This window comes from Choloepus didactylus, chromosome 2 (genome assembly GCF_015220235.1).
Source record: "Choloepus didactylus isolate mChoDid1 chromosome 2, mChoDid1.pri, whole genome shotgun sequence".
Lineage (NCBI taxonomy): Eukaryota > Metazoa > Chordata > Mammalia > Pilosa > Megalonychidae > Choloepus > Choloepus didactylus.
In genome coordinates, this window is record NC_051308.1 from 75,614,060 (window position 1) to 75,902,417 (window position 288,358).

General features: G+C 36.2%; 1 protein-coding gene and 1 pseudogene across 4 annotated transcripts; one reads left to right on the forward strand and one right to left on the reverse strand.

Annotated features, from left to right (window-relative positions):
* Positions 1–28,815: 28,815 nt before the first annotated feature.
* On the reverse strand, positions 28,816–202,878 carry PLA2G4A (phospholipase A2 group IVA). Of its 4 annotated transcripts, none has more exons than XM_037825146.1 (19): positions 202,861–202,878; positions 185,493–185,574; positions 163,183–163,285; positions 144,006–144,087; positions 118,280–118,428; positions 117,507–117,620; positions 102,505–102,542; positions 98,311–98,452; positions 84,328–84,464; positions 78,435–78,657; positions 75,097–75,211; positions 69,321–69,458; positions 69,116–69,208; positions 57,342–57,413; positions 53,670–53,912; positions 47,518–47,702; positions 38,402–38,597; positions 36,747–36,904; positions 28,816–29,396 (listed from the first exon to the last, which is right to left on the reverse strand). In XM_037825146.1, exons 3-19 carry the CDS (start codon positions 163,213–163,215, stop codon positions 29,265–29,267), a joined length of 2,250 nt encoding a protein of 749 aa, XP_037681074.1. In that variant the 5' UTR covers positions 163,216–163,285; positions 185,493–185,574; positions 202,861–202,878; the 3' UTR covers positions 28,816–29,264. The 4 variants fall into 4 exon arrangements, with proteins under 4 accessions (XP_037681074.1, XP_037681072.1, XP_037681075.1 ...); XM_037825144.1 differs by lacking the exon at positions 202,861–202,878 and adding an exon at positions 188,731–188,811; XM_037825147.1 differs by lacking the exon at positions 202,861–202,878 and adding an exon at positions 188,731–188,777 and having other exon boundaries at positions 185,493–185,571.
* A 17,403-nt stretch (positions 202,879–220,281) lies between these two features.
* LOC119511997 lies at positions 220,282–222,546 on the forward strand (annotated as a pseudogene).
* The last annotated feature ends 65,812 nt before the right edge of the window (positions 222,547–288,358 follow it).

A 288,358-nucleotide genomic window follows, 5' to 3' on the forward strand; every position in this document is an offset into this window, starting at 1 on the left:
TGGATGATGACTCTGATGAGATATTCCCATGGGGGCATGGCCCCACCCATTCAGGGTGGGCCTTGATCAGTGGAGCCATATAAATGAGCTGACTCAAAGAGAAGGAACTCAGTGCAGCTGTGAGTGACCTTTTGAAGAGGAGCAAGCTTGCTAGAGAGGAACATCCTGGGAGAAAGCCATTTTGAAACCAGAACTTTGGAGCAGATGCCAGCCACGTGCCTTTCCAGCTAACAGAGGTTTTCCAGACACCATTTGCCATCCTCCAGTGAAGGTACCTGATTACTGATGTGTTACCTTGGACACTTTATGGCCTTAAGACTGTAACTGTATAGCCAAATAAACCCCCTTTTTATAAAAGCCAATCCATTTCTGGTGTTTTGCATTCTGGCAGCATTAGCAAGCTTCAACAATGAAACTAATTCACACACTATGCCCTCCACCCCCTCCATGCCCACCACCCCACCACCAATCTGGCTTGGCAGAGTATCTCCCTGACAAGCATACCCTGGGATACAGTGATGAGGAGAGCTCAGCCTTAGGCCAGCTTCCCCAGAGCCAGGGGGGTGATTTCTGGGGCCACCACAGCCATGCGCGCATGCTGCATTTACCTTCACCTTTTCTACAAATTAAGAGCTTACTTGCCTTTTCCATTCTCATTCTCTCATGAGTGCATAGTGAGGTTTTCCAGACGTGATATCACAACAGATGAATGTGGATTGGATAGGAGAGATCAGCTGTCTTCTAACCAAATATCAACCAAAAATTAAAGCAATATGCAAAGTGTAAAACAAAAAGAAAAAAATGAAACAAAACAAAATAAAACAAAAATTCTCTCTTCTTTGTGGCTTTTATCCTCTTATAAAGAACGACATTAGGAAGACAAAGACTGAGGCACTCAACAAGGAAATAGCATAACCAAAAGGTCCCACCCCCAGTAGGTCTACAACCCACAGGAAGGGGTTAAAAGGACATGATCCTTTTTGGGGTGCATACAGCCTCCAAACCACCGCACACCTGGGTTCACTGATAAGAACTTTAAACATGGTGTGTCCTAAAGAGGGGCTGAAGTATCAAAGCTAGATATTTATAAGTCACCAAATAGTATCTTCTTGCCCAGCATTCTAGCTGTGAAATTCCTTTTCTTACATGAATGCCATTTCAAATCAGGAGCATACCAATATTTTTTGATGATTTACCAAGGATATAGTAGTGCTCCTTTACTCCTTTAAAAGGGTATAGGCATGGGGTGGAGGATTAGCAAATTGTTAGAGCTCATTCCAAATACGTAAAGTTGTAAAATACATTTAGGATAATTAGTAACATAAGACGCCAGGTTACGAGACCTTACCTATTTCTCATTCTCAAGATCTCAATTTAAATATAGTCATCTCTTTTCCAGGAAAAACGATCTCTGGGAAGAATGTTTAGATTTTATGCATGCTGAAAATCATCAGCAGTCATTCTGTGCTGCAATTTTCTGCTAAGTGCAACGCTGTCACTTTGCCGTCACAACCAGGAGTAGGAAGCGTTTTTAACCAGGAATCAGATCTATTTCTGGTCTCCCCTCAGCCAATACTGAACTGCATCATCTCAGTTATTTCATGCAGCCCCTCTGTGAGCCTGGGTTTTCAAACTTATAAACTGGAGTTAGCCATACATTACCTATCTCCTTCTGAGAAAAGTTTCAGAGATCAAATAAAAACGCATCAGCAAAATTAGAGAAATAGGTGTACTGTAATTTACAAACATAAAAAAAGATTCGTGGTAAAACTGGAGGATTGGAGCTGCAGCAGCAACATTCTCAAAAATCACTTACCTCTACTCTGTCTCTGCCAAAAAGTGAACCACGCAACTTTTTAAAAAATGTAAATCTTGCTTATTTTTAGGTCAAGTGAATTTAAGTCTTCTCACATTCTATTGCTAAGCCATCCCCCCTTGCCCCCCAGTTTTCTGTAATCTTCTCTTCGGTTTTATTACAATTGCAAAAATTTGCTCACAATTTATAATATAAATGGCCTGAGAGGAATTTTTTTCCTAAACATATTTGCAGCAATTAGAGAAATATCTAGCACATGGCAGTTGCTCAAAAATATTGCTGAATAAACTGAACAAATATAATACAATCTAGAATTAACTTCCAAAAGAATTAAAAGACTGTATATATGTACAGCATGCTAGATACAGTGCTGGGTGATTTATATATGCTACTTCATATAAATATCACAAAAGTACTAAGATGAAGATATCTTTTAGAAAAAAATATACATTACCCCATGTCTTGTAGCTTCCAAGGTCACTTTTAATAGCTGAAATCATAAATAATTATAATACCTTCCATTTATGGAGTATTCCATACCAGATATTTCTATTATCTAGTGATGATTTGGCTCTCAGTAAACATAAAAGAAGGCATTATTATCCTTATTTTGAAAATGAGGAAATCAAGACCCAAAGATTCAGAACTTGGAGCCAGTGACCACAACATCCCATCATTCATCCACTTGCATTACTCTAGAATTCTCCCAATCTGTCAGACTCTCAGGCCACCCATTCCACCTGCTTTAAGGATGTCTTCACTTGTCTCCTTCAAGTCCTCCTGAGGCATGGGAACTGATCGGAACTCAGTTAATATGTTTAAATGAAGAAGTGGTTGTATCCAATATGTGAAAACACAAGGACAACTAAGATTGTAATCCCTGGCATTCTAGTGGAATAAAAAGATCATTGAAGACATTAAAGACCATTTCCCCAAATTCATTACTTCCTCAGATTTCAAAGGGTTAACAACTAAAGGGCATGATGACCAAACAAATTTGAGAGATGATGAGAAAACAAATTTATTTATAGCAGGACCTCCAGAACCTTTATTTAATATGCAATATAACTCCTGTGAGTTATAGTGTACCTTATCTAGCTTTTCTCCGTATTTATTCATTAGAGAGTCTCCTTTAAGAGTGGTTATCATTTAGGTTTGTATATGGTGGACACCAGTGTCTAGTGCACATTTTTGTAGTGATCCTTTTAGTATGATAAAAGCTTTTTCCCTGTAAAACATAAACAAAACATTAGGTAATAAAATTGAAGGAAGCTGTGTCACTACATTGGTATTTTGAGTTCATCTAAATAAACATCACTGCATATTGTCAAATGCTACATGTACATATAAGGTTTTCCTAAAAATAAAACTTAATGAAAAATAAGCTCATGAGTTTAACACCATGGGAAATAATTGTCTGATCAGGACCTTACTAAAATATCCATATGAATTATCTCCTCATAAACACTTGCCTTGTTAATAAATGTCCTACTTGCAATTTGAATTAAATACATAAAGGTAATATGGTCCTGCTGAAATATAGTTTCCTAGTGGGCAGCTAAGTCAGACAACCTATTTAGCAGAGTTATAATTATTATTAATAAAATTAGCCCCCCCCCATTTAAACATGGAGAAGCTGCAATGGTTCCAATATCAATTATACATTATCCCTAAATTACATATTGAAACTTGACAGAATTCTGTCAAGATGTAATCAGAAGGAATCATGAGGTGAGAAATTTGCAGACCTCAATTTAATTCAACATCTTTTTAACTGTGTCATCCAATACTGTAATTACTTTTAGCAACTGCCTTGATTGAAGAGGGGAGAAAAGTCACCTACTGTTTCATTGACCACCATTTGATATACTTTATACTTTTTTGAATGGCATTGCACATGATATAGCTTGCAATAATTATGAGGGGAACACCAGCACAAGGGTATTTTTAAAATATTCTGATGGAAGTAATAAAAAAAATTCAAGTATCTCCTCTCTAAAATTCAGTGTCACAGAATACATATATTCCTCTGTCTTTTTCCTGGCTATTAGCATATTTGTAAGCCAAAAGAAAATGGGCTGTGGAGTCAGAAAAAGAAGTTGAATTTTTAAGTCTATCACAGTCTTTGTGACACTGGGAAAGATGCTTAGCTAAGATTGCTTCTTTACATCTAAAACAAGAATTATGTGCTTTCTTTGTAAGATTGTTGAGAGAATTAAATGGGAACGCGAGGTTATACAAATACCCTACTGAAACTGCTCCCCCGCTTGCAAAACTTCAAAAGCCCCACTGCCCTAACTTGCTTAGGAAAATCAGCTATAACCAGCCTAACTAGAAAGACCCTGTTCCAAGGCCAGGGCATGTGCAGAAGAGCAAAAACTTTAACCTAAAGTAACCTAGTGACACTCAATCCCTTTTTCTTCCTGTTCCCCTCTGCCCTCCCCTGCCCCCCCCCCCCCCTTAAAAACAATGAAGAGCAGAGACCTCTGCAGGGGATTGAAAAAACTCTGTTTCAGATACAGGAATAGAGAGATCAATGTCAGACTGCAGCAATTCTTTCATTCAAGTGTGAGCTATGCCCCTCTCTGTTTCACTAAGGGATGCCCTTTGGCATGAAATAGAACATGATTTAGCTATGTCTGCGTAAGGTATAAAAGGAACAGCAAGCACACCCTCCTGCCTGCCACTATCTACCTGAAATATATAGTTGCTCCTTAATACTTAAATTCTTACCTACTACCCTACCCCTAATATTAGAAAAGTGATTACAAGATACAAAAATGAGGGAGTGCAACTTTGGAACATTTGTTTGAGATCCTGTGGGAACATTAATTCCAAACATTATTACATTAATTTTTCTCCAAATTGAAGCTGAGAAAGCTCAAAAATCAAACAAAGAAATAAATAAATAAAGGAGAGGTCGCTGAATCACAAAGATTAGCACCAACAACAGCCTTTCTTCTTTAGAATCTCTTGGATTGGTTTGCATGGTAACATTTTTAAGCTTATTCATTGTTGAGTGTCTGCAGCAGTAACCACTCAAACTTGATTTTAACCTCTATAAAAGAGCTTTTGCTTTTCTTAACTGCAAAAGAGAAGGAAAATTGTTGAGATCCTAGAACTAGCACACCCTATATTAAAAGAGAGCTGCTTTGAAAAGCAGAATAAAATGGGGGGAGGGGCAAAGTTGACTCACCAACAATCTTCTCCCCAAATGATTATTCTAAATAATTATGGTAATCTCACTTGTTCCCTTTGCCAGTGTTTGGTTTGGAAATGGTCATTTCTGCCAATCCAAATGAAAGGGAATTTGAAGGGGGAGGGTGTGTTTTCCAGGAATGGTTTCCTTGTTCTTAAATAAAACAACTGACATAGAGAAGAGAAGGGGTCTTTTACCCTTGTGGATGCTGTCATGTCGGGATATGATACAGGGCACTGCTGCAGAATCTTGAGGTCAGAAGGGGAGTCAGGCTAAGAGTAAAGTCAACAGAGGATGGCAAAACAGAGGGTAGGTAAAAACATGGGTCCTGAGCTACTACATCAACCAAATTGCTTTAAAATAGTCTTTTCATAATGTGAAATATTTCTTTCTATTCAAGCCAATTTGAGACATTAAAATATCACAGACAGCATACTTTCAGGGCCTCCTTAATGTCCAGTTGTGCAGCTGTTACTCTCCTACAGCATTTTGCCAATTATGTTATAGAGAAGATTGAGCTGGAAGTTAATTAGATTACATTGAAAATTTCTTTCATTTCTAAGGTTCTCTGCTTAGCCTATAGTTCCTTGTATGTCAGTATTTTTAATGAGTAGAGTTGATTGTTTTGTTTAAAAGAAATATGAAAGTAGCATTCTACGGACTTAAAAGGAGGAAATTACCCTGTTTAGTCTATACCATACTGTAGACATTTAATGTCTACTCTTTTATTTAATTTTCACAATAATTTCATGAAGTAGGATTTTTTGATCCCCACTTTACAGATGAGAAAAGAGGTCTAAAGAATAAAATGAACTTGCACGAGATCACATGGCTAAGTAGGTGATAGAAGCAAGATTTAACCCCAGTTGTCCTTACTCCAGCATTTGTGCCTTTACCAGTATAACTTATTACATCTTTGTGGTATCTAGAAAGTAAGTTGCATGAATGAGGAAAAAAAGAGGGGAAATGGGGTAAAAAACACTGTATAGATAAAATGTGTGAACAAGAAGTCTTTTGCTTTGCACAGTTGATTTTGCCTCAGTAGGGTTTGACCTCAATCTGAATTCCTTGTGAAAATAGAATAATATATAATTTTCCATTGCTGTGTGGTATTTTACGCACATATTTCAAGATAAAATGTTATAGTTTGGGAGCAATAATAGCACTTCATGGAGATTCTAGGTAGAATTTAAAGTAATTCAAACTAGGAAGCTTAGATATAGTCCTTATTATTGACAGGACTGAATATGAATGTGGGTATCTGAGTTAAGTTTCCTGATTTGACGCTTGAACGTCAGAGTGTGGCAATAGACATCACATTGTTTTGCCATTTGCTTTCCTTCCTGGAATGAGCTCTGTAAACACAGAATATTTACTGATATTTTTTCATTAAAACACAAGGGAGAATACAGCCTCTGACAGCCATTTCTGCATAATGTTACTGCCATTAGAGAGTGTGATGCAAGCTCTCACAGGAGGAGATGGATGAGCACATCTCTACATGGTGCCAGATCTCCCCATCCTCAGCCCAAAGCAAGACTACAAAATGAAAGAGAATAAAAAAAAGAAAAAAAAAACAAAACAAAACATGTTTTAATTCAATCTTGTGGGATATTTGGATTAGGTTATTTCATAGAGAAATAACTCACCCAGCTGTGGGGGATACTTCTGATTAGATTATTTCTGTGGGGGTGTGGCCCTACCCATTCAGCATGGATTTTTATTAGTTTACTGGAGACCTTTAAAAAGAGCTGACCCAACCCCAGATACTTGCTGATGCTTAGAGATGCTTGGAGATGCGGACAGAAGGACATTTGGAGATGCTTAGCTTTGAGATGCTAGCTGAGAGTTTGATCCAAAGAAGCTAAGAGAGGACAAAACACCCCAAAAGCAGCTGAGAGAGACATTTTGGAGAAAACCATTTTGAAACACAACCTGGGACCAGTAGACGCCAGTCATATGCCTTCCCAGCTGATAGAGGTGTTTTCCGGATGCCATCAGCCATTCTTCAGTGAAGGTATCCTCTAGTTGATGCCTTTGTTTGGACACTTTTATGGTCTCAGAACTGTAAATTTGTAATCAAATAAACCTGCTCTATAAAAGCCAATCCATTTCTGGCATTTTGCCTAATAGTAGTGTTAGCAAACTGGAACACATTGTTTATAATAATTATGTGTGAAGTTAACGCTAACCTATATTTTCAGGATTCCATACAATGAGACAGCCTTGCTGGACCAAAAAAAACTCAAAACAAGCCAGTCAATACTGATGTTTGCTCACATTTTCCTTTTCTGTGATTTTTTTTTTTTTTTTTTTTTTTACATATGGCTGACATGAATAGATAGAAACAAGCGTTTTTGGTTACCACTCAGTCAATCAGCGGGCTATTAATCGAGTATCCACTACATTCATCACTCAGCTTTGCTCTGGTGGGTAGAAATTATGGTAAAAGATTCACAGAGAAAACTTATACATCCATGGGCATCTTTTAAAAATACATCTAACCTATAAATTTAATCAATAAATTCTAATAAATCCACAAGTTTTGAACCACTTACTTTGGGTAGCATACCAGAAAATGATATACAGTGGGGACAGTACAGCTGGATAATATGTAGTGACATTCATAATTAATAACTACTTCCTTTGCACCAGGCACATTGAAAGACGATTGTCCATGCTATTTTCATGTAACATTCATGAAATTCAGAATCAGAAGAATTGGAATTAGATCTTGGTTCTGCTGTCCTTTTTTACTGCGGAACTTGGCTGAGCCTCTTCATTTTTTTAAAGGCAGAGTTGTCTTATCCAAAGAGTGGATACAGCAATGTCATCCCTTCCTCCCACACAGGAGGTGATTAGAATGACTAAACATGAAAACATGTTAAAAAAAGAAAAAGTGTGTGTGTGTGTCAACTGGAGTGTAAAATTTCAGAAATGGCACTTAAGTATAAGCATAATAGGAAAGACGGGGTTTTCAGTGGAGACAGAGAAGGCAGTGGAAAGAATGATGCTGAGGGGGTGGTCAAGAGCTGGTTGCTCAATGCTTGCTTTCTTCCCGTCTCTCCTTGAAAGGGGAGAAAAGGTTCAACCAGTGTAGATTGCTAATGCCATTCCTGGACGGAGGAATGAGGAGAGCACTCTCAGGAGGACGTGGCACAGTCTGTCTCTGACTAATGCCAGATCTCCCCAATCTTTTCTTCCTGTTGAGGTCATCCAATGGAAGAGGAAAGCTCAAAACCCAAACAAAACTTCTGTTTACAGCAACTGTCAGAAAGCAGCAACAAAAGGTCAAATAATAGTGACCTTGCAATCTGAAAAAGCAGACTGAGAGGTGACTTAGAGGCTTAAGCTGGGTGTGGAGAGAAGCTTAACAGCATTCAAGTTCCAAAGCCTTGAAATGTTAGTAAGAACCGACAACAACCTAAGAGAAAAAGAACAAGGGTCTGAAAGCTGAGATGAAGGCTGTTCAAGGACACCCCTCCAACTCATCTCCTGCTGCCAGGCAAGCATCCATGGGCATCTTTTAAAAATATGTCTAACCTATAAATTTAATCAATAAACAATGTCAAAATGGGAATTGTAGCTCATTATGCCCCAATTTATGTTTAGTTCTCAAACTAATCTGAATGATGCTGCAGCCAAATTATTGAGCGCTTTTCCCCAAAATTCTACCAAAACTACCAGGCCTCTGTATTCCTGTTTCTTTTAATTTTTCTGATAAGGAAATAATGAAATTTCAACTTTGAAGACATTTAGTACAGGTATAAAAATAAGATGATCAAAATGAGGATGCTAAATTTAAGTTTCATACTTGCAAGTTGCTGTGAAAATTGGTGCGAAAAAATTGGCACTGGGGATGAGTGAAACCTCTAATTGATACAGAAAATACTGATACACTTTGTCTTATTTGTTTTGTGTGTTATGCATGTTATAAAGGGACAAATTCACCTGGAAACGACTATTTTGAATATTGTACTCATAAATTGTTTTCAGTTCAATGACTAAAATAATAGCTATTAAATGTGAAGGCTCTGACATTTAAATTTGGGGGATGATGATTAGGGGAAAATCACTGATCATTTAAAAGTGCATTTTAACATTCAGGAGTCAGCTTATTTACTTAAAAGGTAGTAAACCAGAATTTATAGCATCCACCCACGACTTGGAAGGATGGAGCATTTGTAAGAATCTATGATGTCTTAGAAACACCTAAAATATGTGCTAACAACTTGATGCAGAGCTCAAAGAGGAAAAAAAAATGGAGAAGGAGTTGCATATTAATAAACTGTACTGAGGTGAGTGCGGAAAGGTCTTGTTAGAATGGGGAGTCTTAGCAGATGCTAAACTACAGAACTTTCTAACGGTCCAATTCTTTCACACAGTGTGGAAAATGAGCAGGCAACTGGGGTATCTGCTGAACAAATGCACCAACAACATTTTCACAGAAATAGTATTAAAGTGTCCACTGAGTAATTTTCAAAACACATTTTTTTCTAAATTACAGCAAAAGCATGCTAATAACTTTGATCTGGCTTCAAAATGTAACCCTGGCAATTCATAACAGGAGGAACTTTGTCATTAATGTGAAAGTTTTAAGCATATAGGAAAGAAGTAGTCATTCAATAAATATAGCTTATATACCATTTTGTTGGTCTTTACTGAAAAATTAGAATGTTTTTAGTATAAAGTTGCTTAAAGTAAGATCATAGGCCTTTTATTACCATGGCTTGATTTAAAGATTCAAAAAGCAGTTTTACAAGTCTGCCCTTGTTCTCCACCTATGCATGTTATAATTAGTTTATTTATAAAATGCATTTCAAAGTAAGTTCTCCTTTAAAAGCACATATATCATAACTCAAATATGTTACACTGCTAAGACTGTTTATATTTTGAAAGAATACATTGGAAGGATCTTATTTTCTTTCAAAGAAACCCAAAGCTTTACTACTAAATATTTCCTTCAACCTGAATCAAGCGATGCATTTGATCTTCGTCAATTTTTGAAAGCTATGATATGAGATCTATATGCCTGCAAGTACTTTTGATGACTAACTGCCACCCAGTGGCCATTTTATACAAAGGTAACTTTTTGCATAACACCTTGATGGATGAGGGGTTTAAGACAGTCATTTTTAATCCATCTTAACAAGATTAAATTCTAAATGGCAGCAAAGTAAACCAGTAGAATTGAAAAAAAAGTGGTAGGGAAAAGCTTAAAAGCCTAAAATTTGAAGGGTTAAAGAATTCTGTGATCATAAACGTTTATGTATTTTATGATTTGGCAACTAGTTCAGTGTTAACACTTCTATTATAAGCAGAATGTCTAATTTAATAGCATCTATGATGTCTCTGTGTGTCAATTTCCTTATTTGTAAAATGGAGATATCAATAGTCTCAACCCCACAGGGCTGTTGGGAAGAACACAAAGTAATCAGGGATAACCTTTCCATCTCAAGGTCCTTAATTTAATCACACGTGCAAAGTCCCTTAGGCCACTCAAGGTAACATATTTATAGGTTTCTGGGATCAGGACGTGGATTTTTGGAGGACCTTTATTCTGCCTAGCCCAGAGGGTACAGGAAGAGTAAAGGGCAGTCTGGATTACTGGAAAGCCGAAATCAAAAAAAATTCATGAGGTGCTGAATGGAACCCGTCAACAGTTTAAAATGGCCAATCTACAGTGCAAATGTTGCTAAAGGGCAATTAATAGCTCATTTGTGCTCAAAATATCATAATCAAGTGCTTAATTCAGAACTTTCTGTAAGCCAATATGGTAAAGTAAAACTGGGTTATAAAACCAGTTCTACTACCCCAAACCTGGGTGACTTTGGGTAAATTTATTTAAAGCCTCTCTGAGCTTTGTTTTTCTCCTCTGTGAAAAAGGGGCAATAATAATATATAGGGAAATAATATAAGCAGAATGCCTACATTACTGCCAGACAAGTCCTTTATAAACTGTTTTATGATAATTGACTTCAAAAGCATTTAAAGCTGATTTTTAAAAGCTATCGATAGAACTTGCTATGTACACAATGTGAATCACTGTTAAAAGCATCATTCCTATCAGCTTCCTACTTTATATTTGTATTGGCTTCGATTCCTATAAATGCAAGATAGTGTCACAGGGTAAAGTGAGCCCAGAGTAATTCCTAATTATAATAGTGAAACTATTAATAGCTAAAAATCATTGAGTGCTCAACAATGTGCCAGACACTGTTCTAAACGTTTTACAGGCTTCATCTCTTTTAATCCTCACAATGACCTTGTGAAGTCTATATTATCATTTTCTGCTTTTGTAACTAAAGAGACTGAGACAACAAGAGATTAAATGAAATGCCTAAGGTCAAATCATTAGCAAACTTTAGAGCCAGAATTTGAAACAGGAAATCGAACTCAAGAACCCTGCTTTCTGCAGCACTACAGCATGGCTTGGGACACTGGTATGGTGAAATGGAAAAAAAAAAAAAAAAAAAAAAAAAAAAAACGCAGGCTCTGGAGACCACAGTCGTGAACTTGAATCCCAGCTCCACCACTGGATATTCCTCCTGTGACCATGGGTTTAAAACAGAGTTTTCTCATCAATCAAGTAAATAATTTTCCACATAATTTTTGGGTGATCATCCTGAGTACTGAATGAGATAATGTATATAGAAGCACCAGCTCAGCACTTGGTACATAATAAGAACTCATCAAAATTAGGTCAATCTCTCCATGCTGACTTACTGTAAATTCCATAAATTAGGAATTTCTAACACAAGTAAAACTGATGAAGTGATAGGAAGCTATCTACCTAGAACCATTAACTTCATCCCTCAGTGGGTGAGGCAACCAAATATTCAACATTGTTCAGACAAAATAATTGGTAGGCTCAACTTTTTCACTGTAAGCATCTTGGTGTACCCATTCAAAAATTACAAATCATAATTGTCCTTGAGTCATAATTTCCCTTTTACTCTTCATGTTTATTATTTAAAAACACAATGACATTCTTATTTCAAACTTTTGCAAACAATTTTTATGATGTTAAAATTATAAAATCATGAAAAAGAAGCACAAGCTTTAGCAGAAATCCTGAACTCATTTCTGAGCTCATTTTAAACAATGACAACATCCTTGCTGCTTCAGATCCTTCACTCCTTTTTAAATGAAAAAAGGATTAGTTCATACAGTAAGAACTTCCTAGGTGGGTGAATTTTGGACCACTTCCAGTAGTATGATCTATTAGCACAGGGTTAGTAACTTGTCATTACCTTGGCAGACCCTTCTCATGCTAAAACTATTGACTCATCGCCATGTTACACAAAACTGATTTGCTAATCAGAGGGAAAAAATTAGAGTGAAATGGAATTTAATATGACTTCAGGAGTGTCTGGAACCATGTTGTCTAAAACAAGTAACTGAGAAAGCATAAGTTACATAACTCCATTTGCCTGCATTGTCCACTTACCAGTAAATTTATTTTTATAAATTATGTAAATCTTTTGCAGGCAGAAGCCCCAAAGGTAGGAAGATGGCCTAAATTTAACTGTTATGTGTTTAGAGTAGGTCTTTGTAATCTTTCTTTCTCAACTCTGCCGAGATTATCTGTCAGAGGCTGCCTTCGGTTTGGTAGATAAATCCTCTCGTGGCTTGCAGATCAGCCATTCTGCCTCAGAGCTGCTTTTAGTGAATTAAGTAAACCAGAGATCAGAACTGGATGTGCTAATGTCTGACTAATGGAGAGGGTTAGGATGAACCCAGTGAGGTTCTAATAAGACTGCATGCACCATGGACTGGAAATACAGACCTGTATTGCATATCAATGAACAAATCAAAGACAGAGAAGAAATGAAAATATGTACTTTCTTGTCTGTGAATGCTTAGACCAAAGTGAACTAATGGAATATCAATATCCACAGTTTTCTGAAGGTCAATAGTTATTGGTTATTTGTGATCATTTTTAATATAGGGAGGTATTAAGGGAGCTATAAATAACCTTAGCAAAGGACACAAAACAGCAGCAGAATTATAAACTTTCTTTTTCATTAAGCTGAGGAACAGGCTTGAAGTCTGGTAGCATCTCAGCAACTATTATTTACTAGGAACTAACATGAATCTTCCCCTCCTAAATTCTAAACAAAACAGTGAAAAGAACTTTGGACATCCCCTGTAGTTAAAAAAGACCAAAAGAACCAAATAGAACATCTCTTTTATCCCCATTTTGTTATCTAGTTTATGTCAATATCAGAAGAAAATTAGTCAGAAAGGCTGTCCATATGTGCAGGCAAAATAATTCATAGAGCGGGATGTGATGTGAGTATGATTGAGTGAAGGAAGAAACAAATGACCCAACTGAATAAAATAAATAAAAGACAGTCTTAAGAATGGCTGTGATATCTAAAACTATGACCCTGAAATCCTTCTGGAAATATATGCATATTTACTGGATTCAAGCTAACGTTTTTAAATGCATGCATTCTCCAATTCTTACACATATTGCCACTCGGCAAAGAGCTTTCTTAAAGGAATGATAAGATAGAATGGGTATGATTTAATAGGAAAAAAAAAGTAGGGATGCTCTATGAATGAAGATTCTGAATTGAACTTTCTCACCTTAGTTATTTAGCACAATATTTAAATCATAGTAAGGATCAGTAAACGTTCATGGAAAGAGATGCTGATGATGATGATAGTTAACATTTGTATACTTATTATGTGTCAGACATTATTTGAAATGATTTACACTTTTTAATTCTTTTAATATTTGAAATTGCCCTGAGAAGTAATTACTGAGATACAGAAAAGTTGAGGAAATTGTCCAAGTCATGCTGCTAGAAGGTACAGAACCAGAATTAAAAAGGAGGCAGTTTCAATGTTCATAGCAGCATTATTCACAATTGCCAAGAGATGGAAACAACCCAAATGTCCTTCAACAGATGAGTGGATAAATGAAATGTGGTATATACACACGATGGAATACTACGCGGCAGTAAGAAGGAACGATCTCTTGAAACATATGACAACATGGATGAACCTTGAAGACATAATGCTGGGCGAAATAAGCCAGGCACAAAAAGAGAAACATTATATGCTACCACTAATGTGAACTTTGAAAAATGTAAAACAAATGGTTTATAATGTAGAATGTAGGGGAACTAGCAATAGAGAGCAATTAAGGAAGGGGGAACAATAATCCAAGAACAGATAAGCTATTTAATGTTCTGGGGATGCCCAGGAATGACTATGGTCTGTTAATTTCTGATGGATATAGTAGGAACAAGTTCACAGAAATGTTGCTACATTAGGTAACTTTCTTGGGGTAAAGTAGGAACAGGTTGGAAGTAAAGCAGTTATCTTAGGTTAGTTGTCTTTTTCTTACTCCCTTGTTATGGTGTCTTTGAAATATTCTTTTATTGTATGGTTTTCTTTTTGTCTTTTTTTAAAATTTTTTTTTATACATTTGATTTAAAAAAGAAAAAAAAGTTAAAAAAAAAAAAGAAAAAACAAGGAAAAAAAGATGTAGTGCCCCCTTGAGGAGCCTGTGGAGAATGCAGGGGTATTGGCCTACCCCACCTCAATGGTTGCTAACATGACCACAGACATAGGGGACTGATGGTTTGATGGGTTGAGCCCTCTACATAGGTTTTACCCTTGGGAAGACGGTTGCTGCAAAGGAGAGGCTAGGCCTCCCTATAATTGTGCCTAAGAGCCTCCTCCCGAATGCCTCTTTGTTGCTCAGATGTGGCCCTCTCTCTCTAGCTAAGCCAATTTGAAAGGTGAAATCACTGCCCTCCCCCCTACGTGGGATCAGACACCCAGGGGAGGGAATCTCCCTGGCAACGTGGAATATGACTCCCGGGGAGGAATGTAGACCTGGCATCATGGGATGGAGAACATCTTCTTGACCAAAAAGGGGATGTGAAAGGAAATGAAATAAGCTTCAGTGGCAGAGAGATTCCAAAAGGAGCCAAGAGGTCACTCTGGTGGGCACTCTTACGCACAATTTAGACAACCCTTTTTAGGTTCTAAAGAATTGGGGTAGCTGGTGGTGGATACCTGAAACTATCAAACTACAACCCGGAACCCATGAATCTCGAAGACAATTGTATAATAATGTAGCTTATGAGGGGTGACAATGGGATTGGGAAAGCCACAAGGACCACACTCCACTTTGTCTAGTTTATGGATGGATGAGTAGAAAAATAGGGGAAGGAAACAAACAAACAGACAAAGGTACCCAGTGTTCTTTTTTACTTCAATTGCTCTTTTTCACTTTAATTGTTATTCTTGTTATTTTTGGGTGTGTGCTAATGAAGGTGCCAGGGATTGATTTAGGTGATGAATGTACAACTATGTAATGGTACTGTGAACAATCGAATGTACAATTTGTTTTGTATGACTGCATGGTATGTGAATATATCTCAATAAAATGAAGATTTAAAAAAAAGAAGAAGGCAGTTGGCCTCCAGAAAGCTGGTTAGAGAGGAAGGAGTGAAAGAGGAAGGGAAGGAGGGGACGAGGAAGGGAGACAGGGAGGAAAGGAAGGAAGAAACCAAAAAGGAAAGAGAAAGGAAAAAGAAGTTTTCCAGTTCTCAATTTGCCTGTGATTTCCTATGAAAATCTGTCATCTGAGGCAATGATTCCTCATTCAGAAACTAAAAGTCACCTAGGTTGGTGGCATGTTGTTGAAGCAGATGGCATTTGGAAGGTGAAGGAAGCAGAATAAATAGGAAATATGTAGGCAGAAACCCCAAAAACCAGAGTTTGAAAAGCCAGCAACTGACTGGTAGTTAATTCGGTCTTAGGGCTGGTCTGGTTCTACATCTTCTCTCCAGTGTGGACCGTGGGAAAGAATATAACAAATGTTTCTGTCTATGAAAAAGTTAAGGAGAACTGAGGCACCCACATAACTCTTCAGGGAAAGGAACATGTTCCTACTTCCCTAAGCATCAAGCAATCTTTTAATACCAAAATTACTTACTAAGCTAGCAAGCTCTGTAGCCTTGCCTTCTTGTGAACATTTTATGTCTGAACATTCTACATATGCTACAATCAAAATTGGTTGAACTATCAGAATTTTACTCCATTTTCCTCTTCCAACCCTTTTCAAAAGCTTTTAATATGTGTGACAGTCTACAATCATTCTGGAGAGTGATTTCAAAATAATTGTGCTATTCCTCTTCTGCCCATTCATAATTTTGGATATTTAATATAATTAACTTATGTACCCTTTGGTACACTGTCAAACACTGAGAAACAATTTAAGTAGAGTAAAGGATTATTTCTACAGTCTGATTTCAGAGTTAGAAAGTCTATCCAACCTTCCAAATACCTCTCCCATATACTTGCTTAAGTCTGCAATCCCTTTAGCAGAAATAAAGCCTTTAGTTCCTCTGTGAGTTATATAGTATAAATTATAAATCCATGGACATAAAATTATACTGAACTGTAAATGACTAATGCTCTCTTCTTTTGGGGTTCACACATATGATAGAACAAAAGATCCCTGGGGGTTCCAGTAGAGGCAATGGGCAGAAAGTGCCAGAGTCGAGAGGAAAAGAACAAAAGGGGAGAAAGCAGCTATAGCCAAATTTCCCCTACTTCCCAATTTTTCTTAAATCAGATTCTCACCTAGGTAAGTAACACCATTTGTCATTCATCAAATGGAAATGTGTACACAGCATCATACGTAAGAACCTGAAGGATGATTCAGAATACCTGGATTTGAATCCCTGTTCTGCCACCAACCAGGCATGTGAGTTGGGGCAGGTTCCATTCTCTATGTTTAAATTACCTCATCTGTAGAACAGTTAAAAATAGAAACATCTCCTAGGATTACTGAAAGGTTTAGAAAGCAATGAGAGAAGTGCCTGACACATCACAACTGCTCTGAAAATGCTAGACATTATTATTATTGTCATGTTCTTTCTATTTTCTAAGGATGATAAATAAAAGGAAGGTTCTCAGAGGTACCATTTCTTTGGGTATTTCTTTTGGTCTCATTAAATCAAGTAGTAGCAGTACTAATAGGAACAATATAGAAAAATGTTATAATTGTTTTTCTTTAAATATTTTTTCCACTGACTGCCAAGGTTATGTCAACCACACTTACAGGCTGTTTACTGATCAAAAAGATGCTAATCTAATGACAAATTGCTCCAATGTTAGAAAATAATTACTCTGTGTCACTAGCCATTTTGAAAGTTATTTAACAGGATTTACAAATATTGGCACATGACTCATTAAAGAATAAAACTTTTGTCTTTTTTACATAAGGTTATTTATAATGTCTTTCTACAATTTTGGCTAATGTAAATTGCGATTCCACAATTCAATTTTGCCCTGTTGCATCACTCATTCTGACATTATTGAATGCTAAAAGAAAATATGAAAATGAATTACTTAGAGAATGAATTCAGAACCACTGAATTTTAGAGCTGAAAGGGACCTTGGAATACATATAACTCAATTCAGAGAAGTCTAGTGTCTTATGCAAGCACCACATTTTCCAGAAGATAAAACAGTACTTACATATGTAATTTCTTTTTTATATACCTAACCTTACATATCTGAGAAGACTCTTACAATGCATAATCCTAAGGGCCTCAAAGCAAATGTTCCCCTTCTGGATCTCCTTCCACAGTAAGCAAGAAGTGACAACACAATGCACAAAGACATGTTTTTGTCTCTTCTCAGATGTCACACCCTTAAAGAGTCCCTCCCTGACACAACCACCTAAAATAGTCAGATTCCACCTTTGCAAAACCACACTACTTCCCATCCCTTTAACCTGTTTATTTTCCTTTAAAGCACTTTTACCATATGAATTTTTTTTTTGGGGGGGAGGGAGGGTTGTTCCTGTAATTTGTTAATTTATTTCCCATCTCCCCTACCAGAATGCAACCACCATAAACACAAGGGCTTCATTTCTCACCTTCACCATTGCATCCCCAGTGCCAGGAGTGAACCTAGCATACTATGGGTGTAATGAAGACTAACCCCACAGTGGCCCAGATCCTAGGTGGGGACACACAAACCACACTTCAGTGTTCAGGCCTGAAAGTTAATAGATGGAAATTAGGAGAGAGACAGTGTCTCTTTCTTTGGGTCCTCGAGTTATAGGACTGATGCAGGCTGGGGGCTGCTGTTAGTGGTTAGCTATCAGCAAAAAAGAGAGTGACAGCTAGAAAGTTTCCAAGGAAAGGCAAAAAAGAACCAAGAGATGAAGAAAAAAGTACTAATGACATATTTTGTATCTCTGATCCAGTGAAGCTTGAAACTATACTCATCCCCAGTTGCACAAGCCAAAAGTACCTTTATTTGCTCACTTAGTATCTAAGACCTTTTTCTGTCATTTGCAAATGAAAGCATTCCAAAGTGGAAATTATAGTGAAGATAATTGTGAAGCTTCAGCCTGATTTGTGCTCTCACTGTGAAATTTTGGTAGATGTGGTTTTAAGATTTCTCTTGATTATCTTCAGGTTTTTGTTTTTTTTTTTTTAATTAAAAAGAAAAAAAAATCAGAAGGAGCATTTATTAATCACCAGGAAGATTTATTTATTACTGAGGCAACCTCTGGAAAAATCAATTTATTGCAAATATTTCCCGCAGGTTTGCAGATTTCAGGCAATTAACAAAAGCTGCTATAATTCACACAAAGGGAACATCCATTGTGTTGTCAATAACTCTTTTTGATAAGTGAGTCCCTGATTGTGTTGAATTTTGTGAGAAGTGTAGGTTTAAAACTGCAGAGTGGCAAGAGCACTATTTGCAGTGATGACCCAATTGACAGGGAAACCCATCAAGTGAGCTGACTGCATGTTGCATCCAGAAAATGTCATGGCCACCGTGGTGTGTTGTGTGTATGTGTGTATGTTCATGCATGCTTGGCAGCCATTTGGGAGTTCAGTTCTTGTTACTTGATGATGTAGATATTGAAAAATAGAAACAGCACATCTTGCAGGAAATGAAAAGATTAAAATTAAACAATAAAATACTCTATAGGCTTGTTCATTTACTCTCTCCACAAACCTGGGTGATACTAAGACAATAGATTGGGGCTTGAATGCTCTTTTTTTTTTTTCCTGCCCATAACATTTTTTCAAACTCTTTTCTCATTAAATTAACTCAAAAAGAATTATCACCTGTTTTGTGCCAGGTCTTATTCTGGGAATGTAAGAGACACATTGCAATAAAAGTTACAATTGAGATACAATTTAAGCTGAGAACAAGGAGGAATGAAGTCCTCAGTCTGCTTCAAGAAGTGAAGAAGCCACATCACAGAGGATATGATGTTGCTATGTCTCCAGAGGCGGATATGTGTTTTATAGGTTAATGGAGATATGCTTCCTGGTTAATGGGATAGGTATTAGAAAGGTATTGTGCATGGAGTGACCAGCAAATCCAAAGGTGAGGGGGTATGAGAGAAAATAATATAGACTGGTGAACTGGAATGTAATAAGAGGAAGGTGAGTATGCCAGGAGAGGAGAGCAGAAGTGAGGCTAAATAGGTAGAAACCAAATAGTAGCAGGCCGTATGTGTCCCTTCAGAGTTTAGGCTCTTCTCCAGAAGCAAATGAAGAGTCATTAAACACTTTGCACAGGGGAATGACATGGTATATCTATCTTTGAAAGGAGACTCAGTTAGTAGTGTAGAGGCTGGATTGGGGATGGGGTGGGGGTGTGAAACTTGCTTCAGTGAAATCTGTAAGGACACTGTTCGTGCTCACATCAACCTAGCATTTATTCTATGACTTCTAGTGGGGACTTTTTTATTTTTCTTTTTTCTAGAGGTGTTTTCCTATGTTTGATATAGTTACATGGTTGTTCATTCACTTTATTCCATTATGATTTCCTACAGTTGATGAATGATATCACTTTCCTTTGATGCTTTACAGTGTTTAGCACATTGCTTTGCCACTAGCAGTTATAACATAAATGCTAATACCTAAACCAGGAACTAGCTGAAGAAGAGCTCAACTGATGAAAATCAGGAACTGGGCCTGGGATGATGTGATGGCTAAGTTCATGTGTCACCTTGACTTGGTTATGGTGTCTAGTGGTTTGGTCAAGCAAGCACTGGCCTGATTGTTACTGTGAGGATATTTCATGTATATAAATCATCAGTAAGTTGATTGCATCTATAACTGATTACATCTACAAACAACTAAGGAGATTGCCTTCAACAATGAGAGGAGTGTCATACAATCAGTTAAAGGCCATAAAGAGAGGTGATTATTTCAGCAGTCAGAAGGGAGAATTTACATCTCTACTTTAGCCAGCCAGCTTCTCCCGGGGAATTCATCAAAGACCTTCTTTGGAGTTTCCAGCTTGTGAACTGCCCTAAGGAATTCAATCTTGCCCATCCTCACAGTTGCAAGACAATTTCCACAATAAATCTCATATGTATATAATAAATACTGCCAGTTTTGTTTCCCTGGAGAACCCTAATACAGATTGGTTTGCTATTTCCTCCATGGAAGCATAGAACATAAATACTATTGTAGAACCACAGTGGTGTGCTTAATTTTGCAGAGGAGAGTTTGAAGCTGCACTGAAGAAACAAAATTTCAAATGGATCTAGAAGAAGGAACCAGAAGAGAAAAATTATACAAAGCAACTGTGAGTCGGCATAATGCAATCAATGATAAGAGCATGGGAGAAGTGCACCTGAAGCTTAGGACAGGTGTGGAAGGAGTGGAAAGAAATCAGGCCAAAACTTTGGCAATCGATATGAAAGGCCTTGCAAGCCAAGCTATGCTTAGTCTTTATTTTCAACAGTATAGTCAATATTGAGTTATTATATTTACTAGCTGTTTTGTATCTTTATTCAGCATGGAATAAGGGGAAATTAGCTCAGGCTAAAACATTAGGGGAAGGGATAGTTAATAAAAACTGCTTTGTTTGGCGCAGGCAATATATTCAGGAGGTGCGGAACTTTTATAATTGGACCAATTTATTTTGCTGTTAAGATTTTGCAGCTACTGGTGCATTAATTGGATTTGTAATTTGTTAACGCAGTAGAAGGAAAACAAAAATTACTAGGATGTCATAAAATTCCAGTCCTTAAACTATTTGGTGGAAGCAATTTTATGGACATTTTGGCCTATGATTTATTTATTTGGCTTTTATTCAATATATTAAAAGTAGGATTTGCATTGATCACCTGCAAAAAGAGTTAAAAAACAGAAAACATCCCAAATATAACTGTCTCTGGGATGTGAAAAGGGAGCCACTCATGTAAACTTTTAAAAATTTTATGAGAGAATCTTCCAATGGAAATTCTGTTGCCAAATTTTAAGTAATTTTTAAAATTTCGAAACAGTGTTAAGTTTACAGAAAAGTTACAAGTACAGTACAAAGAGATTTTTTTCTATTTCTGAGCCATTTAGAGTAAGTTACCAGCCTGATGTCCTATTAACCTTGTATATTTTAATGTGTATTTCCTACAAATGAGGGCAACTTGCTATATAATCACAGTACAGCAATCAAAATTAGGAAATTAATTTTGATACATTACCATTGTCAAATCCTCAGATCCCATTCATGTTTCACCAATTGTTCCAACGATGTCCTTTACAGCAATAATGGTTCAGGTCAGAATCACACATTGTATTCACTTGTAGTGTCCCTTTAATCTCCTTCAGTCTGGAACGGTTTTAGTCTTTTCTTGAGTTATGTGACTTTAACAACTTTGAAGATTACAGACTGTTATGTTTGGGATGTACCTCAATGTGGGTTTGCCTAATGTTATGTTTCTTCATTAGCAGATTCAGGTGATGCATCCTTGGCAGGAGCATCATAGAAGAGACTCTGGGTTCTTCTCATTGCATTCTTCAGGTGACAAAGGATTTGAGTTTGTTCCATTACTGAAGATATTCATTTTGATGACTTAGCCTGCCAGGCATCTCCACTGTAGAATAACTTTTTTTTTTTTAAACTGTTAATGTAGTGCTGTTTTGTGGATTTTTTAAAAAAATTTTATTTTACTCTATTGTAATATATGTAACCTTAAATTTCCCCTTTTATCCACATTCAGATATACATTTCAGTGCCATTAACTATGTTCACAGTGTTGTGCTACCATCACCATTATCCATTACCAAAACATTTGCATTGTTCCAAATAGGAACCTTGTATATTTTAAACCTTAACTTCCAATTCCCTATCCCCACTTGTATGCTCATAACCTATATTCTAGATTCTGTGTTTGCTTATTATAATTATTTTATATTAGTGAGATTGTACAATATCTGTTCTCTTGTGTCTTGCTTCTTTCACTCTACATGATGTTTTCAAACTTCATCCATGTTGTTGCGTGTATCAGAACTTCATTCCCTTTTACAGTTGAATAATATTCCATTGTATAAATATACCACATTTTGTTTATCCATTCATTGATTGACAGACATTTAGGTTGCTTCCATCTTTTGACAATTGTGAAAAGTGTTGCTATGAACATCATTGTGTAAATATCTGTTCAAACCCCTGCTTTCAATTATTTTAGGTATATATCTAGTAGAGGGATTGTGAGTCATATGGTAGCTCTCTACTTAGCTTTCTAAGGAAGCACCAAAATGTCTTCCACAGAGGCCAATTTACATTGCCACCAGGAATGAATGAGTGTTCCTATTTCTCCACAGCCTCTCCAACCCTTGCGATTTCCTAGTGTTTTTTTTTTTTTAATAGCAGCCATTCTAATCAGTGTGAAATGGTATCTCATTGTGATTTTGATTTGCATTTCCCTGATGGCTAATGATATTGGGCATCTAGTCATGTGCTTTTTGGCCAATTTATAGATCTTCTTTTGAGAGATATTTATTCAAGACTTTTACATATTTTTCAGTTGGGTTGTTTATCTTTTTGTTGCTAAGTAGGAGGATGTCTTTACATATTATGGTTATTAAACCTTTATCTGATATGTGGTTTATAAATATTATCTTCAGTGATGGAGGTTGTCATTTTCCTTTCATGATAAAGTCATTTGAGATGCAAAAGTTTTTAATTTTGATGAAGTCCCATTTATATACAGTTCTTCTGTTGCTTGTGCTTTAGGTGTAAAGTCTAAGAAACCATGGCTTACCACCAGGTCCTGAAAATTCTTTCCTATGTTTTCCTCTAGGAGTTTGATAGTTCTAGCTTTTATATTTCAGTCTTTAATTGATTTTGAGTTGATTTTTGTATAAGGTATGAGGAAGGTATAGAGTTACTCTTTATTCCTTTGTAATTAATAAGTTTTTTTGTTAAAAGAATTTGAAATGATGTAAATATCTGACTCCTTATAAAATTATCAATTTATTTATCTATCTAAATCAAGATGGAGTCATGGTTTCCTGTAATATTAATGGGTCATAATCTGTTACTATCATTAGCCCATTTTGTCCCAAACAAGGCCAGTGAGTGCCCCTTCAAGCTGGCTTCTGCATTATTTTGACATGTCCCTATCATTCTTTAATCATTTCCTTGCTTTTTTGCATAATAAAATCATCTAGATTCGTCTTACACTTTTCTTATCCCAGCCCTGGAATCAGCCACTTCTCCAAGGAAACCAGGTTTCTGTTAGTAGATAATGGTATATAAAAATCAAGGGGCTAGATATGTTCACTGCTACTGGGTTGTCATCATTCCTAGGACCTCTCACCAGATGTGCCTAAGGAATTTATGTATGTAGACATTTGTATTCATAAACAGACATATCTGTATTATTTCTATATTTATTTACATATTTTAAAAAGCATATGTTTATGCCTTCCATTTCCATCTAACTCCACTAGATACCTTTTGATTTTCTTTCTTTTCATATTTTGAACTCCATTCTCAATGAGAAATGTGGCTCCAATTATCTTTAATAGATTTAAATATTTGATCAATTCTCCCATATGTAACCAATCCTATTGTCCCTGCCATCACCTCTTTTCTTCTGCATGGATGTCCTCCTCATGCTGCTTGGGTTTGGACCTTCTTCTGGTTCATGTGTCACCCCTAACCCATGTGGATGTCTACCTTGCTCTGTCCCACCTAATGGCTTTAGGATTAATTTGTTTAGAATGTAGAAGAAAGAGAAGGGGGAAATGAAAGGAAGAGAAACTATTGCTTACAATTTTACAAAGTTTTTCAATATTAGAACATACATATTTGTGAAAAGCATAAACTTTTGTCTTTCAGAAGCTATGAAATAATAAACTTTAATAATTAAAATTACATTAACCTTTTGGTTGTTTTTCTTGTTTACAAAAAAGTAACATGAAATTGATCAGATTTTAAATGCATGAGGTAAAGAAAGAGAACTATCATGGGCTTTGTTTTAGTTTCCTAGGCTGCTAAAAGCAAATACCATGAAATGGGTCACATTAAACAATGGGAGTTTATTCATTCATGGTTTTGAGGTCTGAAAAATGACCAAGTCAAGGCATCATAGAGACGATCATCAAGGAGATGTTTTCTTCCTGAAGACTATCTGCTGGCAATCCTTGGCTCCTCTATCACATGGCAACATCTGCTGGTCTCTCCCTTTTCTTCCAGGTTTTGTTGACTTCAGTTTGTTTCAGTGATTTTCTATTCTCTTTGTCTGAATTTCATTCTCTTATACACAAATCCAGTAAGAAGATTAAGACCCATTCTGATTGAGGTGAGTCATACCTTATCTAAAGTAGCCTCATCAAAATATCCTACTTACAATGGTTTACACCCACAGAAATGGATTCTATTTAAGAACGTGTTTTTCTGGATTATATACAGCTTCAAATCACCACACTCCATCCTTCAGACCCCCAAAATACATGCTATTTCTACATGCAAAATGCATTCATTCCATCATAGTATCCCAAAAGCTTCAAGTCATTTCAGAAACAATGCTTAGTACAAAGTCTCATCAAAATTGGCTATGGGTGTGGTCTGTCCTGGGGCATAATTAACCTCTGTTTGTGGATTTGTGAAACCTAGAGAACTAGTTATCTGCTTCCAAATACAAAGGAGGGAAAAGCATAGGGTAGACATTTCCATTCCAGAAGGGAGAAATTGGAAGAGAAACAGGGGTCATGAGCCTCAAACAATTCCAAAACCCAGCAGGGCATATTCCATTAGACTTCAAGGTCTGAGAGTCATTTATGGAATGATTATTTGTACTCCAGCCCTGCTGAAATGGCAACCCCACCCCTTTCAAGTGCTTGCACAGCTGCTATGCTCTCCCGGAACACTGGAGTGAAAGCTCCATGCTCTTCAAGCATCGGTTGACAGCCAGGCTCTCCACAAACCCTTGGACACAGGCTCAGCCCTCTCAGAAAATTGGGATGGCAGGACACTTCCTAAACAATGGGGCTGAAGGCCCACCCTCTCCAAGCACCAGGGGCAGACACACTCTTTCCACATAGTTGGCCCCTCTCTCTTGACCCAAGAAGTTGTCTTTGATCCAGAATTCCATGGTTCTTCCCTTGAAGTGATTTTTCCTTCAGTTGTCCCTTCTCTGTCCTTTTAGTTCAGGCTTGCAGTGATTTCATACAGAGCTCACAAAAAAAAAAAAAAAAAAAAAAAAAAAGTCTTGGTTTTTCATATAGTACACAGCGGTCCAAACCATCAGACAAAAGAACTTTCTACAAATCCTTCCCAGATAACTGCATTTTGAATCCTGACTTGCACTGAAATGGCTGCCTAGATCCATGTTCAGTTAAAACCTCACATTTAGTAGTATTCTCTGGGGACTCACTTTCCGGAAATTCAGAATATTCCAAACCATCAGTTTCTGGTTTCCTTGTGTCCATGAGTTTAGTTCAGAGCTTATTCCTTTCCTTTCACATTTTACTATAAGTTGCATGGAGAACTCAGCCTGCATTTTCCACACTGAACTTGGAAATCTCCTTAGCTAAATATTCAAGTTCATCACTTTTAAGTTCTACCTTCTATCTGACATCAGAACTCAATTTCACCAAGTTCTCTGCCTATATTAGTTAGGGTTCTCTAGGGAAACAGAATTAATGAGAGATATCTATGAATATAAGATTTATAAAAGTGACTCATGCAACTGTGGGTATGCATGAGTCCAAATTCTGTAGGGCAGGCAGCAAACTGGCAACTCCAATGAAGATGTTCGATGAACTCCTCAGGAAATGCATTGGCAACTTCGATGAACTCCTCAGGACACACTTCGCTGGTCAGCCAAAGAAATGAAGGTCCTCTATCTGTCTCACTTAAAAGTCTTCAACTGATTGACTGGATTAAATCCAGCCAACTACATTCTCTCATTGTGGAAGACACGCCCTTCGTTGAGTCATCAGTCATAGCTGCAGCCAATTGACTGATGATTTAATAAACCAGCCTGTTGGTTTATTAACCAGCCACAAACATCCTCACAGCAATGGTTAGGCCAGTGCTTGCTTGACCAGACAGCTAGGTACCATCACCTGGCCAAGTTGACATGTGAACTTAACCATCACACTGCCCTATTAAATTAAGGACCACCTTTCAATAACACATTCATCACTTCCTTCTAAATCTTCATCAGAAGTTATCTTTAGCATCCATATTTCGACCAACATCTTTTCAAAGCAATCTAGGTCTTTTCTATCAAGAATCTCACAATTCTTCCAGCATCTATCCATCACCCAATTCCAAAGCCTTTTCCACATTTTTGGGATTTGCAATAGCAGCACCCTGCTCTCCTGGTACCAAAATGTATTTTAGTTTCCTAGGCTGCTCAAATCAAATACCGTGAAATGGATCTGGTTAAATAAATGGGAATTTATTTGCTCATGGATTTGAGGCCAGAGAGTGTCCAAATCAAGACATCATCAAGGTGATGCTTTCTTCCTGAAGACTGGTGGCCAGCAATCCTTGGCTCCTCTATCACATAGCAAGGCACATGACAGTATCTGTTGATCTCTTCCTTCTCTTCTGGGTTTCATTCACTTCAACTTCTTGCTCTGAATTTCAAAACCTCTTATAAAGGACTCCAGTAATAGGGCTAAGACCCATCCTGATTGAGGTGGCCTTAACTGAAGAAGCCTCATAAAAGGTCTCACTTAACAATGGATTTACACCCACAAGGATGGATTTGGTTTAAGAACTTTTCTGGGGCACATACAGCTTCAGACCACCACAGACATGAACAACAAGCAAATCAGAAAAATGTGCTTGTGTCAAAAAGAACAAGCGTCAAGTTGAAATTAGTAGGGCACACTGACTGTTTGGGGGAAGACCAAGCAGTCACCTGACCTGTCAATCATTCTTTGGGCTAGAGAAAAAATGAAAAATAAGTGTGCAGATTTAATTTCCCAATAAAATGAGTGATTGTATGAGTATTTTCAAATCAGAACTCTAAGAAATGCATAAATGAACAAACTGGCAAACCCAACTGAATGATGAACTTCCGTTATTGTAGTTAAGTAACTAAAGGCATAAGAACAAAGGGAAAACAAGGGTTCCAGGCTAGTCCCAGCTTTAGCAGTCAGTTGTTTGCAAGGGGTTCAAATAATTGGTTTCTAGGAGGCACTGTAGATGGTGATACAATGATCACAGGGTCAAGGGCAAGGACATAAGTATCTGGGTTCAGACATTAATTCTAGAAACCTTGGAAAAGTCTCTTAACTTCTCTGGTCTTGTTACTTCATCAGGTATTTTGAAGTACAAATTAAGTATAAAATATATTGCCAAATTTTTAACAAATGCAATATCACACATAACTGAAAATTCATTTTTTATGTCTCCCATTCTGCCCTGGGCACATTAGCCTCTTGTAATTCCTGGAACATGCTTGGTGCTTGACCTCAGCACATTTGAATTTGTCACTCTTTCTGCCAACTATGTGCTTCCCTCAGATATCCACAGATCTTGCTCCCTTGGCTCTTTCACACCTTTTCTCTGATGTCATCTTTCCTTTGTGACCTTCCCCAGGATCCCATTTAACGGTAACACCTCCCCCATACTTCCCTTCTCCTCCCTTCTCTTCTTAATTTCTCCCTTAGCATTTGTCATTATCTAACATTTTAGATACATCACTTATTTGTTTTATTTACTACCAGTACCTCTACCACTCCATGACTAGAATATAAAGGCTTTGAGGGCAGGCATTTTTGTCAGTTTTGCCCAGTGCTGTATCCCCAGATCCTGCAACACGCCCAAAGCCAAGTAATGTGCACTATTTTGTCATATGATTAAATGAATGAAAGAATGAACTTTTGAGCGGTCCCTTCTTCTCTGCTATTTTTTCTCTCTTTCTTCACAGGCAGAAATGTGAATGAAAGGAAAAGAATGAAGAAAAATGAATAGATTGTTTCAGAAAGGTAATTTAGGGAAAGAAGATCTCAGAGATAAAGGAAGAATAGGACAACTTCATGTTTGGAACACCAGTCCTAAAGCTTAGCAGATAACAGTGACTAAACCACAGTCATGCAATACAGACCTTCCCTAAGATTAGTCCTGCAGACAGAGCAGGTAGGCCACTTAAGTAAACCTGATTCAGCCCTTGCTGCTCTCCTGGATTGTTCTCTGGGGTCAGTTGCTCTCTTTAGTGGATAAGCAGGCCAGAATAATAATAGCGAAGTAAAATGTTACACTGGAAATGATTACATATTTTTCTATTTGCTGAATGAATATATACTACTTGTTCAGCAAATTATACATACTTTCTGTTAAGAAAAATAACCATGTTTTAAAAGGAAATTCGAAAGTTTCATATTTGAGTTTAAGGACTGACACTTTCATGTTTGAAAGCAGTGGGTCAGCAAATGTTTTCTTTAGCAACAAATCTTCTCTTTAGCAACATTAAAAATAACACAAAAAACTAATGAATGTCCTAATGCTAATTTGTATAGAGATTTATTTTTTCATGTATGTATATATGTATATATATAAAAACAAGTAATAGTGTTGTCTCATGGCACGAATAAATCTAGTCAACGAATAAGATTCACATAAAATGTAGTTTTACTTATTGAGATTGAACTGTTAAATATTTTAAAGGGAAACCTCATTTTTAAAAACAACACACATAGATAATTGGTAAGGAATGTATAAAAATACAGTATATGACCCTAAAGTTGCATCAAGAAATTTATACTCATGGGAAGTATTGCTAAGAATATTTTTACATAGTCAACATCTCTATCAATCTAACTCATAATAAAATTATTCTTATGCAGCTAAATAACTGCAACTTTGAGTATCAGCCAGTCTCTCTTGATCAGCACTTTTATCTGTACTGTGCTTTTCAGTCCAGTTGTGATGGCATTTCAAACTGCCTAAGTATCAGAAATTACACCCTTTCCAGCACATAAACTATGCAGTGGGTTTGCTTAGAAACTCCTTGTTGAAGAATCTTCTTGCTTCAACATCACTGAGAGAAACAGAGCAACGAGATGGATTCTGTCTTCTATATTCGATGCTTTCCGTGATGGCATTCTTTATCACCTGCACATAGAAGCAGAAGATGTGTAATTAGCAATGAAATGAACTCATTTAAATATTTTTTGTCAAAATAAAAATCGAATTGATCATTTCATTATAGCATTCTCTTTGGAAGAGAAAAATCTGAGTCATCTAAATTCAACATCCCACCATCACACTCTTCTTGAGTTCACACATAGCTACTCTTCCTTCCCCTACCAGAGAACGAAGTATTCTGGAAGTGTTCCAGGTTTTGTGCTGATAAAATTGGGAATAAAATATTTTTAAAATGCCAAATTTTTATCTTTGTTCAGTCAGTCCTTCATGGGAAAATTGATAATGTGGAAGGAACAAGTAATTACTAAATCTGAACTTTATGTTCTCTACACTTAGTGGACAAGCAGAAATGAGGGGCCAAAAGGAAGCAAAGGCTTTGCTAAGCCTAATGAGGTGAGAAACTATTGCAGAAGGATTTCCCTGCTTCTTCCACTGGAAAAAAAAAAACAATAACAAACAGTTATAAAACATGGGTGTTCTCTGTCTAGAACACAGTGCTCTATAGCTTTATTGATGAAACCTATATTAATTTTTATTCAGAACAATCTTTAAACATACCTAAATTAATGTTGACCAGAAGAAAATATAGGCAACTATAACCTCTAGGAATTGGTACTGCAATTATCATATGCTCTTCCAGATATGAAGTAGCCTTATTAGGAATTTTTGGAAAGAAGAGAAAATTTGGTATTTGGTTGAAACATTTACAGTAGAACAATGAGAATGGGTTTTAGAAGAGAAGCAGGGATATTAATCTTGGCTCTGCTGTGTTTTAGAATCTTTCAAAATCAGGAAGGCTGCATTCCCTGGGATAGGACTACAGGAACCCATCTTAATAGCCAATAAGATAGAGATTTCAGGGCGCAAGGAGACAGAGACAAGTCAAAGAGTTATTCTACGATTCCCTTTGTTCTCTTCCTCAGGGACTGTTAAGGAACATTAAGGTATTATTCACATGCTTTTCAGCTCTCTGTCAAGGGTAGGAGTACTTGGCAAGTCTGAGAAGTTTAAGAATCCATGGTAACCTCCATCCAGAACTGGTGTGGCTCATTCAACCTTGGAGATGTATGCAAAGAGGGGCTTTCCCATCTCCACATCCAGTTCATTGGGCAAGTCTGTGTTAATGCTTCAATGAGAGAGGCATGCTGACTTGGGTGGTGCTAACATGCAATTTCTATTCTGTAACTGTATTCATGGCAGGCTTAAAGGGCAAGCTCCTCTATTCTCCAATAATAACTACAAACAGCAGGCAGTCATATTCTAGAAAGAGGGATTTATCACAAGAATGCAATACTTGCAATATTTTAATATGCTTTTTTTTTTTTTTTTTTTTTTTTTTTACAATATGCTTAATTATCTTCTGGGAAAAATGCACTCAAATGTTACTGAGTCCTGTAAGTAAAACTTTGCTGGCCCTATTTTTCCCATTAATAAGGGAAACATAATTAATTACACAGCAACAGAAGTGGTTTCAAGCCCATGAAGGGGACCTTGAGAAGGGGCCTCCAGGCACAGTCACTTTTTGCTACATGGTGCAGAGGGGAATTAGCTGAAGTCCTTGAGCCTCTTTCCTCATCTATAAAGTGAGATAATAATAATACTAATTTTGGGTTATGTGGGGTAGGTGATCATTGATATAAAGTGCTTTACACAATGCTTGGCACATAAGAACATCCAGGAACTAGAATAAGTAACTGTTGTTCTTATTTTTAAACTGACCACATGTTCTTTGAAGTCAGATTCTAAATTAAAAGCTATAAAGTTTACAGAAATAAACGCATCATGGATAGCTAAGAGTTGGCCTGTTATTGGTGCAGGTCAGCAAATCATTCTATCAAAAATGTCCTACTATAGCTTCTAAAAATTTTCTTTCCTTTCCAGAGGTCCATGTCAGCAAGTTTATAAGCCTGAGAAACATCAGTCCTCATTAAAGAAAAGTACTGAAGGTAAATAAAAAGGCACATATTTACTCTTCCATACACCTAAAAAGCTTCAAAATATAGTAAACCACAGGAGAGCTTATACTGATAATGACTCTTGTCCATTCCTTTATAACGAACTCAGGAGCACAAAGAATCAGCGATATCAATATCATGAACTAGGGAATTTACCATATTTGGATCTCGGTAGGTTTTCCTATGAAACAGGCCATTGTTACAAAGGAGAATGAAATTTTACATTTAAAACTGTGAAACACCAAAAATCATACGCAGTTAGAACATACAGATGTGACCACTAGGTGGCATACTAACACTATGAAACTGTTAACCAGGTTTTAGCGATTGCTGCAGAGGAGGATAAACTCAGTCCTCTATCAGGTGCTAAATTCAAACCTTTTGGCATCATACATTGTACAACTAGACATATCTAAAAAGGCAGTTTCCAAATACAAAACTTCCCATTTTTGTAAGATATTGAGAGTAAACTTAGTGTCTATATCTAACTTCATCATTTAAACTGCAACCCCACCCCAAAATTCATTCAGATTCCAAACCCTTCCCGTCAGTGTTGTCCCAGCAATCGCCCTGATGTGTCAATCTTCTCCATCCCCACTGCCAGTCCTCAGTTCTGGCCCATGCCACCCTTCACTTGCACTACTGCAATAGCCTCCTCATTGTTGATCCAAATTCCTTAAATCTTTGGCAACTACAACAGAAAATAAGAAAAAGAATATGTAAAAAATGATCTTCTCCTCAAAAAGGGCACAGATTTGGAGATGTGAAATTGAAAGCAATCCAATAAACAAATATCATGATAGAAAAGTAAAAAAATAAGTCTTAGATTCATAGCATATTTTGAGAAGGAAGTACCAAGTTATAAACATAGGAGGATAGAAGAAGGTATTTTGGTCTGAATTACTGTGTATTTTCTGGCTAATGCCTGCATTCCTGGTAAGAGCCTAAGCAGCTGACAGAAGGGACCTTACTAGTCTTGACATTTTTGACCCCAGCACCTGGAACGTGGAGGGTGCACAGTGAGTATTTGTAAAATTAATGACTACTGAGAAAGTGTTCACTGGAAGGTGAATCAAACAAGGTAACAAGATGAGGTTCAATTCATGCGGACAGTGACTTGAGTTAAGCCTTTGAAGGACAGGTAGAGATTTTAATAAGTGCAGAAGAAAGACTGGATGTTGTCAATAAGAGAACCATGTACAGTCTGAAAATGGAAGGCTGTGGCATGTATAGGAGACATCTGGGAATTGGTCTGGTTGGAAAGGAAAAGCAGGAAATAAGACTGCTTGAGAAATAAGGTTCCGGAGCATGGAAAGATGAGAAAAGACTTGCGGGCCCATCTCAGCTCCCCGGCAATCTGCCTAAAAAATTCATCCCTCAGTTTCCTCACCTATAAATAAAAATATGTATCTTGTAGAACAGTTTTGAGTGTTAAATATTTTTAGGGAAAGTATTTGACATAATAAGCACTCAAAACTTTTCCTTGTTCTTTCTGTCTTGTATTAACGAATAAATAAAATGGAAGGAGATTATAGACAACATAGAAAGCATAGTTTAGGCCTAATATATTAGCCCACGATACATAATAATGAGCTTCTAAATTATTTTTTAAAACATAAAAACTTTGACTTGTACTTAAAAACTCTTATCAAGATGATGAAATATTAATAAATAGAAAGAATTAAGTACAAGTGTTTCAAGATACATGCTTTTCCTCCTTTTAATTAACATATCATATTTAACATTCTAGAATTATTTGAGAATTTCAAAAGTTCATTATTATGTATCAATGGTATATACTGAATAAACTGCAACATAATAGATCCCTAGGATATATATATAGAGAGAGAATTAATACATTGAACAAGTGAGAGTAGGAAAATGTATTTTTAATCATGTTAAATACACACACACACACACACACACACACACACACACACATATATAAAATACAATGTATTTTTATTGTGGTTATATATATAACATAAAACCTGCCATTTGAACCATCTGAATCAACAAATTCCTGGGAAAGATATCTCAGAAGGCATATTCCCTCCAGATCAAAGTGCTGGTTTTCGAGTAGAGTGTGTTTCCCTGCTATGTAGCTACCAGTAGATCATGTAGATATTCCCCACAGTCAGCGACTCTTTCTCCAACTAATGCCATCTTGCATCCTGACCTCGCTACCCCTCCTCCCATCACATCCAACTCTTTCAACAGTTTCTGTCAATCAGTCAATGACACTTTTACAATTATTCAGGAAAATTTTACTGCATATTTTTTGTAAGTGCCAGGTATCGTGATCAGTATCTCTAGAGGATACAGGGCAAGTCACTGTTTACAGAGGGTATATAACTTTAAAAGCAGAAGGGAATCTGAAAATAAATAAATAGTTATCGTTAATATATCAGCTGCTTCCATTTACTGAGTGTTCCTTAGGTGCCAAGCCCTTAAGTTTTTTTATTTTACTTAATCCCCACCCTGATCCTACAAGATACATACCATTCCTTCCCCTTACAAATGAGGAAAGTAACATTCAGAAAGATTAACCAACATGCCCAAGGTTGCCCAACCAAGAGGCAGCAGAGCAAGGATTTGAACACCCAATTCTGTCTTGACTCCAGTGTCCTGCGTCTCCCACATACCACACGTCTACTTGTATAAATCACTATTTGTTAAGTTTCTAAGAAAACCATGAAATGCTGCCATTGTAACAGCATTGAAGCAATGTTCAGTGGAAAGGAATTTGGGATGATTGAGTAAGTGCAGAAACCTGGAGCTAATGAAACACCCAGACTGCTGTCACAAAGTGAGGAAAAACAGAGCAGAAGTCCTCTCAGGAAGAACTGGAATTCAGTAGAACAGGCCATCTAGGAATGCCGAGGAAAATGAAGCAACAGAAGTATGCAGCTGCCAGGGACAGGGTGGCCTTTTCAGAGCAGAGATAGAAGCCTAAATATGAATCAAAGTGAAAAGGCTGCCTTAGCCACAGTCTCACCAGACAGTGGCATGGCCACAAGTTGAAAACTGTCTTCTATAGGATCGGGATTGGCAGATAATGACTTTGCGTAGCACGAGTTCACGGTGCCCACAGTTTTCATGCAGCCCTGATGGTCCATGGTAGATAAGCATTTGCTGTGTTTGCTGAAGTGTGAGTCAGTATCCAACTCTAATCAAATAGTATGGGAATAAGGAATTTAGCTGCTGATTGAACCTACCAACTGTCCAGCATTCTAACCACAGCAAAAGTTCTTATCTTCACTTACAAAGAAGTATGATAGGTATTATCAACTCTGCTTTAGAGATGAGGAAACAGAGGCCAAAATAGCTAAAGTCACACAAGTGACCCATCTGGGATTTAAACATGGTATAAAGCCATGACCTTGCTTCCACATGCTTCTTTCCTCTATGCCTGAAAAGTGAGTAGAAGCACTTAAAAACTGCTTAATTAAATGGTTTCTGAGGACTCAAACATTTGACAAGCCATAAATCAAGACAGTTATTTTGTAATTCAGTCTATATATGATCAGGTTTTAACTTCTTCATCAAAACGTCAAACTACTTTGAAAAATGCTTATGAAATATATAAATAAAATTACACCATTCTTATAGAAAATGTTTAGCAGCTATTATATAAACAGAAATGGAAACAGTGAAAGAAATGTAGCTATTTTAAGTACAACTAAGATACATATAGATTTATTTTCCCAAGTCCAATAGGGCACTTATATATGCCTACAATCTATGTTTTCCATTTGAGGATAACCCACCAAGTTTAATATATTTAATCCCAAGGAATATATAGTTTTGAGCTCATTGACTTTATAATGGGAAATAGAGTTACTTTGATACTAGATCTTAGTGCTGTAATCTTTTAGCAGTGTGGAGTTTTAAATAACACAACTTCATTTTGAGAATTCCTGTTCCCTCCCTATAGATTTAAATACTCATATTGTCGTAATATTTTTAAATTTTCGAATCACTACAAAAATAATTTCTGCATATGGCTTCCAGATGTCCAAAGCTTGTGAGATAAAAGACCAAAGAAAATAAATAGAGTAGAAAATGATATATGCTATAAATTTTGCTCAGCATGTTTTACATGAATTATTTCATATTACTCACAAATGAAGGACAAAAATAAAGCACTTTAGAGGTGCAGGAACTATGATTTGAACTCAGGCCTCCACGTGTTTATTTTAAGTGCATGCTTTCCACCCTATCAAACTGCCATCAAATTTTAAATCTGGGATGTTACAAAAATATTTTTAAAAATACTATCTCATAAAATAATTAAGAATGGAAGCTTCTTTTGGGGAAAATTTCTTATGTTTACAATTAAAGATATTGATTAATAAACATATTAGGGTGTAATTCTCATAACTGCACACACCTGATAATTAATGGTACCAGACAAAACTAAACAAACAAATTAGATGTGCCAACCTTCCATGGACTCACAAAATCTAATTTAAATCCCATGTAACCCAAACACTCATCCATATACTGAGTTCCTATGTATCATTCACACAATCCCCAGAAGACTAGCAAATCAGACATGATACCTTTGCCTCTCCATTTAGTTCCTTCTTTCTTTTCCTTTTACTTTTTTTTTCTAAAAAGTAAATTCAATTAGGCCAATGAACTTGGGCTTTCCCAAATTAAAATAATTTATAGATACTATGATTTGGAACCACAAGCTGACATGAATTCAACTATGCATCCATGCTCCTAAATGGTGGGTCACTCCCAAGTTAGTGAACATAGACTAAAGAATTTCACAAAGACACATAATTGTGATAAGATTGATAGTGAAGATAAGGACTTGTTGCTAAAGTTTCTAAAGTGAAGAATACTTGATATCTGAAGAGCTAAAAGTGGATAAGTCTGCTACCTTTGGTGATATTCCCAAGATTCACAATGATTAAATAAAGACATATAAAAGCATTAAGTGCATCAACTAAAATCCATGATATTTTTGCAGGCAAACCTCACTTCTGGTTACAATTACTTTCCTACTTTTATATTTCCTTTTCATCACTCTTCTTCCTTACTTATAATTTATTTTACTATGATCTGAAGACAGACATTTGGGAAAAGCAGCTGAGTTTATTCAATCAATCAAATAACAGTATAAAATGCAGGCTCCAACAATTTGGTAGTAAGAGTTTCCTAATATTTGAATTAGGAAGGGTTCTTCTGGAGATTAATAAAATAATCCATACAAAGTACAGTAGCACATTTTGGGTGGTGTCATTCATAAATCTTATTTTCAATTTTAATTAACCAAAAAAGAAGGATCACTGTGTTCAGGTGGCATGGAAGTACACTGACATTGACAATGATCATAGGAGACACTTACATCAATGTTGTTCAGGGTATTGAAGTACATCAGGTCATGCAGCCTTTTGAATGCTTGATTTGGATATTGAAAGTTGAAGGTTGAAAATGGTGATTCAGGATCATCGAAAATATCAAAGTCAGCCATTTCTTTCTCTTCTTTAGTTTCTCTTAGAACACCTAAACATCAGAAGAGACACAAATGGTGTTCTTTAGAAAACTATAAAACATCTCTAAAATTTAAGGAACAAAATATGCAAATAGCCATGAAAGCAATATTGGGAGCCTCCGGGGAGGTCATGTCATCTGTAGCAGGCAATATTATGTTCCCAACCAATTTTCCCAGACTCCACCTTATCTGTGGGCCCTGGGTGTTTTCCGTCTGCCAGTAGCTACATCTCTCTGCTTGAGGACTTTCTTCTCCTTGCAAATGTGGAAGGATGTTTTGCCCACTAGCAGCAGGATGGAAGCTCTGATCATTAAAGTTCCGCCCCGGCAGCAATTGCCAACAAATGACTCCAGGGAATTAGTATACAAATTCCCAAGTTCCCTTGCTTCTTGATGTGTGGGTGGAAAGGATGATCTGCAGCATAGTTTCTATTCCTTTTCCTAAAGTTCAGTAGGATTTGGTTCCAATTGCCATTAAGGTAGCTGCCATAATAACACAGCCTTTGTTATCTGCCTTCCTTCCCTTAGTCCTTCCTGCTTTCCCCACTTCTCTACTGAAGTTTTGTCTTCCACTGGAATAAACTATTTACACTTGAATCTTTTTCTCAGAATCTACTTCTGGGGGAACCCAAAGCCAAGAATTATCTATCTATCTATCTTCATAACGCAGGAACCCCCTCCACATGCCAACTATTCACTGAGCCTCTCCCTAAAAATTAATAGTGATAAAAAATTCTCTAGGTTTTAAGTAGCCCACTGTTGAATAGCTACAAATGCTGGCCAGCTATGCCTCACAGTAACCTGCATCCATATTGACACTTTTTCCGTATGTCTGAGCAATCTATTCCCCTTTTCCATTTTCCATGACTCTTCTTTGTGTTTGTCTTCCTACAAGCACATTTTCTGGCCCTAAAATGATGTTTTTACACTCTTCAGCATACTATCTGTCAATCTCTAGATATAATTTTGTTAGTCATTGTTTTCCTTACAGAAAAGTTTATAGACTCCTCTGGATATGAGAAAATAGAACTACTATAACTTGAACTTGATTATCTTTTTCTATAGAGAATACAATATGGTAACCAGAAATTGCTAGCCATATTGTACTGCTAGATCACATTAATCCTGTGGTCAATTAAAATTCCCAGAATTTTTTGCATGAACTGTTTGGAAACGAGCTCTCTTTTAAGAATGATACTCAAATTATTTAACAAACCCAAGAGCACAAATAAATCAGAACAAATATAATCCAAGGTCTTGGAGGAAGGCCCCAGGGGTTCTTACTGACCTAGTCTTCAGTTGCTGGATTATGAGGAATTTAGGGACTCTTGGGGTAAGACAGAGGAGAAGTATTTGAGGATTCAGGATTGTAGCTATTTATCAAGGTAAGGGAAGAGTTCAATATTGCAACAACTGGCACAGAAGTACCAGTATAAGCCAGCCAGCTTAATATCAGTCTCGCTCCCTATAAAAATTCCACTTTAAAGTATATAACCCATTGCAACGTACCTGGAGCCTTGTACTTTCTAAAATTGATGTTGGCCAGAACAAAGTGGATGATAGTTGGGCAATCTTTCTCCACATCAGGATTCTTGGGTTTAAAGACATAGCACTCCTTCAGTCCTTCCCGATCAAACACATACGGATCAATCTTTGGAAAGGGGAGCTTGTTCATTTTAGCCCACTTTTCTGCAAGTAGAAGTTCCTATGAAAAAGGAGAAAGATGCACTTGAGACTTTTCAGTCTTCATTTGTTCATTAGGTATGTGCCAGCAGGGTGTTCCTTGCTAGGATGAATAATTTCCCTGTTCTCAAGAAGCTCATCAATCTCAAAAATATATAAAGGTACTCTATAAAGCAACACATTATTGTTACGTCAATTCTTGGCACAAGACTAGCTCCAAGCAGGCATTGAAAAATTACTGATGAACTGAAATAAATGAAGTTATGTTTATATAATTTCTAGAGATAAAAATATTATGGGCTAAGAGCATTTGTAAGCCATGAGAAATTTTTATTTTTTAACACCTAGGAGTAAAAAAACCTGATGAAACAAAATGAGGAACTCTCTGTTACTAGATTTTAACTGTACCATCTCCACCAAAGTGTAAAAGGATGTTTTTGAAATAATATATTTTATATATGTAAATATATGTTAGTTAATCTGAATCAGCTTTTGTGCTTATGTTTATGAAAAGAAGTTGAAAGCCTCAGCATATTGCTGTTACATGTGTAGTGGTCAGTTGTAGACCATATGGAGGTTCCAATACTTAGTTAATGGGTGTGGTACATTATACTATTGTTTCCACATATTAGCTCCCTTCCAGGTAGGAGGATAGACATCCCCACCAGAAGGAGAAGACACATGGAAGACAGCCATAGCAGCTGTTTTGCAGCTGTTGACATATAACGTGACTACCAAGAAACTCATCTTTGTGGTCGCCACTAACATGATTTTGGGTTAGTTTGTTTCCACATGAAAGCTGACGAATGCAATGAGTGGGTACAGAAACTAAAGCAAAAAACCTCTCTATAGAACATAAATTAATATGGAAAGATGCAGTGTATACAACTCATTTCCCTTGATACACAGCTTCGGGGGAAGTGGGACCAAACAAGCAGAGTACCATAATCCTAAAAGCATAGATTTGGGCCAGATTGCCTAAGTTCAAATGTGAGGCCCACCACTAACTAGTTCTGTAACCTTGGGCACATTTATTAAGTTTTCTGTGTTCAGTAACCTCAAATATAAAATAAGGATGATAATAATAATAATACATAGTTCATAATGTTGCTATTTGAGTTTAATGAATTAATATTCATACAGTGTTGAGAATAGTGCCATATATTAAGTGCTATACAAATGTTTGATGCATACGTACTAGTAAAGAGAGGGAAATAGATGGAAAGAAAAAAGTGAGGAAAATAAAAGAAGAAAAAGAAAGAGAGGCAGGAATAGCATTAGGAAAATTCCTAGAGAGAGGAAGCTTGAGGGAACTGATCATCACAGCCTTAAGTTTTTTTATTTTTAACTATTCTTGTCATCATATTCATTCATTCAACAATAACCATTGATTGTCGATTAAGTTCCAGGCCCCATACCAAGGGCCGGGGGCATAACAGTAAGTAAAACATTCCTAGCTCTTCTTGTCCTGGGATTTATAGCCTAGGGATGAGAAACAGTAATTAAATAACCCTTTGCATATAAAAATTCTTGTATAAATGCTATGAAAGAAAGTGCATGACATCATGAAATTTTGTATCACACCTGGGTTATTTCCTCAGAGCTTAAATTTATTCATTCAACAATTCTTATTGAATACCTGCTACATTCAAGGCATAAAAGAAAGGTTGTCCCCAAAACCTTGAATATTATAATTCAGCAAGAGAAATAAATTATTGATGTTATTGTAGAGTATGATAGAGGTGGTGGAGGTAATGGATGGTTATGAGCCTTAGTTGTGTATTCTAAAAGGCCCAGTTCAAACACAGACACCTCCACTTGCTAGCTGGGTGACCTGGGGGAAATTTCTTAGTCACATCAGTTCAACAAAGAAGAAATTATTTTCTGGCCTCAAGTGTGAACTGACACTCCCCAAATGGCACCATAGGGACCATGAGAATAAAGAAACAAACAATAAACGGTTGTTCTCTATTCCTGAAATAGGCTTCTGATCCCATTTCCATCTGTATTTCACCTGTTCCTAATTTCTCAGCATCTCATTTTCTATGACTGTAAAATAAAGTTAATACTATTATCTTCCTCATAGGAGTGCTGTGAGGATTAAAGGACATAATGTATAAGAACTCTAATTTAGATTCAGAGAAAACAAGAACTTGGAAATAACACCTTAAATTCAGAGAAAAATAAACTTTTAATTGAACTTTCACTGTTTTTGATGCCTCTGGAATGCTGTGCTCTTTAAGTTGATCAACTCTCCCTCTTAATGCCACTTACAAAGAAATAATCCTTGAGAATAAAGGATTTAATTACTACAAAAGCATTTATTTTGTACACTATTATGCTAAATACAAGTACATTTCACTGAAAATTCTTTATACATGTGGCTAATTTCTCGTTTGAAACTTTTAGCAAACTTTTACCACTAGTCCTCTCTCTTTCTCCCCCTTGTTCAGTTAAATTATTCAGCTTGTTATTTCCGGTCTAGCACTGTTCATAATTATTCAGCAAAGATTATTCAACACCAAAATAAAATGTAGCGTGCACACTGTGGATCACTTGCATGAGAGCAAGAAAAAGAAAGAGCTTTCTAGTGTTTACAAACTTGTCTCAAAAGGCATGACCAATGATGTGTGGCTGTGTGGAGAAAGAGGAAAAGGGAGACCATAAAGGCCAGTCTATTTTTAGATAGACTTCATGCTGGAATCAGGAAGTGATGGAGACTTTCTCTTTTCCTTATGTGATCCTAATGTGGAAAAGATTAAAAACCTGTGACTATAAAGACAGTGATTACGGAATGGAAAAACTATCTCCTCTCTGATGCCTCATCAGACATCAGAAGATGACTCTTTCCAAGAAGACTGAAAAACAATGAGACTGTGTGTAGAACAGATCAGTTTAAAAAAGTATTTTGGAAGAATGTGGTGAATAAAAAACCGCTCCTCCACAAATTATAGCAATATGTCACAATTGTGTTCTAATGAAAACTATTCATTTTTGTTGTTTGACACCTCAGAGACTTCTTGTATCCATAGACTGGGAATGGTAAACTTACACAGTACTAACTAAATACACTTTCTAAAGAAAATGTATCCTTCAAAGTCATAATTTATAAGATGTTAGCACTCCTTTTTGAGTATTAAAACATGACCCAAAAATCTTGATGGATAGAAAAAAGAATCTAAATAACACAGAAATATATTCATAGGATGTTTGACCAAATGTATATATAAACAATAAATTGGCTTTTCCTTAGAGGAAGTGAGATCCTTTCTTTCTGTGTAAACCTAGGATCCGTACTTTCTAAGAAGTTTCTCATTGCTTAAAACTTATTTTTAAAATTAGGAAGAGGAGTGTAATATAGGTATGTAAATAAACTGACAATCTTAGAAAATATTTAAGCAACTAATATAAGTCAGAGCAGATAGAAATTACAACTTAGAACTCATTATTATGTGGTTATAATCACTCTCACTTCCAATAAGACTTGCTGGTATTGAGATTCAGAGTTATACAGTGCAATAAAGGTGGAAATAATTTTCTATAGGTATTATTGAGTAGAATTTATATAGTACGTTGTGGTTTTCATTAGCACTTCTTCACTAAGAGGTTAATACAAATTCACAAAAATATATAAGGAAAAATTAATGTTATCTACTAGTTACAGGACATCTGATCTTTTACATCCAATACAGGTGCAGTGGATTGAGTGGTAGTCCCCACAGGAAGTATGTCATGCCCTAACCCTCCAGAATATGTTGATGTGAACCTTCTTGGAAAAAGGGTCTTTGCAGATGTAATATTCAAGGATTTTGAGATGAGAGCATACTGGATTATCTGGGTGGACCTTAAATCTAATGATAAGTGTCCTTTCTAGAAACAGAAGAGGAGGAAACACATAAACACATGCACATGCACACACAGAGGAGAAGGCCATGTGAAAATTTGAGGCAGAGACTGGAAGGAGCAGACACAAGCCAAGGATGCTTGATAGTCACCAGAAGCTGGAAGAAGCAAGGAAGCATTCTCCCTAATCTTCTGGACGGAGCAGAGTTCTGCTGACACTTTCATTTCAGACTTCTGGCCTCCAGAACTGTGAAAGAAAAAGGTCTGTTTTTCAAGCCACCAAAGTTTGTGGTAATTTGTTTTGGCAGACTCAGCACAGTAATACATCTGGTAAACCTGGAAATATTGCATTTAATGCCACTCAGTTCCCTTCATCAGCCAAGTGGATTGGAGCACACAAAATTGATTCTGGGGCTGGTTTGGTCATGATGTGATGAACCTACCTAAAAATAATAAGTGAATCTTATGCAGAGATTCTAAAACAAGGGCCATGTTCTAATGTCAACAAATATATCAGTTTAAATGGAAAAATACAGGTTCTTTCCCCTTTATTTGTGGTTTAAGTGGAATTTTGACCTTGAGTGAAATATAGGGAGACAGAGGTAAGTATGTGTTCCCTCTATCATTTGTGAAGACTATTTTCCAAATTTCCTTCCTTTCTTCTTTCTCTCCTTGCATTACTGCCACCTTCTCTCCTTTTTTCCTTCCTTCTTTCTTTTTTAAAATAAAATGAACACATTTTTATGGCTTCTGGTCATTAAACATTTAAAATAACACCGAAAGATTGAGTAAGATTTATGGCCAATTTATGGCAATGGAAATAACAAAATTCTAATCTGTTACTCTTCATAAAATTTGGTAAGATAGAAAAATATGAAGAAACACTTCCAATAGTAAACTCATTCTCCTATACTCCTTGCTTGCTTGATTGCTTGCCTATTACTCCTCAATAATACACATGCTTTTTTTTTCCTCTAAATTCATAATCTGGTGAAGACCCCAGTTTATTTTCAAGGTCAATATTAAAGCCAAATCACATTAGAATTGTCTTTGGATGGACCCTAATGGTAAAGAAACTTGCATGTTATATATCTAACCATTATTAAACGATTAATAAAAAAGCTTGCCAAAATGAAATGCAGGACTGCCTCTCTTTATAAATTCATAGGAATATTATTCATAATCATGAGACTCTTTTACATCTGGTTAGTATTAGGGTGAGTGCCTACCAATCTAAAAAAATCCACAGCATCACTTACATTGACATCATCAACTTTTCAGTGCAGTTACAACAAAGATATATTATAAACTGTGGTTGCCTTTATCAAAAGTCATGCTATCCATCTTTCTATATCTTTCTTACAGAATCCTAGATTTAACTCAATTTATGCAATGTTAGAATATTCAATAAATAAGAAATAAAGTCAACGGTTCTGACTTTTTATCCTGTTTTGATGCTTTTACCCTTTATGAAAAATGGTGTTCATATTTCAGTCTCAAAAATAGAAAAAGATTCACTATTTAATCACTTGAAAAAATTCATATTGCATATAATCTGTTAGTGCATTGGGACATCTTTCCTCCCATCTAAATAACTTCGTGTAGACTCTCCAACAATTTTTAAAGCTTACTATATTATATATTATATATAAGTATCACATTTTAGCATTAATAGTATAATATTGTATATCAATTTAAAAATCATATTTGTTTAATCTGTTAGACCCATTAAAATAATGCAGACTTTTATAACGAATCTCATAGTTTTAAAAAAAACCTTTCAGTATTTCAAATAGAGCTGAAAAAAGTTCATTTTGTTCATTTTTGAGCTTCCTGGAGTTATTTTTCGGAGACAGAAAAAAGTTATTATATGTAATGTATTTCCTTTCAGTAAGTCTCTGCAAATAGAATTCATTATTTACAGAGTGATGGGTTTCATGTAATACTAAAAGAATAATAATAAAAGAAATATAGACATTTTGGGAGGAGGAGGGTGATTAACAAAATGATTCTAAACCACATCCATAAGAACAAACAGGTAGAAATATGCACAGATGGTTTTTTAATTAGAAAGGAATGGTGAATGGAACATGTTCTCTCAGATAACAAATATATAACAAACCTACAGTAATTTAAGTATTGTATGGTGCTAAGAATTGTTAGAAGGACCAATGGAATACAACAGAGAAATCCAAAAAAGATCCTAGTACTATACAATAATATGACATATGATAAAGGAAGCATCACAATCATATTGAAAGAAAGCCTATGAGGGGATTGTATTATTATACATTCAATATATTCAGAAAGATTAATGAGAAAATATTTTAAAAGAATAGCATAAAAGCAAAAGAAATCAATCTATATTTAACTGATCTTGGTGAGAAGTATGAATTTCAAGAATATAAGCAAGAGAGGAAGTCACAACATCAATTGATTGGACTACATAAATATTTAAAATATGTTTATGACTCTCTCTCACACACTTGCAAACATGCACACCCACAGAGGAACTAGAAGCAAATACAAAAACATTAGCACCTATTTTCTCTGAATAGCATTTTTGTATTTTCCAAATTTCCAAATTTTCCCAATGAATATATGTCCTTAATCAGAAGCAATGAATCAACATTTAAAAATTACTGCAAAGTACAACAGCTCCTTTAGAGGTGCAATGTGATATTCTAAATCCTCCTTCTAATATTAACTCATTGAAGTAGTAGAGCTCTGATTCATATGAAAACGATGGCTTTGACATTTTACACTCACATTGGTGAAATGAATAACACAATGTCTTCCACCACTAGAATCAGTTTCAAAACTAGTATCTTAGAGTCATCTATTGAAGCCCACCTTCCCATTTTTCCTCATGGGTCATCAAATCCTGGTCCTTTGCTGGTTTTTACAGTCAGCCCCCTAGTGCAGTGACTGTTATCCTATGCTTGAAGTACAGCTAAGTCCCTCTTAATTTTACTGTCCAGTTCACCCTACTTTCTACTGCCAGATTAATCACCCTGAAATACCAATTCCATGAAGTCATTTGTCTACTGGAAATCCACTGATTCTCTATTTCCTATCATCCCATTTCAAATTCTTCCCTATACCTATCACTTCTAATCAGGTCACTCCAGTTCCTTAGATGTTATGTTCATTGCCCTTTCTGTGCTGTTTTCATCCTGTTTCTTTTATTTTCCTGCTCATTTACTCCAGGATACATCACATCAATCTACTCTTTTTTTTTTTTCCCCCCAAGTTTCTGCTGTTACAAATGATGGTACAGTGAACTCCCTGGGTTGAAAGTGGGTACCCTGCATCAATCTACTCTTATACTGGTCTTCTATAATGCACATATCTATAAAAACCCAAATAAACATTTAACATTAAGATTTCTTGATTTCCTTCCAAATAGTTCTTATATATAATGTCTTCCTCTTAAAAAGACCCAGATGTTATAGAGATCAGACACCATGTTTTGCAATTAACTGCTGCCCACAGCACACAGCACAGCAAAGAATACACATGAAGCAATCACAAAGAGGCAGCTAGTAGAGAAGAAAGAGCATTAGATTCTCATTCAGCAGCCTTGGAATGGGGTCCAAACTTGACCACTTCTTAAGTAACACTTCCCCATCCAGATCCTGGTCTATATTCTTTTCACTCATTATTTTACTTATGGGTGTAACCAACATCACTTGAGTTCTCTGAATATGTTTCTTTGCCTGAATTTCACTAACTGCCTCAAAAAAGACCAAATATGAAAGCACTTTGAAAACTGTGAAGTTTTATATATATTTTAAGAGTTGCTATTACTCTTACATAGTCTTGAGGGTAGATTAATTACATGTAATAGAAAGGAAATGAGATTTGCAGTCAGAGGACCTAGTTCTTCTTGGCTGGGAAATCATGGGCCGGTCATTTAATCTCTATGAATTTCTATTCCTTAACTTATGAAATGGGGATAACAGCTCCATCTCACTTGCAGGTTGCTCTATGTGCCTTCCCATGTGACAGAGGAACCCCCAGATGCCAGCAGCCTGTCTTCAGAGACAAGATATCTTTCTCTGGATGCCTTAATTTGGACATTTTCATGGCTGTAGGACTGTAAATTTGTAACCTAATAAATTTCCATTGAAAAAGCCAAGCCATTTCTGGTATATTGCATTCTGGCACTTTAGCAAACAGGAAAAGATCTGATGCCTAACATGGCATCTTCATTCACAATTCTCAATTCCCCATTCCCTCTTGCCCTAATACAGATGTTTCTGTACTACTGCCCACCTGGGTTTTGTATCTCCCTCCCACATGCTGCCACATAACCTTCACAGGATGTGACTCCATAGCTGATCTTTCCAATAACACCTTCATTAATGATTCCTGGCCATCAACTTTAAACACACTTGTTATTTCTATTAACAATCTTCCCCACCTACCCCCCTCCCCAACCCTGCCCCAGCTTTCCTATTTCCCACATCTTCTTGTGGTTAGTCAGTCTTCTTCTCTGAACAGTCTGTGATACCATCTCCATTTTCTTAACTTCCACTCATCCTTCAAACAATTGCAGTCTATTTTCTACCCTGATAATCCTACTGAAGCTGTTCTTTCCTAGTCCAAAGATGTCCTTGTTGTTAAATATCTTCCACTGGTTTTCATAACACTACACACTACCTTTGTTTTCTTCTTAATTTCCCTTAATGTTGTTGTTCTTCAAGGTACTACTTTATACCCTTCTATCTGTGTGTATCTTATACACTCTCCCTGCATGAACTCATCCAATTGCATGGTTTTCATTATTGTTTACCTACTGGTTATTCCCAATTCTTTATGTTTCTCACCCCCATTTCCTTCCTGAACTTCCTATACATTTTATTGTACTTGTCTGCTAAGGACTCTGAACTTTGAAATAGGTTATGGGGAATCATTTAAATGTATCTTTAAGCAGAGCAGTGATTGAATCAGATCAAGGTTTTTAGAAATATTACTTGCAATAATGTGGAAAATAGGCTTAAGGGATAAGAAACTGGGGGCAAAGAGACTGAGAGATCTACAAGGCATGCAACAGAATGAGTTAGATAATGGGATGGTATACAAACTCTCCTTACCTTGAATGGAGGACTAGAGTCACTTGGCCTTGCAGAAAAATCAAAGGAGATGATAAGATCCACCCCTCTCTGTGGTCTCAGGATCAAGGGATAGGGCAGGTTAAATGTGAGCCCACTGTCCACTACATGAATCTTTTTACTTTTGACATCCAAAGGCTCATATATTTGCTCAAATTCATCAGGATCTTAATAAAAAGAAAGAAAGAAGAAAAAGAAGGAAAGAATTAATGAACGATTATTTATCCTTCAACATTATATAGGTTGTAAAAATATTTGTTATGTAAATGGGAAGCAAAATTCCATATGGTTAGGCCCTCGGGCTTTGGAGGCAAACAGAACTGGACATGAGTCCAGCTTTGGCAACCGTAAGTTAGTTACCGTCTTTAAGTCTTAGTTTCTTTCTTTGTAACATGATGATAAATACACCTATCAAATAAAGTTTTGTGAGGATTAAGTGGGACAATGAATGGAAAGTACTTAGCACAGGTCCTGATATTAACTGTAAGCTATGCATCATGATCCCTTTAGTAGTAGTATCTCACAGGTCTTTACTTGTTTAAAAATATTTCCCCATACATGTTCTCGTTTAGTTTTACTACAGCCATGGGTAGTAGAGGGTATTATTTTTGTTACATAAATAAAAAAACAAAGGCTGAAAGAAATTAAAAATCATCCCTAAGGTGACAGAGCTGGGGAATGGCAGAGTCGGAACAGATCCCAGGCTTCCTCTCTATAATTAGCAAGTTCATTCCAATACAAGGTGGGAATCCAGGAAAATAATCCAGACAACACATTCAGAAAACAGGTATTGTTGACCACTATTCAGACACTATTCTAGGCACTGAACAAGATAGATAAGAACTCTGCTCATTATAATAAAGCTTACATTCTGATTGCACAGCCAATCAGTCAGTAAACAAGTATGTTAAGATAGTTCAGGCAGGATAAATGCAATGAATAAAATAACAGAGAATAATATGAAAGAGGGTAAGTTCAGTTGTATGGCCAGGGGAGACTTCTCTGATAAGGCAAGTTGGAGCTGAGACCAGAAGGCTGACACAGAGCTAACTATCTAAAGATTTGGATGGATATTTTCTCAGGCTAGATCAAAGGCCTAAGGTAGAATTAAGCTTGGTGTGTTTGAGGAACAGTGAGGAACCCACTATGGCTGCAACATAGAGGGAGAGTAGAATGAGAAGACATGGGGTCTGGAAGAAAACAAAACCTAGATCATTAATTTTATGAACAAATAATATTGATAACATGCCACTCTTCACCTTTGTATTAGGTGCCCCTAATTCAGTTCATAAATTTAAAAAGAGTGACCTAGAATTGAACTAAATCAAATGACATGCAACTGCTTTGCTCTGTTCTCTGGTCCAGACATGTTCTCTGCTCTATCAGGGAGAAGACTGGCAAAGTTAGAGAGGGAGATCTACTGAAGTGGAATAGAATGAAGGTATTCACACAAGTTAGGTATTATGATCTCTGAGAAAGCTTTTAAATTCCTTGTATTAAGTTTTTTTTCATAAGAGAAATTGTAAAAACTAGAGAGTCAGACAAACCTGAGTTTACAGAACTATGCCTATCACTAAATTTTAAAAGTAAGAGATTGAAACAGAAGCCAAAACTTTAAATTCTTACTTCCCAGTTAAACCCACAATACTAATCATCAATTAGTATTAAAATTCCAGTGAGACAATTAGCCATAAAGTGTATTCAATGTAAATAAAAGTTTGTTAAATTAGACTTTGGTTTATTTACTTAAAAAATTAATATCTTTCGGTATCCTCAGTTACTAGAAAAAGGCATGTGTTTGTTTTTCTCACATCTACCAAGATATCTCATAACTAAAATGCTGTATAATAAATGAATGATACAAATTGCAATTAATGATGTCTATGTATAAAGAAGAAAAGAGGCTTCAGCTGAGCTGATTTATAACACCCAGCATAGATGAAGGAAAAAGGAAAGGTGTGAATAAATGGTTGCAAATGAGAAAGATATGTTAAAAAGAGCTGTACTTTCTTTAAGACAAGATTAAAGTCATACACCTGAATAATAAAGAAAAGGCTAAGTTAAGGAAAAAAAAAAAACTTCCATTAATTGTCAAAATGCAAATGGAGTACTTGCTCATGGCCAAGGCAATCACCCAGGCCAACATGGCAAGAGAAGAGAAACCATTCTTTAAAAAACTATTTTCAGGTTAATTTTCTTTTCTTATCAAGTATTTATGGTTGAGCCACTAGCCAAGATACTCAGTTCTATCTATAACAGAACCTGGTACCTAATGATTGTAAAAACGAAATATATATATATGTATATACATATGCATGTATGTATATAGAATCAAGCAATTTTAGCATTTATTCCTCTGAAATTTTTTAATGTTCAAAACTTATATATATGAACTTTAAAGGGGTGAAAAATGTTGAATCTTTGTCTTATATTAGATTTTAAATATCTAAGAAGCTAGAAATTCATTATTTGGGCACTCTTTCTTCTCCTAAAAGCAGCTCATTAACTTTAAGTGTCCATTAAGTATTAGAAATTTCATATATAAGACTTTCATCCTTATGAGAATCTGATAAAGGAGGTCTTATTAGTCTCATTGTAAAAATAATGAAACTGAGGCTCAAACAGGTAAAATAAGTTGTTTTGTTTCACATGGTTAATGAGAGTTAAGATTCCAAGTCAGGTGTGTCTGTCCACAAAGTCCATGCCATTCGTACAATGTCACTCCGTTACTTCAGAAAGTGGAACAGCTGTAGAACTGAGAGTTCAAAATGGATAACTTGAAGAGCAATAACAACAATGTACAGAAACTATCTATTCCTGCTTCTATGAATGATTACAACCACATTACTGCGAATATTTTTTAAAATGCATAACATTTTTCCATAATATAATGAAAGCAAAATGATAATTCATAAATCCTTTTCTTTGGTTTCATAATCTTGGTTTTTTTTTTAGTTTTAGATAAAAGATTAACCAAAACAGGTTATTGCTGTCATATCCTGTTTGATTTGCCCTTTCTCAATGGGAAAATGGTAGTCTCTTGTTCTCATCATCTCATAAATCCAAGATTGCATTTGAGAGAAAATCATTATGTTTAACTAGTGGATCAATAAATGCTCATCTCTGGAATGTATCTAAATACCATTGTTACAACTTTCCAAATAAACTGACAGGAAGTAGTATTTCTTAACTATGTTGCAAAAAAACATAGTTTTACAACATATAACAGATGTTCCACATTCAAAATAAGGGCTCTGTGATCAAAAAGGATCAAGAAAGACAAAACTCAACAGCTTAAAATAATAGGCAATTTTATCAAGCGTTCCCTATTCTCCTTACTATGCCCTGTACTAAGAGCCCACTGTATGAAGATGTTATTTAATGTTCACAATAACTATATAAGATAGGTACCACTATTATTTCTATAAGTAAACTGCAGCATATGCTAAGTAACTGCTCAAGACTGTCTGGGCTAATATAGAGCCCAGCTGGGATTCAGCTGCAAGCCAGTCAGCTTTTAATACACTACACTCATGGCACCTTTAGAAAAGACTTAACAAACTCATTAGAGTATAACATTACACTATGAAGAGGAGGCTGGAACTTTAGTTTTTCTAAATTTACTTGAACTTGAACCCCAATGGTGTATAACATTTAATAAAATGTCATAGAGAATTTGATAGATGACACTGTAGAAGAATATCCTCTCATAATTGAAAGGATATATGGTTTCCAACCAATGAATGAGTGATTCAGGTTCTTTGATAGGTATGGATACAAAATGATGTTTTATAATGATGTAGCATTTCTTAAAAACAGTTTATCTGTGAGTCTTTGTGAAAGACATAAATACCTCACAGAAATTCAGTTTACAACGTACAAATATTTGGATGTTTGTGTTTTGAACTTTGGCCTAAATTAACTCATGCCCTGATTTCTGATTCCAGATGGTAGGTGTCACAGTAAACAACATAAAATCAAAAGTAAACAGGAAAGAAGTCATGTAACTAAAGAACAGCTTCTCCAAAATTAGTTTCCACAGGTATACAACTATTCTGAAGTAAACACATGGCAGTGAATTTTATCATCTTATTATTTCCCTTGTTTTCAAAAGATAATCTGCAAGATAAAGTAATTAGACACAAAAACAGTGCACTAACTTTTTCTCATTTTAGGTTGAGGGATTATCTTAATGTAAAATTGCTCAAATTTTAATCTGTATAAACAAGATCACCATAGGGTAAACTAATATATATGACTTGCCCAACATAACAGCAATTATATTAAAAAAACAAAAAAAAAACCTCTTCCTATTGTGTGTGTATGTCGTGTGTCTGGAGGTCCAGAGGGAGATGCATAAGATCTATCTTAGTAGGGCCTTGACTAAAAAAAACATTAATCAAGTCAGTAAACTCAGACTGAAATATAGTCATTTTGGGGAACTATGTGACAGTTTTTATATGTCAACTTGGGTGGGCTATGATGTCCAGTTGATTGGTCAAATTCTAGCCTAGATAATGCTGTGAATGTACTTGGTAGATGTGGTTAGCATCTACTATCAGTTGACTTTAAGTAAAGGAAATTATCCTCAATAATGTGGATGGGCCTCATACAATCAGGTGAAGGTCTTAAGAACAAAGAACTTTGGTTTCCAGAGGAAGAAGAAATTCTGCATTGAATTGACGCATAAGCATAAGTTTCTAGAAGAGACACATTTAATTGGTGTTATCATGGCAATAAGGAAAATTGTATGCCAAAAAAAAAAAACAAAAAACAAAAATAATATCATTGATTGTACGGTTAGGTGTATCTTTATATTGGAGTTAATTTTAAAAATAGATATTGTCTTTCTCACACATAGACTTTTATTACAGTTAATATCAAAGGGTTTGGATTTCAGGTATAAAGTTGGAAATGCCTAATATCCTAGACTTTGATGCCATAAATACAATGCAAAATACAATGGGTTTCTACAACTCTTATTTAAACAATAGGGACAACTCTTGCTTTTGAATTTTTCCTCAAATTTCAGCAACATATAGAAACAGTTCTACAAAGACAACAAAAACAAAATCTAAAGCCATGTCCTAATTTTCACATATATTTTATAGGTATGATGCTTAAAAAAGGGTAACGGAAAGTTTTTGGAGATGTCCCATTTGCATTTTTAAACCATTCCACCAATGTCCTTGGTCAGAAACCATTGGGAAGAACATCTGAGCAGTTAAGAGGTAAACAATGGCACAATGAGGCAGAGAAATTGAAGATGACAGAATCATTATAAGAAAAATTATTATTCATTTATTAGTCACCAAGACAAAGTTAACTTTTAACCTAGAACACACATGGAGCTGAAGAATAAAGAGAATTTTTCTTGGGAACTTAGCTAAGTGAAAACCTGAAAGTGACTGAATTCTCAGAAGACGACCTTAAGAAAATTGCCTAAATTTTCTGAAAACTGGAGGAATCAATTAAATAGCCTGGTGAATATTGCAGACTGATTGACTCAACTCCATTCCAACCCCTGTGCTGCATGTGTTACTCAGATTAAGGACCACGTTTATTAAACTCCATTACAGCTCCAGTTCTGTCTGATACTAGGCCTTTGCCAAGGAGAATACTCCACATGAGATCTGAAAGGAGGAAATGAGACAGAGGCTATATTTCTGCTATTTCTACTGCCAAGCACAATTCTGGAGGCGTTTGTGGGGGTGATTATGAAGTATTCTTGGAGTCATTCCTGGGAGGTCAGCCTAGAGCTTGCTCTTCCAAGACTTGGAATAATTTTGTAAGCATCTAATTCCCTACTTTAAACCCCTTTCAGTTAAGCAAGATAGAGAGTGTTCTGTTTTCTGCAACTGAACTCAGAGTGATACTAGAATTATCAGAGGTACCTCAAAATTTCAATGAAAACTTTCTGTGCTTATATGACTAGGCTATAGTCATATACATCCTGTCAGATGTAAATTTTTTCTTCCAAGAGAGCAGTAATTTGATGACCTTCACACATTAAATGCATGTTGCTCTAATTGAGTACAAAATGAATTAAGTATTAACACTTAAAATGCTTCCCTCCAGAGAAGGAGGAAGAATGTCATGAATTAGCTTCCACAGATAATATTTTGTGTACTTACCTGCTACAGCTGCATCTAATTCATCTTCATCCAAGTATTCTTGTGTAGTAAAGTCTCTCAAAGGAGACAGCGCATAGGATGTATTGAGATTCAAGCCCAACATGAAGTTGTGAACCTTCCCAGCACGTCCTTCTCGGGTATTGAATAAAGCTGAATCACTCACCAAGGCCATTATCATACGATGAATCCAACTTGCTTGACTATCATTTTGATATTCCTCTTCAGCATCTTCATTTTCAGTGCCTAAGAAAAAACAAAAGATTATTATACAGAATTTAAATGCAATGGGGGAAAAAAAGAACTCTTATGGGCAACTGAATGTTAAAGTTAACAATGGGGTTCTATGGCTTTTGATTTTCCATATTTTTTGTAAAAATTAATACATTAAATATTTCAGTTAATCTTTCCTTTCTTAAATTGTTCTTAGTTTATCCTTCACCTTCACTCAGACTAAGGGCTGTATTCTTGACAGTGCTACATGGTCTATTCTTAGATTTCTAGGAAAACATCTTCCATTCTACATTTATCCCCTTTTGTTGGCTATTGAAACAAGTTCCCATGAAAAGCATGCTCAGGTCCTAATCCCTGGTCCTTGGGTGTGAACCCATTTGTAAATAGGACCTTTGAAGACGCTGTTAGTTCAGGTGTGCCCAAATTGAATGAGGGTGGACTTAATCCAAAATGGCTGAAGTCCTTATGAGCAAAGGACATTGGACCCAGAAGAGAAAGGCATGGGAAATAGCCAGAAGCTGGAAGTCAGTGGAACCCAGATAGGAAAGGAGAAGACAGCTCCATGTGATGAGAAAGCCAAGGAACCCTAGGATTTTGGGCAGCCAGAATACTACTGACCCTGGAAGAAACAAGCCTTCTGGCCTCTGAAACCATGAGCCAATAAATTTCTATTGTTAAGCAAACTCATTGTGTGGAATTTGTCATAGCAGCTGGGAAACTAGATCTTTTCTTCCTTTTCCCTGAACACTTACACACACATACATATACAGTAGCTGATCCTATCCTCTATATATCCAAAGTTTCCTTCTATATCCAGTTTGGTAAATATCCAGGAATTATGCAAAATAAGAACAGAAAATTGAACAGTTTAGCATATACTCAGTGCTCAGCATACACTCTTATGACCAACTAGTCATAATTAAATGTCATTTCATCCCAATAAAGTTTAGAATTTCAAACAATATAATTTAAATACATGCTTTAAAAATTTTTAAGATTTAGCAATCTTCCAAAAGAAACAGTTTAAAATGACTTTTTACTTAACTACTACTAGGATGCTGTGTTGTGTAAAAGGTTCCAGAATCAGACCCCCTGGGTTTCTTCTCTGCCTCTATTTTCTCCTCAACATACTTCACAGGGTTGTTTTCAGAAGTAACTGAGTTAATATACCATGTAAAAGTCTTAGAAAAGGGCCTGGTCCATACTAAATTCTCAACAAACTCGAGCTAATAGTAGACGTCTTTGTAGTATTAGCACCATTAGCATCACGGTTATCATCACCAATATTATTCATTCATAATCCAAGTCCCAAAACACATTAGCACAGAACATAACATCACTTGACTAAACCCCTTTTGTTTTGGTTTTTGGAAATTCTGTACAAAATATGCATGCGTATACAAAAATGTGTGTGTGTGTGTGTGTGTGTGTGTGTGTGTGTGTGGAGAGAGGACAGAGTCTATGTTCAAATTCCGTAATCTCCAATAGATGAAAAGTAAACATCCATAAAAGCATAATACATATTGATTTTTATCTTCTTGAAGATTAGCATAACTGAGCTGAATAAATGAAGGAATCTGTCTTTCAGTAACTGATCCTCATGACAGCATATTCACTAGAAAACAAATATGGTATTTTCTACTCCCACACTCTTCTGATGCCAAATATAACAGAGAAAATCTTTCACTAGAACAGATCAGATATTAAAATGAATGACTCATGTCTCCAGCTACACAGATGGGAATATGATACTCAATATTTTTCCAAAGATCTGGGGCTTATTATTATTATTATTATTAATAAATAATTTCCTTCTTTTCTTCCAGCAATGGATCATCCTTCCTTATGATATATTTGAAATGGTAATACTTATGAGAGAAATCTAGCATTCAACAGGTAAATTATATCTATTATTTTTAGCTAAAATACCAACAGTAAATTTCTATTTGAATAGCCCTTTGAAATTTAAAGCCCTTTTGTATGCATTTGCTATTTTTATGGTTGCAACAATTCTGTGAGAGTAAGTGAAATGAATCCATTCTGCATATGACAAAACTAAAGTTAAAAATGCATAAAGACCTTGTTGAAAATCAAATGACATAAAATGAAGGTGCCAGAATCAGAACACTGTACTTTCCAGGGCAGGGCAGGGCTGCTGTATATATGGTTAAACAACTCATTGGTTGCATAAGTCAATAGGACAGTAGGCAAATAGGGGCTGATGCCCAGCTTGTATTCTATTGACCAAGTCTTGTGCTTGGCAAGAGGTTCATCTGCCCAGAGAAGGGACTCATTTATTGTTCATAAGACACTGAATACCAGCCAAGATGTGTACCTGTGCAGCCACTTTTTCTCTAATTTGTGTAAATTCATCTTATGAGGAAGTGACAGAGTTACTTGCTTTAAACAGAGTAATCTTATTTTAAACAAAGTAACTTGCTTTAAACAGAAGTTACAAAGTAACAAAGTAACTTGCTTTAAACAGAGAAGTTAAATTTTAGTGAGGATTACACAAGGATAAAATAGGCTCTTCCAATACCTACACTATGCCTGTTAGAGCTCATCAAGTTTTGGATAAGAGAATATTCAGTACTTCCTAAAATCTAGATGATCACATTTAAACCATAGTAGGACTTGTTCATTCAGTTGTTATAAAGTCTCCATTTAGTTATTGCTTATTTGTGCTTTTTTTCTGGGGTGGGGGGTGTTATCAAGATCATTTTACAAATGTCTATGTCAAAATGTCAAAACACTGTCAAAATGTAAAACTGCTCCATTTTACCAGACAACGTTTGTAATAGATTTCTGTGATCCTCACCTTATCTTCATCTTATCACCTTGGTGGACTATTGTGATCCATATCAAACTGAAAACCAGCTTGTCAAAATGTAAGCTGATACATACAACAAAAGTTCTTGGTAATTTTACCCCACTTCATCACTGATCCTTTCCTAAGGGATAGGATGTCGGCAGTGGGATAAGGCTCAGAAATGGGATGAGAATACATTTTTTTGTATTATATTTAGTAATAAAATATTAAAAGATAAAATTTCAATTTTTAAACCAGTTAAAGAGGTCCCTAAAATATTAATTTTCATGCTGACAAGCTTAAACAGACTTAAAACAGAATTCAGCATTTCTACATAATCAATATCTGTTCTACAATTGTGCAACTGAAAATTTTTTTAAGGTATTGAATCTGGGTCTAGTAATAAAGCAAATAAGTTTTTCCCAAAGAAAGGAAGTAAGGAATATTTACGTGCTGCATATTTTATTACACAGATAAAGATTAATCTTCTCTCTCTCAATAGAAAGCAACAATCCCATCACTACAGTGCCTTAAATAGAGGCTACAATTAGCATCTTGAGTGAGAGAAACAGACAAGGTATTCATATAATTTCTTTATGGATCATTGCCAGAAAAAGTTCTGGGTCTCTTACCTTTGGGCTCTTGTGCTTCATCATCACTATCTGAGCTATCATTACTCACGATATGTTTTGCTGTAATATTTTCTGTGGAAAGAAAACAAAAAATTGAAGCATCTCAGGTGTTAAAACTTATATGTAAATCAATTCTAAGGAAATTACCTGAACCAAAACCATAGACATACCCTGCCTGTGACAGACAGAGGTCCACTAGATTTATACGATTTACCAGTGTTTTCAAATTTTTCACTAGAAAACAAAATTTTCCAGGATAGGAAAATTAAATTAGTTTAAAATTTATTCCTTTATAACCTATAGAGGATGATTTTATTTGTTTATCATAATTCTGACAAGAAGGATACAGCAGCTTCTTCTTGCACCAAAAGTGTAGTCATTTTTTTCAATTTACATAGTTTTGAGTACTGTTTTTTAAGGTAAAGTATAAAACCCAAATCCAGAGAAGCCAGAAAACAGTTACCTCAGAAGGAATGAAAGCAGCTAATATATATTATCTTTGGATTTTCAATGATATCTTATTGTCTTATCATTTTTAATAATACTGAAATTCATTAGTTGAAATGTACCATATCTTATGAATTGGTGCTGCTTGGAGAGCCGGTTTACCAAGATTGCAGTGTAACATGCATGCTCCAGGGTACTATTTTCCCACAGAATCTTGGAACAACTAGCAAAAACCATCATGGCAATTTTCCTCAAAACACCAAAAAACAATTAAAGGGTTGTAGTAACTGGGAAAGTGTTGAATAAGAAAAATGCTTCTTTAAAAAAAATGGTAGGAAAAGAACGTGGCCCTTGCTGGGCCCTCCTACCACCCCTTCTCCAGCATGTGGAGCCTGCCTGTGCTCCCACTGTGGGTCCATGGCCCTGTTCCAGAGGAGCACAGTAACCCCAATGCACACACTCTGGTGACTGCATGTCTGTGCCAATCTATCAGTTGGTAGCTGAAAGATAAACCGAGAACTCTTCTCTGGCTTGCCTTCCCAGAACTTGTCCTACAGGCAGAAGCAGCTTGCAGGCAGCTAAAGCAGTGTAAGGAACAATTAAATCTAAGCACCTGGGATAAAGGATTATCTGTTTTAAGGCATAAAATACAATATTCAGGGAAGTGGAAAAGTCTATTTCATAGGGAGTACAGGAGACATGTGAATTCCTGTGAACAGGGGAGTTGATAAGGCTAGGAGCACAAGCTGAGGAAAGATGCAGGCTCAAAAGAGACAGAGAGGACCCTGCCCTTCACATTTGCCTCTATCTTCTTTTCTTGATAGGAGGACTAAACTCTGAAGGAAAGCATCAGCCAATGCAGAACCAATTTTCAAAGACTGTGAAAGATGTTTTCTTATCGGATGATTTTTGTTAGTTCCTGGAACTTAAAGAAATCTCTGTTTTATCACTATCTAGATACAAACGTAAGGCACAAACAACTCTGGACTGAATACTAGAGTTGATACTTTAAAATATTATAATGTATAGTGCACAACAAAAGATTATAAGCCACATGAAATGATGGCTCATACAAAGGAACAGATAAAAGTTCAGAGACCATGAATGAAGACGACCAGACTTCAGACATTCTAGCTAAAGACTTTAAAAAATTGTTTCTCATTATGCTCAAGGAGATACAGAAAAACAAAGAAAAAGAACAAAAGGATTTCAGGGAAAAATGAATGAACAGTATGAGAATCTCAGTAAAGATACAGAAATTTGAAAAGGAGACAAAAAAATACTGAAGACAAAGATCACAATAACTGAAATAAAAAATTTCCTAAAGGTTTTTAATAGCAGATTGGCACTTGAAGAAAATAACAGTGAATTCAAAACCAAAAAAATTGAAATGATTCAGGCTGAGGAGCAGAAAAAAAAAAACAATGAAAAAAAAAAAAAGGTGGACATAGTCTAAGAGACCTGTGGGATATCATCAAGTGTACCAATATAGACATTTTGGGTTTCCCAAAAAGAGAAGAAAGAGGGAAAGGGGCAGAAGGAATAATCAAAGAAATAATGGCAGACAATTTCTCAAATTTAATGAAAGACAGGAACATGAACATTCAAGAAGTCCAACAATTCCCAAAACAATAAACTCAAAGAGAAGTGTGCCCAAAATCACAGTACTCAAATTGACAATGCCAAGGACCAGGAGAGACTTCTGAAAGCTGCAAGAGAAAAGCAACACATTATAAACAAAGGAGTCCCAATAAGATTAAATTCTGATTTCTTATCAGAAGGATGGAGGCAAGAAGGCGGTGGGATGGAATATTAATGTGCTAAAAGAAAACAATTGCCAACTGTTCCAGTTTGCTAATGCTGCCATTATGCAAAATACCAGAAATGGATTGAGTTTTATAAAGGGGGCTTATTTGCTTACAAATTTACAACCTGAAGGCCATGAAAATGTCCAATTTAAGGTATTAACAGAATATAGCTTCACCAATGGCATCTGGAAAACCTCTGTCAGCTGTGAAGGCACATGGCTAGACTCTGCTGATCCTGTGTTGTGTTCCAGCTCCTCTCTCAGCTCCTGTGCATTCCTCAAAATGCTGCTCTTGGGGCGTTTTTTCCTCTCTTGGCTTCCCTGGAGCAAAAAGTCAGCAAAAGTCTGCTTTCGATGGCCATCTCCAAAATGTCTCTCTTGGCTGCAGCACCAAGCTCCTTCTGTCTGAGCTCTTATAGGGCTCCAGTGATTTAATTAAGACCATGCTGAATGGGTGGGGCCACACCTCCATGGAAATAATCCTATCAGAGTTATCACCTATAGTTGGGTGGGTCACATCTCCATGGAAACAACCTAATTCCAAGATTCCAACCTAATCAACACTAATACCTCTGCTCCCACAAGATTGCATTAAAGAACATGGCATTTGGGGAAACATAATACATCCAAACCGGCACACCAACTGTGCTGGTTGGAATCTGATATTGTACCCCAGAAAAGCCAATGTTCTTTTAATCCAGTCTTTCAGGGGCAGATCTGTTTTGGGTGAGACCTTTTGATTAGGTTGCTTCCATGGAGATGTGACCCCACCCATTCAAGGTGGGTCTTAATCTCCTTGTTGGAGCCCTTTATGAGGATAAAGGGCAGAAACATTTTGGAGAGAGCTCAGAGAAGCAAAGAGGGAAACACCCAGAGATGTCTGGACAGAGAGAACCATTTTGAAACCAGATCCCTGGAGAGAAGGACCAGCAGACATTGCCATGTGTCTTTCCATGTGACAAAGGGACCCCAGATGCCCACAGCATTTCCTCTGAGAAGATATCTTCTTGTTGATGCCTTAATTTGGACGTTTCCATGGCCTTAGAATTCTGACTTAATAAATCCACATTGTTAAAAGCATTCCAGCAGCCTTAGCAAGCCGAAACACCAACCAAGAATTTTATATCCATCAAGTCTATCTTTCAAAAATGAGGTAGAGATTAAGAAATTCCCAGATAAACAAAAGCTGAGGGAGTTTGCCACTACTAGACCTGCCCTAAAAGCAATATTAAAGGGAGTTCCTCAGACTTAAAGGAAAGGAGACTATACAGTGAATTCAAAGAGCTTAAAGAAACAAGGACATCTGGTAAAGGTCTTTATGGGTAATTTTAAATGCCAATACTATTGTGTTCTTGTTCTTACAGGTGCTAAAATGCAAATGCATTAAAAGTAATGATAAATCTATGGTTTCAGACATACTATGTGTGAAGATATAAGTGGTAACAAGTACAAAGAAGTGGGTGAAAAGGGGTTATAGGAACAGTAAATACGTACAATATTGAGGTTAATAGGTATCAAATCAAATGTGAATGTTATAGAATGTTAAATTTAAGCCATATGGTTACCAAGAGGAAGTATATTAAAAATAAGTACAGAAAAAACAAATGAGAAGGGACTCAAAAAGTTACAAAACAAAAAAAACAAATAAATATGTAAGAAGAATTGAATGACAAAAGAGGTATAAGACTACAGAGACAAAACACAGAGTGGCAAAAGAAAGTCCTACATAATCAGTAGATTGCATGGCCCAGCTACATGTTGTTTATATAAAACTGACCTTAAATTCAAAGACAAAAGTAGGCTGAAAATGAAAGGGTGGAAAATAGTATACCATGAAAACAATAACCAATGAGTTGGAAAAGCAAAACCAAAATCAGATAAAATAGACTTTACATCAAAAAACTGTTCAAGAGACACAGGTGGTCACTGTATACCTATAAAGAGGTCAATTCAACAAGAAGACATAACAAATATAAATATATATACATGTATCTAACAGCAGAGTCACAAAATATGTGAAGCAAATATTGACAGATTTGAAGAGAGAAACAGCTCTACATTGGTAATAGAAGACTTCAATACACCAATGGAGAGAACATCTAGACAAAATATCAATAAGGAAATAGAAGAGTTGAACAATACTCTAAACCAACTAGACCTAACATACATATATACGACACTTCACCCAATAGCAGCAGAATACACATCCTTCTCTAGTGCACATGGATCTTTTTACAGGTTAGACAGTACGTTAGGTTACAAAACAAGTCTTAATAAATTCAAAAATATTGAAATCATACCATGTATCTTTTCTGACCAAAACTGAATGAAGCTAGAAATCAATAACACAGGGAGAAATGTATTATTTCCACAAACGTATGGAAATAAAACAACAAACTCATAAACAACCAATGAAATAGGTCAAAGAAGAAATTACAAGAGAAATTAGGAAATTTTGAGGTGACTGAAAATGAAAACACAACATACCAAAACTTACGGCATGCAGCAAAGACATTTCTGAGAGGAGAATTTATATCTTTAAGTTTTTACATTAAAAAAGAAGAGAGATATCAAATCAGAGACCTAATCTTAAAACAGGAGGATCTAGAAAAAAAAGCAGACTAAATCCAAAGCAAGCAGGAGGATAGAAATAATAAAGATTCAGGTAGAAATAAATAAAATAGGGAATTAAAAAACAATGGAGAGAATCAGCAAAATCAAAAGTTCATTCTTTAAAAGGAGCAATAATATTGACAATCTTAGCTAAACTGACAAAGAAAAAAAGAAAGAGGATGCAGATAACTAAAATTAGAAATTAAAGGGGGGGTAGCACTACTACTGACCTCACAGAAACAGAAAGGATTATAAGAGGATACTATGAACTATTAACATAGTCAACAAATTAGATAACCTATATAAAATGGACAAATTTCTTGAAACATACAAACTACCTACATTGACTCAAAAATAAGCAGAAGGTCTCAACAAACCAATAACAAGCAATCAGATGAATCAGAAACCTCTCAACCAAGAAATCCCAGGACCAGATAGCTTCACTGGTGAATTTCAGCAAATATTGCAAGAATTAACACCAATCCTGCTCAAACTCTTCCAAACAATTGAAGATGAGGGAACTTCCTAACCCATTTATGAGGTTTATACCATCTGAATGCCAAAGCCAGATAAAGATCTCCAAGAAAAGAAAACTGCAAACCAATATTTCTTATCAATATAGATGCGAAAATCCTCAAAAAAAAAAAAAATATTAGCAAATGGAATGCAACAGCACATTAAATAGAATTATACATCACAATCTAGTTGGATTTATCCCAGGTGTTCAAGGGTGGTTCAACATAAGCAAATCAAGTAATGTAACACACACATTAATAGAATGAAGGAGGAAAAAACACATGTGCATCTAAATTGATGCTGAAAAGGCATCTGACAAGAACAAGCACCCTTTCTTGATAAAAACACTTAGAAAACTAGGACCAGAAGGAAATTTCCTCAACATGATAAAGGGCAGGAATGAAAAACCCACAACTAACATCACACTCAATGGTGAATGAATGAAAGCTTTCCCTCTAAGATCAGGAACAAGACAAGGATGCCCACTATCACCACTGTTATTCAATATTGCCCTGGAAATTCTAGTCAGAGAATTTAGGCAATGTGCCAGTTCAGATATACTATGTCTCCCAAGAAAAAGTCATGATCTTTTAATCCAATCTTGTGGGATATTGAGATTAGGTTGTTTCCATGGAGATGCGACCCACCCAACTGTGAGTGACACCTTTGGTTAGGGTGTGACCTCTGATTGAACGTTTCCATGGAGGTGTGGCCCACCCATTCAGCTTGGGCCTTGATTAATTCACTGGAGTCTTAGGGGCTCACAAACAGAAGGTACTCAGAGCTACAGCTTTGAGAGACACTTTGAAGATAGTCATTGGAAGCCAATGCAGACATTTTGGAGAATGCCAATTTGAAACGCAACCTGGGAGCAAGTGGATGCCAGCCATGGGCCTTCCCAGCTAACAGAGGTTTCCTGGATGTGGATGGCCTTTCTCCAGTGAAGGAACCCCATTGCTGATGCCTTACCTTGGACACTTTATGGCCTTCAGATTGTAACTTTGCAACGAAATAGACCCCCTTTATAAAAGCCAATCCATTTCTGATATTTTGCATAATGAGCAGCATTAGCAAACCAGAACAGGCAAGAAAAAGAATTAAAAGTTATCCAAATAGGAGAGAGAGAAGTAAATCTTTCTCTCTGCAGATGGCATGATTCTATATATAGAAAATCCTGAAAAGTCCACAACAAATCTGCTAGAGCTAATATACAAATTCAACAAGGTGGCAGGGTACACAATCAATGTTCAAAAATCAGCAGTGTTTCTATACACTAGTAATGAACAACATGAAGAGAAATTCAAGAATAAATTCTGTTTACAATAGCAACTAAAAAAATCAAGTAACTAGGAATAAATCTAAGCAAGGATGCAAAAACATGTACACAGAAAACTGTAAAACATTGCTAAAAAAATCAATGAAGATCTAAATAAATTGAAGGACTTCCTGTGTTCATGGAGTAGAATGTTCCTGCAGAACATTGTTGAGATGCCAATTCTACCCAAAGTGATTTACAGATTCAATGTGATCCCAATAGAAATTCCAACAGCCTTCTCTGCAGAACCGGAAAAGCCAACCATCAAACTTTTATGGAGGGGTTAGGGGTCCCAAAGAGCTAAAACTATCTTGAAAAATAAGAATAAACTTAGAGGCTTCATAGTTTCCGATCTAATTATGAAGTGACAGTAATCAAAACAGCATGGTATTGGCTCAAAGCCAAACATATAGAGCAATGCAATCAAATTGAGAGTTCAGAAATAAATCCTCACATCTATGGCCAACTGATTTGGAAAAGGCTGCTATATCCATTCAATGGAGAAAAAAATAGTCTTCAACAAATAGTGTTCAGAAAATTGTATACCCCTTTTCAAAAGAATGAAGGTGGATCCCTACTTCATACAAAACTTAAGTCACAATGGATCAAAGACCTAAATAAAAGAACCAAAACTATAAAACCCTGAGTGGAAAGCATAGGAAAGTAGCTTCAGGACCTTGTATTTGGCAATGGTTTCTTATTCTTTATACCAAAAGCACAAGCAACAAAAGGAAAAACAAATAGATAATTGGAACTTCATCAAAATTAAAAACTTTCACACATCAAAGGAAGTTATCATGAATGTAAAATGCAACCTACACAATGGCAGAAAATATTTGGAACCACATATTTGATATGTGTATCCAGACTATATAAAAAAAATCCTAAAATTCAACAACAGAACGAAAAGCACTCCAGTTAAAGAATGAGCAAAAGAGTAAAATAGACATTTCTCCAAAAAAATAAACAAATAGCCAATAAGCAGATGAAAAGATGCCCAATGTCAATAGTCATTAGAGAAATGCAATTCAAAATCATGAGATTTAATTTTATGTCCAATAGAATAGCTACTATTAAAAAAAAAAAAAGAAAAGAACATGTATTGGAGAGAAATGGGAACATCCATTCACTACTGGTTGGAATGTAAAATGGTGCAGCTGCTGTGGAATAAAATTTGGCAGTTCCTCAGAAATACAGAGTTACTATACGCAATACCACTTCTAGGTAAATACGCAAAGGAATTGAAAGCAGGGATGTGAACAGATATTTGCATGCAGATGTTCATAGTGGCATTATTCACAAAAGATGGAAGCAACTTGTGTCCATCAATAGGTGAATCAATAAACAAAATGTATATACACACAATCAAATATTGTCAGCTGTAAAAAGGAATGGAGTTCTGATACATGTGACATGGATGAACCTTGAAGAAATCACTTTGAGCAAAATAAACCAGGCACAAAAGGACAAATGTTGTATGATCTCACTGATATGAAATAATTAGAATTTCAGATTCACAGATTCAAAAAATCAAATACAGGGTACCAGGGGCCATTGTGGGGGTTAGGGAATGGACAGTTAACACCTAATTGGTAAAAAGTTTCTGTTTGGACTGATAGTAAAGTTTTAGTAATGGATGGGGGTGGTGATAGTAGCAAACATTGTGAATGTAAATTAATACCACCACTACTCAATTACATATTTGAATGTGGTTAAAAGAGAAATTTTAGATTGTATATATATATTACTAGAATAAAAACATTAAAAAAAAAAACACATAGGATTGTGCAACACAATGAACCCTAACATAAACTACAGACTGTAGATAATAGCATACTTATAATAATAGTTTCATCAATTGTAACAAAGATACCACACTAAGGCAATGTGTTAACAACAGAGAAGACTGTGTGAGGGGGGTATATGGGAACACTGTATTTTCTTCATGATTTTTCTGTAAGTTTGAAATCTCTATATTAAAAACAAAGATTAGAATAAAATCTGTGCTTCCTGCAGAACATATTAAGAAAACAGCTATATAAACTAAAATAACCATAAATCTTTAAAATAAAGACAGCAGTAAAATCTAGCATAATAGCTGGTTGTCTTTTTCTCCAGTAAAACATATTTAAATTATGTAATAAACAGATAATTCTTACAATCTCCATTTGTAGAAAAATCAAAGTTTCTTTGGACACCTATATGAAACGATTTTCTATATAGTGACTTTTATATCCTTCTATTAGTCAACAGAATTTTTCTTATTTTAAGAAATTGACTCCAAATTTACAAATTTTAGTGAGATGACCATATTTGTGGAATTTAAACTCAAAGAATTATAGGTCTAACATTTGGTTTTTCTGTATCACAAAGTCTAATTAAACAAATTAGACTTTGTTTAATGATTATACCTACATAAATGGTATGTACACAAATGTCATGAGTATGAGTGAAAGCATTAAAGAATGCTTAAGGTAGTATTTTGATATTTTATGTAGTGGAAGCATTAATGAATACTTAAGGCAGTATTTTGATATTTATTTTATAATTTTATAGTTATTTATTATTGTTATATATATGAAATTGAATAAAAGAACGTGTTCTCCAGTTAACATTGTTATCCATTTCATTTTATAATTATTCCAGAAATTAATTTTTTTGTATAGATGAGGGGAGGTGTTAAGAAATGATCCACTCCAGAGGTCATATATATTAAGTGCATTTCTGGTGCTATATGTAGTTTGGAAGGAGGAAATTTTCTTTCCTCAAAATGCTCCTTTTGTTTTTTTGTCACATTTGATCCTCTGATTAAAAAAAAAAAAAATCTTCCACCAAAATATTCCCTTCTTTATAAGGAAGATTTACTGAATTTCCCTAAGTGTTTAAAATGATATGAATAGCTAAATCTTCTGAACTTCTATGTTCTCCATTCATAAAGCATAATGCGCAGCTCCATCAATTCAAAAAGCATATATTTCTAACATTCAAAACACCTTGAAGGAAGCAAGGACTTTTATTTTAGTTACCTAATTATGGTACTGTTTATCTTACATTATTTTGGCCAAGGGAAGAAAACAAACAGAAACCACCTCCCAGCTGCCCCTGAAGAGGTAGACTTCAGACAGCCAATGGATCAAAGCATCAGCAGGAGTCCTCAGGGTCACCCCAGTCACCTCTCTAGCTTCATTTCTGGATATCCTCACTTAATCTGAGGTAACATGCATCCTGCTGATTGTCGGATCTAAAGTACACATCATTCTCCCTAAGTCTGACACGCAGAAGCAGCAAATAAGATGCCAGACCACTGGAGGATGTTTCAGAACACAGAGTATTCTTAAGATTATTTCATGCAAACTTCTTCCTTTTCCTTGGCATTTAGCCATTGCCTCACCCACCTTCAGATGTGTTATTTCAGTCCTATTCTCTTCCTGCTTTAGGAGAAAAAAATAACAAACCCTACATTGATCAGGATTATTCAACAGAGAAGAGGCACAGGGAAGTAAGCCTCATAATATGTAATACTTCTATTCTTTTTCTTTGTTTTCTGGAATCGTCACATAATTTGGAGAAAAGTTATTTCCACAAAATTAGAGTTGAGAACAGGATAATAGCCTAGGATATAATCAATATCCATTAAAATAAATCAGGTTAGATCATTTTGGCATTTCACAATTTGCCTCATAACTACCTTTAAGAAAATGTGGTTCTGAATTAAAGCTCATGGCAGGCTGAAGAGTTCCAGCTATAATGGCTGCTTATTAATTAAGTGCAGCTCAGAGAACAGGAGCAAGTACAAAAGTGCCTTTTCATGTTTTTACTTCTAGTTACCATCTTTAGCGCTAATAAAATCATAAGATCATGTTTCCATTACTTATTACAACCACCCAAAATTACAAATGATGCTCTTAAAGAAATTGTTAAGGACTACAGAAGCTTACTGTACTTAATATAAATACCATATAAAATATCAAATAACTAAAATCAAATCTTGCAGGAGGGTGATAATGTTTATAAGCCAACTTACAGTGTTCTAATTAATGCTACTATTGTATTCTCTATTACCTAAAAAGCTTAATTAAATCAACTATCATTGCCTGGGAAACTTTCACATGAAAGCTTTCTCCAAATAAATTGATTGTTGTAAAAATTATCTATGCTATTCTTCAGGTTTTTCTGTTCTCAATCAGACCTGTGATTCTTCAAGGACAGAGAAGAGTTATTAGGTAGTTGTGCTGAAAGTCATCACAACTCTTCTTCCTTGTCCCAGCTGATCTGACCCCAAATTCAGATTTAGCAGATTTAGCAGGACATGACTGCTTCCCACTACCAGTCAAACTAGCCATGACAAGTCAGTGTTTATTAGAACACTGATGGCAAGGCTTTTGGATTATACTGAATGTGTGTTTTGTTTTGTTTGCTTTAAGTGAAATTATTCATCAAAGAAAACCTGTTTCTAAAGCATTATCCTTATAACTAATGAAAATCACTATCCTCAGTTGAGTTTGTCTACTTTTACAAGTTTCATAATGTTATTTTTAATTTATTATGGGCAAATAAGTTAGATTTAGAGAAAATAATTAGTTTTAGTTTACTGGAAGTGATTTGAAAGATTTTTTTCCCTTCTTTTAGTATGAATTAGTAGCTACAAGAAACTAACAGAATTTAGTTTGTGAGTTAGTAATTAAGAGACAAATAAACTCTGAAAAGCATGAATTTACCCTTTAGGTGTCATACTGTGTTCAACTGTTGAATGAAATCTTTAAAAAGCTACTCTTACTAGGTCAAAGGGAGTAATCATTAACACAAATAGCATGCTTAGATGCATATGGAGGAAAAGAAATGGAGATGACCTTGCAAAAATTATTCTCAGGGATCAATGTTTTTATGAATCTCACAACTTCAATATAAGAATAATACTTAAGAAGTAATTTACATAAGATTTTCAGGAAATATTTAGGTTGATTAAACCAAACTAACAGTATCTTTAGAATAATAACAATCTATAATAATTTTTCTCTATACATATATGTTAATGAAATTTATCAACGTAGCTTTATAAGCATGCTTTTACAATACCTAATTCTTCCTCCATTGTGGAACCTTTATTTTGTGAACCAGAAACTCCCAAGACTCTGTTGAACAATATAGAAAAGGCACTGCCCCAGACACCTACAATAAAGCAAAGTCAGAGGATAACTTAGAATGCACCAGAACTTAAGGGCAGCAAAAAAAAAAAAAAAAAAAAAAAAAAAACTAGCAGTGATAGTTTTTGATCACTTACCCATTAAGAAATGCAAGGGGTTTTCTTCATATTTCTTCACAACTGTTCCCATAAAAAATTTGCTTCCAAATAAGTCAGGAGACATGAAAGTACCATATTTAGCCATGCCAATCTCATATGGACTAAATTCAACCCAATCTGAAAGCATTTTAAAAATAAGTCAATCCATTAATAGGAAAATGTTCTAGAAATGAACACAGCTAAAGATTACTTCAATAATGCCATGATTATTCTCATCTATTTATTTAAAATATTAAAAATAGAAACCACCAAATGCCTATTATGTATATGGCATTGTGTAGAAGTTGATGGGGAAAAAGAGAAGAAGTTGAGACAACACAAAAAGATTCCTTTTAATGTGCACAAATATAATATTATTTTCCATTTTAAAACTTAGACATCTTTTATCAAATGCATCCTAATTCTTAAGAGTTGAAAACTAAAAACTGCTGGCTTGGATGTATAATCCATGAATGAAATAGAAGGAATTCAACTCTTTCTTTCTGACAATGCCAACAGCCTATGAAAATGGAAGAAAATGTTTACTAACATTTGCCTTTTCTCCATCTTCATTTAACTATGTGTTTTAACCATTCAGTCTAAATCCCAAGATTACAGTGCAAAATTATTAATACATGACATCTTTGAAGCACCATGATGATTTTGCCTAAGAGCAGAGGCTCTGCTGTTTACTAACTGTGCAACTTTGGGTAAATTACTTGCCTTTTCTGTGTCTTAGTTCTCTAATCTGTGAAATGTGAATATGAACAACAGGTAGTTTGTAGAGTTGTTGTGAGGATACAGTGAATTAAGAAACGTAAAGAGCTTAGAAAAGGGCATGGTATATTATAATTAATCAATAGTAATAACTATTATCTCATCCATTCCCATGGCTATAACCATGTCTAATAATTACACAAATCTTAAGGTATCCTAAAAGAACTCTTGGTTTCTGACTCCCATTTCCCTCACTTGCAATTCTCTCTCTCTTTCTCTTCTTGGTAATTGGTACCACCTTTCATACAGTTTTTCAGGAAAAAAGGCTTTAGGATTATCTTTGATGATTCTTTCTTCCTCACAACTCATATTTAAAAAATCAAGTGCTGTAGGCATTATCATCAGATATATTCAGAACCTGGTAACTTATCCACTTGCCAACATGCTCACACTAGTACAAGCTGCCCTACTATCTCCTCTGGATCTCTAAAATGCCTCCACTCTACTCCCCTTTTTTTGATATGCCATCGCCAGAATGATTTTTTTAAACTAAAAATGAGAGTACACAAATGCCAGCTGGTAGCCTTCCAATGGCTTCCAATTACACTGAAAATAAAAATATAACCTACAAGGCTTCATGATGCTCTGCCTTCTGCTCCCTGTCTGAAGATATTTCCTAACCAATCCCCTATCATGTTTTGTCTTCTTTATTCTACTTTAGCCTCAAAGGCCTTATTGTCCTTCAAAAGGCCAAGCTCATTCCCACTTCAGTGCCTTTACACTGCTAGTCCCATCTGCAAGCATAAAGCTTGCTCCTTCTTAAACTTTAGTTCAAGGTCTTTCTTAAGTATCCTCTCTAAAGCAGTCCCACTACCATCCACCCCTGACCCAACCCATAACTTTCTGTTCTCTCTGATTTATTTTTCTATTTATTCCTGTCTGAAATTATTATCACTTATCCAACAATCCAAAACAATCCAACAATCCAAAATCCAAAAACTCCAAGAGCCACAAGTTTTTTTCCTTATTCATTTGGTGGTAAAACCTGACCTGAAATCATTTAGCATTGAAACTAGGCCTGAAATGCTGTGGGGGCTCTTCATATTCTTTATTTGTCCCATTCAATGTGAATATTGATACATTCTACTAGAAAAACATTATATTTAATTATGAGACCCCAGTGGGGGAATTATGTAATATGCAGTATAAATACCTAATTAATTTTTAAATTCTAAAAAATTCTGGAATTCAAAGCAGTTCTGACCCCCAAAATTTTGGAAAATGAATTATGGATCTATATTTATTGTTACTCAATGGTAGATCAGAACATTCTAATTTCATGAAGGAAGTTACAAAATCACAATGGTGATGAGACAGTGTAATTCATTTCAAATCAAAGTCAAAAGGTACATATATCCTTCATCTGAAAGTGGTGTGTTTTATAACAATTTATGCAGAATTAGGAAGACATGACTAGCCATGTACCAGGGCTGTTGGGTAAAGTTCTATATAACTACCAGTAATTTCCTGTCAGTGGATTTCACAGCCCTATCTTGGAACTGAGCATAACAACTTCCTGGTGCTGACTTTTCTTGCTATCCCTTCGTTATTAAGGGTGAGGCCTGTGCATACAATAATTATACTCATTCTTAAGAGTCAAGATTTTCCCTCTGATCCTCACTGAGGAACTCACTATGGCTGTGTTTGTTTATTTACTGCAAACTGCAATCCCTGTCCTGAACCTCCATCTACTCATTTCCAACTTCCTGTTAGGCAATTATACTCAGATGTGCTGTCATCATATCCCACTACTTGCCTGGAAAGAAACTCATCTCCTTTTCTCCCAGTCTAGCTTATCTGTTTCTGTAAACATGATTATATCTCAGAAAAGTTTTCTTACTGGAACCACCTTTTATCTCCTCATGTTAAATCCATCATCACATCCCACCAATAATGTTTCGGTATTTCACATCCAGCCATTCCTTTATTTCCTTATCATCAGTGACCTCAGTTCTAGGACCTTATTAGCAAAAATACAATGATATATGTTTGCTTCTAGTTTTTTTTCTATCTTCCAATCTACCCATGTGACTAACCAAATTATTTTTTTCAAAAACACCACTTAAATAATTTTAGTTATTGCCCAAAAGCATTAAATAAACTTTCCATTATCATCAAAATTAAGTAAAAATATTTTTGTCTGGAATTCAGATCTTTCTACAATTTAGCACTGAAGGTTTCCCCTAATATACTGGCTACTCTTCACCAGTGTATAATTGAGTCTGAGGCTAGTTTCACTTTACTGCTCCCAAATACATACCTTTGATTTTTCCTTCTAAGCATTTTCTCATGTTGTTTCCATCAAAGCTGCCCTTTCACCTCCCTGAGTTAGAACCTTCCAATTTCAACTTAACCATGTGCCAACTCTGCCATGAAGTCTTTATTACTACATTAAATCTCCTATATTCTTAACACTTCTGTCAGTTCTATACAGTTAAGTAGATAATATTCTATGTGTATTACTCATTAATTTTCCCATGTTTTATTTGTGTTTCTTTAGTGGAATTATAACTTTCCTGAGGGAAATCACTACACTTTTTAAAGTTCTATAAGCTAAGTAATTTGGTTCTTTGACCGTTTCTAATAAAATTCAGAGTATATTTCAACTTTTTTTTTCCTGAATAGCCACTTTCACTCTAAGCAAATTTCACAGAAATAAAGTACAGACATGTCTCCAATCTTTTTTTATTCTTCAATAACTCAAGTTAAGCTACTAGAAAACTCATGACATGCATCTTTGAATGTCTTATCTGGGTACAATATCCACATGGCTAATGTTTAATGGATTTGTCCCACTATGTTAGAAGACACAGCCAGGACCTCCTTATCACAGAAGCTTAACAATGGAAGGTTAATAGTGCATCTTTCATTTCAGTACAATATCACACTTAGGAAGATGGCCTGAAGATACCAACTAAATATAAAACAGCCTTTTATCACTTTATGTGAATCTAAAACTTTCTCTCCCTGAAACATTATTTATTGTTTAATTATTTTGGTCAGATTTTCTCTTGAGAATGGCTATCTACTAAAAGTTCCGAATAAAAAGGGGCCCTTGAGAAAGTGCTGTAATAATCATAACAATAATGCTAAAATGATTATATTTTTATGTCTTTCTACAGTTTTCACTCTTGTCTTCTTCATATCTCATGTTATGTAACTCTGTAATACATATCTGATGGCTATTATGCTTTTTTTTAACAATGAGGACAGTGAGGATCAGAGAGATTAAATGACTCTCCCAAGTTCTTTCAGCTAAGTAAGACAAGGCTTCGAAATTAGAATCTAGTGCTCTTTTGACCATATCATAATGTTTCCAAGATGGAAGATGATTTATTTGGTCATATACACATTTAATACAATTTAATAAAATTTATTTAGTCAATTTCAAAAGGAAATATCATGACTCCACCAGAGAATAGCTAAGGAAAAGGAAAAAAAAAAGCTTATCATGGCGCTTATTTTTCTTATGTGATGAAGTTTCAACTCTCCACTCTGAACTCCTTTACAGTCAAGCCCATTCCATATTGCTGCTGAACATGCCTTTGGTTATCCTACATGCCTCCTCCCACACTAGCCCAATTATTAAATTTGCCTTTCCTATACAAATTCTACACAGAACACCCTACATTGTTAAGATTTACTGGAAACTTAATTTTGGCCTGGCAGTGTTTTAAGAACTTTGCATACTTTATCTCATTTATTTAGCAAAACACTGTGAGTCTTACTCTCACTTAACAGAGGAGAAGAGTGAAGGTTAAAGAAGTTATGTTATGTAGTCAAGGTTACAATGCATACTAACTCTTCTTAGAGTGTGTGCTTTAATTTAACTTCTTTTATAATTATTATAAATTTCCCACAATGAAGAGAAATGATAATGGGGCAGAGAGTGGAGAGCAGTTTATACTTTGGGGAAACTGCTCTTCACAGTCAGTAATAAGAGAATCCAAAATCATAGTATAAAAAGAACAAAGAATTTTTTAGACCAACTTGCAGCTCTGCTGCATACTTTCTATGGAGCAATGTGCAAATCAATTAATCTCTGAGGCTTTGTTTAAAATGTCTCCCTTCCTGGTTGCTGTAAAAAAGGAATAAGATAATAAATGTGATAAGTGCTTTGGTGAACCATAAGCACATTAACTATTTTAGTCAATATTATTAATAAACACTTGTTGAAAGAATGAAGCTCATATTCATCCCTTTTTGTAAACTGTTCAAAATTCTTCCCTGAGATTACTGAGTGAAGGAAAACATTAGACTTAGTAAAATTTGGAAAGATTCTGGATATGTCTGTTAATTACTCCATTCACAAAGATTTATTTTTTGACTCAGGGTATGACTCAGAGGTACTTTTTTCTTAAAAATACAATAAATCCTGCCAGTCTCAATGAGCCTGCAGATTGGGACTGACAGAGGTCCCCCAGAAGTGTGGTGTCACACACGGTCAGAGCACCCAATGAGATGACAAATGGCAGAAGAAATAACTATTTACCTCTTAGATTAAATGAGCAGGAAATTGGAGACATTTTGCTTACCAGCTACCACAAGTATAGACTAGCACTTTTTAGAAAACCTAGAATTGTGCTTTGAATGATAAATATTTATCATATTACCCAATTTAATGAAAATATAACCAGCAAACAAAATAATATACTTTGCCGTAAAACACTAGGCATAATATTTCATTAAAAGTCACTAAAAAAATACTAATTAAAAGTGAATCTTGATTATATTCATTATTTATTTTTTATTTTATAGTTAATTTTTAAATTCCATTAACTTAATGGAAAAATACATTACTTACTAGTTTCATGGAAAACTCTCTACAACCAGAAAAAATTATCCAGCTTAATATTTTCTTATATTTTCAGTGTTATCTTACAGAAAATATATTAAAATAAGCAACTGAATTTGCTTATGATATTCCTCAAAAGAAAGTCACAGGAAACTGCAAGTCAAATGTTCTAGGTAATATTCTGAAAGGAGGAAAAGTACTTACCTGCAAACATTAGCTCTGAAACATCAGGTTTGACATGGAGACAAGTGAAAAGAGGTAAAGGGCACTGTGCAGTATTTACTTTTTCCTTCAAACTACTCAAGGTAGTGTTCATTCTCTGTCCACAGAAGGAAAAAGAAAGTTTTAAATATAAAAACAGATACAGGTACAATTAAAATAGTACTTTCATTTGAGAGTTTCTTAAAACACAATATTTTTATGTTACATAAGTCTTACTTGCTTCTAGAAATCTCCAAGTCATAAATAATCACAAAAAGTAAGCTCTACGGAAGCAATTATCTTCATCCTAAAAAGAATCATAACTCGAGGAACTATGCCTATATTTGAACTGGAAAACAGTTTGGCAACTACGGAGCTTGGAAAGAATTTAGCTCCAGAACTCCCAGGCACAGACATACTCGTCTCCATCTCCCCTGCTTTATCTTCAAATGAAATGTCACACTGTAGTCATGGGTTGAGTTTGTTCCATGTGATCCACTTCCTTTTCTGATGCTCTACAGGCAACCTCCATTTTTCCCCTACTTTCAAAATATTACTTGTATCACCTTCTCATCTAAAAAGATTCCCATTTTGAAGGGAACAGACAGCTAAGCTAAGGATTAAAATGTGTATTTCTTTCAAACACAGGGAAAACAAAAGTACTGCCCCACACATCAAAACTAATGCATATGGAACTCTGAATAGGAAGTGAGATACGGTAGGTTAGTATAGGCTGGAGTGAAATAGTGACACATCCCAGAGTAATTTGGGCAGATAATAAAAAATATATTTACAGCCTCCCCCTCCCCAACCCCGAGGATCTGGGGGAAGGTGCGGATGTGTTGGACATCCTCACATGGACTGGTGCTGATGTTGTAACAAACATTGGGACTGGCGGTTTGATGTGCTGAGCCCTCGATCATGGGACTTGCCCTTAGGAAGCTCGTTACTGCAAAGGAGAAGCTAAACTTGCATATAATTGTGCCTAAGAGTCTCCCCTGAATACCTCTTTGTTGCTCAGATGTGGCCCTCTCTCTCTCTAACTGAGCCATCTCGACAGGTGAACTCGCTGCCCTCCCCCCTACATGGGACCCGACTCCCAGGGGTGTAAATCTCCCTGGCAATGCAGAGTATGACTCCCGGGGATGAATGTGGACCCGGCATCGTGGGACTGAGAGTATCTTCTTGACCGAAAGGGGGATGCAAAATGAGACAAAATAGTTGCAGTGGCTGAGAGATTTCAAATGGAGTTGAGAGGTCACTCTGGTGGACATTCTTATGCACTATATAGATAACACCTCTTAGGCTTTAATGTATTGGAATAGCTAGAAGTAAATACCTGAAACTACCAAACTCCAACCCAGCAGTCTGGACTCCCGAAGACAATTATATAATAATGTAGATTACAAGGGGTGACAGTGTGATTGTGAAGACCTTGTGGATCACACCCCCTTTATCTAGTGTATGGATGAGTAGAAAAATGGGGATAAAAACTGAAGGACAAATGGGCTGGGATGGGGTGGATGATTTGGGTGTTCTTTTTTCACTTTTATTTTTTATTCTTGCTCTGGTTCTTTCTGATGTAAGGAAAGTGTTCAGACATAGATTGTGGTGATGAACGCATAACTATGTTATCATACTGTGGACAGTGGATTGTATATCATGGATGATTGTATGGTGTGTGAATGTATTTCAATAAAACTGAATTTAATAATAATAATAATAATAAAAACTAATGCATAAAGAAGGAATGCAGTTGTGAGGCATGCAACTAGGGGAATGAACCTTGAGGGCATTATGTCGAGTGAAATAAGCCAGAAACAAAAGGACAAATATTGTAAGGCCTAACTAATATAAAATTACTACAATGAACAAATACTGAGAATCGAATTTGAAAGCATAGGTATCAGGGGACAGAATGTGGGCAGAGATTGAACAATCGATGATGCAGGACTGAGGAGTGTTCAATGAGGCTTGTAAAGGTTCATAGATTGTAAATTCTTACAGTAGTCACATCTATTCCTGAGTTTTGACTGTTATTTAAGAGATGTTTATCTGGTACAAAATTTATACTCTCTGTAGCACACTTTCTTATACAACCCGTACGGTCAGCTTATTTAAACAACACGGCTGCATGGAACCTAGAATGGGGAATGAGGTCTCATTATGCACAGGTTAATATGACACCCCAATGTATCCCAGAGTACTTTGGGCAGAAAACGAAAAAGTATTGAGGGGCTGAGGGAAAATATGGAAATATTAAACTTCCTCACCTGAGGAATTCTAATATTCCCTCAAGCATTAGGGAATCCCAATTTAATAAGTCAAGCCCTCAATCTTGGGGCTTGCCCTTATAGAACTTATTCCTGCAAACGAGAAACTAAGCCTACTAACAATTATGCCAAAAAGTCACTCCCAGAGAACCTCTTTTGTTGTTTAGATGTGGCCTCTTTCAGCCAACTATGCAAATAAACTCACTACCCTACCCCCTACACGAACATGATTCCCAGAGGTGTAACTCTCTTTGGCAATGAGGGACAGGACTCCCAGGGATGAGCCTGGCCCTGGCATCATGGGATTGAGAATGCTGTCTTGACCAAAAGGAGGGAAAGAAATGAAACCAAATAAAGCTGCAGTAGCTGCGAGATCTCAAATAGAGTTGAGAGATCAATCTGGAGGTTATTCTTATGCATTATATAGATATTCTGTTTTAGTTTCTAGTGTATTAGAATAGCTAGAAGGAAATACCTAAATCTCTTGAATGGTAATCCAGTAGACTTGATTCTTGATGAAAATATATATAACTTTTATTGTGTGACCATATGACAATGAAAATCTGGTGACAGGATACTCCGTTTAACCAGTGTATCAGCATATAAGTAATAAAATGAAGGCAATATGTATACAAATAATAGGGGGGATAAAGGGTATGGGATGGTTTGGGTGTTCTTTTTATTTATTTTTACATTTTTTAATATTTTTTTTCTTTATTTTGAAGTAATAAAAATGTTTGAAAATTGTGGTGATGAATGCAAAACTACATGATGATACTGTGAGCCACTGACTGTATACTTTGGATGGATTATATGGTGTGTGAGTATATCTCAATAATGTTACATTAAAATAAAACCAAAGTAGCTTGAATGAATTAATAAGTACTAGTTTGATATGTAGAAAGCAGTTATAATGTCTGGCACAAAGAATGTACTGAGTACACACTGTTGAAAGAATAATTGTGTCAAGTGACTTTATAAAATGCACCATATTTTCTTTACCTTAAGACCTTATGATATACATTGTCTACTCGTACTAAAAAAATTGCAGTTTTGGCCATAGCTTACATTATGAATTAGTGTTTCTCCTATTAACATTCCAAAGATATCAGTAAAGGTGACTGGTTGCCCAGAACTTTTCTTCTTCCATAAAGACTCAACATATCTTTTAACCCTCTGTGGTGTAAGAAGTAAAAGAGGGTTGTGGCTAACATTTTTCATTAGCTCTTCATTAATCTCCTTCGGTCCTTTCTCTGGAAAATCAGGGTGAGAATATAAGGTAGACATGTACCTGTAAAAAAACAAACACACACACACAAGAAACATAGTAAAGATAAAGGTCATTACTATAGCAGTCTTCAAGAAAGTAGGCAGGCTCTGTCATAAGAAAAATAATGAATGGTGAAAATATTTTGTTAATGTAATTATCTTATTAGAGATATTAACATATTTGAGGAAAGAATGCATCAGTCAGAAGGGAGCCGATCTACAATGGAAGCTAAGTAAAGGAGAAGTCTCAGAGGAATCAATGGATGTCCCAAACTGCCAGGCTTCCTTTCTATCTGGTTTGCCAGGAGTTATGTAACCCTTTCAGACAATCAGGACCTCACGGCACAGCACATTTGAGTCCTGCAATTTAAATCCACTTGTCTTGATGCAATTATCAAGCAATTTGATAATGTGACGTTTCATTATGATTATCTTAAGGTAGAAAATGTGCTGTCAAACTATTGTGAAGGCCTAATTCCCCTGACAAATGTTTTGTTTTAATTATATGTTGATGAACTAACATTCTGGTTTTAATCATCCTTCTGATGTGAAGTTAGTCAGTGTTAGAATCCTAAGCCTTACCAAACACGGGACTCTGAATTTCTAAGCATACAAATCTGAAAACCAAATCTGGAGAGGAATAAGGTTTTTAAAGTAAATGTTTTTGTTATGGATTGACTCATGTCCCCCACAAAGACACGTTCAAGTTCTAAGCCCTGGTCAGGTGGATGTGAACCCATTTGTAATAGGGTCTGTGCCAGTTCGATGTATTATGTCCCCCAAACGCCATTATCTTTGATATAATCTTGTGTGGGCAGACTTATCAGGGTTGATTAGATTGTAATTCTTTGAATGTTTCTGAGAAGATGCACCCAACCAACTGTGGGTGATGACTCTGAATGGATAATTTCCATGGAGGTGTTACCCCACCCATTCAGGGTGGATCTAAATTAAATCACTGGAGCCATATAAATGAGCTGACAAAAAGAAGGAACTCAGTGCAGCTGTGAGTGAAATTTTGAAGAGCAACTGAGAGTGACATTTTGAAGAGGAGTTACAGCCAAGAGGGACACTATGGAGAATGCACAAGAGCTGAGAGAATAGCAGCAGATGAGAGACAGTTTGAAGATGGCCGTTGAATGTAGACTTTTGCTCCAGAGAAGCTAAGAGAGGAAAAATGCCCCAAGAGCAACTAAGAGTGACATTTTTGAGGAACTGCAGCCTAGAAAGGAATGTCCTGGGAGAAAGCCATTTTGAAACCAGAACTCTGGAGCAGATGCCAGCCACGTGCCTTCCCAGCTAACAGAGGTTTCCGGATACCATTGGCCATCGTCCAGTGAAGGTACCCGATTGCTGATGTGTTACCTTGTACACTTTGTGGCCTTAAGACTGTAACTGTGTAACTAAATAAACCCCCTTTTATAGAAGCCAATCCATCTCTGGTGTTTTGCATTCCAGCAGCATTAGCAAACTAGAACAGGGTCCTTAAAGATGTTATTAATTAAAGTGTGGACTCATTTATGAACAGGATCTTCAAAGATTCTATTTAGAGAAGGCAAAAATTGAATCAGGTGGGCCTTATCCATATGGCCTAAGACCTTATAAGGAGAGGACCTCTAGGCAGAGACATATACTTTGAGCAGAAGTAAAAGCTAGAAGGAACAGACATATAATAGAAGTAGAGAGGAAAGTCAAGGAACCTCAATATTTGTAGAAAGCCAGCACCAGAATGTTGGAAAAAAGTATGGTCTGTTGAGACCTTGATTTTGGACTTCTATCCTTCCAAACTTTGAGAAAATAAGTTCCCATTGTTTCAGCTGACCTATTGTGTGGTATTTGTCATAGCTACCCTGGCAAATTAAGACAACGGGAGTCTTGATAAGCAGAGGAAATTTTTACAAGTGAGTAGTAGAATACAGACGACAAATGGCCATGTGATGGGGACAGAGATTGAGTAATGGATAGCCAACAAGCCACACCAGAATGCTGCAGACTTCATAGAAAGCATGATCTTGCTGACACCCTGATTTGTACTTGCAGCCTCCAAAACTGTGAGACAATAAATTTCTATTGTTTAAGCCAATCAGTCTGTGGCATTTGGCCACTCTTAGCTATACCAGAAATTATCATATACCTTGTTATTTCATATTTAAACTATAAATATCAGTTATCATTACTCCTTCCCATGAAACGATAATGAGCGTAATCCAAAAATAATTTCGTATAAAGGTAGCAGCAATTACAAACAAGGGAACTTCTGTCCTAAACAAAATTTTCTTTGGGGATCACAAAGACAACTTTCTGGGAGGTCTAGGGGTTCTCAGATATTTCCGTATTACCTCATTTGTGCCAAATAATGGTCATGTAAAGAAGACTATAAAAACTTACACAACACAGAAGTGTAATTTGTTTTTCCAAGTCTTTCCGAATTCCTTCTTTTGAACTTTTTACCTTCTCAGTTATATTTTTCAAAAGAGAATGTTCACATGAGTCATCTGGACCACTATTTCTTCCTGTCTCAGGAAAAGTCTCTTCTCTCCATAGATAACATCTTCACCCGTACTTTTTATCTTGTACTGCCCCATCTCTGCCAGAATCTTTTTCTATTCATGATTGTACTATTTGTTTATCTTCCATACATCTCTCTACAGTATTTCTTTCACCTCAGACTTCTTCAAATAATGTTTTACTCTCTTAATTTCTGACAATAAAACAAATAAAAACCCTAAATATAACTTTCAGACAATGAATCTGTCTCATTCTTTCTCTTTCAAACCAAATTGCTTGAAATAATAGATGGCTCTTCCTAGGTTCAATCTCCCACCTTTCTCATCATCACTTCCATTCAGTTGTTATTCTCTGCAATTTCATTATCAGAAGTGACCTTTATTTATATATCTAGTGGTTGTTGCTAAAATCACTAAAGATCTTGTCTTAGTTTCTCAGCTGTTAAAACAAATACCATACAATGGGTTGGCTTAAACAACAGGAATTACTTGATTCACAGTTCTGAGGCTAGGAGAAGTCCAGAACTGAAGCATCATGAAGGCAAAGCTTTCTCCCTGAAGACTGTGGCATTCTGGGACTTGCTCTCAGCAATCCTTGGTTCTTGGCTTTTCTGTCACATGGCAATGCACAAGGCAATATCTTCTCCTTTCTCCTCCAAATCCCAGTGACTTCCTGCTTTTTCACATGGCTTTCTCTCTCTATGCCTGAATTTCATTCTGTTTATAAAACTCCAGTAATCCAAATTAAAGCCCAACCTTATTTAGCTGGGCCACACCTCAACTTAAGGAACATCTTCAAGAGAAGCTATTTACATTGGAACTACACCCAGTAGAATGTGAACCAAGACCAAGAACATGTCCAAACTGGGATATGCAATTCAGTCCACCACAGATCTTCCCAAATCCAGTCCTAATCTAAGCCTTCCTGCAGATTTTTAACACTACTGAAGTTTAACCACCAACTACTCTTGAAACACCCCCGACTCTTGACTCTGGCAATTCATCTTCTCTGATGGCTTCTCTCAGTGTCCATTAGCATTGTGTTTTCCTCCCCCCTTTGTCTTTCTATTAAGTTTTGATATATTCTGGGGTTTTATGAGTTAATTTCTTGGCAGTAATGGCTGAAGTGGTAACAACTGTTGAAATTATAAAGGGAGAACATGTAGATATAACAGAATGAAAGGGAAAGTCTGGAGAAAAGCTCTGGAGAAAAATGATGGAAGTAGTAAAGAAAATATAAAGACAAGAACAACCACAACCAGAGAGGATGAAATAGAACCAAAAAGGTATGATAGGAAGGATTGAAAAGAGGGACACAAAAGAGTCCGTACCTTAACTAAGTGTAATGTCTCAAACCTTAACCAATTTTCACCCATCCTTCCAAAGAAGTCAAGGAGAATGAGAACTTCAAAAGATATTGCTATATTTGGAAATCAGGTGGACTCTGGGTGAAAATCTATTTTAAGGATTTAAAGAGTGAGTGGCTGTTAAGGAGATGGGATCAAAAAGGGGAAGCTAATCTTTGAGGAAATTAGACATCAAAGGATGGGCAGAAGTTTATGCATATATAAACGTGTGCACGTTTAAATGGTTGGCCTATAATTTTAAAAGATAACTTTTTAATTATCTTAATTACATTTTACAGGACTAGTTTTCAAAACCCTGACTGGAGACTATAATATGATGTCCAAAATCTATAATAAAAGCAATGACTGAAGCTCGTAATCAAGCCCATATATGCACAGATGTACCCACAGATCAGCACTCAGGGTCTCGTCTTCCTTTATTTGGTAGGTTTGAGAAAGTTAGCTTCTTGGAGTGTATTAGTCAGCAATGGACCAGAGGGATCTAACAAATCCTCTGAGTACAGAGAAAGAAACCACCCCAAGAATAACAACAAAATGACTGAGGAAGTGAACTATTCTAAGGGTCCAAGTTTTTCTATCACATTAGTCATTAAACAGGCAGGTGCCTGCTCTTTCCTTCAAGGGAAAGGATGATGAAGGGCTACACCCTCCTTTCAGAAGAGATCAATCATTCTGAGGATGCATACAAGGAAGGTGGCAACCGTGGCTCTAGATTTATGTTTATTAACTGAAAATCTGGTTCCAAAATACTTAAGAAACTATAGATTCTTTAAATGTGAAACTCTATGTAGAATATTCAGCCACCTGAGAGAAGGTTGTGGTTTAACCAAAAGTGTCTTAGAATGAGGATCCCAAGGCCTAGGCTTTAATAGTGGCTTTTCCAGTGATCTGGCCAAATCCCTTGGCTTCTGAATCAAATTGCTTTGGCTAAAAAATGAAGAAACTCATGTCCATCTCACAGTAAAAAGATGGCACAGAAACTAAAATGCTAGACTATTTAATATGATATTATGATAGATGACTGTTGCGATGGCTAAGTGGCTAGAAAGGCATTTTATTAAAGTTAAGAGTTTTATGATAAGGTATACTCCTATTTGAGACATCTGTGCAATGTCAGGTAAGCAAACATATAAAAGTAGGTGATATCATCTTTTGAAAATGTTTTATAAACACATTTGTGGAAAGTCAAATCCACAGAATACAAATAGTGTATATACAGATAGATATTTTGATTCTCCATCTAAATTTAGCTGAGTTAAAACATACTTTAAGGATTAATTTCATATTTAGTTAGGTACAAATCAATGAAATCTATTGCCTTTCTGCATTCAAAAGTTGTTTTTATTCTTCTGGGCACTAAGGTATCTTGCATTGTAGTCTATTTGCCCTAAAGAAGAAAATGAATACATAGTGAATCATGTAGACTTAGACACGCTTGCTGGAAGATTGCAAATCACCAAATTATAGGAAGATTAAACTAATTATGGGTGGAGTATGTTATATGAGTATCCCACTTCTTAAAATAGAATATTTATCTAGAATTGTTTAAATTGATCTATTTTTTATTTTATGTTTTAATGACATTTTCAGTTACAAGCAGGCTTAAAAGGTGTAAATGTATGGCAAGAGTCATTATTAGGTATGGATTTGCCTTAAAAAAAAAAACACTTTAAGAACCAGATTTTGTATCAAGTTGGAACATTTCAGTAGTTTGAAGTAAATGTTCAATTTTCAAAATGCCCTTTCTTTTCTAATGTTTGAGTTAGAGAAATCCTCAACACTCAAATGATAAAACTAAGATGAAAAATGCACACTAACCATGTGGAGCCAGAAAGACCTGCAATGTAGGTAGCGCAATCCAAAATTCCTGATTCATACAGAGCCTTCATCACACCAGAAAATCCGACCATGGCTCGAAAACCCCCACCTGAACCCAATATGGCCACCACAGGCACCTGGAATGATGAAACAAAGAGATCATATGCAAAGTAAAAATAATATGTACATATGTACATGTAATAATAATAATGTATATCCTTTTAGTCTCAACTTGTTTGCACAATTCCACATTTGTCATTAAAACTACAAGTTCATTTGCAACATAATACTGTCTAATTTTTAAAAGAAGAAAAGAGCTTGTCATATAAGAAAATCAAGAGTCAATGTTCATTGGAAAGCAGAAACTATTAAAATGACCAACTTTATTTAATAATAATTATTATAATTATAACAATTTTACTCTATGCTTGCTCAGTATTTTGCAGTTTTAATTTTTCTCTCAGGTACATTGTTTCATTTGATCCTCTCAGAAACTCTGTAAGTTGAGCAGAAGGAAAGTATATCTGCATTTTGCAGATTAAGTTCTGAAAGCTGATGTTACTTGCTTACTATCTGTTAGCTCATAACCTGTTGTTGAGTAAGTGCCTTGCTTCTGACTCTCAGTCCAGAATTTTTACTGTCCTTTTATGCTGACTTATTCCTAAATATATGCTATTATTCAAGCCATTAAAAAACCCAATCACCTTAACAAGATCTACAAAATGTATTCATTTATTCTTCAATTCATTTGACAAGTTTGATTAAGTGGGCTTTGTGTACCAGGTGGCCTCTGTGTATCATCATGGGTAAACCTGGGGAATATGGTTTATTTAAGAGAGGTGGAAATATAATAATTATGACAACAGTAACAATATTATAGATGCCATACATTGAGCCCTTAATATTTGGTAGGAATTGTTCTTAGTATTTTACAGAAATTGTCTCATTTAATCTTCACAAAATCCATAAGATCTTTTCAGTTTACAGACGAGGAAACCAAGAAACCTGGAAACACACTTTGGAAGCTTGTCCAAGGTTGTACAATCAATAAGTAGTGGAGTAAGGAGTCAAACCCCAGGAGTTTAACTCCTGAATCCAGACTTATGCTATTACCTCTAAAGTGCCATCATCTAGGATAAGTATGAAGTACACAAGATGGTAGTCAATTCTAATCAGAGGAATCAGAGGGACTGCGGAAGGCTTTGCCAAAAGATTTCTTCTCAATGGACTGAGTTTTTTGTTTGTTTGTTTGCTTGATTGCTTGTTTTAAAGGTACAGAGTTTTCATTTGGGATCATGGAAAAGTTTTGGCAATGGATAGTGGTGACGACAGCACAACACCATGAATGCAATTAACAGCACTGAACTACATATCTGAATGTGACCAAAAGGGGAAACCCTAGTTTGCATATATGTCACCAGAACAAAAATCAGAAAAAAAAAATGTCCATAGAACTGCACAACACAAACTGTGAACTCGAAGTTAAACCATGGACTACAGTCAAAAAAATGTTCTTTCACCGACTGCAACAAATGCACCACACCAATATAAGGTGTAAATAATAGGTTGGTATATGAGAATCCTGTATTTTATTGTTCTATTAACCTACAACTTTAAAAAAAGTTATTATAGACTATATATTGTGTAGGCTGCTTTTAAAATTTTTCGGGGTTTTTCTTCTCTGTCATTAAATATCTTTGAAAACACAACTTTTCTACAGTGTTGTTTTGCTTTCCAATGCCATAGGTATAAATTTCCAATCTGAATGACTGAGGTATGTTGCCCAGTTGCCACCCATAAGCACCAGTCCTTAACGAGTGATGCCCACAGATTTATGATGTGCCTGGTCCTGAAGGCACCTGCAGCCAAAGGGCCGGGTTTTAGGAGGATTCCACAAAGAACACAAATTGAAGCTGTTTTCCTTATGTTAAAATGTTAGCCCACCAGAGAAATTAGACAGAAATTACTGATGGGACTATAAAGTGGTACAGCCATTATGGAGGAGAAACCTGAGCTTAATTTTAAAGATGGACAGACATTGCACAGGGAAGGAAGTTGTTCTGGCAATGAAAGCAGCATGAGTCAGCAAAGAGTTTTTTGCAGGGAAACTGAGAAAATAGGCTGGCTGCACATGAGTGAAACACGGGAGTGTTTGTTTGGGGCTGAGGAGGCTGTTATATTCTTTGAGTTTCCTAACCATTATTGCCTAAGAGAGCTGGATATTTTTCTATACCCTACGGCAACAGTTCTCAAAGCATGTATAGCTTTTGGGGTGGGGTGGAGGGGAACAAGTTTAAAACAATTTTCATAATAACAGTAAGATGTTATTCACCTTTCTTCACTCTCATTCTCTCATGTGTGTACAATGGAGTTTTCCAGAGAAGACATGATCTGTGATATTACAACACACTGAACTCAGAAGCAGATATGAGAATTCAATTATCTTCTGTTAAGCCAGGCAATAATGATACTAGTAAAAATGTAAAGCAATGCTACTCTTCTCACAATTTTGTTTTGGTGTAGAAAATATAGAAATTTTAATAGAATGTTATGTTTAGTATGAAATAGACTTATTACTATTATATTAATTAAATTTAAAAAACAATTTAAATTTTCCTGTTTTGGTTTTTGATACGGTAAATATTGACAGCTATAATCCATATAAACAAATTTGAAGTATTTCAGTAATTTTTAACAGTACAAAGGGGTTCTGAGACTAAAAACCTGACAATCACTGCCCCAGCATATCAGGGACATGGTGTGTAAAATCCAGCATCTTCCAGGAAATTCTGAGTCTATTGAAGTCAAGGTATTGGGAGAAATAAGGAAGGGATTAGATAAAGAGGGGATAGGTGGGTGGAAATAGTCACAGGACAGACAGAGGCTGATGTGGAAGTATAGTCAACTTGCTGGGGTAAGGGGGCATATTTTTTTGACATTATTTTCCAAAAAACAACAATTATCAAGGAAGAAATGACAGAAGGAAGACAGCAATCCATGTAGAAAAAGATATTAGAGCACAAAGCAATCCAAAGCTTAGTAAAAAATGAAGCATTCAAACAAACCCATGTGGGTGGACAAGCAGAACCTCAGCTGGTGTTCTATATTAGTGAAAAAAAAAAAGCCTAATTTGCAGAATAAACTTACAATTGGAAGTGTGCACAGATGATTTTAAGTAGGTTTGAGAGTTCTAGAACTTCCCTAATGTCACAGTTTTCTTTTCTTCTGACAGGTTAATGGGGCACAATATCCTCTCCTCCCTCTAATCCCAAAGCTAACCTTTTGAGGAGAGGAATAGAATCAAAATACAAGCACAAGTAGAAACAGTAACACTCGGTGACTGATCGAATGTTAGGAGTGTGGTCACTACTAAGAGGAAGGAGTGAGGTCAGGCTCAAGCTATCAGGGTTTCCAGCTTTGGTCAGTAGCAGATGCTGCTGCCTTTGTGCAGGACAAAGATCCCAGGGCATGGGGCCAGGTTTAGGGGGAAATACTGCACTCAATCTTAGAAATGCTGAACACACAGCATGAAGGCACGTGTTCCAAGCATGTGGGACGCGACCTATGAGACATCATATGGAATCATTTTTAGTGGAATCATTACTTTAGAACAGAAGGACCAAAAAAATTATATTACTATTAACTGTCAGTTATGGAAAGAGGAGTCTAGAGAGGTTAGCGCTTATCAAATGTAGGCCAAAGAACAGCAGGACACCACGAACTAAATTCCTAATCCAGGGCCCTTTCCTCTAATACAAAGTGGCCTCAAAATCAAAAGACATTAAGCATAAAACTGGATGCAAACTTAGAGATCTTACACATGAAAGCACTCTCTATCAGTTCATTGAAATGGGGCATTTTGTATTGCTTTGCACCTGTGTATATTCAGATGAACACGATGCTCTTAAACATAGATTTAAAACTTGTGAATAAAATGAAGTACCTAAGTACTAAAAAGCTTGTCTGGTGGGGCAAAAGAAGGGTAAGGTAAGAAACTACAGTGGGTGATAAAGTAGATTAAGGGAGTACGACATAGTAAGTGCAACAGTAGTTTCAAGGAAGCTAGACAAGAAGTCAGAACAAGGATAAGGGATTTGAATTAGGCCAAAAGGTTGGTTTTATAGCCAGTGTAATAATAGTAGTAATAATAATAGTAGTAGTAATAATAATAGCAGCAAACCTTTATCATTGCTATGTACCAACCACTAAGCCTAAGGTCAGGTCAAGACAGACATAAGCTCTAAGGGGCGTGTGATTTCGGAACCAGTAGATCAGTCTCATTGCGTTAGAAGTATATTAGCAGGTTGGGAAAAATAAGATGATGACTTTAAGAAAAAGAAAATGTCCAGGCTGATATTGCAGAAAGAGGAATTTGTTGATATTAAAAAATTGTATAGAGGTATTCAGGTCTGAGGTTAAGTTACTTGTAATGATTACATTATTCAAAATAACATGAAGTTCAATACAAGTAGTTTAGAATACAGTAAAAAATAATACTTCATGACAGATTATACTCTTCATCTCAACTTCTAACACACATTTGGTGCTACTGAGAGGGAGATTTAATGAGTGAAGTTGGAAAATTGAACATATGACAGTCTCTAAACCTGGGTAAAAAACTCCCTAGATATCCTTCTTCATATGCCAATAACCCAACATATGCATATAGATGCTTGTTTTATGTAGTTAGGAATTTTCTGGACACAACCACCCATTGGACTAGAGCTCATATGGTACGTAATCCATTGTTTTTCATTATTGTATTAAAGTAATTCTTAATAAGGGTTTTCAAGTAAGACTTTTAACTCAACTACTCAGATTGCTATCAGGGAAAGAAAAGTGTCAGATATTTGTAGATAAAAATTCAATAATCAAATAATTGATACTTACATCCATTTTGAGCACAAATAAGTCAGTTTTCATATATCGAATCATTTAATTTTCACAACTCTATGAGACACATATTATTATTCCCATTTTACAGATAAAACAACTGAGTTGCAAAGAAGACAATTAAATTTTTCCAGTATCACAAAGCAAGAAAGTTGCACCCGTGGATTCAAAACCTGAGTCTTTCAGATTCCAAAGCTGTTATCTCACTAGGCTCTACTCTGTCTGTGAAAGCAAATATTCCCTGCTTTTCCCCTAACTTTGTGCCCTGAGGCAAAGAAAATCCTGCTTAGGCTCACTGTACTCATATGTAAAAATATTGGGTAGAACAAAATAATCTTGAAGCTTTTTGCTATCAATAGCATCCCAGATTCTATGTCATATGGAACAGGAGTTATGAAACGACAAAATTACAGATTTTTATGAACTATAAAAAAAGGGAAATTAGACTTATCAAAAACCTATCACTCGTATGGCCACTTTCACATAATTTATCTCCTTTAAACTTCCCACTCTTTAAAAGGAGGTCGTTACTATTTACAGTTTTCAAATGAAGAGTCAGGTTCACATAATACCTTGTCCACATACAAACAGCTAATATGCAGTAGAACCAGGTTTGAACTAAGTATACCTGAGGCCAAAATCTATGTTCTTTCATCTTTGAGAACGCTCAGAAATAAAGGAACAATCTTTATTTAGAGAAAACATTTGTTGCTCAAATTATTTCTTTAGATTCCTGTATCACTCCAAATGCTGTCCACACAATTTACACACACGCACACACAAAATGAAAGCTAAATTTAGATGCTTTAATAGTCTTGGTCATTCTGAAGTAATTTTCAAAGAAGTAACTGGGGAATTATAAGGTATAGCTGTGAGTTTTGGCTGTAAATAAAAAAATAATAATAAATAAATGAAACAAATGTTGTAGAGAGGTTGTAGGTCATGATCAGACCTAACAGCACAAATATTTGCATGTGTAAAGTGATATCAATAAATATTTCTCATATTCTCTCAGATTATTCCAGGACATGAGTTTTCGCTTACCAAAAACCCTGCGTTTTGTTTAAATTATCCTGATACATGAGCTTACAGATATTATTAATTTCCTACCTTGGAAAATAAAATTATGCATTTCTCAAGGACACTTTATGTTTTCACAAATTTTATCATCTGAGAGTTTTATATATAAAGACATTTCCTCTTGTTGGTACCACTCCATTTTTTAAAGGAGCAAAAGAAACATCTATAACCACCCCAATGTCTACATGATGTCTTAAAAATGCTAGAAGGCAATAATTGAATTGGTGGAACTGAAACTCACAGCATCCTTTGAAATTTCTTCCATAGCTACTTGTTAAATTGTAATTTGAAAGTTATCACCTTTTTGCATATATATTTCACAATAAGGAAATAACTGAAACTATGGTACTGTAACTCATAACATTTTTGAAATTTCCTATATAACTAATTGTTAAATCATACTTTGAAAGACATTTGGCATATATGTTATATTTCACAATAAGGAAATAACTGAAACTGTGGAACTGTAACCCATAACATTCTTTGAAATTTGCTCTCACTACTTATTAAATTGCACTTGGAAAGTTATCACTTCTACGTATATATGTTATATTCTACAACAAAAAAATATGATTTTAAAAAATGATGCTCAAAAGCTATCAAAAATACCAAAAGCGAATTTTTTCACTTAACAAACACTTTTCACTTAAGGGAGACAAAGGCAATTCTCAACATACAACACTAATGATATTGTACAAAATTCATGCAATAATAACTTTAACAAATTGAACTAAAATATTTTACTCATAGTCACTTTTTAAATGACTAGTAAGGATGATCAAGCAATTTTTTAAATTTCTAAGAGTTTATCATTTTATTGATTAGTATGAAAGGGTATCATGAATGCTGAGTCAAAATTAAGAGGTATTCGAATTCCTTACACAACTCATCACACATAGATGATCATAATCACTTGAATTGTTACATGATTATTTGCTTCAGCAATTATTGCTTAAAATCGTTCCTTTATCACTGACAAAATAAAGAAATGTATTATAGTAATTAAAATTGTGTTTTCAATAGGCCATTGGCCCGTTCAGCCCAAAGATTTGACTCAACAGGACACCCATTTGAATCATAAAACAAACCAACAATTCCTGCAGCAAGTCTAGCACCTGCCCCATGGCCTCCTCCTTCATTGCTTCTGGCACATTTATACTCGTCTGCCTCTCCTTGATCCTGTTTTGCTAACAGCTCTGGATATCACAGTAGTCACCTGCTTTGGCCCCCCAAACAACAGACAACCCTACTGACTGCCGTCTGGCCCTCTTGCACTGCTCTCTAGTCCAGTTTCCACCTTTGTTTTATTCCTTGGGTGTTCACATCTCGGCCCTTTCTCAGACGATAAAAGTTCAGCTTGACTCTTGCGTTCTGAAACCTGACCTCTGGTAGCCCACACCTGCTCAGTTCAGCTTTCTGTGGGCCACTAAAGGGAGTCCTATGCTGTCTGCCCTTCAATGTTTCCTGTCTAAAAAGGAAACAAGATTGATAATACAAAGTAGTGTCATAAGAATAGATGCTCAAATGGGAGACAGAATATTCTAGATGAAGGAAACAGTATAAAAAAAGAAATAATCACTATTTTTGACAACTTAAGCTGATTTCTATTACCTCTTTCAGAAGTTGTTTTTCTCTTCCCTCCCTCATTGGATGGCCCCTTTTCCTTCCTTTTTCACTTAACTTATATGACAAATTTAAACACAGAATGGCATTTAGAGAATAAATTAAGGCCCATTCTAACCTTTATTTTCATCTAAAGCTATCTGTTTGCTTAGAATGAAGAGTAATCTTATAGTCTGCCTTGAGAAAAGCATTTTTTTTTATTCCCTGATGAAGGGTGGAGTAAAATTTCCTCTTCTCATATTCACTCACTACTTTAATTTCAGATTTCAGGCCTGCAACCAGCTTTGCTGTGTTATGGTCAGTTACCAGGGAACACAGAGACTGTTGCAGGGAAGCATTTCACTTGATGCAGGAGACTACAATCCAGAAACTTTATCTCACCAAAAGCTATTTTAGAACAAGAAAATTTAAGAATGTCCTCTGAAAACTCAAAATGTATCTAAAAATCTCTATGCACAAAGTCTTAAATGTCTTGCTCCTAGGCAAGACATCTCAGGCTTTATTCATGGAGAAATACATTAGAGACACTGTTCTAACAACACACTTGATAATCAGATTATATTTTCTCAACAACAGAGTATAGTAGAAAAGGGTGGTTTGAAGGAATTACTTCAAGTGCACACAAGAAGCGAGGAGAAAGGGCAGTTGATTGCAATGAAGGATGAGATGATTTGAAGCTGTAAGTACCCCAAAAAATAGCATGTTCTTTTAATTCATGCCTGTGGATGGAGACCTATTGTGGGTGGGATGCTTTGATTAGGTTATTTCAGTTGAGAAGTGCTCCAGGATGGGTCTTAATCCTCTTCCTTTATAAAGGATAAAACACAGAAAAAAAGCCCCATAGAAGCTGAAAGAGGATGCCACTGAAGCCAGAAGCTGAAAGCAATGAAACCCGAAAGAGAAGGACCAGCAGACATCAACATGTGCCTCACTATCTGACAGAGGCGCCCAAGCTTGCTGGTAGCCAGTCTTCAGGAAGAAAGTTATCACTATTCATGCCTTGAGTGGGATATTTTCATGGCCTAAGAACCATAAGTTTGTAAGTTTATAAATCATCATTGTAAAATTCAATTCATGTCTGGTATATTGCATTTCATCAGTGCTAACAAACTAAAACTAAGGATTTAAAAATCAGATATGAGAATCTGCAATTCAACTCAACCTAGGACAAGGAATTACATGTTTTAGAAAGACTTCCATCTAAATGGTTAAAATCAATAATTTTTTTTTCAATTTTTGATGCTTAATGGAATAAACTCTTGAGTTATTAGAAAGAAGCCTTACCTATTTGTCTAGCTCATTCTCCAGTCAGGAAAGTTGAGGTCATTTTAAATGTGATGATTATTACCCTGGAGTATTCTGTCACAGAATAGCAACATCAAAGGCTATCCAAAAAGAGATACTGTTTTGTTGAGTAACTACTATGTGCCCAATACATTTTGATGGATGCTTTGCAAGCATTACCATCATCCTCTTCTCACAATAAGAGACATTATCTCCATTTTGCAGGTGAATCTCAGAGGTTAAGCAAAGTGTCCAAATTCATAGAGTACAAATGTATTAAACATTTTAATTCAACATTGAGGTACAAACCACATTGAGATCAGAAAAACATGATCTTACAGCTAATACATTCCCGTGAGTAGAAACTCATGGTTTGTAGGACCTTTTGATGAGGTTGCTTCAGGTAAGCTGTGGTCCTCTGCAGTCAGGATGTGTCTTGATCCTATTATTAGATTCTTTTATAAATGAAGTGAAATTCAGACATACAGAGAAAAAAGCCATGGAAGCAAGAAGCTGAAATCCAAAGGAACCATGAAGACAGTGGAGAGGCCAGGAGAAGCTGCTGCCATGTGCACGGCCAAGGACCAAAATCACTGACAGCCAGTCCCAGAACACAGCAGCAGTCTTTGGGAAAAAAGCATCACCTTAGTGATGCCTTTATTTGAACTTTCTTTTAACCTCAAATCCATAAGCAAATAATCCCCATTGTTTAAGTCCAATCATTGCATCGGTATTTGCTTGCGTAGCCTAGGAAACTGAAACAGGTCCTAAACCACTTGCTCTCTGTTTATTGCGAAACTGTCTGAGAACAAGACAGACTTGAATGGGACCATTTTCCTTCTTTGCACAAGCTGCCGCAATAGCCCACTCCTCACAGCTCAAAGAGATCAACTGACCTTTCTGAATATAAAGTGAAGACCTAGACAGGGAGCAAGGGAAGTGGGGACAGAAAAGACTTTGAGCCAAAGATTAACATAAAAACGGAAAAACATCACTTTCATTATGGGAATAGGTAATGCTGAATACATCTAAACTGATGCTTTTGCCAAGACAAAGAAGTCTGGACCAAAATCAAAGCAACAACGAAAAGCTTTAATTCCCGGAATGACTTCCAAACAAATGAATTTAATAAGTTTAAAAGACATCCCGGAAAGAAGGCAAAATTACCTCATTCTCATCTGTTGCAGGAAAGTCAACTTACTGATGTTGGTGTTAATATTAAGCCAAATTTCATTTTCCCATGAAAGTCTACTACTTTTTCTACAAAAGAAGGAAAGCCTAGGGGGTATGCAACTTACAGCAACAACTTGCTTTTTAAAAAGAAAGACCTAAGAACAAAAGCCAACTGGACGTCTGCATCAGTATGCCCCAAATATATTTCTAATCCGACAGTCAAAATTGGCATCTTCTCCTCTTCCAAAGTTTCTCTTCAACCTGTTTCTCTGCTCTAACAACCTTATACTAGGGTTCTTCTGTTTTGAGACTCTGATCTCTCTCTAGCTAATGTGTCTCATGGTTCCAATGTCACTCCACTGCCTAAATTTGTGCCCTAACTCATTCCTTGATCTGGAAAGCCCTTCTCTCAACTCATCCAGCAACATATTTGCTGAAGATTTACCACATACTAAGAGCTATGCTAGGTGCTGGGAATAGAGAGGTGAATAAGACAGATGTTTTTCCTCATGGAATATATCCTACTGAAGAAAACAGGTATTAAGTAAATGTTTACACTAATATTTTTCAATACAGTTGTGTTAAAGGCTAAGAAAATTAAATGCATATATGTGCCATGAGAGGGGTCAGGGGAGGGAGTCAATGAGAGGAAGAGTTTCAGAAAGAGTGACTTTTGAATTGAATAAAGAAGGGGAACGTGTTAAGTGAAAAGGAGGTGAGATGGAGAGAGGAGTGGCACAGAAGAGGCATTTTGCAGTTAGAGGACACAATGCAAAGAGCTACAATTGGGAAAGGGTTATGTAGAGGCATGGAAACTGAGAGACACCTAGTGAACAGGGTATAGTCAACTTGAAATAAACTTGGAAGAAATGAAGCTGGAGAGCTGCTGTGGGGCCAGGATCCTAAGGGCAGTAGATGGATTTTAAACTTGAGATTGATATGATCAAATCTGTGAAGAGGGTGAGGGTAGACACAAGTAGAGCTATAGGAAAGGGAGATTTTGTGATCAGATTTTAACGTACTGATTTGGGATGCTATAAGGCATACAAGTGAAGATATCAAGTACAAGCTGCTGATTTAAAAGTTATTAGCATGCAGGTTTGAACATTCAGTTGACATTTTGGGAGATAAGTCTCTTAAAAAGAATAAAGAATGAAGAAAGAGGAGGGCCTAGGGCTAAGTCTTGAGGAACTCATATATTTAAAGAATATGCAGAAGAGGAAGATCTGAAAGGGAAACCAAAGAGGCATGATGAAAACCAGAAGACAGTAAGCAAAGGTTAAGCACATTTCAAAAGATAGGGAGACTTCTACAGTGTCATTTGTGGTTTCCAGGTCTGGGAAAGTAAGGCCAGAGCAGTGACTTTTGCATTTATTATTCAGTACTGGGGACTAACAGAACATCAGCAATAAAAATGAGGACAGAAGCCAGACCATGGTGACCCAAGGAATGAAAGCAAAGTGATGAAGTAAAGAACCTGTATAAAAAACTTTGGAGAAGTTTGTCTGTGAAAGTAAGGAGAGAACTGGAGCAGAAGGGAGAAGGGAATATAGACTCCAGAGAAGTTTTTTCTGTTCTTTGTCTTCTTTTTATATTTAGAGAATGTTTATATTTTTTTTGTGAAGTCTCTCACAGAGAGGTAGAGGTGGACAACATAGATGGGGATTGAGTGGGGAAGACTGGGCAACTGATATTCTGAGATTTCTAAAGAGGATTCCAGTGCTGAAGTGGATCTGCATTTGAGAGAAAAGGGGCTATTTCCTCCATTGAAACAGGAGGGGAGTTAGAAAGAATAAGCATGGGTTATGAAGTATGTCAATCTGATAGGCAAGATATGAAGGTTTTCTTACCTGATTAACTTTTATTTCTCTGTGCTTAGGAGACAAATCCATCTATTGTGAGGGGAGGACAGGATGGGTCAGCAGCTGGGAGTGCAGAAAATAATCTTTGCAAAGAAATAAAAAGCAACTACGCAGAGAAATACTGAGATTGTAAGGTAGGGACAGTAAAGTATAGTTGATGAGCACGAATTAACAGAGGAATCAGTTCCTTCCTTTTCCTGCTAGCAAACTATTCCTTAAGGCCTGGCCAAGAGCCTTCAACTCTAGGGAGCCTTTCCAATAATCTAACTCAAAGATAGAGGGGATCACCCTTTTCCACACTCTAGTATTCCTCCCTTCACACTTCTTTGTTAAGAACTTAATATATTATTAGTTTTAGCTAATTAAATGTCTTTCCCCCAATTAGGCTTTAAACTCACCAAGGAAGGTGACTGTTCAAGTATCAATTGCCTCAGCTTTTTATTCATTTCCAGCACCTGGCACAGTGTCTCAATATATGACATATGAACAAGTTAGACAAATGAAAAAAATTTGTAATATCATTTCACTGCTTCAAGGATATCACAATACCAAATAAGGAATGGAGACAAAAAGAGGGAAGTTGAAGAGGTACTGCTGAAAGATATTCCTTTTCTACCTGTCTGTCTGTCTGTCTATCTATCTATCTATCTAACTATTCCCAGGAAGCTAGAAACTTCTGAGTAATATGTAAAGAAGGAAGTGTCTTCAAGGATTAATTAACCTGAGACAATAGTCAATCACAAATTTTATCAGCAATCTGTTATAGTGGACAGCAAGATGCAAGGTTGAAGACGAACTGCAGTCTAACTTTTTTAATAGAAGTTTAAATGGAGGTTTTATTCCCTCCTTGGCTTCTTTTAATCAAGAACTCCTTGTGAGCAGCATCTTACCTTACAGTCTGCTCCCATAACAAGAGCCACTGCAACATCAAGAAATTGGTATTCAACCCTTAAGCTCATATTAAAAACACATTTGGAAATTCGCAATCCCATATGGGACAGGGGTACCACTCTGGCTCCTTTCCTTAGACTCTACGTCTCATTTCCAGTTGTATTTTGCCCTTAGTTTGCAATAATCTTGAATTCCTGGTGTGTGTGCGCATTTGTGCACATATATATCATCAATTATTTTTAATGAAAATATTATATTTCTAAAAATAAATAATGTTCATTTAAAATATTTAATTATAGAAAAGTTCAAGGGAATAAGAAAAAAATTAGCTGATGGGCAAACAATAAGAAAATTCAACATTATTATTTGATGAACATCATTGTAGCCATTTATCTTTATAGATTTCAGATGGAATGATAGCTCAATATCAGCAGAGAACTGATAGATCCATATAGTGATAGATGAAAGGATGAAGTGTTGAATCAATGGATAGATAGCCAAAAATTGGATTAGACAATGCAAATTATTAAAAAAAAAAATACCATTAAACTTTACTGCAATTTGAGGAAAGAAAAAGAAGGTGAAATTCAGCTGAAGAATTGTACATTCAATATTTGTTCAGACATATACAAAAAAGATTTTTATTTAAGATCTCTCTATAATTGGGATTATAAAAAACAGAAATCATTATTTTAACTACTTGTTTCAATTTTATATGATATATTTTAATTCCTAGCTATGAAAAATGAAGAACTTGCAACATATCTTTTTATCTCCTCTATCTATATTATCATGATGATGATAACTGCATTGTCATTATCAAGATTTATAACATTTTCTTCCTGTTCTGTAATGATAATTTCCACAGTTGTTTAGTTATATTCTCTATTAAAATTAATCCAATGATCTCTTTTATATATTAGACTAAACTTTGTTTAGGAAATGAACCTCTTCTTTTACGTAAGTATGTTCCTTTACAAAACACATCTGATAAATATTACAAAATTTGGGCAGCATTCAGACTCAAAGAATTTCCATTTATGAACTACTTACTTGAACTAAAAAAGCTGAATAAAAATGCTCAGTCTCAATATTACCATATTAGGGAGAAATTGTAGTGTTCAAAGAAAATTATTATTACGTTGTCATATTACTTAATTTAAAATTTCCAACTCACATCACGTGTAGAATACAAGCCTTCACTATTCTTTGGACCCAAGAGTTTCTTCATGTTCTCCTTTATGACTTCTTTTCTCTGTTGCCTGAAATTCTTCTCTTGATCACACAGAGCCATGCTAAACCGGAGATCTGGGGACGAGCTGTTATATAAACAAATAAAGTCATAAGCCAATGTCCCCAGTAGTCTTGTTTTACATCCATCCACTTCCCTCAAGTCCCCAGTAGTTGCAGTGATATATGCTTTCCACTCCACCAAACCATTTCCTAGAAAGAGATAAACAGTAGTATAAAATGATGGCTATCTTAAAGCAGCATGCTCCAAAGCACATTTTAAGAGAAAGTAATATGAGATATTTTAGAAAAAAAACAAAGAAGCAAGGAAGCAAGCAAATAGCCTCTGATACACTGTATATTGTAATTTAAAGACTTTGTGTAGTGTTTCAGTAAAGAAACTTGCTTATAGTTGATTTGCATAGTGCTTTCCAAACTTACTTGACCACAAAATCCTTCCCCAGATCTCACCCACTCCCTCCACTCCAACATAACACCTGCTAATATTTCAAAGAGCTTGAGTTCTGTGGAGCATACTTGCCTAATGGATGCCCTCTAACAAAGAAAGGAATTTCTAATAGCAGAACTTTAAACAATCAAAAGTGAGTTTATAGATGGAAAGCTTTGGGACCCTGAAATTATACATTTTTCCTTTTTAATAATGGCAGCAGCAACTTCTCAAATACCCCAACCCCAGATGTGCTGGTTTAAAACTGTTATGGACCCCAGAAGAGCCATGATCTTTTAACCCAATCTTGTTGGGTGGAGATGTGACTCACTCAACTGTGGGTGATAACTCTGATTAAATTATTTCCATGGGAGTGTGGACCCCATCCATTCAGAGTGAGTCTTGATTAGTTCACTGGAGTATTTAAGAGAGCTAAGAGCCAAATAGAGGCAGACATTTGGAGATGCAGACAGAATGAGTTTGGAGATGCTAAGCTAGGAGATGAAGCCCTGAGTTTGCCCCAGAGAAGCTAAGAGAGGACCCCCAGAGGCTTAGAGAGAAACATCCTGGGAGAACAAGCAAAGAGAGAGGAGATAAGAGAGAAGCTGAGAGAGATATTTTAGAGAAAGCCATTTTGAAACCCAAAGGACCAGTGCCATGTGCCTTCCCGGCTGGCAGAGGTGTTCCAGACTCCATCGGCCATCCTTTAGTGAAGGTATCATCTTGCTGATGCCTTAGTTTGGACATGCTTATGGCCTTGGAACTGTAAATTTGTGACTTAATAAATCCCCTTTATAAAAGCCAATGCATTTCTGGTACTTTGTATAAGAGCAGCTCTAGCAAACCAGAACACCATGTCAGAAACCACACTAAGTGCTGTATATCTATCACTGCAGCAACTATTTGAAGTAAACATTACACAGCATGTATTATACAATGTCTTATGATATAGTACAGCTCCATTTTTACCGAACAGAAAACTGAAGCTCTGAGAGGTTAGGTTACTAATCCAGGGTGAAGTCATAAGTATAGATGTACTTTCCACTTAGCAAGTATGGATGTATTTTCCACCATGAAACAATGCTTCACAAAAAAAACAGGCCCTAATGCTGAACTTTAAGTAACAGACACTGAATTTTAAAAAATATCTAGCTATATATGTTGTGAATAAATCCAAAAATGTGGAAGCCAAGAATATCAGTAATACGATGCTGTCTTACTGATTGGTAAAACCATGTCCTTTCCTTAGGAGTGAATTAAATTTAAGTGTCATTTCTGTTAATTTAGTGTATATTTTCCTTTTAAAATATAAAAGAAGAGACTGCAAAGCTTCTGGGCTATACTCTCTATGTTTGATCATCACAAATAATATTTTAATACTACTTCCCAAGGGACAGACATAGATAGCTCACAAAAGAAGAAATAGTGTAAACAATCAAAAATATAAGAATAAATGTTAAACCCACTAGTAAATTTAAATAGCAATACTGTATATTAAATTAACCAATACGTTTCTTAAAACATTTAAAATATCTCCTTCCAGTGTTGGAAAAGATAAAGTAACACTGTTATTCCCATACTTTCATTTTGGGAGTAAAATTTGCAAAACACTTTTGAAAAGCAATTTGGAAATGAACATCAAAAATAATTAAAATGTGCATTCCCTTTAACCTATTCTATTTCTGAATAGGAAAATAACTATAAGGGAACTACAATAACTTCAAGGAAAATAACTATAAATTTTGAAAGGATCATTCAACCTAATTATCGACAATAAGGAAATGGTAATTAAATTACAATATATCAAGGCATTGGGTTATAACATTAAATTTGATTATTATAAAAACTATGCAACAAGGTGGGGAAAGGATAGGATAGTGAATTAGCAGTTTTAAGTCAATTGTACTTCCTTTTCTGTCCTTCAGGGATAACCACTACCCTAAATTTAGTCTTTATCATTCCAACACATTTCTTTATAATTTTATAATATATATAAATATTCTAAATAATATAGAAGGTCATGGTGCAGGGTTTCCTTTTCTTTATAAATGGTGTCACACTGTATGCATTCTTATGCAAATTATTTTCCATTAACATTTGGTTTTTGAGATTCATCTGTGTTTAAGTAAATAGATCTAATTTGATCATTTTTACTAGTGTGGAGTATTAACATTTATATGAATATACCACAATTTATTTATCCAGGAACACTGAGCTTGCTTCCAATTTTATTTTATTTTTTCTTACTATTACAAACAATACTGCTATGAACATGAGGTGCATACTTAAGAAATTTTCCTACAGCATATCCTCTTTAAAAGAACATCTCATTTAATCATCACAATAATTAGGCATATAAAGTAAGTACTTTATTCCTATTTTACAAATGACTAAAAAAAGTGATTAGAAATAGTCCAGCTATTAACATAAGGAGCAAGTAGTAGATTTAAATCCAGAACTTGTATTCTTTATAATATACCATGCTGATCATTGTCTTATATTAAGTTCAATAAGCCTAGTTTACAAAAAATAAACTATGATGAGCACAAAGAAAATAAATGTTTAGAAGACCTAAGCAAAAAAAAAAAAAAAAACCTAGAAGACAATTCAAGAAATGCTGTTTCTTTTGCATAACATCATTCTAATTATCTCAATGAAGCCTATTTCCCAATAAAACAAATAATATTACTTCCATAGTTTGTCAAATAACAAAAATATTTCTAATCTCTTGCCAAAATATACCACTTTCAAGGAAGAATCAACTTAATGCAAAATAATGCAACACAGTAATTTTTACTCTCCTTTGACACTTGCTGACATACATTGGAGAGCTGTGGTAATTTATGCCAGTAACTTGCTGAGTCAAATCAACATGTTGCAGAGATCAAAGTAAGAAAAAGAAATGTCTATACCCAATGTATCCATTATCATTTGCTTGCACATCACAAGCTATGAGAATGTTAAACTATTTCTTGTGGTTTTTGTGTATAGTAACTTTGGTAAAAAGCAACTTCAACAGAAGGGGAAGTTCAAGAAGATGCAGAGAGATTGAGGGGATGGGATCTACTGAACTCAACATTAGACCAGAAATCACATAATTGTCCTGGCAGTCCTGGCTCTTCTAAAATTCCCCATTTGAAAATAAATATAAATGATTTTACAACATTCAGTTTTGGAAGCAACTTTGAAAGGGTAGAGTGCTCCATGGAAATATTTGGCATTCAAAGTCCTGCTAACCATTTTTAGTAAAATCAATCTCATTCTTCAGATTGTCCTGTTTATTAAAAAAAAAAAAAAAAAAAAAAAAAAAAATTCATTTCATGGTTTTCTATTTATGTTCACTTTCATGTTTCTGAAATCTATCTGCATTTACAATGGAAAATGGAATTAAATAACCACACTCCTTTTCTCTGGAAATAGACACATCACCGGAGGGAAGCCTCTTCATAAAGCCCTTATTCTGCCATCTATTGTTTAACCACCAATCTTCTGGATAATTAAGCAAAGATATTTATGTTTTTTTTTTAATTTTGTAGCTAAGAGAAAGTTAAAGAAAATCAAAATACATTTAATTCACCTATATATCCAACACTGTGGAATTCTTTTCTCTATAAAATATATACTCATTAATAATCAAAATAAATCAGTAAATCACTTGCAATATTTTCCATCCAACTAAATAAATGTGCTTACCAGACTTCAAGAGACATTTCCAGAATCATTTCTGTGACCTAAAAAAGATACATTAGCCAGATAAAGTTATTAAAATGGACATGTGTTTTCTATAATGCAAGGTAAGTGAAAATAAACTTTGAATGCTAGATTAATTTTAACCTCCCAGAAAAAGTTAAAAATCAAAGTAACACAGCTCTGTGAAGACCCTAAATACCAGGTGTATTTTGATAAATATATTTTTGTTATTTTTAAGATTAAGTCTATTTAATAAGTGATTTTAGCCAACATAAGAGTTGCCTCTGCATGATTGTTACCTTCCCTCATTAAATGAAGTTGTTCAGCTCCACAATCATTAGTACAAGAAACAAAATTTCCTTTGTATGCTAAGTGCATGAGATATAAAAACATATAAGATGAACCTATTCTTCAGGAGCTGTTCCCCCAGGTCAAAAATTCAGGCCATGGAGGCAGGGAGGTTAAAGAAAGCCTGGCTGAAAGTCCATGTGTGTCCGTTCTTGAGAAGTGCAGGCTGAGGTACAGTGGAGACAGACTACCCATCCAAGATGGGCTGCAGGACTCAGACCACAGCCAGCTGTCTTCAAGCTCAAGAAACATCTCCAAGCAAGATTTTGGATTCAGGTGTTTATATTTTCAACCCTGTGTAGGCCAACCAAATGCATTGGAGGACCACCTCCTGGCAATGAAACAATTTTGGCCTAGTGGAACCAAAAGAGTAACTAATATCCACAGAGCAAAAGGGGTAATCAGAGTGTCATTCCAGAGTCTAAACTTGTTGAATAGAAAGACCTTCTCAATACCATCCTTGCCATTGTTTATGAACAATGTAACTTCAGATTGTTATGAGAACCAATTGAGAAAAGCTTTGAAAATTGCTGCATAATTGTAAGATGGCACAATTATTTTTATTATATCAATTGCCATAAAACATAGAGTAAACTCATTCAATAACTTCAAATAGAAGACAAATAGGACACACCTCTTGAAATTTGAACAGGATATTTTTAGATTCAACATATTATTAGGTTTGTTATCTTTTTGGTTTCAGGGACTAGAAAATAAAAACAAGGAGTTCTTCAAAAGGTTGAAATAAGTACATGAATGAGTCGCAATACTGAATTCTTTGTGTAAGAAAAGCATATTGAAATCATCTGTACAAAAATTTGCCTTCCCCATTAAATTATAAGCTCCATCTTATATAGGTTTCTATTACTATTGGCTTACAACAGATAATCAATAGATATCTGTTGAATGACTATGGTGAGGTGTAGATCACACTTTTTCTTGCACAAAACACTAATTACTACTTGAAATAAAATCATGGGCTGGTCTGACCCAGAAAGCAGTTCTATGTAGGCAATTCTCTGAACCTGTGTTCATCAAAGCAGCAAATAAGTATTACTTTTAAAGTTAATAAAATAATTAAGAATCTTAGGCCAAAATTGAATTTTGTAGTTATAAGTCAAAGGAGTGGCTTCCAAAACAATTAATGCAATTGTCATCCATAATATCAAAGAAAGCACTGCTCAGACCACATCTCAGCACATTATGTTTATTCCTAATTTCAAAATTTCAACTGGAGTCTGTCCATAAGAGGGCATGGAAAATATTTCACCTTGATATATTAAAAAAACATTATTTTTATTAAAGGAATTCTGGGTTTACAGAACAATCATGCATAAAATACAGGATTCCCACATACCATCCTATTATTAACACCTTGCATTGGTATGGTACATTTGTTACAATTGATGAAATCACGTTTTTATAATTGTGCCATCAACTATAGTCCATACTTTAACTTAGGGTTCACTGTGTAGTGCAGCTTTAAAAAACACATATTCTATTACCATATATACAACCTAACATTTCCTATTTTAACCACATTCAGACATATATTTCAGTGCTGTTAATTACATTCACAATGATTTGCTACCATCACCAACATCCATTACCAAGACATTTCATTGTTCCCAAATAGGAAAGCCTTAATTCCCTATTCCCTATCCCACTTCACCCCAAGGTAATCTATATTCTAGATTCTGACTCCATGAATTTGCTTGTTCTAATTATTTCATATCAGTGATACTGATATTGATATTTAGAAAGAAAAAAGGACACCTGACATGGAGCAAATCAGGTTTTGGATATTTAATAAGAAAAATAGACATGAGTGAAACATAGACTATTTTTTCAAGAACTACCCAAGAGCCATTAAAATGAGATAAGAATTAATGTTTTTATCTCCATAGGACAAAATCACCATGGGTTAATGGAAATTAGAGAACATTATAATTCAATATGGAGTTTTATAAGAAATGGGAGGGCTCAAAGCTTGACTGGGCTTCCTAGTACTAGGTGGTACATTATGACAGAAGGGCTCATGTAAAAGCTGACTTCCCAACTGGCAGGTCCCTAACCAGTTTATTTATTCAAATATTCAATTGTCCTGAAAATAAGTAAAAGGAAAATCAACTGAGCTGAATTAGTAGTCACATGTGTCTTTTCCATAAGACTGCCCCTTCTATAATCAATCAAAACACTTCTTGGCTCATATATTCATGACCCAGACAAAATAACTCTTCAAATAAAAGCAGAGACAAGAGAAGAGAAGAAATAAGATTTTTCTGCTGAATATTACATAATGTGTTGTTATGATTCTTGTCACATGGATTGGGATTCCCACTTCCACAGTGGGATCACCTACAATCAGGAGAAAATTTTAAACTCTCCCATTTGATACATTATGTTCAGGCGTACTATATGAAGTCTAACAGTCATAATCTCTCTACACCTTTTACCTGGAATTTATCATGCAGACAAAACAGCCACAAAAAATATGTACTTCCTGTGAGATATAAACCAATACTGTAAACTCCTTCCCACACACTGCATAAAGCATGTCTGCATCACACACTTCCACATTGCTTCATTATCAAGGCCAGTAGAAGGAAGGAGAACCAAACCTCCCAGTTCTCCCCAACTCCATAATACTTGGCTAGAGCCAGAAAAATTAGAAAAATTAGAACTCCACCTCTTCTAGGAATTATAAATGTAAGAAACAGTCTGTCCTCATTGTACATTCTTGTGGAAAACAAAAATCTCTTTTAATTCCACAGGGGAAACCAATTTTAGATGCTTTCAACAAGAGACATTCAGTGAGGAAGAAAAACTAAAAAGAAGAAACTATTTTAAAAATCACTTTAGAATTAAAGATAATTTTTAAATTTCTTGATCTACTCACTTTCTTGAAAACTTTTCAGAGTCATTTAGAACAAAATGAAGCTAAACCAACAAGCAAAGTGCCTGTCTTTAAGTAGGTACTTTAAAATTATTTATTATAAAAAGATGCACACTCTTTTTGAGAATCTATCCATTAGTAAAAAGCTCTTAAAATATGTCTTGCCTTCTTTTATTATTATGCCCCAATATTTACAACCTAGATTTCCAATGAAACATTATTTTGAATTCTGACCCTCCTGATTCAATTTACTTTTTTTTCAAATGAAACAAGCAGCAACTAATCACCATGTTTGATTCAAGAGAATTAGATAATGTATTTCATTCTATAATAATGAATATCTACCATATTTCAAGAGAATCAGATAATGTTTTCTGTTTCATCTGTATTTGTCTGGCCTGTGAAAGAAAAAAAAAAAAACTATATTTTAAAAATTAAGAGTCATTTCTACTAAGAATCATGTTTCTGTACACTACAACTTTGGTTTTTGAAGAGGGAGCAAGATATGGATATGGCAAGAAGGCAACTCAATGTTACCTGAAATTACAACCACGCCAACACAAACTATGCCATATGTAAATAAATTCTGCATGTTCAAAATCAACTGAGACGCTGATGAAGTAATTTTTTAACAAATAATTCCTAGGAAAAGAAAAATAGTATTTACTACCAGATTCATCCAATTTATCACCCAAGAATTCAGCATAATTGTTCCTAAAAAGTAATCCAGATACTCTTCAAAGATATGAAAGATAAAGAAATACATTATCTCCCTTGTGTGGGAGCTTGAATGGTGTGCCCCAGAAAAAAACATGTTCTTAATCTTAACCCATTCCTGCAGGTGTGAACCTATTGTAAATAAGGCCTTATGAAGATGTTATTTTTAGTTAAGATGTAGCTCAACTGCACGAGGTTATGTCTTCCTCCTATTACTGGAGGTTTTATGAAAAGAAAGCCATGTTGAAGAGCAGAAGCTGCAAGTCAACAGAACCCTGAAGAAAAAGAAGAGGACCCTCTAACAGGAAAGCCAAAGGATTGCCAGCCACCCAGAATGCTGCTGACCCAGGAGAAAGCAAGACTTCCAGGCTCTGAAAATGTGAGCCAATAAATTCCTGCTGTTAGAGGAATTCAGGCCAACCCATTGAATGGTATTTGTTTTAGCAGCCTGGAAATTAAGATATCCCATAACCATGTTTCACTCAGTCATGCACAGCGTTTCTTTTTTCACACGTGACAGTAACTTCAATTTCTTTCATTTAAGGTCCATTTTCCTTCTGTGGACAGCAGTGGAAATTCTGGATAATCATTAGCTTTCCCACATGTCACACAGATTTCCTAGAACACTACTACCAAACACCTCTACTATCACTTTTTCTCCAAATGGAAATCCCTCAGATTCTCTGATTCTTCTCTTCTAAACTTCATTTACTTTCATTATACCAGTCTAAGAACTTCCCAGGTTTCAGCATTTCCCATAAGTGCATTCATTCATTCATTCATCCAAAAATGAGTGAAGGCCTAATGTGTGCTAGGCTGGGTAGCAATAAACAGGACCTAATCCACCCCCTGTTGGAATTTATCATCCATTGGAGGACCCCAAGGATACAAGAGCATTCTAAAATGTCCTACAATTTAAAAATTATAAATTGTAGAAGTGTCAGAAAAGACTCATAAATTTCTAATGCCCCCAAATAAAAATGCATTCTCTCTTAAAGTCAAGAATTGTTGTACGCAAGTTTAAACTCTGCCCTGCATCAATATCTGGTAGTATTCACATCCAAGCCAAAAATTTCCTTCATTTCTTACAAAATTATACAGTTCTATGTTTTTCCTCCAAACTCCACTTTGTCTCATTAACTTACCCAAATTGTAGTCTTTGTCTTCAAACATCAGTACATAATTTTCCAAAGCAATCATTCTGATACTAACTTAGCATTCTTAACCCATCACCAAAGCTCCCATTTTTTTGAAACTTTGTTACCACCTCTTCTAGGGAGCTACCTCATTCATTTTTAAGTCTGAATCATGAATAAGCAACAATCAAAAAAGCAATCAGACAAAATTAGATAGATACCACAAGAAACATGAAATATGGCTGTTTTTAACAATAATAACTTCTAAAAGAAAAAGGTGGCAAGTGAAAACATTCATGCAATGTAAACTTAGAGACTGCCTTCCTCAAAGTATTCACCGAAACTAATTTCCTCCAGAAAATTCGAGAACAAGTGTAATATGATGCCTTACTTCAAAGCTTTAGCATTTTCATGGTTCTTTTGAAATCAACTACTTTGTTTACACAAAATACACTAACTTTGGAAGATACTGTATTTTTCCATTTTAAAATGAGCTACTGTACAGCTAACTCGGCAGGCCTGGGTTGCTCAAAACCTAAATATTCCAAAGAAAACCCTGTCTCCAGGCCTAGCCTTTGTTTGGCTCCTGGGAGATAAGCTCTTGGAATATTCTACCTGATAAGAGTGTTTTTATATGCCTGAGGCCTAGGACCACACAGCACAGTGTGACCAAGTAAGTTTACCCCAACAGTGTAATTTATGGTGGGCACCTGTTTTTGCTCTGGCTGGGAGGCAGGACTCTGAATAGTTGAGATCAGTCACGCAGATACTGCATGTCTATGTGACCGATCCCCAATAAAAACCCTGGACACCAAGACTCAAGAGAGCTTCCCTCGTTTGCAACATTTCACGTGTGTTACCGCACTTTGCTGCTGGGAGAATTATAGCACATCCCTGTGCAATTCCACTGGGAAGGGACACCTGGAAGCTTGCACCTGGTTTCTCCTAGACCTTGTCCCATGCACCTTTCCCTTTGCCGACTCTAATCTGTATCTTTTCACTGTAATAAACTATAATCATGAGTATTAAAAAATAAATAAATAAATCAAGGGCTACTGTAACACAAGGCCACAATTCATATACCTAGGAATGGAAATTTTTGGCTTGGATGTGAATACTACCAGATATTGATGCAGGGCAAAGTTTAAATTTGGGTACAACAATTCTTGGCTTTAAGAGAGAATGCATTTTTATTTTGGGACATCAGAGCATTTCTGAACTGTCTTGAGACAAATTATTACTAAACTTATAAGCTCTATTTATATTTAAATAACAAGTTCATTTTGATCAGCCAGCTCAAACACAATTAATATTCAGCTAAATCATTTCATGAAGAACATAAGATGCTTAGTTAAATCCACCAGTCACAAATTACAATTAGAAAATCTAATATTTATTTAGTGCTTAGCAGGCTTGTCCAATGTCACACAGTAAGTAGCAGAATCATGATTTAAACCCAGACAATGGCTATCAGACTCAGTTTAGATTCAAAACCAGTATGTTGCAGCAGTTTCTATCAAATGACAACTCTGCTTTCTAAAATTATGACTCCAAAAACCACACCTAACCTAGATTTTATAAGCACCAGCTGGAAAACAGAAACTGAATCCAGCTCAAGGATTGGCTTTCTCTTAGATAGATTGATACTAGAAAGACTAGATAGATAGATAGACAGACACACAGACAGATAGATAGATAGATAGATAGATAGATAGATAGAATGTAGATATAAATGTATATATATATTTGTTCTTTTATTGAGTTGAGTGATAAGTCATAGTCTACGGAATAGTAGACCATGAATTGGATCCGCTGCAAAGTCATGTTTTCCCACTTTAGTTCATCATCACTGCTGCTAAGTAATCGTTGCATTCAACTCTTTCTGTGCATTACAGCTATAGCTACACCTACTTTCCTCAAGCCACTGTCCTCTTCATTCTAATCCCTTTCCACAGAAGCCATTGGATACTAGCTGCATCAACCTTTTTATTTTCAATCTCAAACTTCGCTATATCTTTACCTGTCAACTTTACTGCTTGCTAATTCTTCTGAGGTAAAAAATCAAACCTGTTTGCTATAAATTCCTCATGACCTGGTCAAAAACCTTCCATGACTCACTGCTGTCAGTAAGATAACATCCAAATTACTGAACTTCATATTTAACATACCTGTCCTTTCTTCATGCATGAATGTTCTGGTTTCATCAAGACCGTCTAGGCAATGTTTCCCGAATATGCTTTGTCCTTACTAGTCCCATAATTTTACCCAGACTGTTCTCTCAATAAGGAATGCCTTCCACCCGTCTAGTGATCAAACCATACCCTTGCTAACAGGACAAGCTTAAGCCATTGCTTTCCTCTGTAGCCCACAGTGATCTTCATTTCTTCTTTCCACTTCCACTTTCACCTCTCTGACTTCATCTCTAAACACTCTCTACAACTCTTTCTCTTTACAACAAGCATATTCTCCTCCTTGCTGTTATTTAACATGCCAGGTGCACTTCTGCTTCAGGATCTTTCTACCTGCAGTGGCTTCTGTCCACAGATATCCTCAGAGATGCTTTTCTTAGCCATATATTTTTGGAATTGCATTTAGCAACTGATTCTACAAACATATACATACTCTCTCGTCCTCCTTCCCAGGTTTATTAAGCAGTCATCGTTATCTATCAGAATCTAACAAAACTATATTTATTTTGCTTCTTGTCTATTTTAGTAAGTAAAATATAAATTTCTTGAGGGTAAGGGTTTTTGTTCGTTGTGGTCACTGCTAAATACACAGTGCATATAAGAGTGTCTGCCACATAGTAGGTGCTCAATAGTTATTTATTTAAAAAAGAAAGAAGGGGGAGAAAGAAAGAGAGAGAGAGGGAGAGAAATTTCATCTTGTAACTCTTGCTGTGAATAATGTCCACACTATTCATTTGACACATAAAATGATAATATGTAAATACTGAACTCTAGTTAACAATATACTGAAGTGTTTAGCAATGAAGTGTATAGTGGTCTGTAAAGTGCTTTTAATCCAAGAAAACAATAAGACGTTTTGATGATTGGCTAGATGGAGAGATACGTGGCAAAGTACATATGGTAAAAAGTTAATTGTAGAATCTAGGTGGCAGTAATACGGTTCTTCACTGAAAAGATCTTTCAACTTTTTATGTTTGAAAATTTTTATAATAAAATTTGAAAAAAAAATTATAATGCTTTAAAAAGGTTTTCCATGACTACCCAAACATCAGTTGCCCACCAAGTGTTCTCCATTGCATTCCTATGTTTTATTTTCTTCTTAGTACTTACCACCAGCTGATGCTGTATTGATTATTCATTTCCTTGTTTGTTATTGTTTTCCTTCCCCTATCAAAATGCAAACTTGCTGAGAAACCAGACATGGTCTATCACATCCCCTCCTGTTTGCCCATGACTAGCAAAATGCCCGGAAGAGAGCCAGTGTTAATAAATGAAGATAACCAAATGAAAAATAAAGTATTTTTTGTAAATCATAAAATTTTATATATTAGAAAGAATCTTAAAAATAATTTAATGTAAATCTTCATCTTAAAGATGAATAAAATAGGACTCCAGAAAGAAAAAATGACAATACCAACATTCTGGAGAGATGCTAGTAACAGAAACAAAATGAAAGTTCAGCTCTCCCAATGCCCAGTTTTTATCCAGAATGGGTAGAGTAAGATCTGAGAAATTTGGCAATCTCCATTTGGAGGTTCCTGTTCTTTCTCCAGCTGTCTGTTGGCTACAGAAATCACTCTATGTTAACTTAGTATTAACTTTTGGATGGCAAAATCTTAAATGAGTTTTTGCCAATCATGTGTTGGCTTGAGACATGTGTTCTCCCTCGGGCTAAATCCAAGCACTCTTTTTAATATCCCAGATTGTCAAAAACATCAATTGTTTAAAATTCTCTCTTCCCATATGATCCCACACTGAGTGTTCTTTCTTACAACCTCTGTAAAGATTATGGAAAGAAGACTGTTTTCTTCTGAAGATGAAGATTATGAGATAAGGGGTGGTAGGTGGATTGCATAAGGCACCCTGCATATATCCATCTACCACCCCTTTTGTATATTACACACCACATCATGTGGAAAACAACTGGGAGACTTTCCATTCATCCATTGCTCATTTGCCATTTCCCCTATCACCACACAGTTCACTAACTCAAAGGATTATAATTAAGATAAAAACTGCAAGGGACTCTTGAGAGCAGAGTAATAGAGAAAAGATGCTTGGCTAAATGTTTTCTCAGGCACTCTAAAGAAAATAATTATGTCAGCTGCTTTAAATTCAGGAATGTGAAAAGCCTTTGTGTAGAGCCCCAGGGGTTACACACCATAGGAAATGACAGGAAGAAAGGAAATTAATTTTTTCCTACAACATTTTCTCTTACAATCAGTCTTCATGTCATAGACTGAAGAGCAGAAATAAAAATGTTACATTTTGGAAAGGTCAATCCCTGGTTACAAAGTTCTCAAAAAGCTTTTATTGAGCCTATCCCAGCAACAAGCAAAAGGTAAGGCCTAGGGATTGACCATCACTAAACTCTTAACTCATTACTCACCAACATATGCCTGCCAAGCTGTTAAAGTTGCAGTGCCCCAACTTGCTTTCCTCTCCGAAGACTCCATGTTATTGCAATTTCTTCTACGTAGAATGCTCATAACAACTTTTCTGCCTACTAAAATCTTACACTTTTCTTAAGATATAACAGCAAAAACAACAGCAATTACAAATACCTATATAGTTTACTATGTACCAGATACTGTTCTAAGCACTATTGTATGTATGCATATGTAGATAAACATATATGTGTACAAAGTATTTATATTTTAATAACCAATTATATTATCTATTTAGTATATAATAAATAAATGCTTATATAATTACATAAAACATTTAAGTAATCATATGATTTATGTTATGCAATACATACATGAAATTATAATTAGACAATTGTATTTAAACATTTACATATTATATATTTATCACATATAAAAATAACTTGTATGTATTGTATATATAAAATAAAATTAATGCATTGAATCATGACAATTACCTTCTGACATATTATCTCCATTTTGTAGGTGAGTAAGCTGAGGCATGGAGTGATTTCCTCAGGATGAAACAGATGGTGTAATGATTAAGTTCATATGTCAAGTTGGCTTGACTATGGTGTCCAATTGTTTGGTCAAACAAGCACTGACAAGATTGATACTGTAAGGATATTTCATGGACTTGAATCTTCCATAGGTTGACTGCATCTATGGCTGATTACAACAATCAACAAACGAAGACTGCCTTCAGCAATGAGAGAAGTCTCATCCAATCAGCTGAAGGACTTAAAGGGAGAACTGATGATTTCTGAAGTCAGAAAGAATTTCTATCTTTACTTCAGCCAGCCAACTTCTCCTGAGGCATTTATTGAATCCTTATGATCCAGCAGATCCAATGGTCAATGGCAAATAGAGATGCTGCCTGGAGCCTTTGGCAAGCCTCTAAAGAAGAGTCACAGTGCAGACCCTTAGGATTTGGGGGCAAAGCCTTGCCATCCTCTGTAGATAGCTACTCTCTTTTTGACAAACAGCTTTTGACCTGCTACTGGACCTTAGTAGAGACTGAATGCTTAACCATGGGCCACCAAGTTACCATGAGACCTGAGTTGCCCTCATGAACTGCGTCCTGTCTGACACACCAAGCCATAAAGTTGGGTGTGCAGAGCAGCACTCAACCATCAAATGGGAGTGGAAAATTAGATCAGACTCAAACAGACCCTGAAGGAACAACTAAGTTATATGAGGAAGTGGCTAAATATGCACAGCCCCCACTCCTGCTACTTTGCTTTCTCTTTCCCAGCCCACAGCTATGACCTCTTAGAGAGTTCTCTATGATCATTTGACTGAAGAAGAGAAAACTTGAGTTTGGTTTACAGATACAGTTTCGGCATAACATATAGGTACAACCTAAAAGCAGACAGTTGAAGCACTACAGCACATTTCTGGGACATCCCTGAAGGACAGTGGTGAAAGCAAATACTCCCAGTGGACAGAACATCAAGCAATGTGCCTGGCTGTTCATTTTGCTTGGAAAGAGAAATGGATGGAGGCACATTTGTATACTAATTCATGAGCTGTGACCAATGGTTTGGGTGGATGGTCAGGAACTTGGAACATAATTAGAAAATTGGTGGCAAAGAGGTCTGGGGAGAGTATGTAGATAGACCCTTCTGAATGGGTGAAAAACATGAAGATATTTATATCTCATGTGAATGCTCACCAGAGGGTGACTTCAGCAGAGGAGGATTTTAATAATCAAGTGGACAGGATGACCCAGTCTGTGTATATCACTCCTCAGCCACTTGTATCATTGCCCAATAGGCGCATGAACAACATGGCCATAATGGTAGGATTAGAGGTTATGCATGGGCTCAGCAACATGGACTTCCAACTCTACAAGGCCAACATGGCTACCAACACATTGAGTGCACAATCTGCCAGTAGCAGAGACCAAAACTCAGTCCTTGAGTGTTGGAACCATTCCCCAAGGTGATCTGCCCACTAATTTCCCAAGGTGACCAGCCTGCTACCTAGTGGCAGATTGACTTCATTGGACCACTTCCATCATGAAAGGGGCAGCATTTTGTTCTTAGTGGAATAGACACATACTTTGAATGTGGATATGCCTTCCCAGAAAGCAATGCTTCTATACAAACTACCATATGCGGACTCACAGAACACCTTATCATCATAACATTGCTATGTGGAACATCCTGTATCCCACATAGCGATGCTTCTGATGAAGGAACCCATTTCAAAGCAACTGAAGTTAGGGAATGGGCACATGCTCACTGGTCTTACAAGGTTCCCCATCATCCTGAATGAGATGAAATGATAAAATGGTGGAATGGCCTTTCAAAGACTCAATTATGCACTAGCTGGGTAGCAATACTTTGCAGGGCTGTGGCAATGTTTTCTAGAAAGCTGTATATGCTCCAAATAAGCATATGGTGCTGTTTCTCCCATAGCCAAGATTCACAAGCCAGGAATCAAGGGGTGGAAATGGAAGTGGCACAACTCACCAATACCCCTAGTGATCCACTAGAAAAAATTTTGCTTTCTGCCCCCACCACCTTAAGTTCTGATGGTCTACAGATTTTACTTCCAAAAGGAGGTATGCTTCCACCAGGAGATACCACAAAGATTCCATTGAGCTGGAAGTTAAAACTGCCACGTAGCCACTTTTAGATCCTCAGGCCTCTGAATCAGCAGGCAAACAAGGGAATTGTTATACTGGCTGGGGTAGTTGATTCTGATTACCAAGGAGAAATAGGACTGCAACTAAACAATGGAGATAAAGAAGAGCTTGTCTGGAATACAGGAGCTCCCTTAGGATATCTCTTATTAGTACCACGCCTTGTGATTAAAGTTAATGGAAAACTTCAATAACCCAGTATAAAGCAAGAATACTGATGGCCCAGACTCTTAAGGAATGAAGGTTGGGTCACCTCAATAGGCAAAGAAATGAGAACAGTGAAGGTGCTTACTGAAGGTAAAGAAAATATGGAATGGGTGGTAGAAGAAGATTGTGATATATATGAGCTATATCTTCTTGACCAGTTGCAAAAATAAATTGTTATGAGTATTTCTTCCTTGTTTTGTTATGAATGCTTGCATATATATATATATATATATATATATATATATATATAGCAAATATCTTTGTTTTCTTCCCTATTTTATTCCTATATCATAAAACAAAAGTTGTATTAACTTTATGTCATAATATTAAGTTACAGTATATCAAGTTTAAGAATAAATATTACCCAAGCATTTGCATTCTCTTCTGGGGAAAAAGTGCATTTCCAGTTGTACACAGGACTGTTGAATTATGTTATATGGTGAAAATATGGCTGTTATTGTTTTTATTTAGAAATTAAGTATGGTTTAACAGGATGTGTTTGAGAGTCAAGTTGCCAAGAGCAACTGTCATGGTGAAGTTCAAGTGTCAACTTAGCTAGGTTATGGTTTCCAGTTGTTTGATCAAACAAGCACTGTCTTGATTGGTACTGTGAGGATACTTAATGGATTTTAATCATCAGCCATTTGATTGCATCTGTAGCCAATTACATCTATAATCAACGAAAGGAGATTGCCTTTCAGCAATGAGAAAAGTCTCATCCAATTAGTTGAAGGTCTTAACAGGAGAACTGATGGTTTCAGCAGTCAGAAAGAAGAATTTCTATCTCTACTTCAGCCAGCCAGCTTCTCCTAGGGAATTTATCAAAAGACTTCATCCCAGCCCACTCTACAGAATTTGGACTTGCCAATTCCCACAATCACATGAGTCAATTCTTATAAGAGATCTCAAAAATGTATATATATGCAAATATGTATGTCCCTGTCTGTTCTGTTTACCTGGAGAATCCTGACTAATACCCATGGTAAGGGACAGAGCTGGTATTAAATACAGTCTAACTTCGAATATCAAGGCTTTGACCCTTATGCTCACTGTTCAACCTGTTCAAAATCACCTACTGACATGCAGCATTCTTTGGCCTACTTCCACAACAAAATATTTCTTATTCTGTGTTCCCACTGCACTCTATAAACACTTTATTGATACTTATCTCATTAAGTGATGATTATTTTTAAAAAATTATATTTGTCTCCCTACTTCCACTTTTCATTCCACCCCTACTCACCTCTACCCCAGATAGAACTACACGTGGCAAGTGCTTCCTCTACCTTATTCTTCTTTATATTCCTTGCATAAATCCCAATGCCTAATACAGATAGAATTTCAATAATATTTTATAGAAAGAATGAATGAAATAATTCAAAAAGTGATCAACAGAAATCTTCAGTGTGTCACTTGGCACTGGCTAGAAGACATGCCTTCTGGAACAGCTGACAGGAGCACAAAGGAGAGTGTGGAGTGGAGACTGGAGTGTCCTCAAGGCACTTGGGACACTCTGATTGCATGCACTGGCCAAGAAGCCCTAGCGGCTTAAGTTGGTTTCTAGAGGTCATTTGGGATGGTAACACTTTGGAGAGTCTACATGGAGGAGGTGAGCGCTAAGAGATAGGTAAAGTCTGGCTGAGTAGAGGGATTCAAAGTCATCCCAAGAATGAACAAAAACAAAGAGCCTCTCCCACCAAGAAGAAATAAATATGTTAACCAGGCATCTGGTACTAGCCCACAAGTTGCTTACACTTCTCACTGTAAACTACTAAATCAATTTCTTATAAAATTCAAGATCCAATGAGTTTGTCCTGTATAACTAATTTTCCTAGGGTTTTATTACCTCTAAATAAACTGTCAAAATTTCATATGTGCAGCAAAGTTGGGAAGCCAAATCTAGAAATACAAAAATAACAATCACCTTAAGACCATTCTTGTTGAACTATCACTGCTTCAGCCCTAATTATTTTGAGGATTATTTGAGACAACTATTCCTTTGTAGATGCTTCATTCATTACTAAACTTGTAATTTTTTAATACTTTCGATTTCCAAACAGTTTTCTTTGAGCTTGCTCACTGCTTCTCTCTCTCTGCCATTCTTCTCAGATTTTGCATCTCTCTTATATTCCCAAAGGTTTTTCCTTAGGCCTGCAAATGAGGTCTGAGGACATTGCTTATCCTAACATCACCACTTGCAGCAAAAAAAGAGATTGATGACTCTGTGGTATTTAACATAATACCTCCACCAACATTAACATACACCAGATTAATAAAATATTACAAGAAATACAAATTTTAATTTAGGACCATATATTCCCTTAAAAACAACCAAACAACAGAAACAATCTGCCAAGGGTTAAAAATTCATCTTTCCAGGATAAACAGGTTTTATCCAATAAAAAGATCGAAAAACAATTGTGTTGTATTACTTACTTGGTTGAAAATAAAAGGAAACTCTTTCTTCTCTCCCACTTTCATAGAAGATATAGGAAACGTTGCTGTTCCTAGAGTTTCATCCATGACATAATTGGCATCCATTAACGTGATCTATAGAGAATAAAGGGTAAAGCACATGTATAAACCTTCCCATGGCACTTTTGTAATTATATCTAACATCTCTGCCACATTTAAGATATAAAAGTGCTCAGATGATATTTAACTGTCACTTGAGATCCTCAGCACTCATCAGGCAATAACACGTCTGTCTTTTTCTTTTGCATGCTATATTTGCTACTAAAATAATAATTATTATTGCTTTCATTTTCCAGATTGACCTGTGCTTTATCATGTTTACAAAAATGGAACTTTATCCCATTTTATGTTAAATATTATTTTGGAATATGAGAAAGAAATTAATGTAAGAAATCAATACATCTATTTCAGGGAAAATCTATTTTAACTTCTTTTAAAGGCAATTGAAAATATAGTTGTTTTTTTACCTCTTTCTCCTCTTTACAACAGAAAATACTTTTCTCGGAAGCACGTGTAGAGTATAAAAGAGTCTCTCCAGTCTCACCAACTCCTGCATTTCCCACTGGACATAGCTATTGTTTGATGTGCACCAGCTAGAAGTTAGTTTACCATGCTGCTCAGCTTGATTCTAACTACAACTAACTTGGGAAAAAGAGGGCAATAAGGGGATAATCTCAAGAATCTCTCTTAACATGAATGATGCCCATCTAATGATCCCCAAATGATTCACTGACCTCCAAAATATTTTCCTGATTAGGATCCAAAATAAATTCAAAAGTTTCATTCCATATGGGGTTTATGTCATTATTGAAGTGTCTTGTTCTCTTTCTGCTGTCAGGGGTTGTAGAGATGAAAAGTTCCACATAGGGGTCTGGAGTGTCAACTATAGAAAATAAGCAGAAGTGAGAAGGGGACAAAAATGTGATTCCACTATTCTTGATTTGTTTTTTTGTTTTTGTTTTTTTTTGTATTATCAGGTTATTTTCAACAAGTCTGCAGTAATATACTCAAAATGTCTAGTAAAGAAGATAGCATAAAACAGAAGAAAATCAGAGGCTATATCCTTTAAACCTGTTTTGTCCTTGCCCTTCATAAAAATCCTGTGAGAGGGCATAATTTATAAGAAGACTTATTCAGAAACACTCCATCCAACTAGAGGCATGTTCGCTGCAATTATCAGTCTCCAGTCCAGCCAATAGATAATGATGGCAATCTCACCCAGCTAGCCAGAGCATGACCTTCACCCAAGAACTATGAAAGTGACAAGATCTTGGGTTCAAGACCATGATGTTTTTCTAGATTAGAAAAGTTATCCTGGTTACTTTATTTTACCAAATAAAATAATTTAAGTCATTATTATACGAATATTGTTTCCTGTTATCAGGTTGCCTTGTATTGTTGAATAGGTGGTACTCTAAAGGGATGGCATTCACAGTAGTTATTGTCCTGGTTTGAATCTGTTGTGTATCCCATAAAAAGCCATGTTCTCTTAAACCATCCCTGTGGGGAAGACCTATTGTTGGGTGGGACCTTTTGATTAGCTTGTTTTCATGGAGATATAACCCAGCCCATTCAAGGTGGGTCTCAATCCCCTTGCTGGAGTCCTTTATGAGAGGATAAAAGGCAGATGAAACTCAGAGAGTACAGAGAGACATTTTGGAGAAAGTCATTTTGAAACCAGAACCCAGGAGAAGGACTAGCAGACGTCCAGATGCCATCAGCCTCTCCTTAGAAAGTTATCTACCTCTTGATGTCTTAATTTGGACATTTTCATGGCCTTAGAACTGTAAATTTGCAACTTAATAAATCCCCATTGAAAAAGCCAATTAATTTCTGGTATATTGCATTCTGGCAGCTTTAGCAAACAAAAACAGTAGTCAACATATATTTCTGTATTTATTATGGCAGTGTTCAATTATGAAAGTGAGATGTCCCAAGGAAATGAGTCTGAGTCAGGGCATGATAGAAATAAATAGAAAGAAACAATAGCAAATAAAGGAAATACTTAAATTTCTTCCACTTAACAACACAGTGACAAACCCTGAGCATTGGAAAAATTAACCACTCCCTCTTTAATGTTTCCACTGAAACCTTTACTTTTTTACAGCATTGCACATATATTTTATGATCGAAGTTGTGCATCTATCTGCCTTTTCATACAAGACTGTGAACAGCTTGAGGGCAGGGACCAAGTCATACTAATCTTTATTATCTTCAGAATCTGGCCAACAGAAAGCAACCATTACCATATTTAGGGCATCCTAACTTAAGAACTTAATTTTTTCTCTTTAACACATCCTTTCTCATGTGGCCATTATAATTAAAAACTACAACAATCAATAATTGAGTGGTTACTGCCAGGATCTGTGTTAAAAATTTTACATACAATAGTCTCATTTAAATCTCACAACAGTACTGTAAGGTAAGTAATTTATTTTAGTGTTGAGGCAACAGAAACTCAGAGATGTTAAGGAATCTGTCCAAGATCCCCACAGCTAGTAAGAGTTGGAGCAAGGTCTTGAGACTGGGTTATCTGACTGTAGCAATCATTCTCTTAATTACATCATACCCCAAATAATAAAGATGAGATCACAAAGTATGGATTGCTATGGGAAAGGACTGAATTGAGAAATTTGGAGAAGGGGAGGGTAAGAAAGAGAGAGGAGGAGAGAAAGAGAGGAAAGAGAGAAAGTGCAGAGGTCTACACATAGAAAAGGATATAAAAAGTAAAAATTAATGTAATAAATAGCAAAAATAATAATTTCTAAAAGGATTAGCTTTGAAAGAAATCTGTTTAGACATACTCTGCCTTGAACAACAACTGTGGTCAGCAAATAATATTCAATGGCCTTCATTTAATTTTTTTTATTGTGGAATATAACATATTTACATAGAAGTGTTAACTTTCCAAGTGCAATTTAACAAGTATTTAGAGAGCAAATTTCAAAGACTGTTATGGGTTATAGTTACACAGTTTCAGTTAATTCCCTATTGTGAAATATACATATGCAAAAAGGTGATAACTTTCAGAGTATAACAAGTAATTATAAAGAAAATTTCCAAGAATGTTATAGGGTACAGCATCATAGTTTCAGTTATTTCCTTATTTGTGAAACATAACATATTATATATACAAAATATATACAAAAAGTAAACACTACTGATTTTTTTTCCTGTAAAAGCAGGAAGATCTACAAATGAAATACCAACATTTGGGATTCTCTTTTATTTAATTTTCCAGCTTGGAGCTTAGGCATCATTGGTCAAGGGTAGTGAGTCTCAAAAGTCAGAGTGCAATACAAATGCTTGCACAACCCTTGACCTCCATCCCCCAAAACACATTATCAGAAGCTACAGTGTGACTAGGGACTCTGCGTTTTTTAAACAATTATTCTAGTTGATCCTGGTTTAGGTTATCTTTTAGTCAAAGGTCTGGTATCCTATATGGGAGAAAAAGAAATAAGTAATGCTGCAATTTCTAACTCAATGCTTCCATCTCAATAAGGCTGAAGAAGGTAAACTAGAAAATGAAAATATTAAGGTGAAGGACAATAAGAGGAGATTAGCAAGAAGAGAAGGATGTGCCTCAAGGTGACTCTATTCACTTTCTCAACCAGGAGATGATGGCTCCTTTTCTTTAACCATGCTTCTGCAATAATGCCAGTGCTTAGGGTCACAAATCAGTAGTAAAATTGAATGTTTGGAGTAGCAGGTGGTAGATCATAAAGAAAATTATGTTATTTTTAAGGGGACTATTCAATCGGCACTTCAAATTAAATGTAAAAATATATAGCCCTGCATTGTACCTCAGGGCCAGTTCCTTTGCCCACTTTTTTGTTTCCTTTCTTAGAACAATATCTAAGAAAGAGAAAACCCAATAAGAAGCAAAAAACCATTCTAGAAAAGTAAAAGTGTGTGGCAACGGGGGGCATGCAGCTGATAAACATCATTCATTCATTCACCAAATATTTGAGTGTCTACTTTATGCCAGAAACTATCTGTCAAGAAGCAGTTTGGCTTTGATGGGAAGCCAACTCTAAACTGCAGGTTTGAAATATGGAAGTGAGTCAATGCTAATAGCCTAATTTTAGAGGCAAGGGCAAATGGGAGACAAGCATATACACCATGCCAGTGACTAGTAACCCAGTCACCTAGATAATTACATATGAATAAGGTCAAATCGTAGGTGGGGAATTGCCTTTTTGAGTCTTGATCTTTATATGAATCTTTGAGGAAGTGGAGGGAGAGGTCTTCCTGGGACAGACAAGAAGAAGAAAACAGAAAGTGATGTTTCTTGGGAAGTACCAGCAAGAAAAAGAAAGGAGCAAGTGACATGACTTAGTCATTGATACATTGATCTCATCCTTTTTTATACTGATAATGGTTCATATGGTTTAACAAATTCTATGTCTGATAAAATAAGTAAAACACTATACAAACAAGATACTAATACCATGTTTCTATGTCAAAACATTAACAGATTATTTTTTATTGGAGTCCAGTTTAATACTGTCATTTTGAATACTTATTTAATTTTACATTTAAATACAGTCAATATTCTAAAATGATTGTCAGGAATGGCAGTTGTTCTAGTTTCTCTTCCTGCTTCTTTAGCAAGAGACTTCAAAGCTAAGATGTCAAAGGGTGCTGGACAGTGGAAAACCACTGACAGCTGCAAACTTTGATACTGTAATCTGTATCTCTGCTAATCTTTGTAAGCCACATCTGTAGCAGTGGTAGACGCTACAGGATAAAAACTTTTATGAAGCTGTTTTAAAATTAGGTTGTAAAATCATGTTTCAGTGAACTTTCTTTGCATAAGCAATAATCTGCTTTGGGATGGTAGGAGACAAAATTGGAAGCTTTGTAAAGGGAAAACAGTCTATTTTGACAGTAAGCAGCATAATGCTTTAGAAAAGTTCCTAGAAATATTTTTTTAAAAAGTCAAATATAGGATTTTTTTTTCTGTGCACTTATTTTGTGGCTTTGTAAATTAATGCCTATGGGGCAATTTGGTGTTGAGTCACTAACTCAGCTTCACCTTGATTATTTCCGGCCAAACAGGTGGTAAAGCAAAGATGTAATATGTGGGCAGAATCTCTCTTACATCTCACACTTTCTTCTAAATCTTAACAAACAAAAATGCTGGGGGTGTGCAATACAGATCCTTTTTGCTCACATGAAGATAACATGAAACTACATATACCAGAAAGCTTCAGAATTCCAAGTTTGTAAAACTTACTCAAAAAACCTTGGTAGTTTAAGGAGAACCTGCATAAAGTAATAAAAAGTCTGTCATTTTGGCTTTGTCAGAATAACATATTATGCAATTCACAATAGGAATCAATGACAGATTCTAAACCCTAGCTGTCTTTTAAACATCTGCCTTCTGTTCCCTCATATCCACTTCAATCAGTAGCAATTCAAACCCATTGCTTGAAATAGAGATGAACCATAACCTTTCATGATTCTTGTGATAAACAGCCAAAAAAAAAAATCGCAAAAGGAAAAGTGTCCCCAATTATGCAACCAAAATATCCCCGTCCTGAATAGCTATGATCTAATGGCTGAGCTTAAAGCAGTGTTTCTTAAAAACGTAGTCCACTAAAACACCTTCATGAGAATTTTCTGGGGAGCTTGTTTAAAATGCAGACCACTTGCATATGCAATCAGAGACTTAAGGGTTGGTTTAGAAATCTTCATTTTTAACATGTTAATCAAGTGATTCTTTTGCATATGAGTTCAAAAAGCAGGGACTTAAAGCATATTATCAGAATGAACTCAGGAACAATGATATAGTTAACACCCATGGAAAAGTAGACAGATTTTGACATTGGTAAGGCAACAGGCCTTCTGTCATGGACTGATTCTGCCCATAGACTATCTTAAGCACAGTCCGATTATTCATTTCTGTACCTCTCTAGCCATTAAATACATTTTCATGCAGTCAAGTGAAAACAAAAGCAAGAATGAAGTAAATATGAGTGTGTTAGCTGCCAGTCTGTTTAAGGTAATGGACTAACATTCAAGCATTCTGCTTCACTTACCACTAAAGTACAGAATTTTGGAGTAAGATGAAAAATCAAATAATAGATTGTTAAAATAAATGCTTCTGCATACTATTTTCAAATGTGTTCATTCCTTTGAAACATTCATGATTTGGTGATAGTGGTAATTAAAGATGGGAAACACACAGCAGGTTTTATGATTGCCAACTTTTTCACTACTCTTGCTACTAGGCTGTCTCAGTTGGAGAATAAACCCTAAGAAAGCAATGTCTTGTCCCATTACAAATGTGTTAACTTCAACAACAGTTTAGTTATATTTTAAATGTAAACTTTTAATTGAAATATAAGATAATGCAGAAAGGTACACAGATTGTAACCATACTGCTTGTTGAAATTTTATGAATTGACCTCACCCATTTCACTACTCTCAGATCAAGAAATAGGACAGAATCAATCACAGACTATGTACTCTTGAGCCTGGCTTCTTTGGCTCACTATTAATTTTGTGAGACTCATCCATTTTAATGTCTGCAGAGTAATCTGTTCATTCTCATTAATGTAAGATAATCCATTGTATGAACAGTCCATAAAACGTTTATCCATTCTGTTAATGGATACCTGGGTTGTTTCCAGTTTGACTATTACCGATGGTGCTGCTGTGAACATTCTTCTGCATGGCTTTTGGGGCACACATACAAACATTTCTGTTGTGAAATTCCTGGGAACAGAATTACTTGAAGAGGGAGTTGTTATCCACTGTATGTTCTAATGTACAATATGTGATCGCGATCATTGAGGCACTTCCCACCACTTCATATTGTCAGTCTTGTCATATTAAACATCTGGTAGATACGAAATGGTATTTCATTGTAGATCTAATTCACATTCCCTGACGACTATATGAAGTTGAGTACTTCTTCATATGTCTCTTGGCCATTTTGATATTCTCTTGGGTGAAGGGCATACTCAAGTCTTTTTCCCATTATTTTTCCTATTGGGTTACTTGTTTTTTATATTAAGTCATAAAGTGTCTTACTTATACTGGATATGAATCTCTGACAGACACATACAGTTTCCCCATCTGAGGTTTACTTTTTCTCTACATTAACAATACATTTTGATAAAAAAAGAAATGCTTAACCTTAAGAAACCTCAATGTATCCATCATTTTTTTATGAATCATACTTTATGTGTGTTGTTTAAGAAAACTTCAGCTACTCAAGGTCACAAGAGAGTCTCCATTAATTTCTTCTAGTGGACTTTGTTCTGCAATCCAATTTTATACCTCCAAATCCCTTGAGACAGACAAAGCTCTCCTGGGTTCTCTGTCTCTTTGCTGCTTGGCTACTTCCCACATCCCCACACCATGCCCCAAACCTACCTAAAGATAGCTAATGGATAGAGGGAGAAAGTAGCTTGAAGAATGCTGGGCCTATTTCAATGACTTCTCTTCTGTGAGATCTTGGCCCCTCAAGTCTTGGTTGCCTTAGTAGATTTTTAGTGCTTAAAACAATTTTAATGTTTGACTTAATTTACCTTTTCAAGTTGTTCTTGTGTCACCTACGCTACCCATAACTTCCATCTGAGGAGGCAACCCAGAGTCCCAATTCACCGGGCAAGCAAAATGGGAAGACTGAGTGCAATCTTTCAAATTCCCTTCTTTATACTTCACAACTTTAAAAATACATTTATTCATTGTTAAATTCTTTTCTCATGTCTTAGAAGAAGAAGTATCTATACACTATTCTCTCAATTGCATACCATTTTATCCACCTCCTCTCAGATATTTCTCCTTTATTAGTCCCCACCTCAAAATTTAATCTGTAAACATTTGGCTTTGCCCAGGCTACTTTTAATCAACCTACAAATACAATTAACCATTTATCAATAAACACAATTTCTTTAATACTGCCAATTCCTCAAGACTTTTCCTCTCCTCCATAACATATTTTGTAAAAATAAAGGTAGTTTATATTCAGGTTTTCTAAATACTATCATTTCCCCATGAGTTTTCAACCTTCTGTGCTTTGTCTTAGTCATTATCATAATCTATTCTGCCTATCATGATTTTAATGCCAAATTTAATAGGGTTTTTTCCTCAATTTTAACTTTGTTTGGTATATATGCAAAACACTTAGTTCAATTATCTCCTTCTTTTGTGTCCAAGATATCACTTTTTTGTGATTTCCTACCTACCCCTCTAAATGTATCTTCTTTGTATCTTTCACTAGTGTTTATTCCTCAGCTTACAAACAAATGAAGCCAGGCCTAATAAGGATAAGCAAGAACTACAAGGGCCACCACCCCAGACCCAAGAGTCTCCTTCCAGTCAGTGTCCCTGTTCCCTTGCACACTGGAACATCAAGCTGTCAACTTGACACAGACTATGAAGAAGCTCTGACATCTACACATTTCAAGCATTCCACATAGACATATTGATGGCAGAAGCATTTGTTCTGTCTGAAACAATATTGCTGCCCTTTTACCTGTGTATATTTTTATGTTTTCTTTTGACGTTTTAGCTGATAATATGAAAGTTACTCAATTGTTGCCTTTGTCCTAAGAATACCCAAGATAAAGGCCTAAGACAGTACAGTTAAGGGATAAGTGGAATGGGATGTTCTCTCCATTCTTCCCTTATCTAGATCATATCTCCTTAGTTAACAAGTTGTTCTGTGTTCCTATTGGGTAAAACTGTCAGCTGCAAAACACTGCTTTGCCAAGAGCCTTCTTTTATGAACATCTGCATAGAACAATAATATTTTCACATAAAGCTTCAACTTTATGTGATATAGACATTATTATTTATATTATATAGCTGATACAGATATTATTATTATTCCTGTCAAAAGGAATGTGAACTGAGACTCAAAGTTATTTAGTTTGTTGACCAAGGTCATTTAAAGACAGGATTTTAACCCAAGTCTTTCTGAAGCCAAACTCTTCACTCTTTCAAATATATCAACATTAATAGCCATTACCCATTTTTGCTTCCATTAAACTGGAACCCACATGATAGGTCCTATACACTCCTTTATCCTTCCTCTTCACTATTATATTCAAGAGTCTAGTACAGAATCTAGCACAGTCTTACACATTGTAGGACTCCAATAAAAGCAACAAATCCAATAAAGACTGTGCTAGCAACAGTCTAGCCTAGTCTTACGCATTACAGGAATCCAATAAATGAGCTAGCCCTGAGCAATACAATAAAGGAGAGGTGGCCTTTATCATAGGTTCAAGTCTCCCCTCTCTATACATAACAACTTTTAGAGAATTACTCTCCATCCAATCTAAACTGATTCCAAGAAACATCTGTAGATTGCAAATGAACATTTAAAACATTTCAAGCATAGATGCTGATGACAAAAGTATTTTTGTTTCCTTTCAAAAGTGTATTATAGAGATTTAGTAAAACGGAAATGCAGGAAGCAACAAAAAATTTCTATTCTGTTTTAGATTGACATTTACCTTTCTCTGCAGTGCTTTTGTGTATGTCTTTCTCTATTTTCCAATGAACATTAACATTCTTTGCAATAAATCATCTTTACTATATTCTAATAGGTATCCCACTTTATTAACATGCTATGTCAAATTTTGTACAAAATGTACTAAGTCAGTTGTTATTGGACACTATTGAACTATCGTCCTGACATGAAGCTGATGGTACATTCTGATAGCTTCATTTACCTTTCAAAAGGAAACATGCAACCTTAGAAAATCCTATTATACATATTGAAACTGTGAGAAAAAAGGAAAATGAAAGGTAAGGAAAGTTCACATTGGAGACTGTGCCCGATAAAGGGATTTCAAAATAATGTTAATAAAATTGCTTTGTAATTTCAATGAGAGAAAGATGTTCTATAATTACCAGAGTTCCTGAAGACAGTACTTCAGTTTTTATAAGGGCTCTTCTTTCCCAAATATACACATAATCAATGCCAAATTTCTTTCTACAAAACCACACTGGATTCTTCACTTAACTTTTCTAGCTTCTGCACCACCAGCAATTCCCAAGGATGGCCTTCAGCATGTATAGCCATAACAGTTCCAATTTTGTGTCCTTTCTAGAGAAAATGAGGGCTGTGACCTCTACAAAAGCAACCTAGAATCCTACCCTGTTTCGTGGAGTTATTCTTAAAGTGAGTTAACTGGGATTCTGGGACCTTTCTCTCTCTCTCTCTCTCTTTTTTTTTTTTTTTTTTTTTTTTTTTTTGCATTCAGTAATGGAACTAAAGGCTAAATACAAATGTACTTGGAAGAAATGACTGACAAAGATTTATATTAAAATACAAATTAATGGAGTGGGGACAAAGCACTAAAAGATTTAAGACATATTACCCAAGGGTAAAGTAAGTTAGAGAGGGGAGACTTGAACCTATGATAAAGGCCACCTGTCCTTTATCATATTGCTCTGGGACAGCAGGGGGGCCATTTTCAAAAATGAAGTGGGGGACACATTCCTATATTGAGTCATATTTTGGCCAGCAACATGAGGGAGCAGGAACCCTGCAGTTCCAGCCCTGCCAGGTCAGAAGCTGCCTGGGCTCCAGGAGATAATTCAGCTCTGCTCAGTCAGATGCATCCAGGGTTTCAGGAGGTTATTCAGCCACACCCAGTCAGATGCACCAAGGCTCCAGAATGTAATTCAGCCCTGCTTGGTCAGACACAGCCTGGGCTCTGTAGGCAAACAGCTTATGAGGATGATTAAGTCATCACACAGCACCATATGCTGGGCAGAAAGTGCAAGGGAATTGAAGGGCTTTTCAGAGACTCTCCAGACCATATCTCAGGCCCACTAGAGATGGTCTACACCCCTTGCATGGGAACCCAGCCCTGTTTGGACTGAGAAATATGGATGACCAAACAGTTAAAGCAGTGCCCTAAAATAAACCCAGGTCTTGCTGGATGGAAAAAACAGAGCACTACTGGAAACCAGCAGACTTGTTTTACCCACACACAGAGATCTGCTGTGCCCAATGCCTACTCCCCATTCCTGAGGCAGGCCACTGTGGGTGCCAGATTTCCGGGGGACAATGGGGGCAGAGCCAATCTGACAACTGGCCAGTGAGAGAGATAAACAGATAGAGAACAAAGCAAACCAACAAGAAAACCCTGGGCAAAAGAGAGAAAACAACCTTTAAAATAAATTGATCAAGAAAATCAGATGCCTAGACAGCAAAAACTCATCATATCAGAAAGCGCAATCATATGATCCAGTCAAATGAACAAACTAACACCTCATCTGAATTACAGGAGTTGAAACAACTAATTAAAGATGTTCCATCAGATCTTTTAAATCAAATCAATAAGTTGAAAGAAAATGTGGCAAGAGATGTATGATATAAAGAAGACACAGGGTGTCCATACAGAAGAACTCAAAAGCTTGAAAAAATAAACAACAGAACTTACGGGAATGAAAGGTACAACAAAAGAGATGAAAAACACAATGGAGACATAAAACAACAGATGTGAAGAAGCAGAAGAAAGGATCAGTGAACTAGAAGAGAAGACATCTGAAATCCTACACACATAATAACAGATAGGGAGAAGAATGGAAAAATATGAACAGGTCTCAGGGAACTGACAACATGAAACACATGAATATACATGTTATAGGTATCCCAGAAGGGGAAAAGAAAGAATAATGGAGGAAATAATCACTGAAATTTTTCCATGAAATTTTGGAAGAAATAAAATTAAAGGTCCAAGAAGCACAGAGTGCCCCAAACAGAATAGATCCAAATATACCTACTGCAAGACATTTACTAATCAGATTTTCAAAGTTCAAAGACAAAGAGAGAATTCTGAAAGTGGCGAGAGAAAAGCAATCCATCACATACAAGGGAAGCTTGATAAGACTAAGTGTGGACCTCTCAGCAGAAACCATGGAGGCAAAAAGGCAGTAGTGTGATGTATTTAAGATACTGAAGGAGAAAAACTGCAAACAAAGAATTCTATATCTGGCAAAACTATCCTTCAAAAATGAGGAAGAGTTTAAAATATTTACAGATAAACAAACACTGAGAGAGTTCATGAACAAGATATAGTAAAGGGAGGGCTTCAGGCAGATAGGAAAAGACAAGAAAGAGAGGTTTGGAGAAGAGTGTAGAAATGAAGATTATCAGTAAGGGTAACTAAAAGGGTAAATAGAGAAAAAAAAAAGATGTTATATGTAAAATCCAAAAGAAAAAATGGTTCAAGAAAGTACTGCTTTTACAGTAATAACATTGAATGCAAAGGGTTAAACTCCCCATTCAAAAGACATAAATTGGCAGAATGGCTAAAAGAAAAAAAAAAACCCAGAATCTATTTATACGCTATCTAAAACCCAAGGACAAAAACAGGTTGAAAGTGAAAGGTTGGAAAAAGATTATTAATGCAAACAACAACCAGAAAAGAGTAGGAGCAGCTATCTAACATCAGACAAAGTATACTTCAAATGTAAAACAATTAAAAAGACAAAGAATGACACTATGTATTAATAGAGGGGCCAATCCATCAAGAAGATTTAACAATCATAAATATCTATGCACCAAGCCAGGGTACCCCAAAATACATGTGGCAAACACTGTCAACACTGAAGGCAGAAGTAGATACTTCTACAGTAATAGTTAGGGACTTCAATACACTACTTTTATCAGTGGATAAAACATCTAGATGGAGGATCAATAAAGAAAGAGAGATTTTAAATAATATGATAAGTGAACTAGACCTGACAGGCTTGTAAAGAATATTGAACCAAACAACAGCAGGATATACATTTTTCTCAGGTGCCCATGGATCATTCTCCAGGATAGACAACATGTTGGGTCACAAAGCAGGTATCAACCAGTGGGTCAAGGAAGAAATCAAAAGAGAAACCAGTAAGTATCTCAAGATAAATGAAAATGAGAACACAACATATCAAAATCTAAGGGATGCAGCAAAGGCAGTGCTGAGAGGGAAATTTATTGTCCTAAATGCCTATATCAAAAAAGAAGGAAGAGGAAAAATCAAGGACTTAACTGCTCACCTGGAGGAACTAGAGAAAGAACAGCAAACTAACCCCAAAGTAAACAGAAGGAAAGAAATAGCAAAGATTAGAGTAGAAATAAATGAAATTGAGAACATGAAAATAATAAAGAGAATCAACAAAACCAGAAGTTGGTTGGTTTTTTGAGAAAATCAATAAAATAAATTGACCCTTAGCTAGATGGACAAAGAAAATAAGAGAAGATGCAAATAAATAAAATCAGAAATGGGGGGGGGGGAACAGAATTACTGACCCCACAAAAATAAAGCAGACAATGAGAGGACACTATAAATGCCTATAGCTAACAAACTAGACAAATTAGATGAAATGGACAACTTCCTAGAAAAGCATGAACAAACAACATTGACTCAAGAAGAAAGAGGACCTCAACAGACCAATCACAAATAAAGAGATTGAATCAGTCATCAAAAAGCTCCAAAAAAGAAAAGTCCAGGACTAGATGGCTTCACATGTGAAATCTACCAAACATTAAAGACAGAATTAGTAGCAATCTTGCTCAACCTCTTCAAAAAAATCAAAGAGGAGAGAAAGCTACCTAGCTAATTCTATGAAGCCAGCATCACCCTAATACCAAAGCCAGACAAAGATACTACAAGAAAACTACAGACTCGTCTCTTTAATGGATATAAATGCAAATATCCTCAACAAAATATTTGCAAATTGAACCCAGGAGCATATTAAAAGAATTATACTCCATGACCAAGTGGGTTTAATTTCAAGTATGCAAGGGTGGCTCAACACAAGAAAATAAATTAATGCAGTATATCACATCAATAAATTAAAGAGGAAAACCACATGATAATCTCAAGTGATGAAGAAAAGGCATTTGACAAAATTTAGCATCCTTTATTGATGAAAACACTTCAAAGGAAAAGAATAGAAGGAAACTTCCTTAACAGGATAAAGGGAATATATGAAAAACCCACAGCTAACATCATAATCTATGGGGAAAGATTGAAAGTTTCCTCTCTATGATCAGAAACAAGTCAAGGATGCCCACTGTCAGCATTGTTAGTCTACTTTGGGCTGGAAGTTCTAGCTAGAGCAATTAGGCAAGAAAAAGAAATAGAAGGCATCCAAATTGGAAAGGAAAAAGTAAAACTTTCACTGTTTGCAGATGACATGGTACTATATGTAGAAAATCCCAAAAAAGCTGCAGTAAAGCTACTAGAGTCAATAAAGGAGTACAACAAAGTGGCAGGATCCAAGATCAACAAGCAAAAATCAGTAATGTTTCTATACACCTATGAGCAATCTGAGGAGGAAATCAAGGAAAACATTCCATTTACAATAGTAACCAAAAGATTCAAATATTTAGAATAAATTTAACCAAGGACATAAAAGACCTATACACAGAAAACTACAAAATATTGCTAAAAGAAATCAAGGAAGACCTAAATAAATGGAAAGACATACCATGTTCATGAATTGGAAGAATAAATACAGTTAGGATGTTAATTCTATACAAATTGATTATAGATTCAATACAATTAAAATCCCAATTAATATCCCAACACTTACTTTTCAGAAATAGAAAAAACAATCATCAAATTTAATTTGGAAGGGCAGGGTGCTCTGATTAGCTAAAAGTATCTTGAGAAAGAAAAATGAAGTGGAAGTTCTCACACTACCTGACTTTTAGACATATTACAAAGCTACACTGGTCCAAACAGCATGATACTGGCATAAAGACAGTTGTACTGACCAGTGGAATAAAATTGAGTGTTCAGAAGTGGACCCTATCATCTACAGACAATTGATCTTTGATAAGGCAGTCAAGTTGACTCAACTGAGACAGAGCAGCCTCTTCAACAATAGTGCTTGAAGAACTGGATATCCATATCCAAAAGAATGAAAGAAGACCCCTATCACACACCTTATACAAAAATTCACTTAAAAGGGATCAAAGACCTAAACATTAGAGTTAAGACCACAATATTTTTAGAAGAAAATGTAGGGAAATATCTTAAAAATCTTGTGATAGGAGGTGGGTTTCCTAGACCTTACACCCAAAGTGTGAGCAATGAAAGAAGACATAGATAAACGGGATTTCCTCAAAATTGAATACTTTTGTGCTTCAAAGGACTCAGCCAAAAAAGTAAAAAGGCAGCCTACGCAATGGAGACAATATTTGGAAATACATATAAGAGTTTAATATTCAGAATATATAAAGAGATCCTACAACTCAACAACAAAAACAAACAACCCAACTAAAAAATGTGCAAAAGACATGGACAGACACTTTTCCAAAGAGGAAATACAAATGGTTCAAAAACATATGAAAAGATGCACAACTTCACTAGCTATTAGGGAAATGCAAATCAAAACTACAATGAGATACCATCTCACACCTATTAGAATGGCCATTACAAAAAAAACCCCAGAAAACTACTACTGCTGGAGAGGATGTGGGGCAATGGGTATACTCTCATCCTTTTTGGGAATGTAGAATGGTGCAACCACTCTGGAAGGCAGTTTAGCATTTCCTCAGGAAGTTATGTACAAAATTACCATATGATCCATTACTAGGTTTATACCTGGATGAACTGAAAGCAGAGACACAAATGGACATTTGCACACCAATGTTTATAGCAGCATTATTCATGATTGCCAAGAGACAGAAACAGTCCAAATGCCCATCAACAGATGAGTGGATAAGCAAACTGTGGTATATACATACAATGGAATATTACACAGCTGTAAGACAGAATAAAGTAATGATGCATGCAACAACATGAATGAACCTTGAGGACATCATGTTGAGTGAAATAAGCCAGAAACAAAAGGACGAATACTGTATGGTCTCACTAATGTAAACTAACTATAATGAGCAAATGAAGAGAGTTAAAGTTGAGAACACAGGTTATCAGGAGATAGAAAGTGGGTAGAGATTGGGCATATGATGCTAAAGGAGTATGGAATGTTCAACAGGATTGATTGTAAAGATCCAAAAATGGATAGCACAATACTATATGATGGCAGCACAACATTCAGAGTAGAAAGAACAAAGCTGAGTGTCAGCATGGTTGAAAAAGGAAGACTAGGGGCTTGTATGACACCAGAAGGAAAGACAGATGATAAAAACTGGGACTGTATAATGTAGTGAAACCTAGAGTGGACAATGATGGTGATTAAATGTACACATACAAGAAATTTTTTACTAGTACTGTTCTTTCATTAATTGTAACAAAGGCAATATACCAAAGGTGAATATCAATAAGAGGAGGATATAAGGGAGTGATATGCAATTCCTGATGTTATTGTTTCTCCTTTGCTTTTTTTTTTTTTTCTTTTCTTTTCTCCACTTCTTCTTTCCTTGTGGAAGAAATGGAATTGCTCTCATACAGACTGTGGTAGTAAATGCTTAACTATGTGATTATACCAGGAACCACTGATAGTACACTTAGAATGGATTGTGTGGTGTATGAATAAAACTGTTAAAAAATAAACAGAAGGATACAAGTGCTGGAGAAGATGTGGACAGAGATATATACCCAATCACAATGGATAAGGAATAGAATGGTGCAACCCCTCTGGAGGGCAGTGTAGTGGTTCCACAGGAAGCTATGTATAGGGTTGTCACATGATCCTGCAACCCTGTTATTAGATAAAGACTTGTAAGAACTGATAGCAGAGACATGCATAGGCGTTTGCAATGGGTGTTTATGACAGCAGTATTCACAATTTGCAATCGATGGAGGTTGCCTAAGGTACATCAATTGATGAACAGAAGAGTGAACTGTGTTGTATACATACCGCAGAATACTAAGCAGCTTCAGGAAGGAATGAAGTCCTGTGGCATGCAACTAGGTGAATGAACTTCGAGGACATTACGTTGAGTGAAATAAGCCAGAAACAAAAGGATAAATATTCTAAGGCCTCACTGACATAAATTAACTATAATGAACCAACTTTGAAAACTGAATTCAAGAGCATATGTTATCAGGGGATAGAAAGTGGGCAGAGATTGGGCAATCAATGATTAAGGAGTACAGAATGCTAAAATAAGGCTACTGTAAAGATCCTAAATTGTAAGCTTTTACAGCAGTCACATCTATTCCTGAGTTTTAACCATTATTTCTAAATTCAGAGATGCTATTCTCTTTGTGCATAACCTAGTAGTTCTGTGGGACATTAGGTATCTGTGTGACACCTGAAACTCAGAGTTAGAGTTCTGCAGTTCTGAAAGTCAGCATTACTTCATACAATAACTGTTAAAGAAACTGAAAAAGAGATCAGACCAATTAGAGACATGAACGAATTTGACCTATTTAGGACTAAGGTAAGTCAGAATGCAAGACAAAGGATGATACTATCTGTATTTTAAAATTTCAACTTCTGTGTGACACCAAAGGAAGAGATGTTTCTTCAGTCTAAAATTTAAATTTTCTGTAGCACACTATTTAATTTAACCCACCCGGCCACTTTACTTAAACAACCTAATTTCATGGAACTTAGAATAGGGAATGAGATTTTAGTATTCTGTACAGGTTAATGTAATACCTGGATATATTCCAGAGTATTTGGGGAAGAAAATAAAAAGTATTTGCAAATTCCCTCTGAGTAACTGGAGGAAAATATGGAACTATTAAATTTCTCCACCTGAGGAATTCCTGATATTCTCACAAGCTTTAGGGACTCCCAATTTAATAAACCAAGCCCTCAATCTTGAGTCTTGACTTTATGAAACTTATTTCTGCAATGGTGAAGCTTGGCCTGCTTGAAATTATGCCTATGAATCATCCCTAGAGGGCCTCTTTTGTTGCTCAGATGTGGCCTCTCTTTAAGCCAACTCTGCAAATACTCACTACCCTCCCCCCTATGTGGGATATGACTCCTAGGGATATAAGTCTCCCTAGCAATGTGGGATTGAGAAAGGCTTCTTGACCAAAAGGAGGAAAAGAAATGGAAAAAATTAATGTTTTGGTGGCTAAGAGATTTCAAATAGAGTCTAGGGGTCATTCTGGAAGTTTCTCTTTTGCAAGCTTTAGCCAGATATTGCGAACTACCACAGTATGTCAAGCCCCAACCAAAAGAATTCCTGAAAACCCTAGGAAGTGCTCTGAGCTCGATCTAAGTCTCCATAAAAGTTTTTCTTAGTAAGGTTATTTTTTTTTCAGAAACTTAAAGCCTCCAGATTGATCCCATGCCAGATAAGCCCTGAAACCCAGAGGTACCAGTCTCCCCAAGAACATCAAGCAGTTCCATTCCTCTACCCCATAAGGTCAACACCCCTTTCCAGCATGAAGACATTAAAATGGTCAATGCCCAGATATCCTTGAAGACTAAGAGAATGATCAAATGAGAAGGAGGAGGTATAACTGAGAAATTATGATTTAATAAATGACTGTGACTACTGACTTAATATATAGATATTTCTTTTTAGGGTCTAGTGTTTTAGAAGAGACAGAAAGAAATACCTGAAGTTGCTGAACAGCAATCCAGTAGCTCTGATCTTTGATAATGATTTTATAACTACATAGCAAAAAAAAAAAAAAAAAAAAAAAAAAAAAAAAATTAGAAAAAAAGTCAATTGCCTGTGCTTGTATGGATCTACTTCTGGAAGTGTTATTCTGTTCCACTGATCTCTCTTTGAAAATACTACCCTCCCTTAGTTAACCTACCTCTACTGTAAGTCTTAAAATTGGGTAGAGTGCAATACTAGTGGTCAATAAGGGGGGCAGGGAGTAAGGGTTATGGGATGTGTAGGGTGTTCTTGTTTCTTTTTATTTCTTTTTCTGGAGTAATGCAAATGTTCTAAAAATGATCATGGAATGTATGAACAATTATGTGATGATATTGTAAACCACTGATTGTGTACTTTGGAGGGATTGTATGGGTTGTAAATATATCTCAATAAAATTACATTTTTAAAAAAACTATAAAAAAGTATAACTATTACCCTCACTTAACAGTTGAGAAAATTGAGACATAGAAGTTAAGTCACTTGCCCAAATTCACATGTTTAGTAGGCAGCAGAAGGAAGCTATGAACACTAGCAAGCTAATTCTAGAGTCTCCACACTAACCACAAAGTTATGCTTCCTCTCCAGGATGAAAAAGGCACTCAACAAAGTAATCCACCATAATTATTGTGTTTATATATCTTTTGTATTTCTTCAAAAGACTGAATCAGTACTAAGTTCCTAGCAGATGCTCAGCATTTATTGATGAGGAGATTAATAATTGGGCTTTATTGGAATAATAAATAAATATATTATTATATATATTTATATATATTAATATAAATGAATTATATCTCCTTAATATTACTCCTTAACATTTCATTTACAGTTAAAATTTCAAAGCTATTTAATTTTGCCATAATACATTGGCAAACTGGATTACCACTATATATCAAACTAAAAATAGTTAGTTGATTACCATTATATATCAACTAAAAATAATTTTGCCTAGAATCAAATATTTCATAAAAACATATCTATATGGCAAGTGAGGAGTAAGAATGGAAAAGTACTTCCAATTGGCTGATAAAATTTACAAAGACCCTTAGACTGTACTTCAGCTAACTTTAACTAGTCATTTGAATCTCCATATTACATAATGTTTAAAGAAATATTTTAAAATATTAAAATCTAAAGATAATATGTATGGTAAATGTTTTCACATAAATGCTTAAACTTTTAAAGCAGGCATTCTTTCTGACATAAAAAGTTTTAAGAACATTCTTTTCTTTGGAAGTTGAAGGAGTATTTAACTTTTTAAAATTTAATTTCATTAACTATGAATCATGACTTTTCAATACAGAAGTGGCTAACAGTTTTTGGCAAAGACAACTTAGCATATGAATAAAGGCTGCATATCACTCAGCTTTAAAAAAATTTAATTAAGATTCCCCTTCACTTAATAGAATAGTAACATGTTAAAGTATATTTTTTAAAAAGGTGAAAAGTATTTTAAGATGAAGTTTGAGTATGAGACATATGTGATAATGAACTAAATGAGTAAAATCCATCACTGAGTCACTGATAGGTCCTGGAAAAAAAATACAGAACATAGGGATTTTGTCCCAGTTCATACTGGTAATGTACTACTCATTTTGATAGGATCATACTTTTTCACAGAAACACTGCTGCCAAATAATACTGGAATATAGCTTTGTTTATCTCACTGAAGAAATGAAGTGAAAATCTACCCAAGGATCATTATGTCACAGATATATCATAAAAGATTATTTTTCACTATATTCATCACTCCTAAAACACACAAATACATACATACATACACACACACACACAAAAAAAAAAAAAAACATTTAATGAAATTTAAATAGAGGGGAAAAGGACTAAATATACTTATAAAACCATTTGACAACTTAATAAACTACCTGACATTCTAAATGAATAAAGGACAGTAGTGCCTTCCTAACACATTATATTTCTCTACCAGATGGAAAAAACAAAATAAGATATGTGAGAGAGATATGTGTTATGGAACACGTTACTCATCTATAAATTATCTTCCATGAGAAAACCATTAGGAGATAATTCCCTTATAATTAGAATTTTAAAAATCTTGGGTGGATCCTGAAAAACATTCCAAAAACATTAGTAAACCAAAACTCATATTCAGTAGTAACTTGATTAGTAAACCAAAACTCATGATCAAAAATAACCTGAAGACTGAAAGTAGAGAAATATTTCATTCAGAAGAGATAAACTTTAGGGTTACCAGGTAGCTGTTATAGGCCAAGAGCAGTGACATTTAAATGAATAATAATTGAAACTCCATAATTCATCAATGAAAACATTGATTAAATTACTTCAAGGGTGTTATAAAGTTTTCTGTACATTGGACTTCAGAAAAATTCTTCAAGGATCCCTACTAGAAGTCACATGATCTAAGAGAAATTAAAAGTGTTTCCTCTTTTTTGAATCACTCCATTTCTGTAGTTATATTCCTGACAACATGTGAAAGGCAACCATTTATATTTCCCTTCGGGAGATCAACCATGCGTTAAATAACAATAAGCGTTTATCTAAACTTCATGCAGTCAACACACATTACACCACAAGATACTATATCGCAAGCAAAGCTCTTTCAAAATACTGCAATGATAAAAGAAAAGCATCTAGAGTTACACAGCCTAGGTTTTTAGATGTGTCCCAAATATCATGCAATCACAAATTAGTAAATTGAGGGAGCATAAACCACATTAAAATATTTATGAAAGTTATCTTTGAGAGTATGAAGGAAGGAGTATATTTGCAATGTGTGTGTATATTGCATACATTTGATAATTTGACTTTAAGCAAGCACTGTGACCTTTTGAACAATAAAAAGATATGCCCTTCCATTTTCATTGCTTGCAATCTGGTGTGATCTTGATTGCAGTATAAGAGTGCTAATGGTGTGACCATGTGATTGTGAAATCCATGTGGCTCACACTCCCTTTATTCAATGTATGGACAGATGAGTATAAAGATGAGGACAAAAATTAAATAAATAATAGGGAAGGATGGGGAGGATGTGATGTTTCAGGTGTTCTTTGTTACTTTTATTCTTTTCCTTATTTTTATTTTTTTGAAGTAATGTAAATTCAAAAATTGATTTTGGTGTTGAATGCACAACTATATGATGGTACGTGACAACTCATTGTACACTTTGGATGACTGTATGGTATGTGAATATATCTCAATAAAATTGAATAAAAAAAAAGAGTGCCAAGGGATTCAGAATTTAAGAAGGTTCTTGTGGTTAAAGTTTAAGGTATTTTTGTTTATTTCTCTCATTCTCTCATTTTTCTCTATAATAAAATATGGAGTCATGTAATTCAGCATCCTTAAGGAATTTAGAAAATAACATGTTCATGACTATTTCATTTTAAAAAGAAAAACAGCAAAACACACACACACACACACACACACACACACACACACACACACACAAACCTAAGAATCCTTGTACCATTTCAGAATAGTCAAAGTCTTTGCTTTGTTCATAAGCCTTGTCGATCTATGTGTAAACAAACATAAAATAGAAGAAATTGCCTAGGATTCTGCCTCCCAAGATGTGGCCCTTGGATCAGCAGCATCTGTATCACTTGAAAGTTTGTGAGAAATGCAGAATCTCTTCCCCAAACCAACTGAATCAGAATCTGCATTTTGAGCAAGACCCCCAGGTGATTCACATCATCATTCAAGTTTGAGAAGCACTGTTTGGGAAGATTAGGGCAGCCTGCAAATGGCATAGCCATTTGAAAATTAGGAACTTGATACAGGTCTTGCTATGAGTTTATCTGAAATAATATAATTCACTCACAGACACAGTCCTTATAAAAACTAATTTTAAAAAAATGTTTAAAATTCTTAAGAAAACCTGAAAAGAGTACCGTAAGACAGTAATCAACACAATCCTATAAAAGTTGGCTTAAATAAAATGAGCTCAATCCTCCCAAAGATTTTTATCTTTTCTTAAAGTTTAAATGTAGACGATACGCTCTGCTATCTGCTAGACACTTAAGAAAAGTTAGTTCCGTCTGCAATTTTACAATTTTCTTTAGATGCCCTAATGTTTATGATGCTAATTCTTTAATAGAGAAAGAGTTCAGTGTCCAAAAAGGACCTGATAATAAAAGACTCCTCAGTCCATACCCTTAATTAGGATATTAAAATATCTAATATTTGTACTGTATTTTATAGTTTAAAAACACTATACCATTCATTATCTGATTTCATCTTAGGAAAGGATACATGACTCATCTAATTCTGAATTCTGATGCTAGCTTCCATTATCACACACCATCTGTGTTTTCCCCAACACTTAAAAAGGAGCAGAAACCCACTGAGGGAGCTACTGTATTTGTGCCAGCTATTTCATTTGGTTTTAAATAAGGTTTATGGCCAGGGTATGTTCCATTTCCTACATGCTCAAAATCAAACTCTATTACCAGTGAAATTTTACTATCACTGGAGGTCATTTTCAAAAACACATAGCTTCTGTTAGAAGACAAGAGGGGCAATACATCCACCCAACACTTCTAAAGAGATGCTAACTCAATGCTCACATGCTCACATGCTGCCTGCTTTATGTCAGAGATACTACCACTTCCTGTAGTTTCAAAAGTGAGAATTATATTAATATTGCCAAATTAACATAAACTACTTATTTTAGAAATAAGAATGTGTCAGTGCCTCTGAATCAAGTGTGAATTTGAACTTCAAACTGCCTCTTCATATGAACTGTGAGAAGCCTGCATAGAAAGGTTGGCACTGGGGCTCTGAGCATCAGTGATGTATTTGAGCCATTTAGAGATTAGCAACCACGTCAGTGAAGGGACTGGCAGGTACCTGTTATCTTGGCTGCCCGTGAAAACAAAGAAATGAGTGAGCCACTATGAGAGCTGAGATATCAGCTCTCAGCTCATTTGTCAGACATATGCTCATTACATGTGAGCTGACAATATCAGCTCTGGACCCCCAAAAGATAGTACATTGAGCGTTTCCGATTTATTGTCCAGTTTTAACAATGCAGAACAGAAATTTTTAAATGTAGTTACCTAGTATATAATGATTTATCAAGGGAAAAAATTTAAAAATAGATAAAATTTTAGGATTATCCAGGAAAAAAAAAAAAAAAACAGATACATTTTACCAGGGATTAGATACTTCTTGATTTGTGTGGCACATTTCACACAATGTACTTGTTACTCTTTAAAGAGCCCCCGCACACATAGGTAAAGCAGAAAAACCCAACAGTAACATGCCATTCTTCCTTATCAACATGTAAAACTTTATGGAAATTTATCTTTTTAAATAAATGCAGACTCTATAAATAACAGAAGCTGGTATAGAGCACTGTTATCCTGGTCTTCAGAGATCTTAAGGACACTTTTTATAGTTCTATTCTTGTCTGTCTTCAAAGAATTCCTATATACAAACATCCCAAATTCAGCTTAATTGGTAATTTGTATCGATCATGCTCATCAAGCAATTTCATCAAAACTTCTCTAAGAAAAACGACAGCTAACATCTACACCTTTTCCCACAATAACCTCCTACCACTTCTCAAAAATAAACAGCATTTGGCACTATATATTATCCCTTCACTTTTTCATATTAACCTGATCATTAAATCCAATTCTCTAACACTCTTTTGTTCTTTCTTTTGGTCACTTCCTGACTTCCTACAAACTCATTAAGGAGGCACGAGGGGTTGACAACTCCCACCCTCCCCGCAAATTACATAAAAACTCAAACAAAAATAAATCACAACACATATACTGAATAAAATTTTTAATAGAATGCCATAACACTGTCCTTTCCCATACCCTGATTACTCTCCAGTGGCTATTTCTTCCTTGGGTTCTTCACTTTAAAAAGTTGCTTCAAGGGATCAGTGTTGCATATACTGTGGGGCTTCAAAATGTACCTGTTCTCTGTTTCATGAGAAGAATGGAGATCTAATGTTCGTTTTTGAGTATTGTTATTGCTGTCAATTCAAACAGGTTAAAAATGACACTTGCAGCATTACTCTTCTTCCCTGTCCTACGTGAAATAAGCAACCACTGCCAAACGTCTGGGGCCTATGGTGGAAGTCACTAAGAAATCCGATCCATACCAGCCAAATGAGTCGCACAGAGTATAAAGTTTGAACTGCTTCTGAATTCATCTTAAGCATAACCCCATTCATGGTCTCTACATAACACAGTTCTGCACTAATAGAAAAGGGTTGCTGCTGCTTTGAATAAGAGAATGTAACTATATTTTTAAAGGCAAATTAGGTCTGTCATTTGCATATCTGGCAAGTTACCAATGCAACCTTTAGCTGAATTTAGATTGCCTTTTCCAATTTCTTCAGTTGTAATTCCTCTGCCTTTTCCTTCAGGTCACCAAGAGTACGGGTCTTTATTATGCAGCTTCTAATTTGACTTCTCTTTCATGGAGTCTTTCTCAAGGGCACTCTCATTTAAAATGATGAAAATGCAAAGAATTGTGAAAAGCAAAATAAAAATAACTTAAGAAAATATTGGCAAAGGAGTGAGTAGATGAGTTAGAGTGAAGTGTGAGATAAGATTTAGAACATAACTCTCCTGATCTGGACTAGATTTAAAGAACTTGACATTGCTCCCCTCATGAAAATCCCTGCTCACCCAAAGAGCTTGCCATTAGGTTCTACGTCTCCTTCTCCTCCTTGGTTCTGACTTTTTACCAACTTCTGTATTCTCTTCTTCATTTACTGAAGGCTTGGATACAGAACTCACATTCTTTCTTTTGTTAGTATTTAACAACTTCTCTATTCACTATTGGCCCCTTTTCATTGTCATTTCAAAAAACTGAAGTCCCTCCCATTCTAAAGAAAAAATGTATCCTATGTTCTTCTCCAATATATCTAACACACTATGGCCAAAACAATTCTATTTTAACTGAACATTCAATCACATGACTTGCCTAAATTAAATTCCATCAAATTCTTCTCATTACTTTTACGATAATATCTCAGTCCTGACTTGCCATCCTAGTGCTTGTCATCTTAGTCCCTGCCTATCCCTCCAGCACATGCTTTTGCTCTCTCTTCTCTAGTGGCACCGGAGTTTTTTTTTTTTTTTTTTTTTTTTAGTTTCTCAAAGGCACACTACTTTCCCCTTGCCTTTGAACATTCTGTTTTCTCTGCCTGGGACTTCTCCCTGTGTTCATCACAAAGATTCCTTCAAGGACCAGTTTAAATATCACTTCAAAGATAAGCCTGCTCTTTTTCATAGAATGATAAACAGCAATCTTCATTCTTTCTCCAAAACCTGTCCTGAGGGTCAAATTGCCATATTTTTGCAGTAATCTAAAACTTTACCAAATTCGTAAGCACAATACTTATCTTTCTCTGTAAGCCCCCACCCCTCTACCTCCCCCAACACCCCCCCACCTCCATGACCCACAGACATTTTGAGTGGTAAACAGAAAAATTGTTTTCAGAAGCATGGGTAAAGATACCGCTAATGAGTTAATTTAACATTATCCTCAGGCAGTAGTTCACATCATTTCAAGCTGTCTTACACCAGTTTCCATAAATATCTCATACATAATAAACACACTGAAAGACGTAAGAGCTAGAAAAACAGCATTTTTTAAATCCTATAGATATATTACCTCACAGAAACAGCTTGTTTGAAGTCTTGTCTCAACACTCTTTCCAAATAGAATTTTTTGAATGCCAAAGCTCTGTATGTCACAAGACAGTATGACAGTCATTTTGTCTGCCTCCAAGTGCTCTAAATGCTATTCTGACAGATAAAACACCATCAGAGAACTGTTCAAAATGTTAACATTCAAAGATCTAGACAAAGGTAACAACAATTGAAGAACAGAAAGCCATTGGCCTGTCAAGGAACTCAAGCAGCCAAAGCATGTAACACAGCTACACATTTTAAACTACAAAGCAAATAAACAAACAAAGCACTTACGCATGTCACCAAAGGCCCCCTTTGTCACTTTGGTGGCACATAACACCACTACTGTGAACTTGTGGGAATACTGGTGCTCCACCTGGAAGTAAAATGACAGTAAATTAGAAATAAGCTTCCAATATAGATTCTGAACAAATTATTCTCATTGTTTTCCTTGAGACCAATTAAAAATATTCTAGTTGAAAATAAGCTAAAGTACATACCAGAAACATTCCTTGATCCTAAGGCTGGTCCTTTCTGGAGTACTAACTCTCTCCCACCACAGAATTATTGACTAGTTTGGATCATGCTTTAAAATGTCACTACAGCTTGACTCTCAGCACTCTTTTGCTGTCAGGATTACCAGGAGCTTAGGAAAAAATGTAAATCAGGACAGCAGGTCTTCCAGAGCACAATCAGGCTTTGTACAGGTTGACTAGGAAGCCCTGGTGTGGAAAAGTGAAGTCAGAGCAAGGTGTCTGCATTATTTGAGCTTGTTTGTTTTTGTTGCTGCTGTTCAATCAATCAACGGATCCAACGAGTCTTTTTTTTTTCTCTGTAAGACTTTCTAGGATGGTTTTCAAAATCCACCAGATAAGAAACAAGGCAATAACAAATAAACTTCTTATACTTAGACTTAATGCATGCTATAAACCATCTGTAAAAATGTGAAGCTTTTACAGAAAAAAATTGTAAAAAAAAAAAACATTACAGATTCACGACGACAGTAGTGGAATGCAAGGGCAAAAGTTAGACGACACTAAATAGAATCTGAGGAAAACACTATGATAGAGTAATTTTCATTCATATTTATAAATAGTATATAGAAGAAGCAAAGTCAAGGACAATGAGTCTATCTTGTTTAAAAAGGCACAGAAATATGTAAAATCTTTCAAGATGACTCATTTTATTTTCCAAGAGGAATATCTCCTGCATTTAGAATTCTGAGTACCAAGAATTTTATTCTACATAAATGAAATGATAAATAAAACACAGCTTAAAAAAAAGAAAAAGGTATAATTGCTTTGCACTACAGCTGAAAATCACACATGTATCCTCACCACAGCCCCCAAAAAAGTATGTTCACATGTAATGATACTGATTTCAAATAATTGCTATCTAACACCACAATCTTCACAAGTTTTAGCCACTGGATAACAGGTTTGCTTTGTAAACCTCATAAATTTTTGTGCATTAAATATGCTTGGTTAAAAATACACCACATATAAATAATGGGCCAGGCTGTCAGGGATGCAAAACTACATTGAATATTTAGGTTAATCATCAACTCTTATAAGTCATTGAGGTAATTCATAATGCACTAAAGCTTCAAAATACACCTGGGTCCTAAAGACAATGAGCAAGTGCCCTAAAAAACTCATACTAGGGATGAGCTTTCTTCACTGGAGAGACCGTCTCCATAATTATTATTATATATAATGAGCCAGCCCTCCCCAAATCATCTAGATTTTTATCTTTTTACCTAGCTGCTAGAACTTCTAATAACCACATGAGTTTGGGAATGTCTAAACATTCCCTTGAAACATATAAATTACTAACGATGCTATTATCTATTATTTGTCATTTGATTTTTGAAATTGCTACAAATACTTTCATATTTCAAATGATTATACTTAATAACATGGAAAAAGAGATATTATTATAAGGACTCATTAGTACAGTCCATGTTATACATTCTACTAGATGATAATTCTACTTTAATCTTCCCAACTTCATAAAATAGGTGGTCTTATTATTTACATTTATAGGTGAGTAAAGTGAGGGGTTAGGGAATTTTTCAGCACCACACAGACAGAAATGGTAAGCTTGGTTAGAATCCAAACTTGCTGTCCGCAATGCCTTTTCTCTTCTTACATTCCTTTACTTTTACAGAGAATAATAATATGAATACCAATATCCTTAATAATAATAAAAGCTATTTCCCTTTATTAACTTAAAGGAGGTTAACTTAAAGACAGTTACAATCTAGTCTATTTAAAATACCTGTGGTTGACGTAAAATCCCTGGGTTATTCCCTCTATCCCTTTCAGCTCTCTTTATTTTCCACTTTTAATTCCATTAGCCTCGATTACATCTTCTTAATTATAAATGAAGTACTTGCACACTAGTCACCAGAAATAAGGAGCAAGTTTACTACTGTTTTTTTTTTTTAAGTTAATTTTGGATACATCAGATAATCTGTAGATTATTTTCAAAATAGGGGTGTAAAAATATGTAGCCACCTCTTTCTAGGAGTTGGAAGTATTAACAGAAGAATATCTACAAAGTAAGTACAAAGTATTAGAGAAAGGTGTCCAGATTCAGTCAGTGATTATTCAAATAGTCTTTTGAGAATGTTTTGCCATGTTTCCTGGGGCCAATAACGTGTAATTTCAAACTAGTCTGGACTGGGCTATGTTCCGACTTGGATAGGAGACTTTTGGATATGTGTTAGGAATGGTGCCAGAGGAAATGATATTGAATTCACAACAACTGTTCTCCAGGGGAAACTAACAACTCAGCACAATGCTAGTTGGTAGTAGGCAAATAGAAATGCCACATTTCAATTGAGATTCAAATCCCACTGATTTAGTCACCAAGATATTCTTAAGAGCGTTAAGCCTTGCCTTCAGGTCTTGGATTGCCTCACTTTAAGTGTCTTCCTATATCCATATTCTTTTCCATAGTGAAAATAAAGACCCTTTTTCTTTCCACAATCACAATTTCCCACTCATTCAGAAAATAGCGACGGTATAAGATGCATTCTGTAGAATTATACTGACATTCGTAACTAAGGGAATTGGGCATGAAAAAAAAAACAAATTTTGCCAATTCAATTTGTGATTTTCCTGATCTGTTTAGAACTTTACTGTTAAAAGACAAGAAACTAATAAACACTCAATCATAATAAGATGGAAGTGAAGGTACATTCTGGGTGCTAATATATTTTTTCTCTATTCAACTCACTGCCCAACTTTCACCCAAATTAGAGCTAAAAACAGTGTGATTAAGACTACAGAATCTCATTACTGAACTGAAAGACTGTGATCATCGCAATCAGCAACAGGCAACTTGAAAAAGATCTCAGAAATGTTTAAAGAAAATTTGTTGCATTGTTATTCAAGAATCATGGTACTTCTTTTGATAAGAAACAGTTTCAGTTACACTTCCTGTTGTGGAGTTTCATTCTAATACAATTTAAGGGCATTGGTATTGTGTTATTTTCCTAAATTTTTCTAAAAATAATCAGCATTATATAATTACAGTCTGTAATGCTATTTACACTTGCTTTAAGAATTTCAGTCATGGGTTATCTATGTGCACAAACTGTCCCAATGCCCAAAACATTTGATTTATAAAAGGAATTTGCTAGCTGTAGCAGAAATCATAAACAAACACACACAAACACGCATACACACACACACCCCCCATAATCAAGAATAGGAGTTGAGATTCTTCTCCCTCACAAACAAGAAACTTGCTGTTTGCACAATAAGTAAATACATAGAAATGTAAAACATGAAATTAAATATTAAGTACATTTTTCATTTCAGTAAGAAGTTTTTAAGTCCCTTTTTAATCAAGATTAAAGGGATTGTTCTAGCAGTGGACCCACTGCAAGAAAATATTTGATTATGATAGCTTGGGTCTAAAATACTCATTTAATGATATATTCTCCATGAAGTTACAGTGACTATCATCATTTCAAGATACCTTAAATGAAACAATCATCCATGAGCCAATCACCCAAGGGCTATTGTGAATAATGTTGCTATAAACATTGGTATAAGAGCATCTGTTTGAGTTCCTGCTTTCAATTTTTTGGGGTATACACTGAAGACTGGAATTGCCAGGTCATATGAGAATTCTATGTTTAACTTTTTGAGGAACCACTAAACTGTTTTCCACAGCAGCTGAACCATTTTACATTTCTACCAGCAATGCACAAGGGTTACTATTTCTTCACATCCTCGTTATTTTCTGTTTTGCTTTGTTTTTTTTAATAATAGCCAACTTAGTGGGTATGAAGTGGTATCTCATTGTGGTTTTGATGTGCATTTCCCTAAATTATCCAAGTTTTTTGTTACGTAAATTATAATAGCAATAAAGATTCTAGTTCAAAGGTAATTAAGTAGGCATAGCATCAGGAGCCTGTGTAGCTGGTTCATTTTCCCCACCTTTTCTACATACTAATAATGTTCTACATTGACTGTGAGCACTATCTATTTTTTAATCATACTTTTTACTGTAGAATATAACATATATACATAGAAGTGATCAATTTCCAAGTGAAATTTAACAAGTAGTTAGAGAAAAAAAATTTAAAAGGAGCTGGACAGAAGATAAAATTCTCTCTGAAAAATTATTTGTACATTCAGTTTTTGAAATATAAGGTCCAGCATAAAACCAAAGATAATTAGAAGCATGAGGCAACATGAAACCCAGACTAAGAAACAATATAATTAACAGGAACAAAAACAGACCCATACCATAAACCCATTAAACCATACTTACAGTGTTCAAAGAGATAGAAGCCAAGCCTAAAGACCACATGGAGCTGAACTATAAACATGGCGGACAAGATTTGAAAATGAGCCCAAATAGAAATTCTAGAACTGAAAGGTGAACTTGGTGGCCTAGAAAGAAATGTTTCGGGATCTAAGCTCCATGGTAAAGAAGCAGAAACACAAGCATTACTTGAAAGGCATGCACTTTTGCCTCAGATGAGAGGCTGTGGAAGGGCAGGCATAGCTGATACCAGGACAAAGTTAGAACCTTATTGCTAACCTCCCTCTTCCTCAATTTTCCAGAATCTGTTCATGACCACAAAAATATACTCTTTCCCAGAAGAAAACTGATTATTAATTTGTGCACAGTGCTTGCTTTTGTGCACAATGCTTGCTTTTGTAATAATATTTTTGTCATGTTCATATTTCTGATTTCGTAGTAGTGCTATCTCTCCTTAAGTCCCTCAGAAATACCTTGCATTTATTAAGTTTCCAAAGAATAACTACATGTATGTAACTTAATTTACTATTTATAAAAACCCTGTGAAGTAGACACAGCAGATAGTATTCATATCCTGTTTTCCAGATTAAGCAGCTAAATCTCAGAGTCCAAGTGCTCAGGGGTATGCAACTGCTAAGACTGGAATTACCACTAGAACACTAGTTCATTGATCACTTATCCAGTGTTCTTTTTTTCCTATGTTTCCATAATAATATAGAATAATATTTCTCTACATTTTTGGTAAAATTTCCAGTCACCCTGTAATGGTATTTTGTAAAGGCCCTTGCATTTCAGCAGGCAGTTATCCTAGCATACCCACATGGCTGACAATTTCTCTAAAGTGAATACAACCTTAGTTTCTATGGATGTGGGGCAGTGGCTCCCCTCCATTGCTAATAGATGGTGGGAAGAGGTGGGGCTTTCCTCACTCCAAGGAAGTGACTCATATTTTCAGAGTAAAAAGTTGTGTTTCTATAATAAATATCTTATGCTGGACTTCTTGTAAAGTAGATGCCCCCTGCTCCAAAAGCAGTTCAATAAATTCTTAAGGCATAAATATCCTTCAGGTTGAAAGCACCTCATAACAACTCTAGACATATGGAAACTGAATTCTGTCTTGTATTTATTACTTTGTTTTCTATAACCTTAGAAGCCAGCACCATTGGAAGCAAGAGAGCTTCCTGGCTGCAAATTGCTGCATCAGCCCACTGGAGCCTCCAACATGTCACTGCATCACAAATGTTGTGAAAATCAGTCCAATCTTCCATGCCTCGAGGCAGACAAAACTGTGTTGGCCTGTCTGGCACCAAGCATGCATTACTAGTTAGCTGGTTCATTTTCCCCACCTTTTCTACATACTAATAATGTTCTACGTTGAGTGTGATCACTAATTTTTATCATATTTTTTATTGTAGAATATAACATATACATAGAAGTGACAACTTTCCAAGTGAAATTTAACAAATAGAGAAAAAAATTTGGAAGAATATTATAGGTTACAGTTCCACAGTTTCAGTTATTTCCTTATTGTGAAATATAACATATATACAAAAAAGGTAATATCTTTCATGGTATGCCTTAACAAGTAGTTATATAAGAATTTTCCAAAGTTGTTATGAGTTATAGTGCCATAGTTTCAGTTATTTCCTTATTGCGAAATATAACATACATACAAAAAGCTATAGCTTTCAAATTACAATTTAACAAGTAGCTATAGAACAAACTTCAAAGGATGCTGTGTGTTACAGTTCCATCGTTTCAATTCTTTCCTTCTAGCTAGTCTAATACCCCAGCAACAAAGAAAAAGAAAATTATATAAAGATTCAGTATTCATAATCCTTTGTAAAATTCCATCTTGTCTGTTGCTACCCCTTTCTCTAGTTTATACACTTTCCTGATCTTCAGGGATGTCTAGGCAGTGACCACCCTAACCTGTTCATGTTGAAAAGGGGTGTCAACTTTATAAGCAAAGGGGACACATCTAGTTGATGTTCTTGAAGAGGCTATATGCAAAAAGGTAATACTCTGCCATGTTAGAGGAAGAAATTGAATAGCCAGTTCATAATTTCACCTGGCAAGAGACATATGGGGACTTCAGGGTATTCAGTAATAAGACATGGCCAGATTAGGTAGAAGAATGAAGGTCATTTGGAATAATAATGCTCTTTAAATGTATTATGCTCCAGTGACATTTAACTTATTTCATTACCTTAAGCTGTGAACTTTCTCACCTCCTGACTGCTTCACAAGGCTGTTTTACACAATCCAGAAAAGCTGTTTCTTCCTCTTCTCCTAATGCCTACTAAATCTTCAGGTTTATGTTTGCATGTCATTCTTCTAGGAAGCCTTCCCAGATTATCCCTAGACTGAATTAGTTACTCCTGTTATATTCTCACAGTTACTCCAATTTCTTCTCATTTGGAATCCTTACTAATTATTTTCATTTCTTGGCTGCTAAAACAAATATCATACAACAGATACAATGGATTGGTCTAAACAACAGGAATTTATTGGCTGCAGTTTCAGAGGCTAGAAGGCTTGCTTCCCCCCAGAGTCAGTATCTTCTGATTGGCCGGCAATCTTTGGGGCTCCTTAGCTTTTCCATCAAATGGCATTGCACTTGAAGGGGACTGTTCTTTTCTCTTCTGGGTTCTGTTGACTTCTGGCTTCTTCCTTCCCCTGTGGCTCCTCTCTGTGATCCAATTTCTTTTGCTTACAAGGACTTCAGCCATACCTTAAGGCTCACCCTCATTCAGTTTGGGCACACCTTAACTATAACATCTTCAAAAGCCCTGTTTACAAATGGATTCACACTCTCAAGACCAGGGGTTGGGACCTGAACATACCTTTTGTGGGGGACATAAGTCATTCCCTGACAGTCTGCCCTCCAGATGCCAAAAATGTATTCTTCCCACGTGCAAAATACATTCCATCACACTTCCTAAAAGCCTTAAGCCATTTTAGAGCAATGCTAAATACAAAGTCTCATCAAAATCATTTATGGGCAGACCCAGCCCTTCCAAAAGCCTGGCCAGCAGCCATGCTCTCCCCAAACACCGGAGGAGACCCCATTGTCTTTGAATATCAGAATGGCAGCCAGGCTCTCTTCCAATACTGGGACACAAGCTCCACTCTCTCAGAGAAATGGGATGGAGGAACTCTCCTGTGGGGTGTTAGCACTCTCCCTGAATAATGGGGCTCAAGGTCCACCCCCTCCAAATGTTGCAGCAACTGGCCTGCCCCTTCCAAGCACAAAGAACAACCTGCCCTTTCTATATTTGTAGATGGGCCCACTTTTTTGACCCAAAAAAGTCTTTTTGTGCCCAACCTTTGCTTCCATGGTTCTGCCACGGAAGTCATTCTTCCCTCAATTAGTCCCTTCTCTGTCCCTTTCAGTCTAGGCTGGCAGTCGTTCTGCTCATATAAAACTTGCATAAATCTGGTCGGCTTTACATACAGTTCAAATGGGACCAAACTATCAGACAACAGAACTTTCCATAGATCCTTCTGGAGAATTGCATTTCCAATCCTGACATCCACTGAAATGGCTGACTGATCCACGCTTATCCACACCCTCTTTAACAAAGGGTTGTTCAGTTAAACCTTCATGTGGGACCCTGTCCTCTGGAGATTCACTTCTTAAAAGTTCAGGGAGGCCCCTGATAGAGCTGCTTCTAGTCATAGCCTCAGAGTATGCTACCCAAGACAACTTGATACCTAAGAATGTTCAAAATCATCAGTTTCTGGTTCCTTTGTGATTAAGACTTTTATTTTCAGCTTATCTCTTTCCTCACACATTTTACTAGAAGTCATAGCTTTCACATTTAGCTTGGAAATCTCCTCAGCTAAATATTCAAGTTCATCACTTTCAAGTTCTGCTTTCCATCAACATTAGAACACAAATTTGCCAAGTTCTCTGCTGATTTAAAACAAGGACTCCCTTTCCTCCAGTTTCTAATACACAACCATCATTTCCTTCTAAACCATCATCAGAAGTACCTTTAATGTCCATATTTCTACCAACAGTTTCTTCAAAGCAATCTGTGCCTTTTCTATGAAGCACCTCATGGTTCTTCTAGCCTCTACCCATTAAAGCAATTCCAAAACCATTTCCACATATTTAGGTACGTATTTGTTATAGCAGCACTGCACTTTCAGTGCCAAGGAAGGTTTTACTTTCCTGGCTGCTAAAACAAATACCATACAATGGGTTGGCCTAAACCATGGGAATTTACTGGCTTAGAGTTTCAAAGGCCAGAGGGCGTGCTTCCTCCCAGGTCTGTGTCTTTGGCTGGCTGGCAATCTTTGGAGTTCCTCTGCTTTTCATCACACGGCAATACACTTGGAGGGGTTTTCTCTTTTCTCTTCTGGGTTCCGTTGACTTCTGGCTTCTTCCTTCCCCTGTGGCTTCTCTCTTTGTGTCCAATTTCCTTTGCTTATAAGGACTTAAACCATATTGGATTAAGGCCCACACTCATTCAGTCTGGGCGCATCATAACTATAATGTCTTCAAAGGCCCTATTTAAAATTGGGTTCACACCCAGGGCCAGGGTTTGGGAACCAAACATACCTTTCATGTGGGACATGATTCAATCCCCAACACTAAACATCACAGTTATTGTAAATAAATTGTACATCTTCTCTGCTAGATATAAACTCAACCAAGGCAGAGACTCTGTTTGATTCACCTTCGTATCACCTACTGACAGGGAGTGTCATACAGTGGACATTCAATAAACGATAAGAATTACTCAGTTAAAAAACTGAATTTGAACTTGATTTAGAGGCAGAATGAATAACAGTCCAAATGTTAGGACTTATAATTACTGTTAGTGTTTGTCTCAGGCTTGGAGTTACAGACTTTCACTTTATCTTCCTTCTTCCTTCACAGTCCTAAATGCCAAATTCCATGTTAAAGTTGAAGAACACTTTGGTTAAACTCTCTGAGAATTACAGAAACCACCCAATCCCTTTTGAGGTGATAGGGTGAGAAATAAAAGATTAATCAGTACATAATACAAACAGCTCATTAATACAAAAAACAAATTTAAAAGAGCCTATCTTCATTTTCCTTAATCATCTACAGACATCCATAACTGTGAAAAGAAAGATATTGTTTCAGGAACAAAGAATATCTCACAGCATTAAAAAAAGTAAAAATCCAATTATACACTTTTTATAAGAGTCACACTTTAAATATAAAGACAAATACAGGTTGAAAGTAAGAGGAGTAGACACTAACCAAAGAAACCTGAAAGGGGTCATATTAACAAAAGACAAAGTAGAATTAAGACAAAAGTCATTATCAGCATTAAAAAAGGAACCTACCATAATGATAAAATTCAGCAATAACTATACATTCCTAAAGTTGTAGGCACCAGATAACATAATTTCAAAATTCAAAGAGCCAAAATTGATAGAATTAAAAGCATAAATAAATGAATCTATAATTATATTTGGAGATGTTAAACCATCTCTTTTAATAACTGATAGTATAAGGTGACAAAAAGATAAGTAAGAATATAGATGATCTGAAAAATATAATTAACCAAAGAGCCCTGAATGATATACAGCGAGCACTACACACAACTACCATAGATTGCACATTTTTTCCCAATGCATATGGAAATTTTACCAAGATAGACCATGTGGCAGACCACAAACTTAATTAACATAATGCCGACAACAGAAATTTGTAAATAATATGTTCTCTGCACACAGTGGAATTAAATTAGAAATCAATGACAAAGACAACTAGAAACTCACCAAATATTTGAAAATTAAACCGCAGATGTCTAAATAACCTAGTGTCCTGTCCAAGAAGTCACAATAAAAATTTTAAAATATTTTGAAATTAATAATTATGAAAATATGTCATTTTTAAATTAAAATTTAAACTAAAATAGTTTAAACTAAATTATTTACTATTGTTTAAACCAGAAAGATAAATAAAGGATTTAAAGATTACAAAGTTAGAAGTAATGCTGACATTATTCAGAGATAAAAGAAATCTGTATGTAGAAAAAAGAAAAGAATCTACAACCAGAATTAATAAAGGAATTGTGTACGTTTACTTCATACAAGATCAATATACAAAAATCAACTATATTTCCATATAAATGCAATAACGAATTGGAAATTGAAATTTACAAATACCTTTTATAATGACAGTAAGACATCAAATATCAAGAAACACACCTTAAAAAGGTTATACAGATTCCTCATTGAAAACCGCAATACATTCATGAGAGAAGAAGACCTAAATAACACTTAAATTTGGATTAGATTCACAGGCTGTTTATGAATTGGAAAATTCAATAGTGTTATCATGTCTTCTCTCTCCCAAATGATCTATAGCATCAATAAAGTCCCACTCAACATCCCAAGAGGTTTCCTTTTGTTTTGTGAAAATTGACAAATTGATTCTAAAATGTATATGAATGTGCAATGAACTAAGAATAGATAAGGAAATTGTGAAAATTTCTTGAAGAAAAACTTGGATAATTTACACTACCATATATAAAATCACATATTAAGACAGATTAAGACATTAAGACAGATGGGTATTGGGGCATGTGATGGTTAGGTTCATGTGTCAACTTGGCCAGGTGATGGTACCCAGCTGTCTGGTCAAGCAAGCACTGGCCTAACCATTTCTGCAAGGACGTTTGTGGCTGGTTAATAAACCAACAGGCTGGTTTATTAAATCATCAGTCAATTGGCTGCAGCTGTGGCTGATGACTCAACAAAGGGCATGTCTTCCACCATGAGAGAATGCAGTTGGCTGGATTTAATCCAATCAATCAGTTGAAGACTTTTAAGCAAAACAGATAGAGGACATTCACTTCTTCTCCAGCTGCCCAGCAAATCATTTCCTGAGGAGTTTGTAGAAGTTGCCAGTTCGTTTCCTGAGGAGTTCATCGAACATCTTCATTGGAGTTGCCAGTTTGCTGATTGCCCTACAGAATTTGGACTTGTGCATACCCACAGTTGTGTGAGACACTTCTAAAATCTTATATTCATAGATAACTCTCATTGATTCTGTTTCCCTAGAGAACCCTAACTAATACAGCTTGGTACCGGGAGTGGTTCTTGAGAAACAGAATCTTAAAATGGGCTTTTACAATTGGTTTTCTACTCTGATTAGATTCAAAAGCACTAATGACTCCATTTCCAATAATTAGGGGAGGCACTGTCAGTCCACGGCATGAGTTGGCAAAGGAGATACGCAAAATGGCACCGTTTGATTCTCCTAATCATACTCTTGTATGAAGCAAGGCTCTGGGTGACAGTGTTTTCGACACCTTCACAGAGTTTTGCAGAATTAAGAGGTATAGTGATGTTGGCTGGCTGCTCTTAGATACATTGTATCAAGTTGTAAGAAAAAGAGATGAGCCAAAGGCTTCAAATTTAAAACTTAAATGCCCTATGACAGATGTAAAGGTTTCTATGTGTGCCCTGAAAGAAAATCTTATTTCTTGTGTCCGAAGACTTGAGATTTCTGAAAACCAGACGCAGACTCTCATTGTGCGAGTAGCAGATTTACAGCGTAAACTAAAATCTCAACCTCTCAGGGTGTCTGCTGTTAAAATAAAGGCATTGATTGGAAAAGAATGGGATCCCAAAACTTGGGATGGGGACATATGGATTGATAATAATGGCAGTGAGGACACCGGAACCCTGGATTCTGCTGAGTCATTGTTAAAATTACCTGTAGAGGGCTGTACTGAGGAAACAGCTTCCCCACCTCTGGTCTGCCCTAAGGAGCCTGCCATCTAACCTCCACCTAAAGAGATTAACACTTCAGTACCTGCTAATCCTGTAATCACCTCCCCTGAGGAAGCAGCCCTCACCCCTCTGTCTGGAGAGATTAATCCTGTTTTAAGAGATGAAAATGAAACAGAATGTCCTGAGGTAAATGGCTTGAGGGATAATTCTAACTCTTTTCATGACCTACCCCCACCACCAGTCTTTGCTTCAAGACCTGTAACTAGACTAAAGTCCCAGCAGACCCTGAAGGGTGAGGTACAAAGTGTGACCCAAGAGGAAGTACGCTATACTCCAAAAGAACTGTATGAGTTTTCCAACTTATACAGACAGAAACCAGGGGAATATGTGTGGGAATGGATATTAAGGGTGTGGAATAATGGTGGAAGGACTATAATGTTGGATCAGGCTGAATTTACTGATATGGTCCCACTAAGCAGAGATTCTGCATTCAATGTTGCAGCTCGAGGGGTTACAAAGGGCGTTAACAGTTTGGGTGGTTGGCTGAAACATGGATCAAAAGGTGGCCGGCATTACCAGAGGCTGAAATGCCAGAACTGCCCTAGTATAATGTGGAGGAGGGGATTCAAAGGCTTAGAGAGCTTGGAATGTTAGAGTGGATTTATCATGGAAGACCTGTTCACACACCCCTGGAACGTCCAGAGGACACACTTTTTACCAGGACTGGGGGAATAAATTTGTGAGACTGGCTCCATCATCCCTGAAGAACTCTGTAGTCACCCTTCTCTGTAGGTCAGATATTACTGTAGGAACTGCTGTCACTGACCTGGAATCCTTAAACACAATGGGGATAATCAAGTCCTAAGTCGGCAGAAGCCAAGTGGCTGCAGTTAATCGCCACAGACAAGGTAGGCATGGCTACCATAACAGAAAACAGGCTCAAAGCAACAATCAAAATAATCTGACTCGCAGAGACTTATGGTATTGGCTAGTGGATCATGGAGTACCAAGTAGCAAAAGAGATGGGCAATCAACTAAATTCTTGTTTGAACCATATAGGCAGAAGAATTCTAGGTTCACGTGAACAAAAGTCTCCCTTGAATTACAAAAACAGAGAGTCACAGCCCCTTAATCAATTCCCAGACTTGAGACAGTTTACAGACCCAGAGCCCTTTGAATGAAGGGAAGGCTGGGTACCCTTGGGGAAGGACCCTGTTACACTGCCAAAAATTTATACTGTTAATCTTCCTCCCAGCCTTCCCCAGGGGGACCTATGGCCTTTTACCAGGGTAACTGTGCATTGGGGAAAAGGAGATGATCAGATATTTCATAGATTATTAGACACTGGTTCAGAAGTGACATTAATTCCAGGAGACCCAAAATGTCACTCTGGTCCACCAGTCAGAGCTGGGGCTTATGGAGGTCAGGTAATCGATGGAGTTTTAGCTCAAGTCTGTCTCATAATGGGTCCAGGGTGTCCCCAGACCCATTCTGTGGTTATTTCCCCAGTGCTGGAATGCATAATTGGAATAGACATACTCAGCAACTGGCAGAATCCTCACATTGGTTCCCTGACTCATGGAGTGAGGGCTATTATGGTGAGAAAGGCCAAGTGGAAGCCATTAGAACTGCCCCTGCCTAGCAAAATAGTAAACCAGAAACAATACCAGATTCCTGGAGGGATCGCAGAGATTAATGCCACTCTTAAGGATGTGAAGGATGCAGGGGTGGTGATTCCCACCATATCCCCATTCAACTCTCCTATTTGGCCTGTGCAGAAACGAGATGGGTCTTGAGGATGAAAGTGGATTATCGTAAGCTTAACCAGGTGGTGACTCCAATTGCAGCTGCTGTCCAGATGTGGTATCATTGCTTGAGCAAATCAACACATCCCCTGATACCTGGTATGCAGCTATTGACCTGACAAATGCTTTTTTCTCAATTGCTATTAGTAAGGACCACCAGAAACAGTTTGCATTCAGCTGGCAAGGCCAGCAGTTTACATTCACTGTGCTACCTCAGGGTTATATCAACACTCCAGCCCTATGTCATAATATTGTCTGCAGGGATCTTGATTGTTTCTTCCTCCCACAAGACATCACACTGGTCCATTATATTGATGATATCATGTTGATTGGACCTAGTGAGCAAGAAGTAGCAACTATTCTAGATTTGTTGGTGAGGTATTTGCGTGGCAGAGGGTGGGAGATAAATTCAACAAAAATACAGGGGCCTTCCACTTCAGTAAAATTTCTAGGTGTCCAGTGGTGTGGGGCCTGTCGAGATATTCCTTCTAAGGTGAAGGATAAGCTGTTGCATCTGGCTCCTCCTATGACCAAAAAAGAGGCACAACGCTTAGTTGGTCTCTTTAGATTTTGGAGACAACATATTCCTCATTTGGGTGTGCTACTCCGGCCCATTTACCGAGTGACCAGAAAAGCTTCTAGTTTTGAGTAGGGACCAGAACAAGATGAGGCTCTGCAACGGGTCCAGGCTGCTATGGACCCAATGGTACTGGAAGTGTCAGTGGCAAATAGAGATGCTGCCTTTGGCAGGCTCCTATAGGAGAATCACAATGCAGGCCCTTAGGATTTTGGAGTAAAGCTTTACCATCCTCTGCACATAACTATTCTCCATTTGAGAAACAGCTGTTGGCCTGCTACTGGGCCTTAGTAGAGACAGGATGCTTAAGCATGGGCCACCAACTTACCATGAGATCTGAGTTACCTATCATGAGCTGGGTGTTGTCTGACCCACCAAGCCATAAAGTTGGGCGTGCACAGCAGCACTCCATCATAAAATGGAAATGGTATGTATGAGATAGAGCACGAGCAGGTCCTGAAGGTACAAGTAAGTTACAAGAGGACATGGCCCAAATGCCCCAGGCCCCCACTCCTTCCACCTTACCTTCTCTTTCCCAGCCCATAGCTATGGCATCTTGGAGAGTTCCTTACAATCAGTTGAATGAGGAAGAGAAAATTCGGGCCTGGTTTACAGATGGTTCTGCACGATATGCAGGCACCACCCAAAAGTGGACAGCTGCAGCACTGCAGCCCCTTTCTGGGATGTTCCTGAAAGACAGCGGTGAGGAGAAATCCTCCCAGTGGGCAGAACTTTGAGCAGTGCACCTGGTTGTTCACTTTGCTTGGAAGGAGAACTGGCCAGAGGTGCATCGGTATACTGATTCATGGGCTATTGCTAATGGTTTGGCTGGATGGTCAGGGACTTGGAAGGAACATGATTGGAAGATCGATGACAAAGAAGTCTGGGAAGGGATATGTGGATAGACCTTTCTGAGTGGGCAGAAAATGAAAATATTTGTGTCCTATGTGAATGCTCACCAGAGGGTGACTTCAGCAGAAGAAGATTTTAATAACCAAGTGGATAAAGTGACCCATTTGGTGGATACCAATCAGGCTCTTTCCCCAGCCACTCCTGTCATTGTCCAATGGGATTATGAACAAAGTGGTCATGGTGGTACGGATGGAGGTTATGCATGGGCTCAGCAACATGGACTTCCACTCACCAAGGCTGACCTGGCCACAGCCACTGCTGAGTTCCCAGTCTGCCAGCAGCAGAGACCCACACTCAGTCCCCGATATGGCACCATTCCCCAAGGTGATCAGCCTGCTACCTGGTGGTAGGCTGATTACACTGGACCACTTCCATCATGGAAGGGGCAGTGATTTGTTATCACTGGAATAGACACATACTCCGGATATGGGTTTGCCTTCCCTGCATGACATGTTTCTGCCAAAGCTACCATTCGTGGACTTACAGAATGCCTTATCCACCGCCATGGCATTCCACACAGCATTGCTTCTGACCAAGGAACCCATTTCACAGCAAATGAAGAGAGAGAATGGGCACATGCTCACAGAATTCTCTGGTCCTACCATGTTCCCCATCATCCAGAGGCAGCTAGGTTGATAGAACGGTGGAAAGGCCTGTTGAAGACTCAATTATGGCGCCAACTAGGTGGCAATACCTTGCTGGGTTCTCCAGGAGCCTGTGTATGCTCTGAAGCAGCATCCACTCTATGGTGCTGTTTCTCCCATAGCCAGGATTCATGGGTCCAGGAATCAAGGGGTGGAATCAGGAGTGGCACCACTCACTATCACTCCTAGTGATCCACTAGGGAAATTTTTGCTTCCTGTCCCTGCGAGCTTAAGCTCTGCTGGTCTACAAGTCTTTATTCCAAAAGGAGGAGTGCTTCCACCAGGAAACACAACAATAATCCCATTGAACTGGAAGTTAAGACTGCCATCTGGCCACTTTGGTCTTCTTATGCCTCTGAATCAACAAACAAGGAAGGGGATTACTGTACTGGCTGGGGTGATTGATCCTGACTATCAAGGGGAAATAGCACTGCAACTACACAATGGAAGTAAAGAAGAGTTTTCCTGGAATACAGGAGATCCCCTGGGGCGTCTCTTAGTACTACCATGCCCTGTGATTAAAGTCAATGGAAAACTGTGACAACCCAATCCAGGCAGGACTACCAATGGCCAAGAAACTTCAGGAATGAAGGTTTGGATCACCTCACCAGGGAAAGAACCACGGCCAGCTAAAGTGCTTGCTGAGGGTAAAGGGAACATAGAACAGGTAGTGGAAGAAGGTAGTGATAAATATGAACTACGGCCACGTGACCAGTTACAGAAGTGAGGTCTATGATGGCATGAATATTTCCTCGTTTTGTTATGAGTATGTTTGTATTTGTCTGTAAAGCAAATATCTTTGATTTCTTCTCTGTCTTATCCCCTTTTCATATGGCATAAGCTGTATTTAAGCTAAAGAAAATCAATTTTACGAGTTAATGTCACCCAAGGACTTGCACCTTATTCTGGAGAGATTTAGTGCATTTCCAGTTGTATGTTGCACAGCGGACTATTGTTAGGTGAAATATATGTCTGTTATTGTTCTCTACTTAGAGATAAAGTATGGTTTTAAGTGATGTGTATAACTGCCAAGTTGACAAGGGGTGGACTGTGATGGTTAGGTTCATGCGTCAACTTGGCCAGATGATGGTACCCAGCTGTGTCTGGTCAAGCAAGCACTGGCCTAACCATTTCTGCAAGGATGTTTGTAAACAGGCTGGTTTATTAAATCATCACTCAGTTGGCTGCAGCTGTGGCTGATGACTCAATGAAGGGCGTGTCTTCCACCATGAGAGAATGCAGTTGGCTAGATTTAATTCAATCAATCAGTTGAAGACTTTTAAGTGAGACAGATAGAGGACCTTTACTTCTTCTTCGGCTGCCCGGCAAAGCATTTCCTGAGGAGTTCGTCAAAGTTGCCAGTTCGTTTCCTGAGGAGTTCATCGAACATCTTCATTGGAGTCGCCAGTTGGCTGATTGCCCTATGGAATTTGGACTCGTGCATACCCACAGTTGCGTGAGTCACTTTTATAAATCTTATATTCATAGATATCTCTCATTGATTCTGCTTCCCTAGAGAACCATAACTAATACAGGGCAAATATAGACTAATAAACCAATAGTACAGAAAAGAAAACGAGCCACACATATATGGTTGCCCAGTTTACAATAATGGCACTGTTATTCAGTGAAGTTATGATTTTCATTGGTAGACTAGATAAAAAATTTATGGTATACTCATGTAATGAAATACTACATGGCAATAGAAAAATAGATTTCTGTTACAACAGGATAAATGAACCTCACAGACATACTGTTGACTACAGAGATATATGAAGGTCAAGAACAGGCAAAACTTACCTATGGTGATAGAAGTCAAATATTGGTTACCTTTGGGGTTTTTGTTGACTATAACAGAAATGAACAAGACTTCTAGGGTCCTTATAACGTTCTGTATTACATCTGGGCGATTGTTTCATGGTTGGAGTACAGTACGGAATACATATGTAAAAATCCATCAAACTGTATAATTAAGATTCATGTACTTTATGTATGTTATATCTCAATTTTTTAAAAAATGAATCAAATGGAAAGAAAAAACTTGCAAACAAAACTGAGAAGGAACCAACAACAATAAAACAGAACATGGCACCAGAGCAATCTGACAAGAGTTTTAAGAGGGGAATGGCTAGTGGGGGCAGGGAAAAAAACAAACAAATCTGAAGAGTCCATTGGATTTATGGATTTAATACCAAAGAGGACTGTGATGAGACTTTTTCAAGAAGTGGAAAGTTTGAGTCCAGTTTTCAGTGACTCAAGTCATGAATGGAGGGAAAGAAGGAGTTACAAAGAATTATAAGAAATCTTGCATGGCAAGAAAGAAGTTGGTAGCTAGAGAGGGAAGTAGGATCAGAAAACAGAGTTTCATTTTTAGAAAAAAATATGGCTACAGATTCTTCCTTAATAATTATAAAGTCTATTTTTAGTCCATATATACCATAATCGAATCTCAAGTGTTGAATGTAGCAAAGAAATCTCTAGTTGTTTTGTTTTTGTTTTTGTTTTCATCAGAAGAGGGGATGTATACCTCCAACGCAGTCTGGAAAATTACATATTAAGTTCAACTCCCTACTAAAAACTAACCACCCATAAAAGAAATTTCTGAAATATATCTAAGGAAAACTTTAGAGAATGAATTGCCCTGCAAATGTCTACCAAAACATAGCCCTCAATTCAGCAATTATTTTACCCTCTCTCCACCAGTCCATGTGACATTTTTAACTATGGAGGCTCTAATAGCTAAGTGACAACTACGCATTTTTATTGTTCCATGAAAGTTCGGTTTTGCTACAGAAATATTATTTGTTTTCTCCAAGTCCCACTGTTCTAGAAACTTAGAGTGATAAAAAGAAGGAATGGGTTAGTTTTATTATAGCTTATTTGTCCCACATTAAATTCATATGAGGTTAGCAAAAATCCAGAGTTTATCATTGAATTTTACTATACCAACAGCATTACTATTCATATACAGAAATATATCTGCCATCCCCTGAAAAAAAAAAAAACAATAAATGACTTACTATAATGTGCTGATAAGGATCTATAAATGACATTTTGGTTTCAATTACAGGAAATCTTTTCACACTTCAAAGGTCTTCTCTGGCACTCTAGCTTCTTTAAAACCTACAAAATAAAAAATTGCCATTGTTAAGCTTCCTCTTGGATGTAATTCCAAGATTTAAATAATGATGAGCATACACCTTAGGAAGTGAAAGTCTACCTTCCTTGAAACCAGATGGATTGAGTCCTCTGGTTGTACGTATGAGGGAGTATACACACATAAATTAAGAGAAAGGAAAGTCTATTTTGATAGTATTGTTTAATTTCCTTCTTTATTTGTTCAAATTTATTCTGTGAGTAATTATTAGGAAAGTCCAGGATTTTTTTGGTTTGCACTTGCCAAGTATTTTATGAGAAATACACCGAAATTACGGAAAATTAAAATTATTTTTGCACTGTTTATTAAAAAGAACACACGCCATTGTATCTTTTCCCAGTTTGTCAGCTTTACACAAATTAACAATAAAAAGAAGCAATTTCACCTCTGCAAATATTAGGAACTTTTAAAGTACATTCATGATGAATTTGAACTTTAGTAAGCTCAAAGACATATTTGCTCATTCTAAGGTAACAGTTTACTCTAGAAGGAATTAAATGAAAATATTTTAATCAGAAAAAAAACTTATACTTTCTTTTTGCTTTATGATTATTCCACAGATTTAAACTCAAATTTAAAAACTACTCAATGAATATCTTTGCTTTTCATCATAGATTTTTTGCATGGGACTTTACAATAGAACACACACCCATATTTCATCATTCTATAAATCACACTATAAACTGGAATATCTTGCGATGTCTTTATTATTTATGCTTACAATTTAAATTCTAGAATATGAGTTTTTGTTCCAGAATAAAACAATTAAAATATTTTAAACTATTTTACTATTGTTTTTTTTTAAATTATAAAAAATAATCCGTGCTCCTTGTAACAAAAGCAAACTACCGAAGTGAAAAAAGTTGAAAGTGTAATCACTTTTTATTTTAGTCTATAGTATTCCAGTCTATTTCAATACATATGTGTATATTTACAGTACAAGGAAAAAAAATTTTGAGATTTTTTTCTTTACAAATACTGGATCTCATCATATTATCTTAATTTTCAAAGTTATTTTACTTCATTTTTTAATTTGAAAAATATCAAGAACTATTATGAAAACAGTAAAAATCACCTAGAATCCCATATTTAAAAGTTATAAAATGAGAAATACCCCCTCCCTCTTCTTCATTCTGGTCTATCAAGAGTCATCATCTTTAATCAGGAAAAGAACTTTTTAAAGTAAAACATTTCTTTACTTTAATAACTTAAGTCTCACACTCCTCAAGTATGATTATTATTATCTTCCCATCAAGCATTTCCATCAGACTAAAAACATCAGGGTTTTTCTGGAATATCATCTTTTCAGTAAAGCTTTCCCTGACCATATTATTTTAAATGGCAGAAACGCCAGATTCTTGCTTTATTGCCGTCTAACATCTACTATGTCGTTTTCTTTTTTCTCTATTGCCCCTCCGCCTTCATAAGAATAGAAGCTCCAACAGTGCAGATATTTTTGTGTATTTTGTTCTTTGTGATATTCCCAGCCCCAATACAGTCTCTTATGGGCACCTGATATACATTTGTTGAATAAATAAGTGGTGAATGAATTAATAAATGAACACATATAGACAAGTAATGAGGAACAATTTTCAAGCCCAGTTATACTAAAGCATTTTTATCAAGTAAAGGAAAGTTCATTTTCTGTTCATCCATAAATTGTATTATCCTCACCTCTTTTTATCTCTTTTACATCCTCTTACTCCATTAAGCAATATTGGTATGGGTTTCTCTTTTCCCTCTTATTCTCTGTCCCTCATTATCCACATAATACAAACATTACACAAACATAATGCAAACATGATTATTCACTGACTGCTGTACTATATTATGCCTTTGATTAGGTGCTAAGCATTCTTGAAAATACAGTTAGTATTTATAGGGGCAAAAGTACAAAATGCAGACAAAACTACAATAGGGTAATTTGTGACTCTGGTATTATTTAATTTCATAATACAATAAATATATATCTATATCAAGAAATGTAATCTATTTAGGATGTTCCATTACCAAGATTTGCTGAGATATTTCTATCGCATCTTGCTTAAAATATCAACAATGACATTATACCTATTAGTATGACTGAAGCTTTTACGCTTGCGAAATCCAGGATATGCCTACAGCAGTTGCCACGTCAGAATACAGCTAACACCACAGAGCTACTGTGGAATATATTCTTATGGATGATACACATGCCTCATTCCCACCCTATCCTTCCATATTTCTCTGTTATCACTACTCCTCAGAAGTGAAATAATTTCTTAATATGAGTTCTTCTTCCAAGCACATTACAGGCCTCACATAGCTCCTGGGCCCAAGAGCATGAGACCTTTAGGTTCCTGAAGTAGTAGCAATCCCTGAGAGGTACATCTTCCCTTTCCAGGAGCCAAAATGTCCATGCAGTTTATGGAAATGCCAGGGCACCAGTATCAGTACCTGAGGGAAAATCATATGGTTTTCCTCACTGAAGCAGCATAATTTGGTGAAAACACTGATCTTATCAGAAAGACCTAGATTCTAGCTTCCGTTTCACTAAGACCCAGTTCACTCTCCTATAAATGTGAATAGCACTACTTTATATGTTGTATTAAGGATTAAATGAAATAATTACTGTGAGAAGTACCTGATCCTTTTCATTACATGAAGGTTTCCCTTTTAAGACCAAAATTACTGGGATTGGTGCACTGTCTGTTTTTATGTTGTTGGGAATGAAAAATTGGGAAAAGACACTTCTTTGATGGGCTCACCATCCAACAAAAAATGCCTACCATATACCTTCCACTGCATAAGATGCTAGGGAGCAAATGATGAACCGGACAGGTGTGTATTATGAAAATTGTTGTGGCCCTACAGACATAAAGGTTTATATCCATTGTGGAACCTTGAAATGTTAACAGGACTATGGTAGTTATTCTCACCAAAGTTTTCAAGTTAAAACAATATTATTGACAGTGATACAGCAGAAAAGCATCTGCTTGGATCTAAACCCATTCAATTCTTAAATGGTAGCTTTAAACAAGTGGTCTTTCATTCATTTAACAATTAAATCTTTGCTATCTACCTAGTCTATGCTAAACATTTGGAATTCAGTTATGAATACGCCATAGTCTGCCTTCAAAAAGCATAATCTTGGGGTGGCAATAAATGCAGCCTAGCCTGATACTTCAAGCTTACATGTTTCTAAAAGCAGTAACATTTTCTATGGTTAATATCTAGATTTGGAAGGGACTCTTAAAACCTACTTCTCTGTGAAAATACTTTCAGTGACTTCTTATTCCATTAGTATAAAATCAGAAACTCTTAACATGTTCTACAACTGTGGCTTTCATACATATTACTGCAAACCAGAGCAGGAAATCTAATTTTTACATCACAATGCAGTATACAATATATACACACATACATATACATAAAAAATGGAATTAAAAATGTGATATTTTTACTGTGAACAATGTGCCCTGATTTTCATTCTATTACATTTGCTTAAATGCTTGTCACAACCCACTAAATTGATTTCATTAACTAACAGTTTGAAAACACTAACTAGCAGTTTGAAAATACTGTTCTAAAAGTCTTCAAGTTTGGGTTTCTATCTACTCTTCAGCCTCATCCCCCCACTCTTCCCTTTGTTTTCTACACTATTTTTCTTTCTTTTCTTCAATTGCATCAAGCGCTCTCCTATAGGGCTCAAATCTACAACTTCTATCCACTGATCCATTCACAAACATTTAAAACATGCCTACTCAGGGTCAAGCATTGTTTGTACTACTAGAGAATCAAAAGTGAATCAGTTACCAGAAACAAAAAGACAAACATTATAATGCCTCACTAACATGGACTAACTATAATGTGCAAACTCTGAGAATTGAATCTGAGAGCATAGGCTATCAGGGGAAGGCTTATGGTAAAGGTTCCTAGATTGTAAGCTCTTACAGCAGTCACATCTATTCATGAGTTGTAACAGTTATTTCTAAATTCTAAATTGATGAGCTGTTTGCATATAACCAGGTTGGATCCTGGAACTTCGGGTATCTGTGTGACACCTAAATTTCAGAGCCAGAATTCGGCAGCTATGAATATCTGCATTACCCCAAACAGCAAATGTTAAAGAAGTTGAAAAAGAAATCAGACTTTAATTAGAGATATGAACAAAATGGACTTGGTTAGGACTAAGGTAAACCAGACTAAAGGGAAAAGGTTCATACTGACTGTGTTTTAAAACTTCGACTTCTGTGTGGGACTAAAGGAAGAGATGTTTATTTGGTGCAAAATCTATATTTTCTGTAGCACTCTAAATAATTTAATTTGTATGGTTAGTTTCTTCAAACACCATAATTACATGGAATTTTGAATAGGGAGTGAGATCCAGTTTATACAGGTTAGTGTGAAACCCTGATACATCCCATAGTAATTTGGGCAGAAAATAAAAATGTATTTGCAAAGCCCGCTTGAGGGACTGGGGAAAAACATGGGAGTGTTAAACTTCCTCACCTGGGGAATTATTGATATTCTCACAAGTATTGGGGACTACCAATTTAGAAGGCCAAGCTCTCGATCTTGGGGCATGCCCTTATGAAGCTTGTTACTGCAAAGGAGAGGCTAAGCCAACTTATAATTGTGCCTACAAGTCAGCCCCAGAGAACCTCTTTTGGTGCTCAGATGTGGCCTCTGTCTCTAAGCCCACTCTGCAGGTAACTCGCTGCCCTCCCCACTATATGGGACATGACTCTCAGGAATATAAGTCTCCCAGGCAACATGGATCATCACTCCCAGGAATGTACCTGGACCTGGCATCATACTACTGAGAAATCTTCTTGACCAAAAGGTGGACAAGAAATGAAACAAAATAAAGTTTCAGCAGCTGAGATTTCAAATGGAGTTGAGAGGTCACTCTGAAAGGCATTCTTATGTGCTGTATAAATACCCCTTTGCTGTATAAATACCCCTTTGTAGTTTTTAGTGTATTGGAATAGCTAGAAGGAAATACCTGAAACTGTTGAACTGCAAACCAGTAGCCTTGACTCTTGAAGATGATTGTATAACTATGTAGCTTACATGGTGTGACTGTGTGATTGTGAAAACCTTGTGGCTCACATTCCCTCTATCCAGTGTATGGACAGATGAGAAGAAAAATAAGAACAAAAATTAAATGAATAATAGGGGGCTGGAGGATGGGATGTTTGGGTATTGTTTTTTACTTGTATTTTTATTCTTATTTTTATGTTTGGGGGACTAATGAAAATGTTCAAAAATGGATTTTGGTGATGAATGCACAGCTATATGATGGTACTGTGAACAACTGATTGCACACTGTGGATGATTGTAGGGCATGTGAATATAATATCTAAATAAAACTGAATTGGGAAAAAAAAGTGTGAGAGTTAGATAATTCCCTATACTCTTCAAGCTTGCATTCTAGAGGGCACACAAGTAATCCAAGAACTAAATGAAATAATTAGAAAGGGAGATATATGAAATGATGGAAACAAGCAAAGGATTAATTAAGGAATAACAAAGAAATGATATTTAGACTGAGATCTGGGGTCTGTAAAGAAGCAAGACAGAGGGTGAGGTGGGAGTGGGTTTAGAATAGTGTTCATGCAGGCAGTTTGAGGAACTGATAAGAAGATGAGTGGCTGGCAAATGTTGAGCAAAAGCAAAAGTGGCTTATGTTGAGGCTGGAAAAATAAGTGAGGACAGATGACATAGGGTCTTTTTTGGCAACTACTGTTCACCTAGCTAAATTTGACCCATTGTTCAGGATTCAGCTTCCACAAAAAAGCCTTCCCTAACCTTCGGAGTATGTTTGATCTCCCTATTACTATTGTCATATGTACTCTGTACTTCTCCTTTCATTCCACTTGTACAATGTCTCCCTTTCCTGAGAGAGCTAAAGATGCAAGATGTATAAAGCCAGAGAACATATTTATCTTGTTCATAGAGTTATTCCTAGTGACTAGCACAGTGCCTAAAATATACTAGGTAGAGGATATTTGCTGGCTGGCTGGCTGGCTAAACAGGTGAATATTACTCAAATTAATGCCAGGTGTATGCCTGATGGAAATTCACAGAACAGTGCTGGCATTGATGTTTCTCTTTTTCAATCTCTACTTTAAAAAAAAAGGGTGGTAACAAGTGAAATTCCAGGATGGGTTACACTAATACCCAAAATGTTTAAAGGAAATCTGTCACTTGGACCCAAAGTTTGGTGTCAGCAACTTTATTTCCTCTTCTCATTTCCAGTAATTCTATTCATAACCACTCTTTTCACCACCTATTAGCCATGAATGCATCCTGCAGCAGCCAAAAACTCTGTATTGAGACTCCTCTCTTATCAAAGTAAAAAGCAAGAAATGTGCTTATGATTGCTGACTATCCAGGTCCATCTACTATCCGGTTCTCTCTCTCTCACACTCCCTCATTCTGTGTGCATGTGTGTGTGTTTGTGTGTCTGTATGTGTGTGTGTAAAACTACTAGGTTAAGAATTACAATGTAATTAAATACTGAACAAACATGACTCATGACATTCAATCCTAGAGCAACTTTCTTTTGTTCTTTAAAAACATTCAGTGCTAGCTCTTCTGCCTTGATGAAATCTCAATCAGCCTCAGAACTTTTCTGTTAACTCTCGGATAAAAAATAATCATCATTTGGAATTTAAAATTCCAGCCCCGTGAATCCATCCAAAATTAAACCTGAAATCTTTCTCCTCCCCAAGCTAGAACCCATTGGAGGCAGAGAAGGGTGAGGTCATTGACTGCTTCTTTCTTTCCCTGACTAGTGTTTAACCATCCCCAAGTATAATAACTCTGGTTTTTAACCCCTTATTGTTGGAGAAGGATGAAGGAAGAGAGATATTGGGGGCAAAACAAAGTTATTACTTCACTGATATTGCTGTAAACTGGCTTTTGTACTCTCTGGACCTGGTACATGTTAAAGTTGCTTCTTTCCCTCATGGATGCTTTATGGCTTCTTCTGAGATACTCTATTTTTTAAATCCTTTGTTGGGCTCCCTGGCATGGCAAATGCATCTCTACTTTAACTGACGTCTTCAATTTCTTCTACAGCCACAATGCATTCTATGGTCCACTTGAAGTCTTCTTCTTCTAAGGTTCTATTACCCCACCAGGTCACCTTACTATACTGGATTTGAGATCTCTTCTCATAGTTCCCTTTAATCCATGGACAACATACATAAGTGTTTCCTTTCTTCCAATAGACTCTGAGAATGTGATTACTTCCCAAATGAAAATTCTCTGTTCTGCTACTTGTAGCCCTTTGTATTTGTCAAGCATGGCTAGACAAAAACCTACTGCAGGGGGCACAATTAAACCTTCTTACAAGCTTTCTTAAAGGCCCTGCTCTTGATTGAGGGTTAGAAGATATACATCTTCTCCCAGCTCTCCTCCACAAGGGCAAAAGGGTTCTACTCCCAGCACACCAACAGTGCTACAGAAATAAATAAATAAATAGATGCAAATCTATTTCAATTCTTCTCCACATCTCTACTATTCAGTGGTTTAATACCTGTGGAGTAGTTAACAGGTTTGAGAGTTATATAATATTCTTTTCCATCTACTTTTTTTCAAAACCTAAAGGGTAAGCTGTTTCACAACCCATTTTAGTATTTCAGATCTTAGGGGCTTGACTAAGTTTCCATTTTAAAATGGAATACATACATGGGTCAACTTCTGAAACGGTTGAGTAATTCAGGAAATTTTCTCTATTAAAAGCATTGACAAAACTGGACAAAGTTATCAAAAACAACCATTTAAAAACTCTGTAAATTAACCAAAAGGCATACAACAAGTGAGGAGCATTTATTTTTGAAACATCTACTGAATTTCAATACGAACCAGAGGAATTTGTGATATTTTAGCAAAAGGCTTCTTCTATCCTTCCCCAGTTCCAACTAGGACATTCTAACCAAGAAGGCAGGGAAGCCATGAGAATGTGCAGCTCTGCTGTCTCGCAGAGGGGATTAACTGTGTTTGCACCAAAGCTCCAAAAAATCCATGCCAGGTGATGTGAAAAACAGTAAAGATCACCGTAGCAAATCATCAGAGCAGTTTAAAATCAGCCTGGCTGGAGAAAGCAACAGCAGACCATTCAGAAATTTAATAAGGAGAGCCAGACAACAAGACAACCAAAAAGAGCTTTGATGAGAGACTACTTATTCCTAGTGTGGGTAGATTAGGCTGTGCCTACTAAAGAGAAAGCTTAGAGGACCCTAGCAAGCTACTCACTAACCATGAGGCCTCATGAATGCAGAAAGTAAAAACCAGGGAGAACTAGTAAACTCCCTGAACTTTGAAAGCATTCACCAAGTCACATGCAGATCAAATAGCAAAGGATGGAAGACTTATTGGTTCACAGTGTTTAAGTAAGTCTTTGATCAGTCACTAGATGATTCAAACTACACCATACTGACCCAGGGGCAACCCTTAGAAAATCAAGTCAAAGTATCAAGAATGATAAATATATATATATAATCCAAGATATCAGAGATTGAGCATTAAATGGGAGGATTCCATAAAATGAGCCCAGAAGAGTCACTAAAACAAAGAAACCAACAAACAAATAACAACAATAAGCTTATTGGATCAGAATCCAGAGTTGCTACAATATATAACCCAAAATTTCCAGTTTCAAAAACAACAACAGCAACAAAGACAGGAAAGCATGATCAACACACAAGATAAAAGCAGTCAATGGTAAGTACCTTTGAAGGGAGGGACCCCAGATCTGGACTCAGCAGACAAAGATTTCAAAACACCTATTATGCATATGTTCAAAGAACTAGAGGAAACCACTGAAAGTATGACAGCAATGATGTATTAAATAGAGTATATCAATAAAGTTATACAATATTAAAAAAAACAAATGGAAATCTTGGAGTTAAAAAGTACAATAACTGAAATGAAAATTTTACTAAAGGATCTCAACAGATTTGAACTGGCAGAAGAAAGAATGAGAGATTTTAAAGTTGCACCAATAGAGATGATTTAATCTGGGAAACGGAAAGGGGAAAAATAGTAATGAAGAAAAATGAACAGAGCCTCAGAAATCTGGGCAACAGCAAGCACACTAATATACAGGTAATGGGAGTCTCAGAAGAAAAGAAGGGAGAGAATAGGGTAGAAAATATATTTGAAGAAATAATGACTTAAAATTTCCCAAATGTGATGTAAAACAAATCAAAAACTCAACTAACTCCAAGTAGGATAAACACAAAGATATCCATACCCAGACACATCACAGACATCTGTTGAAAGTCAAAGGCAAAGAGAAAATCCTAAAAGCAGCAAGAGAAAAAAATGACATCACATCCCCAAACTGCCACAATAAGATTAGCAGATGACTCCTCATCAGAAACAAGGGAGGCCTGAAGACAGCAGGCTGACATATTCAAAGTGCTGAAAGAAAAGAAAAAAAAAAACATAGCTATTATACAAAAATACTACATCCAGCAAAAACATCCTTCAAAAATAAAGGCAAATAAAGGCATTCCCACATAAACAAAGGCAGAGAGAATTTGTTCCTGGTAGACAAGCATTGCAAGGATACTGAAGAAAGCTCTTCAGTGTGAAAGGAACATGAGGTGTTCACTCAAATCCATACAAGGAAACTGAGAACACTGATTAAGGAAAATATATAGAAAATTTTAAAAGACGGTATAAATCTTTTTTTTCTTCTCCTCTCTTAAATGATTTAAAACTCAATTGCATAACACTATAATTAAAAAATTGTGTTTTGGGATGTATATAAAGATATACATAATAGCCACAAAAGAGTGCAGAGAGAATAGAACTATAGTAGAGCAAGGAAAAGACACCAGACAATAACTGGAATCTACAGGAAACAAAGAATGCCAGAAATAGTAAATGTGTAAATGCAAAGATTCTAGAAATATATTTTTCTCTTTCTCCTATTAACTTCTTTAAAAGACAAAAGACTGTAGAAAGCAGTAATTTAGATCACTGTATTGTTGGGTTTATAAAATATAGAGATGTAATGTAAATGACAACAATAGCACAAGGGAATGGGGAGGAATTAAAGCCATACTGGAGAAAAATCCCTGTGTTTTACTGGAATTAAGTTGTAATAAATTACATGTATAGTGCAATTCCTAGAGAAAATCACTAAAAAAAATAATCGAAAAAAATCAATGAAGGAACAGGGGAACATAAAAGAAATAAGACATATAGAAAACATACAGTAAAATGGCAGACGTAAATTCAACCATACATATAACATTAGATGTGAATGGGTTTAATACTCCAATCAATAGGCAGAGAGTGTCAGACTGGATAAAATCAAATGTATACAAAAATCTTGTGAAATCCAAATAAGGTATGGAGATTGGTTAATGGCATTGTACCCATGTTTATCTCCTGGTTTTGATAGTGTACTATGGTTATGTAAGATATTACATTGGGAAAAGGTAGATGAAGGAGATTTGAGAAATCTTTGTACAACTTTTATAATTTCTTATCTCAAATCATTTCAAATTAAAAAGCTTAAAAACTCCAATACATGTGGATAGCTATAATTTATGTGTACAATTTTCATCCCAAAGTTATGTTCAATAGAAGTAACAAAGCAGTCCTACAGAAAAATTATTAGCATAGGTTCATTTTCTTTAGGACAAAATCACAGGTCATTATTGTTAGGCAGTGACTGCATTTTGGATTTTGGTTAGGAATAGGCACTCATCCATCCTTTCTTCTCCCCATAACTGTTAATAATAGCAGCAGATTATTTCATCTGCTGAGGAATTAAGGCATCTCTGTCCAGCTAGCCACATTAGACACTAGAAAAATATTGTTTTTCGCCCCCACTATTAGCTCAGTCCTGGAAACCCAGCTGCTACTAGGTTGCAAAACCACAATCATTAAAACTCATAAAAAAAGCAGAGCTTTTTTTTCCTTTTTATAACTGAAATGAATAATGAGTCTTCATGAGTGTACAGTCGTTTAACTCTGAAGCAAGAAATGTGTAGCTCATGTAGTTAGCTCATTGTTTCTTTTTTTTTTTTTTAGTTCCTTTTTTTCTCCTGTTCTGTAATTAGACACTTCCTGAACACTAATGAGGGGGAAATTTTTGGATATACTTCCAACACACGCTTGCCTATGCAATGCAACTGTTGGTTTTCAAAGAGTGCTTATTAGTGTGTGGTCTGCCCAAATGCCTTTCAGTCATGTTGTCAGGACAAGATGGACTTCTCAGAGAAAAGTGAGCAAGAACCAAAACACAGACTATTTTATCAATTCCTTCTCTCTGCATAGAGAGCTATGACCATGTAAAGAGGAAAGAAAGGGGTTATTATAAGGTTTGCAGCATCTGGAGAAAAGAATAGGAATGTAAAGGATCCTTTTCTCTCTCCCTCCATGCCACTGTGCGGAGCAGAGGAGGTAGTAAGAGGCCCAGCAGTTAAGCGGTAGCACATTCTGTATTGCAGCCAGTCTGATCTAAGTTCAAAGCCTGTCTTCTCCTCTCTAACTGATACTTATCTTCAGTTTCCTCATCTGCAAAATGGGGAGATTGAGTCTTACAACTCAGAGACAGCGGAAGGATGACATGAGAAAATGTATGTAAATTGCCACGCAGGTCCTTAAGTATTTGAAAACAATCATTGATTACTTTCGTTGTTTGTGAAACTAGTGCTCTTCCCCGAAACTGCCTCTACTTAGACTTTTTTTTTGGCTCTACAGAGATTTCTGAGAAATTCAAGTAGAAAAATGTGTTGAGCACTCATTAAAAAGACCATGTATATTTTCATACTCATCAACATATTGATTTGATAAATTAATTTAATAAATTAAGAAATAGTGCTATTTCAGATGCACGATTTTTTTAAAAATGGAACAACTGTTCCAAATACAATCCTTCTTCTGTTATGCTGGATATAAAAAGATGATCTAAAAACAAAAAGAGTAGTGTATCATTACATATCCCTTAGCATTCTGATATAGATATGTAGTTACACAGGCACTACTAAAGTTTTAAATTCTTAAACTATTTTGCTGGTGCTTTTTTTTTAAACCAAGTGTAAGCAAAGAGGTTGGTATCACCTACAAGGAAAAAGGGATAAAGAAACAATAGGAATTAAGATAGGTAAATGAGCTGCTTTGTATTAGAAATGTCTCTCAAGTTACAGCCTCTCAATTTAGAATAGAAAACCTGTTGAGAAAATTCCCAAAGAGGTCTAAAAGCATGTCTCCAGATACAAAGGCACAGATGACTTAACCCAGTCTGTGTTTCTTAAGCCATGAACCTGTTACCAGACCAAGGTGTTGGATTCTTTTGCCCAATGCACTCAAATGACCAATTCCTGAGACACCCAGGTTTCAAGGACAGAAAGAGTTTTATTGCTATGCACGAAGCAGAACAGATGCCTATCAGTCCAAAATCTGTCTCCTTAAATTGCAGTAATTCTGATAGCTTTAAAGCATCAAAAGATGGGTGGGTTTTAGGATAATGAGTACAGTGGCCTCAGATTATGTAATTAGAGGTGATCTAAATATTGAGCAAGCATAGACTGATAACATGCTTAGTTACAGAACGTATGCAAGAAAAACGGCAGCCTTAATATGATGATGGGTGTGATTTTTAGTAATATAATGAGGTATAGGTGACTTGTAGGTTCAAGTCTAAGCTACTGCGCATGTCATGCTTGCCTATTTTGGTTAGATCCAGCTTCGGTTATCAAGATAACTTTGGACTTGGGGTGGGTTAGTTCTGGGCTGACCCAAGACCCTTCATTAATAAACATTAGGGGCTGTCTTTAGTAATTATAAAACTCTGAAGTCAAAAAATTAAGTGAAGGTTAGTCACAAGGTTTTTGCAATCACAAGGGCACAAGATAAAGACTATACAATCATTATCAGAGATAAAGGCAGCTGGATTACAATTCAGGTTTTAGGTATTTCCTTCTGTCTGCTGTAACATACCAGAAAGTAAAAAGGAATATCTATATAATGATTCAGTAATCATAATCAGTCCTTAAATCCTAACTTCTCAGTTACAAACCCAATGATAGAGATCCTGCTTGTCACATTCCCCAATGGGACACCTGATGCTCTGCAGCTGATGTCCATTCTAATCCTTTTCAATTGACTTTTTCCTTTCCGTTTTTACTACTAGTCTACCATGCTTCTTTATCTCTCACATTTGGATTCATTGAAACCATTATTTAAACAAACAAGTATGTATGATATATCTACAAGAGTTTCAGAAGAGGGAGAGATTCATGTGGTTTACAATAGAAAAATGCTTCATGGAAAAGATAATTGAGTTGATATTTGAAAACATAAAAGGGCTTACATAAATAGAAATGGTAAATGGAAATATTTTCACTAGAGAAAATATGCTGCAGCCACACATCCCCATCCCACTTCAGGCTCTCGTGCTGCCTGCCCCCCACCTTCTTTACAGGAAAATCCCTGCCCATGCTTCATCAGTCTCCCTAGAAGTAAGCCATCTCTTAACCTCTCTACTAGGATAGGACTCTTGTATTTCTCCTTGATATCTCACCATAACATTAAATATTATATTACCATTGTGTATAAGGTATGTCTCCCCAGCTGTGAGTAGCATGAGGGAAGTGGTCGTTGTCTCCTCTCTGTATTCCTGTGTTGGATCCAGAGAGATCACTCAAGGATGAATTAATAAATATGGACATATGCATGGTATACCAGGGAAAACTGGCCGGGCTATAGTTCAGGTCTTGTGTTGAGAAATGTTCAAAGGTAAGTTCAGTCTATTTATGGAACCTAGAATGACAAACTAAAAGATATCTTAGCAATCACTAATTTGAATACATAGTTATAAAAGCTCATATTAGTTAAACATTTCCCAGGTGCCAGGCACTTTTCTAAGTGATATATTCACACCATCTCATTTAATCTTCATAACAAGATAGGAATTATCATCTCCATAATAGAGATAAACAGGATTAGAAGTGTCAGATGATTTACGTAATTGTCAGCTCAAATCAAGGCAGACTCTCTCCCAAACCTATGCCCTACAAGAGAATACTGTCTCCCAGAAAGAGGAAGTGACTTTTTCCAGTTCATCTGGTTAACAGGGGCTGATATGGTCCTAGAATCTTCCCTTTTGCTTCATACCAAGTTCTCTTTCTTCCACATCCATCTGCCACTATTCAAAAGACCCTAAAGGACCAGCAGTGATTCAGAGACATTATACAATAAGCAGTAGGGTTATTAGAGAGTCTTAAGCTAGAGGCAGCATGATGGAAGTGACATTTCAGTAATAAAAACAATAGTTAAGCATTGTTTATGGGGAAAGATAGCACTTGAGGGAGGGACACAACCAGTCCGAGAGGTCCAAAAGTGATGTAATGTGCTATGTGCCTTAACTAGAACTGTGGAGGTAATAAGGAAGAGGAGAGTATACAATACCCTTTAGACGAGAAAGTTCTGCCATATGATTATTTAAAAAGCCCACATACACACATACACCCACACAAACTAACATTCTATACAAATGAAAACAATGTGTAAAGCAGTTTTTGTTTTGTTTTGTTTTGTTTACCATCTCCCAACTGTAAAGTACTGATCCAGGTGAACCTGGCTATTTTACATCAGAAAACTGAGAAGTTTCAGAGATGTTTCACACACTGAATTACAAACAGAGCAGGAAGCTTTCCTCACTCCCAAACTGGTTTTCTTTCCTTGACCATTTGAGTTTGCTGTTATTTTCCACTGTTTCACCTCTTGGTGGCCAAAATCAAGTGGCCATTCTGCCTATATTTTAAAGTCACAAAATTATGGCATTGGAGGAAATAGTCACAATGACCACCTAAATAGAACTTCATTTTGCTCATTTGGAACTGAGGCCTAGAGATGTAAACAGACCTAGCCAGGGTGATCCAGTTAGGGAAAGAGCTGACATTAGAACACATCTCTTCACTCTTATCTACCCTCTTTTGCTTTCCACCCATATGCAAATGCCTACCCCCTTTATCTCCACAAACACGAGGTAAAAAGGAAATATAGCTAAAATATAAAGGGTATGAAAACAAATTTTAGTTTGAACAAAATTTTTAACAGCCATCTTATTGTTTGGTTCTGTATAGTCAGCTCAAGATATGACTTTGAGGGAAATGAAAAATTGGGTTTCTATGATTGGTCAAATAAAGCTTAAAAGGAGTTACTTTCATCTTTCATACTTTTCTAGGTTTGAACTATAGTTATAAATTATATCCTTTTAAAAATTCCACTTCCCACACAGACATAATGGAATAATACTATGATTGACAGATGTTAATCATATTATGTTCATTTTTAGAAAATGTACAATAATTATTTCCTGTCTCTTACTTAAATGAAACTGATAATGGTGATGTATGCAATATTCATACTTTAAAAACACACTTAACAAAGTGGCATACAATCTTGGGAAAGGAGTGTATTTTGAGAAGCAATTTGCTTCTACCGCTTTCTCTCTCCAGACCAGACACTTTACAAATATGCTCTCTTAGGGAGCATTTGCGTTTTGTTGAGGTTTTTCCACTCCCTCCTTAATTACTGCCTTTTTTATGACGTATTCAAGATTGCCACAGCAGGGAAAGCCATATCTTTTCTCTAAAGTAAATAGCCCAGGGAAAACCCCCAGAAAAGTCGTCATACTGGCTTAACTATTTCATGAGAACCATTTTATTCCTGGATAAAGTTATCACACTATGGGCTTGCTTTGCATTTCAACAAGCACAGCATCTATTTCAGGCAGCAAGGGAGGCTGAAAATGTGGATGCTAACAATGATATTTAAGTGGAAAAAGTTGAAAAAAAAATGATAGCAAGAGTTGTCAAAGCTCAAAGATAGTTGTTTACTCACCATGTTACGAGTGCTGTGGAGTTAAACCACTAAACATGGGACTAGCATTCTGTAAATCCTGGATTGTATAACATAATGGGAATGCAGGTTCACCATCATTTTTTCAGGTTAAGAAGTTTTAGGATTGTGCCTCTAGATACTATGAATGGGATCTCACTTTTGAAATGAACATAAAACCCAGATTTTAGCAGGATTAAGAGCTCTGTAAATAGAAAGGATGCATTTCAGCAGAGTATGCTCAGGAGTCCTTAATTATGTTTTGTATTATGCACCCCTCTGGTAGTATTGTGTAGACGAGAGAAACTTCAGTACAATATAGCAAAGAATTTTAAAATTCATGAAATAAAAACTTGGATTATGAAAGAAACTAACTATATTAAAATACAAGGAGCCTTTGGCCATCTGCAGATCCCTTAAATGATAACATAGATATGCTTTGAAGCCTTGAAACACATTTTCCCCTTCTAGTTCTGTGGAGTACACCAACACAGTTCTGAAGAACAATGTAAAGTTTTGAGAACAGAAATGAGAACTTACAGCACTTTAAAAAAGGTAAAATGATAGAAAATTACAGTTCTTTTTGCCCACCTATAGAGTCTAGCACCTTAAGAAATATGTAGCACACCCTGAATATTTAAGTGTTACACATTAAAAAGCAAACATTGAAATGAACCAGAAGTCATCCGGTTGCAATCCACTCTAAAACCTGAAACTTATATTTCCTCAACCTTTGTTCAGCAAGCTGGAGAACTGTGCCAAGGACAGTCATAAAATCTTTAAGACTGTTTCAGTTGAGCCCCTGCTGATGAGATATAAGGAAAATAGATTTTTTTTTACAGAAATGAACAAAAATAGTGTGATAATCTCCCCTTCATTTTGCAGATGAGCAATTGGAGAGAGAGAGGAGATAATTTTACCTAAATCATAATCTAATAAATATGGGCAGAACTAGGAATAGAATGTAGAATGACTTTCCAATTTATTGTCTGCCTCATCACAGTTAAAGGGAGGAAAGGAGGGAAAAAAATCACCTCCTAAGTGCCAGGCAACATTGCTGGTAAACAGCAGAGCCAGAAGCCAACTCAAGTGAGTCCAACCACAAAGAGCTTCTCTTCTTATTATCAGCTTGACCCACACACACTCACTGCTTCTATCACCAAAGTGCCTAAACATCATTTGTATAAAACTTGCTAAAGCATTTTAATGTTTAGAGAATTTATGAGGAATGGCTAGCAATGTGGTACTTTTTTAAATTTGAGGAACTATGATCAATATTTCAATATTATCTTAGTTCTTGAAAGAATATTATTTTGATTATGGTAACCAACTGCTCACTAAAACTCTAAAGATCGAACGAGAAAAGAAAAGAAAATGCTTTTAGATGTGAAATGAAAGCTATATGTCAAATTGAAGAAAGAATATCCCAATAGTAGGACTGAGAGGGAAAGATCCTCTCTTATAATGGTCTATTATTATTACTGAATGTTTTAGACATCTTTACCTTGAAGAATTGTAATGATTTGAATTCTATAAAGCCTTGTCTTGAGGGAGTACTAAAGTGCCATCAGGGTACCTGGGGAAATAGACAAAGAAGTAAAAAAAGCAGGAAAGAGGGTCATCAATCAATTAATATAGAGATCAGTATGCTCAGCAAGGGGTGTGCTATAAACCAGATACAGGAACTCAGCCAGGGATCCAGTAAAGGTGGGTGAGGCAAACTTTTAAACATTCAGAACTTAAAAACCACCACCACCACAATGACAGCAGCAACTCTACCAATAAAGGATGGGTAATAAAGGAATAAAGGAATCCATTTATAATCCAATAAAGGAATAAAGGATTCTTTTATTCCAATAAAGGAATAAAGGATTTCCAGGATGATAGTTCCTGGAACAGGTAAAAGCAAAGAGATTCATTGAAGTATAGAACCAGGTCTAGCAACTGCCTAGTAAATGAATACAACAAGCATTGGAAAACCAGAGCAAAGGCTCAATTAGTAACTACTACTTCCTAGTAGTCACTAATTACCTTAGATAAAGGAATCTGTGTTCCACCAGCTCATGAATTTCTATGAATTTTTATTTTGGGAGCATATTTATGCATTTATTTTCTTAGTGCACTGATAGTTCATCATAAGGATTCCTAACCTTTCTATTTCCTTTCTTCAAAAACTACCACACTGGAAGAACTCAGCCCTCTAGGTGCTCTGGGTCTGCTCCTATAATTTAAACATGGCTGGAGGAAAACAACAATTTTATTTTAGGTTCACATTGCCAAAACTCAAAAAAGCCTCTCAACACTACACAGCATCCTTCTAGGTTTCTCTAGTGAACTTGGATTCTCATTCTAGGAAATGACTTTCTTCTCTTCTCCCTCTCAAGTCCTTCACTCACGCAGTCTCTTAGCTGGTGATCTCACTTCCCTTCACGGAGAAAACAGAAAGCACCAGGGGTAAGTTTCTCATTTTCCCACCACCAAATCTGCAAATTCACCAGCACGTGTGTTTGAGTTCTCCTTTTCCTCCTCCCTGTCACGAAGTAGGCAGCCTTCCTCCTTCTGTTCAGTCCTGACCCCACACTTGACTCTCTGGGTACAAGATCCCTCCTCACCCTTAAGGGCTTCCCTCAGATGGCCATGTCTTCCTTTCTCGAATCAAGCTTTACTTTTTCCTGGATAATCTGATTGGCTATTCTGTTACCATCTCTCCCTCCACTATGTGTTCCTTATCCTTGCTATGTTTCCATTTTTATGTTTTGTTTCACTGCCAGTTTTCTCCAAAGGAACATCTGTTCTTAGGAGATTCATGTCCTCACCTCCCATTTGCTTCCATTCCACTTCCATTTCCTTCTCATTTTTTTCCCACCATTCCACTAAAACTGCTCTTGTCAAGATCACGAATGACCTTCAAGTTTGCAAATAGAGATGACTTTTCTATCCTCAGCTTACTCAACCTTTTTGTTCTCTGAAACTGCCTTCCCTCCTTCGCTCCCATGACATCACCTGTAGTTTGCCATCTAATTTCTCAGTTGTTTTTCACTAGCTCATTTACAAATACAGTTCTCTACCTGGACACCCCCTCTTGAGCCCTGCCATTCTTATCCCATTCACCTGCCACCCATGGATTCTCATCTCTCACCTCTGTTTAAAATTTATCTTCTCAGCAAGTCCTGCCCATCCTCCACTTCACCATGTTATTTTCTATTATCAAAGCCTGTTTGCTCCTTTTATGTCATTGATTATCCATGCATTGTTTGCTCGTTTATTGTCTCTCTCCTTCTAGAGGGAAGGAGCCATACCTGCTTTATTCACCCAAGTATAGCCCATATATAGCACAGTGCCCTAGCATGTAGTCAGTATTAATTAAAACACTGAATGAGTGAAGGAATAAATATGCAGAGCCCAGTATCAATAATTCCTGGTTGATACTGGCAACTGCATTCTTTTGACCCAGCAGGTAAAATCCTTCTGTGAAAAAGGAGAGTACAAACTACCTAAATTGCTTCCCACCATATATTTTCTTTTTCTAAGCATTAAAAAGGTACATTTTCCTACTACTTTTCTACACATACTATATATATTCATAAAACATCTAGAAATTATTTTCCTCATAGAAAATTATACTTGAACATTCTTTTCGTTGTGATAGTAGCTGGTATGCTATTAACCAAGCAACCCAATGCGTTGATCTAGAATACAAATTAAATGGATAGTAAGGATTTCTGGATAGAAAGAATTTACTGAATTAGTCTCACAAAATCGATTCTTTCTATATTGCTTTTCATTGTCAGCAGAGGCATCATTACAGACAATGATGGGGATGAGAAAAAAAGAATCCCATATAAATATTGTGAACCTATATGTATTTTAAATATAAATCCATGGCTGTCAGAAAATAAGTACCAAGTAACAGATTATCAGTAATTATCTTAATATTTCTTATAATTATATGTTGTAATTAACTAAGAAATATCTTTAAATTAGAATTATTGCTGTGAGAAATCTTCCTAAAGTATTTTAAAAGCATCATCTTTTAAGAATTAAGGATCTGTCTTAGTTTGCCAGTCTGCTATCACAAATACCATACAATGGGTTGGCTTACAAACTGGGAATTTATTGGCTCACAGTTTTGAGGCTAGGAGAAGTCCAAAATCTATATAACAACAAGACTTGTTCTCTCCAACTCCCAGTCCATGGCTTTCTGATGCTGGCCACAAGTAATCCTTGGGGTTCTGCAGCTTTCTGGTCACATAGTGATGTCCTTTCCTTTCCCTTTCTGGTTCCTGCTGACTTTCTGCTTCTTCCTGTTTGTGGTCTTCTCTTTATAAGGCCCACAGTAACCCAGATTAAGACCCTCCCTATTTCAGTCCACAGTTACCTTAACTACAAATAACATCTTCAAAAGGCCCTATTTACAATGGGTTCACACCCACAGAGACATAGAATAAGATTAAGAACATATGTTAATTGAAGTACATAATTCAACATACCACAAGGTCTAACAATATCTCTGAGTTATTATCTGAACTTGAATTACCATTGTACACTGAAAATAGTGATGTAGATGAGCCATGAACTATGCAGAAATGCCATAAAGTTATTCTGTTGAGATCTCAATTCATGAGCTCAACCAATTTTAAACTCATCTGCTGCTTCTTCAAAACAGCTGAATGGAGAAGAAATAGACAACCTCATTGAGGTTTATTACAGACACAACATAGGACAAGTGGATATTAAGAAATATTAATTATAGAAGCAGGAGTCTATACTGCATGATCCCGTAACTGCATTCATCTTTAGGCACTTTTCCCCAAATTGTTTTTCAATAATTCTTATGTAATTGTTCTAAATTAGTTTTCACAACATTTTCATAGTAGTGCATGAAAAACCTGTAAAAGGTTCACAAAATGGACTGCCTTTTTGTTTCAATAAATTAAAATGGGAGCCTAAAGAGAACTTGACATCATTTATCAGCCCCAGACCAACCTAGGCACTGTCTTTTCTACAATTACAGACCAAAAATTCATCAAGAATACCTCCTTAACAGAAGGAATCTGTCATCCTAATTTATTGTCTATGCACTGTGTTCAACTTGCTTATCTTTTCAAATATTTGGGCTTTAAAGAATGGGACACAGAGGAAGTGTTCATTTACTGACTGAAATTCAGAAACCATTTGCTAACCTAATGTTTCTGGTGGCATTTGTAGGCATATGCACAGTGGATCCAGCAATCAAACTTGACCTATTATGTGTTATTTAAGACAAAGTCATGCATATGCATACTAAGCCAAGTTACAACTAAAATTTATGTTTACCCCTGAGAAGGAGTATCTGGTTTACCACAATCTACTAAATTGTTTGGAAAAATAAAATAATGATTTTTTTTCTAGAAATGATAAACCTGAGGTCAGAGTAGCCATTCTTATACCAACTGCTTTATGCCAATTGCCAGGATTAATAAGACCCAGAGAGAGAGCCACAGGCTCTGCAGGTTAAACTCATCCAAGGGAATGTTCAATTACTAACCCATTAGCAAAACCTTCTGTAAAATCAGTACATCTTGTATAACTTATATAATCACTCCTTGCTACGTTTATTTTGTATTTTTGGATAAAATATCATATATTTTATTTTCTTAAGCAGCATGTATCTATACAAATTGTCATATAGTTCCAAAACAAATTCCAAATTATACACACTTTTTCAATCATTCTTGTGTTTGTGCAACTTGCTTTATTACGTCAATCACTAAACCAGTTTTAAAGGTAGAACAACTGAGTTAATACGAAAGCACGCATTTGGACAGTGAACTCTCTGGACCTTCTTTTATAATTTTTCTGATGTTAAAACCAATAGAAAGAGGTAGGTACCTTTTAAATAAAAGGTATCAAAAATGAAAATAAAAATCGAACAATCAGTTGAAGCATGGGCAATGCAACAAAATGAAAATCATAAGACTTAGACATTTAACAAGCTATTTGATCTCTCTTTTCACACCTGCAAAATGTGGACAGTATTACCTGCTCTACTAGCTCATGTGGTTATTGTGGGAATGAATGAGGTTTTTAAAGAATCTCTATGTAAACCACAAACACCATGCACATGTTATTGCCTCTCTGAGTTTACTTCCGGGGCATTTTTTTCAAGCTATATTCAGAAAACTGGTTGTAAATTAAATAACACAAAATGAAAAATTGAACTAGTATAAGTTGGATATCATAAATACATAAAAGTCTTGTGTAGTATAGAATACTAAAATTACACTTCCATGGATATTTGTTTTCTAACTCAAAACATACTGTTACTTAAAATACCTGAATTTCCTGCAGCCCAGAAGCCAGACCAACGAGGAGGCAGACTGACCAAAAGGGAGAAGCTGATTCACAACTGCATCTGCTGAAGAGGGAAGTGGGAAGAAAAATGAGTGCAACTTAGCCTGGGCCTGTCGTCTTTGCCCCAGAGGTGGCTAAACCCTGATATGGATCACTGAGAAGTACTTGCTGAATTTCTCTAAGGTCATTTGAATTAATTAAGTAAGTAATTAGACTGGTTGTACAGCTTTAAAAATCTGCTTATGCAAATTTCTTTTATGTCTGTGGGAAGGAAAAATAAACTGTATGTTCAAAGAATGTAAAAGTGGACTAAAAATCAAAGATAATCAAAAGACAGAATCACAAAGCAAGAACAGCAAAACTTTGGTCCACCCCTTTGTTCTCAGGCAGGTCATGGGACAAAAAAGACCAGAACAATATCTACTCTATTTACTATCTTCTTTGTAAAAAACTCCAGAACATTAAGCAAGTTTGCATGTCCCAGGAGCTGTGGAAGTCTGCAAGTGTTTGGCCCTCTTCTCTGAATCTCTTTGGTTTCCCCAATTTCTGTAAAATATGACAGTCTGTGAGACCTTTTAAAAAAAAAAAAAGCATTGATTTCATTTTACTATATATTCTCAACAGTTTTAAAAGAAGGGTTTCAGAAAATAAGGCCAAGCCTTTTAATATTGAGAAAAACAATGGTCATAGAATTTCTTATTTCCAGTTCAAATTTTACCCTATAATACTAGAACCCCTAGCATGCTAAAAAATTATCAAGGACCCCAAGAAGCTTTTGATCATGTGAGTTATGTCTATGAATATTTACCATATCAGAAATTTTTAAAAGAAAATTTTAAAAAAAGTCACATTGAAAGAGGCAATTCACAAATATGGACATAAATGGACACGACAAAAATTGTTCAGTGTTGTTCATCACCTAGTGATACATACCAGGTGTTCAATAAATATTTGTGGTTTGATTAATGAATGAAAGACATTTTTAAAGTAGTTACCTCTTGAAGAGGATTACAATTATTGTTTTCCTTTTCTTCTTCATGCATTTCTATACTTAACAAAATTAAACAGTGAGTATGAACTATTTTTGTAAGTGACCAAGAATAGTATAAAAACATAATCATGCTGGGAAATATTGTTAGTAATTTTGGAATAAAAGCAGCAAAGCTAGACACTCTATGATCCAATCAAAAATAACTTGCATGTTATTTTCCAATTAAGTTTCATTATTGTATTCAACAATAAAAATATCAGATGTTAAAAAAGACAAATCTAATAATTGTACAGCTAATTATTTGAGGGGTTGAATCGAGTATCTAGGTCACTTGGCTTCCAGGCAAGTATTATTTTCCACTCCACCAGGTTATTTTAAGTCCAAACACCAATGAATAAGTAACAATATGGGCACTGCCAATACCCACTGCTAGGTAGTTCCTTACTTATGAATTAAATGATTTGCTAATTACTTATTAGATATTATTAGAAAACTCCAAATTTCTAAGAAGGGCTGCATTTTCATACGACACAAGTTGTCTTTGGGGGTTCATGAACTTCCTAAAGGTGTTTGCAAATTTCTGTGTATTGGGAAAGCATATGTGCATTATTCTGGGGCATGGTCTATAGCTTTCACAAGATTTGTAAACGAGTATGTGTCAAAAACATTTAAGAATAACTAAAGCTATAAAATCTGCAAGCAACCGAGAGGAAAAAAAAAACTGATGGTAAATAAAAGGCATACAAAAGGAAATGGAATCACAATTAATTCTGTCTTCTTCATCTTTTATTCCTCTTTTAATATGTGAATGGTTCAGTTTTATGGCTTTGCTTTCCAAGCGGTGACCCTAGGAATGATACTGATGGGTTAAAAACACAGGCCAATTTCTCTCTATGAAATGAAACTTCTCAGGTGCGAAGAAATCTGTTTAACAATTTTTCCTTTTCCTAATTAAACATAAATGCAAACTATTTTTAAAAAGACTCCAATGTTAAAAAAGAAGCAGCGTCTTCTCCCATAAAATGCGCTTCCCCTACAGGAAGTTTGTAAGGCTGCTTTGAGCAAATGCAGATTAAACACTTCTCTATGCATTTCACAACTATTGCTTAATTTAAAATTTAACTCTTCCTGTGCTCAAAGAGAAAAGCTGTTACCTGTTTCTTATCTAGACATCAAACTTGATTTGCAAGGTGTAGGGACTTCTGCAATATAATTTAAAAATTCTGACAGGAGTTGTTTTATTACTATTTCCCCCAAATAATTTTTGAACTACAACTCCAAATATACACAATAAACAGAAACAAACCAAAACACAAACCACTCTTGAACCCAAGGGATTTTTTTGCAAATAGCATAACTTTAGAAGTAAAACATATCTAAATATGTTTCTAATACTCGGTGCATACCGTAGCTGAATAAAAGCTTACGTCACCAACCGGTACAAGGAGCGTTTCTTCTTCTAATTTTTGAGGTGAAAATAATTATTTTTAAAACAATGATTAGAAGTTGTAGGAGATTTAGATACGTTAAGCCACGATTATTTCAATACCAAAGGCATGTTTTTCCTGCTTCTTCTGAAACGAAATGACTAAAACAGTATTCCCACTCAAGGTTTAACTTCATTAGTTGATCAAATCTTTTCAAGTACCTAGTTTTGAGCTCTGTTATCCTGGGGCATGTCAAACAACCTAGACAACAGACGAATCAGAATATCAGTCGGCACAATTAATACTTCAATATTGTTTTGCTTTTCGCGTAAATCTGCAACCCATTAGACACCCAATAATGCTTTGTATAAGTAACCTAAATAATTGTTTTTACACTGAAACTTGAATGAGGCAATGTAGTCCATCTCTAAACATCCTTAACAGCTGTCAAACAGCATGCTGCTCAAGTTTGGGGATCAGTAACCATTGGGTGGCATCACGTGGAACACTAATAAGCGCTACCTCACTGCCGTTTTGAATGTTAGCTTTTGTGGCTGCAATTGAAGGAAACACCTTATTATTCAACTCCATAGAGCATTCAGATCCGGGAAGCAATCTCTCTTTAGAAGGAAATTAAGGTCCTCGGTCTGGGTCTCATTTCGAAAGGCAGAGACATGTAGAACTTTCAAAGCAGTGAATTTCAGGTTTCCCCTCAGTCCTTTCTTCCTTCCGAGTAAACTGCAAACTAAAGCTAAGGGAGGAGAGGTAAGTGGAGCAGGGGAAGAGTAAATATATTGCTTACATTTCTCAGAGTTAAATAAGATTCTTCAGGCTTCTCTATCCCTCTAGCTTTCTGTCAGGATCCTCTTTCAGCCTCGGACTGGGTACAAGTTAAAGACGGTCATATCCTTGGTGGGAGGGTCTAAAATGTGGGCTGGTCTCTTTAAGACTTTGCAAATCTTTTAAGGTGGAATTAAAGAGGAAGAGCCAAAGCATTGTTCCCTTAGAAGCGAGTATTTTAAATGCAAAAGTTTGTTTAACAGAACCAGAAGTTGAAGTTGGAAAATATGTTTAAACAATATGTAAATTAACCAATCCTAAATCATATGGATCGTAGTGTGTGTGTTTATCTCTGGAACTACTTCTTGTCCTTAAAATAGTCACTACTTCCTCTTTTTTCCAAATAAGTGAGAATAAAATTGAAAAGATAGAGAATACCACAGAGTACTTTAGTATTCTTTAAAAAGGCAGTTTTTATGAACACAAAAATGTAAGATGTATACATTTTAAAGATGAACAATATAAGACCTCCTTAAAATCCTGAAATACAGGAGTCCATTGCCATTTGCTTGTAGGTTTAAGATTAAAGGTATATCAAATATGTAATACATATGCTGAGATATAGGGGGAAAAAAAAAAAAACTTTAAATAAGGTAAATTCCAAATTTGTAATGTAAATTCAAATCCCTGATACCACTGCAATGAAGAAGGAACACTGGTTATATTTATCCAAATTCCACAGAATCAATTAGTCTTTAAAGATTGCCATGTTCATACATTATACCTTGATTTTCAAGCAGACGTAATTTTTTCCCTTTAATCAAACACTGAACTCACTTAATAACTCATAACATTTCCAAAGAATAAAACTTCTGCAACCCCTGTCATCAAATCCTCTGGATTATCTGGGTTTTTCTGTAGCCCAAGATTCAACTCCTTATTATTTTCTGCCTTAAACCCACTTCAGTATATTGTAAATCTCTTCTTCCTAAAAAAGACCTGTAGACTATGGGATAAAGATCTTTCTCCTTGCAAACAGCGTGAATAATCTTAAAAGGCAGTGTATGCTAAATAGAGGAACAGAGCACATATTGTTATTATTCATCTTTCTCCCCAGATAGAAATGGTTTAAAAAATAATTTTTTTTTTACATTATTTGAAGAGAACAGATGTACTCCAACACTCTGACAAAGAAAGACTCCCTTGAATAGTAGCTTCCTGTACAATGTTTAAATGCTTTTAAAGACAATTTCAGTGTATAGTACAGCCTGGATTAAAATATAAAGGGAAATGTTTACCTCTTCCTAGTCTGTTTAAATGAGGCGGGTTCATCTCATTTGTTGTGAATGAAAGCCCCTTTCTGTGGTTCCCTGGTTTCTATGCCTGCATCCATTTTGGCTCCATACTTCTCCTTGCTTACACAGACCCCTAGATGGATGATACCAATTTCAGTTTTGCTGTCCTCGCTTTGTCCTTACATTTTCCTCCAAAATATTTCCATGGTTGGCCTACCGGCTCCAAGAATTTCCACCTCTTTGGTAAGAGAACCCTGCCTTCATAACCTGCCTAAGTCTGTAGGATTGATTAGATCTGAAGATGCCACCTCACTGGACCTCCTCATCAATGAAGGAGATAAATCAGAAGAATACATATGGTACCCATTTGGAACTAAGCAATATTCTAGCAGCCTCTTTAAATTCAATCCCACCTTTTGCATTATTTCCAATGATTTTCATACGTGTTCCGTTAATTGTCAATGTCCTTTAAAAATGAAGACTAAGAACCATAAGATAATTTTAGCACTGAATAGCTCAGTAAAATGACCAGCCTGAAAACTGGCTGAATTTACTAATAGTGTACCTACTTGTCAAAACCCATGATTAAAAAAACAGAAAAGAAAAACCTGATCTTTTCATGCTTGTTTTTCCTTCTCTTATTGGCAATTGCTTTCTATTCTTGTTCTAAAACCTTCACTTCAGCATGAAAGTATTAATGGTGGAAGTAGTAAGGGTTATTTGTCTCCCAGCAACTTGGATATGTGGAATATGAGATTGCTATATGAGAGTTGAATCCACACATCTAATGAGAATGATTGGCCAGCTTTTGTGACAACCAAGATATCTATCCATTCATTCCATCCCACAAATATACAGAAAACCTAATCTATTTCAGGAAATATGAGAAGTACAAGGAAGACACAGCAAAAACAAATGAGCAAACAGAATAGACATGTTCCTAAACTCAAAAATCTTATGATTTAATGAGGTAAAAGAAATTAAATTAAAAATTTTTAAATTAACATTATAAACAAAAACATGGGCTTCTAAGAGAGGGTTAAATAGGGAAATGTAGCCTAGATTGTAGATAGAACCAAGAGAAGATTCTCAGTGACCACCAATCAACCAATTTTTTAATAGTAATATATCTCCCTGCTCCACTGATATGCTTGTGTATTCTAGTCCATAATACAAATATATTTATAATAATATAATAATTTGGCATTCTTCCTATTTATCTGTGCCTGTGAACATCATTAACATTAGTAATATTAGTAAACAACCGACCCCAAGAAAAGGAAAGTAACTTACCTTGTGAAATTTTTTGGCATCCAGCTAGTTGACCTCCATTTTTCAATCAAACTGACAACAAACTGGTTCCCCTGTAGTCCTTTTCCCTAAGATCTACTGAAATAATCTTACTCATCCTTCAAGGCTCAGTTCAATTACTATCTTGTCTGGAAATTTCCCTACTCATTCCCTTTTCCAGCAGAAGTAATCATTCTACTTGGTTCAGAACACTAATTAGAGCGCTGATAAATTTGTATTATACTTGGCTATACAAGAAAAAAATATTTTACACTCCATTAGGCAGTAGACAAGTCTTTTTCATCTTAGTAAACCCTCCTCCCAACCATAATACTGTAGGCATTCAATTGATATTCGTTTAATTTAGTTGTTATTCATAATATTGCAGTCAAAGGGTATCTTACACCTGGACACCCAAAGAGCCCTCAACTTGCCACTGCCGTCATTAATTATAATGGTTAATTTTATACGTCAGTTTGGCTAGGTTAATGTTGTCCAGTTGTTTGGTCAAATACTGGCCTAATTGTAACTGTGAAGGTATCTTGTTGATCAAATTAGCATCTACAATCAGTTTGTATTAAGCAAAGAAGTTTACCCTCAAAATTGCAGTGGGCCTCATCTAATCAGGCAAGGGTTTTAAGATTGATAACTAAGGGTTCCAGAGAACAGAAGGAATTTTGCCTTCTCCCCTGCTTCGTAAATTTATAGCCCAAGGAATTAGGACTCAAGATTTCAAGGTCATTCTTAGAGGAATTTCCAGCCTCAGGCCTGTCCTACAGAATTCAGATGAGCCAGCTCCACAATCACTTGAGCCAATTCCTTATACTACTGTATATATAGAAATATCCTGTTGATTCTGTTTCTCTGGAGAATGCTGACTGATACATTCACAAAGAAGAGAAGCCTTTTTTTTTTCTTCATTTCACCACACTAATGAAATTCCTGGAAATATGAAGCTAACCATAGGGAAGAATGAAATGGATCCTGATTAAATATGATATTATCATGACATGATAAAAACCCAACTCTAGGAAGAGAGTACTTATGAACAAAAAGAACTGTATTTTAATAGATAAATATCAACTAGTAATTATCAACTGAACTTATTTAATATATATTTGCTATACCCACACATTTGCATATTTGCATCTATATTTTGACCTGAAAAGAGGAAGCAATAATTTTCTTTTTAATTGAATATATTAGGCCAATTAATTCTTTATTAAACTTTTCCCTTCTCAATGCTATATTCATGGAGGGCTATAAAAAATAAAGCACAAGTAACAGAATTGTTGCATCTTACAGAGGGCCTATAAAGGGCCAGGTACTTTGTATTATCACTTTATTGCAGTATAACTAACCACTATATTCACAAACATAGGCATTATTATCTTTATTTAACAGTCCAATATTAAATAAACACACAAAATTAGTAGTGGAGCCAAGATTTCAATGCCAGTCTGTCCAATTCCAAAGCCCACAATTTTTCCAGGATTCCATGCTTTCTTTTATAGCAAGAGTTTTTTTTTTTTTTCTTATCATCTTTATAGACCCCCTGGTTGTAGTGTATCTGTGGTAGTGGAGCCACTGATGGAAAATAGAATTGCCATTATCTCAAACACCCAGGCTAGGGATCTTCCACTACTCTCTTCCTCACCAGTAACTATTACTGTCTCACCCCTTCCTTCTGCCCCCATTTCATCATTGGTACGTTTAAATTCCTACAGCACAAGTATTTTTAAAACCCTGTAAAGTGCCTGCAATTCAGCCTCGAAGCTGAGTAATTGAGCTCATGTTCATTCTTACAGAATTGCTGAAAGTAGAAATGTACTCTCTTTACTGTACTTAGAGGGATCTTGGAGGGTTCATCTTCCATTTCATATCTCCAAATTTTTATATCTACATTTTCTTTCCATTTTACTGTCAAAATATTAACTTAGACTCTTGTCTTACTATTGCTTAAATATATCCCCATATAGTCTTTACACCTGCAATCTCTCATTCTTTTTTCCCTCTTAAAAACATCCTATGCTTCACTATCATATAAACCTTCCAACAATACAGGTCAGATCATTCCACCCTAATGCCCATGCTATCCAGTTTTCCCCACTGCCTATTAACTCATACCACTATGCCTTAAAATTGCTTCTTTTTTTCTTTCTTTCTTTTTTTTTTTTTTTTTGCAGAGAAGGTAGAAGTAAAAATAAAATCAGAACCCCTTTTATATGATCACAAATCCAAATTTATATTGTACACATGGAAAGATTCATGCTGTCAACAATAAATATGACAATACGTGGTGGAAAATTTTCATTACAGACACATCATGTTTTGTTACAGACACACCATGTATAACTCAGCAAAACCAAGTTGTACTAATTCATTTCATCTACTTATGGCATAACTTTGTAAGTTGTTTTCCACCCTCCAAGATCCCTCTAAGTACAGTAAAGAGAGTGCATGTTTACTTTCAGCAATTCTGTAAGAATGAACAGGAGCTTCATTGCTCAGCTTAGAGGCTGAATTGCAGGCACTTTACAGGGTTTTAAAAATACTCGTGCTCTAAGAATTCAAATGTACCAACGATGACAAGAAAGGCTGGGCCCTCATCCTTTGCTTGGGAGGCAATCTTGAGTAGGAAGAATTACTGCTAAATGAGTACCCAATGTTCCTACAGTAACTGAGCTATGACGGGTGTTAGTAGAGGGTTTTCACAGAGCATTTGCTTATCTAGGGCTAAGAAAATAACACCATTCTGATATTTATGTTTATAAAACCAGTGACTGTGCATCTTCAGAAGTACTTCTGCTATTTAATTTTTCAAATACATTGCTTGGACCGACAATTTCTCTTTGGAAAACCTCTCTTCCTTCAGCCACATTTATATGTCATCTTTTCTCTAATTGGAAACACAACGAAGTCAAGCAAGTAACTCTTTAACTTCAATCAAATAACAAAGATAGTAACATACCATAATTTAATTTCACTACATTTATGATCTGGCCTTAAATTCCACAGTTCATCCCAAATGTAGCTTATATAATGGTGTAAAATTTGAGATAATTCACAATAAAAAAATCCTAAAAGCGGCTATGGAAAAAAATTTTAAATTTACCCTTCTAAACTTAATTTCAAATTAGAAAAATAATCCTACTGCTTTGTTCATATAAGATAATTAACGAAAATATTGTTGACATAATGAATTTCAGTATTTCTTAATACTTTACTGAGATATTTCTACTTTTCTCAAAATTATAGACCGGTGCAAGAACGAAATTCAAAATAAGATTAAAACTAATATCCTAAAGCACAACATTTGAATGTAATTAATGGCATTGAAATATATATCTGACTATGATTAAAAGGGGAAATGTTAGATTATATATATGATAACAGGAAAAAAATTTTTAATATCCAGGGAACTACACTAGACAGTGAACCCTAAGTTAAACCATGGACTTTAATTAATAATACATTTATAAAAATGTGCTATGATAAATTGTAACAAATGTTCCACAGCAATGCATGGTGTTGGTGGTGAGACAATATATGGGAATACAGTATTTTATTCATGATTGTACTATAAAACCACAACTTCTCTAAAAAAAAATCTAATAGCTGTTGCACATCTATTCTTATTAAAACTTCCTACAGTTAAGGAAAACACTGTAAAATCTAATAAAACTTTCATTTATCATTATAACATAAAAAAACAGAGGATGAGACTATTTTGCTATAACTGATAGTTTTAGAAAAACAATGTCTCTTTCATTTAGCAATGTAGATATTGCTAATTTCCTGAACAGCCGCTCTGATGTTTGTAATTATGCAAAGTAATTAAGGTATCAATGTTCATTTATTTTGGAATTTTCCACCAATCCTTTCACATCATTCCCTTTGGCTATCATCTTTTCAATCAATAGCATTTATTCACCCAATAAATAGGATTCATTCATTTGATCATTCATACACAATGATTTTTTCCCCAAGGTTCACTGCTTGTGCAGTGCAGCATCATAGATTTTTAAAAAATTTTGTTACCATATATACAATCCAACATTTCCCTTTTTAATCATACATATATATATATATTTCAATGCTGTTAATTGCATTCACAATGTTGTGCTACCATCACCGTCAGCCACCACCAAAATACTTCCATCATTCCAAACAGGAACTCTGTACATTTTAAACCTTAACTTCCCATTCTCTATCGCCACCCCATACCCTGGTAACCTACACATTGATTTTTAAAAGCTGCTGTAAGGAGAACTTTTAAGAAATTTGTGATGTACTTGAGAAGACAAAAAATAAATTGAGTACACACTGATTACTACTGTCAGGCCCACTGACCTGGACACTTCATTTCTTTGAAAGGAATTTTTCTCCTGCTTCTGCCCCAACCTTGGTTCCTGGGAACTCCTGAAAATATAGTCCAACCTTGCCATGGGCTCCATAGTCATTCCCCCAGAAGTCTTCCTACCTTTTATATGCTTGGCCTAGTGTTAGGCATTAGAGACAGAGCAGTGAACAGGATAGACCAGGTCCATAATTTCAAGTAGCTTACGTCGTAGTGGCGAAGAGAGGAAAGAAACAAGACAAACAAGATAATGACTTTTTTTTAAACAAACAATTGTCAGTAAAAACTCTTTAAGAATATAACGTTTCAGCTGAGACTTGAAAGATGAGAATAAGCCAGCAACTGTGAAACCGAGTTTTGCAAAATGTTCCAGGCAGAAGAGCCAGCAAGTATAATCACAGAAAATTGTATCGACACATGAATTATGAACAATACATATGACCCAGGGCCATTATGAGTACCTTGAACAGGAAGTACCACAGTGAGGAAAGAGAGACAAGGGCAGGCTACATTAAATCAGAAATTCAAACTGGGCCTTGAAGAAAGGATTGGAAACTGGTGGAGATACATGCTATGATAAATTGTAACAAATGTTCCACAGAAAAGGGAAAGAGGAGAATTGGTGATTTGGGAAGAAGTGCACAAGCAATTCTAGAAGAATAGGAGAGTTTGGGGGGAAAGAAGTAGAGGTAACTTTTTAAAATGTACATTGAGGATGAAGCTTTAAAATCTTGGAGAACAGTCAGAGGGTGTTCCAGTTTGCTAATGCTGCCATTATGCAAAATACCAGAAGTGGATTGGCTTTTATAAAGGGAATTTATTAAGTTACAAATTTACAGTCCTACAGCCATAAAAGTGTCCAAACCAAGGCATAAAAATGAGTATACCTTCACTGGAGATAGGCCGTTGTTGTCCAGAAAACCTCTGTTAGCTCGGAAGGCACGCGGCTGGCATCTGCTTGCTCCCAGGTTGTGTTTCAAAATGGCGTTCTCCCCTAACGTCAGGGGTCCACAACTCCAAGCGTCTCTGAGGTAAGCCAGCAATCGTCTTGGTCTGGCCAGCATTTTTAAAGGACTCCAGTAAACTAATCAAGACCCACACAGAGTGGGCAGGGCCATAACTCCATGGAAATAATCTAATCAAAAGTTTCACCTATAGTTGGGTGAGTCACATCTCCATGGAAACAACCTAATCCCAATATCCCACAATATTGGATTAAAGATCATGGCTTTTTGTGGGGGATATAATATATCCAAAACAGCACAGAGGGATTTGGACATTTTCCTGTAGTAATATTAAATGCCCCAGCTATCAAGGATGCTAGTGGTTAATTACATTGTTTTGGTTTGATTTTGGTAGTTGATTGTTTGTTGGAGATGGGTGTTGGTTTCTTGTATCTTAGCAAGGAATGATATTATTATAAATGGGATTCATGAAGATAGCAGGATAAACTGAAGAATGGAGACAGTGACGTGAAAGTTGAGGAGACCAGAATGATTACTGTTATTGAGTGAGGACAACACACTGGGACCTGGAGGAGAGAAGTCCTCTGGAAATGGAAAAGATAGAAATGGAGGATTGAGACAATTTGAAAAAAGTTAACTACAACAATGAACTTGATCACATGGTTAAAGAAGATAATCTGTATAAAAGCAAAGATACTGACTCAATTTAGAATTAGGGAGCTAGTGTCTTACTTATAGTATGTAGATAACAATATTTTATTAAGCATCAAGATTTAATCTTCAAATTGCCACTGACCTCATGAATTTATGCCCTACCAAGTAAGTCAGTTCATTCTTAGTGGGATTCAGGTTTGCTACCTGAGAATTGTGAAAAACAATTTGGGGAGGAAAGAAGAGATTTGATATTAGAAAATGTGTTTTCTGCTTTCAAGTCCTCCAACAGACAGACATGAGTAATTAAGGAAGACAGTTCTCATGGTATATGGGAGCCATTCACTGGAGCTGCACATGACCTCTAGGGCAGGTGCAGGTACACAGCAGGTTCTGGCAGAGCTACCCCCGTCTACATTATTAATCATTCCCAAGGTAAAGAGAGGAAAACATGGGCTCTCAGAAATTAGGTGATTTACCCAAAATTAAATACCGGAGTCAGAATTTAAACCAAACCTTTGCCTCAAAAAGTATCTCTTTCTATAGCCATTTCCCATTACCTATTCACAGATATTGGCGCCTTAGAAATCAAAGAAAAAGTTCCCAAGTAAATAGGAAATGTGAAAGGAAAATATAGAACTTTTATATGCACAAACTTTACTTTGTTTCCTGATAACTTTTCTTGTTCCATAAAAATTTGTTAGAAAGGTAACAAACTCATTGCTGATCATTTGGTAAATGCATATACTCTCCCTTCATGTTTGATACTCATGGCTGTAGGTATTTTCACTTCTCCATTGCAAACAATGACTTTGGGTTCCATTGGCAAAGTGTTTTCTAAGTTGTATGCCTACTAAAGCAGCAAGTGCAAGGCATTGAGAAGATTACTATACTCTCTTCCCCACTTTTCTCCCCCACCCCTCCCAATTATTTTCACAAAATACAAATTCTTATAGAGAATTCTGAGGGGACTTTACAAGATCCAACAGACACTTGAATGAACGCGGAGAATGTGATGGGGAAAGAAGTTTCAACAATGCCTGAAATTAAATTTGCTAGCCAGGTGGGGACTGGGAGCAGTTTGACTTAGTGAAATAAAAGAAATGACATTTCTTACATCCTGTGTTATACAGTAGAAGTCATGTCCACTGCATCTACTTATATAAAAGAAACAGAATTTAAAAAATCACACAGCACACCACCTGGAGATTACAATGGTTGGCATTTGGATGTGCATCATTCTGGTCCTTATTTCTCTGCATGTACATATAATTTTTAATTGGTTTATGCTGTATACACTGTTTTTTAATCTCTATATTTCTCTATTTACATCATATTGGGAGTACATTTCCATGCCAATAAAATATTTCAAAGGATACAAAATATTAAATTTATGAGTATACCACAATATATTAAAGAGAAACTTATTTTTAAATACTATGCTGTTTTCTTGGAGAAAACAAGAAAATATGGAAATATTGACTTTCCCATTATTTCTCACATCAAAACTTGCCTCTTCAATTACCTGTGGATTTGGCTGAGATTTAGTTACAAGAATCTGGATCATGAAGATGATGGAGATATTGGACATCCAAAGACGCATGGATAGAAAGGAAAGAAAGGCTGTTAGAAAAGGGAGAAAAAAAACATGAGAGGAGAATAGCAACTGTCTATTGAGGTTCTAAAAAAATATATTTATGCTATATCATTGTTCTAGTTTGCTAATGCTGCGGAATGCAAAACACCAGAGATGGATTGGCTTTTATAAAAAGGGGGGTTATATGGCTACACAGTTACAGTCTTAAGGCCATAAAGTATCCAAGGTAACACATCAGTAATCGGGTGCCTTCACTGGAGGATGGCCAATGGCATCTGGAAAACCTCTGTTAGCTGGAAAGGCACGTGGCTGGCATCTGCTCCAAAGTTCTGGTTTCAAAATGGCTTTCTCCCAGGACGTTCCTCTCTAGCAGCTTGCTCCTCTTCAAAACATCACTCACAGCTGCACTGAGCTCCTTCTCTTTGAGTCAGCTCATTTATATGGCTCCACTGATCAAGGCCCACCCTGAATGGGTGGGGCCATGCCTCCAAGGGAACATCTCATCAGAATCATCACCCACAGCTGGGTGGGGCACATTCCAAGCAAATCTAATCAGCACCAAAACGTCTGCCCCACAAGACTACATCAAAGATAATGGCATTTGGGGGACACAATACATTCAAACTGGCACAATCATTTAATTTCCCACTGTATTGCTGCAGGTATTATCTACATTTTTATAAATGAGAAAATAAGGCACAAATTTATTGAATTGTCCAAGGTTGCTTACTAAGTGTTAGAACCAAAATCCAAACTGAAGTCTCCCTGATTTCAAAGTCTAGGGCATTTTGTTTCAAGTTTTTGGTTTGTTTTTCTTTTTCTTTTTCTTTTTCTTTTTTAATACATATAACTTGAAACAAGTCTAACCAATTCCGGCAGTTTGCATGGGGCAAAACTTTATCTAATAATTATAGCATTCATTCTGCTCTAAAATATGTAAGGAATGGCAAAAGAAGTTCAAGCTCTGGGAAAACTTTTCCTAGTGAGCTAGTGAGACAACTGTGAGTTTTACTCTTGTCCAGGTAAATACTAAACTCACAAACCTTTTTAAGCCTGCTTTATATACAGATAGAAATTTCATTTTCCTGTTGCCAAAGCCCTTTCCCACCAGTTAAGCTGTTTGTAAATAAGAACAAAGTTAAAAAGAAGCCATTACTCATCGACTTTTCTCATCACTTATTACTCCTTTTCACTCATGTTTGCAAAAACAAAATATATGATGTCTAGTATATAAAACACACAGGTCTTCAGAGGTGCAAATTTGATCTTTATTTTCTAACAATTTTCAATCTAAGTTAATATATACATAGCTAACTTTTATGTGTTTCTTAGAAAAATACTACAAGTCAGGGAAGTCTTGAAATAGGAAAATTTCAGTTCCTGTTCCTATTCTGAGGTTACATTTCAGCATCCCTATACGAAAGCGTGATGACGCATCAAAACTGTGTTTCATCCAGGCACTCCGCTGGGGTGTTTACAAAGCTAGCAGCCATCATATCACACTAAGGAATACTCTCTGAGAAACATCTGCCCTCCTTCAACAAATATGCAACCAATGCTGCTCCCTCATTAGTAGAGAAACTAAGCTTCCTTTGTTTTGGAGGAATGAAGGACATAGTGGTAGAATTAAGATGTGTTTCAAACTCTTAAGTGGCCCTGGATATATTTGGTTCACAGTATAAGGCACTACCTGTTTTTCCCTCTATGTCTGTGATGGGTACAGCTGAGAATTGCAAAATTCAGTCTCTGGTTAACGTGACAAAAATGTTTTAAGTGTTACCGGACTAAGGCGGTAGATTCTTTTGCCTGATGCATTCAAATGACCAATTCCTGAGACACTGGGGTTTCAAAGAGAGAAAGAGTTTTATTGCTAGGCAGGAAGCAGGAGAAAAGATAGCCTATCAGCCCTAAATCTGTCTCTCTGAACTGCAGTAATTCTGATAGTTTTATAGCATCAAAAGATGGACAGGTTTTAGGATAATGAGCACAATGGCCCCAGATTATGTAATTAGAAGTGATCTAATTATTGAGCATGTGCAGACTGATTAATGCTTAATCACAGAACGTATATAAGAAAATGGCAGCCTTTATATGATGAGAGGCATGATTTTTAGTGTTATAATGAGGTATAGGTGATTTGTAGGTTAAAATCCAAGCTGCACATGTCAGGCGGGCCCATTTTGGTTAGATCCAGCTTCCGTTATTGAGATAATTTGGACTTGGCGTGGGTTAGTTCCGGGCTGACCCAAGACCCTTCATTAATAAACTTTAGGGGCTGTCTTTAATGATCATAAGACTTTAAGTCGAAAAACTGGATAAATGGATGTAAGTGAAGGTTAGTCACAAGGGTTTTACAATCACAAGGGCACAAGATAAAGACTATACAATCATTATCAGAGAACAAGGCAGCTGAGTTACATTTAAGAGATTTCAGGTATTTCCCTCTGTCTAATAAACCAGAAAGTAAAAAGGAATATCCATGTAATGATTCAGTAATCATAATCAGTCCTTAAATTCTAACTTCTTGGTTAACATAAGTTTGTGGACAAACAAGGAAAATTACATATGTAAAAACATTATTAACTGTCTCTTCAGAGAAATTAGAAGATATGTCACTTACTGTGAGATTATGTCCTTAATTATTGGTGTTAAAATGTGCTCCAGATTTTTGTTTGTTTGTTTGTTGATGATCAGTTTGGAAGGTGGTTTCCTGCTCCATGACATCCAAAAGTCTAGAAACAGTGGTTTAGAACCTTATTCAGAAGGGTTAGAAAGGCTTGCTCTTTTTAAACCCTTCCTAACAGTACAAAAGTTTACAAAAAATATAAATGAGTATGATCACCAAGAAGGAAGACCTTACTGGACTGGAAGGATCAAGAGTTGTTTTTCTGTATAATAGTGTGAAAAATAATTATCCAAAATTTTCCCTTTCTTCAGTTAAGACAACTTACCAAATAACATCTCCTTATCACCTGTATTGAGAGCAAGTAGACATATTTTTCATAGAACATATGTACAAATACACACAATCATTCTCCACTTTCACACATTTCCCCTCCAAACCTTTCTCCAACAGTAGCCAAAGCGGTCACTTAAGGACACAAATCTTTCTTGTCACTTCCTTCAATGACTCTCCATTTCCTTTGGGTGCCACCATCCTCTTTACCAAGCTTCCAAAGTACCTAGCCCCCAGCCTAACTCAGGTCGATGTCAGGTATTTCTCTTTACTCCAGGCCTAAAAGGATTTTTTTCAGTTTTAAGTGTTTCCCATTCTCTTTCCTGTCTAGCCACTCACGCATACCCATTCCTTCCCCTACATCTCTGCCTTGCTACCACCTACTTAGCCTTCAATTTTCTACTTAAAGATTACTTCCTCCTAAAACATTTTACTGGACCAACACCTCCCCCTCAAAAACCAAATTGAGCTTCTCTCCTTTCCCTGCCTCTATACCTGCAGTTCTCCATCTTAAAATTTCTAATCATGTATTCAATGCCAGCATTCCCTACTCATTTTGTTTACTGGACTGTAAGCTCTGGGAGGGTCAGAACTGTCTATTTTGTGTTCTGTTGTATAACCATTGTCTGAAGTGATGCTTACATATGTTAATAATTAGTATTCAATAATTATTTTCAAATGAATGAATTCACTCTGCTTATCCTTCTAAATCCTTTACTATTGTTATTTTTTTCTTGCTATTAATCTCAAAATTTATCTCAGTTAATTCAAAAGACAATGTGATGAATCAACATCCCAATTTTGAAGGCTCCACTGTTCTGTATCTAATATAAGATAACTGTGCTATCTTCTTTTTCGTGCTTCTAGAGCTTCTCCTTCATGCTTCTAAAATTTTGCTTCACTCATTATGATTGACTTATTTTTTTTTAAGGTGAGGCATAATATTTGAATTCTGGGACATAATTAACATAACCAGTATGCTGTTGTTTCCCATACTGAGGTTCTAGAAAGAACTTTGAAAAAAACTCTGCAACATACCTCAGCTTGTATAATTGATGACAGCAGGATTTCTTAGTCATTTCTGTAGGGTGTGCCACAGTGAAATGATTGAAAGTACAGTAAACAGAAGAAGAGTTTTATCAAATGATTGCTATGGAGGAAGCCACAATAGTAAACAGATCAGCCTCCTCCTCAGCCATAAAAAAAGAGAATCAGGTGGTTGTGTTGAGCAATGCTTGCTGAAGCCAAGAAGCAAAGTCACGAACACTTCCAGGCCCTGCAAATCAAAAAAATGCAGTTTGTGTGAACAAACTCTGGGAAAGTTTTCCAATTATATACTTGTATTTAAACATGTTTGCAAACATCATTTAAACAAATGATGATGTTCAGAACTATGACTCTGAAATAACAACAGTGAAAGAAGGGGAGGGACAGGTTAAAAAAAAACGAAAAACCTGCTCCAATTCACAAGAATCTTATACTTTTAGTGAGGACAATGATCTTAGAGATCATGCAAGGAAACTCTGAGTTTACAGGTGAGAAACTGATACGTGGATTATGCACTGATTTGCATTCACTCATGCATGATTTTTATGTGGATCTTAGGATATCAAAAAGTTGTAATAAATTTTATGCAGCATTTATCATCTTCTTTAAATTAGGAGTCTTCCCAAATTCCTTGATACTTTTAATAGTCATGTGCTCATAATCCTAGAGTTATGTTTGAACAAACTGTCTCCTTGTTATCTCATAAGGAAAATTGAAGTTCTGTCAGTTTTTCCTGCTCAATTTTTCCTAAGTTATTTTTTCTTTCTTTTCTATTTCTAAAGCCACACTCTAACTCTTCATAACTTTCCAATTGGAGGACTGTAATAAACTCCTAACCAGTTTCTTTTTAATTCAGGCTGTAGAGAGTGGACAGAGCAGTATGAATAATTTTCTCAAGCATCATTTCCATCATTTTACATTTTTATCCTATCATTCAAAACGTTAAATCATTCCCTGTTGTCACTGTTAGTTACTTGAGATATGAAGAAAAATAAGATATTGTGCCAGTTTGAATGTATTATGTCCCCCAAACGCCATTATCTTTGATTCAGTCTTATGGGGCAGACATTTTAGTGCTGATTAGATTGGAATTCTTTGAGTGTTTCCATGGAATGTGCCCCACTCAGCTGTAGGTGATAACTCTGATTAGATATTTCCATGGAGGCATGGCCCCAGCCATTCAGGGTGGGCCTTGATCAGTGGAGACATATAAATGAGCTGACAGGCAGAGGGAACTCAGTGCATCTGTGACTGATGTTTTGAAGAGGAGCTACAGCGAAGAGGGACACTTTGAAGAAAGCACAGGAGCTGCAGATGAGAGACAGTTTGAACATGGCCGTTGAAAGCAGATTCTTGCTCTGGAGAAGCTGAGAGAGGACAAACATCCCAAGTGCAACTAAGAGTGACATTTTTGAGGAACTACAGCCTAGAGAGGAACATCCTCGGAGAAAGCCATTTTGAAACCAGAATTTTGGAGCAGACACCAGCCACGTGCCTTCCCAGTTAACAGAGGTTTTCTGGACACCATTGGCCATCCTCCAGTGAAGGTACCCGATTGCTGATGTGTTACCTTGGACACTTTACGGCCTTAAGACTGTAACTGTGTAACCAAATAAACCCCCTTTTATAAGAGCCAATCCATCTCTGGTGTTTTGCATTCCAGCAGCATTAGCAAACTAGAACAGATTTAGTCCCTTACTCTCAAAAACCTCACATAGTAGTGACATATAAAAACACAAATATGAAGTAAAATGACTGCATAGGAATAGAAACTCACCCTGTAATCAGGAAAGCCCTAAGATAGGATTCCTAGATCCTGTAAAGTTTGGGGAATTGGGTAAGGAGAAGGAGACACCTGAATTCCATCAACAGGCAAAGATGAGCAAAAATTATGGAAGGCATGAAACAGGTAGATACATAGATTATTATGATAATTATAGTGGTTACTACCATCATTATAAAGGCCCACAACAGAAAACACTACCTCAGTTCCAAGCTACTTTCTGTTCTCTGTGTACTGAATTCTAACTCTGCCCAAGACTGAATCTCCACCGGCATGCCCACACCTTGGCACCTCTGTTCCTTCTCTCTGGGATAGGTTTCTGCATCTATGTACCTCAGGTCCTTTCTCCCAGGCTCTTTACCTGGCCGGCTTGCTTCCTTAGACTTTTGCTTCTTGCCTGCTCTTTCTTGATTATATTGGTCTCCCAGGGTTTTGGATTTCTTTTGTCTCCTGAGAATTGTTCCACCAGCCTATGCTCATCTCAACACGCAGGCCTGGGTACATCATGTGACTCCTGTTGACTACCTGCCTCTTCCCCTCTACCCCAGATTAAAGGATTAACTTAGTCTCTCTCTCTTCCATTTTATTCACTTTAATTTTCCGTCTTGCAATTATTATCTGGTAATTTTCTCATATATTTGTTTATCTGTTTGTTATCTGTTTATTTTCTGACTCCTTCCACAGAATGTAAGGTCCATAAGGTTTCAGTCCTCATCTGTTTTGTTTGCTATGGAACCCACAATGCCTAAAACCATTGTTGGAACATAGTTAGTGATTAATAAACATTAGATTAATGAATGAATGAACAAATTATGAATGAATGAATAGTAGAATATTTCTACTAAGCTAGCTGACTCCCTGACCACATTTCCTTGCACTCCAATCTCATATTGCTGCTAAACCCCTCTGTTTTCAGCAGACCCATAAACTCTCAAGACCTGCCCTACTGGTTGCTGCACAAGTCCCTAGATCCGCGTGAACCCACAATCCAGTTTCAGCCATTATCTTCCCCATCCCAGCCTTAATTCAAACAGTAGATTCTCATTATTTGTGGTTGGGGCCATTTTAAAGGGAAAGAAAGAAAGAAGGAAGGAAAGAAGAAAGAAAGAAAGAAAGAAGAGAGAAGAAAGAAAGAGAGGAAGAAGAAAGAAAGAAAGAAAGAGAGGAAGAAAGAAAGGAAATAGGAAGGAAGGAAGAAAGAAGAAGGAAGGAAGAAGAAGAAGGAAGGAAGAAAGAAGGAAGTAGAAGAAAGGAAGTAGAAGAAAGAAGAAGAAAGGAAGGAAGAAGGAAAGAAAGAAAGGAAGAAAGAGAGAAAGAAAGGAGTTAGGAAGGAAGGAAGGAAGTTAGGAAGGAAGGTAGGAAGTTAGGAAGGAAGGAAGGAAGGGAGAGAGAGGAAAGGAAGGAAGGAAGGAAGGAAGGAGGGAGGGAAGGAAGGAGGGAAAGAAGAAAGGAAGGAGGGAAGGAAGGAAGGAAGGAAGGAAGGGAGAGAGGGAAGGGAAGGAAGAAAGGAAGAAAGGAAAGATGACACTACTGCAATCGAGACATTTGTTTATGGTTTGATGGTTTGAGAGCTCAAACAAGAAGGCCTTGCTCAATCTCAGCTGGGAAGGTATACTTCAGGCTACTCAAATTTTCACCACTCTGTGCATGTCTGCAAATGACCATGAAAGCACCCTGAGTATTGATTTGGGGATTACAAATAAATTTTAGTGAGTAGACAAATTTGCAAATATGGACTTTATGAATAATAAGGATCAACTATTTTAATAATCAGCAATTTGACCCTCCCTTTTAGTCAACAACACTTAATTATAATCCTCCAACCAACTTACTAGTATTTTCCCTGTGCCTTAACACAGGTCCCACCAATTGTTCCTTCCTCCTCATTTCAAAGAAACAATTGATGAAAGCCTGTGTGCTGAACTATAGGATAAGGATTTATTTCCAACTCCCCTACTCTCAAAGTGTTCTCTAATCACGTTTAAATCAGAATAACCTATAACTGCTTTATCAATTTATTCAAATTGTATCATATTACAATGTTTACAGTTGGTTTTAACTTTTTCATGTCACTGATAACTTTTGAATTAAACTTGATTAGTTTAGTTAAACTTTTTAACTAACATCGATTATAATTTTTTCATGTTACGGAATATTTGTCTTTATTTTTCCAAGCTATACTGCAAGTGTTTTAAACCAGAGATTATCTTTTATGTCTTTATTACCCTAATATTTATTTTCCCTCATGCCTTGTCCTCAGGAGATTAAAAAAAAATAATAAGGACTTTAAAATAAAAATGATTCCCAATTATTACTGACATTTGTTGTTGTGACTATTCAGAGTGGCTTAATTTCACCACATATAAAGTTTCTTCCCCTCTTTGCCTTAATAACTTTTTTATGTATCACCACAATCTCATCTCCTCACCTTCCAAGACACTGAACTCCTTAAAGCCAGAAACCTGCCTCATTCATCTATGAGCCCTGAATAGCTAACACATTGTTTGTCATATAGCAGATGTTCAAGAAATATTCACTAAAAACATAAATAAATTAACCATGTTTGCAAAGTTGTTGTGGAGCACAGTTCAGCTCTTTCACACCACCAAAAGCTTAGAATGTGACCCTGAAGTGTTGGTTCCATTGCTTTGGCTTCCATGAAGTTTTCACTTCTCCACTGCTCCACAATCAGGTGCAGATGGGTTTGCTTGTGGGCCCCATGCGTCAATAACAACATACAAAGGATCCAACATTCTTCTCAGCTTCCTTTCATTTGTTCTCATGGAATGTGCATTATTTCCCCAATAGGAAGAATATTAGATTCATAATATAGTAGGTGCTTTTTCAATTTATCTGGTTTATAGTCTTGCAATTTTTTTTCCTATATTGTGAGATCAAGGCAAAAAGAACCATAGACTTAGAAGTGGTTGCAAGTTTGCTGAAAAGTGAGAAATGGTCTGAACGATACTGAACAGGACATCAAAGCTGGGGCGCAGAACTAAGGAACAAGGGAACAAAAGACGGACTCATTTCCATCATATAAAAGGCAGAAAATGAGAGCTAGGTAAGCCACAAAGTCAGCGAGGGATTAGCAACATCTTTTACTTGAAGTTGAGCCAGAAAACTATTAACCTAAGGCTCATTATGTTTTCCTTGATTTGGTTCCAGAGTCTGAAGCAAAGCCAAGACTTTTCATGGGGTCCGACTATAAGGATGGGAGAAAGGCAGTGAGAAGGAGATAGGCAGGCCGTTATCCTCCTATGTATGCCCTCTGGTTTCACCCATCATACTAATTCAATCCATCTGTTTGCACTCATTTGCTTAAATTCTCTCTTCCACTGTGCATACATCTATATGCCCCTATACTCCTTTTCTTGCCAGCCGATACCAGCTTCTTATCCTCACAAATTCCCATTTGATTAGAATTTAGTTATAGTTATGTTATAAGCTGTCCCAAGTCAGCATTTTATCACTGAAATTGAATAAAATTTTTTCTAATTATAGAAGCACAGAAATTTATTAATCTCACTCTGGTTTCCTTACAGTGCTACAATCTTTCATACAAGCTGCCAGTCCTCCAGTTCATTGAATATTAGGATCTTGACTGTGTAGATGACTCCAGTTTTAATTTCTGTAAGGGGTTATTTTGTGTAATAGGAAAGTCACTTTTCCAGAATTTAGCTAAACATAGTTATTTTTAGTTATTTTCTATTATACTTTTATTTTTCATGTTGACTCATACTTTGTCTCTCTCTCTCTTTTTTTTTTTTTTTTTTTTTGTTCATTCCTTCCCTGCAGAGAATTTTGGCCCATTATTCATTGAGGAGCTATAAATTATTTATCTTGGAATATTTTGAAAGTTCTGTGGTTCAAAAAGATTTCAGTAGTAAGACCATTTTCGTCACTGTGAGACAATCCCTTAATGAAAGCAGCATTAGTCTCCACATTGCTAACCTCTCCCCACTCCTTATTTTCTTCTTGAAAAAAAAAAGTGAAAATTCCAAGACTATATTCAAGGTTACCACAGACCTCCTACTTTTTCTTTTTGTGAAAAATTCATTTATATATTCAATAAGCCTTATTCAAATCTTTATTACATACTAGTTACCAAGGGAGGTTCAAAAGCAAAGATGACAACAATTCTTTTCCAAAAGTCTAAAAATAAGTAAGAGTTAAAAAAAAATACCCCTTCCCCCAACACACACAGAAACTATGAAACCAAAGCACTACTAATAATTATGACAATAATGAAAACAATAATAATAAATATTACTATGGAGTTTTACCATTTACAAGGGAGATTCTCATATTTGATCCTTTCAATGACCCTGTGAGGTGGAGGCTAATATCATCCCCATTTTACAGATGAAAAAACAAAATACAAAAAGGTGATATGACTTTTCCAAACTCCCTTACTCATAAGTGGAATTTGAAATCAGTCTTCTAACTTCAAAGCCTATTGCTTACCATCCTGCCTCTCAGCAATGAAAAAATTGAGTGCTGACTGCCTTAAATTACCCATAATACCTAACATTAGTATTAGTGAATGAGAGAATAGCATATACAAAGTGCCAAAACAGTGCATAGCACAGAATAAATGTTCTATTCATGTTAGTTATTGATATTTTGATTTTTTTTCCTAAGTGCTACAAGAAGGGAGGAGTGCTTCAAAGAAAAGTGACACACTTTGGATGAGGAGTGAGGATGAGATTTGTAACTGGAAAAGGGAGAGAATATTCCTATGTGGAGAATAACAAAACTGAAGCCCTAATGTCAGGCAGAGGCGCGTCTTATGCAGGACAGTGGAAAGCTTTCCAGTTTCATGATGAACTGTAAAGAAAGATCTTCTGAATAGATAATTTGGGGTCAAATATTAGAGTGTTGAATGTCCCTGAATGTTCAACCAAGGAATTTTATTTTATACATAATGGTGAACCTCTGGAAAACTTTATGCCGGAAGTGGCAAGATCAAATCAAGGCTTTAGAAAGATTTTTAGTGTGCCTAGAAGCAGAAAGACCGGCTAAGAAGGTGCTATAGTAATTTAGGCATTGAATGATGACCATCTGGATTTAAGGATGACAATAGGAGGGAGAAGAAAGGAACAAATGTTAGAGAATTTTAGAAAAAATAAGCAGTAGAATTTGGCAGCTGAATAAAATAAAACAGAAAAGGGAGTCAAAGAACACACTGAGACTTACAACTTGGTGAAGGGACTAATTAGAACAAAAACAGATGGCACTGAAGCTACTCTGGTAGAGAGTGGAAAAGAAAATCTAAATAATGTCCATTATGAAGCTAGTAGTATTGGACATGGCCCCTAGAACATTCTTTTTTTTTTTTTTTAAGTTTTCAAACCTTTCCAAAATGCATATATGTTCCTAAATCTCTCCATGGATATCTCTGGGTTGAAGACAAGAATATTATCTTGGGCACTTTATAACATTATAACTACCCTTCTACTGACAAGAATAGTACACAGCAGATTGACAATGTTCTACTTGAAATAAATAACCTCTCAAAAACATTTTATTCATTAATTAGCTATACCTTTAGTCACAATACCAATTGTTTCTTTCTTCTTATTTCAAAGTGAACAATTCCTGAAAGTCAATTTCTCATTACCACGTTTTTGCTGTATCCCAGTTTGTTTTCTGCACAGAATTATAGTTCTCATTCTATCTTCAAGGCTCCTGGACTGAAGAGATTATACAGCCTATAGGAGCTACAGAATGGGCACTTATTCTACACCAGTGGTGCTCAAATGCTGTGGTCACGGGAACCCTTTACACTCTTAAAAATTATTGATGATGCAAAAGAGCTTATGATTATGTGGGTTATAGTTATTGACATCTACTACATTAGACATTAAAACAGATATGTTTAAAATAATTATTCATTTAAAAATAATAAATCTGTTATATGACAAAATTAATAATATATTTTTAGGAAAAATGACTATATTCTCTAATACTACCCCCCAAAAAAAATTTAGGGAGAAGAATGGCATTAACAGACATGTTTGCAAATCCTTTTAATGTATTTTTAAGGTATTCTCATACCTGCTTCTACCTCAAGTCCATTGCAATATATTGTTTCAGCTGAACCATATGAAGAAAATTCAACCTCACAGATATATGCTGTTGGTAAAAGAGGGGTATTTTAATAGCCTTTCAGAAAACTATGTATATTCTTCTTTGATACCACCAAAGCTCAAGAAGTGATAGTTTCTTACAGATAACTTGAAAGAATCTGAAACCTTATCAGTAACTTTTGTATTCTTTTATGTTAGAATTCATTGGTCTGACTTGCACATTGAACGACTTTTTTATCCTTGCACAACTGTTCTAGTTTGCTAATGCTGCGGAATGCAAAACACCAGAGATGGATTGGCTTTTATAAAAAGGGGGTTTATTTGGCTATACAGTTACAGTCTTAAGGCCATAAAGCATCCAAGGTAACACATCAGTAATCAGGTACCTTCACTGGAGGATGGCAAATTGCGTCCAGAAAACCTCTGTTAGCTGGGAAGGCACGTGGCTGGCATCTGCTCCAAAGTTCTGGTTTCAAAATGGCTTTCTCCCAGGACATTCCCCTCTAGCAAGCTTGCTCCTCTTCAAAAGGTCACTCACAGCTGCCCTCCCTTTCCTCTCCTTGAGCCAGCTCATTTATATGGCTCCACTGATCAAGGCCCACCTCCAATGGGTGGGGCCACGCCTCCATGGAAACATCCCATCAGTTATCGTCCACAGTTGGGTGGGGCGTGTCTCCATGCAAACAACTTATTCCAAACATTCCAACTTAATTCCCACTATTATGTCTGCCCCACAAGATTGCATCAAAGAATATGGCTTTTTCTGGGGGACATAATACATTCAAACCGGCACAATGACTAAAGCATAATGTATTTCTCATATAGAAAATACTAGTTCATTGATTTAAGTAGAAATGTCACATTTCATTACATACAATGAAAAATTACATTTGTGATAGTAATATCACCACCATTATCATAAGAAAAGACTTTAAGTATTTGGAAGTTGTCAAACTCACAGTAGTAGATATAAGCTTTCCAAATTTATAATTTTCATGTGAAAATTCAAATTTTATTTTTGGCAACAAATGCTGTTCACTGTTTTCCTTAAAGTTACAGGCTTACCCCATTCCTTTGTGAGAAAAGGCCTGCCAAGTACTCAAGTCCAAATAACCATAGTTTGCCTGTTAGTTATTTTTTCAATTAAAAATGGTATTTCATGAAAAATGCAGCTAATTTAGCTCCCAAGTAAAACTATCACATGAGTGTTTTTCCTTAAGAGAAAGCATCATACTGCAATGGGCAGCAGATATGGTTCAATGTGCTCTTACCTTTTCGTCGCACAGAATATTTAAAAGACGTGTATTCAAGAGTTGTTAAATGGTGGAGAATGAGAAAATGATCACTAGTACTAGTATAAATGCTGGTAGTGAAGAGTAAGACTACTAGTACAACTACCAGAAATGGTTAAATAACGACTACTGGGCAAATAATAAGTTCATATTATTATGAAAATATTTGGCTTTTTGGACCTCCCTGATAAGATCTTGGGCACTCCCTGAAATCTGTGTACCACATTGTAAAAACTGCTGCTCTAGAGTATTCTGATAATAGCTAAAGGTTAATGGGCCCTCCCTATGTGCCAGACACCAAGTTACTTTAACCCTGTATTTGACATCTTTTTTACCCCAGTGAGAAATGAATGTGCCCCAAATGTGTATGCATGGCTATGTGTGGGGCAAGGAGGAAGGTATAAAGTCATGAAGATACTTTTCAACTGAATGCATCGAGTAATTGGTCTCAGCTACTTGAGATCTAAAATATGTACTTTGAAATGATATGCATTGGTAAACTATAATAAAGTCAGCATTTTTGTGGTACTGTGAATAGAAATTTCCTTAGTTCTTAACATTAATTCTTCCAATTGGCAAAGGAATTAACCAAGTTTTTGGAGAAATTTATTCCTACTTTTTGGTATAGCAAGTGTGCCAGTTTGTATTATTATGTCCTCCAGAAAAAGCCATATTCTTTAATGCAATCTTGTAGGGGCAGACATATTAGTGTTGATTAAGTTGGAACCTTTGGATTAGGTTGTTTCCATGGAGATGTGGCCCACCCAACTGTAGGTGACAACTATGATTAGATAATTTCCATGGAGGCATGGCCATGCTCATTCAGGGTGGGCCTTGATTAGTTCACTGGAGCCCTATAAAAGCTCAGACAGAAGGAGCTCACAGCTAGCTGCAGTTGGGAGACAAATTTTGAAGACAGCCTTTGGAAGCTAACACTGACATTTTGGAGAATGCCGTTTTGAAACGCAACCTGGGAGCAAGCAGACACCAGCCACGTGCCTTCTGAGCTAACAGAAGTTTTTCAGATGCCAATAGCGTTTCCCCACTGGAGGTACCTGATTGTTGATGTCTTGCCTCAGACACTTTATGGCTTTAAGACTGTAACTTTGTAATAAAATAAACCTCCTTTATAAAAGCCAATTCATTTCTGGTGTTTTGCAAAAGAGCAGCATTTGCAAACCGGAACAGCAAGTTTAGAAAGACCCAGTTCCTATATTCAAGTAGTTTCTAAAAGCTTAGAATCAAATTCCAGTTCCAGCCTTGCCACTTCAAGTGTCACATATTGCAAATTACAACTTTTCTTCAAGGAAGAGTCTTAAAATGCAGAAATTACCTCAAGTTTGTGTCCATGGGAAGAAAAACCCAGAGTTGGGACAAACTGTAAGCCAAGAGTTATTCAGAAGGGCTGTTGAGTCAAAAGTTCCCCTGTGGAAGTAGTCAGTAAGTGGGGCTTTGGTATCCACTTTTAGGCATTGGAAAATAGAAAAACCCCTAAATCCTAAAGAGATAATGTGCAAGAGCCATCACTAAGTTAGATGCAGGCAGGCAGGCAGGAAGCAAGGGAAGAAGGAAGCAAGGAGGGAGGGAGGGAGCGAGGGAGTGAAGAAGGAAGGAAGGAACAAAAAACTAGCTTCTTTAGCCTTAGCACTATATTGTTATATCCATCTTATTTACTGACCATAGTTTATGTATATCTGAAATTGTTCTAATAAAATAGGCCCAAACCATTTGGGATTATCCAAGATGAGCAATATAATATACTTTCAAGACAACACATACATGGCTAGAACTAATTAAATTTAATGACAGTTTTGAAGTTATAGAAGTTAAGAGCAAAGAATAAGAATGAATGAGGATCCCAAAACAACTTCTAGGCTTTTCTACAATTCCAATTTTCATTGTAAGCTTGGTGGAAGGAATGCTGTGTGTCATCAGTGATGACTATGACTGATGGATAAAGTCTTGGAGACAAGTCTTTAAAGTCAGAGAACCATGATATAGCATTCTCCCACAGGTCAGCAGGGGGTGTCACATCACCATCCTTTGTATTGTCATTCAATAAGCTCCCATAGAAGCATGAGAGATCTTTAAAAGAACAAAGCTTCAAATGTATCTCCTCTAAGACAGCTGTGACTCTTCCTACTTAGAAGACTTATTTTCATCCATTCATGTAATATTTTATTTTGATTTCCTCCCTAGAAGTCTCTGGAAAATTATATTGCCACATAAATTTATTTAAAAGTCTTATCTAATAGTTTACAAACAGGCCCTTAATTTGTCACTGAAAAAAATATTTTTAAATATGATTGAACCAGTTCCTTTTGCTTTTCAAAAGAAATGGAAAAAATTATCTCAGGCCAAACTATAGAATTTAACACATAATACAGAGCAATACAGAGTGTAATTATACAGGAACTTTAAGAAAAGTGGTTGCATTATGAACAAACAGGCAAGGTTTTTCTCTATGAAATTTGAACTATGTGTTAAGACTTCCAGTTCATACTATGAGCTGTATCTTGGCATGTCATGGAAAGCTGGTAAAGGACCACACAATCATGGCCAATGATTCCAAGGTTTGGTGGGTGTAGTAGGACGCCAGTGTTGATGGTGAGGTAAGGAGTGGTGAACATAGGGCTGTACAAAAATCTCCTCTTATTTTTTCCCCATTAATTGAAAAAGCCATTACAGGAGAATTGAAATGACTTTGCTGGAGGCAAATATAAAAAGCAACAACCAGCAATTTGGTTTTTTAAACATTAAAAAATGAATGGAGAAAAACACTGCTCAAGAGAGAATAACAGGGGAACTCTTACACTCTTCCCATTTGTTTTCCATAACCGTGAAACTAGGAAGGTGGGCTTATTCATTCTGCCTGGTGATGCCTGGGATCAGGACACTTGAGCTCACTTACTATGGCTCCTCCATCTCAACCCATCCCCGCCAATGATTATAATTCAGTAAACTTTGGCAGCTCATGAGTTTTTAATAATGAGTAGAAAACAAACTGGTAATATAATATCTTTGCATTATTCAGTAAACATAGCTCTAGCCCTTCAAGCACCTACTATGACTGTGGAAGCCATTTTTGCCAGCTGGTTTATCTTACTCCTCAAGTGGGCCAGGCAATCTGGATCCAGGGATCAAATTAGAACAATGCATAAACTTTTGAACAAAGATTAATGTTTCCAAAGGGACAGAAATTATAACTATTGGACATTTTTTACCTAACTTTGTATCCAATTGTTCATAAGTCTACACACAGCCACTGTAAACAAATCCTATTTTGTGTCTATCCAATGTAGACAACAAGACCTGAAAGGCCCTGGTAGAGTTTCAATGACAGGTTGATTCATGATATAGGGAGCAATTTAAGTTCACATTGTAGGAATATAGTTATTTCAAAGCATTTATATTGCATTAAAAATCTCTTAGTGTATTCAGTGTGGATGCCGGGATGGTGGTGGTGGTGGGGGTGGGGGGGTGGTAATGAAGACTCAGTAGTGTGAATAACCTTGCATGCCCTTCAGAAAAAGGCTGCCTAATAACCATGTCCTGCCTTGAAACTCAAGTTTCAGTAGTATTTACAGCATAGTTCATTAGGTTTCTGAATACCCTATTCAGTTATTTCAACGTTTGTCCACGGTTAAAGAGTAACAACATGATTAGTTCCCTTTCCCCAAGGGAATTACTTAAATTGCAATATCCTGTTATGGGGACTACAACTCTGACACATATACTGAATAGTAATTCTTCACTCACTCAGAATAATGTGGCACAGTTCTATTGTTTTGAATGGAGTCTCCAGTGTGCTTTTGCAGACACTTCAATTTATAGACCATTTTGAAAAAAAATGTGGCTTATTAATTTCCAGTACATTGTATAAGTCACTGAGATATAAATGAGTTCTGATACCCATAGTGCATACCATGGTTTAAACAGTATTGCCTTGGAGGAACTTGTGGTAACTGACACAAACCAATTTTTCTCTGTGAAATAATGACAATCAGAACCAGCCGCAAACAAAATTTTCACATTTGAGCTCAGAAGTTTGTCTTAGGATCTCCAGCCTCTTCTTCATTACTATCCTCTATCTTCATTAGCATCCATTCCTCCTTCTGGTGCCTACTGGGACCACATTTTCCATCCCGTCACTCAACAAAGAAATAGGAATAGGCATGAATATAAGTCAATAAGGACAGGCACTCAATCACAGCAATCTCTTAACTTCCAAGGATAACCAATTTATTGTTCAGACAACTCTCCTCTTTGCAAAGTATTTTTAAGCAATAAATAGAATGCTAGGAAACAGGATGAAAGAAGTCAACAAAAGTTATTTCTAGGCCGCCTTCTCCCATCCTCCCCTCTCCCTCTCCTGCTCCAAACACGTCAGACTCCAGGAATCCAAAGCCTGCTTTCACTTAAAAACACTCCCATCCTGATCGAGGCCTCTTTGTAAAATAGTGATGTCTGATTCAGTAAATATTACAGTACTCCATGTGAGAAGTGGTCAGGAGCTGGACCAGGTGGTGGCAGTAGGAATAAAGAAAAGGGAACACAATAACACAATCTAATAAAACTAAGGAAGTAAAATCCACAGAACTTGGTAACTGATTGAATGTGGGAGATGGGGGGAAGGTAGAACACTGGAATACTGCCTGCGTTCCCAGCTAGATCTGGTTTCTAGGGAAGTTTCTGTTGAGCACAGAACTTGACTGTAAGTGCTCAACATTTAATTTGTAAGTGTTTGATTAAATAGATGAATTACTGTGTGTCTGTCTGGCTGGATGGAAGGATAGGGATTAATGACGGTCCCTTCCACAGAAGTAATGAATAAAAGAAGAGGGACACATTCTGGTGAGAAATGCAGAGATGAAAAATTCTAATTTACAGTAAGCCTGTATTATCTTATAAAAAACTAACCCGACTTATAAAAGATTTTAGCACACATTGTTGGATCTCTGAACTCAGCATGTCAGACTCTGAAGGCATTTTGAAATCATTCATCACAGGACTAAAAAAATTATGATGTCTAGTTAGCACTACATTACTTGGAATATACTATGACAATGAACAGAATATTGTGGTACTTTTAAATTGTTACATGTTAGGGAAAGGAGATGTCATTTACTACTCCTCCTTTCTGGAGTTCAGATTGATAGAAGATAACACATTTGTACTACAGCCAATTGAGAATAGAAAGCACCAGTTTTGCTTGTCTGTACAACCCCTAAACATAGCCCTGGGAGAGAACACAGTTAAGGCTTGAGACTGAACTCTCTGTCCCCTAAACTAAAGACACCACACCCATTTCCACAGAAAGTTGGAAAACAAGGTGAAAATGGCTGCCCCACCCTGTATAATGGGAGTTGGGGATAGACATGCAGAAAGATTGCTCAAGCATGCATTCTGCATGAGATCCACAAGCAAAAGAGAAGGAAGAGATGGCTAACAAATTGTACCTGCCCTTAACACTATACCTCACCCACTGGAAAAAAAATGCTGCTCCTACTCAACCCTACCCATACATGTCAGGCACTCAAAGTACCATTTCTTCTTCCTAGAGGAGAAGAGTTAGTACAGAAGGACGGAAATGTTCTTTTCAAAACTTCCCTCAGAAAAGGAAGCTCAACTCTCTATGGGCAGAGGCTGAAACTTAACAAGAGACATTCTTCCAATATTACTAATCAGTAATACCTGGTTTCTATATGCTCCAAATTGGGAGATATGCCTGAAGACCCTTAGAAAACCCTATCTTGCATATCAAGAATCTTGGCCATTTGCTATAAGGAAATTCAGAAAAGTTGTAATTGGTTGTAAAAGAGTTGGGACACTTTGCCATTTGCAAAGAGTGACAATAGATTGATAATCTATTCCTTGGACAGGCATTTTCCCCTCCATTTTCTGAAGATGTTGAGAAGGCAGAATAAGGGTAATCAAATCTCCTTTTGTTTTAATCCTTCTAACAAAAGAAAACAATTTCACAGGCAGAGAGCTAAGGAAACAATATCGGTGATATATAATAATTATTAATTTCATCTTGAGTAACTTATAAAAGAGACTTTGCTGAAAATTTTTTTTGTTTGATACTTGTTTCTTGGAGTTCTTAATCTCTTGCTAGCATAAAAACAAAAATCAAATAAATTACCTTTGGGTTCAGTAAAGAGAAAGGAATCTCCTCTGATTTTTGCCCAAACATTCCCTTAAAGAGCAGACTTAGAACACATCACAAGTTAAATATTTTTTCATTCTACTTGCTCAAGTAAAGAATCAAAAAGAGTTCATCATTAGTATCTTCTGACACTTTGCATTCAAGGTGATGAGGATACTTTTATTTCAGCATTTCTTGTATGTATGTGTGTGTTTATTTCCTCTCCATCAGAGTCTCTATTATTACTACTATATGAGTAGATTATGTGAACCCAACCTCATTGAATCACTGGTATGTTTGTAATTAACTCTAATTTTGAGCTTTTTTTTTACTTGCATGAGATATTTCATAATTTTCTCATTTGTCTATATTCCTTTTTATTTTATGCCATTGCTCAACAGTATGCTTTCACACTCAAGAAAGACATCCAAGAAGCAAGTTGTAATAAGAGATAATTTTAATGCTTTATGATTGTCTTATTTTCCTAGTGCTGCTGTAACAAAGTACCACAAACGACATGGCTTAACAGTGGAAATTTATTGTCTTGTAGTTCTGAAGGCTAGAAATCCAAAATTAAGGTGTCAGCAGGGCTATGCTCCTTTTAAAATCTGTAGGAAAGATCCTTCTTCTCATCGTCTAGTTTCTGGCAGTTTGCTGCCAGTCCTAGGTTTGGCTTGCAGTTGCAGCATTTCCCTCCCTTCCTCAGTCATCACATAGCATTCTCCCTGTGTCTATCTGTGTGTCCAGATTTCCCTCTTCTTATAAGGACAACAGTCATATTGGATTAGGGACCACCTGACTACGGTTTGGCCTCATTTTAACTAATTACATCTTGGAAGACTATTTTCAAATAAGGTCTCATTCACGTTCAAGGCACTGGGGATAAGACTGAACATCTCTTTTCAGGGGACACAATTCAACCCATAAAAATGATGAATCAATTTTTTTAATTAAAATAAAACATTTTGTATATATATATATATATATATATTTTTTTTTACCTAAAATATAGTTGCTTTGATTATCTCAGATGCAAGTATCTGATTATGTGGCTATATCCAATATAATATTTAAATATTTATGATTTTTTGCAGAGTTTAATAAAATCACCTTATGTCTTATGAAGATAATATTTTTAACCATTAAGTAAAATTAACCTGACAGTCTTTAAAGTCTGGAGTATTCAGTCAACTACTTCAAGGATTAAATATCTTTCTAAATCACAAAAAGAGCAAAGTCAATGCAATAGGACTCTCAGGAGCCTATTCTTTCTGTTGGTCACTTCTAATCCTACCTTGAAACGGATAGTGTCTGCATTAAGCCAGAATTAAGGAGGAAAGGGGTTTGCAATGAGGAAGGTAAGAGATAACATCTTGTCAAAATCTCACCACATTAAAGCCGTGAACTTACATCTCTCAAGATGCCATCAGCCCCGCGCCTCCTGCACGCGCCGCGGCGCCGGGGCGCGCGCCCTTCTCCGCGTTCACGCCCTGCAAGGACAGGGCGGGCGCCGCGCGTTCCGGCGTCTGGGAGGCGGGAGGTGGGGCTGGGGACGGAGAAAACCGGAGCTGTTACAGGCCCGGGGACTGAGGCTGCACTTCCTCTGCGAGCAGCGGCGAAGTTAATCCTGGACGCAGAGGTCCCGTTTCCCTCTGTGCGGCGGCCAGCGGAATCTTAAAGAGCTTGACTCATATATTTACTCCCCATCCGTCCTCCAGTCTTAAAATTAATTATGCAAATCCCGCTTTCTGGTGTTCATTCCTTGGTAACTTCATGCAGATTTGAAAGTATTCTTAAAGGACTATTTGGACCTGAATTATTAAAAGATCTCAGTTCATTTAAAGACTGTGAGCCTGAAAGCGTTTCTGATTGGACTTTTGATGAGAATTGTCTATTATGTTGCTTGAGAAGAGTTTAAAGGAAAGGGACACTTGGTCTGGATGAACCAGCTTCGCGAGCTGGGCAAGAAGCTCTGCTTAAACAAGAGCAAACAAAAATTATTTGATTCGAGAGAGAATAGTTCCTCATTGCAGTCTTGTATAGAAAAGATGGTCCCTGAGTCTCTGGCCCAATAATCCCTTGGTGGCACGTGAGATCATGCAGGGAATGATGCAACAATTTGCTGTTGAATATACCTCAAAAAAATAGCTCCCAGCCCAATAGCACAAAGAACCAAAGGCTGCAGAAAGCATGTCTAGTCACCACCTCTCTCATGGCTGCAGCTACTCAGAATCCTGTGCTCAGCAAACTTCTCAGGGCTGACCAAGACTCGCCTCTGGACCTTGCTGTCAGAAAGTCTCAGTCAGAACCTAGCAAACAAGATGGTGTGCTTGATCTATCCACTAAGAAAAGTTCATCTGCTGGCAGCATTTCCCTGAACCATTATCTAGGCTGCTCCACTACTTGAGGGACCAGTGAGAATTCAACAGAGGCAATAGCAATAGATTCTAACAATGAGTCGAGGTCCCCACTGAAGAAGCTTATGGTCAAAATGTGCACTCATCATCCCAAGAAATTCATCCCTGTTGCAAACCACCTGTACACTGAAGCTCAGCCAGACACTGAGGACCTGTGGCCTTCTAATTCAGGAGAAATGGATGTATCCACTTGGAGTTTTGGCTGTGCCCAGCTAAGCACCAAAGGAAAAGGATGTTGTGTGTCTCGATATGAAATCTACTACTTCTGTAGATTTGTTCATAGACCTGGCGGGCTCTCACAGCTCTCTGCTTTTGGCAGAACAGAACTTGAAGGAGCCTCCTCCCGAAACAACTCTGTAAATGGAAGAGAGAATGCCTTGACTATTGTCTAGAAAGATTCCTCTGAACTAACAACTAACCACTAAACCTAATTCTGGCAATTCAATGGATAGTCCCACTCTGGAATACCTCACTCCATGTAATTCTTTCTTGTTAAACTTCCAACACATCTCTAAAAGTTTAGAGGAGCAAACCACTGGACAAGAGCAAGACATAAATGTGCAGATATGTGAGGATAGTAAAGACCATATGCAGAGCCCAGCTTTAGAGAAAGTCTAATTGCAGTAAAAGTTATCAGCTGAGAACAGTGAGGGGGGCAGCAACTGTACTGTTTATTAATAAAAAAAAAAAAAAAAAAAATCAGTCAAAGCTTTATCTGAAGAAGCCTGGGACTCAGGGTTCATGGGAACTCATCTAGAACTGCTGACAAAAAAAAAAAAAAAAATTCTTTACAGTGTAGCTCAAAGACACCTTTGTGCTAGGATTTACAAGCAAATGAGCAAGATGAAAGTCCAAACCAAGAGAACTATGTTAACTCACTAGGACAAAATAAGACAGGTTACCATTTACATCCCAGTGATAAGAGCCAGTTTGAGCACTCCAAAGATTGGTGGTCCTGTGTCAACTATACACAAACAAGATGATATGAACCTACATTAAGACTGCTCAGGAAAATAAAAGGGTATCAGGGTTGAGGATAAATGATTATGATAATCAGTGTGATGTTGTTTATATCAGTCAACCAATTAACAGAATGCAAGTTTGAGAATCAATTCAGTAGTATCTTCTCAGAAAGCAATTAGAAAGACAGTATACTTTTTCAATGGCAATTGTTGTGAGCTTCCAACTATACACACACTCTCCAGAAATGTATACTTCCAGGAAAAAGCAAGCTGCTCAACACTGGTATCAGAGGCAATAGTTACTCCCAAGCAGGCCCTTAAAATTTCGGCCTTTAGACCTACAGAAGATGTGCAGCTTCCTGGAGAAGACAACCCTGAAAAATCTAGGAAGACAATAACTGCCCTCAAGGAAGGAGGGCGTCATCTGAAGAAGAATCTCTAGAGGCTAAGACTTGCCCTACAATGAATGATCTGAATCAGAGCAGCTCCCCCAGGTCAAAGGAAACAACAGCCTTTAGCCTGATGTGGTCTCTGCCTGCTCACCTACCTGAAGAGGACACGCCAGAAGATAGCTCCATGGTATCGGCTTCCACAGCAAGTGGGCTATCTTCCCATGAGCGAGACCAACAACTAGTTGAACTGCTAGATTCAGAGGAGGTGAGTGTTCCTCAAGACTAAGTCTGGTTCCCTCTACCGAAAGCATTTCTAAAGGAGGCGGTAAAGATGTTTTTAGACCTCTTTCTTCTGAAACAGTTAGTAGAGAAGAAGGGCCTCTGTGCTCAGAAAATCAGAGTCCCCCAGTGGCCTGGAGCATCCTGTGAGTCTGGAAAGGGTTGTGGATGACCAAAGTATCAGTACTGAAGCCAATATTGAAGTCTCTCAGGAGCTAGATTACCAACCCACCATTGAAGGAAAACAGCATTGTTACTAATGAAAACTCCTGTGAAGTTGAGGAAACTTGGAACCAAGCAGTTTTGGTTTAAAAGTACTGTGCTTTATTTATCCTTTTTGTTTTTGAATATACAAAAGCTAAAAAGCTGATGCATGTGATTAAATGCTTATATCTTATGCTTGATGCACAGACTTCCATCATGCACCTAAAAGTAGCTTTTCAGCAGCCACGCTACAATGTCAGTATATGAATGGATGCTACTCTTTGCAAATCCTAGCCATGAACTTCCCTCTATGTCCTATTTGTCTGTTTAAGTGATATTTGAAAGCTAAACCAAATAATTTTTATGGTAAATGGAGAATTCTCAGGGTAAGTTGTAGTTATTATGAAAAAAATAATATGTTACCACTTTTAAAAAAAAATCATTAACTCTTGGACACTCCTCTTACCTTTGATCTTTTGAAATTTGAGAAACTGGACTCTAAATTATTGCCCATGTCACAACACGTGTGTCACATGGTGTTAATATTTTCTTATGACCTCTAAATATTATTTGCATCTCCAAACTGTATTTCTTATTCTTAGCATCCTCTTCAAATTTTGGCCTTGCAAGTTTCCCAGCATTCTAACAAGGTTTCACCCTTAGAAAAAACTGTAGGATTTCTTTTTCATCTTGTAGCTGTCATTTGATAATTATGATGAGTGACTATTCTAATTTTCTTTCAGAGTACTTCCATATTCAAAGAAGCCGAAATGTTATTTCCAATAATAGAAAAATTTGAGTGTGTGTGTGTGTGTGTGCATGTGCATTTGGGTGCATTCACATGTGGATTATCAGTGACAAATATCTCCCCATCCTGCTTTTACAGGAAAATCTTTCTTCCCCATGCAATGTGCCAGGGTGTTCATCAGTTGGATAATTAGCATAGACCAGATGGTTTAGATGTGGCCCAGTGTCTCTATGTGCATCCCCAATACAACTTTGGCACCAAACCCAGAAAGATCCAACAGCACATTGTTATGAAAAGTTCAAAGCAACCTTGCAGTTAGAGGAAGCAGCTTCAGCATTTCAATTTGGGCCTATACATGACACTCCATTCAGAGCTGATGTTCACCTAATATGCTCCAAGGTGAGTGTACTTGTTTTGAGGGGCAACCATTTTGCTTGGTTAGTGCCATACTGGTAGATAAATGCTTGTAATATCATCCTGCCCACATCATGTCAGCTCTGTTCCAAGGCTCAGAAGCAACAGCTGCAAAATTTTAAATGATTTTGTTTTACTTTCCCAAGTAAAGCCTGGGCGCATTGGCTTCAACTCAGTGCCTATAACATGACTCATTATAATGTAGTGTGTACTTGACATTCCCATTGGACCACTTCACAGAAAGGCTTGGTTGGTAAGCTTCAACCAGCTTTTGTAACATGTTCTGTCACCAAATTATGCTTGTATGGACAGCTGCTGCCCTGTCCTCTTTATTATAAAATTTTCCCTTTAGGTTGTTTCAGATCTTTTTAGACAAACACAGATGGAATTTTTTTACTACATTAATTCATTCAAATCATAAAACAGGTCTTCTTCCCATTCTGTTAAAGGTTTGCTGTATATAATGAAAACTTCTGATGTTTGGATAGGATTGAAGAAAAGCATTTAATTGATGCAAAATGGAGAATTGTCTTGAATTCTATAGGTAGTAAAGCTTACATGTGGGTATTTATAAATGAAGTCCTGAATTTTTTTTAGTGTTTCCTCTAACCCATGAGTTTGTTTTTTTTGTTTGTTTGTTTTGTTTTTTGTTTGTTTTTTCCTTTTTCTTCTAGTATCTTTGATTTCGGCCATGCAAGAGCTACCTATTTTAATGAAATGGCCGAGTATGTATGTTGGCAACTCTTTCTCAGCATTCAGTTGCACAGAAGCATTTATATGTCCGGAGTAAATTCATTTAATCTAAAAATATACGGTTTTAAAGTTTCAAAAAATTTATTTTCATATAGTCGTCAGTGGATATGGTTTTTGTGGTGACTTAAACAGCTGATGTTTGCCAATGTCAGGAGTGCTGATTTCTGTATATACATTCGAGAGGCCCTCTTGTTTGGGTGCTTGGATTAGGTTAGGAAGAGGTGTGAGGCAGTAAGCAGATGGAACTTTTCTAGTTCCAGGTTTCTCATTCATTCCATTAGTTTTTCTAAGTTCATTTTCATTTTTAAAAGCTTACTTCAAGATAATAATCTTTCCCCCTCCAGGCTGCATTTGGGAAAAGGTGTCATTGTATGTATATTTATTTTATGCACCTTACAATTCAATGGATCATCTTTAAAATCAACTTTAACTTCAAAAAAAAAGAGGAGGCCATCAGCCATGTATACCTGAAAGTTAAAATGGGCAATTTTAGGTTGTATAAAGTTTACTAGAATAAAAAACAATTTAAATCCTGTACAACACAAAGAGTGAACCCTATTGTAAACTGTGGACTATAGTTAATAATATAATTATAATAATATTGTTTCATCAATTTTGACAAAGTTACCACACTAATGCAAAATACTAATAATAGGGAAAACTGCGTGGTGCAGGGAAAGGGTATATGGGAATTCTGTACTTTCCACATGATTTTTCTGTAAACCTACAACTGGCCTAATACAAATGTTTTAAGTCATTGAGCAGATAAAATCTTGTCTAACACGGACAAGAAAAACGTGAAAGATTAAATTCTTTTAGAATTTTCTTCTGCACAACACAGTTGGTGATAACATTTTCAAACTGATTCAGCTTGGAGTGAATGCTGTGTCTCCAGGAATGTGGGATATCTGCAATCCTAAAACCAGTGTGGAGGGGAGCTGGAGGCCATGAATGAAGATTAGAGGAACAACTGAACAATGGCATTTTATCCGTACAATAAATCTCTATACTTTTCTCCAGTCTAACTATCCACACAAAGCCCTAATTTGGTAACAGGAGCAGCAACTGTACTTAACCAGTCTTTGTCATGCTTTGATACATGACAGGATTTACAGATATGGTGAACAGTCTGGTGTGACACTAGACATCATTATTCTTTGAATATCATGCAATATGCAATCACAATCATCCTGTAATTTAAAATATATTCTCCAAAAATCACATACTATTTTAGACTCTCTGTGTATGTAAGGATTAGGTAAAGCATTATATACTCATTAGGTAATAGGACCCTTATTTGCATTGTAACAAAAAGATATATCAAATAGAAATATTCATTATTTTTTTACAAAGAGGAAAGCTGAAACACAGATAAAAAAACTTCTCCTTATTTTACTTTCTTTAATAGGATTATTTTCTAACTATAAGAAGGAAAAATATGGGCAGAAAAAACTGAACAGGCATATATGAGTGGATGAATGACATGACTCATATTGTGATTATAAAAGTAAAATTAGTTCAGGAAGGAATGGGAAGAGGGAGAGAAGTTGAGAGGGGGAAGAAATGGAGGAAGCAGGTAAGAAAAGGAAAGAGAAAGCAGGGAAGGGAAGAAAAGGGGAGGGATAGAAAGGAAAGTAAGAAAAAAAGGAATAGTAAACCCAGAAACACACAACAGGAATCTTTTTACAAACGGGGCAGTATCTTTATTAAATCATACAATATTATGAATAAATAAAAATTTGCTATTTATTCAGTGGCTAAGGTGAATTTTAAGAGTTGAAAGAGGATTAGGTGATCCCCAAATCTTCCAGTTCAGTAATTCCATTTGTTATTATTTTAAGTATAATCAATGACTGACCCAAGATAGATATTTTTATTTGCTCTACTTTCTATTTTATTTCATCTGTCTTCCAACAGTTGAGCATCTCTTTTCTGTCACTGATACAGTATTAAATCAATAGCCAAAATATATAACATCTCATTAGCTTATAAGACATTTCCACTTTTATCAAATCCATTGTGGAAACAGAAACAAAGGGTAGAGACTCTGGTTCTTGGATTGCTTTTATAGAACACAGTAAGTACGATAACATTTTCAAACTGACTCAGCTTGGAGTGAATGCTGTGACTCCAGGAATGTGTCATACATTGTGAATTTTCCTCATAATAAACAATCTGCTCAAATTTTCCTGTGTTTTTAACGTGTAAAATATGTTTCACCCCAAATTTTCTACAAAGTTCTACTTGAGAGATCAGTTTGTGCAGAGTGTACCTGCATTTGTTTTCCTGAGTTATCAGTGAGACTGATCTTAAGTGTCCTAGAATATTGAAATCTGTGATAGAATGATTAAAAATGTGTGAGGGATGTACAGTAAAAATGTAAAAGCCTGGCATGAGGCAAAATTACCCATGAAGTTTATCTCCAGCCTTCTGAGGCTCTCCTTACTTTTCCATATCCGTGCTGTCTTCTTCCCTGATCTGGCTTTCTCACCATCCGGATGTATCCTTGTCCTAACCCTCTGGTGGTCAAATGCCCCTCTGAGTAAATGATCAGATTCACATATTCACAGTAGGTATATTTGAAAAATTAGGTTTAATTAGTTACCATGCAGGGAAGTATTTGCATCAAGAAATAGAAATTTAATATAAAGTAATGAAATACTAACCATGAAGAGCTGGTTGGTGAAAGGGTTTAGGTATCTGGTAGAAGCAGTGGCAGAGTGGAAGTAAAGAGGTTTTAGCACAGAGATGAATACTAATACATTTATACATAGTCCCTCTTCTTGGAGTGTCTTATTCTTGGACATTCTTTCTAACCATCAAAAGTCGCTTCATGATGTTATGAAAAAAGCTTTGTATTGAGTGCAGAGACCTGATGGCTTGTTCTACTTCGGTCTCATCACATTTGTATTATTTAGATAAAACCATTTCATTACTCTGAGACTCCATTCCCATGGCACTTTAGAGGTGACTTAACTCTTAAAAAAAACTCTAGAATTAAAAAAAAAAAAAAAACTCTAGAAATTGAGGTCACATATGCAGTATAAAATAAAAAGATCCTTCTGGTAAATAGCAAATTTTAAATACTAAAGTTCAACCAAGAGCATATTAGTATCTCTTGCCTGAATTAAAGTTTTGGCTACTGAGACTGACCCTGTAAAATTTCCTACTTTCAGATACTGTCAAGAGTTCCATTTTTAAATCCAAATGTCATCATTTAAAATGAGTTGTGATTTCCGACTCAAACTCCCACAGAGGCTCTGATAAGGAATTATTTTAAAAGGACTCTTCCTCTTCCTAAGAGACTTAGAAGCTAACAAAAATGAATAAGGTAAGTAAATATTTACTCATGCTTTGGAAACCAGAAAGCAAACTGAGCTGAGTGAATGGGCAGACTTAGCAAAGAGCATGATAGTTATATAACTATTAAGATTCCCAAGTTCCATGATATTTGATTTTCTATTTGCCTGTTTTGTTTTATTTGAGGCCTTCTACTTTTAGGCTCAAGGATCTGTTTCCCCATTTATGATTATATAATTTCTTTAGAAAATAACAACAGCCTTTGCTAGTGAGTCCTCTAAGAAAATATAATGTAATGAAAGAGTGTGGAAAAAGTCCCATTGATGTTACCTCTAAAATATCCCTTCAGTCTGTGCACATCTCTGACTCTTTCTCCCTCTGGCCACCACCCAAATTCAAATAAGGTCTCTACAGTAGCCTTCCTGATCTGATTTCCTCTGTACAACTCCTGGCCTCTCCAACTGATTCTCCCACACAGCAGTCTAGGTGAATTGACTAAAATACAAATCTCCTCTTGTTATACCCCCTCTTAAAATTTCCAGAGGCAGCTCATTGCTCTTAAGATAAGGAAGAGATCCCTAAACATGTCCTTTGAAGCTCTGAATGCCTTAGCTCCAGGTCACCTCAGCTCCAGCCTCCTCACCTGCTGTTCTCCACCTCACATTCCTTACCCCAGCTTACTGGCTTCTTTCAGATTCTGAGCATACCAAGTTCCTTACATGTTAGGGCCATTCCACTTTCTGTTCCCTCTGCCTGGAACACGCTCCACATGCCTTTCACCTAATAATTTTATTTTTCCTTCAAACTGCCTGAACATCTCTTCCATAGGAAATCCTATTCTGATTTGCCAAATTGGATCAGATCCTACGTCCTTCCTGACATTTATCACTATTTTAAATTTGTGTACTTAACTACATGGTGTCTAGCTCCTACACAATAAACTTCATGAGGGTAGAGAGCACATCTGTTTTGCTGGCCCTTTTCTCAAGCACTCAGCCAGGTGATTAGCAAATCCTGAGTTCTCAAATGTGTTGTGGAATCTATATCTTGTTCCCTCAATTCCACAGTACAGCCAGATTATGAGCATATGGTCTAAACTCAACCAGGCAGTCTCTTTTCTTGAGATTTTAAGAGTCACATGACACAGAGAATGCCTAAAGGACATTCATCTGGATTGCAGCAGTTATTATCCAGAAGAGAATATTCTGCCTAAAAGGTGTTGGCTGTGCTTCTTATTCATTAGTTTGCCAGATCCCCTTTGTTGCCATCCATTCTCAAGCATGATTGTCCGTCTCTAATTGATTCTGGAAGTGTTTGTCATATTTCCAATGAATTTACCCTTGCTTAATTTAGCATGGGTCTATTTCTGTTTTTTGCAACCAAGAACTCTTATGCTGGCAGGAAGGAACAATGTGCCAGGATGCTCTGGAAGTCTGGGAAAGAGTATGAGGGCCTCCAACAAATATTTATTGGATTTCTAGCTATTGTAATGTTGAGAATAAAAAAGAGGAATAAGATAGAAGTCCTAATTTTGATAAACAGTTTTTGAAGAGATAGAAATACCAGTAGATATCTGCCATCCCAGGGACAAGTAAAAACCAGGGTAAAAATGGAGTGATCACAGCAAAGGACGTTTAAGCAATGCCTGAAGGAAGATAAAGTGTCTTTCCAGAAATAGTAACAGTCTGAAAAGCAAAAAAATATAAGCTCAGTGGAAGATAAGGTGACAATATACATGATTTACTTCAACTCCCTCATAGGAATTATACGTATTCCATCACAGTTGGTTATTGCATATATATGAAGAATGTGGGGAAGTAAGATATAATTCCTACATTCCAAGAGCTAAAAGTGGCTAGTGAAGATAATATTTAAAATACTATGTGTTTACTTGAAAAGCATACATCTGATAAGAAAGTTGTATATAGAATATGTAGAACTGTTACAACTCAATAATTAAAAGTCAAAGAACTGGAGGAAAGTCACTGAAAATTTCCCATCCCTTATGAAAGACATAAAATTACAGATCCAAGAAGTGCAGCAGACTCCAAACAGAATAGATCTGGTTGGCCTATGCCAAGACACTTAATAATCAGATTATCAAATATCAAAGACAAAGAGAGAATTCTGGAAGCAGCAAGAGAAAAGCAATCTATCACATACAAGGGAAGATCAATAAGACTATATTCAGATTTCTCAATAGAAACCATAGACGTGAGAAGGCAGTGGGGTGAGATATTTAAGATACTGAAAGAGAAAAACCTCCAACCAAGAATTTTATATCTGGCAAAACTGTCCTTTAAATATGAGGGAAAGTTTAAAATATTCTCAGACAAACAGACAATGAGAGAGTTTGTGAACAAGATACCTGCTCTACAGGAAATACTAAAAGGAGCACTACAGACAGATAGGAAAAGACAGGAGAGAGAGGTTTGGAGAACAATTTTGGGAGCTGATAGCTCAATAATGTAAGTATACTAAACAAAGATGACTGTGAGTATGGTTGAAAGAGAAAGGTTAGGGGCATGTAAGACACCAGAAGGAAACATAGAAGATAAAGACTGTGACTGTGTGGCTTAATATAACCTAGAGTAGCCAATGATCGTGATAAAATGTACAAAAATGTTTTTGCATGAAGGAGAACAAATGAATATCAAGTTTGCAAGGTGCTAAAAAGGGGGTGGTTATTGAGGGGAAAATACAATCAATGCAAACTAGAGTCTATAGTTAACAGTAACGTTGCAATGTGCTTTCTTTAATTGTAACAAAGGCAATACACCAAAACTAAATGCCTATAAGAGGAGGACATAAGGGAGGGGTATGGGATTCTTGGCATTAATGCTGTTGTCTGACTTTTTATGATATTTTATTTTATTTTAACCTTTTCTTTTGTGACTTTTTAGTTGCCATTTATTTTTTTTCTTTTGTCTTTTGACTTTTTTGGCCTCTTCCTCTTTCTTTGTGGCTGTATTTTGTCTTATTTTTATTTTTCCTTTTATCCTTTTTATTACTGACCTTATTGCTGTGTTTTATTTTATTTTTACTTTTATCCTTTTTATTATTCTTTTGTTTCAATTCTCTTCTTTTGAGTAATGAACATGTGTAAGTGCTAATTGTGGTGATGAATGCACAACCATATGATGATACTATAAACGATTGTACACTGTGGATGATTGTAAGGTATTTGAATATATCCCTATACAATTGCAGGGAAAAAAAATAAACAGAGGGACACAAGTGCTGGAGAGAACTTGGAGAGAGAGATGTATCTATTCACTGTTGGTGGGAAAGTAGAATAGTGTAGCCTATCTGGAGGACAGTATGGTGTCCCAGAAGAAGCTAGGTATGTGGAAGTTTCAAGGTCCTGTAACCTCAGTATGGGGTATATACTTGGGAGATCAGAGAGCAGTGAGTGACATGAATGGACACTTATGTACCAGTATATATAGTGGCATTATTCACTATTTGCAATAGATGGAGGTGGCCTAAGAGTATACTGACTGATGAACAGAATGGTGTTCTGTGGTGTATGCATACAATAGAATATTGAGCGGTTGCAAGAAGAAATGAAGCTGTGAGATATGCAACTAGGTGAATGGATGTTGCGTACAGCATTTTGAGTGAAGCATGCCAGAAAGGAGAGGATAAACATTATGATGCTTCATTAATATGGACTAACTATAATGCGTAAATTCTGAGAACTGAATCTTAGAGCACAGCTTATCAGGGAAATGCTTATTGTAATGGTCCCTAAATTGTAAGCTCTTACAGCAGTCACATCTATTCCTCAGTTGTAATGGTTATCTCTAAATACTGAGATGCTGAGCTCTTTGTGTACAACCTGGTGGGTCTCTGGAACTTTGTGTAACTGTGTGACACATGAGACTTGGAGCCAGAACTTGGCAGCTATGAATGACAGTGTTACCCCATACAGCAACTGTTGAAAGAGCTGAAAAAGAATTCAGACTTTATTTAGAGATATGAACAGAGAGGACCTGGTTAGGACTAAGGCAAATCAGGCCCAAGAGTAAAGGACGACACTGACTGGGTTTTAAAACTACACCTTATGTGCGAGACCAAGGGAGGAGATGTTTATCTGGTGCAGGATCTATGCTTTATGTAGCACAGTAGATAATTTAACTGTATGATCAGTTTGAACACCATAGGTGCATGGAGCTTTGAATGGGAATTGGAATTTGGTGAGTTTGTACAGGTGGGGGTGAAATCCCAACACATCCCAGAGTGATATGGGCAGAGAGTGTAAGTGTATTTGCGGGGCTCCTGGAGGAGCTGGGGAGAAATGCAGAAGTGTTGGACTTCCCCTCCTGGGCTATTGCTGATTTTCCCACAAACATTGAGGACTGCCAATTTGATGGGCCGAGCTCTCGATCAGGGGACTTTCCCCTATGAGGCTAGTTGTTGCAGGGGAGAGGTTAAGCTCACTTATAATTGTGCCTAGCTCCCCCCAGAGAGCCTCTTTGTTGCTCAGATGTGGTCCCCTCTCTCTCTAAGCCTACTCGGCAGGTGAACTCACTGTCCTCCCCCCTATGTGGGACGTGACTCCCTGGGATTTGAATTCTGGAAACGTGGGAAATGACTCCTGGAGATGGGCCTGGACCCAGCACTGTGAGACAGAGAGGCTCTCCTTCACCAAAAGGAGGAGGAGAGATGAAACAAAATAAGGTTCCAGTGGCTGAGAGATTTCAAATGGAGTCTAGAGGTTGCTTTGGAGGGTATTCTTATGCGCTATATAGATATCACCTTTTAGTCTTTAGTGTGTTGGAAAGACTAGAGGGAAATACCTGAAACTGTCAAATTGCAACCCAGTGACCTTGATTCTCGAAGATGATTGTACAACTATGAAGATTGCATAGTGTGACTGTGTGAATGTGAAAACCCTGCAGCTTGCACTCCCTTTATCCAGTGTATGGACAGATGAGTAGAAAAAATGGGGACAAAAATAAGATGAAGAATAGGGTGGGATGGAGGGGAATGAAAAAGTTAGGGGTTCTTTTTTGCTTTTATTTTTATTTTGGAGTAAGGAAAAGGTTCAAAAATTGATTCTGGTGATGAACTCACAACTGTATGATGGTGCTGTGAATAATTGCACACTGTGGATGACTGTAGGGTGTGTGAATATATCTTGGTTAAACTGTATTAAAAAAAAGTAAATGAACAATGCGAGGAGGAGGAGAATGGGATGTTTTGGATGTTCTTTTTTTTACTTTTTTGGAGTAATGAAAATGTCCAAAGTTTGATTGTAGTGATGAAAGCAAAACTATATGATGATACTGTGAACAACTGATTGTACACTTTGAATAATTGTATGTTATGTGATTATATCTCAATAAAATTACATTAAAAAAGTCAAAGAACCCAATTTATAAATGTGTAAAGAATTTGATTAGACATAGCTCCAAAAACAATACACAAATAACCATTAATCACATGAAATTATGTTCAAAATCATTAGTAATTAGGAAAATGAAAATCAAAACCACAATGAGCTACCACTTCATACCCAATAGGATGTCTATAATCAAAATTACAGACAATAGCAACTGTTGGCAAGGATGTAGAAAAACTGGAACCCTCATACACCCACACACTGCTGCTGGGAAGGTAAGCTGGGACAGCCACAATGGAAAACTTCACCAGTTCCCCCAAAATGTTATAGATAGAGTTACCATATGACACATCAATTTCACTCCTAGGTATCTGCCCGAAACAAACTAAAACGTATGTACACAAAAAGACATATACTTGAATGTTCATAGCAGCATTATTCATAGTAGCCAAAAACAACCTGAATATCTATCAACTGATGAATGTATAAACAAAATGATACATGCTACAACTGATACATGCTACAGCATGGATGAATCTTGAAACTATTATTTTAATGAAAGAAGCCAGTCACAAAAGGCCACATGTTGTATGGATTTTTATTCATATTCATATGAAAAGTCCAAATAGGCAAATCCATAGAGACCAGAAGTAAATTAGATGTTGCCAAAGATTGTGGAGAAAAGCAGAAATGGAGAGCAACCACTACAGGGAATGGAGTTTCCTTTTAGGGTGATGAAAATATTCTAAAGTTAGGTAGTAGCTACAGTCGCACAGCTCTGTGAGTATATTTGAAACCACTGAAGTGTGCACTTTAAATAAGGGTAAATTTTATGGTTTGTGAATTATATCCCAACAAAACTTTCTAAAAATAAATAATAAGTACAAGGCTAATAATATGTGCAAAATTCAGGGGTGTAATAGACCAGAGAAAAGAGTGGGCCAGGGAAGACTGCGTGGGATAGATGATATTAAACTTGTGAATTATTTGTCTTTCACACAGCCTTACCTGTCAACACATTGGGAGTCAGTTCCATCAGGCTTTGCCTGCCCAGCTACATCAATATTAAAGAATAACAATTGTATTTAGTTTTGAATGGAAAATATGTTCCAGAACTCTCAAGCATGTAAATCCCAAGAGATTAACCTTCAGGCAAATCCAGTCTCCACAGTCAGGTCTCTAATAGAGGTCATTATTGCAGTTTAGCTACACTTGAGTTTATTCAGTGACGTATTTTTCTCTTCAAAGACTCATAGTACAAGAATTGCCAGAAGATAAGAATCCTTTAAACAATGTTTTATTCTCACAGAATGTTATAGATGTTGGAACCCATTTCGCTTACCGGGTTGAACTATGTTCACTGCACAACCCAAACAATTCAGGTCTCCAAATGCTTGTTTACACGCTAAAAACCCAAACAATACTAAGCAGCATACTAAAGGCAGGAAGTGCCTCCTGAAAGCAATTCTCAGCACTTTGCTGCCACATTCAAGCTTCCCCAGGAAGAAAAAGTTGTCTCTTCTTAATGCATATACCCAGAAATCATTGCAAGAAATTTGCAAATTCCTTATCTTCTCTCTAAAGAAATGGAAAAAAATAAAAACACTTTAGATAATAAGTCCCAGTGTTCATGTACAGATACCTTTAGCCTAGGGGACACTTCCTGTGGCACTATTGGTTACTTACAGTACTATTCAGTCAATTTTATATAAGGAGTAAATAATAAATGTGAAAAACATAATGTATAATGCAGTAGGATGCTGAAGTGGAAACTTTATTGTGACCCAGAAAACAAAAAGCTTGTCAATCAGTCATCCTTGTGTTTCACTAAATCAAAGAGAAAGTGACAAGAATGAATGGTGGTAATAAAAGCCTTTACCACGATTTAGACATAAGTATCATGCACCTTAAAATGTCTAACAGAAGGAATAAAAACATGAAAGACCACTTTGACCACAAAAGAATAGTAATCTAAGGACCAAGAAGAAATAAATCTAACCAATAAAGACTCAGTGACCAATCTATGGATAATATTGAAAAATCATATTTTGTAATAAAATAGAAGTGTGCTGAGTCAGAGCTGAGATTATTCTAGAATGGTAGAGCCGCAGAATTGGAAAGCATTATGAAGGACATTTAGTCCAGACTACCATCTCACATAGAAGAATGTACAAAATGCATTGGAAGTAATGAACCAAAATTATATGTACAAGAATACTTACAGAAACAATTTTGTAAAGTTCATTGCATTCTTACTGCCACAAGCTATGCTGACTCATTTTCCAGATATACTGGATATAAGGGGTTTGAGAAGTGGACAGGAGTTCAGAACTCATTTTTCTAAAAGAATGTCAGTTCTGATGAGACTTAGCATTAATATTGAAAAGTGAAAAGTGAAAAGTGGCACCAGGATCTCAGGATAGTCATGGCTACACAGCTGGAGCTAGGAGAGTAGCTGCTTCTTAGCTGAGGTAGAAATAAGGTCCAGTTAGAAGCCAGGAGCACAAGGACTGGATCTAGTTTTCTAGAAAAAGAAGTTTAGCAGGGATTAAAGACTAACTAAATGGATTAAAGTTCATGGCTCAGCTCTATGGAAGGCAAGTACTCATAATATATAACAAACTTGTGGCTAGATACTAATTCCAGAGCCCACCAATTACTGAGGATCTGGAATTGGAAATGGTTGAGCTTGGATGAAAAAGTGTTTACAAGCCAATGCTGGGCTGCAATGCTGTAGGTTTGGGTTGGCACTTTTTATGTGCCCAGCATTTTCATGAGTTAAGAAGACATAAGCCTTCCCTTTAAGGAGCTAACATTTTTGGAGCCAGGTAGATGAAAGATTTAGGGGGAACAAAGTAAAACAATATATAATAAACTATCAAAATCACTGAAGATCTAATATAAAAGCTGTGTAATTAAATACTTTTTCTACAACCTATTCAAAAAATAATTTCCAGGAAAGAGTTCTGGACTCCTTAAGGACTGGCAACCTTAATTTCCAATAGAAGTCATGGTAAGGTTCTGGGAGGACATGCAGCAAACTTATATATTCTTGTTTGAATTTATGTAGTTGAAGATGGTTGTCTTTGTCCTTAACAGAAATATTCCAAAGATAAATTAAGTCCTGCTTGTGCAAAAAGATAAGATAATCCACTCCACCTTGGAAAATGCTGCTGTCTCCAAGACCCTGTGCACCTACCAAATCTGTAGTTGGATCTTGGAGTAAATAATCTAAATTACAGTCACTAGTTTATAGTCCCTTCTCCTGAAAGTTCAGCTGTCCAAAGAAGGAACGGTGATGGGGGCCAAGGATGTGCTGTAAATTGAGGGACTACTGAGGCTCAATCTTCTCTTTAACCTTTCTAAGTTTTTATCACTAGAGATCTTTTCAGAGATCTTCTCCTCCATTTTTCCCCAACACTTAAGGTGACTCATGACTCTTATCTTTTCCATGTGCCTTCAAGACAACAATCCTCCTTATTTCCTAATCCTCCTTATTTCCTAAGCAGATCTTAACTTTGCCCTTCAGTGATTAGTCATCATTATATAATGTGTCAGCTGACCTTGTTTATGTCAAGATCTAAGGATAAGAAGCAAGACATGCATGGATTTTCTTTAAGGGAGAGCTCATTTTCTTTCTTTCATAGTTGCCATTTTCTTGCATCCTTCCTGGGCGTCTACCTCTCTGTTATATTCCAACCAGGAAGAATGACACTTCAAGCATTCAGTGGAGATATTTATTCTTTAGACATCTCTTCTCTACTCCCTCCTATATATATTGACACTTCCTAAAATGCTACATTGCAGGCTTTTTTAGAGGGTCGTATTTGCTTAAACTCATGTTTCTTTAAACACTTCAGTAAGTGGTACCCATCAAGGAGACTCGGTTGTCAGAGCAGAGAAGGAGAATTCTCCTATCCATTCTCCTCTATATATGTGCTTGTTTGTGTGTGTGTGTGTGTGTGTGCATACTCAGACATTTTAATATGCACAAAGTTGGCAATCCCCACATTTCCATTGACTCAGCAAGCTAGACCATATGTTGACCCCCAGCATGCATATTAGTTATTCTCTGCTCAACATAGTTCTCCTGCTAGATGAGGAGAGGGAGGCGATACTTAAAATCCAGAAGGGTTTAGGGATGGTTAGGGGCAAGGTAACACCTTTACAATAATCTGCCTATCTAGTAGAATATCTAAACAAAAACATATCTTGTATTGCAAATCTTAACTTCCAGTTAGTGTTTATATTGTACCATTAACAAAGATTATTGAGGTCTACCTTCCTACAGTGAATTAGATGGATCTTGAGGGCACAGTATGATCAGTTTTGACAAATGGACAAACCCATGTAACCCAGACACCGTCAAGATATAGAACATTTTCATGACCCCAGAAAGTTCCCTCAGCTCTTTTTCTATAGTCAATGTCTTCCTGCCCAAGAGTAGCTTTGCACTGATTTCTCTTGCCATCATAAATTAGTTCTTGCTGTTCTAGGACTTCATTGTGTATTTTCTTCTTTGTATGAGGATTTTTTCACTCTCCACATTGTTCAGTTTATTCCTTGTGCAAATCATCAATTTATTCCTTTTTATAACTGATTATTTATTTATTTTGCTCTGTTTGTTTTTCTGTTCTTCTGTTGATGGAAACTTAGTCTGTTTCTAGGTTTGGGCTATTATAAATAAAGCTGCTGTGAGTGTTCCTGTACATATTTTTGTGGGCATATTTTTTATTTCTCTTGAAAAAATTAATAGCAAACTTGTTGGGACCTAACATAGGAGTATGTGTGCATTTTTAAGAAACTCCATTTTTCCAAAGCAGCTATACCATTTTACATTCCCACCAACAATACATGAGGAAAGTTCTGTCTGCTCTACACCCTCACCAACATTTGATTGTAAATCTTTTTCATTTTAGCATTTCTAGCACTGTTTCATGTGCTTAATGGCCATTCATTTATATTACCCTGTGAAGTATCTGTTCAAGTCTTTATCTATTTTTATACTGATAAGTTGTCTTTTTTGTCAAATTTATTCATTGCAAATATTTTATATAGCTTCCTTATTCATTTTCTTAGTAGTGTCTCATAATGAAAAGAAATTTTATGTTTTGACTTCAACTTATAATTTTTTGAAATTTAGCTTTATTTGTTTCATTTCTAAGAAATATTTGCAAATATATTCTCCTATGTTTTCTTCTAGAGGCCTTATAGGTTTGGCTTTTGCCTTTAGGCTTATAATCCATTTCAAATTAATATTTTTATATGACAAGGTAGGGAGCAAGATTATTTTTTTTATTTCTGTATGCATGTTCACTTGTTCCAAAACCATTTATTGGGGATTTATTTTTTTAAAAATTGTTTTACTTCTTTTAGGTCAGTTGAATTTCCATTTAAATTTTACAATCATCTTGTAAACTACTATGTTAAAGTCTGCTCTAGTTGTGATTGCAAAGAATCAATTTGAGGACAACTGAACATCTTAACAATGTTGAGTCTTACAATTAAGTGTACCTTTGTCTCTCTCTTTATTGAGATCTCTTTAATTTCTTTCATTAATACTTTATAATTTCCAGTGTAGGATTTTTACATAATTCTTGTTAAATTTATTCCCAAGTATTTAATGGTTTTGGATGCTATTGTAAATGCTATTTATTTTATTTTATTTTCCAATTGTATGTTGCCAGGATAGAGCAATATAATTTAATTTTGTATATTGGTTTAGATACTAAAACATTGTTAAAATCACTTCTTAGTTTTAACAGCATTTATCTAAAGTACTTAGGAATTTCTACATGTGCAGTTATGTCATCTGCCTATACAGTTTTATTTCTTCTTTTCCAATCTATATGTCTTTTGTATCTTTTATGGTAAAAAAAAATTATTTTATTTTACCATTAAGAATGAGGTTAGCTCCAAATTTTTTGTAGAGAACTTTTATTACATGAGAACATTTCCTTCTATTTTCATTTTGCTGAGAGTTTTGTCATGGATTGGAGTTGAATTTTCATAAATTCTTTTTTTGCATCTATTGAATTATCAAGTGATTTTCCTCCTTAAGTTAGTATATAAGCACATTGATTGATTTTCATATTAAACCAATACATGTTTTTATATGTTGTGGTATTTTATTTGCTTGTATTTTGTTAAGGATTTCTGTGTCTGTTTATGAGGAATATTAATTTGTAATTTTCTTTTCTTGCAATGTCTTTAGATTTTTGTGTATCAAGGTTATATCATAAAATCAGTTGGAGACTATTCCCTGTATTATCCTTTATTAATTGAAAGCGTTTGCATGATATTAGTAATATTTCCTCTTCTTTTGCTATCCCTTTTCCTGCTTTGACTTAGTACTTCATGAAAAGCCCCCTACCTTTGCAAACAAGAACTCTAGCTCTTGGTGATTCAACGGGTATTCCAGTAGTAGAAGGAAGAAAAACTAGTCTTGCCACGTATGTTTTAAAAAAAAAATGTTTCTCTTTTATTCAGTAAGTGTATGTGTGTGTTTCATATTTAGTTGAAATTCTAAATACTTCTATACATCTAAGAGCAATCACATGCAAACACAGACACACACCCTCAAATGTATACATACATACAGATTATTTAAGAGCCTAGCTTTTGAAATGCCTTGCCTCTGTTGGAATAATAAAGATGAATATTTGTTTAGGTTTACCTATCTTCTTCCTCAAAGTAGTTTAATTAGGTAAGTTCTGCGGGTATATTAATGTCGCACAAAAAAACTTACCACCTATTAAAAGGAATGGACCAGACAATTACTATTTACACATAGAAGAAATGAACATAACTAAAATTATTGTAATTTTGGCATTCTTAGTTTTCTGCACAGTTGAATCTTATATTAAATTATTTTCTCAAGACTCAAAGAAAAAAGCCCTCATAAACTAGATGCAATATCTTAAGCAATAATTTTCAAAGCACACAGTCTCAGAGAGATACTGACCTAGCCAAGCTCATACACCTCTTAAGTTGGACCTGGGATTCAAACCCAGGAGTTCTGACTCTAGAGCCAATGCTCTTTCAAAAATAGTATCTCTATAGTTTGGATTATTCATGAAGTACTTAAAGCATTCAATTAACAGGAGATTTTGTTTATTATATGCTGTATTCTCATATGTCTAGCATCATACCTGAACTTTGGCATATCATGCACAGACACTCTTAAACTGCTTTTTACATAAGGCATTTATTTCTTACAATATCTTAGGAATCAATGTAAAGAAATTAATAATAAAATTAACAAGGGAATATGAATACTAAATCTCTATATAATTTTCTTTTTCTTAGTTGCTGGGGTATTGGTATAGCTAGAAGGAAAGGACTGAAATGGTAGAACTGTAACCCATAGCATTCTCTGAAGTTTGCTGTATGCTACTTGTTGAATTATAGTTTGAGGATTATCACCTTTTTGTCTGTATGTTGTATTTCTCAATGGGGAAATGGATGAAACTGTGGTACTGTAACCCATGGCATTCTTTGAAATTTGCTAACTATTTGTTGAATTGCACTTGGAAAGTTATCACTTCTATGTGTATATGTTGTATTCTATAATTTAAAAAAATGATAAAAAATTAAAAAATTTTTGATGAAGTCTAAAAAAAAATCAGTGACAAACTGGAATATTTTGTAACATGTAATAATAAGAAAGATTATTCATTGATTTGTAGAGAACCCATATTTAATAACAAAGAAAAACTTTATATAAAAATGGGCAAAGGGTGTTAAATAGAATATTTTTCCGAAGAGGATAGAAAATTACCAATAAATACGTGAAAAAAATTCATCCTCATTAGTAATCAAAGTAATGCAAATTTAAAAGTTGGTAAACTTTTTTTAACCTTTATATTGAAAAAAAGTTTAAAAATACTAGTGAGTCAGTGAGGGCACATTTATGAAATTGTTACTCTAAATGAAAAGTCATCAGTTTCACAGGAAAGAAATTGGGTGACATGAGAAAAATTTTGGAAGTTTTGTAGATATTTGACTCTGCAGTTCTAAGAATCTAATCTAAGGGAATAATCAGACATGTTTACTCACATATTCATGTAAACACATACACAGAGAAATGCATGAATAAGGGGGAAATAATAGTCTAAATATTTAGAAGTAAGTTACTGATTTGAATACATGTGGTATAATATAGAATATTATATCTACTTAGTCATGATGTATTATCCTATTTATATAATGTTGTATTTGATTTGACAACAAATTGCTTATATTTGTAGCTATACTTATAATTGAGATTAAACTGCAATTTCCCTTTCTCTTTTCAGATTTTAGTATCAAGATCACACTTGTCCTCCAAAGTGATTTAAGCCATTTTCCTATTTTATACTTCTCTAAAAGTTTTTGTAATATTGGAATTAAATTTTTATTTGAACATTTGGTATAAATCTCCAGTGAAGCAAACTGGACCTAAAAATTTCCTTTCTGTAGAAGATTTTTACTGCTGATTCTGTTTTTGAATTGAGTTTGTATTTCTTTGTGAGTCAATTTTGATGAGATTTTTTATTTTTCCAGAACATATTCATCTCATCTAAATTTTAAATTTGTTCACATCTTATGAGTTGTTTAAAATGTCTGCACTATCTGAAGTGATGCCACTCTTTTACTTTTTTTAAGTTTTGTTATTCATTCATTAACTCTTTTTTCTTGATCACTTTTCCACAGCTTGTCAAATTTACCAGTATTTTCATGGAACTAATTTTGACTACCTTGCTCCTTTTTATTTACATTTATTTTCCCTTTCATTAATTAGACATTTTCTCTTTATTATTTTATTTATTTTAATTCCTTTCATTTTATTTTGATGTTCTATCTCTAACTTGTTGAAATGGACATTAATTTTCATTGTATTTCTTCCCTAATATATGCATTCAAAGACAAGTTTCCCTCAAAGTATTGTTTTTGTTATATCCCAAAGGTTTTGATTTCTAATATTTTCATTATTATTTAGCTTAATAGTTTCTCAAATTTCCACTGTCATTTCCTCTTTGATTCATGATTTATTTAGGAGTTCATTAATTTTCAAATATATGGAGATTTTATATTTATCTTTTTTGTTATTAATGTCCATCTTAACTGAGGTTGAGGATATACTTCAGTATTTGAAATTTTTTAAGATCCCCTTTCTAGCACAGAATACAGTAATTTTTTTTGTAAATGGTCAATATTTGCTTGAAAAGTGTGTGTTATTCTGTAATTATTGCATGCAGTGTTCCATACTTGTAAATTACATCATTTTTAACTTTATTATTCAAATCTTCCATATCCTTATTGATTTATTTTTGAAAATCTGCTAGTATGGAACAACTAGTGAAAGAGGTATGTTAAAATCTCCCACTATGGAGAACTGGTTGGTTTGTACATGTAAGTGTAAAGCCCTGATACATCCCAAAGTAATTTGGGCAGAGAATAAAAATGTATTAGCAAAGCCCCCTTGAGGGACTGGGGGGAAATGTGGAAATATTAAACTTCCCATGTGGGGGGAATTACTGATATTCTCACAAGCATTGGGAACTACCAATTTATTTATTTATTTTTTTTAATCTTCATTTTATTGAGATATATTCACATACCACGCAGTCATACAAAACAAATCGTACTTTCGATTGTTCACAGTACCATTACATAATGGTACATTCATCACCCAAATCAATCCCTGACACCTTCATTAGCACACACACAAAAATAACAAGAGTAATAATTAGAGTGAAAAAGAGCAATTGAAGTAAAAAAGAACACTGGGTACCTTTGTCTGTTTGTTTCCTTCCCCTATTTTTCTACTCATCCATCCATAAACTAGACAAAGTGGAGTGTGGTCCTTATGGCTTTCCCAATCCCATTGTCACCCCTCATAAGCTACATTTCTATACAACTGTCTTCGAGATTCATGGGTTCTGGGTTGTAGTTTGATAGTTTCAGGTATCCACCACCAGCTACCCCAATTCTTTAGAACCTAAAAAGGGTTGTCTAAAGTGTGCATAAGAGTGCCCACCAGAGTGACCTCTCGGCTCCTTTTGGAATCTCTCTGCCACTGAAGCTTATTTCATTTCCTTTCACATTCCCCTTTTGGTCAAGAAGATGTTCTCCGTCCCACGATGCCAGGTCTGCATTCCTCCCCGGGAGTCATATTCCACGTTGCCAGGGAGATTCACTCCCCTGGGTGTCTGATCCCACGTAGGGGGGAGGGCAGTGATTTCACCTTTCAAGTTGGCTTAGCTAGAGAGACAGGGCCACATCTGAGCAACAAAGAGGCATTCGGGAGGAGGCTCTTAGGCACAACCATAGGCAGGCCTAGCCTTTCCTTTGCAGCAACCGTCTTCCCAAGGGTAAAACCTGTGGTAGAGGGCTCAACCCATCAAACCACCAGACCCCTATGTCTGTGGTCATGTTACCAACCATGGAGGTGGGGTAGGCGAATACCCCTGCATTCTCCACAGGCTCCTCAAGGGGGCACTACATCTTTTTTTTTTCCTTGTTTTTCTTTTTTTTTTTTTTTTTTAACTTTCCCTTCTTTTTTAAATCAACTGTATGAAAAAAAAGTTAAAAAGAAAACAAACATACAATAAAAGAACATTTCAAAGAGACCATAACAAAGGAGTAAGAAAAAGACAACTAACCTAAGATAACTGCTTAACTTCCAATATGTTCCTACTTTACCCCAAGAAAGTTACATAATATAGCAACATTTCTGTGAATTTGTTCCTACTATATCCATCAGAAATTAACACACCATAGTCATTCTTGGGCATCCCCAGAACGTTAATAGCTTATGTGTTCTTCTTGGATTATTGTTCCCCCTTCTTTAATTGCTCTCTATTGCTAGTTCCCCTACATTCTACATTATAAACCATTTGTTTTACATTTTTCAAAGTTCACATTAGTGGTAGCATATAATATTTCTCTTTTTGTGCCTGGCTTATTTCGCTCAGCATTATGTCTTCAAGGTTCATCCATGTTGTCACGTTTCACGAGATCGTTCCTTCTTACTGCCGCGTAGTATTCCATCGTGTGTATATACCACATTTTATTTATCCACTCATCTGTTGAAGGACATTTGGGTTGTTTCCATCTCTTGGCAATTGTGAATCATGCTGCTATGAACATTGGCATGCAGATATCTGTTCGTGTCACTGCTTTCCGATCTTCCGGGTATAAACCGAGAAGTGCAATCGCTGGATCGAATGGTAACTCTATATCTAGTTTTCTAAGGAACTGCCAGACTGACTTCCAGAGTGGCTGAACCATTATACAGTCCCACCAACAATGAATAAGAGTTCCAATTTCTCCACATCCCCTCTAGCATTTGTAGTTTCCTGTTTGATTAATGGCAGCCATTCTAACCGGTGTTAGATGGTATCTCATTGTGGTCTTAATTTGCATCTCTCTAATAGCTAGTGAAGCTGAACATTTTTTCATGTGTTTCTTGGCCATTTGTATTTCCTCTTCAGGGAACTGTCTTTTCATATCTTTTGCCCATTTTATAATTGGGCCGACTGTACTATTGTCATTGAGTTGTAGGATTTCTTTATATATGCAAGATATCAGTCTTTTGTCAGATACATGGTTTCCTAAAATTTTTCCCATTGAGTTGGCTGCCTCTTTACCTTTTTGAGAAATTCCTTTGAGGTGCAGAAACTTCTAAGCTTGAGGAGTTCCCATTTATCTATTTTCTCTTTTGTTGCTTGTGCTTTGGGTGTAAAGTCTAGGAAGTGGCCGCCTAATACAAGGTCTTGAAGATGTTTTCTTACATTATCTTCTAGGAGTTTTATGGTACTTTCTTTTATATTGAGATCTTTGGTCCATTTTGAGTTAATTTTTGTGTAGGGGGTGAGGTAGGGGTCCTCTTTCATTCTTTTGGATATGGATATCCAACTCTCCCAGCCCCATTTGTTGAAAAGACCATTATGACTCAGTTCAGTGACTTTGGGGGCCTTATCAAAGATCAGTCGGCCATAGATCTGAGGGTCTATCTCTGAATTCTCAATTCGATTCCATTGATCTATATGTCTATCTTTGTGCCAGTACCATGCTGTTTTGGCAACTGTGGCTTTATAATAAGCTTCAAAGTCAGGGAGTGTAAGTCCTCCCACTTCGTTTTTCTTTTTTAGAGTGTCTTTAGCAATTCGAGGCATCTTCCCTTTCCAAATAAATTTGATAACTAACTTTTCCAAGTCTGCAAAGTAGGTTGTTGGAATTTTGATTAGGATTGCATTGAATCTGTAGATGAGTTTGGGTAGAATTGACATCTTAATGACATTTAGCCTTCCTATCCATGAACATGGAATATTTTTCCATCTTTTAAGGTCCCCTTCTATTTCTTTTAGTAGAGTTATGTAGTTTTCTTTGTATAGGTCTTTTACATCTTTGGTTAAGTTTATTCCTAGGTACTTGATTTTTTTAGTTGCTATTGAAAATGGTATCTTTTTCTTGAGTGTCTCTTCAGTTTGTTCATTTCTAGCATATAGAAACATTACTGACTTATGTGCATTAATCTTGTATCCCGCTACATAGCTAAATTTCTTTATTAGCTCTAGTGGCTGTATCGTTGATTTCTCAGGGTTTTCTAGATATAAGATCATATCATCTGCAAACAATGACAGTTTTACTTCTTCTTTTCCAATTTGGATGCCTTTTATTTCTTTGTCTTGCCGGATTGCCCTGGCTAGCACTTCCAGCACAATGTTGAATAACAGTGGTGACAGCGGGCATCCTTGTCTTGTTCCTGATCTTACAGGGAAGGCTTTCAGTCTCTCACCATTGAGTACTATGCTGGCTGTGGGTTTTTCATATATGCTCTTTATCATGTTGAGGAAGTTTCCTTCAATTCCTACCTTTTGAAGTGTTTTTATCAAAAAGGGATGTTGGATTTTGTCAAATGCTTTTTCAGCATCTATTGAGATGATCAATTGATTTTTCCCTTTTGACTTGTTAATGTGTTGTAATACATTGATTGATTTTCTTATGTTGAACCATCCTTGCATGCCTGGAATGAGCCCCACTTGGTCATGGTGTATGATTTTTTTAATGTGTCTTTGGATTCGATTTGCAAGTATTTTGTTGAGGATTTTTGCATCTATATTCATTAGGGAGATTGGCCGGTAGTTTTCCTTTTTTGTAGCATCTTTGCCTGGTTTTGGTATTAGATTTATGTTAGCTTCATAAAATGAATTAGGTAGTGTTCCATTTTCTTCAATGTTTTGAAAGAGTTTGAGTAAGATTGGTGTCAGTTCTTTCTGGAAAGTTTGGTAGAATTCCCCTGTGAAGCCATCTGGCCCTGGGCATTTATTTGTGGGAAGATTTTTGATGACTGATTGGATCTCTTTGCTTGTGATGGGTTGGTTGAGGTCTTCTATTTCTTCTCTGGTCACTCTAGGTTGTTCATATGTTTCCAGGAAATTGTCCATTTCCTCTACATTATCCAGTTTGTTGCCATACATTTGTTCATAGTATCCTCTTATAATTTTTTTAATTTCTTCAGGATCTGCAGTTATGTCACCTTTTTCATTCATTATTTTGTTTATATGGGTCTTCTCTCTTTTTGATTTTGTCAGTCTAGCTAGGGGCTTGTCAATCTTGTTGATCTTCGCAAAGAACCAACTTTTGGTGATATTTATCCTCTCTATTGTTTTTTTGTTCTCTATGTCATTTATTTCTGCTTTAATCCTTGTTATTTCTTTTCTTCTACTTGGTTTAGGATTGGTTTGCTGTTCATTTTCTAGCTTCTTCAGTTGATCCATTAGTTCTTTGATTTTGGCTCTTTCTTCCTTTTTAATGTATGCGTTTAGTGCTATAAATTTCCCCCTTAGCACTGCTTTTGCTGCATCCCATAGGTTTTGGTATGTTGTGTTCTCATTTTCATTCGTCTCTATATATTTAGCAATTTCTCTTGCTATTTCTTCTTTAACCCACTGATTGTTTAGGAGTGTGTTGTTTAACCTCCAGGTATTTGTGAATTTTCTAAGTCTCTGATGGTTATTGACTTCTAATTGTATTCCATTGTGGTCAGAGAATGTGCTTTGAATAATTTCAATCTTTTTAAATTTATTGAGGCTTGTTTTATGTCCCAGCATATGATCTATTCTGGAGAAAGTTCCATGAGCACTAGAAAAGTATGTGTATCCTGGTGATTTGGGATGTAATGTCCTGTATATGTCTGTTAAATCTAATTCATTTATCAGATTGTTTAGGTTTTCAATTTCCTTATTGGTCTTCTGTCTGGTTGATCTATCTATAGGAGAGAGTGATGTGTTGAAGTCTCCCACAATTATTGTGGAAACATCAATTGCTTCCTTTAGTTTTGCCAGTGTTTCTCTCATGTATTTTGTGGCACCTTGATTGGGTGCATAGACATTTACGATTGTTATTTCTTCTTGCTGAATTGCCCCTTTTATTAGTATGTAGTGGCCTTCTTTGTCTCTCAAAACATCCCTGCATTTGAAGTCTATTTTATCTGAGATTAATATTGCTACACCTGCTTTCTTTTGGCTGTAACTTGCATGAAATATGTTTTCCATCCTTTCACTTTCAGTTTCTTTGTGTCCCTGTGTCTAAGATGAGTCTCTTGTATGCAACATATTGATGGTTCATTTTTTTTGATCCATTCTGCAAATCTATATCTTTTAATTGGGGAGTTTAATCCATTTACATTCAACGTTATAACCGTGAAGGCATTTCTTCAATCAGCCATCTTATCCTTTGGTTTATGTTTGTCATATTTTTCCCCTCTCTCTATTAATATCCCTTATTATACCCATACCGAATCTCTTTAGTACTTAACCTTTCTCCAAGTCTCTCTGTCCTTTCTTTGTTTCTCTGTCTGTAGGGCTCCCTTTAGTATCTCCAGTAGGGCAGGTCTCTTGTTAGCAAATTCTCTCAGCATTTGTTTGTCTGTGAAAAATTTAAGCTCTCCCTCAAATTTGAAGGAGAGCTTTGCTGGTTAAAGTATTCTTGGCTGGAAATTTTTCTCACTCAGAATTTTAAATATATCGTGCCACTGCATTCTCGCCTCCATGGTGGCTGCTGAGTAGTCACTACTTAGTCTTATGCTGTTTCCTTTGTATGTGGTGAATTGCTTTTCTCTTGCTGCTTTCAGAACTTGCTCCTTCTCTTCTGTGTTTGACAGTGTGATCAGTATATGTCTCGGAGTGGGTTTATTTGGATTTATTCTATTTGGGGTTCGCTGAGCATTTATGATTTGTGTATTTATGTTGTTTAGAAGATTTGGGAAGTTTTCCCCAATAATTTCTTTGAATACTCTTCCTAGACCTTTACCCTTTTCTTCCCCTTCTGGGACACCAATGAGTCTTATATTTGGACGTTTCATATTATCTATCATATCCCTGAGGTCCATTTCGATTTTTTCAATTTTTTTCCCCATTCTTTCTTTTATGCTTTCATTTTCCATTCTGTCATCTTCCAGGTCACTGATTGGTTGTTCAACTTCCTCTAGTCTTGTACTATGAGTGTCCAGAATCTTTTTAATTCGGTCAGCAGTTTCTTTAATTTCCATAAGATCATCCATTTTTTTATTTAGTCTTGCAATGTCTTCTTTATGCTCTTCTAGGGTCTTCTTGATTTCCTTTGTCTCCCGTACTATGGTTTCATTGTTCATCTTTAGTTCTTCGAGTAGCTGCTCTAGGTGCTGTGTCTCTTCTGATCTTTTGATTTGGGTGCTTGGGCTTGGGTTATCCATATCGTCTGGTTTTTTCATATGCTTTATAATTTTCTGTTGTTTTTGGCCTCGTGGCATTTGCTGAACTTGATAGGGTTCTTTTAGGATTTGTAGACCAATTGAAGTCCTTATCTCTAATTTATCAGATCTACAGCTTTGTGGAGTACACTTTCTCTAACTAACCAGCAGGTGGCGTCCCCGAGCCACCTGTTCTCCACAAGCCAGTTCTCCCCTGCTTAGCCTTTTTGGTGAGTGGGGGAGTGAGTCTTGTGGGGTCCAATTGGCGTACCAAGCTTGCGTGTGTAGTTGGTGTTGCCCGCCCTGTATATGGGACGTGTTTCTGGGCATTCAGGGAGGGGGGGGGTGGCTCTAACAATCAAATCTCCCTGTTGATCCTAGAGTTTTAAAGCTGCTGCAATAGTCTAATCCTTCAGTTCAGTCCTGCCACAGTTTGTCTCTGCCACTGACCCACAAGTCCTTGGTATTGGCGTATGTCTCCTGATACTTGCAAGTGGGCCCCTCTTCCAGGCTGTGCACCCCGGGTCCTCTGTTGAGGGATGACTGTGCTATGTCACAGGTGAGTGCCATCCCCCCAGGGCAGTTCTGGGCTGCTGGGCTGTGTAGGGAGGCTCCCAGTCTGCTGAAATGATGGCTGAATGGGGCTTTGTTAATTCACACTGCTCTACCTTCCCAACTCTGGGACAATCAGCTGAGGTTGCAGGGAAGGCTAATGTCCACGCCCAGTTTTGTGGTGTGTGCCTGTTATTTGAAGCACTTCCGTCACACTGGGTTGTCTGGGGCAGTTCTGGGCTATGGGGCTGGCAATGGGCAGGAGTGTTTCCTGTCCACCAGGATGATGGCTGTGAGCGGACACCCCCCTTTTCTTGGGAAGTTGTGGTGTTTAGTGAATTTTCTCAGCCACTGGATTATTGCATTTTGTCTCAGAGCTCTCCTAGTTCTGCTCTTGACTTGACCTGCCCAAATTGCAAGTCTTTGAAGCTTTCTGTATTGGGCTTCTTAGAGTAATTGTTTTAGAAAAAGAAAAAAGGATTAAAAAAAAAAAGAAAAAAAAAAAAGGGGGGCCCTCCTCAGAGATCTAATGGGTTATTGAAATGCTAAGAGAGAAAGCAACCAGGGCCATTAAAGAAAGGTCCACAGGGCAGAGAGATCAGCTTTTCTTCGGGATTTGCATATGCACCTCAGGGCTGAGCTCGGGCCTGAGCTCTGCCCTTCCCCCTTCTATGTTCACCAGAACTCCAAAAATCCTCCTCTTTTATTTTGGAGTTTTTCGTGTTGTTTTTTTTCTATGCCTGTCTCCTCTCTGCTGGGCTGGCTGCTCTCAGATTCTCTGGTGTCTGGTCTCCGTCTATCTATGGTTGGAGTTTGGATCAGCAGAATGAGTTTCTGATAAGGGCTGCCACTGCAGTTCTCCCTTCTCCTTCCCGGAGCTGACAGCCCCTCCTCCCACGGGACTGAGCCTGGCAGGGAGGGGCGTGGGTCCCCTGGCTGCAAAAACTTACAGATTTCGCTGATCTCAGCAGTTCCACATTTTCATGAGTGTTGTATGAAGTATGCCCAAAGTCAGATTGCTCTGTGGTGTCCAGTCCACGCAGTTCCTGGCTTTCTACCTACTTTCCTGGAGGAATAACTAAAACATACAGCTCACCAGTCTGCCATCTTGCCCCGCCTCCCCGGGAACTACCAATTTAGAAGGCCATGTCCTCAATCTTGGGGTTGCCCTTACCAAGCTTGTTAGTGCAAAAGAGAGGCTAAGCCTACTTATAATCATGCCTAAGAGTCAACCCCAGAGAACCTCTTTTGTTTCTCAGATGTGGCCTCTCTCTATAAGCCAACTCGGGAGGTGAACTCGCTGCCCTCCCCCTTCCATGCGACATGACTTCCAGGGCTTTAAATTTCCCTGGCAATGTGAGACATGACCCTGGCTATGAGCCTGGACCCTGCATCGTGGGATTGAGAAAGCCTTCTTGACCAGAAGGACAAGAAATGAAACAAAATGAAGTTTCAGTGGCTGAGAGATTTCAAATGGAGTTGTGAGGTCATTCTGGAGGTTATTCTTATGCATGATATAGATAGTCCTTTTAGTTTTTAGTGTATTGGAATAGCTAGAAGGAAATACCTGAAACTGTTGAACTGCAACCCTGTAGCCTTGATTCTTGAAGATGATTGTATAACTATATAGCTCACATGGTGCGACTGTGTGATTGTGAAAACCTTGTGGCTCAAACTCCCATTACCCTGTGTATGGACAAATGAGTAGAAAAATGGGGACAAAAGGAAGCAAGTGCACAGGGAGTAGAAAGATCTCATAAGAAACTGAAACTAGGAAGAAAAAGGTAAGGATTGCATTCTGGAAGTTCCTTTCCAAGCAAGGAATTCTGTGACCAGTACTCTATGTTTGCAGGTTAGAGGTGAACACGACTAGGTTCAACTTGTTTATCATTTGCTTTTGTCTAAAAACAGAAACAGTGTCTCCAAAAAAGAGAAGCCCATGCTTCATCTTTTTTCTCCTCTTAATATTTGCACCATTCCAGTTGCCTTTTGTAACTAGATTCTGGGACAAAGATTAAAATCCTGAGGAAAAGATAAAGGAATAATGCTTTCTTTCAGCCCAGCCTGAAACAGAAATGGGCTACATTAATTATTAAATGATTATTAAATGTAATTCCCCTTAGGTTTGCATCCAAGGGTGACCATTTAAAATGATGTAGATATAATTGTGTTTAGCTTGATTATGTTTCATTTTGTTTCAGGGAACTGCAACTAAAGACATGGCCCTTGGGGAGGGAAAATGGGGGATGGAAGGAACCAAAGACATTCAGTATTTAGTAACGGGTGTAACATAATAAGGTTTAGAGAACATAATAAGGTTCTCTAAGGTCTATATTTTATGTATGACAACAGTGAACTTGAGGTGATAAAGTTATTTATCAAAACTCACAGGGCTATTAAGTAGCAGTGCCAGAGTTTTACTCTAGAATCCATGTGCCTTCCATTGTGGCAATCTCATTCAGATATGAATTTCCAGTGCACAAAACAATAGTTGCTGATTCTAGAGTTTAGTGTTCTAGAACTGTGAAGCCATCTGATTAATCTTTACAAAAAACAGTTGAAGAAAAATGGCAAAGTGGTAGGAGCGACAGCTTCCAGTGAAAAGAATAGGCTTCTGGTCTCAGATCTGCCACATACTTTTGTGTGACCTCAGACAACTCATTATTTTCTCTGTAACTCAGTTTCCTCATCTGAAAAATGAATGATTTTTTTTAAGATTAAATAACTTCTAAGATTCTTTTCTAGCTCCAAAATAAATGCTCAGTCTGTTGTTTTAGCACTTTATGCAGTCTATGATTCTTCAGGATAGACTCCTTCCCTCAGTGCACATAAACAAGACTGGACAAGGTGTTGACCTTCAGGTCAGATACCTGGCTGCAACCAACGTTAAGTAATCAGCAAGAAATATTTAACAACTAGCTTTGAATGCCGCTCCATATTAAGAACTACATTTGTTAGCATAGGCTCCCATTTTATGTAAAGGCATTTTCATTGCATAGTACCTATCCTATTTTTGGTTATATGTTCTGTGAGATTGTAACTTACCATATTTTTTCAAAAAATTCATAAGGCAATTATAAGCTATCTATTCTGGTAAATTCTGTATTCTAAAACATAGTAAGAAGCTTTAAGGAATGCACATATGATGGGTGTGGTGTGAGGTGAGCATGCACACATACATTGAATCAGAGATCATTATATCTGGCAATGACTATGGAACATCTAGTACACACCTCTCACATATTAAGTAAGGAAACTCACAAACACACACCTTAAGACCTGTTTCTATGCACATCCACATGACTCACTGTGCAAGAAGTTTTCTCCGGGAAACTCGGTCTGTGGCAGGATGCATTGACCAATAAAGTCAGTAAAGCAGGAACTTACACAGAGACTTATATATATGACTAAGGGATGTGGGAAGAGCCTCCATCTGCCCAGTCAACACCAAAGATAACGAGAATTCAAAAAGTGCGAAAGACATTGTGAGAGCAGTAGTAAGTCCTGACACAGAGCTGTTTTCACTGCTCTGGGTCTCCAGAAAATGGAAATTTTCCTCCTTCTTTGCCAAATGTGCTGCCCAAAGCTCCTGGTTTGCTCCTAGACATTTTTTTATTTAAAATTTTCTTCTATTCCAATAATAACTTTCAACCATTATATTTTCTACTAATATTGAATATATAGTGAAAGTTTTTCAAGTAAGAGAACTCTTACGGAAAGAGGCTTTCCCTGTATCACTGAAATTATACCAAAGGTAGCTCTGTCCTTTTATTAATTTTAAGCCTGGCATAGCTGTTGCTCAGTGTCTCTATGTATTTCAGCAAACCAATTCATGAAACACTACCTGCTAAATGTGAAGAAAACAACAACAAAAGCAAACATAATTAATCAGTTTTAACAACACTGAGCATTCAACACTGGAAAAATTCTTGAGGGGCTCCTAAAACAGGAAGTAGTTTTCAATTAACAACTTTGCTGAGCATTTTACATGTATCAGGTCATGTATTCAGCACAACAATCCCATGAAGTGGGTACTAATATTCTTCCAATTTTACAGATGAAGAAACCAAAGCACAGGGAATTTGGATAACTTGCCCATCATTATCCAGCACTAAAAGGTAGAGTTGGAATTTGAACCCCAGTGTCCTATGTCCACAGCTGTGCTCTTATCAATACCCCATACAATGTCGCCAATAGGCATTGAATGTTTACCGTGTGCCAGGCACTATATCAATACTTTTTCCTACTTTATTTAATCTAATTCTCTCAACAAACTGAGGTAGGTACTGCTATTATCTCCATTTTCTGGGTAAAATAATTTACCTGAAGCATCTCAGCTTAAAAGTTAGGAGGCTTAGACTTGGTCCTAGGCAGTCAGATTTGAGAGCTCATGTCTGTTACCACCACCCTATTCTGCCTCCCATACCACATTCCATCTCTCCTTGATGACATTTGTGTTTGCTTCTGGGAGAGTTGTCCCCTGAATGTTCTGTGAGATAATTGTATGGATGTGGAATCCCTATGGGATGAAACATAGGCCTTTATGTAAGCAATTAATGATGCCACAGCTAGAAAAATGTAGGTCATGGAGTCAAATTCAAGAAAAAAAGGTCAATTGTTCCTCTGTTAGAGACATTATGAAATACCTTCTTGAAGGATGGAAAATGCACAAGGCAGATCCAGGACAAGAGCTCTTAGGTCACAGGTGGTTAATAATATGCTCACAGTGGAATAAAGTGGCCTCTTGTTATTTGGCCATTTACTGATAAATTGAACATTCACTGAGTACTTACACTGCCTAGAGTGTATAAGATAATAATTAAATCTTTGGGGGGAATAAAAAGTAGTAGATGACTTGGTATGGCCCTTGCCTTTCTATACAAAAATTTAGAAAATACTTAAAAGACAAAGCTATCTGTGATTGGTATTATATTGGAGCAAAAGCAATTGAACATTATTATAACATAAAGATAGGAAACACCAATGTGGATTGGGAGAACAGAAAAAGATCTCTTACTGGGAAGCCAAAGAATGCCAAATAATTTGCTTCAGTGCTGATATTCTTTCAATTTTTTTTCCATGTATTTCCTGGGCCTAACTCCATTTCTATATATCCATGATATGATATATAGCATTTTTTTCTAAGCTAGCTAGAACTAGTATTATTTACAACCAAAGGATTCTAACCAATACAGAAGGAAACTACTTAGGAGATTATTAAACAAGTTCAAATGAAAGAAAAAGGTTCTAAATCATTCTGGGGGGCTTTGGTAACAGAGAAGGAAGAGATTTGTAACTTTAGGAGACGCAGAATTTATAAATGGTAGACATGCCCTGGGAATGCTGGTCTGACTAAATATACAAAGCAAATCAAGAGGAAGTGGATAGTTTATAGCATTGAATTTAATTTCATCTTATTCATTCATTCATTCATTCATTCATTTTTGGTAGAGTGTAGGTGCTAGGCTTTGAAGTAGAATAAGGATTTGGGTTTATTTTGTAAGGACAAATATTGATAGATCAGGTATTGATAGAAGCACAGTTCTATTCCTAGGTCTTGAAAAAAGTGAGGAGAATAAGATGAACTTAATTTATAAATAATTATATCAAATGTAAATTCACGATTTACAGTCGACCCCAATTGCAGCATGAGATGTTCCAGGGTTATGGACCACACAGAAGCTTTTAAAGACTAGTGAAAACTGGCAGAGCCATCTTCCTCAAAACTCCAGAAAACAGGGCTGCAGTAACTGGGTGAACACCTAATCAAGACAACACAACTTAAGAAACTCTGGGCACCTTTGCTGGTTGCTCCCCCAACCTCTCCCCAGTGCAGTGTGGAGCTGGCCCACACTCCCCTTGTGGGTCATAGCCCTGTTCCAGAGGAAGCAGAGTACATCTTATGGAAATGCTGGGTTTCCTGTATGTCAGCATCAATCTATCAGGTGGCAGCCTGAAAGACTGAACCAGGACACTCAGGCTCACCCTTCTAGAACTTGCACTGCAAGTGGAAGCAGCTTACACAGATAAAGCAATATAAGAAACAATTAAATCAAAGCATTGTGGGGCAAAGGATTACCTGCTTTATGACACAATAGGCACCCAAGGTGGGGGAAATTCAGTACTGTAGGGAGTAGAGGGGGCTTTCAAATTCCAGTAAATAGGGGAGTTCTTAAGGCCCCTAACACAAACTGAGGACAGGATGCAGTCTCAGAAAAAGAAGAGAGGAACTTGTACTTCTGCTTTGGGCTGGTCTTCTTGATAGGAAGGCTGAATTCTGAATGGAACACAAGCCAACACAGAGCCAATTTTCAAAGACATTTAAAGGTGTTCTTTATATTGGTTTGTTTGTTAGCTCCTGGCATTCAAGGAAATCTGTCATGTCACCAGCTGGTTAAGAAAGAGATAGCTTAAGGACTAAATTCCAGAGTAGGTATGTTAAAATATTAAAATGTACAGTGTGCAATAAAATATTACAGGATAAAGAAAGAGGAAATAATGTTCCATCCAAAAGAAAAAGATAAAAATTCATAAAACATCAGTAAGGAAGATCATACATTGACTATGCCAGGCAAAGACACTAAAAAATGACCCTCAATATGTTCAAGGAAGTAAAGGAAAACACAGAGAAAGAACTAAAGGATATCAGGAAAATAATTAATGAACAATATGAGAATCTTAATAAAGACAGAAATTTTTAAAAGAACCAAACAGAAATACAGGAGTTGAAGATCACAATAGCTGAACTGAAAAATTCTGTCAAGGCTTTCAACAGCAGATTGGAACTGACAGTAGAAAGAATCAATATGGTGGTTTGAAGTTGCATGTACCTCAGAAAAACATGTTCTTTAATGTAACCCATTCCTGTGGGTGTGAACCCATTGTAAGTAGGACATTTTAATGAGGCTACTTAAATTAAGGTGTGTCCCACATCAATCAAGATGGGTCTTAATCCTATCACTGGAGTCTTTTATAAGAAAATAAAATTCAGGCAGAGGGAGGAGAAAGCCAGAGGAGGCAAGAAGCTGAGCCCAGAAGAAAATAAAGAGACCAGGAGATGCTACCATTTGCCATGCCATGAGACAAGCCAAGGACCCCAGGATCACCAGCAGCCAGTCCAGAATGCCAGAGTCCTTGGGGAGAAAGCACTGCCTTGATGATGCCTAGATTTAGACTTTCTTTTAGCCTCAAAACCATAAGCTAATAAATTCCCATTGTTTAAGTTGACCAATATCATGGTATTTGCTGGAATCACCTACAAAACTAAAACAATCAGTGAACTCAAAGACTAGACAATTTAAATGACTCAGTCTGAGAAACATAAAGAAAAAAGAATGAATGAAAGTGAACAAAGCCAAAGAGACCTATGGGGCACATCATCAGGCATACAAATATATGCATTATGGGAGTCCCAGAAGAAGAAAGAGAGAAGGAATATTCAGAGAAATAATGCCAAAATACTTCCCAAATTTAATGAAAGATATGATTATGCACATTCAAGAACCCCAGTGAACCTCAAACAGTGTATATTCAAAGGTAAACACATCCAAATTTTTTGTTGTTGATCTGTCAAATGCCTAGGACAAGGAGAGATTTCTGAAAGCTGAAAGAAAAGAAATGTGTTATGTATAAGATTAAGTGCCAATTTCTCATGATAAACCACAGAGGCAAGAAAGCAGGGGAGAAACATAATTAAAGTGATGAAAGAAAACAATTACCAATCAAGAATTTCATGTCCAAGTAGACTGTCTTTCAAAAATGAGGGACAGATTAAGACATTCCTGGATAAACAAAATCTGAGGGAACTTGTCACCACTAGACCTGTCCTAAAAGCAATGCTAAAGGGAATTCTTGACTGAAAGGAAAGGCCAGCAGAGAGTGGATTAAAGTGGCATAAAGAAATAAAGTAATCATATCAGTAATTATAAATGCCAGTAATATTGTACCATATTTTTTGGTATCTCCACATTTTAAATTCTACAGGTTCTAAAATGCAAATGCAGAAAAGTAAAGATAAATCTACGGTTTTGAACATACAATGAACAAAGATATGATTTTTAACAAGTACAACAAAAATATGGGGGAATGGAGGGACATAGGAACAGTGTTCATATATGCTATTGAGGTAAAAAGATGGGATCAAATCAAACATGATTAATATTGTGCCGGTTTGAATGTATTGTGTCCCCCAAATGGCATTATCTTTGTGGTCTTGTGTGGGGCAGAAGTTTTGGTGCTGGTTGGATTTGCTTGGAGTGTGCCCCACCCAGCTGTGGGAGATGATTCTGATGAGATGTTCCCATGGAGGCGTGGCCCCGCCCATTCAGGGTGGGCCTTGATCAGTGGAGCTATATAAATGAGCTGACTCAGAGAGAGGGAACTCACAGAGTGCAGCTGGGAGTGATGTTTTGAAGAGGAACAAGCTTGCTAGAGAGGAACGTCCTGGGAGAAAGCTGTTTTGAGGCCGGAGCTTTGGAGCAGACGCCAGCTGCCTTCCCAGCTAACAGAGGTTTTCCGGACGCCATTGGCCATCCTCCGGTGAAGGTACCCGATTGCTGAGGTGTTACTTTGGACGCTTTGTGGCCTTAAGACTGTAACTGTGTAGTGAAATAAACCCCCGTTTCATAAAAGCCTATCCATCTCTGGTGTTTTGCATTCTGCAGCATTAGCAAACTAGAACAAATATATATTTAGGGTGTTAAATTTAAGCCCCATGATAACCACAAAGAAATATCAAAAAAATATGTACAGAAGGATATGAAAAGGGACTCAAAATGGTACAATACAAATATATAAATAAATATGAAAGTAGGCATTAATGGAAGAATTGAGGGACAAAAATTGGTATAAGATATATAAAGACCATATGGCAAATGGCAGAAGAAGGTCCTACCTTTTCAGTAGTTACTTTAGATGTAAATGAATTAAACTCTCCAGTCAAAAGTCTGAGATTGGCAAAATGGATTGAAAAGCAAGACCCAACTATATGCTGTTTACGAGAGACTCACCTTAAATTCAAAGATACACTGGGTTTTTAAGATGGCAAATTAGGAGAGACAGGGCAAAAAAACACCTCCATGAAAAACACCAAATAAGACAGAAAGTGCTCCAGAATACCAGTTCCAGCAATGCACCAGCTGGACAAGGTCTGCTAAATCTACAGGGACCATGCACTTGGTGAAACCAAGAGTCTGCATTCTGAAACAACTGAATGAGCCTGCTGGAGAACTGCAGCCATGCCCCAGTCAGGAGAAACCGGCGGATGGTGTTTGGAGATGGATTAGTTTAAAAACCCAAAAGTGGCTGTGGCTCTGACAGTGAGAACTGCACAGTAGAGCATGCCAGGAAGGGCTTCCCACAACCTGAGAATACGCTTCAGTATCTGGTGTGGGTGATAGCCTTTCCCACACCCGCAGCTAATTGTCCCAGAGCTAGGAAGGTGGAGGTCCGTGAAAATGGGAAATTACCACACCCCATTCAGCCATCTTTTAGCAGCCTGGGAACACCCCTCCAGGGTGCTGCAGCCCAGAGCTATGCCACAGAGCCCAGCATGGGGGGATCTGCTTCCCACAACCTGCACACACATCTCACTATCTGGTGTGGTGATAGCCTTTCACACACCTGCAGCTAAATGTCCAGGAGCTAGGAAGGTGGAGCTCTGCGAAAAGGGGGAAATTAGAACACCCCTTACAGCCATCTTTTTAGTGGGCTGAGAATGCCCTTGAGCAAAGCAGCAGTCCAGAGCATTCCTTGGAGACTGTGCCTACCTGTGATGTAGTGCAGTCTTCCCTCAGCGGCAGCCCTAGGAGGGCAAGGTTTGGAAGAGGGACATGCATGGAAGTCCCAGGTACCATACGCCAACACCAGAGACTTGTAGGTCCATGACAGAGACAGACCATGGTGAGACTGAACTGAAAGCTTGGACTCCTACAACAGCTTTAAGTCTCCATGGACACCTGGGAGATTTGATTATTAAAGCTGTCCTCCCTTCCTAACCTCCCAGACACAACCCCCCACATTCAGGGAAGGCAGCACTAAATACACATGGAAATTGGGTGCACCAATTGGACCCCCGCAAGATTCAGATCCCCACTCACCACAAAGACAAAGTTGAGGAGAACTGGCTTGAGGGGAATAGGTGGCTTGGGGGCACCATCTGCTGGTAAGTCAGAGAAAGTGCACTCCACCAAACTGTAGCTGTGAAAAATTAGAGATAATTGTTCAAATAAGCCTTCATATCCCAAAAGAACCCTGACAAGATAAGGAAATGCCAAGAGGCCAAAAACAACAGAAAATTGTAAAGCATATGAAGAAACCAGAAGATATGGATAACCCAAACCCAAACACCCAAATCAAAGATCAGAGGGGACACAGTACTTGGAGCAACTGATCAAACATTTAATGACAAACAATGAAATCATGGAATAAGATATAAAGGACATGAAACTCTGTACTTACTGCATGATTTTTCTGTATGTCTACAACTTAAAAAAAAGAAGAAAATAATAAATTCATGTAATGCATGGAAGCCTCTATGAAGCAAAACACTAAAAATTGAAATGTAATTTTTGGAAGGTAAAACATAGGATTAAATAATTATATATAAGCCCTACCCCTATTTCTAGTTTATGTATCAAGCTAAGAGAAAATAATGGCAAAAGTGGAAGAACTGACCCATGAATACCTTCATCAGTCATCAAATGCCTAACAAGCCCTTGGAGGAGTCAGGTGCTTTGTTGGGTGTGATTTATGAAGTCTAAGAAAACCGAGCTTATTAGAATAAGAATTTCACAAAATAACTCCTAACTCAAGTAAGAAGTAGAATTTCAATTAGCACTAATTCCAGGTATTTAAAAAATGCAAAAAAAATAAAATAAAATAAAAAAGATCATGTAGGAAGAATATGTAGGAAAAAGAGCAAAAATATTGGGAATCACTTGGTGATACTGTGGCCTATGAAGTTAATGACATGTGGTGAAGAAGGTACCTAAATTATCAGGGATTTCCCTACAAATGGAATGTAGTTTCCCTTCTTTTATGTATGATGCTACCCTAGACTTTTTAAAAATTCTTCAGAATTCAAGAAATTCCAAAAATTATATTTAGAAATAGAAGACAACAATTTTGATGAACTCTTCTGGTATTTTACATCTATAAGCATTTTAACTTTTGCAACAGCCACTGACTTAATAATTCATTCTCTTTACAAAACACAATACAGCTCCCCATAGTTTAGACTTATGGTTTCAGCTTGCAAGCTGTAATTCAGAGGATAGATAAATAGTTTTGGTTGTTTGGAGGGGGTGCTCTTTAACTTTAGATGAGAAAATAAATGGGTCTTCTAAGAAAGTATGTGTAACCACATTATGGAGGATAGAAAGTAGGGATAGGGAGAAACAGGCAGTAGAAAGACAAGTCAAGATGCTATTGCAGTATTCCAAGTGAGAAATGATGATAGCCTAAAAAAGCTTGAAGATGTTAAGAAGGAGAAGCTGGATTTGTCACTATCCTACACAGAGTCAATAACCTTATTAATGTATTTGATAGGATAATGTGGCAAAGAGAATGCTACCAAGCTGTTACATTCTTCTAGAAAAACTGATAGACCTAATTACCCATCCCTGTGAATCTAGGTGCTGTCATTTGAGCAATTTTCACTAAGTGAATGTGAGTAAAAGTCATGTGTCACTCCCAGTCTAAGGTAATTAAGAGCAGTTGTATTTTCTTCATTCTTGCTCCTATCCACACAGTTAGAAGGAAGGATTCCAAGATGGCAGTTTTGGTAGATGGAACTTGAATTCTGAGTCATCAATTTGTCATTTGACTTTTATTGTGGATTCATTTTCAACAAAAATTGTTTTCTAAGGAGTCCACAGTGCTCTGAGATCATAAATGTTATAATATGTTCCTTGTTTTATACTCTAGAATAAGTTTTTACTTACTTTCCAGCTCAGGTGTTACTGTACCATTAGGTTCCATATCTATCCAGTGTCCTGCTCATATGCAGGTATCTTAATTTCAGTTGCTTCCCTTTCACAGACTCAAAGGCATACTTACTTTCGCCAGATGGATATTAAAACCACAACCCCTTAGTCATTAAAGCAAATATTTAGATCATGATCCTGCGAGGCCATAACATGGAAGACATAAATTTATTGCCACAGACTTTAAGTGCCGTTTTCATTTCTGGTAATTGAGTTTTTTCCTTTTCATTTATTTTAGGAATATTCATGTATGTATGTATGTATAACAAATATGCATGCATGCATATATGCATGTATTTTCATTTTCTATGCTTATGAATTCAAAATCAGTTAAATAAGCTTAAGGGAAGAACAAGGAATTAGTTTATGTTTATACATAGATTATCAGTCCTGAAGATGAAACAGGATACTAAATGTTAAATAACTTGAATTTAAATTTAAAAAAGCACTTTGGGATTAGTGGGACTATTGCTACTTTGCAAGAATTGAGATATTAAAATGTCAAGTTAATTCTCAATTATTCACACAATTTTCAATAGAGTTGAGTCAAGAATCTAAAAGGGCAAATTAATCATGCATATAAAACATGTCTGTTTCTGGAAGATGTCATGGAATTTACATTTGTATATTGACAATTCTGGTGTTTGGGGACATTGCAGCTTTTCAAGAAAAAAAAAAATGAATCCAAAATGTAAATATCTAATCATTTAGTTTCCCTATTCTTTCACTGGTGTTGCTACCAAAAGGTACTCATATTCAGAACTATGTCTACTTATTTTTGGAAAGCAATTAGTGTGATAGTTACTAGTACCTAAAGAAGGCAATTGCTAAAATAATGATAGCTAAAAAAGAGTTCATTATATCAATAAAGAATCTACATAATTAAGCACTGAATGTGCCATTGGTAAGATTTTTTAGGTACTATTAATAATTCATTGTATATTCATTTGGATCCTTATAATCTTCCTGCAGATTTTTCTAAGTTCCCCCTGGATTCTATGCAATTATTTATTATTGTATTAGCAATATATGTCGAAAGTCCCCCAGAAGCATGATTAAATACAATTCTGAAAGGGAAGTTGCAAGCTGTCATTTGGAGCACACAGGAAAAATATCTGACCCCAAAATGAAGACTAAGTGAAAGCTTCTAGAGGAAATGACCTATAAACTGGGCCATAAAAGATCACAAAGAGTTTTGGTCGTGGTGTGGAAAGTGCTGTGGAAAGGTACAGTGGAGGTCATGGCATTGATGATGATGATGATCTGTAGAGAGCTATTGGTATATCAGACAGAGCTTGCAAGCTAATGTGATGAAGGTGTACTGCTGTGTTTTGAAAGAGTTACAAGTATGTTTAAATCTTGATCACCTTGGGTTCTTATGAGGCTAGATTAGATCTCAGGCAAGTTGCCTCTATCAACAAGAAGACTGGTTGGTTTATCCTAGTATGTCATGAATGTATGTATATACTATCATTTTCTGTGTGCTGGGAAGTAAAAAACAATTAACATCATGTAAACATTGGTGAATGAGAAATAGGAATGTAAAGAAAGGCAAGCTGTACAAGATCACAAAGAGCCATTCAATGGTTTTAGGCAGTGGACTCACCTGAAAAGATTGCATGTTTGGAAAACTGCTCTGGATGCAGTGGAAAATCAGATTAGAAGGTGAGCCAAGGGGCAGGGAGATGCATTAGTGTGTTATTGTAGAAATCCAGAAAAGAGAAATGGTTACTGGTTGTTCTGATTTCCTAGTGCTGTCATTATGAAAAATACCAGAAATGGATTGGCTTTTATAAAGGAGGTTTAGTTGGTTACCAAATTTACAATCTGAAGGCCATGAAAATGTCCAAATTAAGGCATCAGCACAAGTATACCTTCACCAAGGGAAGGCGAATGGCATCTGGAAAACCTCTGTTAGCTGGGAAGTCATGTGGCTGGTGTCTGCTGATCCTGGTTTGTGTTCCAGCTCCTCTCTCAACTCCTGAGTGTTCTTCAAAATGTTGCTCTTGGACATTTTGTCCTCTCTTTGCTTCTCCAGCAAAAACTCTGGGCTAGCATTTCCAAATTTCAGCAAAAGTCTGCTTTCAATGGCCATCTCCAAAATGTCTCTCTCAGCTGCTCCCCAAAATATCATTCTCATCTGCTCTGAGGTCCTTCTGTTTGTGAGCTCTTTTATAGGACTAGAGAGATTAAATCAAGACCTACCCTGAATGGGTGGGGTCCATATCTCCATGGAAGTAATTCAAACATTTCACCCACAGTTGATTGAACCACATCTACATGGAAACACTCAATCAAAGGATTCCAACCCAATCAACACTAATACATCTGCTCCCACAAGATTGCATTAAAGAACAAGGCATTTTGGGGGACATAATACATCCAAACTGGCACACTGGTCTAGGTAGTAGCTAAGGGAATGAAGAGAGTAAACACATTCCAGAATGACAAGGAGAAATAAATCACAGAAACTGGAAATTAAATACCAGAGGTGTCGAGACTGAAGGAAGGATTAAGGATGATATGTAGGTTTGGGGCATAACCAATTAGTGGAAGATGATAGCAATAGTTAATGTCTACTGAGCACAATTTTAGGAATTTTATCCATGTGCCTGGCACTATTTTAAGGATTATATCAACTCATCTAATCCTAGCAATGTTTCTATGAGATAGATACTATATAATATACATATGTTACAAATGAGAAAGCTGAGGCCCAAGGCCAAACAGTAAGAGAGACGAGCCTGGATTTGAGCCCTGTAAGAATGACACCAGAGCCTTTTTTCTTCACCACTACATTATACCATCTTTGGTGCCATTCACTGAAATTGGGAACAGAGGAAAGTGAGCTAGTTTCAGTAGAAAGCTGATGAATGGAATTTTGGACATAGAGAGTTAGAAATATCCATTTGAAATATAAGAGAAGCTTATTGTGCAAATCTGTTACTCAGAAGAGACACTGGAATGGACATATTAATTTGGGAGTCATCAGCATATGGGTAAAAATTAGAACCATGGGACTTGAGGTGGATAGGGAAGAATATATATATATATAGTAAAAAACAGGAGGCTGAGAATAAAGCAAGCTCCTAGAAACAACCTTTAAGACATGGGCAGGCATGGACAAGCAAGAAGATGGCAGCGAGGTAGTTCTAGGATTTATTTCATCTTTCAGGGCAGCTAGTCAATAGCCAAGAACTGTCTGAACCAACTGTTTGGGGGACTTTAGAGGCCAGACACACATCATACACTAGCCAGGAATGAGTGGAAGAGTGAGACTGATAATTGCGGTGAAGAGCTGTAAGTTAATTTTTCCAAGGTGTGGAGGCCTATGCCCCTTCCCCACTGGCATGGCAGATTGACTCAGGAGTCATTCCCTGGCAGGAAACAGGAGTAACAGGACAGGAACTCAGATAAGCACCAACTGTGGATCTGATTAACAAATTTGGACTGCTGGGTACCAGCTCCAAGCACAGATACATTTACAATGTGATGAAGAAAGAAACCAATTCTGTTTCAGCCCTGCTCCCAGCAGGGAGGAGGCAGGACTGATGAAAAGACAGTGGCTTCTGGAGCTGGCTGAGCTCAGTTTGCTGAAACATGACTCTGCACCAGGAAAAAGAGCAGACAGACCCAGGTACCAGCTCCAGCTTTTGGTTGTCGAACCCAGGTGCTGGGGTCCAGCTCTGAGAATGGCTACATTTTTTTTAAGCAGCCCATCTAAGAAAGCAGCTGGCAGACTCTGATTTCAGCCCTACCCCAGGTAGAGATGGAAGTAGAGTTGATTGAAAGGGACAGTAACCACTCAGGTGGTGAAGATAGTTCCCTGAAGGGAACATCTTCCCCCAAAAAAGGGGAGAGCAGGGCCCAGGGCAAGTGGCAACTGTCATCTAGAGAATTTAGATACCAGGGGCTGGGATATCAGCAACAGTTTCAACCTACAAAGAAGTGGTGACCAACCTTTGTCTTAATCCCACACACCTGCAGGGGTAGAAGGGAGGCTGCTTGGGATTCACTGCAAGTTTTCAGACCTGTGGGCTGAAGAGCAATTCCTCCCCAAGGAAAGGGAGAGGGCAAGGCCCAGAGAAGTTTGTGGCTGTTATTTAGAGAAATCAGACCCCAGGGAGTGAGAAAATAGAAACAGTTTCATTCTGCATTCCCCTCAGCCTCTGTCTCAACCATTCCCCTGGAAGGAGCAGGGTTGGCTGAGAATTAAGGGCACAGTAACACCTTAGGCCTTTGGGGAGCAGCAGGCTGAAAAGTGCCATCTTCTGAGCAGGACAGAAAAAGCACAGAAGCAGAAGGCTTCAAAGGAAAGACTGGCTACTTGCTGGGTCTCAGTCTCAGGGTTCCTTGATACTGATCTATACCCCCTTTGTGAGCCCTGGACCTGTCTTGTCTGGGAAAAACTAACTGGGGTAGATCTTCTCAGGGGTCTTCCTCCCAGAATCAGCCTTCCAAGTTAAGGTCACTAGAGATGACAAAAGGAGTTTTAAAAACATATAGAGGTAAATAAAAACAGACAGAGCATATCAACACTTCCCGAGGAGGAAGAGGGAAGAAAAAGTTGTTTTCTGGGGGATAAACAAATGCACAAGTCACACCAAGAAGCACGAAGATATTGCTCAGTCAAAGGAACAAACTAAAACTTCAGATGAGATACAGAGTTGAAAAAACTAATTGAGGATGTTCAAGCAAATCTTCTAAATCAATTCAATGAGTTGAAGGAAAATGTGGCAAACAAGATGAAAGATACAAGAAGACATTGGGTGACCATAGAAAGAACTCAGAAACATTTTTAAAAAATAACAGAACTTATGGGAATGAAGGCAAAATAGAAGAGATAAAATAAACAATGGAGGCATACAGCAGTAGAATTAAAGAGGCAGAATAAAGAATAAGTGAACAATGGATAAGATCTGAAATCTTATACACAAAAGAACAGATAGGGAAAAGAATGGAAAAATTTGAGCAGGGTCTCAGGGAACTGAATGACAGCATGAAGCACATGAATATACATGTCGTGAGTGTCTCAGAAGAAGAACACAAGGAAAAGGGGCAGAAAGAATAATTGAGGAAATGATCACTGAAAATTTCCCAACTCTTATGAAATACATCAAATTACAGGCCCAAGAAATGCAATGTACCCAAAAATGGGTCCAAATAAACTTACTCCAAGACACTTACTAATCAGATTGTCAAATGCCAAAGACAAAGAGAGAATTCTGAAAGCAGCAAGAGAAAAGTGATCCATTCCATACAAGGGAAGCATGATAAGACTAAGTGGGATATCTCAGCAGAAACCATGGAGGTGAGAAGGCAGTGATAATGGAAGAAAAAAACTGCTAGCCAAGAATTTTGTCCTTCAAAAATAAAAGAGAGTATAAAATATTCACAGATAAACAGAAACTGAAACAGCTGATGAACAAGAGCCCTGCTTTGCAAGAAATCTAAAAGGGAGTGCAACAGACTGATAGGAAAAGACAAGATAGAGAGTTTTGGAGGAGAGTGTAGAATTGTAGATTACCAGTAAGAGTAACATAAATGGTAAAAAGAGAGAAAAAATAAGATACAGCATATAAAACCTAAAGGAAAAAATGGCTGAAGAAAGTACTGCCTATACAATAATAGCATTGAATGTTAACAGATTAAACTCCCAAATCTAAAGACATAGACTTACAGAATGGATAAAAAGAAAACAAAACAAAATAGGATCCAATTATATGCTGTGTACAAGAGACTCATTTTAGACCCAAGGACACAAATAGGTTGAAAGTGAAAGGTTGGAAAAAGATAATCCATGCAAACAGCAACCAGAAAAGAGTGAGAGTAGCTATACTAATATCAGACAAAATAAACTTTCAATGTAAAACAATTAAAAGAGGCAAAGAAGGACACTATATGTCAACAAAAGGGACAATTCATCAAGAAGAAATAAAAACCATAAATATTTATGCACCAAGCCAGGGTGCCCCAAAATACATAAGGCAAACACTGGCAACACTGTAGGGAGAAATAAACACCTCTACAATAATAGTTGGAGAATTCAACACACCACTCTCATCAATGGATAGAACTTTTAGAGAACAGATCAGTAAGGAAACAGAGATCCTGAATAATTTAATAAATGAGCTAGACCTAACCAAACATTTATAGAACATTTCACCCCACAACAGGAGGATATATATTCTTCTCAAGTGGTCATAGGTCATTCCCCAGGATAGACAACATGTTGGGTCACAAAGCAGGTATCAATAAATTTAAAAAGTTGAAATTATACAAAACACTTTCTCAGCTCATAATGGAATGAAATTGGAAGTCAATAACAGGCAGAGGACAGGAAAATTCACATATGGAGGCTAAACAACATGCTTTTAATCAGTGTGTCAGAGAAGAAATTACAGGAGAAATCAGCAAATATCTCGAGGCAAATGAAAATGAGAACACAGCGTATTAAAACTTATGGGATGCAGTGAGGGCAATGCCAAGGAGGAAATTTATTGCCCTAAATGCCTACATTAAAAAAGACAAAAAAGCTAAAATCAAGGATTTAACTGCACCAGAAAGAGAACAGCAAACTAACCCCAAAGCAAACAGAAGGAAAAAAATAACAAAGATTAGAGCAGAAATAGATAAAATTAACAACAACAATGAAAAAACCAAAACATTAGAGCAAATCAACAAAACCAGAAGTTGGTTTTTTGAAAAAATCAATAAAATTGATGGACCTTTAGCTAGACTGACAAAGAAAAAAAGAGAGAGGATGCAAATAAATAAAATCAGAAATGGGAAGGGGTATGTTACTAGTGACCCCACAGAAATAAAAGAGATAATAAGAGGATACTATAAGCAACTGTATGCCAACAAACTAAGCAAATTAGATGAAATGGACAAGTGCCTAAAAACACATGAACAACCAACAGTGGCTTGAGAAGAAAAAGAAGAGCTCAAAGTCACAAGTAAAGAGATTAAATCAGTCATCAGAAATCTTCCAAGAAAGAAAAGCCCAGGACCAGATGGCTTCAGAGGTGAATTCTACCAAGCATTCCAGGAAGAATTAGTACCAATCTTGTTCAAACTTTTCCAAAAATTGAAGAGGAGGGAGAGTTGCCTAACTCATTCTATGGAGCCAACATCACCCTAATACCAAAACCAGATAAAGATATAACCAGAAAAGAAAATTATAGACTAATCTCTCTAATGAATATAGTTGTAAAAATCCTCAGCAAAGTACTGGAAAGTTAAATCCAGCAGCACATTTGAAAGAATTGTACCCCATGGCCAGGTGGGTTTTATTCCAGATATGCAAGGGTGGTTCAACACAAGAAAATCAATTAATGTAATACACCACATCAGTAAATCAAAGGGGAAAACCACATGATCATCTCAATTGATGCAGGAAAGGCATTTGATAAAATTCAGCATCTATTTTTGAAACTTTGAAAGATAAGAATAGAAGGAAACTTCCTCAACATGACAAAGGGCATATATGAAAGGCCCACAGTTAACATCATACTCAATGGGGAAAGACTGAAAGCTTTCCCTCTAAGATCTGGAATAAGGCAAGGATGTCCACTTTCACAGTTGTTATTCAACATTGTGCTAGACATTCTAGCTAGAGTAATTAGGCAAGACAAAGAATTAAAGGCATCCAAATTGGAAAGGAAGAAGTAAAATTTTCATTGTTTGCATATGGCATGATCCTATATGTAATAAATCCTGAAAAATCAACAACAAAGCTACCAGAACTAATAAGTTCAGCAAAGTGGCAGGATACAAGATCAATGCACAAAAATCAGTAATGTTTCTGTACACTAATAATGAGCAATCTGAGGAGGAAATCAAGAAAAAAAATCCATTTACAATAGCAACAAAAAGAATCGAATATCCAGGGATAAATGTAACCAAGGACATAAAGGACCTATATACAGAAAACTATAAAACACTGATGAAAGAAATCAAGGAAGACCTAAGTAAATGGGAGGACATACCATGTTCATGTATTGGAAGACTAAATATAGGTAAGTTGCCAATTCTACCTAAAATGATTTATAGATTCAATGCAAGACCAATCAAAATCCCATCTTAATTTGCAGAAATAGAAAAAACAATCATCAATTTTATTTGGAGGCCATGGTGGCCAGAATAGCTAAAAACATCTTAAGAAAGAAAAATGAAGTTGGAGATCTCACATTTCCTGACTTTAAAGCATATTGCAAAGCTACACTGGTCAAAACAGCATGGTACTGGCATAAAGATAGATATACCAAAGAATGGAATCAAATGGAGAGAAATAGACCCTTTCATCTACAGACAGCTGACTTTCAACAATGTGGCCAAGTCCACTCAACTGAGACAGCACAGCCTCTTCAACAAATGGTGCTGGGAGAACTGGTTCTCCATATCCAAAAGAATGAAAGAGGATCTGTGTCTCATACCTTATACAAAAATTTTCTCAAAATGGATCAAAGACCTAAACATTAGAGCTAAGACCATAAAACTCTTAGAAGAAAATGTAGGAAAGTGCCTTAAAGATCTTGTGGTAGGAGGTGGCTTCCTAGACTGTACATCCAAAGCACAAGCAATGAAAAAATAGATAAATGGGATTTCCTCGCAATAGAATACTTTTGTGTGTCAAAGAATTTTGTCAAGAAAGTAAAAAAGCAACCTACTCAATAGAACTAAATATTCAAAAACCACATATCCAATAAAGGTTTAATATCCAGAATATATAAAGAGAACCTACAACTCAACAACAAAAAGACAAATAACCCAATTAAACAATGGGCAAAAGATATGGATAGACACTTTTCCAAAGAGGAAGTACAAATGGATGAAAAGATGCTCAATTTCACTAGCTATTAGGGAAATGCAAATCAAAATCACATTTTGAAAGAATTATACACCATGGGCAAGCATGTTCACACCTACTAGAATGGCCATTATATTAAAACAAACAAACAAACAAAAAACTACAAGTGCTGGGGAGGATGTGGAGAAATAGGTATACTTATTTTTTGTCGGTGGGAATGTGGATTGGTGCAACCACTCTGGAAGGCAGTTTGGTGGTTCATCAGGAAGCTAAGAATAAAATTGCCATATGATCCGCCAATCCTGTTACTAGGTATATACTCAGAAGAACTGAAAGCAGGGACATGTATAGATATTTTCATACTGATGTTTATGGCAGCATTATTCACAAATTTCCAATGGATGGAGGCAGCCCATGAGCCACTGACTGATGAGTGAAAAGGTGAATGGTGGTTTATACATACAATGGAATATCTCACAATGGCAGGAAGGAATGAATTCAGTTATGCACACAATGACACGAATGAACCTAAGGGCATTATGTTGAGCAAATTAAGCTGGAAACAAAAGGACAGATACTGTATGGTCTCACTGACATGAACTAACTATAATGAGCAAACTCTGAGAGTTAAATTTCAAGAACACAGGTTTTCAGGAGATAGAAAGAGGGCAGAGATTGGGCAATTGATGCTTAAGGAGTGCAGAATATTTAAAGAGGGTTGATTGCAAAGGTTCAGAAATAGCACAATATTGTAAGTGTAATTACCAAATCTCAGTGTGAGTATGGCTGAAAGAGGAAGATTAGGGTTGTGTATGTCACCAGAAGGAAAAATAGAGGATAAAAACTGGGACTGTCTAACTTAGCAAAACCTAGAGGGGACGTCGCTGGTGGTTAATTGTACAAATGTAAGAGGGTTTTTACATGAATTAGAACAAATATATGTCACTATTAGAAGGTGTTAGCAACAGAGTGCTATATGGGAAAATACAGTTAATGCAAACTAAGGTCTATAGGTAACAGTAACATTGTAATCACTATACCAAAGCTAAATGTCAATAATATGAAACTATAAGGGAGGGGAATGGGATTTATTCTTTCTTTTTTGGAAGAAATGGGTATGCTGTCATATAGGTTGTGTTGGTGAATGCATAACTATGTGATTATTCCAGGAGCCATTTTTTGTACACTTATAATGGATTGTATGGTGTGTGAATAAAACTGCTTTAGAAAAGAAAATGGGCAAAGAAAGAGAAGCTAGCAAAATGACTGAGTAGGAGAACTTGGCCAAGATGAATGGAGAAGAATACCAGAAAAGTTTAATGTCACAGCTGCCAAGAAAAGAAAGCTTTCAAGAGAAAAATGTCTTTGTCCTCCTGAGTTATGGGGGCAAATACCACATAATGGGTTGGCTTAAACAATAGAAATGTATTGGGTCGTGGCTTTAAGGCTTGCAGAAGTCCAAAATCAAGGCATCAGCAAAGCACTGCTTTCTCCCCAATGTCCATAACCTTTTGGTGCTGGCTGCCAGTGATCCTTGGGATTTCTTGGCCTATATCCCTGCCTCACATCACATGGTGATGACCTCCCCTTTCTCTTCCCAGTTTCCATTGACTTCTGGCTCCTCCCCATGGTTTTCCATTTATAGAGACTCCAGTAGATTGAGACCTACCCTGGTTCATTTTGCTACATCTTAATTAAAAATGGCTTCTTCCGTAGGTCCTATTACAATAGGTTCACACCCACACAGATGTGGATTAAGATTAAGAGTCTGGCTAAATTGGGGTACATAATTCAACCTACAACAGAAAGGAAATCAAGTACAGTATTAGATGCTACTAAGATTTAAAAGGAATAAAAATTATCCGTTGAATTTAACTACGAGAGGTCATTGTACTCTTTAGTAAGATCAGTTTCAATAGAGTTATGAAGGCAGAAATCAGATAGAAAAAATGGAGTCAGGGATGTTGAGAGTAAGGGCAATGAGAAGAGATAACTCATTGAAAGGGCTGACATGAAAGGGGTGGGGGTGGGGGGGATGAGAGGTGATGAGGGAACATGAAGTAGAAGGAAATTTTTGTTGTTTTTAAGACAGGAAAGATTTGGGTAAGCTTAACGCCGATGGGAAGTAGTCGAGAGAGAGAGAGAGAATGAATTTGGGGACATAGGAGAGAGGTGTGATCATTAGTTCACAAAGTCCTTGAGAAGGCAGATGGGGTAGGAATGCAGAACCCAGGGAAGAGAGTAGCTTTAGGAGGAGGGACACCTATTCTTTCAAAAGAGAAGAAAGAAAGGAAAAGTGAGCATGGCTGCTGCAAGGAATTAGATTTGGAGATAGATGCTGAGAGAACTCTTATTTGATGGCTTACATTTTCCCTAAGAGATAAGTATTGAGGTGATCTAAGAATGAAGAAGAGGTTGGGAGGTATTGGGCAGAGGTTTATTTCATTTTTAAAAAGCCCAAGACAGCAGCTTTGTAAAAAGAAAGTGTGAGCTGCCCAGGGAACATGAAGAAATGCTGGGCAGAACTGGAGGCCCCTTTTGAAGGTAGATATAATAAACTCACTTTAGCAACAGCTGGGAAGGTCATGACATTTTCTCCAAAGGCACTTTTCAACACAGTTGTAGCGCTAGCAAAAAAGCAGTCATCTAAATTTGGTATTTTACAAGGTAGTTGTAGATTGAAATCTAGATTATTGGTGAAAGGAGTAATCAAAATGGGGACCATGGAATCATAGCTGGAGGGGAAGACTGAATTACTGAGAAACTGACAGGTAAAGATAAAGTACAATGGTTCTGGAATTACAAGTTCTCGTGAAGTCATAGAGCAGGTGGTGAGGGTGTTACTAGAGCAGGTGGTGAGGGTGTTACTAAGAAGTAGGAGGCAGAGGGTGGAATGCTGAGTTTAGAATTTCAAGTAGAGCAGTTCTGAATGGTGACAAGGTCCAGAATGTGGTCACTGGAGATGGAAATGAGAAGTTTCACAAAAGAAATAAGGAAGTGAGAAACTTTATGAGTACATAAAGCTCTTTTAAGCAAATAGTTAAAACGTAATCTGAAGTTCTCACATCAACCTCATCCTGCTCCAACTCAAGCATGCATAATACAGAGAGAAATAAATCATTGTCTTCTAACACAATGGGAGGTAGCCACAAAGAAAATTTCAAAATCGAGACACCTGGACACACGCCCTTGAAAAACCTCTAGTGGTATAGTTTCCAGTTCCCTAGCGCTGTGAACTCCTGCCAAACACAGCATTCCCTTAACAGTGAGATGACTTTGCACCTGCAGTAAAGGAGTGCTATGGAGGAGATGAAAAATCAGTGAAATTTCTGCAGTTTTTTTTCCTCCACATCAACGAAGAGCCCAAGCAGTTGACACTTTCCTTAATAATATCCCAATCTATGAGAGCAACAATGTTCCTTGAACTTTTTCCTATTATTAAAGTCACTTTATCTCCTGATAATGTAGTTACAAGGTATCATTAAAACTAATGGAATGATGCCAAACCAAAGAGAAACAATAGCATCAAAGTTAGGAAAATATATAGAGGGGAAACTGACTTTATTAAATCAGAATTGTGAATACAGCCTGATGAACAACTCTGCCACTTGTTTCCAGAGATGGAAAAGATAACCTTACTGATTTTTTCCATTTCTAAAAACTCCACACTACACTCACTTTTCCCTAGGCTCCTTCCAATATAGTTATCATTTGTCTTCGGACTGTAAATACTCCTGTCAGAGTTGGAGGATTTCATCTTTAGAACTGCTACAAGGATCATCACTCTTCCCAATACTTGAAGTTTAGGTATGGGCTGCTCATCATTAACAAGTCTCCTAAATATCATTCTATTTTCTATCCTTATGTGGTCACCATCTTTTCTAAACATTATTCAAGGTCCAACTTAAACACTACCTTCTTCATAGTCTTCTCTGGTCATCCCAAACCACAGAAAATTTTCCTCCCATTATATGAAAGATATTAATTCAGTAAATATTTACTGAGTATCTAGTAAGATGCAGACACTATACGAAGTGTTGGTAATGCATTGTTGAATAAAATGAGTAATATAAACAAGTGGCAAAGTGCATAGTATAAAAATAAGTACTTAAGAAACTGTTTTTTTGTAGAAGAATCATGGTGAAAAAAACAAAATTTAACATTTATTGACCACCTTCCCTTCTCTATATATATCAGGGCATTGATTTCCATATGAATTCTCTAGGCATGTCCTCCCATCCCTGGTTTTACAGATGATGAAACTGTGGCCTGAAGAAGTTTTAAATAACTCATGCATGGAGCATGTGGGAAAGCAAAATCCAGAAACAACCTGTCTGATTTCAGAGTCAAGTTTTTGCCACTTTACTGAGACGACCTGAAGGGACTGAAAGGACAAGGCTGATTGCAATAGCTAATATTCATTGAGTGCTTATTATAAGCCAGGCCCTATATTAAGCTCGTATGCATATTACTTTAATTCTTAAAACCATACTATGAGGTAGACACCATCATTATCCCTTCTTTAAAGATAAAGAAACTGCATGACCAAAGGGTTAAATAGTTTGCCCAATGCCCTCCAGCAACTAATTGGCAGAGTCAGAATTTGAAAACATTATTTTTTTCTGACTGCAGAACTCAAGATCTTAACTGTTTTGCTTTATTACCACCTAATGGTTAGATGGCTAGATCATAGTCTATAGTCATGGCTCCATGAGTTGTTTTACCCTGAAAAACTTCATGAGCATCACTTTAATGGTTTTTTTTTTTTTTTTTTTTTTTTCCAAATGAGAAAATTGACTTCCATCCTGCCTTTTTTATAGGCTAAAATGAGAATTTTTTAATAAAATGCTTTATTAATAGTACATACAAAGACAATGTTAAATTTAAGGACCTGGCTAGGACCTTCTGAAATGTGGTCTATTACCAAAGCTATTACTCAGCGAGTCACATTACCTATAAGTTTAGAGAGAATGATTTATTTGTAATGAATGGCATCAGACAAATTGAATAAAAGATTTTTTTTTTAATTTATTTTTAATGAGCAATTTTTGGAAAATTCAGTTGTACGTAATATGGAAAATTGTCTAACTGGAGATGTTAATTTCTGATGCCATGATCCTGAGAATTATCATTGTATATGGTGTCTATTGATTTTAAGAGAGAGTCAGAAAATGTAGAATAGCAATGCACTCTGTGCTCTGATGTTTCAGAATATAGTGAGGGTCTCAGATTAATTAAAAGTAATATATTGAAAACTCATATCTTGTTAAATGTGGCTTTTTAGAATCTCAAAACTAGAAAAAGACAAAATTCAAAATCACAACAGTGTTGTCTTACAAGTTTGGTTTGTAAACTGAGGCATGAAGAAGCCAAGTGAGTCACTACAGCCATAAAATGAATCAATCACGTTAAGGAAGGAAAAATAGGGAACATGAGATTGAGACTTCTAACTCCCATTCTACATTGCTTCTCACTGTATAAACTTTTCAGTTTAAAGCTCTCTCCAATGAAAACAGCCTTAGGTAGGAAATCCCAATGTTTGTAGACTCACTTGGAAAAGAATGCTTTGTATGTTTGTATTTGATAACATTGTTTTAGTTACCAACCAAATACCAGCTCATGTTTCTGGAACTTCATAGGATTCCCCAATGCAGAGGCCAGGTTATTTGTGTGCATAAGCTTCTCAGTTCAATATTTTCTTTAATGACGGGTTGCTATGGAATAATACAAATCACAGGATTTCCTTAATATCTAAACTTGTTTAAATAGTTTTAAAATATGATTAAATGTGAATGAATAACATTGTTCAGCAATTTTTCTACCTGTAAGCTGTTTTATAAAAGAAGCATATACAGATATCACTGCTAAGCACCCATCAGACAGAGGATCAGAATAAAAGACAGTAGAGGATTAAAAGTGGTCACCATTGAAATTTGTTGTATAGCTACTCATTAAATTGTACTCTGAAAGTTATCACCATTCTGTGTAAATCTTATATTTCACCATAAGGAAAGAACTAAAACTGTGGAACTGTAATCCATAACACTCTTTGAAATTACCTATATAACTGCTTGTCAAATTGTACTTTGAAAGTTACCACCTTTTTCTATATATATTTCACAATAAGGAAATAACTGAAATTGTGGAACTGTAACCCGTAACATTCTTTGAAATTTGCTAACTACTTGTTAAATCGTACTTTGAAAGTTATCACTGTTATGGGTATTTGTTAAATTTCACAATTAAAAATGTATTATAAATGAGCACAAAGTTAAGTTTAAAATAAAGCAGGACAAGCAATAGTAATATGAGTACAACCCCATGTATATGGTAATATTAAAAAGTAACTATTATACTAAGGATGAGATTGATGTAGATTTCCTGATATTTCTGCAATGTATTCAAATGTTAAAATAATTACACAAGAACTACATGAATTGGAGTGATTAAGCAACTCAGGTGTATCTATATTTTCTGAGTTCACATCCTATTTGAAATATTAGTTTTTTAAATAACACAAGAATTACTCAACCTCTCTGTTTCCTTGTGCATAAAATGGAGGTACTAGAACGTCTCATAGAGAACTTATGAGAATTAAATGGATTAATTAAATCATTTTGAAAAGCTACTATTGAGTAAGCTGTCAATGAATGCTAGCTATTATTATTACTATTGATGCTGTTATAATACCTGAAAATTTAGAGTGAACCCAAAGTTCACCCTTCACCCTTTTCCAGTCACCTCATTCCCATCTCTAGCGTGAAGTGAGAGTGTTTTATTCTTTTTCTTTTACTATGAATCCTAAAACTCATGTGTTTATGCATGTGTGTATGGGTAGTTTTTTAATGTGATGACTATCATATAGTACGTGTGATACTGCCTTCTTTGCTGTGTACCTGTACATTCCATTCAGGCAATAAAGCTTAAAATAGCTTGAAGAAAAAAAAAAAAAAGTGGTCACCTTAGCAAAACTATCTGATTCAAAGTTATCAGTTTGTACTCTGTTTTCTTTGTAAACATTGCTTCCCCTGCTAATCTGTGAGCCTCAGGGCAGTAGGAAATTCAGTGACTACTGATAGGTGACTTGTTGGATGAATGGGCCTTGTTTCCAGATATAACTATAGAAATTCTAAATTTGAGTCAATAACAGGAAAGAAAGAAATAATGCAGGTTTTAGTCATTTAATTAACTGATTTCTTGACCTTTATCCTTCCAATTATATATTTTTTTATATCATGGAATTTTACAAGGCAGTAAGTACAAGGCAAGCTTTTCCTAGTGTATACCTGTAATTCTCAAGTAATTCATAGTAAGGTCAAACATATTAATCTTACAGCCAGAGGGAGAAAACATACAGATTAAATTGTCAAGTCAAAATACATAAGGATCCCATAGTAATTAATATGAGTTATATTTAAGGAAAACATTAATGGTCTATATTATCCATTAAATCTCAGAATATTGGAGTTATGAAAACTGTTTATGCAGAACTACCCACTGCCAATTTTGGTAAACCAAAGTTAACCTGGTCCAGCAGTAGCAACCCCAAGAGAGCATCCCAATAGAAGGCAGAGTTTGTTATTAGGGTTATAAGAATTTTATATTTGAGTAAAATGAGATGATCCAGACCAAAGCAAGAACAGACTTACATAAATGTTGCATGTTTCATTAAAATTGGTCCCACTGTTTTGTGGTTCTAAAAGAATTAATCATTTTACCTCAAAATACTGAAGACAAGATCAGTGATTCATTACCATTTGAGAAAGGATCGTGTGGTGCACTTGAACCAGATGATTTTGGATGTAATGCCAGATCTAGGAAGCATATAAAATAAAATCAAGACCAAATGTGAAATGTTTCTTAAGCAAAAATGAGGAGTAATGCTTAAAATTTAGTGGGCAGAAGTTCTAGTATCCTGTTAATAATGATACAAATCGTTCTAACAATGGATGCTTAACCGAGTTTTTATTTTTGTTTTCTTTTTTTCCACCGGAAAAGATACACTACCAACACCATCAAAACTCAGAGTAGATGTACAAGCCAGAGGTAAATCTATCTGTTCACATTGAAGATGTAACTTTCACTATCCCAGAGCTCCCCCTTTTCAATACCAATATATCTATTTCCCATGAGAGACACCATAGTATATCAGCTGAGATCAAGGGGTTTGGCATCAGAAAAATCTACAGTCAAAAACAACTCTGCCACTTGCTGGCTGAATATCCAGTAGTCCAGTGTACAAGTCATTTAGCTAGCACAATTCTGTTTCCTCAACGATTAAATGGAAAACTGAGAGTTTTGGGAATGATAAATTAACCTCTTTGAAGGCATAGAAAAATGACTGGTTTATGGCAAATACTCAATAAATTTCCTTTCTAATGCCTATTAAAATTATTCATCAAAATTCTCATGAGAATAACGTTACAGAAAAATGAATCTGAAGAAAATTGTCCCTGGGTTTTGGTAAAGCGTGGAGATTCATCACTTTTCAACTATAGAGAACATGTTCTTCTCAATGATTGGAATATTTATATCCATCAAATATAACTGGTCTCAGTGCCTTTTTCTTAGTACTAGATAAACATAGACACAGTTTCACCTTTTAACCACCCTTTTAAAGCAATCATCAAACTATAATACAATTAAGATGTGCTACAATACAATTAAGATTACATTTTCTTTTGCATAATCTATATTACAGTCATACCCTCCTGATGACACACTATTTTGTCTTAACTGAATTTGGAAAACCATGCCCTATTCATTTGCAAACTATCCCTGTAGGAGACCAAGCTCTTCCATTTTTATTTTCATTCTTAGTGACTTTAACATCAGAAGGTGACATTTCTCTGACTTCATTTTAGCTCCTGCATGATCCAACACAGACAGAGATACTGTAGTTAAATCTGGAGACAGTGTCTACATGGTATGCTTTTTTACTTTTTGGAACAAATTTATGAAGGTGCAATTTTATGTACAATAAAATGCATCAATTTAAAGTATAAATCCAAAGAATTTGACACATGTATGCATCTGTGAGACCACTGCCATAATTAAGATATAGAGCACTTCCATCACTTCAGAAATTTTCTTACGCCTCTTTGAAGTCTATACCTCTCTCTATCCCCAACCTCCAGGCAATCACTGATTTACTTTCCATCATTATAAATGATTTTGCCTTTTCTAGAATTTTATACAAATTGAATCAGATAGTATGCACTCTTTCGGCCTAGATCCTTTCACTCAGCATGATTATTTTGAGGTTCCTCCATGTTGTTGAATGCATCATTACATTAGTACATTGTTTTATATTGCTGAATTGCATTCCATTGTATAGATATCTCACATTTTGCTTATCCATTCTTCTGTTGATGGATATCTGGGTCATTTCAAATTCTGGATACTATGAGTAATGCTGCTATGACCGTACCTATATAAATCATTGTGTGGACATATATTATCCTTTCTCTTGAGTAAATATAGTAAGAGGTTAAACATTGTAAGAAACTGTAAGATAGTTTTCCAAAGTGGGTGCACTATTTTGCATTCCCTTTAAGCAGCATATGAGACAGTTGCAGTTGATTCACATTCTTGTCAACATTTGGTTTTGTCAGTCTTTTTAATTTTAGTTCTTATAATGTGTGTTTGATAGAATCTCATTGTGGTTTTCATTCAAAATTCCCTTATGATTAATGATATTGAGAATCTTTTCATGGGCTTATTAACTATTCACATATCTTCTTTTGTGAGGTGTCTCTAGTTGTTTCCTGTTATTTAATTAGGATGTTTGTTTTATTCTTGAGTTTCAAATATTTTTCATATATTTGGCATAAATGTTTTTTGTCAGATATATGCATATGTACACTATGTTTTATTTTCCTTCTATACTGTGACTTTTTTCTTTTTAATTATGTCTTTTGAAGAGAAAATATTTTTAATCATGATACAATTCAATTTATCTATTTTTTTCTTTTATGGTTTTTGCTCCTTCTGCTTTTCAAATACATATTAGCCTGCTATTAGGATCAGATTCTCTATCTTTTTTGAAGTTTCATAGTTATAGCTTTTATATTTAGATATATAATCTACTTTGACTTAATTTTTGTGTAAGGGGCAAGATAAGGGTCAATAATCAGTTTTTTGATGCTGGTATCCATTTATTCCAGCACCATTTATTTAAAATATTTTCCTTTCTCACTGAATATTTGCTGCATTTTGCTGAAAGAGAAATTCTGGAATCTATTTTGTTCCATTGATAGACTGTATAGCTATCCTGTCACCCATACCACACTGTCTTCAAATTATTGTAGCTTTATGGAAGCCTTGATACCAAGTACTGTAATTCCTCAAACTTCATTCTTTTTTTAAAATTGCTTTGACATACCATACTGCTTGAATTTCCATATTAATTTCAGAATGAACTTGTCAATTTCTATATTAAAATTCTGCGGAAATTTTACTGGAATTGTATTAAATCTATAGCTCATTTTGTGTAGAATTGACATCTTTACAATATTGAAACTTCTGGTCCATAAACATGGACCATTTATTAAGGTAGATCTCCTTTAATTTCATTTTTCAAGGATTTGTAGTTTTCAGTTTACAGGTCTAGCATGTGTTTTGTTAAATATATACCTAAATAGTTCATGTCTTCTCATGTTATTGTAAACAAAAATTTTTGTTACTGGTAAATAGAAATGTTATTGTTTTTGTGTATTATGCATCCTTGAATCTTGTGTCCATGTTAAATTTACTTAATTTGTTTTAATCAGGGTTTTTTTCCTATTACAGTGTTTTTATTTCTAGCATTTCTTTTTTATTTTAGTATTCTTATTCCTAGATACTTTAGCACTCCTATTAATAATTATGGAGTTCAATTTATGGGGTTCAATGTTTGTTTAGATTTTTTTTCCCCTTTTTTACAATTTTTTTAAATTGGAAAAGTTGCAGGCTTTACAGGAAAATCCAGTGTTCCCATATGAACTTCCCCCATTATTAACTCTTTGCATTAGTGTGGTACTTTTGTTACAATTGATGGAAGAAGATTATAATTGTACAATAAACAATAGCCCATAGTTTACATTAGGGTATATATTTTTAACATATGCCACCCTATTATTACCACCTTGTATTGGTGTGGTACATTTATTATAACTCATGAAATAACATTTCTATAATTTTACTATTAACTATAGCCCTTCATTTACAATAGGGTTCATTATTGTACAGTCCTATATTTTATCTTTTAATTTTTATTCTAGAAATATATATACAACCTAAAATTTCCCCCTCTTAACCACATTCATATATATATATATATATATATATATATATATATATATATATATATATATAATTCAGTGCTGTTAAACTCACAATGTTGTGCTGCCATCACCACCATTCATTTCTAAAACTTTACAATCAACCCAAATAGAAATTCTGTACAGTATAAGCATTAATTCCCCATTCCTATCCCCAAGCCAGCCCCTGCTAACCTATATTCTAGAGTCAAACTCTATGAGTTTGCTTATTTTAATTATTTCATATCAGTGAGATCATACAATATTCATCCTTTTGTGTCTGGCTTATTTCACTCAAGAAAATGTCTCCAAGCATCATCCATTTGTGTTGTAGGAATCAACTTCATACCTTTTTAATGCTAAATAATATCCCATTTTATGTGTATACCACATTTTGTTTATCTGTTTATTGGTTAATGGATACTTGGGTTGCTTCCATATTTTGGCAATGGTGAATAATGCTGTTATGAACATTGGTGCACAAATATCTGTTTGAGTCCTTGCTTTCCCTTGTAAAGGGATTGTCAGGTCATACTGTAATTCCATACCTAGCTTTCTGAAGAACTGCCAAACTGTCTTCCATAGTGGCTGCACCATTTTACATTCCCGCCAGCAATGAATGTGTGTTCTTATATTTCTCCATATCCTCTCCAACACTTGTAATATATTTTTTAATAATATCAATTCTAGTTGGTGTGAAATGATATCTCATTGTAGTTTTGATTTGCATTTCCCTAATATTTAATGATGTTGAGCATATTTTCATGTGCTTTTTGGCCATTTGTATATCCTCTTTAGAGAAATGTCTATACAAGTCTTTCGCCCATTTTTTAATTGGGTTGTTGGTCTTTTCATTGTTGAACTGTAGAATTTCTTTATATATTCTGGATACTAAACCCTTTTCCAATATGTGGTTTCCAAATATTGTTTCCCATTGAGTAGGTTATCTTTTCACTTTCATGATAAAGTCCTTTGATATGCAAAAGTTTTTAATTCTGATGAGGTCCCATTTATCTATTATTTCTTTTGTTGCTTAAGTTTTGGATGTAAAGTCTAAGAAACCATGACCTAACACAAGATCCTGAAGATGCTTCTCTACATTTTCTTCTAAGACTTTTATAGTCCTAGTTCTTATATTTAGGTCTTTGATCCATTTTGAGATAATTTTTGTATAAGGTTTGAGATAGGGGGTCCTCCTTCATTCTTTGCATATGAATATCCAGGTTTCCCAGCATCATTTGTTGAAGACACTATTCTTTCCCAATTGAGTGGTGGTAACCTTGTCAAAACTCAACTGGCCATAGAGCTCTTGATCTGGGGGCATTCCCTTGTGAGGCTAATTGCTGCAAGGGAGAGACTAAGCCCACTTATAATTGTGCCTAGGAGTCCTTCCCACCCCCCACAAGAGCCTCTTTGTTGCTCAGATGTGGTCCCCTCTCTCTTCCAAGCTCACTTGGCAGATGAACTCACTACCCCGCCCCCCACGTGGGACATGACACCTAGGGATGTAAATCCCCCTGGCAACATGGTAAATGACCCCTGGAGATGAGCCTGGACCCAGCACTGCGGGATTGAGAGGATCTTCTTGACCAAAAGGGGGAAGAGAGATGAAAGAAAATAAGGTTCCAGTGGCTGAGAGATTTCAAATGGAGTCAAGAGGTCACTTGGGAGGGTATTCTTATGTGGTATGTAGACACCACTTTTTAGTTTTTGGTGTGTTAGAATGGCTAGAGAGAAATACCTGAAGTCATTGAACTGCAACCCAGAGACTTTGATTCTTGAAGGTGATAATATAATTATGTAGCTTGCATAGTGTGACTGTGTGAATGTGAAAACCTTGTGGTTCACACTCCCTGTGTCCAGTGTATGCATAGTTGAGTGGAACAATGGAGACAAAAATTGGATGAACAATAGGGTGGGATGGAGGGAATGGAAAGATTTAGGTGTTCTTTTTTACTTTTATTTTTATTTTGGAGTAAGGAAAAGGTTCAAAAATTGATTCTGGTGATAAACGCACAAATGTAAGATGGTGCTGTGAATAACTGATTGTACACTGTGGATGACTGTAGGGTGTGTGGATATATCTCAAACTGTATTTTAAAAAAGCAAATGAACAATAAGGGAGAGGAGGGGCATGGGATGTTTTGGATGATCTTTTTTATTTTAATCATTATTTTATTTTTGGGAGTAATGAAAATGTTCAAAGATTGATTGTGGTGATGAATGCACAACTGTATGACAATACCATGAACAACTGATTGTATATTTTGAACGACTGTATGTTATGTGATTATATCTCAATAAAATTGCATTAAAAAATCAACTGGCCATAGATGTGAGGATTTATTTCTGAGCTCTCAATTCAAATCCATTGGCCTATATATCTATCCTTGTGCCAGTACCATGCTGTTGTGACTGCTATAGCTTTGTAATAAGCTTTAAAGTCAAGAAGAGTGAGTCTTTCCAATTTGTCCTTCTTTTTCAAGATGGTCATGGGTATTTAGGGCCCCTTACCCTTCCAAATAAATTTGACAACTTGCCTTTCCATATCTGAAAAGATGGCTGTTGGAATTTTTATTGGGATTGGATTTATACTCATATAAATCATTTTGGTTAGAATTGGTAGAATTGACATCTTAACAATATTTAGTCTTTCAAACAATAAGTCCTTCCATTTATTTAGGTCTTCTTTGATTTCTTTTAGGAAAGTTTTATAGTTTTCTGTGTATAAGTCCTTTACATCCTTGGTTAAATTTATTCTGAGTTATTTGATTCTTGTAGTTTCTATTGTAAATAGAATTTTTCCTTGATTTCCTCCTCAGATTGCTCATTACTAGTGTATAGAAACACTACTGATTTTTGTGTGCTGATCTTGTACACCACCATGTTGCTGAATTCATTTATTAGCACTATTAACTTTGCTGTAAATTTTGGGGACTTTCTATATATAAGATCATATCATCTACAAATAGTGAAAGTTTTACTTCTTCCTTTCCAATTTGGACACCTTTTATTTCTTTTTCTTGCCTAACTGCTCTGGCTAGAACTTCAAGTATAATGTTGAATAATAGTGGTGAAAGTGGGCATCCTTGTCTTATTCCTAATCTTGGAATACTTTAGTGTCTTTCACTATAGAGTACAATGTTAGCAGTAGTTTACACACACACACACACACATATGATCTTTATTGAGGAAGTTTCCTTGCATTCTTATTTTTCTGAGTGTTTTTATCAAGAAAGGATGCTGGATTTTGTCAAATGCCTTTTCTACATCAATTGAGATGATCACATGGGTTTTTTTCCCCCCTCTTTGTTTTGTTAATGTGCTCTATCACATTAATTGACTTTCTTATATTGAAGCATCCTTGCATACTGGGATAAAACCCACTTGATAATGGTGTATAATTCTTTTAATGTGCTGTTGGATTCAATTTGCCCATATTTTGTTGAGGATTTTTGAATCTATATTCAGAAGAGAAATTGGTGTGTAGTTTTCTTTTGTAGTATCTTTTATCTGGCTTTGGTATTAGGCTGATATTGGCCTCACAGAATAAGCTAGGTAATGTTCCCTCCTTTTCAAATTTTTGGAAGAGTTTGAGCAGGACTAGTGTTAATTCTTCTCAGAATATTTGGTAGATTTCACCTGTGAAGCTGTAAGATCCTGGGCTTTTCTTTTTTTGGGAGGTTTAATGACTGATTTAATTTCTTTACTTGTAACTGGTCTGTTGAGCTCTTCTATTTCTTCTAGAGTCAGAGTAGGTTGTTCTTGTGTTTCTAGGAATTTGTCTATTTCATCTAGGTTGTTTAAATTGCTGGCATACAGTTCATGGTGTCCTTTTATGATCCTTTTTTATTCCTGTGATGTCAGTCGTAATGTCTACCCTCTCATTTCTGATTTTTCTCTGTCTTCTTTCTGTTTTCTCTGTCTGTCTAGCTAAGGGTTTGTCAATTGTATTGATCTTCTCATAGAAATGATTTTTAGTTTTGTCAATGCTCTCTATAGTTTTTGTATTCTCTATTTCATTTATTTCTGCCCTAATCTTTATCATTTCTTTCCTTCTGCTTACTTTGCATTTAGTTTGCTGTTCTTTTACTAGTTCCTCCAGGTATCCAGGTATGCAGTTAGGTCATTGATTTTAGTTCTTTCTTTCTTTTTTTTCTTTTCTTTTTGAATTTAAGCATTCAGGGCTATAACTTTCCCTCTCAGCACTGCCTTCACTGCATCCCATAAGTTTATATATGCTGTGTTCTCATGTTCATTCATCTCAAGATATTTACCGATTTCCCTTGTGATTTCTTCTTTGACCCATTGGTTGTTTAAAAGTGTGTTAACCTCCATGTATTTGTGGATTTTCCAATTTTCTGCCTTTTATTGATTTCCAGCTTCATTTAATTATGGTCAGAGAAAATGCTTTGTTTAATTTCAATCTTTTAAAATTTATCAAGACTTCTTTTGTGACCCAACATGAGGTCTATCCTGAGGAATGCTCCATGTGCACTTGGGAAGAATGGCCATCCTGCTGTTTGGGAATGCATTGTTTTGTATATATCTATTAGATCTAGTTCCTTTACCCTATTATTCAAGTTCTCTGTTTCCTTATTGATCTTCTGTCTAGGTGTTCTATCTATTGATGAGAGTGTTGTATTGAAATCTCCAACTATTATTGTAGTAGTGTATATCTCTCCCTTTTTTGCCAGTGTTTGCCTTATGTGTTTTGGGGCACCATGATTAGGTGAATAAATATTTAATTGTTATTTCTTCTTGGTGTGTTGCTCCTTTTATTAATATATTATGTCCTTCTTTGTCTCTTCTAACAGCTCTTGACTTAAAGTTTTTTGTGTGCAATATTAGTATAGTTACCCCAACTCTTTTTTGGTTAAAATGTGCATGAAAAGTCTTTTTCCATCCTTTCACTTTTAACCTATTTGTGTCTTTGGGTTGAAGGTGAGTCTCTTGTAGACAGAATATAGCTGGATTACATGTTTTAATCCATTCTGCCAACCTGTGTTTTTTAATTGGGGAGTTTAACCCATTAACATTCAGTGTTATTACTGTAAAGGCAATATTTACTTCAGCCATTTTGCCATTTGGTTTTGATATGCCATATTTTTTTTGTCTCTCTTTTTTTTTATTGCAACCCCTTTTCTGCGTAGTTTATCTTTTGTGATGTTTCTGACTGATCCCTTTCTCATTTATGTTTCTGTATATTTTTAAAATACTTTCTTTGTGGTTGCCTTGGGGATTTATTACACAAGTTACTTCTATAACTTATATTTGGAAAGATACCAACTTAGCTTCAATAGCATCCATGTTCTTTGCTCCCATATCCCTCTGTTTTCCCTCTTTATGTTGTTTTTGTCCCACATTGCCTCTTTATATTCTGTGTGCCCATTATCAGAAAATATGACTTTTTCTTGTTCAATTGTATTCTGACTCATATAGGAATTAAAGAGTAGAGTTGTATATTAAGGATACAGTACTACTGGGTTTTATATTTACCCTTTTAATTATCTTTACTGAAGAGCTGCATTTTCTCACACTATCCACTTTTTTAACTATTAAACACATACTTCTATTAACAGAAATTGATTCACACTCTACATATAAAACCTTTTTTCATGTAATATGTGAATACCTTTTTAGGTCAAAAATTATTCATTCCATATTCCATTGTATGACTATACCTTAAATTATACACCCCATCCCCTCCCTAGTATTGCTCATTTAGGCTGTTTGCAAAACTGTGATGAAATAGCCTTACACTATACATTCTTGCACATCCTTAAGAATTTCCTTTAGATAAATTCCCAGACACTGATTGTACATATTGCTAAGGCCTACAGTGTGTCTAGTTAATTTACTGAGCACAATATAAGAATTAAATACCAGAGTTACTCTGCTGAATAACTTGATAATCCCTTATAAAGATTAAGTATTACCTTTCTGGTTACAGTTGTTAATTCAATCTGTAGAACTCCCTTTAGTAATTCTGATAGGGCAGGTCCTTTGTTGAAGACCTCTCTCAGTTTCTGTTTATCTGTGACTATTTTAAACTCTCCCTCATTTTTGAAAGATGATTTTGCTGAATAGAGAATTTTTGGCTGGCAGTTTTTCTCTTTCAGTACCTTAAATATATCATAACACTTCCTTCTTGCCTTCATGGTTTCTCATGAGAAATCAGAATTTAGTCTTATTGAGGATCAGTTTTATGTGATGAACTGCTTTCTTCTTTCTGCTTTCAGAATTCTCTCTTTATCTTTGGCATTTGACATTCTGATTATTATGTGTCTCAGAGTATTTATATTAGGTTTTATTCTGTTTGGAGTATGTGGTGTTTCTTGAACAGGTGTATTTATGTCTTTCATAAGAGTTGGGAAATTTTGGGCTCTCATTTCCTCAAATTTCCTTTCTGTCCCTTTTCCCTTCTCTTCTCCTTCTGGGTCACCCATGATGTTCATGTTGGTATACTTCATACTGTCACTCAAGTCCCATAGTCACTACTCAATTTGTTCTATCCTTTTTTCTAGCTGCTCTTCTGACTTTATGATTTCAGTTGCCTATCTTCTAGTTCACTGATTCTTTCTTCTGCCTTTACAAATCTATTGCATTACTCTATTTTTAATTTCCATTATTGTGCCTTCATCCCCATAATTTGTTATGTTCCTTTTTAATCTTTCAAATTCTTCTTTATGCTCAAACATTGTCTTCTTAATATCCTTTAGCTCTATATTCATATTTTCCTCATTTCCTTGAATTGATTTAGGAGATTTGTTTTAACTTCTTTGATTAGTTGTTCAAATTCTGTGTCTCCTCTGAAATTTTAATTTGTGCCTTTGGCTGAGTCATATCTTTCTGTTTCTTAATATAGCTTGTAATTATTTTCTGATATCTGGGCATCTGATTATTTTGATGTTTTGACTCTGAAGATCAGTTTCTCCCTCTTGCCTAGGGTTTTATTGTTGATTGGCTTTGTGTTAAGGCTCTTCCTTGAC

What these genes read in the sequence shown, in the direction of transcription:
- PLA2G4A (XM_037825146.1), bottom strand. Translation starts at nt 163,215, where the DNA reads ATGTCATTTATAGATCCTTATCAGCACATTATA. An exon ending in GGTCTTTCTGGCTCCACATG is followed by an intron (nt 78,658 to 84,327) that starts GTTAGTGTGCAT and finishes GTTTTTTTACAG; the next exon opens with GTACATGTCTACCTTATATT. An exon ending in CCCCTTGCATTTCTTAATGG is followed by an intron (nt 69,209 to 69,320) that starts GTAAGTGATCAA and finishes GCTTTATTGTAG; the next exon opens with GTGTCTGGGGCAGTGCCTTT.